General features: G+C 43.4%; 8 protein-coding genes, 1 long non-coding RNA gene and 1 other non-coding gene across 16 annotated transcripts; 6 read left to right on the top strand and 4 right to left on the bottom strand.

The window, feature by feature from the left end:
- Window positions 1-271: 271 nt before the first annotated feature.
- Window positions 272-16,126, bottom strand: MRPL27 (mitochondrial ribosomal protein L27). The gene is made up of 4 exons (XM_054976062.1): window positions 16,034-16,126; window positions 8,005-8,133; window positions 2,440-2,507; window positions 272-712 (listed from the first exon to the last, which is right to left on the bottom strand). The coding sequence occupies exons 1-4, from the start codon at window positions 16,086-16,088 to the stop codon at window positions 506-508; spliced, it is 459 nt and encodes a 152-aa protein (XP_054832037.1). The 5' UTR covers window positions 16,089-16,126; the 3' UTR covers window positions 272-505.
- An 89-nt stretch (window positions 16,127-16,215) lies between these two features.
- EME1 (essential meiotic structure-specific endonuclease 1) lies at window positions 16,216-27,885 on the top strand. The gene is made up of 9 exons (XM_054976058.1): window positions 16,216-16,430; window positions 19,881-20,683; window positions 20,757-20,884; window positions 21,385-21,474; window positions 22,176-22,288; window positions 23,243-23,366; window positions 25,022-25,137; window positions 25,821-26,010; window positions 27,359-27,885. Exons 2-9 carry the CDS (start codon window positions 19,930-19,932, stop codon window positions 27,533-27,535), a joined length of 1,692 nt encoding a protein of 563 aa, XP_054832033.1. The 5' UTR covers window positions 16,216-16,430; window positions 19,881-19,929; the 3' UTR covers window positions 27,536-27,885.
- Window positions 27,886-28,960: 1,075 nt separating this feature from the next.
- Window positions 28,961-43,758, bottom strand: LRRC59 (leucine rich repeat containing 59). 2 transcript variants are annotated; one of them, XM_054976060.1, is made up of 8 exons: window positions 43,681-43,758; window positions 41,253-41,409; window positions 40,316-40,375; window positions 39,433-39,591; window positions 38,018-38,122; window positions 36,048-36,120; window positions 33,076-33,249; window positions 28,961-29,650 (listed from the first exon to the last, which is right to left on the bottom strand). In XM_054976060.1, the coding sequence occupies exons 2-8, from the start codon at window positions 41,355-41,357 to the stop codon at window positions 29,409-29,411; spliced, it is 918 nt and encodes a 305-aa protein (XP_054832035.1). In that variant the 5' UTR covers window positions 41,358-41,409; window positions 43,681-43,758; the 3' UTR covers window positions 28,961-29,408. The 2 variants fall into 2 exon arrangements, with proteins under 2 accessions (XP_054832035.1, XP_054832036.1); XM_054976061.1 differs by having other exon boundaries at window positions 33,088-33,249.
- A 10,938-nt stretch (window positions 43,759-54,696) lies between these two features.
- ACSF2 (acyl-CoA synthetase family member 2) lies at window positions 54,697-119,096 on the top strand. The gene is made up of 16 exons (XM_054978253.1): window positions 54,697-54,922; window positions 64,872-65,067; window positions 67,143-67,271; window positions 70,124-70,177; window positions 75,176-75,294; window positions 77,998-78,160; window positions 80,314-80,409; window positions 82,170-82,318; window positions 83,759-83,850; window positions 86,938-87,014; window positions 116,310-116,417; window positions 116,578-116,729; window positions 117,966-118,107; window positions 118,298-118,408; window positions 118,716-118,784; window positions 118,875-119,096. The coding sequence occupies exons 1-16, from the start codon at window positions 54,825-54,827 to the stop codon at window positions 118,923-118,925; spliced, it is 1,806 nt and encodes a 601-aa protein (XP_054834228.1). The 5' UTR covers window positions 54,697-54,824; the 3' UTR covers window positions 118,926-119,096.
- On the bottom strand, window positions 89,327-98,841 carry CHAD (chondroadherin). Its single transcript, XM_054978254.1, has 4 exons — window positions 97,991-98,841; window positions 91,246-91,409; window positions 90,786-90,931; window positions 89,327-90,362 (listed from the first exon to the last, which is right to left on the bottom strand). Exons 1-3 carry the CDS (start codon window positions 98,777-98,779, stop codon window positions 90,790-90,792), a joined length of 1,095 nt encoding a protein of 364 aa, XP_054834229.1. The 5' UTR covers window positions 98,780-98,841; the 3' UTR covers window positions 89,327-90,362; window positions 90,786-90,789.
- A 2,363-nt stretch (window positions 119,097-121,459) lies between the features above and the next one.
- On the bottom strand, window positions 121,460-124,605 carry LOC129329244 (uncharacterized). Its single transcript, XR_008596935.1, has 3 exons — window positions 124,523-124,605; window positions 123,442-123,535; window positions 121,460-121,924 (listed from the first exon to the last, which is right to left on the bottom strand). It is a non-coding gene; the product is annotated as an uncharacterized LOC129329244 (long non-coding RNA).
- Window positions 124,606-130,668: 6,063 nt separating this feature from the next.
- Window positions 130,669-143,297, top strand: RSAD1 (radical S-adenosyl methionine domain containing 1). The gene is made up of 9 exons (XM_054977306.1): window positions 130,669-130,884; window positions 136,273-136,406; window positions 137,929-138,133; window positions 139,242-139,607; window positions 139,962-140,025; window positions 140,244-140,391; window positions 141,332-141,386; window positions 141,674-141,777; window positions 141,879-143,297. Exons 1-9 carry the CDS (start codon window positions 130,756-130,758, stop codon window positions 141,991-141,993), a joined length of 1,320 nt encoding a protein of 439 aa, XP_054833281.1. The 5' UTR covers window positions 130,669-130,755; the 3' UTR covers window positions 141,994-143,297.
- Window positions 143,298-152,638: 9,341 nt separating this feature from the next.
- MYCBPAP (MYCBP associated protein) lies at window positions 152,639-185,077 on the top strand. 3 transcript variants are annotated; one of them, XM_054977653.1, is made up of 19 exons: window positions 152,639-152,742; window positions 157,689-157,816; window positions 158,879-159,038; window positions 159,187-159,293; window positions 161,408-161,588; window positions 162,100-162,215; window positions 164,566-164,716; window positions 165,722-165,837; window positions 166,021-166,133; window positions 168,086-168,191; window positions 168,462-168,651; window positions 172,014-172,201; window positions 173,301-173,447; window positions 175,444-175,752; window positions 176,330-176,451; window positions 177,013-177,128; window positions 178,495-178,607; window positions 179,687-179,869; window positions 184,952-185,077. In XM_054977653.1, the coding sequence occupies exons 1-19, from the start codon at window positions 152,691-152,693 to the stop codon at window positions 185,075-185,077; spliced, it is 2,724 nt and encodes a 907-aa protein (XP_054833628.1). In that variant the 5' UTR covers window positions 152,639-152,690. The 3 variants fall into 3 exon arrangements, with proteins under 3 accessions (XP_054833628.1, XP_054833629.1, XP_054833630.1); XM_054977654.1 differs by lacking the exon at window positions 184,952-185,077 and adding an exon at window positions 183,157-183,278; XM_054977655.1 differs by lacking the exon at window positions 184,952-185,077 and having other exon boundaries at window positions 178,521-178,607; window positions 179,687-179,764.
- Window positions 179,994-180,065, top strand: TRNAI-GAU (transfer RNA isoleucine (anticodon GAU)). The gene has a single exon. It is a non-coding gene; the product is annotated as a tRNA-Ile (tRNA).
- An 8,377-nt stretch (window positions 185,078-193,454) lies between the features above and the next one.
- Window positions 193,455-237,890, top strand: EPN3 (epsin 3). 4 transcript variants are annotated; one of them, XM_054975245.1, is made up of 11 exons: window positions 193,455-193,850; window positions 196,014-196,171; window positions 202,760-203,480; window positions 207,821-207,939; window positions 230,494-230,574; window positions 231,512-231,619; window positions 232,058-232,142; window positions 232,901-233,212; window positions 233,980-234,084; window positions 235,809-236,039; window positions 237,163-237,890. In XM_054975245.1, exons 3-11 carry the CDS (start codon window positions 202,898-202,900, stop codon window positions 237,486-237,488), a joined length of 1,950 nt encoding a protein of 649 aa, XP_054831220.1. In that variant the 5' UTR covers window positions 193,455-193,850; window positions 196,014-196,171; window positions 202,760-202,897; the 3' UTR covers window positions 237,489-237,890. The 4 variants fall into 4 exon arrangements, with proteins under 4 accessions (XP_054831220.1, XP_054831218.1, XP_054831219.1 ...); XM_054975243.1 differs by having other exon boundaries at window positions 230,491-230,574; XM_054975244.1 differs by lacking the exon at window positions 196,014-196,171 and having other exon boundaries at window positions 230,491-230,574.
- The last annotated feature ends 5,903 nt before the right edge of the window (window positions 237,891-243,793 follow it).

Genomic DNA, 243,793 nt, shown 5'->3' with positions numbered 1-243,793 from the left:
TGACTTTGCCCATTACACAAAAGCTACACTTCTGACTTACGGGTTCATTTTGTGTCTGCATCTTTCACAAGTGGAAGGGGAAATAATTGCATGTTTGTATTTTCAGACATGCAGGCAGCTTTGCAAAAAAATTCTGAGCAGCACGGTGTCCAAAACCGCTCTGATGTCACCCATCAAGCATTCTCATTATTGCAGTAAACTTAAAAAACCAAATGGGCGTAGATACTCCCCTGAAGTGGTTCCCCACAAACAAGAAATGACAACATTCCCCTTATGGTTCTGAAAACCAGTGTGGATGCTGTTTATTTCATTGGCAGTGCAACAGAGACCACTTTCAGAATAGGTTAATGTACTACTACGGGTGCTGAAATGCTGCGTTGGTCTCTACCTTCCGCCAGCCAGGGCTCTCCAGAGTTGAACAAAAGTCACTCAGAGCAAATGTGTTTGATCGGAATCGTCCGCATAGGGGGCTCGGGTCAATCTGTGCAGTCTTTTGCTGTGAGCCTTAGAGCATGTTGACCAACTTGTAGCTCCCCACCTCGGCAGTAGGGATGACGTTGATGAACGTCTTATACAGCACTGCTCCTCTGGGTAACCGAGGGATCATCTCCTGGCTCTCCTTGCTGTGGGGACGCGGCACATAGACTTCCTTGGTGTAGCGCACAATCCCATCTTCTAGCGCATACAGCCACTTGTTGCGGCCCATCCCCACCTGATAAAGGTGAACAAGATGAGAGTTAGAAAGGGGAAAGGGTAGCTTCTGGATCGGACGGCGAACGACAGTCGATAGTGTATGTCAGGCTCACAGTTTGTTGTGGCAGGCAACTTAACTAAAGTCATGGCTACATCCCCATGAAAAAGATAAGTTTTTCTATTCATGGATTCAGAGGAGTTAGCCATGTTGGTCTGTAGCTGCAAATAGTAAAAAGCCCAGTAGCAACTTAAAAGACTAACCCACTTTATTGAGGCATAAGCTTTCGAGAACCACAGCTCTCTTCATCAGATGCACCTGACAAAGAGAGCTGTGGTTCTCAAAAGCTTATGTCTCAATAAAGTGGGTTAGTCTTAATGATGCTACTGGACTTTTTACTGTTTTCTATTCATGGGATGTTTTGTTGCACAGGCACCCTTACGTTTAAGAGGTGATCATATGATCAAAACTGTCAGATAAGAGCACACTAAAACAAGAGTATTTTTAAACTGGCACCCACCCTCTCTTGTTCACATTTCTTGACAAACATTTCCCAGCCTTTGACAAACATCTCCAGACCTTTGCATAAATGATGTTATAAATCCATCAAGTTTTATACTGTGATACACTAAATATATGGCTGGTTCAGTTTCATCCATTCATCAAAATTTGACCTTCCTGGTTTGTGTCAGAGGAACTAAAAGAATGGGATGTCTTATGGCACATTGTGCAAGGTTTCCAACATAGTTTACACCACTCAGAGCCAAGCTACAAGAGACGAATTACACGAGGAGGAGCACGTGAAGGGAGTCGCAATGTTAGCTGGGAAGCTGAGTTTTAGAGATTTGAAGGCTTTGTCAATTTCCCTTCTCTACAGAGTGAGGGAGATCCCTATTCAGGTTTATTTCCTCTTTGCCTCCAAGAAGGGGAGGTGAAACTGACAGAGCCTTTGGGAGGCAAAGAAGAAATTAACAAACCCTCTGAGGAGCCATCTTTGCTGGCTCTGTAGAGAAAGGAAATTGACAGAGCCTTCCGATCTCTTTTAAAACTCAGCTTCCTGGCTAACATTACGACTCCCTTCACGTACTCCTTCTCGTGTAATTTGTCTCTTGTAGTTTGGCTCTCAGATACATGAACTACCTTGTTTCTAAATCCAATTACATGGAATTGGACCCTGCTGATTGAACTTGCATGTGTAAGAGATGAGTGAATTTTGCTGACTCCCTCCTCCTGTGACAAACCTCCAGGGTGTGACTGGGTTCCCTGTCCTTCACAAACAACATTTGGTGTGGCGTTGTGGGTTATGGGGGGGGGGGGTGGTGAGAAAGCTGCACTCTGAAAGTGGAAATCTTTCCATTCACAAACATTTTTTGTGAGATCCAAGCTATAGTTACAAAGAATTTCTTTCAGAGGCATCAGCTGTTCAAAAATCTGAAACAACAATAAGAAATTTGAGCCTCTGTTGTAAAGGCGAGCAATCAGGCTTCAGCACGAGACAAGGAGAACATGAGGTGAGGCCTGCCGTTGGATCAGAGAAAGGATATCGAACAGGAAAAAAAACATTTTATTATTGTGATCACAAGAATAGTTTAGATGAATTCTGCACCCCTAAGACATCTGGGAAAACACTGTCAATGTTTTCAGGATAACACACAATGAGATCCAGGAAACCAAAGCTTTGATAAAAGATGGAGCAAGCAAAGACTCATTTAAGTACTTATAGGGAATATCCAGACAGGAATTCTTACATGAGCCCCTGGGTGCCAACGCATCAGTCGCTGGGTTGCCAATATGTTGCCCGCATGAACAAATGTGCCTGCAAATAAATTGGACAAAGTTATAATTAGAAAGAAAAAGGAACCTTCTGTCATCCGTACATAGGAATCGCTTCCTGAGGCAAAGATTAGCTTACTACAGCATTCTTTGTTATGAAGAAACATGCTATGAATTCCTTAAAATAATCTGAATTAAGAAAGTGATTCTTTCCTTAATTTCTACAGGGTGAAACCCAGGGCCAAAGTTTTGGAAATCCTTATTGCTGATCACAGCTGTGTAGGCCAAGCTGGACATAGACAATGATGAGGAAAAGGCAGTTCTGCAGATGCTCATAAATATTTTCTTCTTCCCTCATTCGAAGACTAAACCCTCACTGAAATTCTAGTTTCCCTAACATGCAGGCTAATTCTCTGCAACCATCACATATTACAGCATCGGGCTCAGCATGCAGCATCTCACACTCAGAAGAGGGAAATGCTCAGTTTGGGTTACCTGGAATCCAGAGCATAGTTACTCAGCACATTGGCTTACCCCCTCCAGATCTGTATGACCAGGGCTTTTTTTCAGCCGGAACATGGTGGAACGGTGTTCCGGCACTTCTTGAAAATGGTCACATGGCCAGTGGCCCTGCCCCCGGATCTCCAGACAGAGGGGTGTTTAGATTGCCCTCTGCGCCAAGCGGCGTGGAGAGCAATCTGAACTCCCCTCTGTCTGGAGATGACGGGGCGGGGCCACCGGCCATGTGACCATTTTCGCAGAGGACGATTTAAACTTTAAAAAAACTCCCCCCTTCTTCCAGCTGACCCAAAGTGACATCATTGTGCGGTCCTGAGTTCCACCACCTCTTTTCCCAGAAAAAAAGCCCTGTGTATGACACCATCAGTGTAAATGGTGTTTAAAAAAAAAATCACACAAACATGGTGAATAGCACGGCAAATACCACATGTATTTTCAAGACTGTTCTTGCTGCAAGTTACACCCCAAGAAAGGATAAGATTAAGACAAACACATATTTTACTTGGCTGTAATTTACAGTTGGGAGAATCCTCTAGTTGGATAGCTTGCTGCTGCCACCTGCTGGCCAGTCTCAGAAGAGACACTTATATAGGGCAAAATTCGGGTCCAGTAGCACCTTAAAGCCAAGCTAGACATGCAGGTTTTAAAAGAGTTTGATCTGGGTTCCCCAGACCCAACTTAAGTTCCCTGCAGCTACACAGCAGGTTTGGGAATAGCTGTCAAAAATGAAGGAGACCTTAAACAGCCTCAGAATGCCTTTGTGGGGGGAAGGGGAGGAGCGGCTCCTCCCTCCCACCTCAAGCCGTTTCTCTGTAGCAAGGGAGGGAGTTTCCCCCATTTTTCTGTGCATGTGGAGCAGTAAAAATTGGGGGGGGGGGACTCCATCTGTGCTATTGTGACACGAGAAAATGGCTTAAGGGGGAAGGGAGGAGCCCCTCCTCTCTCTCCACGTATCCGAGTTTCCCAGTATCCCAGTTTCCCCCACATTCATTCACTGAAGTACAGATCTTGACACTTAAAGAAATGCAAACTGGCAAGTCAAAGGAGCCTACAGTACTTGTTCTCGCAGCAAAAACAGAGCTGTGACATGAGAAAATGGCTTGAGGGGGGAGGGAAGAGCCCCTCCTCTCTCCACAGATCCCAGTTTCCCCCACATTCATTCAATGAAATACAGATCTTGACACTTTCTCACACTTTAAAGAAATGGAAATTAGAAAATCTGCAAGTCAGCTCTGCATCTGTGGTTCTTGTCGAGGCCCTGCGGGGCATAATGGATCCAGTGCTGCAGGAGGCAGCCGAGAGGCAGCTCAATGAGGTGGGGACGACAGCAGCCCGGCCTGGCCTGGGAGCACAGCAAATGGGAGGCTGGCCACGTGTTGTGAGAGCTGGTCCTAGATCTGAGAAGGGGGCAGGAGACTGGGAGGCAGCCTTGCCCTGGGGCAGTCATGTGGGGCTTCAGGGACGGCGTGTGTGCGGTCGATCGGCGTGTGTGCGGGAGGGGAGGGGACTGAAGTGGCATGGAGGGGAGGGGAGGTGGAGAGAGGATGCTCCCGTTTCCTCCTCACCTTCCTCCCCACGGAAAGGGGGAAGACAAAGCACTGTTGAAGCGACTTGGCTTTGTGTTTATTTATTTTGGTGTGGTGAGGAAGGAGGTAATTGTCGTTTTCTGAAGTTGCTGGAGTTTTGTGAGCTGAGGCTTAATGGCTGGCTAAGGGGGACATAATCAAATCATTAAAATGAGGAAAAGGAAAGTGGGAAGAAAGTCAAAGCTGGGGTGACACAACGAGCTTCCCTCTCCTCTGCACAGGAGCCTCTCCTCCCCCGCTTGGTTCTCATCCGCCTCACATTTGGGGGGGGGCAGCTGCTTCTGTACGTGCGTGCACACTTTGGTGTGTTGACCCGAAGGTTGGTCGGTGCGACCATTGGGAGCAGCGGTTGATGCCCAGCCTGTGTGTCTCTGGCGGCAGCGTGTCCCACTCAAATGCACGAGCCCTGGGCAACGCTTTGCCCTGGGCAACGCTGGGCTGTCCCCGCCGCCCTCAGCGCTTTGAATGAGGTAGAGAGCCTTCTGGGTGGAGGGCGGTCGCTGGCCCTACTGGACACCTGTGGGAGGTGCGGGCCACACCTCCAGGGCTGGCAGCCCAAGCTGCTGCCCTGCCTCCACTCGCTGTGCCGCCGCTGCCTGTCCCCGCCGCACTGCTAGCTCCGCCTACCCTCACTCGCAGGTGGCCCCCCCGACGTGCTGGTGCTGCCGCCACCCCTTCAGCTGGCCCCTCCCTTGCCGCTGCACTGCAAGCAGGGTGAGGGTTGGGGGCGTTTGAGGCTGGGCTGCCCCTCTGCAGCACTGGCTGGGGGTTCTGCTGGGGGTGTCAAATGCAGAAAGATCCTGGGGAGGAAAGGAGGGAGAGGCGAGGGGAAACCTGACACTGGCATGGAGCTTCCAACATGCTTTCCAACTCCAGGTTAGGAGATTCCTGAAGATTTGGGGTTGGAGTTTGGGAAGGGAGGGGCCTCCACAGGATATGCGCTGTGTAATCTGCCTTGGATCTCAGAGAGAAAGGAGGACTATTTAATAAATAAATTAACAACATCTTGTCCAACCTCCTGCATTGTGCAGGGGGTTGGACTAGATGACCTTGGACTCAACCCTATGATTCTAATAAAGAGTTCACTCTCCAGAACACCCATTCTCTCCAGGGGAACTGATCTGTGTTGTCTGGAGATCAGTTTTTGCTTGGAGATCTCCAGGCTACACTTGGAGGTTGGCAATATTGGATTTTCAGTGTAGGAAACTTGCTCTATGGGAATGTAGTTCCTAAAATGGCAGTTTGAAGAGGGGAGGGGTTTGGTGGGGTATAATGCCATAGAGTCCACTCTCCAAAGCACTCATTTTCTCCAGGGGAAACAAACTATATAGCCTGGAAAAGCGCCAAAGATCACAAGGCTGCATCTTGCCCCGTCCAAATATCATGGGCTTAGTACTGGACCCACCCCCAAACTCCCAGTGGGCTCCACCCCATCTCAAAAAACTCTTGTCTACGCAGATATCTGAGTTGTTTTGATTTCAAGACTCACCAGCCCGAAGGGTCAGTTGTATTTCCAGGAAATCACCAGGTCCCCACCTGGGGGTTGACAATCCTGTGCCCTGCCCCACACCCCAGGGAGGGGGTAGTCAGAAGTGGGGAGGGGAAAAGTATTCTTGGGACTTCTTGAGAGGAGTGGACAAGTCACCGGGCAGAGCATGGATGTCCTTGCTCTGTTTCTGTGAAAGGATTCCAGGCTGCAACCTTAAACATCCCTTTCCTTGGAAATAGCACGTTCCTCTCAGTGGGGTGGTCTTCTGAGTAAAAGAGCATAGACATGGCTGTGCTGAAACTGGCACTGTGTGGCATGAGCTCGGAGCGGTGAGAATGGACCAGTCTAGGAGGGTTCTTTATAATGGAATAGGATTGTGGGGAGCAGTGGTTATTATTGTAGGCACTGCCTGTTTTTATTACACTGCTTCCCATACTTTGTAAGCCTCTTTCTGCATTTCTTATCGTTTCAGGTAGGTAGCTGTGTCCAGTGGCATGTTAGAGACCACCAAGTTTTTCAAGGTATTTAACACTTGAAGGCTTATTCCCTGAAAATCGTGTTGGTCTCTGTGATGCCCCAGGACTCAAATCCTGTATTGTATATAGTATACCTTGCCTTTAATACCTCACACTGTCACATAACACTGAAATCTAGTCCAGTTGCATTGCACATTGGTTGTCTTACGCTGCCTGATTATCTTGAAATCTGCCTTAAGTCTCAATGAGAAAGTAAATTAAAGTAAATCAGCTGCATAAAGCATGTGGGGAGGGTCTATGGGCTACAGAAACATGGGCTGAGGTGAAACAGGGAGCAACAGACGGAAAGGCAGCAGGTATGCACAGATCACAGTCAGAGCCCAACTGTGGGAAAAAAATAGTGTTTGGGTCTTGTCTCAATGTCTCCATAATCGTAAAACTCCCTGGTGTGAAAAAAACCTGTGAAAATAAGGCTCTCTCTCTCTGCAGAGCTGGAATACCACAGAAGGACTGACAGCCATGGTTTAAGCATCCTGTGCTGGAATACGCATCAAGCAGGAAATTTTAGCAATGCTTGGATTTTGAGCTACAGATCTTAACGATTGTTGGTCTAGTGTTAATTCTTACTTCACTTCTGAGCGATGCTGTTATCTACAGTACTGCTCCTGAAGGTGCTGGGGCTGCTAGATCAGTATTCCAAAAGTAAAACCAGAATGGTGGTGTTTGTAGGCTGTGCCTCTGTTTTGAGGGATTACTGGAGAAAACTGTTGCATTTGGTGAGGTGCACAAAGGAACATCCCAGTAAGTCATTCACAGGTATCTTAGAGGACCCTTGTGTCACCAACATATTGATGGCACCCAATACCAATGCCTCAGACAATCTTATTCAAAAGCCTTTTAATAAAATGGATTCTGATTTTGGAAAAGTCATGCTAAAAACTTGCAAGTCGCTGCTCACAAAGTACATTTCTGGCTCAATACATTAGAGGGAACATTGCTAAGGGGTAGGGAGGCGAGCAGGCCCAAATCAAGGGAGTGCTCGGGGGTGGCTGCGCCCTGTGTGATGATGCCACTTCCGGGAAGTGATGCCACTTCGGGGAAGCAACGGCACTTCCAGGGAAGTGATATCACTTCCGGAAGTGACGTCATTGCTTGTTTCTGGGGGAGATAATAGAGAGTTCCACCACCTCTTTCCCCAGAAAAAAAAGCCCTGGGTAGGAGTCTTTAAAATCCAGGTAGAGGGTGGGAGGAGTACTGCAAATCAGATTGTTAGGAAGCTAACCATATTTGGTTGATAATGTGTGAAATTAACATCTATAATGCAATAAAAATCCTGTGTCCCAATTTAGGGGATCTAGTGTTCCAAATTTGCAAATAAACATAAGAGGCAAAAAGTATGCCCCCCCCCCCAACTCTTATGTTAGCTGACAAGAGAGAACTAAACAGCTGCAAAAAAGGCAAGTGATTTACCTTCTGTTTTTTTAAAGCCGTAACGTTTCCCAGGAGAGTTCCCCCCACGATTTCTGGTGGTGGTTCCACTCTTCTTTGATGCGAACCTCACTGCAGCTGCGCTCATGGGAGGAATTGGCAGAACGGTGACTGAGGGAACGAGAGAGAGACCAAATACGATTCAAAAACGGCCATCGTTATTTACATGGAGAAAAAACTCACTCATTTCAAATTCTTAATATAAAAGATTTTATCGTCCTTCAAAAGCCTAGGTAAGTGGGTGGGGAACAATCCCCATTTGAAGTCTCAGCCCACCCATGAGCTGAGAGACAGAGAGCCCGAAATAAGTGCTGGCGTTTATGTTTTCAAAGGGAAGGGGACTTTGCTTCCAGCACCACTGTGCTATGGTGCAATTATTTGTGATCTGTACAAACTAGCTTAAGGAACAGTACAAAGAACTTTCTAAATCGCCATCTTAAGCCCATCGTTTCTACTTCATCCCAGGAGCCTCCTGGATATCGTGAAATATGATTTGCACCCAACATCATCAAAGTTAATTAAGTCTGCGACACATCCCTTGTCTCAACATTAAGAAAACTACAAATGAAAATTTCTGGGCTCTGCCCACATGAACTGAAATCTTTTTCTCAGGGGGGAAAATGGGAAAGTTTGGGAGAAAAACAGCAGGACTGTCATGCCCCCCAATTTTATCTCCCCCATTTTGATATCCAGATTTGAGTTCATTATTTTCAACTTACTTTTCCCCACCTCTCAGAAGGAAAACTGAAGATATGAGTGCTTAAGGTATTATAGCTCTCTTGCAGCTCTCTTTGAAGTAACAGTTTTCCTTGCAGATAATTATGGCTGAAATCATAGAACCATAGAGTTGGAAGGGGCCATACAGACCATCTAGTCCAACCCTCTGCCCAGTGCAGGATCAGCCTAAAGCATCTCTGACAAGTATTCATCCAGCCTCTTCTTGAAAACTGCCAGTGAAGGGGAGCTCACCACCTCCCTAGGCAGCTGATTCCACTTTTGAACTACTCTGACCATGAAAAAGTTCTTCCTAATATCCAGCTGGTACCTTTGTGCATGTAGTTTTAGCCCATTGCTTCAGGTCCTACCCTCTGCTGCCAACTGGAACAGCTCCCTGCCCTCCTCCAAATGACAGCCTTTCAAATATTTAAAGAGAGCAATCATGTCCCCCCTCAATCTCCTCTTCTCCAAACTAAACATTCCCAAGGCCCTCAGCCTTTCCTCGTAGGGCTCAGTCTCCAGACCCCTGATCATTCTTGTCGCTCTCCTCTGCACCCTCTCGATTTTGTCCACATCCTTTTTGAAGTGAGGCCTCCAGAACTGCACACAATACTCCAGGTGCAGCCTAACCAAGGCAGTATAGAGAGGCGCTATGACCTCCTGCGATTTCGACGCTATGGCCCCTTTGATACAATCCAAGATTGAATTGGCCTTTTTTGCCACCGCATCACACTGACTGCTCATATTTAGTTTACAGTCCACTCTTACCCCAAGATCCCTTTCACATATACTACTGCCCAGAAGTGTATCCCCCATCCAATATTTGTGCTTCCCATTTTTGTAGCCCAGATGTAATACTGTGCACTTGTCTTTGTTGAATTGCCTCCTATTCACAGCTGCCCACTTCTCCAGAGTATTCAGGTCTTGTTGAATTTTAATTCTATCTTCTTGGGTGTTTGCTACTCCTCCCAATTTGGTATCATCAGCAAATTTAATTAGCAGCCCTTCCACTCCTTCATCCAGATCATTGATAAAAATATTGAAAAGTACCGGGCCCAAAACCGAGCCCGGCAGCACCCCACTGGACACCTCCCTCCAATCTGATGAAACACCGTTGACCACCATTCTTTGGGTGCGGTCCTCTAACCAGTTCCCTATCCACCCAACTGTCCTATAGTCCAGTCCACAGTCTTCCAGTTTGCCCATCAGAATGTCATGGGGGACCTTATCAAAAGCTTTACTGAAATCCAGATAAATCACATCAACAGAGTTCCCCCGATCCAGTAAGCTGGTCACTCCTAAATATAATTCCTAAGAGTAAGCCCCACTGCACAATATGGGGCTTACTTCTGAGCACATATGCTAATTAAGTTATAAATAATACATTTTTATTTTAAAACCAGTAACATTAGGTTTGATAGAAAGTAAGTTTTGCATATATTTCCATTTTTCCCAACATGCTGGGTTCCTCCACCAAAATAAAAGGTTTTTTAGCTTCAAAATTTCTAAGTTTCACATCTCAAGCCGTGTTTCCCTTTTGTACTAAACAACCAGTCTGTTGAAGTGTCTCAGGGAACTCAAAACTTCATACTCACTATATTGTGATTAGGTGAGAAAAGGTATTACAGTAGTGTTGTCTTTGAACTTTTCCCATGGAATAAAATATCCCACATTTTTATCTCAAGACTGTAACACATACTGAAAACATGGCTTTCACCAAACCCCTGAAGAGCAATGTCTCCCCCTACCCCGCCCAAGTTCTGTCAGCCGGAGGAAAAGTTCTCTGGAACTCCAGTGCTATTCTGCCTTTCATTGATTTTAATAAAAGTATTATGCTGCCCCGTGGCGCAGAGTGGTAAGCTGCAGTACTGCAGTCCAAGCTCTGCTCACAACCCGAGTTCGATCCTGGCGGAAGTCGGGTTCAGGTAGCTCAAGGTTGACTCAGCCTTCCATCCTTCCGAGGTAAAATGAGTACCCAGTTTCCTGGGGGTAAAGTGTAGATGACTGGGGAAGGAAATGGCAAACCACCCCGTAAAAAGACTGCCAAGAAAACATCGTGATGCGACGTCCCCCCCATGGGTCAGTAATGACTCAGTGCTTGCACAGGGGACTACCTTTACCTATTATGCTGCTGGTGGTATTTGGATATTTTCCCTATGGACTAATATAGCTGCTTTTTGTTTTTGTTTAAACAGTTAATATTTACTAATTTTTGGATTAAAAATTGGTTATTTCACAAAATGTTTCTCGTATAAACACATACTCTTGATAAATGTGCATGTTATTTCTAATTGAGAACACCAAGACTGCTTTGACCTTTACTTTATGGGACTTCAGTTAATTCTTCTGCATACAATGAGCAGCCAGGTCCGTTTCACCTCTAAAGCCTTCAGCTCAGCCCTTTTAACTAGCATGTTGTTAAAAGAACATTGCGGCTCTAACGTAATTTCCTCGAGCAAATGAAACACAGGATTAATTTGATCTTAATTTTCTACCTATGCATAGGGGGTCACATTAAAGGATTAGAGAGGAGGGCGATAGTAACAAAGAAACAGAAATTTGAAATGTGAATGACAAGAAAGGGACAATACCCTAGCGAAACAGCAGGGTGGGGAACACAAAGCTCCTGTCCTAAAATATTAAGGCCTATTCACACGTTTATAATATATGCATTCTGAATGTCCACTCCATGCCCTTACACTCACTGGTGTGGATCCAACAGTGTTTCCGCTCACGGAAGCCCACAGAGCACGACTTTTGCTCCCCCCACCCCCTAATGCCCTCTTAAATCTTCCACCCACAGAAACACTCCCTTGGATCCAAGCCCTTGTCTCCATGTACTGACGCACAGTTTAAAGCAAGGTATATGCAATTGCTCCAGCATTCATATGGCAAAAAAGGTAGCACTCCCATCCCACTGCTGAGGGGTAAAAATTTCCCAGTGTATATGTGGTGGGGGAAAAACTGCAGTTATCACATTCTCTAGAGTGGAGCAGCAGGATTGTGCTTATCTGGCCATTTCTGGGTATTCCTTTCCTCCTCGCGTATTCGCCCATGATCCTGCCGCTCCAATGCACTGAACACTTGCATATATCTGAACAGGCCTGCTGTCATTCGTTATATTCAGGGCTCAGTTTGAGGGGGAACGTGCAGGAACGCAGTTCCAGTAGTTCTCCAAAGAGGTGACATGTCAGGTGGCCCCACCCACCTGATTTTTGGCCATTTGGGGCCTGTTTTGCCTGGACTGGGCCCCAAATGGCCAGGATTGGGCCTAAAACAGTCAGGACTGGGCCTAAAACAGCCAGGATTGGTCCTAAAACGGCCAGAATCCGGCCTCTTACGGGTGGTGGATCACTCTCCCGCTCAGCAGCGGCCCAATTCTGACCATTTGGGGCCCCTTTTTGCCATTTTGGGCCCAATTTTGACCCTGAATGGCCAGGATTGGGTCCAAAACAGCCAGGATAGGTGAGGTCAGGGGCTGTGGCATATGCAAAGTAGTTATGCCAGTGACACACTTCCGGTGATGGCAAGGGGCGTGGCATATGCTAATGAGTTATGCTAATGAGTTCCTGCAGCTGTTTTTCTATGAAATGACCCCTGGTTATATTAAATAAGATTCTGCATCAGTGCCATCAACCTCCCATACAGGCCTAGAGTTGGAAGGATCAGTACAAAGGCCATCTAGTCCAACCCCGTACACTGGGCAGGAAGCCCACAGAGCTACAACAATCCTGACAGATGGCTGTCCAGCCTCTGTTGAAGACCTCCAGCAACAGATCCCCCTTCCCAATGTCAAAACACTGTTACCATTACAAAGAATCTCCTAATGTTCAACTATGCTATCCTCGCATGACTTAAACATGGTCCCTGGAGCAGCAGAGAACAAGGATTTGTCCTCTTCAATGTGACAGCCCTTCGAGTATTTGTAATCAGGGTTCATCTTCTCCAAGGTATCTTCCAGTATTAGGTCTTCTCTTCTGCAGGATAAACATTTCCAGTTCCTCCAACTTGCTTTCTAGACCCCACAACCGCCTTCCTCTGAGTCCATTCCAATTCCCAGCCTTTTTAAAATGTGGAGCCCAGAACTAGACACCCTAGTCCATAAGAGCATGATAGAGTGGAACTATTACTTCCTGTGACTTTGATACCAGGCTTCCATTAATGAAGCTGAAAATGGTATTAAGTTATTTTGCAGCAGCGTCACACAGCTCAATCGCGTTCAACTTGTGATTGGCTGCCATCTCGAGACATTTTTCACATATCCTACAGCCAGGCAAAAAAAGACCAAAAGAAAATATACACGTTACCAACGACAGAAGAAAGAGTATACGTTATGTAGAATAAATGTCATTTACACAATATGGCAATCATGGAATAGCAAGTCCGTAAGATTATGAAAAGTCCACATAATACACTTTTTTCAAGAGTTGCTACAAGAAGCAGCTGACTTCCCATTCCAGCCTGCAATCTGAATAAACATGCAACGGATGGAAGTAAATCCCATAATAAAATCACTAATGTTGATTTGAATCTTCATGATGGCAGGTTGGTATCTGCTGATATTTCAAACTCCACTACAAGGAACCCAGAGTAAATCTCGGTACATGGCATTCACGAGTGTATGCTGTTTCTTTCACGACTGGGAACACAGATGACTCTTTTCTCAAGGCCCTTTTTCAATTGTGCTGGTTGTACTAGGACTTGCTTCTCCTCTTTTTCTTTGCAAGCCAAATATCCCCCATCCTATAACTGGGCATATTATTCTTTTTGTTAAAGTTCAGAACTTTTTATCTGTCTCTATTGAATTTCACTTTGTTAGCTATTAGGAATGTTAACTATCAAATGCTCAACTCCAACTCCAAAAGCAAAAAGCAGATGCATTGGCTGAAGATACGCTGGATTTTATCCCAAGTCTCACTTCCTGAAGAAGATGCAGAAGTGCACTAAAAGCACCAGGAAGGAGGCAGATTGTTTCTGAATTGAATCCCAAGACGCCTAGGGTTGCTACATTTTAAATGGTACAGTGGTTCTGTGCCTTTGAAGTTAAGCAGAATAGAATTTCAGCAATTTTATCTCCCACTTCCCAGCACTATACAGAAAAAAGTGGTGAAAATTTTCTCTTCTGTGTACATTAAGGGCAAACAAATCTAACCCCTTACTGGGTTTAATAAAATGAAGTATACATTGCCTAGATCCAGTGGTGTACACTCACGGTGCTAGGTTTTTTTGGGGAGGTCATTTGTAGTTCTATTCTCTCCACCAGATACAGGAAAGCACCTATCACTCTACTGCTGTTGGGAGAGCACCCCAAAAGGGGTGTAGGGGGATAAGCAGTTCCAAAAGAAAATTTGTGCAATTGAAAATTTCAAGTCATAATCATGTGGGTAGTGCAGGCTCCTCTAGAACCCCAGACATTGATCCAATGTACCCATTTCCCCTCCCCACCAAAGACATTTGCTACAGAATCCACTGCTACTTTCCCAAGTGTTTCAAAATGAAGGAAATCACTCTAGAACCTGGGAACCTTTTTCCTGACCAGTAAGATGAAGCAGTCAACGTAAAGAGCGGTGATGCTAGAAAATACCCAAGAGGTCATTCCTAATAAGAGGCCTCATTGCAATAAACCTTCATGAAACAACACAATTCCCAATCTGGTATCCAACTGGGGAAGCGGATGCTCCTTGAACTTATTTAAAGATTTCACCAGATACAACCAGACATTTTACACAGGCTTCTCAATATCATGGGGTGTGATTCTAAGCAACAAAGCATGCACACATACACAAGGCAAATGCACAGGTGTGTTGTAGCAGCATGTGATGTGAATGAAAATTACAATCCCATACCACTGTACAATTTCAGGTGTTTCTTTTTTTAAAAAAAGCCTAGGTTGGACAGCACACAACAGAGACATTTTGCAGAATCTAAGTAAATCTGGTTCTAGCCAATGCCTACAAAAGAGAGCTCCAGGTACCTTTATGGATGCAACTTCGAGTCCCAAAATGAAAGAAACTTGTACTATCAAGGTAATTACTATCTGATATTCAGATTTCCTCACACTTTTTGTATAGGAAACTTCACTGATGTTTATCAAGCTGCAGATTCATGTCCTGTTCCAGAGTGGATCCTTTAACACGATCAACGCTTTCAGTAACTGCGATATTTTTCCAGGCAACGAACGCCTAACTTTCACTGTTCTTCTACACTCTTCTGATCTCAGGACTTGTTCCAGACGTTGCCTTCAGGGCCTAAAAACTTTCACATCCCATGCCTAAGGATAGCTGCTAATCTTCTTTCCAATCCACAACCACCCTTTTTCATGAGGCTGATAAAACAGAGAGGGGGGGGGGGGAGAACTGCAATGTTTCAGGTCAGGATTTAAAAGTCTGAAACCTGGCTGAGTTGGGCTTTAACAGCTCTAGGCTGTCAGCAATCAGAATGGCTAAAGCTACCACGGGGTAAAATTTTCCTTGCTTTTGATGGATGTTGCTGTGATTCCAATCCCCCAGTCACTTTTAATCACTCTATCCTACTCACAAAAGCCATAGTTTTTAAAAAATTGATTCTCCCACCCTGTTTAGGTAAAGCGAGGGGTTTTCACAGGCCTTTCGTACACAGCATTAGGGGTGCCTAAATGAAGAAGCGCCCACTTCTGTATAACATCGGCCTGCTTATCTATCTTCCCCCTGCATCCTTGTTTAGGAGTACTCATAATCCTACTGAGTTTTATTTTTTTGTATCCCAACTTTCTGCCGACACAGAGACCCAAAGCAGCTCATATCACCCACTTCTCCTTTTTATCCTCTCAACAACCCTGTGAGGTAGGCCAAGAAGAGTACGTGACTGGCCAAGGTCATCCAGAAATCTTCCGTGGCAGAGGGGGGATTCGAACCTGGGCCTTCCAGATCCTTCTCTGACACTCTAACCTCTATGCCATGCTGAACAAACATCCACACGTCCAAGTAGAGTTGCCAGCTCTAGGGTGGAAAATTCCTGGAGAATTTGGAAGAGGACCCTAGAGAGGGCGGGGGGGGGGTTACTGATTAGGATGTAATGCCAGAGAGGCCACCCTCCAAAGCAGCCATTTTCTCCCGGGGACCTAATCTCTATGGCCTGGAGCTCAGTAGTAATTGCGGGAGATCTCCAGCCACCACCTGGAGGCTGGCAACCCTAGAGCCGGGGGCTGTTAGTTCTTTTCACAGCCGAGGGCGAGAAGGGGCTGCAGCTTGGCCAACGTGGGCCGCACGGATCTCCCGCCCTCCTTTTGGGCCCGTTTCCCGGCGCTCCGACTCACGCTGGCCGTTGGCCGCCCTGCCCAGAAGTAAACCCCGGCCGAGCAACGCCGCCATCAGTCCGCCGCTCGCAGGCTCCCCAGGCCGGCCCACTCGGCTTCCGCATCCGGCGGGAGGCCTTTGAATGCAGCCGCCAATTCCGGCCTCCGCTTCTACGGCTCGGCTGGAGCGAAAGGTGCCGCCGCCGTCCACAGCGGAGGCTCCAGGATTTCAGGCTATCCGAAAGCTCTCCACGCCGGCCCTCGGGGGAGCCCTGCTCTTTATTCCCAAGGAGTTAGGTGGGGGCGGCAGATCGTGGCTCTGATTAGGAGCGCTCTGTACGCGCCCAGAGGCACTTTGCCTTGAAAGACGCTGAGCTCCGGTTCTCGTATTCAGCGCAAGTTCCCAAGCTGAGACTAGGTGAGTCCTGGGTGCAGACGAAGCCCTTTCTTACAACAGGAAGGTTGCCAGGCCCGGGTTGGAAAGTTCCTGGAGATTTGGTGGCGGAGAGGATGTGATTTCATAGAGCCAGCAGGGATGTGGTTCCATAGAGTATATATACCCTCCAAAGCTACTATTTTATCCGAGGGAACGGATCTCTCTAGCCTAGATCTCAGTTCCATAGAAATAAAACAAGATGGGTAGTGGTGTTAGTCTGTCTGTAGATGTAGAAAAGAGCAAGAGTCCAGTAGCACCTGTAAGACTTAACAAAAGTTGTGGTAAAGTATGCGCTTTCGTGAGCCACAGCTCACTTCTTCAGATACCAAGATCTGCACATTCCCTACTACACATTTTATTACTCTTATAGGTGCTACTGATCCAGAGGAGTTAGCCGTGTTAGTCTGTAGTAGCAAAATAGAAAAGAGTCCAGTAGCACCTTTAAGACTAACCAACTTTACTGTTTACTCGAAAGCTTATGCTATAGTAAAGTTGGTTAGTCTTAAAGGTGCTACTGGACTCTTTTCAATAGGTGCTACTGGATTCTTAAACTTTTCTACTGCTAGCGCTCAGTTGTAATTTTGGTAGAATTGTAGGCCGCACCTGGAGGGTGGCAACCCTTCGCAGATGCTCTCCACCTAGTAAATTAAATAGTGCAGTCCTATGCAGAATTATTCCAGTCTAAGACCAATTATTTCAGCGGACTTGGATTGGAGTAGGTGTGTGTAGGATTGCACTCTAAGTCACTACTAGTTGGCTGTCCTTGAATTAGTGGTTCACATACTATTGGTCAAGATCCCAAGTGAGTTGAAAACTCACAGATGGATCAAAGGGCTAGCAGGGAAGAGAATTATTATTATTATTATTATATTTCAATTTATATGAAAAGGGTAGCTGGGAGAGGAGCTCAGTGGTAAGTTTGGAGTGGCCTTGATATAGGGCTCAAAGTAGCTATGAAGTACTGCCTGTTATTCAGTATTGTTATATATTTATAAATACTAAACATGGAAAATTCAAGTGCTAAGTACACTCCTGCCTTTTATGTTGGGAAGGGGGGGAAGTAACATGGAGTTACTTTGCAAGTCAGTCTGAGAAAGTAGAATAAGTTTAAAAATATGTCCTACTTTAAAAAGTTTGAGAACCGTTGCCCTAAACTAAGGATCATATTGACCTGAGCACCGAGAATTGTTCTCTGAAAATGCAGGAAGCCTTGCCCTTCAGCAGGGCACTCATAGTATCACATGTTCAAGCTTCTTGATAATGTTTCCATGGGGCTTGGAAACCTCTGCAACATGACACTACAGGCTGTATCAGATTCTTTACTCCAGGACATCCTCATTCTAAAGGATGCGGTAAATAGTTGTGTGGATTTCCCTCTGGCTGTTGCCCTGCGCAAAGCGCAAAACCGTGAAAGTGATTGCTCCGCAGTGCCTTCCAAAATAAGTCGCATCTTTCTACGAGACAAGTGGATTAAAATGGTGGAAATCTCCTTGTTACAGAACCAGAGAAATGTTGATCAGCGGAATCTTTTCCTGTAGATAACTTCAGCACGGACGTCACATTCTTTTTTTTTTAAATAGAAATTTTATTTAAAAGAAAAGATGTGAAAATAAAAAGTGCGTAATAAAAGGTTATAGAAACAGCACATTTGAAATCAAAATGAGACATACAAACTTATATAAACAGTACATTTGGAATTCATTTTAAGACATATTTATTTATTTATTATATTTTGAACCCGCCCTCCCCGCAAGCGGGCTCAGGGCAAGGTACAACATTGATTAAAATACAACATGAAAACAATAAACTCAGCATAAAAACAGCAATTAATAAAACCATTCCAAGACGGGCAGTCCTGCATTCCTGCCCATCAGCATACAAAAAAGGGAGGTAGTAGTGGACAGATAGATTACTGTACCCCTTTTCGGGGCAGCCAGCAGTGGACCCTCCATAACACCTCATAGAGGGAGACTGGTGGAAGGCTTTCAAGAATCAAGTTCTCTTCGTCAGATGCATGATACAGAGACTGGTCAAATATAGAAGAGGAGGGAAGAGAAGAGGAGGAGAGAGAAGAGGCAATTGGGGGGGGGAGGGTGCAACCAAAACATTCCTTTGCTAGTATATGTAAACATCTCCTTTTGGTGTGTGGATCAGTTGGCTGCTGAATTCCAATTCAGCAGCCTCCCGTTGGATTTTGGTTTTGAAAGGTTTCTGTTGAACTACAACGACCTTTAAGTCTTTGATGGAATGTCCTGGTAGATTGAAGTGTGAATTCATATGCAAATTTGACTCTGTCAAGCTGGGACTGAATAGGGACTATGAATGGTTATCACATTATCACAGGTAACAGATTTCCTTTACAGAGGCGGGGTCTGGGGGAGCTCAGTGGCACCTGGCGTGGGCTTTTGGGGACCACAGATCTCTTTGTCAGATGCATCTGGCAGGGAGAGCTGTGGTTGTCGAAGGCTCATACTGCATTGGAATTGGATGGTCTAGCTGTTTGGCTGCTACAAACTAACAGGGAAACTCCTTTGAAGCCAACTGATCCACACACCAAAAGGAGATGTTTACATATACTAGCAAAGGAATGTTTTGGTTGCACCCTCCCCCCGTAATTGCCTCTTCTCTCTCCTCCTCTTCTCCTCCCTCCTCTTCTGTATTTGACCAGTCTCTGTATCATGCATCTGACGAAGAGAACTTGATTCTCGAAAGCTTATGCTACAATAAAATTGGTTAGTCTTAAAGGTGCTACTGGACTCGCTTTGATTTTGCTACCACAGACTAACACAGCTAACTCCTCTGTATCTATGGTGGAAGGCTTGGCACTGATGGATTAAAATTAGCCTCCACCATATGCCTGGTGGAACATCTCTGTCTTACAGGCCCGCCTAAATGATACAAGATCATGGCGGGCCTGAGTGTCCTCAGACAGGGAGTTCCACCAGGATGGGACCGGGACCGAAAAGGCCCTGGCCCTGATAGAGGCCAGCCGAGCCTCCCTAGGGCCAGGGACCACCAGTAGATGTTTTCCGGTTGAACAAAGCACTCTCTGGAGCACATACAGGGAGAGACGGTCCCTTAGGTATGCTGGTCCCAGTCCATTTAGAGCTTTATAGGTCAGAACCAACACCTTGAACCGGATCCAGAATTCTACTGGGAGCCAGTGAAGCTGCTGCAAGATGGGCGTAATATGTGTCCTACACGAAGCTGCAGTTAGGACATGCGCAGCAGCATTCTGGACCCGTTGAAGTCTCCGGATCAAGCACCTCATTTAAAATTGCGTTATACTAATAGAAAAATACCTTCCAAATTTGCCATAACTAAACATAATTGTATAATGGCTCTCCTTACCCCTCCTTGGTTGCTTATACAAACTATACAGAGTTATCCTGCCGCTGCTGGTGACTTTAATTCTTGTCCTCCCTCCCTTAGATGTTACCTAGCTCCGCTGCCCTCTGCTCATCGCATCAAGGTTTACACAATGGTCCCAGAGGTGGATGACACTGAAGGTGAGGCACTACCCCCCTGTTCTTTTCTAGAGAAGCAGCTGCCTCCGAGAGATGAAGTCGTTGTCCTCTGCAGCTCGGATTCTGAAGACTCGTCCACTCTGTCTCCCGCATGGAAAAAGCCCCGTAGTACGCAAGATTCAGCCAAAGCGGCTACGCATCTGAAAGTAATGGAAGAACTCAGCAGCGAAAGCGAAGAGGACGAAGACCTGATGCCCTTGGCTGAACGACTCAAAATGAACCTTTTGAACAGCAAGCCGCCTATAGCTGGAGCTGCATTTACTCGGATCCAGGAACAGAGCAAGCAAGACTCAGCGGGGGGCAAGAGGCCACATTCAACGGACGAGCAAGTCGCCGCTGATTGCTGGCCGCAGTCGCCACCCAAAGCATTCGACGTTAGGAGAAGAGCTGCACACAATACTTGGGAGTTGTCAGATAGTGATCCGGAAGTGACTCCAAGGGTGCCTCAGAAACAATCTTTGAACCAACTTTCAGTCTGCCTCAATCGGTGCTCAATAGAAAACGGAAGCCGCCAAAAGACAAAAACAAAACGCAGCCTGGAGGAAATGGACAAAGCTCGCCAGGCCACCGTACAGAAAAGAAAAGATCAAGAAATGCGGAAGGTGCTGCAGGAGAAGGAAAGAGAGAGGAAGAAGGTTCTTGCCAATATGTGGAAGGCGCAGAGACCGGAAGAGTGTCTGAAACACGTTCAAGTCGTGCTGGATCCAGGTATTTTCATTTCTAGCTCTCTTAGGAGCTGTTTACCCTCCCTGCAGATCCTTGATCTCTGTCCCTACTTTAGGTCTTTTACAGGTAGAGGGTGGTGGACAGGTGCTTACCTCTTTGCAGTCCATGGACTGTAGCTACATTATCGAGCCTCAAGCTGTTCCCTGCAGTATTACCTGGAGAAGGAAAACTGGACTAGCTCAGGTAATGGCGCACAGTTCTTCCACCCCTTTCATGCTATTTCTAGCAAAAAGGCAATGTCAGTTGGCTGTTGACTATTGGTGGTATCCTGTGGTGATTTTGTTACACTATCTAATTGTAATAAACATCTACCTCAGAGGTTTCTTCTTTTAATCCTTGCAACACCCATACACAAAATGATACATCCCATTTCCAGCAATATCTTACGCATTCACTGCAGTGATGTTTCCCCGCCCTGATAATTACCATTATATTTATTTATAGTGTGCCCTGTTCACTGAGATTTGAGGCCAATTACAAAATATAAAAACAATGCAATCAGCATAAGATGTGCAATAAAAAACATGATAGGTCTGGGATTACAAAATCAGAAGAAAAATGCAAACAAAAAACTGACATAAGATATGGCATGCCATAAACAAAGCAGAGAACGGAATTCTTCTTTGTATTTTCTTTGTATTGTATTCGTCTCTGGTCTTAATCTGTGTTGTTTGTATCTGAAGGCTGAAGAAGACAGTTGGATCAAAGAACCCAACATCCTTATTCTCATACTCCTAGAAGAGTTTGTCTCCATGATCCAAAACTATAAGCAGGTGAGGTCACTTATAGCTGCTACCGGGTTACGTTTCATGGCAGCTTTTTTGGAAGTGGGAGGCATATTGAAAAACAGCAATGGTCAATTGTGACAATCCTGAAGGAAAGATCACAGATTGTAATAGGCTTTATTTAGCTTAGAAAGGTTTGCTAGTTTATAAGTCTGAATATTAAGTGTTAGATGTGACTTTGCTTGCAGAGATTATTTATAACCAGGGCTCATTTTGAGGAGGAACGCACAAGTTCCGGCAGTTCCCCAAAGAGGTCACATGTCAGGTGGCCCCACCCACCTGACTCTTGGCCGTTTTGGGCCCGTTTCAGCCTGGATTGGGGCCAAAATGTCCTGGATTGGGCCTCTGACAGGTGGTGGATCACTCTCCCACTCAGCAGTGGCCTGATCCTGACCATTTTGGGCCCCTTTTTGGCCATTTTCAGCCCCCTTTTGCCATTTGGGGCCCAATTTCAGCCCTGAATGGCCAGAATCGGTGACGTCAGGGGGTGTGGCATATGCAAATCAGTTATGTGAATGACACACTTCCGGTGATGGCAAGGGGCATGACATATGCTAATGAGTTCCTCCAGCTCTTTTTCTATGAAATGACCCCTGCTTATAACCATGTGGATCGGGTTGAAGGCTGTGGGTTTTTTCCTTGGCTCAGTAAGGTATAGTCTCTCTGGTTTTTTTTTTTTTTTTTAATAGGTTAGCATGGAAGGATCTAGTGTGACTCTGCAGAGCTTTGTGGCTAATGTTGAGAAGAAAATCCCTGGGAAAACTCTGGCACTGGCTGTAGTTGAACTAGAAAAATATTTCAGGTTTGAAATATTTGTTGCAGAGATTTATGGATTTTTCTTTTTCTTTGCATGGCACCAAGATACTGTTGTTGTTGTTGTTTTTAAGGTCTCTTTCCTGCTTGTGAATTCACTCTTATCTGAAGAAGGATATGCTATTGGCATGTTTTCTTTAGAAATGATGGCCCATAAGCATGAATGCCCAGCAGACCCTACTCTATACGACGTCATATGGTACAGCACTATGTTTGATAGCAAATCTTTGGCAGATAAAAATCTGTTTCTTATATTGGCATCATTTACTAGGCCTAAATTCTCAGGCTAAGATGGGTTGAATTTTTTTTTTTAAAATCAACAAATTGGAGACAAGAACCAAGAATGAAATATTAAAAGGTTAAATCACTGTCCACCCACTCGCATGTATCAAAATAGCAATGTACATGGGGCAGAGAATGCTGTCAAACTAGAGCTGGTTGACCCCAGTTTCATAGTGTATATGTTGCTTTGCGACTAGTTTTCGAATGGGTATGTTGTGGTTGGTAAAGTTGTTTCCTGTAGTAATTATTGTTCATCTCAGATATGAGATGGTTCTTTGCTACAATGTGCTGTCATTCCAGCAGCTGCTGCATATGGAGTAGTGAAGTATAATTAAGCTATAAACAATACGTTTGTTTAAAACATTGCAAAAAAAAATCCCCACCCCAGCTTCAACATTTCTAGAAGCTTTATATCTTTGGCCTAAATGAGGCTAAATGAAAGAAGTCCTTCCCATTGCTCCATATAAAACCCAGTGAATTTTTTCCTGCAGAGAAATACAAAATTGGCAATACTCTAACTCAAAGCTCAGTTTCTTTTGAGTTATGGGCTGTCTGAGGGGATCGAAGTTGTCTGTGAGCTTGTTTGCAGTCCTTATGCCACGCATACTCCTGGCCGTTTCCTGCGATAACAGACTATTAAGTTCACATTTTGTCTTCTCAGTTGTCACAAGGAGAAGCAACAAAAGAAACTGCAGCGAGCCATAACACAGGAGCAGGGCAAACAAAGGAATCGGAAAGGGAAGACTGTTTCAACCCCAGAGGTGTCCAGAGTGGATGTGGAAGAAGTGAGTGTGTTTGGAAGCGTATACCTGTGTTTTGTACAGGACATCTCTGTAATACTTAAGGTTCTTCCTACAAAGAACTTTTTCAGCTGCCAGGCTTTTGATCAGTTCTGCGGATACCATGGACAGCCAAAAAGACAAATATGTGGGTACTAGATCAAATCAAGCCTGAATTCTCCCTAGAAGCTAAAATGACAAAACTGAGGCTATTGTACTTTGGTCACATATGAGAAGACAAGATGCTCTGGGAAAGTCAATAATGCTAGGAAAAGCGGAAGGCAGGAGGAAAAGAGGAAGACCTAAAACGAGATGGCTTGACTCAATAAAAGAAGCCATGTCCTCCAGTTTGCAGGATCTGAGCAAGTCTGTTAATTATAGGACATTTTGGAGGTCTTTCATTCATAGGGTTGCCATAGGTCGGAGGCGACTTGATGGCACATAACACACAGACACACTTCATGTGGGTTGTTAGGTACAACAATGCCATGGCTGGAGAGCGCAGCCGAACACCGAGGCTGAAGAAATCAGACACGTCGTAGATCACAGCTGATTTATTTATTTAGGGGATTTGTAGGCTGCCAAGATGGCTAAAAAGTACAGTAATAAACAATAAAAGCATGACATAAAAATCAATTAAATTGTTGATTAAAAGAAACCAAAGGGACGTAAACACCAACATGTCATTTCAGAAGTGAGAAGCAGTAGTCATAAAACCGCAATTGACATAAAACTAACAATATGCAGGGTATAAAACAATTAGATAGAAGAGACAGGACAAAACCTCAATTGTTTCTTTATTTAGAAGTTCATACCCTGCTTATTGCCCCAAAAGGGATCCATAGGGGCTTACAACATCGTTCTTCCTTCCTTACAGCAACCCTGCGAAGTAGGTAAGGCTGAGCTAAAGTGACTGGCTCAAAGTCACCGGGCAAGCTTTCACAGGGATTCAAACCTGGGTCTCCCAGATGCTCTGACATGCTAACTGTTATAGCATGCTGGTTCTCATATTAAACGGAAAGTCTAGTTAGAAAGAAACGTTGTAGCCTGGCATCTAAGTGATGGTACTGAGATGCTAAGCAGGTCTTGGTGGGGGAGGGGGGCATTGCAAAGGTAGTGAAGGAGTAGACAGTCCATCAAGTACAGAAGAGGAAGAGTCCTGTAGCACCCATAAGACTAACAAAATTTGTGATAGGGTATGAGCTTTTGTGAGTCACAGCTCACTTCTTCAGATCTGGTAGTATTACAGGTGCTTCTGGACATGTGCTCTTTTCTACTGCTACAGACAAACACGGCTGCTCATCTTGATCCGTCGAGTACAGATTCAGTGTTGTGATCTTAACTGGCAGACAATTGGGTTGAAGACTGGAGGACCAGCCTTGAAAAGCAGCTTAACGGATGTCAGATTGAGAGCACTCAGAGCTCATCCCCTGGAAATCTAGTTGGTCTTTAAGGTGCTAGTGGACCCAAATCTTGCTCTTTTACTACAGACCAACACAGCTCCCCACCAGTAACTGGTCTTAGATACTACACCTTGCCTTTCTAGGGTGAGGAGAATGGTTAAGACTGTACTGCACTGAAGTGGTGATTTGGGTTAGTAGTATTGTCCTGTATTCCAAAGGTAAGCTGCTTTGCTCACCCGTTAGTCTTTGAATTTTCAGGCTTTAGTGGGTCTACAGCTTGACACAGGCATCCAAGTTCGAGTCCTCGAGAGCTGGAAGGAGTTTGCCGACTTTGCCAGCATGTTCACCAAGGCTGTAGCTGAAGCACCATTCAAGTGAGTGTGGAAACAAGAAGCGTCTTTCTTGGGGCATTTCCTGGGGATATTTTCAACGGCCTCAGTTCAATGGGATGCTGCCAGAGATGCTCTCATCACCCTCCAGAGCCAAGCCTTTCACTGAAATCTAAAATGCCGATTCTTTAAGTGGGACCCATTGAGCTCACCTGTGGAGGTTAGAAGGAACCCTTAGGTGAAGTATTCTTTGCAGCCATTGGCTGCTGGTTTAGGCCAAGTCTCACTAAGCAAGCTTGCGTGGACCCCTTCCAGGATCTCTTACACTCTCCTACTTCTTCTCCCAGCTCAAGGTCTCCTCCTATTTCACCCACTTCTAGGCTTCTGTGCCATCTTTTTGTGGTTCCATGTGTTACAAAAAAGCCCGATCTCCGTGTTTGCAGGGCAAGTTGATGGTGTCTTCCTTATAATACTGGAGAAGCACTTGTATGTCTTAAAACGTGGCAAACATATCTAAGAGTTGCAATTGGCTGAGGCTCTTGAATGCATTTTCTCCATGTGTTCAGGCAATCTAATGGTAGACAGTCAGAGGATATCTCCTGCTGTAACACTCCTTGAATTGGGTTATTACATTCAGTCTGAATTTCTAGTGTTTAAAATGCTTTGTGTGTATTCACATTTCCTTTCCTTGCTCATTAGATTGGATGTCTCCTTTGTATCTTTTACAGAAGAGAACGGGATAAAACCAGCTTTTCCTTTTGCTTGGAGGGCGATTGGATCGGAGGTATAAAGGTAGACCGCTCTGGAAAGGGGCTACTGCAAGTGTGGAAGAGGCAGCTTCAGCAGTTTAACCGGGTCAGCCTGGAGATGGCCAACGCCATTGTGGCCAAATACCCTTCTCCACTGCTCCTTGTGCAGGTATAGGAATGGTGATGAGTATTTCATGTGCAGACGTGGAAATCTGAACATTCGTGTCATGTTTTGCATGTTGAAATTCTCATTCTCTTTTAAAACATCCAACGAAGTCCATAATCCACACAGGGAACCCAATTCTGGGAAGGAAATTAAATTCATGTTTATCTAACTTGTATAGCCTGGAAATTCTGTAGTGTGGAATATCCATAGGCCTGAACAAATATAGCGCAGTGTTGCAAGTTACCTGCACAACTTGATTGAGACTCATCTTGATTTTATAGATCCAGAGGAGTTAGCTGTTTTAGTCTGTAGTAACAAAATAGTAGAGTCCAGTAGCACCTTTAAGACTAGCAAACTTTATTGTAGCATAAACTTTTGAGAGCCACAGCTCTGTCAGATGCATGTGACGAAGAGAGCGGTCGCTCTCGAAAGCTTATGCTACAATAAAGTTTGCTAGTCTTAAAGGTGCCGCTGGACTCTTTACTATCCCGATTTATTTCTCCCTTGTTACTTCTGGCACGGTTCTAGCTACTAAACTGCATTTCCACAGGATGCTGGTGACACAGCCTGAAAAAATAGTTACTAGAGCCTCTTTTGCAGTCTTGAGAGGGTATTTGCAACTTTCTCAAGGGTACGGCAAGTTACATATGGAACCAGTAGTGAAATGTGGCTCTTTTGCTTTCTCCAATTTGGACAGTAGATGGCAATCTGTGATCTGTGTCACTAAGCTTCAAAATGGCTTTGGTGAGATCCTATGAGAAGGCATGTTTGAGTTTTTTATGACAATTAGCATCTCATGGTTTTCGGATGTCCAGCTTTTCACAATATTTTAAATAACTCTTGCTACTGTCTGGTATCTAAAGAATCCTGGGTAACGTCTAACCATCTTTTTTGCGCATGTTTAATCTCCAAAAAGATTAAACCTGGCTACATAGTTCATTCCGCAACTCAAGCACTGTAATAGTTAGGAAGGCATTTCTAAAATCGGAATGAACTTCCTTCCCTCACACCTGGTACAATTGATGGGAGAAGATGAATCCTGCAATTTCTCTGGAATCCTATGTTGTTCAGTGGTTGGGCGTGCCCAAATGCACTCCCCCCCCCCCCAAGCACACAGCAGCAGCTCTTTACTGCACTCACATGGGAAGAGAGTTGGATGATGAGTTTTTGGCTATGAGTAGGTAAACAAACAAACGGGCGGCTCTAGATTGCACTTTTTCTGGCGGAAGTGGTGGTTTCCAGCATCATCATAATGCTGCATTGTGGTTATGGATTTAGGAAAACGAGAGAATAAACGTACATGATACTTTTATCCCTTTGATCAGCCAGTTTTGACCTGTGTTACATTTAGGCCTACAGCGCCACCTCGTCTGAACAGGACCGACAGAACCTTCTTGCAGAGATCCCTGTACGCCGTGGTGATGGTGTGACTGCCACTACAAGACGAGTTGGGCCGGAGCTCTCCAAACGGATTTATCTTCATATGACTTCCCTTAACCCTGACCTTTCACTAGATGTTACTGGATGAACCAAAACGTAGATTTAAGCAGACTCTCGTATTCCTTTTATTGTCAGGGGGAAAAACATTAAACATTTCTGAAAACATAAATGCTGCTTAGAACTTGGAAAGGAGAAATGACCTTGCTTACTGTCCGTCCTTATGGAAGTCTCCTCGGCTAACAATCCCCAAATCCGTTTTAGCACATTGTAACTAATGGGAAACTGTTGCTTTCGTTTGTGAGATAACAGCGGCGGTCTTCGAAAGAAACTTTTTATAAAAAGCAGGTTATCCCAAATGGATTTGTACTAACTGCTGTATAACCCAAAGCACTATCCATATATGACAGTGTTAACCTCAAGGCAGAATATTGTGAGTTAAAGCGGATTGTGAATAAGTCTTATGTCGTATAATTTCGTTTCAACATACAGCTGCTTATCCACCAAACTGGAAAAACATTCTCCTTTCATTCCATGGGTTTTAGGAGGCCTTAATGGCACACTCTAACATGCAAGAGCCCACCATATAATCAATGTGCATTTGACTAGAAGTGTAATTGTCTTGCAAGGCACAATGGGATTATCTAACTTGGGTAACAGGAATTTAAAGGAGGACAGGAATTTTACTGAGCTAAAAATCTTTAGAGATTTCTTTTCTGAAGTCTTTTAAAAAGGGTATGCATTGGCTTAATTTGATAACACAAATATCACCAATTCCACTGTCTCCCTCGTGCTATTTTTTCCTGCTAAGCTGTTTCTTCAAATCCTATGCATGCTTACCCTGAGTTCTCACTAAGTTCAGTGGGACTTGCAGACCAGATAAGGCGGCTTAGAGGGGAATATCTTCAGTGGGTATCTAACAGCAATTTTAAAGGGCGCTAAAGCTGTTAACTGCTTGGACAAGTTTGGCCAACAAAACTGCCTGCTCAACTGTGTTTTCCTGTGGTTGCCTGTTTGATATTTGCGGGTATGTGAAGAATAAGCAAGTTCCCTCTCCCCTCGGAGGAAGGTTCTGATACAACATATTACTTGTTATAATTGCAGAAATATTTCCCATTAGAACCTTCATCCAAGGGCAGAGAGAACTTGTTTATTCCTCATCTCTCTCCCCCCCCCACCCCCCGGTGGCAACTGTCAAACAAGCAAGCATAGGAAAAGAAAGAGGAGCGGGCAACTTTCCAAACATCTCGGACTTGAGGAATAATTGTATCATGTTCCCAGGCACATGGAAATTCAAGCTCTAAGACTAACAGGAAAGATCAATCGGATACCAGCATTACAGTGAAATAAGTTCTTAAGGTGGAACTTATTTGGTGGTTTTCCTTGGTAGACAACAGAGTTTGGGGAAGGTAGGATTATGGCAAATCAGATACGCAGTTTATGCATGAAGTGGTTTAGATTAGTGGGTATGGTATGGAAAAATAGCAGGCTTCCACCTATGAATCATACACCAAGCTTGAGTAAAAATATATATTGTTAACATTTAGCACATCGATTCCACTCTCCATTGTACAGGTAGCTCAAGCCATCCCATGTAGTGTTTGTTCCCTATAGCGATACAACATTTAGATACTACATATACAAAACTTTTGTAAGAGATGATCAATAGACCGTCTCTCAGAACAAGGCCCGTTGTTGGGCATATTGGCCCTCCTTTCTCTTCTGCAGGCAAGCAGCCTGCATTTTGCAGCATAGAAAAGGCAACAAGTTCTAATTAGCCACAGCCGCTGCAGGTAAGGGGAACTGGGCAGTGATTCTGTTCTGCTTGAAGGAGGCCGCCACTGCTGAATGACTAAAGGCAATTTTCACCAGAGCACAATTCCATAGGAATTCTGGCTGTGCTGACACAGAAATGGTTGGAAGAGATGCTGACAATGGAAGGGTCCTGCGGGGCTGAGCCAACATTACTGCTGTGAGTTTGGATGCAGGACATTCTGCACGATTCTGTGACGCTGCAAAACGGTGAGCGCGTCTTCATAGAGCATGTTCACACTGATGCACACAGACTTGTGCTGCAGATCTGTAACCTTGCAAATCACCAACGTGCTGAGGGCACTCAGGAGCAGGAATAAGAGGATCTTCAGCAGGATTTTAGACCAGGAACGTTTGTGTTGATGTTGCTTTGATGAACGGGAAACTGAGAGTTCTGTAAAAAATTAGAAAGGGGAGGGAAATGAAACCATTATTGGGAATCTCTGCCATCAGCTTAATGGAACATGAGCACATAGCCCATTATAAGAAGAAATAAGTTTATCAGATAGTGTGGCTAAATTGTATACCCAGCATCTTCTAAACCTGAGCGACAGGAAATCCTCCTCCTGTTTTGGTTAAGGGAGAAGCTGGATTCAAATCCATCATTGTTTGTACTTACATCATACCGCAATCTGACCACGCAGAAGTGTCGCCTGCTACTTTCACAGTATCTGCTTTCAGTCCTATATACAAGCAGACACTGCAGGGGAAACTTTTGAATGTGTATTTTGGTTTCCACACCTTAATTAGTAGTATTAAACAAGGTTGTATACACTCAGTTCGTATTACTGACAGATATCAGTCAAGTTTAACAACACTGGAGTTTTTGCTCACTACCATGGGGGGGGGGGGCTGCCTTTATTATTTTATTGCCATGATTCTTGCGTGAAGGAAGCAAATGCCTTGCACAAGAAGATTCCCAGTAACTCCGGGTAAAAAGATCTCAGCCCTGTGAGTTCCAGTAAAAAATAGCAGGCAAGATAAAAGTTTGACTCGGTACAAGGCAGTTTTGTATGGTCTTCTATACTCAGGTTTACCTATGTATGTTATCAGCCTTAGGAATTTTTTTTAAAAAAAACACACTGAACATTGTATTGTCGAAGGCTTTCATGGCCAGAGAATGATGGTGGTTGTGGATTTTCCGGGCTGTATAGCCGTAGTCTTGGCATTGTAGTTCCTGATGTTTCGCCAGCAGCTGTGACTGGCATCCTCAGAGGTGTAGCACCGAAAGACAGAGATCTCGGAAAATCCACAACAACCAACACTGAACATTAATTACAACAGGACAAATGTAGTATTTAGTCATAAAATAACTACACTCTCTTGCCAATTGGATTCACACCATGCTGAATCTGAGGCAAGTGGAAACAATCCAGACTTAGGATTTCTGACTGATTATTTATTCCAGGATCAGGATGTACACTGCAAAGCTGGATTATAAAATAGTGAAACACATTTTAGCTAATACGCTGGAATTGCCCAGTTAGTATGTTAAATACTCTAGAAAAACTACTTAGTTTATCTATACATGCTCTCACTGGTTTCCAAGAAATATTTTCCTCTGTTTTAGATGAAGAGATGACCTCATGCCCCTTAATCTACACTTTTGCATTTTAATAATGGCAGCACTAAAGACGTTCTGCTTTATTTAGATTTCCTGTAACTGTCGACTGATACAAGCTTTTCTCTTTGCAGTGAAAGGGCTGTGATCATTTATCAAATCTGCAAAAGAATCTGCTTGCTTGCAGAGGAGAGCAACTAGGGTACACATCTTTGCCTTAGCAACTGTATTTTACTGATGTTCCTGTGGATAGTCTTTGATCTTTGTAACCCATTTTCTGCTCTGCGGTATGGCATGCCTAAGGCAGGTTTTTTGTTTGTTTGTTTATCTGCCCTGGTTTCAAATTCTGCAGTCCTATTCCGACTGCACTGTTTACATGTCTTATGCTGTCTGATTGGATGTTTTTTTATATTTTGTAATCCACCTTGTGTCTCATCAAGAAAGGCAGGCTATAAATGAAGCAAATAAACTGTTAATTGAACAAAAGTATGGCTGTCTGATGAACCAAGTTGTTCTGTGTTCTATGTGATAGATCCAGAGGAGTTAGCCGTGTTAGTCTACAGTAGCAAAATAGAACAAAATGTGTTCTAAATAACTACTTATATTTATTTATTTCAAATTTCTATTCCGCCCTCCCCACGAGCGGGCTCAGGGCAGATAACAAAACACAATAAAAATTCATCTGCATTAAAACATCATTAAAACAGCAGTGGATTAATACACATTTAAAATATGACTACACTGGTTCTGCTTTTAAAGCTGTATTTGTTCAATAGTTTTGTTAGGGCCTAAAAGTGAAACAAACATATTTAACTGAACTTGTCAAGGTAGTTTGGAGTCACTCCTTAATAAGCAAGCCTCTGTGCCAATAGCACAGCTGAAAGAAAGGCGCCCCTCCCCCCATTTTGCTTGCTGTGCTGCTTTGTCATTTGCAGGGAGCTTTTGACATAGATCATGACAGCTGCTGCAGCACAGTGGTTAAGTGGTTGGGATGTGAGTAAGCACTCTGTTAGCTTGACACCCATGACTGCCAACAAAGACAAGTGCACAGTATTACATCTGGGCCACAAAAATGAGAAGCACAAATACTGGATGGGGGACACACTTCTGGGCAGTAGTACATGTGAAAGGGATCTTGGGGTAAGAGTGGACTGTAAACTGAATATGAGCAGTCAGTGTGGTGCGGTGGCAAAAAAGGCTAATTCAATCCTGGGTTGTATCAAAGGGGCCATAGCGTCGAAATCGCAGGAGGTCATAGCCCCTCTCTATACTGCCTTGGTCAGGCCACACCTGGAGTATTGTGTGCAGTTCTGGAGGCCTCACTTCAAAAAGGATGTGGACAAAATCGAGAGGGTGCAGAGGAGAGTGACGAGAATGATCAGGGGTCTGGAGACTGAGCCCTACGAGGAAAGGCTGAGGGCCTTGGGAATGTTTAGATTGGAGAAGAGGAGGTTGAGGGGGGACATGATTGCTTTCTTTAAATATTTGAAAGGCTGTCATTTGGAGGAGGGCAAAGAGCTGTTCCAGTTGGCAGCAGAGGGTAGGACGCAAAGCAATGGGCTAAAACTACATGCACAAAGGTATCGGCTGGATATTAGGAAAAACTTTTTCACAGAGTAGTTCAAAGGTGGAATCAGCTGCCTAGGGAGGTGGTGAGCTCCCCTTCACTGGCAGTTTTCAAGAAGAGGCTGGATGAATATTGGTCAGAGATGCTTTAGGCTGATCCTGCACTGGGCAGGGGGTTGGACTAGATGGTCTGTATGGCCCCTTCCAACTCTAGGATTCTATGATTCTAAGAGCTCAGCAGGTACCCTGGGTAAGCCATTCCTCTTAGCCCCAGCTGTATTGTGGGGATAATAACAACACTGACTTTGTTCACTGCTGTGAGTTGGGCACTAATCTGTCTAAAAGCACACTTATAGATCAGCATTTCAAACTCTGATCTTCCACCTGCAGTCAGAAGTGCTACCACCCCACACCTCTACTTTTATTTATTTACAACATTTTGATGCCGCCTTTCAACCCAATTTAGCTCCTCTAAAAGATGGTAAACAATCAAAAACATTAAAGCCAGCTTTTAAAAGATATGCAGAAAAAAGTATGCGTTTGTGAATGCAGCCTTACTCTCCATTCAGAGGCAAAGCACAATGTAGGACTTTTCGTTAATACACTGAAATTAATGTTCATCTGTTTGTTCTCCGACCTAACCTTCCACTATTATTTTTAACACATATACATGCACATTGTTTTGTACTTACTTGGATTCTCACCATTTTCCTTCTTTTTATGTTTATCTGTTTCCTGCTTTGCAGCTTTCAGAGCATCGTACTCCCTTCTCCTGCGTTCCTTCTCTTCAGCCTTTTCCCTCTTCCGCAGTTCCCGCTCTTGGGCTTCCCTTGCTCGTTGCTCTGCTTCACGCTTCTTCTCCAGTTCTAAGCATTGAAGCAAGTTCAAGGAGTCCTCATTCATTTTAGAAAGTGCTCCTATTAGTACCCTCCATCCCATTACACAGACTTAGGAACTGACTATTAGAGTGAGAATGAACATAAGTGTGTGAGAGAAGAGTAAAGAAATGCCACTAAGTAAATACCTCATAGGATAAAATTTCCTTCTAGAAGTATCGCAGCACAAAATCCAGGATAAAAAAACTGAGCAAATTTTCATAATTTTGTAATTAATGTTCTCCACATACGGGTGTGCAAGAGCATTTTGACTATGAGAGCCCGCAAAGAGAGCATGCGCATGTGATATGAAATATATCATGTGGGGAAAACGTGTCATACTTTCCTCCAAGGAGGTTAGTGTCCCAACCTCATGAGACTGAGAGAGAGTGACTGTCTCAATGTTACCTAGCGTGCTCTGCAGTCAAGTGGGAATTTCTACACATAAGCCCAATACTGACTTTCTATATCGCTGTATGTGAGAGAGGAAAAAATACACACAGCATACATATTTCAGACATAGAGAACATGCATGTGTAATAATTCTATCAAATGTGTAACAATTCTATCAAAACAGACAACAGCTTACACTCACAAGAGCGAAGGTGTCACTCTGTTGTGTTTAGGCTCACACTCCTCTAAGGAAGCAGGACTGTTGTATAGGTGTGGGTGCCTGTGCTGTTAGAGCCATGCCTACAGAGGGAGCCTCAGCTTGTGGCAAGCAGTGTCTTTAACCAGCTTCAGTTGGTGAGCCAGCTATGGCCTTTCCTTGAAAAGAGAAATTTGTCCATAGTCAGGGCTCATTTCAAGGGGAAACGCGCAGGAATGCAGTTCCGGCAGTTTCCCAAAGAGGTCACATGTCAGGTGGCCCCACCCACCTGACTCTCGGCCATTTTGGGCCTGTTTTGTCCTGGATTGGGGCCAAAACGGCCCAGATCGGGCCTCTGATGGGTGGTGGATCACTCTCCTGCTCAGCAGCGGCCCGATCTTGACCTTTTTGGGCTCCTGCTCGGCCCTTTACAGCCCCTTTTTACCATTTTGGGCCCAATTTCGGCCCTGAATGGCCAGGATTGGGTCCAAAACAGCCAGGATAGATGATGTCAGGGGGTGTGGCATATGCAAATCAATTATGCCAATGATACATATCCGGTGATGTCATGGGGTGTGGCATATGCTAATGAGTTCCTCCAGCTCTTTTTCTATGAAATGACCCCTGGCCATAGTTATTCATGCTCCACTGATTAGATTAACACAGATTAATGTAATGCATTCTACATGGGACTGCCTGTGAGGACAGTTCAGATAGTTCAGAATGTGGTAGCAAAATTGTTAACTGATGTAGGTTATATAGAACATGTCCTGCTGGTTTTAAAAGAATTGCATTGGTTGCCAGTTTATTTCCAGTACAACAAACCGCAGGTTCTTACCTTCAGAGCAACTCTAAATAATCCAGAAACAGAATATAAAGACTGCTGACTTCCATACAAGGCCGCTCGTCAGTTGTATCAGAGACAGGGCCTTTCTATGGTGGCATCCCAACTATGGAATGTCCTCCCCATAGCAGTCTGTTTGGTATCTAGCTTGTTACGCTTTGGGTTCCAGGTTTATTATTCTTCCAGATATTTCTGGATACATTTGAAGTTGATTACAGTCTGCTTTGGTAGATTGTATTTTCTATTTATAAACCCAAATATCTCCAACTGGCTTTGACCAAAAATTTCACATTCTTTTTATCTTTTGCTCTTCATTCCATTATTATTTGAATAGGAACTTTTGCTGGCAGCAGTTATTTTTGCCACTGTGTAATTGTTTGTTGTTATTATTAGATCTCGGGTATTTGTCATATGCTGTTGTAACCCACTTCAACTATTATGTTGAGAGTATGGTTAATGGCTACATAAAATTTTTAAAATACCCCAAACCCAGGGATTTTTTTCTGGGAAAAGAGGTGGTGGAACTCAGCGGGTTTCCAGCACAGGGGGCAACTCTTGGCGGGAGGTGGTGGCCCTGGTACCACATGTGCACATGCAAAGTGCACGCACGCTCCCAGGAGCAATGATGTCACTTTGGGTCAGCTGGAACAGGGGGGGGGGAGTTTTTAAAAGTTTAAATCGCCCTTGGCTAAAATGGTCAAATGGCTGGAGGCTCCGTCCCCTGATCTCCAGATAGAGGGGAGTTTAGATTGCCCTCCGCGCCGCTCGGCATGGAGGGCAATCTAAACTCCCCTCTGTCTGGAGATCAGGGGGTGGGGCCGCCAGCCATGTGACCATTTTCAAGAGATTCCAGAACTCCGTTCCACCGCGTTCCAGCTCAAAAAAAAAAGCCCTGCCCAAACCTAAAACCAACATTAAGAATATTTCAATGTGTTACATTACAATTCCAGAGTGAAAATGTGGCCTCCAGACCCACCCCCCAAACTGCATTGTTTTAAATGGTCATCTAAATAAGTCCATCACTTAACCCCAAAGCTTTATAATAGCATTGTAACTTCCAGTGAGATCCAAGTCTGAGTTTTGCTACCTTATGCCAAAATTTGCATACCAGAAATCAGAGATAGCAGGAGTTGACAGCCATTCCCCGAATCAGCTACCAGCATTGGAACATTCTTCCTTTTACAAACCAATGTGGTAGGATCTCTAGTTTGCCTCTCATTCATTTTGAATAGTGGCCTTGGAACCGTATTTTTCATGCCTCTGAAGACGAAAATCAATTCTTATGTCACATACATCATAAAGGTTGCAAGCAGCCTTACACAAAAGAAACTGAGCTCAATTCCTGCTTCAGCTTACCTCGCTCTGCCTGTAGCCTCCGTTGCTTCTCACGATCCAGCTCAGACTGGATAGACTTCATATACTGCAGAACCTTTGAGATCCAAAAAAAATTGCATGAGATTTATTTCGTCACTGATGTTTTTAGCACAGAAACAAGAAGGGATAGCCGTAAGTGGCAACAGGCTGCAATTCCTGCTAAGGACACCCAAGACCAACTAAGGAAAGAGGCACTGAAAGAGTACATTTGGCTAACTAGTCCTGAGGAAGAGCTGTGGCTCCAGACAGTTTAATAAAATACAAATGTGAAGACCAAAGGTTATCTTGTCCAGCTCCTCATGCTTCGAAGGCAAGGCCATCTTTCCATTTACATGGAGCAACTTATGCAATACAGAGCACAGTGCCCCAGAAGCAGAGAACAGAAACATGGATTGGTGCCTGCACAGCAAATAATGAAGCAAGGGAGCAAAGTCACACGCTGCAAAAAAGGAGAAAGCAGAATCCAGGCTGCTAGCCAATTTGTCCAGGGGAAAAATTCCTTTCCAGGAAAACTAACAATTCAACAGGACCCTGAACATTGGCAATGTCACTTTTTCATACATGGCTCTTCAACACCATCCATAGAATTCCCCGTATGTTTACTCTTGAGTCTTGAAGAACAAAGGATATTAAAGAAAGAAAAAGGAGTGATAGCATTTAATGAGGGTTAACACCCACGCACACATCCTCAGCATCGCTCGGAGCACAGGGACAAGGACCAGTGGTAATGTACCCTTCTGATTACCCTCATGCTACATCAGTTTGGTGTAGTGGTTAAGAGCGTGGGACTCTAATCTGGAGAACTGGGTTTGATTCCCCACTCCTCCGCTTGAAGGCAGCTGGGTGACCTTGGATCAGTCACAGCTTCTAGGAGCTCTCTCAGCCCCACCCACCTCACAGGGTGTTTTGTTGTGGGGATAATAATGACATATTTTGTAAACCACTCTGAGTGGGCGGTATATAAATCAAATGTATTGTTGTTGTTGTTATTAAATCCATCAGCAACAAATTTATCTCGAGTGGCCCCCATAACATTTGAAACAACACTAGGTGTTTCCAAAACTGCCACATACGGCGTAGCAGGCATATGCTGGCACAAACTAATTTGGAACATATACAAAAACTAACAAAATGGGGTACATACATACTGTATGCATTACTTTCTCTGCTTTGTAATTATAATTATTTGACACACTAAGCCGTAGGATAGGATACATAAAAATCCCCCAAAAGCAAATAAAAATATCATCCCAATTTTATCCTTGATTATGAGGGGCAAGTAACTTTCACTACTTTAAGCAAGATTTGTGCATTAGATTTAGAGAAGATGACAGAAGCGAACAACCACAGTTATTGGTCTACTCTCAAAACTGTCCTTTGTTAGTGAGAACAGTGTTATTTTGTCTGCAGAAGAGGTATAGCACTGCTTTGGTTTGGAGATTTTCTTTGGACCAACACAGCTACCTGTAATCTCTGTCAATATTATCATTGAATCCCAGCACAGTGTAATGGTTAAAGTACTAGACTAGACCTGGAGAGACTCAGGTTCAAATCCCCGCTATACCACTGAAACACACTGGGAGACTTTGTCCCACTCATTCTCTGTCTAACCTACCTCATAGTGCTGTTTCTTATGAGGGGAAAAATGGACAGAGAGCTATATATCTTTCCCTGAGCTTTCTGGAGGATAACTAGAATAAAAATGCCACAGCCGGATACCGCTTTTCAGTCAAAGACTGATGGCTGGCAGAAAACTACTACCAATAACAAAGTGTTTGTCAGGGATTCTCAGCAGAACTGGATTCAGAAATGATGGAAACATGTCTGGAATGTGCTCTTAGCTGGAACTCAGGTTCAAGGGAGGAGTGCAAGCCACTTCCTGAAGAAACAGCTTTTCTGAAATCAAAAAGGAGGCATCTAAATAAAAATGTAATGCAAAGTAGTTCACTTACCCTAATGGCAGCCTGTTTACACTGCTTTTCATCCAAACAATCCCCAGCTACTTTAGCCAGTGTGGGATCCAGTGGGTTGTCCTTCAGATCCAGCCACTTCAAGTTCTGTCAAAGAGGAACACACATGGGACTAGTCCAATGGAATAGCTAACATTTTTTTCAAGTTTTACTCCTTGGAATCATTACTTATCCTATTACTACTACTCAGAAGGCCCTAGATCTTAAGCAAACCTCATAGGTGTTTTAGAGATACTCTCACACAGACAAGACTTAACTCCTTATTTCTGGAGTCTTCTGGACAATGTTCATACTGTGAGAAAAATTAATTGCTTTTGAATTTTTTGATCTACTATTTAGGGAGCAGATAATAAGACAAGTGCTAATAAACATATGTCTGCTGGGGACAGCCTATCAGCAAGATGAATAAATTACTCAAGCTCTTGGTGTTGAACACAAGAGCTGCAGGTAGCAGAAATTTTCTGAAGTAACACTTCACTTCAAAGGAATGACAATAACAGAATTACAAAATATAAACCAAGAGTGCCCAACCTTTTTATGCTCGTGGGTACCTTTGGGATTCTGACACAGGGTGGCGGTATCAACCACAAAATGGCTGCCACAGGAGGCAAAGCCATACATGCAGAGGAAGTACAAGAGATAATTTTTTAAAAAATACACTGGGAAAGAGGAGTGAAAGAGATTAAAACTAACACTTCTGTGGGCAGCTGCTGCTGAAACAGCATTATTTTAATTTGCACAGCCAATCAGCTCCCCAGTGGACAATCAGAAGCCCTGTTGGGCAACAGCCCCATGTTCTTTCTAAAAACAGTTGTTGGGCACCAGGAAAGGTGTCAATGGGTGCCAAGACACCCACTGATGCCATGTTGGGGACCCCTGATATAGACACTTATACTAGTGCTTAACTTTCATGCAACAATTCCTTTGAGAGGCAATAATTAAGGAAAAGTTGGAAAGAAATATAGAAAGTAGTAATTTTTAAAAAATAATTGTTTAAAATATATGCTCATTCGTTATTCTGATTTGTAGCATGTACAGCTACAGAGAATTCGGAAAGGAACTCTTCTGCCCAAGTGGACCTATGTGTTTACTAGCTATCTCTATTGATAAGGCTATGGAAATTTCAATAGACTTCACAATAATTAATCTTAAAGAATAAAATCACAAACCAATAGCCATCTGATTTCCTCACAGATGGAACTTAATAGAGCCACTAAGATCTCTCAAAGGCTGCTATCGATGTCTGCTAGAATGTGAACTTCTACCCACATTTGCCAGGAACACCAATTTGGACTAGAGCAATAAACACTGGAATAATTTCAAATATGTTCTGGGCTGAAGCCCAAGACCAGACTTAATTTGGGGATTGAGGGAGGAGAAGCGAGTAAGAGGATTACCTTGAGTTGTGCAAAACTGACTGGCAAGATAGATAATCGATTGTTCAGAAGGTCCAGGTGTTGCAAGTTAACCAAACGACCAAAGTCCAGTGGCAGCTGTTGAAGCTGATTTTTACTGAGGTCCAATTTCACTAAGTGGGTCAAACTGCAGAAGTCTGACTGGAACCCAAAGACAAATGAAAAAGAGTTCAACCACCATCTTATCTAAAAGCTGAGACATACTGAAACCTGTGCTGTGGTGTTGCTCTTTCAGTTTTTTTTTTTAATTCCAATTTTTCCTCAAGAATCTCAGGGCAGCCTACATAGTTCTCTCATGCCCCCATTCTGTTCTCACATCAACCATGTGAGGTGGATTAGACTGAGAGACAGTGACTAGGCCTAAGGCACCCAACAGTGCTATCCTGAGCACAGTTATGCCCTTCCAAATCCATTATCACTAACTGGCTCAGAAGACTGTAACTATGCTTAGGATGGCACTGCCAGTGAACTTTGAGAGTGGGAATTTGAACCCAGGACTCGCCAGTCCATTCCAGCCATCAAATCCGACATGCTCTTCCTATATGACTTCCATCATGCTAGGAGTACAGAGCGGAAAACAGGCACACATTGCGCTTCCTTTAGTCATACAGGAACAAGATAATCATAGGTCCTGTAGTTCATTAAATGGATCCACATTTCAGTTCTAGAAATTTTGACCCCAAAATTTCTCCCCATCTTAGCCCCTTAATATCGTTAACTTTCCAGCCTCCTCTGTTGGGAGATTTGTAACCTCTCACTACTGTAGCTGTCCACCCACTTTGAGATTAAAGGATCATTCCTTGGGCAGGCTTTATTTGGACTATTTAGACGAAAAGGCTGTAGAAGAGGTAAGGTTACAACTTACTGGTAAAGAAGTGAGGTTGTTACAGGACAGGTCCAAAACAGTAGCCTTTGGAAGCCCTGCCTGAAAGAGAGCCAAAAAACTAAGTAAAATCTGTCAGCTGGCCACAGTACTTTGTAAAGAATGAAAACTGTCCAAAGAAACTTCAGTGATGTCACTTTCAGAATTTTTCATTTGCCATAACATAGGTAAAACTTTTCAAGCAACTTCACATTTTTAACTAGCCAACAAATAACATTTTACAAATGCTGATTTATATCACAGGCCCATTTATGCCAATTCTGTTTTTGTGGAAGGGTCTGAGCTTTCATGAGTCACAGTTCACTTCTTCAGACAGGAACTTAATAGAGCTCGTAAGACTTCTCAAAGGCTTCTATAGATTTTCAGGGTATAAGATTTCCAGGATATAAGCTTTTGAGAGTTAAAGCTCCCTTCTTCAGATTTGTTAAACAATTTAGGAGCAACTTGTATTCTTCCACAAGCTGGCTGCCCAAGCAAAGCATATTTTTCTGCCCACCTGGTCATTATCCACTCATGTGTCACTTTTCAGAAAAAGTATTGTTGTCATTCGCTTACAGTAGTCAAGAGAAAATGCTAGCCCAGCAGCAGCACTCATGTTATTTAGGCTGGGACTACTTTTTGTTACAGTTCGACCAAATTTACCCACACATACCTTTATGCCAATTCAGTTCCCTGAAATGTACAGACTATGCGTGTTTCAAGGTAGTGCCTTTCTTCAAGTTGTGAGGAGAAAGGAATACATGTCCCCAAACACAGATACACTTATGGTTTAAACTTGTTCTACAAGTAAACCTAAAATTGTGATAAACAAAGAAATTAACCAACTTCTCGATGTATATTCAAAATCTTACTTTGAGACGGCGTAGATTCCCACAACCCCTTGACAAATATTACTATCCATAAGAAAATGGATACCAACCAGCTCTTTAACTGGCACCTCGTTCAAGTCACACAGGCTTAAGTCCAACTCATTGCCTTCCAGTTTGTCCTTCAGATTCACTCCTTTTCCTCCAGATTTTGCCATGACCTTCAAGGAAGCAGATTTTGTCCAAGCAGCCTGGCAAATGCGTTGGTTCCTGAGGGGGTAGAAACAGCAGGGCTCATTTTGAGGGGGAACGTGCAGGAGCACAGTTCCGGTAGTTCTCCAAAGAGGTCACACGTCAGGTGGCCCCGCCCACCTGATTTTTAGCCATTTCGGGCCTGTTTTGGCCTGGATTGGGCCTAAAACAGCCAGGATTGGGCCCAAAATGGCCAGGATCAGGTCTCTTACGGGTGGTGGATCACTCTCCTGCTCAGCAGCGGTCCAATTCTGACCATTTTGGGCCTCTTTTCAGTCATTTTCAGCCCCCTTTTTGCCATTTTGGGCCCAATTTCGGCCCTGAATGGCCAGGATTGGGTCCAAAAGAGCCAGGATAGGTGAGGTCAGGGGGTGTGACATATGCAAATCAGTGCTAATGACACATTTCCAGTGATGGCAAGGGGTGTGGCATATGCCAATGAGTTATGCTAATGCATTACGCCAATGAATTCCTGCAGCTCTTTTTCTACAAAATGACCACTGTGAAACAGTAAAGGTGCACTCTCACTAATCAGGAACTCCATTTTACTCACTTCTGAGTCAACATGCATAAGGCCTCACTATACAAGAGTGGTGGTATCCTGAAGCTATGTGCCTGCTTCTCATAAGCAAAAAAAATTACCTGGTTCAGAATACTTTTTCTTTCATTGTCATGTTAGCAATCACAATTTTTGAGCTGTTAGTATGACAAGAGAATCTTTGAACTATCCACTCTCCCACCCATCTTATGGTAAGAAGGATTGTTCCTAGGGAAAATATCCAGTCACCATGGCCCTTGGCAGTCCTTAGACTCCTGTCAAGACTGCCGAAGTTCACACTAGGGGTACAGCTTTACCACCTATTTACTAAGGACATCAGGCACCCTGGGAAAAATCCATTTCCCAGCCTCTCCAAAACCAGAGATGTTACTGCAGAAGCATCAATCCATTCCAGCCATTCTCTAGCATTGCTTATAATTGCTTGTCCCATTCTAATGCATGCTGCAGTCTGCCCATCACTATTCAAAATATTCTGTTTTGTGGGAATTATCCTTCGTATATAACTAGCGATATACCCATTCTTATGATAGATCCTGCATGTTGAAACGAAAGACCTATGTATTACAAGCCTCGCTAGGAACAATGTAGAGTGCCTGAAGCAAAAACCAAGTCACCCAACGGCAAGGGAATGGACAAGTTTCTCCCCACAACAGAAGTATCCTCGAACTCAGGGTCTTACTTCCCCCAAGGAATGAACTAGTTACGTATCGAAAAGCATTTGGTGACATCACATTCAACACCTAACCTATTCCCTGTGCTTATAGACATCAGTTACTCCAGCCAGGGAGAATTAAGCTCTCACCCATTCATGCCTCTGAAATGCTGTCACAGATTTAGTTTCTTGGTCATTCTAGAGTGTGACAAAATGTTGGGATAAAATTAGGAAAGTTAAAAAAAAACACATTTGTCTGCAAACAGACACATTTGCAGTCTGTTTATATAATAACATCTCACTTTTTCTTCCCTAGCAGGTGCTATGCCCTTAACAATGGTGTGGTATGCAGAAATTCAACCAGTCATGCTTTCTCCATCATCAGCCCTTTCACAATGGAGAAATCTGCGCCTGTTGAATTGCTGCAGGTCAAGGTGTTGGTCAAGGTGTTGTTAAAGAGTAAATCAGGGCAGAACTCTTCCCGAGTAGTTCAGGATCCAGAGGAGTTAGCTGGTTAGTCCATAGTTGCAAAATAGTAAAGAGTCCAGGAGCACATTTAAGACTAACCAACTATATTGTAGCATAAGCTTTCAAGAACCACAGCTCTCTTCCTCAGGCGCATCTGACAAAGAAAGCTGTGGTTCTCGAAAGCTTATGCTAGATAAAGTTGGTTAGTCTTAAAGGTGCTAATGGATTCTTTACTGAGTAGTGCACAACTCGTAAGTTTTCTCCAAGGTGGGCTGGTTTTTTTATTGGATGACAGCCATCCAAAGTATGAGTTCGGAGGGTTGCCTCCCCGCTGCGATCTCTCTGACGGCGCTCACCACCCACGTGGTAGCCACGTTTCCCTCCACGCCCCAGAGCTCCAAACCCCTGCCAGGACTGGCACGTCGAGCACAACACCGTCCCACCGCACAACGCAGGGCAGCCCGTGCCCAGCAGCGGCGCCTGAGACTGCCAGCCCCGCCCGCCGCAGACGCCAGACGCTTTCCGGGACCGGGAGAGGGAAGCGGGGCGGGTGGGCGCCGTCCTGCCGCCCCCTCCCACTCAGGCGATCGCTCCTCGCCGCCACACTCACCTGGCCCCCACCCCTCCGGCTGCGCGGCCCGCTCGCCCGCCAGTGCCAGCCACTTCCGCACCCGCCTCCTCGCCCGGGCCTGGCCAGGGAGCAACGCGGAAGAGGCGCGTCCCGGCAAGAGCGTCTCGCAGACAGCGGGAGGAAGGCCTGCCATCGCCCTCTGGAGGCTGCGCGGCTGCAGAAGCGGCCTGGGAAGTCCGCTTGGCGGGGTAGAGAACAGGCTGAGAGCCTCTCTTTGCTTAGGGAGGCTCAAGTGCAGGGTTGTATGTGTGATTTATGTGCCGTCAGGTAGCCTCCGACCTATGGCGACCCTATGAATGAAAGACCTCCCAAACGTCCTGTCATTAACAGACTTGCTCAGATCCTGCAAATTGGAGGACGCCGCTTCTTTTATTGAGTCAAGCCATCTCGTTTTAGGTCTTCCTCTTTTCCTACTGCTTTCCATTTTTCCTAGCATAATTGACTTTTCTAGAGCATCGTGCCTTCTTACGATGTGACCAAAGTACCATAGCCTCAGTTTTGTCGTTTTAATTTCCAGGGAGAATTCAGGCTTGATTTGATCTAGTATCAACGTATAGGTCTTTTTGGCTATCCATGGTACCAGCAAAACTTCCAGTAACACATTTCAAATGAATCAGTTTTCTTCCTGGCAGCTTTCTTCACTGTCCAGCTTTCGTGGAAAGCAGAGTTGTATGTCTAGTCCTCAATTCTCGTGCAGGCTGTTCTTGCTCAATGCACAGGAATGCCGATTTCAGGGGAGCTCCCTTTGTGTGGCTGCATCTGCAAGTGATTGCGAAGGGCAAAGCACCAATTTAGCTTTGTTTTTGCTGTGAGAACAAGTGCTGTAAGCTCCTTTGAAGTGCCACTTTGCATTTCTCTAAGGTGTGAGAAAGTGTCAAGTGATTGGGTGTGGGAGAAACTGGGATTCTGTTAGCAGTTGAGGAGGAGCTGATATGGAATGCATGAATGTACTCTCGGGGAGCAAATTGAAGTGTGATTATGCCAGAGTGCATGGAAAGTTGGAGGGGGGACACGTGAAATGACGTTCATTGGAGCATCCCTAGGTACTTAGTAACATAGAGAGAGACTCTGAGGCAGTAAAAACTGGAGAGGTCTTGCTGGAACTGTATGGTGCCAACTGATTGAGCTGTATGCCAGAATAGATGCTTTAACATACCACAAGGCTTCTTTTTGTTTGCAGCAGAGTGCTAACATAACTGCTACCCTGCTGGAAGTGTAGGCAGGGGTGAGGCAGTCCAGTTAATTAATTTGCCACCCTGGTTTAACAAAATATAGGAAGGCCTTCAGTTTGAGTGTCCCCTTTGAACAGAAATTGTGAAAGGATGACAAATGTTAACAGCTGGATGCACATACTTGTTTTTAAATCAGTTTAAATTGTGTTTTTTTAAAGCACACAAATTATGTCCCTTACCTATTAAAGTTTTCAGTACTTTTAAGCCTGTTGAAATCAGTCAGCTGTGAAACATGCTTAACTCTAAATTGGATTAAGGATTAGTGTGTACGCCAGAAACAAACATAATGCATGGTGTGACCTATCTGTCATCAAACCTCTCGTTTTATTAGGCTTTCTCTCTCTGTCTTGGTGACTAAGGCCACTTTTTCTCTGCCAGTCACATGAGGCCCAGAAATTAGTTTTAGGGCACCTCCAAAACAAAGGCTGAGAACAGCAGAGAGGGCAAAATCAGGCATAATCGCACAAAACCTGTTCCCACTAACTGGGGAGCAACAGTAGCACAAGAAAGATATACTTTTCCTTTATGTGGCCTTCAAAACATTAATCAGAAGTACTTTAGTAAAATGTGTCACCCTCTTTAGCATTCAAGCTATCTTTAGGTTTCTTCCCATTTTTTAAAAAAATAGTCCAGGTTTTATGTAAACTGGCTGGGGTTTCCCACCAAAGCCCCCCCCCCTCAGTAAAATAACTAAAACACACTAATTCCAAAGGTCGCCAGCTCTCATTTGGAAAATTTGATTTGGGGGTGGTGACTGAGGAGGATGGAGTTTGAGGAAGGGGGTGAATTGTCACAGAGACTAAAACTGCCATTTCCTCCAGGGGAACCGATCTCTGTTGTCTGGAGATTAGTTGTGAGTCTAGATCTCCACCCCATCCCTAGCCTTCAGGTAATCTTAGCCAACACACTTCCCTTTCCCCCTCCCCCATCCAAAGACCTCTTCGTATTTTCCTGATTTGGAAATGTTTTCAGGATCCTGAACTAAGGGTGGCCAACAAGGCCTGGAGAAAAATGCTTACTGAAGCTTATCATGACATGGAGGTAAATACATCGCCTGGTAAATAGGATTTTTTCCCCAGGCAGTTGACAAAGCTACCTGGCCCTCCCTCCTTTACAAAATCAGGAAGCGTAGTTCACTTGGTCCTCAAGCCAGGATCAGAAACAATATTTTGTTTTAAAACTTAAACCTCCACCAAGTGAACTTTTGTTTCTGCAAGACTACTACTAACTTCTGGTCTGCAACCCACCCATTTTTGTGTCGTGGCTGAAGCCCCTTGCTGCCATCACATGCATCTTATCTTTCCCGTTATTATTATCTGGACTTCTGGCTGCCCAGAAATCTGGGATTCATGCTTTGGATCTGCACCATTGCCTAAAACTCACAAGGATTACCTCTGTTTTAGGTGTCTCTTTGGCATTTTGCCTCCCCCTCCTATAGTGGGCCATGTTGTACAGCATGTGTGGGCATGTAGTTCCTTCTGCCTTTTCCTCCTTTCTCTGCTCACCCTTCTGTCGCTGTCCTCTCTCCCTCCCCTCGCTTGCTCACCTGCCCATCTCCTTCTCCTTCCTTCGCCATGGTCTCTGATTCCCCCTTGCTTGACCACTGTCTCCTCCTTCATTCACTGCTGCTTTTCTCACCATAGCTTGCTTGCTCACTCACTGCTACCTCATTCCTTCACTGCTCTCCCCCTTCCCACCGCCGCCTTGCTTCCCCTTTCCCCATTGGCAGCCTATGGCCACCATCAACACTGTTTGTGGGGTTGCTAGGCAACTCTCAAAATGGCAGTTGAGATGTCACAATGTAGTGGCCATGGAGATCTCATTTTCCCCCTTTTATTGTGGTGGGGGTGGATGTTAAAAACGTGTACTTTCTTCATTCTGGGAAAAAACTCCACCAATCTATATATGGTGACCCCATTGTGTAGCTTTTTTGATGCATACTCTGGGGACATGTTTACAATTTTGTTTGTTTCATTTGGTCCCCAAAGTGGCTTACATCATTCTGTTCCATCTAAGCCTCACAACAGCCCTGTGAAGTAGGTTAGGCTGTCAGAGTGTTACTGGACAAAGGTCACCCAGCAGTCTTCCATGGCAGCGTGCAGAGTCAAACCCGGTCTCCTCCAGCACTCTGATGACTATACCATGCTGGTATATGGATATTTGATATTATCTCGAGTGTTTGAGTGTGCTAATTACTCCCCTTAATCAACTATCTCTGATTTTACCATATTCATGGTCTCAATACTTTCCCCCAGTATTTTGCTAGGAGTTTCTGTCAACATCCCTTATTACCACTTGGGTAGAAATGTACAAAATGTAAGCTAACAACTGCTTTAGCTTAGTAGTGTGAAGCAGTGCAAGGAAGGTAACTTCTTTATGCTCAGGCCACTCTAGGTGAATGTAGGGCTGAATACATATGTATGTGACCACACACACAGTAACAGGCCACAAAAGAACAATGAAAGATTGAGAACATAGTATTTTTCATATGCAGATATTTAACATTGTTTCCTTGATGATGTGTTGTGTTGCTAAACAATGCATTGGAGACATTCCAGCAGGAAAAATTCTTTCTCTTCAGTTTAGGAATAATGGCTTGACATCTTCACTGAAGACAACAGAGCAGCTGATTCTGATGATGCCCTGGAAGAATACATATAACTAACCTACATGTAATGGTGTATGCACACATGAACATTTGATTCTAATAAACCCATTCTCTAATGATGAAACTGTACATAAAGAAAACCATCAAAAGACAACCTAAAATCTATCTTGAAACTAGAAATCTTGTAACCTGATTCTATCCATATTTACTCCAAAGAAAATCCCACAGAGTTTAATGAAACGTATTCTTAAGTATGTGTGCACAGGTTTTGTAGCACTAAAGCTGAACTCTTACATTTACGGTTGCTGCTTTGGGGCATATATTCCAGCAGCCTCTGCACATCTCTATCTTAAGGAGATAAAACTGGTAGAAGCATCAAATCTTGCGGGACAAAGGTACATACCACAAAAAATGTTCTAGTTATAAAAATGCTAATTGCCTCAATATAGTCTCATAACAATACAGACCAAAGTACAGAGAACATTTAAATTGTAAATTGAAAGTGAGCGTCAGAAGCATGGTGTCAGCATGATCTACCCGTGCAAGTATCATTGGAAGGAAACCTGAAGAAAAATGTCCTGCCCCTTTAAAAGAGTCTTAATGAATGTTACTTTTCAGGTGATATTTACCTTTATGCCATAAAAAGCTTCACCTGTCCATTTCTATGCATTAATCCTCTATTAAAGGGACAGGACATTTTATTCCAGGCCACTGGGCAACACCGATTGTTGGAGGGTTTGGATATGCAATTTAGGAGTTCTCAGATTAAGGCCAAGGGGAGCCTGCAGTGACATTTATCAGGTATAGATCTTTTGCATATAAGCTGCTGCTAAGTCATTTTCAAATAATTTCTTCAATATGGATGGTGGATTGGATTGAAACAGAAAAAAAGATTTCATGCCCGGAAACATCTGCAGTAACTATGGCAGGAAAATGTGATAGCCATCTTGTTCTGCTGTGTGACAATAATTGTTTGTAGTTTATGTCAGTGAATTCACAATAACTTGAGATTTTCTGTTCTTACCATATATATGGAGAAATAATTGTAAATCTTTATTATGATGAAATACAATGTATACAGGCAATGCATCTGTTCCAAGCTTTGTGAAGGATGTGTGCTGGACAACAAACATTGACTAATTCTCTCTTTAATTCATGCTTCAAGGCATGGAAGACATTTTTCTCTCTCAGAGCAATTGATTCCTCCAAAATTAGTGTTTGTGTAGTTATCAGAGAACGCAACACACTTCATAAGGAGGCTATGGTCTTTTAATTTATTTTATATTTCAGTTTATATACCGCCCATCCTCAGGGGCTCTGGGAGGTGAACAGTTTAAAATCAATAAAAACAAGAAAACAACAATACTAAAATCAATATACAAAACAATAATGAAATAAATTAACCAAGTGCAATGGTGGAGAGAACCCCCCACCCCACCCCAAAGGTGGGAGGCCGACATGGCACTGCCCCTTTCAACTACTGAACGCCTGGCGGAACAGCTCTGTCTTATAGGCACGGCAGAACGATAATATGTCCTGCTGGACCTGGGTCTCCATTGACAGAGCGTTCCACCAGGCTGGGGCCAGGACTGAAAAGGCCCTGGCCCTGGTTGAAGCATGTTGAATGAATGAAGCATGGTTGAATGCTCATGTCGCACATACTGCTATTGTTTCCAATTTTTCATTTGGTATGCTATTCAGCTGAATCAACTGTTGATTTAATAACATGGACTTTATGAAAATATTGTGTCACAACAGAGAATAGCATTTGTGACCCATGGTTGCTTCCATCAGTTAACACTTAAAAGGGTATTCCATTTAAATCCTGAACTCCCATAGCAACGGAGTGTGGAGCAAGCATTCTGTTGACAATGGCCTCAGCTTTTGTTTATGCATAGTAAACCCTTTCCACTATGTCTGAATCGGAATATCACTTGATTTAATTTTGAAGTGCAATCCATAGACTCTATGGTAGGTGATGTTTTACAGCATAAAATGACAATGCCCCTTCAGTTGCCATAACTTGGTCCTCCGTTTCTGAATTTTGTTTGATAAAGAATTCACTGACATTTTGAGTATTAAGACAGCTCTGGGTTTTTTTTTCTTGTGGTTGTCACTGCTGAAATCTACTTCTTAATCATGACTTCCTTTGTTTTCCACAGACAGGAAACACTTGCATGTAGTACATTCTGCTCCATTTTCATTTCTGCCAGCACTGAAGCAGAATTTACACTTGACCATATTCCTGGTCAAGATGACCATATTCTTGACCATATTCCTGGTCAAGATGAAAAAAATACACGTTGCTTAACTTTCTACCTTGCTGGTATGGATGTTCCCAAGGGCTTCTCTCCAGCACATGAGGTTGCTCACCACTGGCAGCAGCAGGTGGCAAATGCAACGAAACACCTCCTGTGCAAACTCACAGTCCAAGAGAGTAAGGTTGCCAGCTTTGGACTGAGAAATTCCTGGAGATTTTGGGGGTGGATGGCAGAGTTTGGAGAGGCAAGGGACCTCAGGGAATATAATGCTATATAGTCCACCTTCTAAAACAGTCATTTTTTCCAAGGGAACTGATCTCTGTGACCTGGAGATCAGTTGTAATTCTAGGAGATGTCTGGCTACAAAGGAGAGAACTCTTAGCCAGAGCTTACCAGAGTGACTAAGTCCACACTAAGTCTTGGAATAAACAAGATATTTGGATTTGCGATTCAAGATGATTAAATCTTAAACAGCAAATGAGCACAAATAATTTAAAACAAAGCAAGGCCTTCTTTGTCACACACATGTGCAAACACACAAAGAGAGACACAGACAGAAGCAGAAGCTTCCAGTAGGGAACTCAAAACACTGTATCAAACTTGGTTGACATGCAACCTTGCCTGATCTCATTTTCTGCTAGACCTCTGAAAACATGTTAATTATTTCCATTCATGAGCCACTGTTGTTGCATGGTTAACAAGAACGACACAAGAAATGTCCAGGACCTGTGCACTTCCTGGCGTTGGAGCAGAGACCCGATACCATTGCTATGAGGATCACATGGAACAAAGAGGTCTGCGGACCACAGCAGTGAAACAGTGCCTTGGGAACCCTGTTTTGAGTGTAAAGGTGGTATATAAATGTTTTAAATAAATAAATATTCAAAACACATACTAGGAAGTGGTGATGGCAGCAATGGAAGTTTCCTTGTACTGGGGGACTGTAGGGAAAAATAAGCTCAGCCTCCCAAAAAACCAGGAAATTTTCATCAGCTGAAAAAAAAAGCCCAGACATCCAAAAAAAAAAAAGAAAAAAAAAAGAGGATATCTCTTCTAAAAAGAGGACATCTGGACAAAATGTGACATATACATTAAAAACAAAACAACATCTTCCTCATACTGAAGCCAAAAAGAAATTTGCTACTTGGTCACATGATCTAGTGCCACCCAAATTTTAGCTGCTTTTGTGAAGCAAAACCTAGCATTTTATGTCTGTGCATGCATGGCAGGACGCCTATACCTTTCCTGAAAAAACTTCTTGTCATAAGCCTAAGTCCCTATACCACCAATTGGACACAGTTTCATTCCTGTTTCCCAGAAGAGTGCTTTTCCTCAGTAAGCTACTGGAGAAATGACAAGAATGTCTTACATGAATGTGGGAAACTCCTGTTTCCCGTATGAGTGCTTTTCTTCAGTGGGAGACACATGTCCCACAGTGCTTTTCCTCATGCTGCTGCCACATGAAGAAAAGCACTCATCAAGAGTGCTTTTCCTCATGTGGGAAACTCTTGTGAGCAGTAGTGTGTTTTCCTGTTCCCATCCTGGTGTATCTGTTCTCTTTGCCTTGCTAAAAGCTGCTCTACGAGGTATTATAACCTGCCCTCCATGGGAGCCTGAATCAGTGTGCGGGAGAGGCTGTGGCCTTTGCATGGGGATTTCTCTCTGCAAAGTGTGCTGCAGAGGTGATGCGGTTGATAGTGGCTATGCTTCCTTCCCCGTTGTTGGCCTGTCAAAAGGGTTTGCAAGATATTTGACCCTCCACTTCAGGATGGACATCTGCAAGGTATGGTAGTGTTGGTGTGTGTTTGGTTGTATGATTCTATATTGACTAGCAGGGAGGGATTAGCAAGCTATTTCATGACTGGTGGATGAAAGGAGTTTTGTCATGAGCTTAAGTGCAGTTGCTATGTTTTCAGCTCTTGGAGGTTAATCTTACTGCCATTTCTCTTTTAGAGAGACTGGCCAGCTATGCCAGTAATGTTTCGGTATTCAGCAGTTGGGATTGTTCTGAGAATTGACAAGTACATCAACTCAAACGAATAAAATAAATGGAACGTGAAATGCAATTTGATCCGTTCCTCGCCAACACAAGATAATAAAGAAAGATAAAAATATGTTTGCATGAATGGAGGAAATCAAAGGATTGACGAATTTTGTGAAAATCAGGATATTTATTGGACTTTGTAACATAGAATTATATAATGTTATTAGGAGCAATGTGCAGAAGATTGATATTTAAGCTGCTACTCCTCCTGACTCATATCCCACTCCTGACAAACCTTTTCTGAACTTCCCTGATCAATCTGTCAGAGACTTCAGAGAGTCTCTCTACGCAAGACATCTTACACAGGGATGCTCAAAGTGAAAGATCTTACACTTGAGCTGCTTCCACACATGATGGATAATCCACTTTCAATACTCTTTAGTGAATATTTGAAACTGATTTTCCATGTGTGGAACAAAAAATCCACTTCCAAAGGATTGCGAAAGCGCATTGAAAGCGCATTACTCAACGTGTGTGGAAATGGCCTTGTTCTCCCATTGAGGATACACATACACTGCTAGGGAGATAGATTACACTTGAATATAAGACCAAACAGAAAGTAAGTCACTTGAGCATCCTCTGTGTAAGATGTCTTGTGTAGAGAGTGGCCGATTCCAGACGGAATCGCGCGTCGTCGCGCGGAAAACACAAAATATCGCGTTTTCTCGCGTGAGTTTTGCGCGACGTCGCGCAAAACTCGCACGAGAAAATGCGATATTTTGTGTTTTCCGCGCGACGACACGCGGCATTTCGGGATGGGGAGGGCTGTCTGGAATCGGCCAGTGTCATCTTCAAGTGGCTATATTCAGGCAGACATATGGATTGTCAAGTGGCGGAAGAGGAAGATATTGTAAATGTGATTGTATTCATCAAGGCTTAAACAGGAATTACAACACCCTCCACATTAGTAAGTGCTAAACGTAATATTATTATATGTGTATCCTTGACTTAGGTTGTTGTTCATGCGTAAACATCCCACCACCTAAAATCTGTAGCCTGAAGCGGATAATTCAGCTGACATCCGATGAAAAAGTAGGTGATATCTTACAGAAGCTCACCCTCTATAAATACAGTTTAAAAGGGCGCTACTGGATTTGACCTTTTCTCTTTGCTTCCGCCTTTCAGTAGTTAGTTTACTTAGGTAAACTTTTGCAGAGCTTTGCTCCAGTGCCACAATACATGGAACAAGGGTGAGGCACTTAAAAAAAAAAACTCATCTGTCTTGTTCATGTGTAAAACAGGAGGGGAAAATAATATTTGCCGGAGAAGGAGATAAGCCTTGTCTCCCCGCTTTCTCCCCTCCTTAATGCCTTTTGTCCCTTCTGAAGCTCATCTCTGTGAGCATTTTGGATAAAAATTAAGACTTGCCCCTTTCCCCTATTGAAGATGATAACTGGGGAGGCAGACACGTGAACCAAAAGAGAAAAAAATTGCCTCAGCTCATGATGTGTTTTCTCCTCTGCCTCAAGCTCTGTCCTTAGACCACCAGTCAGAGCACCGTAAGACTGACAAGGTTGAAGCCCAGGGGCCCCGCAGGGACTAGGGGCCCGTCAATTATTTTTTCTAAGGCACCCCCCACATAAATTACAATTAACTGATTCTCTTATATAACCTCTATTAGTAAGGTACTTAACTGCTTCCCTATTGAAGTGAAACAAATTGTCTCTTATATTAAAACAATTATCCATAAATTATATATTTTTAATAAATAATTAAAAAATGTTCACTTCAAAGTATTACAGTTATACCCCCAAAATGAGCTCTCGTGTTCTACTCGCACAATAAAAACAATATTTTAAAAATTGTGAATAGAATACTTCAGGAGACCCTCAAACTGGATATAGGGCTATGTATTGTGGTCCAGTACCTACTGTACCAGGGTCAGGCTGTCAGCTGTAGTGGGGTGAAAGACTGAAGTGGGGAAATACCTGTAAGCCTAGGGGCACGAGTGGGGTCAGGCTGTCAGCCGTAGTGGGGTGAAAGACTGAAGTGTGGAAATACCTGTAAGCCTAGGGGCACGAGTAGGGTCAGGCGAATGTCAGCCTTAGTGGGGTGAAAGACTGAAGTGGGGAAATACCTGTAAGCCTAGGGGCACGAGTGGGGTCAGGCTGTCAGCCGAAGTGGGGTGAAAGACTGAAGTGGGGAAATACCTGTAAGCCTAGGGGCACGAGTGGGGTCAGGCTGTCAGCCTTAGTGGGGTGAAAGACTGAAGTGGGGAAATACCTGTAAGCCTAGGGGCACGAGTGGGGTCAGGCTGTCAGCCTTAGTGGGGTGAAAGACTGAAGTGGGGAAATACCTGTAAGCCTAGGAGCACGAGTGGGGTCAGGCTGTCAGCCGAAGTGGGGTGAAAGACTGAAGGGGGGAAATAGCTGTAAGCCTAGGGGCACGAGTGGGGTCAGGCTGTCAGCTGTAGTGGGGTGAAAGATTGAAGTGGGGAAATACCTGTAAGCCTAGGGGCACGAGTGGGGTCAGGCTGTCAGCCGAAGTGGGGTGAAAGACTGAAGTGGGGAAATACCTGTAAGCCTAGGGGCACGAGTGGGGTCAGGCTGTCAGCTATAGTGGGGTGAAAGACTGAAGTGGGGAAATACCTGTAAGCCTAGGGGCTTTGCTTTAAAACGGGGTTCTGTCCTGCCCTCCACAGTCACCCGCTTTCGGGAAGCTGAGAGCCGCCGTCGATGGGCTGCATTGCTGGCGTTGCTAGCGAACCTCGTCGCTCTGAAGTTGCTGGCCCTAGAATGACTTTCCTGAAAGCAGGCCGAAACTTCCTCTCCGCCACAAGAGCCCTTCCCGCCCACCCCAAAGAAGCAGTCACTTCGTCGCTGCAGGGCGGGCTGAGCAATGGCGGCACCGCCCCTTTCCAGCTCCCAGTTCGGCTGTTGCGCGCCTGGGGTGAGTGAGAGGTGCAGGCGTCCAACGCGCGGGGAAAGGGGTGCCCGCTGCATTTTGCTGGGAGGCTTCGATATACGCGCGCCCCGCTCATGGCTTCTAACACCGGCCCGCTGAAGAGAGTGGCTCGGGAGCTTTTGGCCGCGCTGGTGGTGACTCGAACCGGTCTCCGGGGCATCCATCGGTTCAGGTACCAGGGGCAAGAGATGGAAGAGGACTTGGGGGGTGGTAGGTTGTGCTGGGAAGTCAAGGTCGGGAGAAGGTGGGTGGCGGTGGAGGAAAGAAGAGTGGGAGGAAGGGGGGCCAGAGACTTTGAAGTCTTCTGTTTGGGGGTCGAGGCAGAAGTTTCCTCAGGACATGAAGACGGGTGAATGTATGTCAGGCTCTGCATGGAAAGAGAGGGGTGGGTGGATTTAGGAATACTTGGAAGGAGGCTTGCTTGGAAGACTTGCTGGAGAAGATGGGGTGAAGGTATGTCGAGGACAGAGGAGAACGAGGTCAGGGGAAGTGATGCACTTAGGAAGGGGAGGGAATGGTTATATTTGGACACATATTTAGAGATAGGGGGCACATGCCAAGAGATTATTGATTCAGGGGCCGGTTACTGTAGCAGAGAGTGCAGGGCAGAAAAAGGGGGGAATGAATGCCAGCCTTCTTCAAAAACGGACTCTTTTTATATATTCTGGTGCACTTATTCATTTTTAATTTTTCATTTATAACCCCCTTTCTCTCCAATGGGAACTCAAAGCAGCTTACATCATTCAACTGTTCTCTATCTTATTCTCACAACAACCCTGTGAGGTAGGTTAGACTATGTGACTAGCCCCAAGTCAGCTGGTGAGCTTCCATGGCAGAATGGGAATTTGAACCCGGGCCTCCCAGATCCTAGTCTAACCACTACACACTACACTGGCACTGAGTGTCATAGATCTTTCTTCCCTGAGAACATCCACACAATTTTAGTCATAGATCCAGAGGAGTTTGCCATGTTAGTCTGTAGTTGCAAAATAGTAAAGAGTCCAGGAGCATCTTTAAGACTAACCAACTTTATTGTAGCATAAGCTTTCGAGAACCACAGCTGATGAAGAGAGCTGTGGTTCTCAAAAGCTTATGCTACGATAAAGTTGGTTAGTTTTAAAGGTGCTTCTGGACTCTTTGCTATCGCACAATTTTGGTGTTTCCTCCTCCCTAATTTCTGTGGGGACAGTATTGGAGCACAGAGTTGAAGCAACTTATCTTGAGTCAACAAGTAAAAAGAGGTAATTAAGGCCAGCCAAATGAAACTTCTGTGTTAGATTTTAATGTCATGATGATTACTTCTGTATCTGCTTTTTAAAAATCAATAGTTTGGGTGACTTCTAAATTAATTTTCTTGGTACAAGCAGCAACTGGAGTAGCAGGGCTCTGCTATTCCCAGGCTGCATTGTGCTTTCCTGCTATGGTTGAAAACTGTTGCAGTTAGCAGGAAGGGCCTTTACCTCGCAGGACCCTGTACTTTCCTTGGCCCGTTTGCTGATATCAGAGATGATTTTGGCAAACATGTGAAGGAAGCATGTGTGCTGTTGGGTCAGCAGTTTCATTAGGAAACGAACTCAGCTGTCAGTATTGAAACTGCTTGTTTCACTTACTTGGCCACCAGGGAACAACTTGGCTGATTTTTCCTTTAAAAAAATCTTTATTTAAATTGTGGCTTCCCTTGGGATAAAAGATAATGCATATTTTCTGTACAGAATGAGATGTGGTGTGTCCTGCAGTCCAAATCTTTGCCTCGGAGGATTTTTTCCTTCGGTTTTTCTCCCATTCACAATAGAAGGGGCTGTTTATAATGCGTGTGTCATACTTGCAATTCTGTGGGACTTGTATATTTTTAATTTCTGAAATTGTAGACCACCTTGAGCTAAAAGGGAAAGTGGAGGTATAAATATATTAATAAATATTCATATATTTGTTTGTCATTTATAGTCTGCCTTTCTCACTGAGACTCAAGGTAGATTATGTAATGTATGACAGAACAGTAGGATGAGGAGACATCTAAAAACAATGTAATAGTACTAGGATTTTGAAAATCAGAACAAGGCATAAGTATTAAACATGATGTTAAAATGCAAGAAATGGTATTATTTAAGTAGAACTATAATGCTGTGAAAGCAAGATTGAAACATACAGCAACAGATAATACAGAGTCCACAGTCCTGTTCTTTCTATCAAAACATCTCCCTGAATCATTCTCTTATAATGCAGTTCTATTCCTTTGTAAAAAAATGCCCTTCTAAACAGTTCTGTTTTACGTATTTTGTGGAAAGACAAACATACGAGAGCCTTCCTGACTTCCTCAGACACTCCATTCTATAGGGTGGGGCCATTAAAGAGAATGTACTGAATTCCCCCTCCCTGAAGTACAGCACTCATGTCATAATAACTTCCAGTACACATTTTAATCACTGTATTTTCTAACTTTATTGCACACCAGGTTTTTGTTGGGAGATATTTTTTTTCTGTTGTCCAGTACATACTGTGATTGCCTCACAAGGACAGGCAGGTGAGGTTTCCTGTTGCCAGCGCAGCTGCTGATACAGCACAGGAGCAACTGCAATCCCTTCTTCCCCAGAACTTCTGGGTAATTTTTTTAAATCAGCAATTTGATATTGTTATATCTCATCAGATCTCAGAAGCTAAGCAGGGTTGGCCTTGGTTAGTATTTGGATGGGAGACCTCCGATGAAGTCCAGGGTTGCAGAGGCAGGCAATGGCCAACTACCTCTTAGTCTCTTGCCATGAAAACCCCACCAGGGGTCGCCATAAGTCAGCTATGACTTGAGTGCACTCTCCACCACCATATTGATATACCATTATATCAATAAATGTAACAGATTCTCTGAATTTGAAGCGTTCATTTTTTAAAACAGTAACTATCTTGCCCCTTTCATTACAGATATGCCTTTATGGAGGGAGCTGGAGACTTACTTTTTTAAAAAATGAAAGCTGGGAATTCACAAAATGTTTCACACATATTGTTATAGGGCCAGGGCTCATTGCGAGGGGGAACGCACAGGAACGCAGTTCTGGCAGTTCCCCAAAGAGGTCACATGTCAGGTGGCCCTGCCCACTTGACTCTTGGCCATTTTGGGCCCGTTTCAGCCTGGATTGGGGCCGAAACGGTCTGGATCGGGCCTCTGATGGGTGGTGGATCACTCTCCCACTCAGCAGTGCCCCAATCCTGACCATTTGGGCCCCTTTTTGGCCATTTTCAGCCCCTTTTTGCCATTTTGGGCCCAATTTCGGCCTTGAATGGCCAGGATGGGGTCCAAAACAGCCGGGATAGGTGATGTCAGGGGTGTGTGGCATATGCAAATCAGTTATGCTAATGACACACTTCTGGTGATGGCAAGGGGTGTGGCATATACTAATGAGCTATGCTAATGAGTTCCTCCAGCTCTTTTTCTACGAAATGACCCCTGTATAGGGCTATATCGATATAATGCTGATTTTTAAAAGCCGCTTGGTGATGGGGGAGGAAATGGCCACTGCATAGAAATGATTGGGGGAAATGACTGCTATGTGAATGGGAAAACTGGAACTTTCCCATCCACACAACACCCCTCTATACTTTACAGTGATATTTCCCCAAACTTCTCAATAAAGCAGGTTTGAGAAAGATTGGAGAAATGCTGAGAAGCGCACCAATGCATTACAATACTGTGGGGAAACAGGAAAAAACACCACTTCCAGATACCATTGATCCTTGGATAGATAACCTGTACGGAAATGGATGCTATTGCAATATCAGAGTGTTTGAGGCTGCAGTGCTAGACACACTGGTTTATTTTTTCTCTCTCTATTTCACGTAAACAAGTTCTAGCAAATTCAATGGGACTTACTTCTGAATAAAGTCCTACTGAATTTGGTGGGGCTTACTTCCAAGTAAGCTCAGTTGAAAGCAAACTACCATCCTAAGCAGATTCAGACCCTTCTAAATCATTTGTTGTCAGTGGAAGTAGAAGGGTGTAACACTGTTTAGGATTGCAATGAAAGAGAGAGAGAAAATAACTTGGGCATGGGGACAGAAGAAGGAGAAGTTGGTATGAGATGCAATATGCAAAAAGGAGTAGTAGTCAGAAAGCAATGAAATGACCCTATTGCTATCAACTATTCCTTGTGTCCTAAATAATGTGGCAAAATGGGACCTGCAGGTATCTTATTCTACAATGGGAGATGTGGAATTGACTCATCTGGCCCAGGCTTCAAGCTGCTAGATCTCAAAGTGTTCTCCTGGGGCCCCAGGAAAAGGTCTTTGTTCTTCTGGCTATCTCCATCAATATATGAATTGATATCCTGTTATACTGGTGGACTGAAAGCTAAATATAAAAATGTATTCTCCAGCCCTTTGCCTACCAGTATAGGTGGTTTTAGGTTAACCTGTGAGCAATCACAAAGTGCAAGTTCAGCATTTACCTTGCCACATTGTAAATTTTTATCCCGATACCAGGGTGAAGTGCCATTTTGTCATATACAGGAAAAGCAAATATGTTTGATATTGCATGTCAATCATGACCACCTCCTTCCCTTTTCACAAATGGCCACAACTTTGATCCAGTATTCCCCATCTTTCTTTTTTCCCCATTGATCTGAGAAGGGCCCCATGTCTCTATGATTTCTCAGTATGTTCAGAACAAAAGTGTTCAGGAAGGCATTTTTATAAAGTGATTAGAACTGTTGAAAAATGAATTGGCACAGGTGGTCACTTTTAAGGGATAGGGCTCTAGCCTGTTGCAATGTTTATTGTATGCATCGCCTTCCTTTGGCTGCATTGTCTTCTACCTTTGAAAGCCGCTTTCTGCATGATGGCGCTGTCATGCCTTAGACAGTTCTCTGTTGGCATGATTTATCAAGTCTATGATCTTAGTCTGACTGCAGGTCTTTGCTGTCTGATTCAATTGTTTTTATATTTTGTAACCTTCCTGGAGTTCAGGTGACAAAGGTGAGCAATAAATGAAATAATGTGTGTGTGTGTGTGAGAGAGAGATTGACTCCAATGGCGGTTAGTGCTTCGTTTGTGGGATTCAGACTATTACAGCCAGGTTTTTTTTAAGGGGGTGGGGAAGCATCAAGTGGTAGCCAACTTATGGTGACCCCATAGGATTTTCAAGGCAAGAGATGTTCAGAGGTGGTTTGCCATTGCCTGCCTCTCTGCAGCAACCTTAGACGACTTTGGTGGTTTCCCATCTAGGTACTAAGCAAGGCAGACCCGGCTTAGTTTCTGAGAACTGACAAGATCAGGCTAGTCTGGACTATCCGGCTCAAGGCTATAGCTAGGTGTCACGTGTTTACTTTGGCAGCATTAACAGAGAAATTTGCAGTTTAAAAATAAATAAAAGCAGATGTAGGCAAAGGGAGATAAATACTACACAGAATCGCAGCCACAGTACTGGGGAAGAAGGAACTTCCCTCATAGTGTTTCCTGCCACTCCAGCTGCTTTAAACCCCATAGAGGGGGGATAAACACAATACAGGTACCTGTCATTTTCCATATTGGGCCTTAAAATTGACCACAGGTGTCATTTTTTCTTGGGGAAATGATATAGGAAGAGTTAAGACCGAACACCAGAGTGCTAATCTATGTTGAAGCTCCACGCAGCTGTTTCTTATGGTCATGAAATATGCTGTCTCTTGTAGTTTGTATAGTGACAGAATGTATATTTAGAGACATTTCCTTATATTTGTTAAGGAACTTGTCGTTTGAAGATGTGATCTGAGATCACATGATCTTGGTTCTAGAATATTGCATCAACATTACTATTCAAGAAGTTTGATGTTCATGCTTTAAGAAAGAGCCAGTGTGGCATAGTGGTTAAGAGTCTCGGACTAGGATCTGGGAGACTGGGGTTTGAATCCCCGTTCTGACATGGAAGCTCGCTGGGTCACCTTGGGCCAGTCACACATTCTCAACCTAACCTACTTCACCGAGTTGGATTAATGGAGGAGAGGAAAACGATGTAAGACGTTTTGAGTCCCAACTGGGGTGAAAGATGGGGTATAAATGAAGTAAGTAAATAAATAAAATTGCATTAAGTCATTCCTCATTCAGTTGGTCTTTGTCTGTGAATCGAGACATAATACAGTTTGGACCTTAGGTCTGGAGAGGATAAAGTTTTGGAAGCTTAAATTCCTTTGCTAATTCTGATTCATCAAATCAGTACCCTGGCACTTTAATAGAAAACACATTGGTTTTGATGAGCATGCAAATAGTGTGACCATATTGCAAAGAAGGGCTCCTGCACATTGAATGCGGAGGAAGCTTGAGCAGTGAACCTTTATTCACCTCTTAAAATATTTCAGCATCAAAAAAGTAAGGTTAATTAAGCCCTGTCTTGCTTTACATCTTGTTATCCTGTAAGCACATGCAAAATGTCAGGAGAAAACTTTGTGCTACACGTCTCATCAGGAAGAACAGGTATTTTCATCCAGTCCTACTTTTTTTGCCTCTTTACCCAGCTTTCTTTTAATCTTCTCCACTGCCAGTATCTGGTCCTATGCCAAGTTTTGCCAATTACTAGTTGTTTATTCAGATCCTGTTACCCATGGAAATTGCAAAAAAATGCTTCTGCCAGCATAGGAGATCCTGAAATTCTTGCATAGTCAGTGATGCCAGAACATTTATGATTGCTGAGCACTGGAAGGGCACCTGAACAGGACAGTTTCTCTGTTTTGTATTTCATAGCAGTAGTTTCTTTATTTACCCAATCTCCTCCTTTCATCTGCATCTCTGTAAGCCAATTTCATGCTCACCAAAGAAGCTGGCAGTCAGAACTCCTGGCTGTTCCTAATTCTGCTAGTGCCAAGAACAGAAAGTACTAAAAAATAGCATTTACGAAGGCAAAAGTGTCAAATAACCATTGGTATTTAACAAAACTATATATATTAAAAGAATGCTCCTGGATCTAACACATTATCACTTAGATAATTAGGTTGCTAAAGTAGTCAGGAGTGACTTTTTTCAGATACACTGACTTTATTCTTTTCTACTCTAATTGCAATTTCTATACAGTCTTCTAGTGCAGTCCTATGGATACCATATTGCAGTAGTCAGTCTTTGAAACAGGTGGACTGACTGCTGTAATATGCTGCCCATGGCACTGCTCAAAAAGATGATTCAGAAATTGCACTTAGTGTAGAATGCTGCATCCTGCCTTTGGGTGGGTATAGAGAGAGAGCAAATGCAGCCAGTTTATCAACTGCCATTGGTTTTCAGTGTTTCCAGGCTCAATTCAAGGTGCTTCTTTTGACATTTAAAGCCTGTCATGGTCTAGGGTAAACATGCCCAAAAGATCACCTTTCCTCAACTAAACCTGTTTGTCTGCTGATGTTTTCTTTGTCGGCTGCACTCCAGAGTTCTTCAACTTGGGATTTTAGAGCATCTGTAACCAGGAATAGGGCCTTCTTTGTGATTGCCCCTGATACAACAAGTGGAATGAAGGGGTGAACTAATGGATTGAAATATATATAGTGGGATGCTGACATATCCTTACAGCAGAACAACAAAGCAAAAACCCCTCTTCCCTCACCATATTTCAGTATTACATGCACACACACATCCCTCACAAGCTTGAATTAAATCATAGATCAACTCTGTGTAGGGTTCCCAGGTGCCCACTGATGATGGGCAAAGTCCCGGTGCTTTGCTGCATAAGGCAGAACCAACCATAAAATATCAGGGAGTGAAGTTATGCATAATTCTACTAGTAACAGTTCAACATTTCAGGCAGAAGCTCTGTTTAAAAGGATGTCTTTGAAAATAAACATATGGCTTTAAAATATTTTCTTGAATACACACAGCTTATCTTCAGTTACGTAGTAAAATCCTTGTGCTATGGTGACAGCTATTGCCAAAGCAACATTTTTAAAAACCCGTACCAGCCAATGAGATCTCCACTGGCCTATCAGAAGCCCTACTGGGCAAAAGCCCCACTTGGTCATGAGGTGGTTGGGAAATTACCAGGTCAGTGACTTTTAGGACTCTGTACTTATTTGAGTTCTTGTCCTACTAGCACAACCATCCAACGGTTTCTTATATCTACTCTTGCGAAGGTTTAGGAGAACATTTCCTGGAAATACAAAGGTATAAATTTCTCTCCTGCAATTTCTTCTCTTTAAATCTTCCCTGGTTTATTTACCAAACCTGCACAGAAGTTTCCAAGTAGTAAAAGTTATTCTTGTTTAACATTTACCTGCTGGTTTATACCTTTCTGTTTGTTCCATCCTCTCCCAACCACTTTAATTGTATCACAGCACCATGACCGTGACGCTGGTTTGAAATGTAATAAATTGAGGTTGCACAAATAGGAAGATGGGAAGTATGAAACTGTGCCCTTCTTTATTGCCTGACTTTCTCCTGAAAACAGTTCCAAAGTAACAGGAGTGGTTTCTACCTTCAGTCTGTAAAGCAGTGGAAGTACAGCCGTCTTTGTTCAATACAAACATACTTCTTTTCTGTTCAGGGATGCATTCTCAAAATATTGTTTGATGTGCATAAACTGCCATCAAATAACAGCCAATTTATTTCAACCCCATAGGGTTTTCAAGGCAAGATATAAACAGAGATGGTTTTCCATTTGCTGTCTCTGCATAGCAACCTCAGACTTTTGCTGTGCTACTGACCTGAGCCAACCCTGCTTTGCTTCCAAAATTTGACAAGATTGGACTAGCCTTGGTCATCCAGGTCAGGGCATTGTTAACTATTTGCAGCCAAATTCAGGGACTTCAACATCCATGATGAGTGTTCCAAGTAGACATGAGCACGAATCGAAATACGAATCAAATTTTGTGATGAATCAGGCCGATACATGTATCGTGAAAACGCATTTCGTGGGGCTGCGTTTTTCACAGAATCCACGACTTTTGGGGCCGATTCGTTCGATTCATGAATGCTTTGTGATGCCAGACAGGCTGGCGCTAGTCCATTGATTCCCTAGGCAACATAGGCCTGGAATGTCTGCAGATCTTATGTTGCCGTGGAAACCCCAATCTTAGCCACATAACCTTGATAGGCAGCTTTCCCTGCCAACCTGAGAGCTGAGCAATGCAGGTCTGTGCAAGTTTACTTGGGAACTGTAGTCAGAGACTCCTTCCCCTCTCTGTTCCCTTCTCCATTTTTAAGAATGGAATGGTGGAGTAGCGGCGGTGGCAGCCACCTCAGGAGCTCCTTCTGCCGCTGCTTGCTGCTTGCCAGCTTCAGAAACCCTTCCCTGACTCTCTACCTCTCATCCTCCTGCTGCTCTGGAAAGCAATGAAATGCGAAACTCTCATTTTGTTCCCCCCTCCCCCCCGTCTCCCCCTCCCCCCCTGTCAGGTCCTGGCCAGGAATTTATAGCTTCCCTGGCAACCCTGGGCCTCTCTCAAATAGTGACAGGCCCTACACATGAAAGAGGCCATGCCTTGGACTTAATATTTTGCACTGAGCCTTTGAGGGAAAGTCTTGTTTCAGCATTAGAGATTCGGCCTGAACCGTGGTCAGACCATCATCTGCTAAAGGCAAAAGTGAATATGGCCCCGACACTCCCACAAAATGGGTGGTCCAGTTAATATGATTTGTCCACAAAGGTTTATGGATCCTTCTAGATTCCAAAATGCCTTGGGGGATTTTAGAATTCCAGACACATGTTCTATGGAAGCTGCTGTAGGAGTGTGGAATGTGAACCTCTTTACGCTATTGACACCATTGTCGACCCCTCCAGCCCTTGGGACAGAAACCAGTGCTGTGGTTTACCATGGTTTACCGTGGAGCTGGGTGACCTAAAGAAAGTTTGAAGATGTCTAGAAAGACGCTGGCAGAAAACTTGCACAGAAACTGATAGAGCATGCTACAGAACCCATTGGAGATCATTGGAATTTCTTAAAAACCCTTCTTAGTGAGCCTCTACATCACAAAAGGAACGTTCTCCCCAAATTTCACGTTTCTAGGTCCAGGGGTTTGGGCTGGACGTTGATGAGTCAGTCAGGACACTTGTCTTTATATATATAATTTGGATTTGTAACATTGAGCATTATTTGATTATAACAAAGAACATCCTCCTTTGTCTCTGTCTTCCAGCAATGAACAACTTTGCCCACCACAATTTCTGATTCTCACCTGTTTTATTACAGTGCTCTGCAAATTAATGCACCCTCTACTGCACCTATAGCAAACAAAAGTTTTGTCCATGGGGTGACAAACATTCCTCTTCTTTCCAAAACTGTGGATCAGTGCCTAGAGGAGATAACCCACCGGTATCCTGATCGAGAAGCTGTGGTGTATTCTAAAGAAGGGATTCGGAAGACTTTTGCCCAGTTAAGACAAGATGTAAGTAAATGTTTTGCTTCTTGCTCAATCCAAACTGCTAACTTTCTTCAGTCCAAACTGCCAATTTTGTCATCCTATCAAATCACAGTATCTCAACAAAATGTTAAACGAGTTTCAAAAGGTACTGTGGTCAGTTAAAGATGGTTATCTACTAACCACTTTGAAGCAAATGGTAGATCTTTCCTTCAAGAAGCTACCTCTGTACCCAGCTGATCTGAATAATTATGGGCTGGCATTCCAGCTGCCATTTTGTGATCAAATGAATAAGAGGGTGTTGGATGGACGACACCAGATGCTCTTTGATGAAGCATGAGTGTCTGTATCCATTTTGTTCATGTTTTCAGTTGGTTTTGGGAACAGCTTTGGTTAGCCTAGTATATGACCTATGTCAAGAGGGGGGCAGCAGATGTGTGATCCTGTTCATTCGCCTGTATTTATTTATTTACTCCATTTGTAGACAGCCTTTCTTACAGAGACACAAGGCAGATTATAAACATTAAAAACCAAAAGTAAGTACAATAAAAACAATAAATGCAATAAAAGCTATCTAGAAAATTCCTACAGACATTAAGACTACAACAATATTCCTTTTCTTAAAATGCCCTCCTGAACAGTTCACTCCACTTGTTCTATAGAATTGATAGTAGCGAGGGATCCTGTCAAACAGGCCATTCCACCATGTGGCAACTTTCAATAGCATTGCATCTTTCTGGAATGTCTTAGAGCGAAACTACAAGTGACAAAAGGCACAGGTTGGACACTTGTCAGCTTCCCTCAAGTTTTGATGGGAAATGTAGGCATCCTGGTCTTGCAGCTTGGCTCTCTGGCTGCTGTCCAATGGACTTTTCAACTGTCACTTGTCCAACATTCCGCCAAGCTGCCTACATTTCCCGCCAATACTTGAGGGAAGCTGACAAGTGTCCAACCTGTGCCTTTTGTCACTTGTAGTTCCGCTCTCACTGAATTGGAAAAGATGGGCATTGCTTAGCACTGGTTGTATTCTTGTCTGGAATGTCGGTTAGAGAAGGCAGTTGGGAGGCATTTTCGTTCCTTCTTATAGGAGATAATATCCTGTGTGATTCTTCAAAAATACACATTCTTTTACATAAAACTTCTGGGATAGATCACCTGGAGTTAGGAAATTTAGTGGAATCAGTATGCACACAACACACAGCTCTATTTCTCTTCTCCATCTTTACTTGCTAGGGCGGTAGTGACCCTAAATCTGTGCCTGAACTCTGAAACTGATTGGGTGAGGGTATATAAACTTAAACTCAATCCAGACAAAACAGAAGTAATGACCGTAGGGTGCTCTCTGGGCTGGTTAGAAGCAATCAGACTATCTTAGATGAGTCACATTTTCCTTGTAAGATCAGATGCACAGCATGGAGGTGTTGCTCAAACTAGCCTGGCTCTTGGATTCCAAAAGTGTTGGCTGTGGCCCAGGTGACATTGACAGGTGCTCTAGCTTTTCATTGTCATTCATACCTTAAAAACTGTTGCAACATGCTCTGCACAGGCTGCTCATGAAGACAATTTAGAAACTGCAACAGCTGCAAAATACTGTAGGCAGAGTGATATTTAAATCATCAAAACTCTATTATACCTGTATCCAAAACTACAGCATTGTCTACCCATACAACAGTTCTGTTGGTTCTTCCTCTGTTTTGTTGGTGGTGGTGACCTATAAGGTTGGAAGGCAAGAATATCTTGGGAAGTGTTAGAAGTGCTCTGCTAATTCAGACTGAGTGAGGAAATCTGTTGATCGAGGGCCTGTGATTATTTGTTCTGGTTAGTTCACTCTGTCCTGACCGCTCATGGGTGAATACTGTAAAGGTGAAAGGAATCACAAGTGGTTTCAAAAGTCATACATTAAGATACCACGACTAAAAACTGGATGCAGCCCCAAACAGAACTTCGCCTCTATAATGAAAGATGCAGGGGTTGGAGCCCATTCTGAAGCTGTGACCTCTTGTCCTTCCGTATCATCAGTGTGGCAAAGCAGAACATTCATTTCCTATTGCTGTATTCTTCTAACTCAAGTTGCTGAGAGTGCATTTCTTTTCATACTCTAGGTAGAGCTGGCAGCAGCAGGGCTTGTGGCCCTTGGCTTGAGAAAAGGCGACCGACTAGGAATGTGGGGTCCCAACAAGTATGAATGGACCCTAATGCAATTTGCAACAGCCCAGGCAGGAATCATCCTGGTAAGTTAAAGATCCCTACGGAGCTGTGAAGATGGGGAAGGGAACCTGGATATGTAAAGAATAGACATTGGCAGCCACTCACATGTATACTAAATGGGTAGCCGTGTTAGTCTGTAGTGGTAGAAAACAGCAAGAGTCCAGTAGCACCTATAAGACTAACAAAACTTGTGGTAGAATATGAGCTTTCGTGAGCCACAGCTTGAGCTTCATTATCAGTTGCAATTCAGCAACAAGGCATCCACCTGGACTGAATCATGACATTGGCTTCCTGCCTCATTACCAGTGCTAATTTCTCCACACCCACTACCTCTCTGCATAGCCCACCCTATTCAATTACACCTGCCATTGTCATTCACTGGCAATTATCATTCAGTCTCTAACCACTCCACTCTCCAAGATATAAGGACAGATGGACTCACATTCTAGCTGTATCTGAAGAAGCGAGCTGTGGCTCATGAAAGCTCATCCCCTACCACTAATTTTGTGAGTCTAATAAGTGCTACTGGACTCTTACTCTTTTCACATGTATACTGTTAACAGACTGAAAGGAAGACAACGTTAAATATGCCCCCCAATCAGAAGCCAGTATGCAAAACCTGATGATCTTAATGTGAGCTCCCTCCCAAAAGAGACCAGCCAGCCAATTTGAGGCGCACCCCTTCCACCAGCCCCTATCTTCCCCTTCTAGCCCCATACAGACCCTTGTGCCCCACTTACTACCTCTCCCTCCTCCTCCTTGCATAAGACAGCCCTCTTGTCAGGCTTTGCAATTCCTTTGCCTGCTCATAAGCTGAGCATGTGTTTCCTCAGCTTGCTGCTGCTGTGGTAGCTGACCTCCTCAGCTGGCCAAGTGGCTGGCCTCCCTCTGTGCTTTCAGTGGTTCAACCACAAAGCATAAGGGAGAAAGTGCCCTGAGCAGCGCTTCCAACCAGCAAGATCTAGCTAATGAAGGCACGCCCGCTTGTTGCTTTGTATGTAAAGCTGCAAGATTGCCTGTGAGGCTGCTGCAATCCGCAAAGCTGCAACAAACACCTACGGGTTTTGCCGGCATAAATGTATGCAATCCCGTTTCGTAAGATCACTTCTTCGTAGGCTTCTGCTTTCAATACAAATTTCCAATCTGACAGTATTTCACTACCATCATGTTGGCTTCAAAGGACGGTCGGACCGTGCAGCTTTACACTGAAGTTTCTCAACCCCTTGAGGCGTTGTTTACAGCTTCGGCGTTCACAGTAGTTCTACAGGCATCTTTACAGCTGTAAACGAAAGTCTTTCAGCCCATTGGGGCTTCTAGATTCTTACAAGGAAATATACAAGAGACTCTTTAAGTGCTCAATTATGTGGAAATATACAAAAGACTCATTAAGTGCTCATTGTTTCTGTGATTACATCTTCTCCACCGGTTGGACTGTTTTGCAACAATTGCATGTGTACTTATTGGAATATTTATTGAATTATTTATTGATGTATTTATTGGATTATTGAATGTATGGTTACCTGTTGGTTGTATGTGAATTGTTATTTATCATTGTGGAACACTTCGTGCACTTTGTCACTTTAATATACTGTAAAATATCTGGAAACTAATTAATTGACTATCTTCCCACACTCTGGGAAGTGTGGTGTGTAGTATTTTGACCCATGACAGCGCCAGAACTGATGAATAAAGAGGACCCAATCCTCTAGGACTGAATATGCAGAAAACTCACTGTAAAGTTCACCATGAGGAAGAGGCCTCAGTTGCTGTAAATAAGAAAGAGTTTATTGAACTATAAAGACAAATAAGAGTGGAGTGGCCTGGATTTTACTCAGGCGTGCAATCAAAGAATAAGTCATCTAGGACTAGCCCAGATGCCATGGTGTGAAGGGAGAAAGCGCTGTATATGTTTGGGCAGGGTGCTCCTGTAGAAAGAGGGCAACCTCTAACCTGTTCCTCCTTATTTTCCTTTTCCCATGCGTTAGGGTTTTAATAACATTCGATTATATACCACCCTTCAGGACAATTTAACGCCCACACAGAGTGGTTTACAAAGTATGTCATTATTAACCCCACAACAATAAATACCCAGTGAGGTGGGTGGGACTGAGTGAGCTCTGAGAGAGCTGTGGCTGACCCAAGGTCACCAAGTTGGATTCAAGCGGAGGAGTGGGGAGTCAAACCCAGTTCTCCAGATTAGAGTCCCACCGCTCTTAACCACTACTCCAAACTGGCTCTCCCCTTGGATTGGCATGAGTCACTTGGGGGCAGGACCTGGCTTTGTTTCTACAGTTACCGGAAAGAATCCAGCTCAGTCGTTCTGCTTAGTGTTACACTTGTCACATAATTGATAAGGATTCCAAGGCCCCTCCAATCCTCCTTTCATCTCCTGGATCTCTCAGACTTACTGCGGCCAGGGAATATGAACTGTGTCAGAATTCCAGGGACTTACTTTTCTCAGGCTATTTGACCTTGGCTTATTGATAATCACCCTCCCATATCTACATGTCTCTTGCAGGCGCTGTGAGAGAAAGATACAGTATGGAGGGAAGGGGAAAATGGCTGTGCTTTGGTCAGTTTTAAAGGCCTGAGCCTAGCTCTGGATGTCAGCTCTAACACAATGCCCCCACCCACTTTCTGAAAAGCTCAGAGAATGCCATGTTGTGGAACCCTATCTTAGAATATATGAAAAGAGCAAGAGTCCAGTAGCACCTATAAGACTAACAAAATTTGTGGTAGGATATGAGCTTTCGTGAGTCACATCTCACTTCTTCAGAATGGCTAACTCGGCTATCCATCTTGATCTATCTTACAATATATGGTTTGAAGATACAATATTTAATTCATCATTTAATTCATCTCTTCATTTTTCCAGGTTTCTGTGAACCCAGCCTATCAAGCCAATGAGCTGGATTTTGTGCTGAAGAAGGTAGGAAAATCCTACGGCGGTCACAGATTTCTATAATCTCCCCATCTTTTCAGAATACGCTGGATGGTTTGGCAAATACAGCATTTGTCAGAGCAACTGGATTTGGAAGGAAGTATAGGAAAAGAAACTGAAAAAAGCAGTAGAGAGAGGCTAGATTTCTGTGAGCATTTTAGTTTAGAAAAAAAAGATGATTAAAAGGTGGTGGTGGAGAGTGCCGTCAAGTCATAGCTGACTTATAGCAACCCCTGGTGGGGAGGGATTTCAAGGCAAGAGACTTACAGAGGAGGTTTGCCATTGCCTGCCTCTGCAACCCTGGTCTTTGTTGGAGGTCTCCCATCCAATTACTAACCAAGGTGGATCCTGCTTAGTTTTTGAGATCTAACAAGATTAGGTGCACCTGGGCTACCCAGGTCAGGGCAATTAAAAGGTACAGGAGATAAATATTACTCTCACACTACCACACATGTGTGCACATACTGTGCTCCAACTTCTGGTGGACAAAATTCCAGGAGCCACGTTGGCCTTTTTCAGCAAAAACAAAAGTTTTATGGCAACTTAAAGACTTTTTAAAATATAAGCATTCCCGAGTCCACTTCATTGGATGTGTGAAGTCACTGAGAGTCAGCAAGATTTTATATACAAAGAAGAAGAAAAAAAAGTTAGGAACAAAGGCTTAAAAGATGGTGTTTATGACATTTTTATGCAAAACTGTTAGGAATATACTTATCTATATCCTTTTGAATTTTACGTAGAAATGTCACAAACCAGGCCTTTTAATTCATCAGTGACAACTCCCCTCCGCCCCTTTGTGTGTCTGAGAATTTACTTAATGGGTCTGATGAAGCAAATTCAAGCCCATGAAAGCTTATGTTGCAATACATTTTTTACCTTTTAAGGTGCCGCAAAACTCTTCTTTTGGTTTTGGTCTTCAAATGAAATCCACTGGCAGTAGATGAAAGACAAAGATACTTCTCAAGCTGATGAGTAAAGCCTAATAATCAGATAGCAAAAGCCTGTACTTTTGGAAATACCTGCGTTTATCAGTCATGCTGGGTGAAAAGGGTCGTTCTGGTTTGAGGCATATCTCACACTAAAGACCAAGATGTCAACATGTGTTAGCAAAGTCCCTAGGTAACATTAGTGTATCTCAGCACAGGGACTCATCATTTCACGAGGCTCTGTGAGCAGTTCACAAATATAATCAGTACTTACATTTAAAGGGAAAATCAAACGTTTGGTCCCTGTCTAGGTTGTAGTCTGTTTTGGCACAGCCGTGTTACTTTCAGTGGAGGCAGGGACTCAAATAGTGTCCTGCTTGGGAATTCTGGCCCAGAAAAGAAACTACAAGAAGCTATGGGAAATCTGGCACGTGCTGGATCAGAGGAAACATCCATGTGTTCTGTTTCCTGAGCTACCTGCCGAGCTAATTCCGGGAAGCTTGTAGCTAGGGCACAAAGGCAACAGTCAGAACTGTGCAGGTACGCTACCTTTGGAGATTCCCTTTAGCTATAACAGCTACTGACAGGCATCTTTTCCATTAATTTATCTAATCCCTTTCTGGGGCCATCCATGTAGGGATTCTATAAATGAGATCAGAAGTACTTACTTTTATTTGTCCTGAGCAACTGTCAGTCAATTTCATTGGGTGATTAAGAACAATGCACAGGAAAGGGGGCAATTTAGGATGCTCATACGGAGGGATTTCTTTGATTGTTGCCAAACAGGTAAAAAAAAAATTAAGATGGACACAAGTTGCTGAGTTCTCTCTCTCCCCTCCCTTAATCCACTGACAGTCATTCTACACTTTCTCAGGTGTGATGTAGCTAGGGATGCCAGACCCCCTGGCCCCACTTACCTGGCCAGCAGGGGGGGGCGCGCACAACTTCCGTGCATGCTCTCCTGCGGCGCAGTGCGCTCCTCTGTGCAGCCGCTGCCTGGATCGGGCCTGTTTTGGCCCAGATCGGGCCGCTGCGGAGTGCAGGAGCGCTGCTGCGCTATGCAGCGGCCCAAAATGGGCCCGTTTTAGCCCAAATTGCGCTTGTTTTGGGGCCCATTTTGGTGCAGATCAGGCCTGTTTTGGGCCACTGCAGAGTGCAGGAGCACTCCCGCACTCTGCAGCAGCTCCAATCTGGGCCAAAACGGGCCATCCTCACCAAAATGGACCTGAAACGAGCCCGATTTGGGCTGAAATGGGCCCGTTTTGGGCCACTGCAGAGCACAGGAGTGCTTCCGTACTCCACAGCAGCCCCAATCCAAGCCCCTGTGGAGTGTGGGTGCACTCCCAGGGCCTGTGTGATGATGTCACTTCCCCAAGTGCACGAGTACTTCGTGCATATGCACCCCCCACCCCGAGAGGTAAGTGCAGGGAGCCAGTCCCCTGCCGGAAGGTTAAGAGGGACTGGCAACCCTAGATGTAGCAGCCCGTGGGTGCTGTTGAGTAGCTAGTGCTGTGCCACAAGAGACAGAGGGCCAAGCTAAACCCCATGTTTAATATGGGAATTAGTAGTTCAAGACATAACTTGTGTTTAGGTCCACCTCATGTCTGCTCTGAGTCCTGGCAACCACACATGCACTAGGAGTTCAAACTTAATCCCCAGGTATGCAAAGGCCTGGTTCAGTTTGGGACTGTGGTATACCCTCCCTGCCATTTGCTCAGCCTAAAATGGCTCCCAGGAGCTGCCATTTTCCTGTTTGCTAAAACTTACATGTATTGATGGGCTTACATGTAAGTTTCCCCAGCAGGTCAAATAAGAGTTCATCAGGGTTCTTTCAGTTCCTAAAATAGTGCATGGGGTACTGTTTAAGCTTCCAAGCACTTCCCAAAAACAATGTATTGTGTAATTAGGCCCTCAGTTCCCTGAATAACTGTGGTCATTGACAGGCAGGGAAGATATCACAGGCTAGGCTGTTCCAGTTTCTTATCCCTAATTTTTAAAGAGTTTTAATCCTTCATTAAGTATTTTGTGAATAGTTAATCTTGCTAGGATGCACCTGTTGGCCCTGTTTAGCTTTGGAGCTCAGTGCCTCAGATTCAAATACAATAAGAAGTCAAATACTAATACCGTAGTTCATGTTCCCATGGTGTATGCTGGCCTCCTTGCTTTCTCACATGCCGTGAGAAATGTTTTGGAACTAGAAGTAAGTCAGAATGACGCCTGAGTAAGCGTTTTGTTTAACTAGCAGCTTTGCATAGTTCCAGTTTCCCCAGTGGAGTATGTTTTTCATTTCTGGCTTCTTTCCAATCATGTTTCCCTCCAAACCAAGCATTTAATATGCACTGTAATGGTACATTCCTAAGCAGTTATATCCTCCTAAGCCCACTGATTTCAATGGATTTAGAAGGGTTTACCTTTTCTTAGGATTACACTATAATGCTAGCAAACAAACTGATGTTTGCACACATGACTTAATTTTATTTTAAAATGTATTTAAACACTTCTAATACATTGTTCTCCAGCAAGAGAAATAATAGTTTACAGAGAATTAAAATGCCAAAACATTACATCAACATATTAAAGCAACCATCCATTCAAATAATGTCAGTAATTACAACACAGGACCTAAATAAAAGTGCAGTATAAAGTCAGACTGTACACTTACTACTAATTACCCTCAAAAGCCAACTTGAACAGAGGACAGGCAAAATAAATGTACTAGATAGATAATCAGGCAACAGTAGAGACAGTAGCTGCTCAAATTATCTATTCTGATTGCTAAGTGGTCCTGATCTGTAGATACGTAAATCTGTGGATTGGGATCACATTGAGATTAAGTAGATTTTTCTACAAATTTGAGGGTTCCCTCAGGCTTGCAGAAAAATTCAAAAAGTTAAAAAAGGAGGTATTTTTTTAAAAAAAAACAAAGACAGGAGCTGTTGTCTGCACATAACCCTACCACCCATTTCACCTTTGAAGACGGGGCTTACAGAGCTGGACCTTGGATGACAAGTGTAACAATCAGGCTGTTTCATAGTTCTAAAGAGAAGATACAAAGAAATTACTGATATTAAAGCTGAAAATAAGAAAATAAATCCTGGTGAGCTATGATTGTTTAATATGCTGCACAGTAGAGAGACTGGCAGGAGGAAGAGGTGGAACATTTTATTTCACCTCCAACAGTGAAAAATCTTGGTTTGTCCCTGGCCCCAATGAAGCCAGTAAGACTCGCTTTCATAAGACTGGACAGTTATTGCCTAATTTAGCCCTTGAGAATAAGGTGTTTAACAATATGCAGCACCATTGGTTTGGGTTCTCTTTTCTCACCTGCAAGTGAAATACCTTCTAGAATGAGGGACTTTGATTGTTTTCTGTAAAAGCAAACAGGAAGGTTTCGGATAGAACATGTCTAACAACTTGAGTTGGGTTTACGGAGTTTTACGCTTGTGGGGCTGCAACTGGGAATACTGTTTCAGACAGAATATTCTTCTGCTACTGAATTAAAGACATTTTCCTTCTTGATGAAAAGTTTGATTTCATATTAAGGGTCCAATGATGACCACATTTGAGTTTGGGAAAGGATTTGCAAAAAGCCTTGCTGGGGAGGGGGGGGCTATCTCCTTGTAGAGCAGATTCCTTAATTTTGCTTTGATACCTTTGTGCCTTGTCTTGCAAGCGGCGTGCTGACTGCTATTTTTTGCTCATGGCACACTCTGATCTTCCATAAACAAGTTAATCTGTTTGAACAAAGGAACCTGAGGAGTTAGACATGTTAGTCTGCAGTCACAAAACAGTAAAGAGTCCAGTAGCACCTTTAAGACTAACCAACTTTATTGTAGCATAAGCTTTCGAGAACCACAGCTGTCTGACGAAGAGAGCTGTGGTTCTTGAAAGCTTATGCTACAACAAAGTTGGTTAAAGGTGCTACTAGGCTCTTTTGCAACTACCGACTAACACGGCTAACTCCTCCGGATCTATTTTCTCTGCAGTATACTGTTGTATAACTTGATTTGCAAGAGACTTTCTATATCTTGATGCCCACCCCCATCCCTTCTTTCTTTAGGTTGGCTGCAAAGCACTGGTGTTTCCGACGCAATTTAAAACACAGAAATATTATGAGATCTTGAAGCAAGTTTGCCCGGAGCTGGGGGACTCTTGTCCTGGAACATTAAAAAGCAAGAAGTAAGTGCTACACTCTGCCTCTCCTCGCAGGTTGTTTCCAAGGCTAGCTCTACACATTATTTTCTCAATGGCAAGGTGCCACATCTTTCATACATGCATGAATGGAAATGTCAAGCTGAGGCTGATCAGGAGCCATGTGCTAAAGGAAACATGATGGCTGAAAAGCTTGTTTAAGTTCTGGCACTGTTTCACTTCTTGCCATATTTTCTTCTGCACCAGTAAGACTGCCAGTGGCAATAATGCAGAAGACTTAAGACTATTTTATTTATTTACAACATTTATATCCCACCTTTCTGTCCCCATCAAGGCCACCAATAATAATAATATTTGATTTATATACCACCCTTCTTAACGCCCACTCAGAGAAGTTTACAATGTACGTTACTGTTATCCCCACAACAACAATCATCCTGTGAGGTGGGTTGGACTGAGAGAGCTCTGAGTGAGCTGTGACTGACCTAAGGTCACCCAGCTGGCTTCAAATGGAGGAGTGGGGAATCAAACCCGGTTCTCCAGATTAGAGTCCTGCCACTCTTTACCACTACACTAAGGTGGCTAACCAATTAAAAACAGACATAATAAAAACACATCTTAAAAACCATTAAAATCAAACAAAAATACATCATTAAAACCAAACTAAAATATACAAACGAAAACATTAAAACATAGGACAGGAAGGAGAGATCACTGAGGGAATGCCTGATGAAACAAAAAAGTCTTTACCTCCTGGTGGAAGACAGCAACAGAAAGGGACAGGAGGGACTCTAGGGGGAGAGAGTTCCAGAGTTTTTGTACGTTCACCAAGAAGGCCCTTTTCTGGGTTGCCACATCTAATCTCAAAAGGCAGGAGCTCCTGAAGCAGGGCCTCGGAAGATGAGAAGTGGACAAGTAGGTCTGTAAGGGAGTGGGTGGTACTTCAGGAATGCTGCTTCTAAGCCATCTAGGGCTTTAAAGATCAATACCAGTTCCTTGAATTGTGCCCACAAATAAATTGGGAACATCCTGGATGCCGCATTTGGCACATATGGAAGATCCTGAACACTTTTCAAGGGCAGCCCCATGTAAAGCGCATTGAAATAGTCTAATCTCAATGTAACTGGGACATGTACCACATTGGTCAGAATTTTTCTGCCCTGGAAAGGTTGCAGTTCACTCACCAGTCAGAGCTGGTAAGAGGCACCTCTGGTCGCATCTACTTATCCAGAAGGCCTAGTTCCAGGAGCACCCCAAAACTGGGGAACAGTTCCTTCAAGGTGAGTGCCTCCCCTTCCAGAACACCTTTACAAGGCTTTTTAACACTGTATCAGACCATTGGTCTGTTTATCCTAGTACTGTTTGTTAGGACTGACTGTGGCTCTCCAAGGCCTCAGGCAAAACTTTTTCCTATTCCCAGTTCACCTACCTAACGGGAGAAAAATTGTGAATGAACAGTTTTGATTATATATGCCATGGCCATCATCAATGAGACCATTAATAGAATCTGCCATTCACAACATAACATGTTTGATCTGACCTTTGTACTATCTTGAGTTCCCAAATAATGACCAGTAGCACCTATAAGACTAACAACATCTGTGGTAGGGTATGAGCTTTTGTGAGTCACAGCTCACCTCTTCAGAGGTGTGGTAGGGTATGAGCTTTTGTGAGGCATTTCTTCAGAGCTGTGGCTCACAAAAGCTCATACCTTACCACAAATTTTGTTATAGGTGCTACTGGACTCTTGCTCTTTTCTGCTGTTACATACAGACTAACACGGTTGCCCATCTTGATCAAATAATGACTATTTGTTTGTTTAAACAGTTTCTCCGCCACCTTTCCACTCAAATAGCAACCCCAAGGTGGCAAACATCAAAACATTTAAAATGGCATTTAAAATAAAATAATTAAACAATTCAGAAAAAACACAACCAGGGAAGAGGGTGAATACGACTTACTGGGGACACCCCAAACAAAATAAAAGTCTCTGCCCATTGGCAGAAGACAACAATAGGGGGAGATGGAAGAGTTCCAAAGTTTCAGCACCATGACCAAGAACACTCTCCGAAGTCAGTATTTGCTGCTATTTTGAATAATCTCACAAAATCAATTTACTTTAAAACAGTATTGGAGTCTGTAGTAGGACAATTTAATGTCACCCATGTTCTGAAACTCTTGGAAAGAAGGTCGTTCAGTGGGTGAATACAAAAAAACCCTTTCTCAAGTGGTAAATATAATCATTGATAGGCCAGTCATATTATAGCACCTGCAAAATGGCTTTTGTTATTCCATGGCTTACCTATATTTTGATGAGATCTAGATGTGTGGCAAAATTCTTAGTAATAATAATAAGCATTGTTTCCTTCTCACTAGAGGTGGTATTGTTTTTTGTAGTGTCATCACTGTATGTGTGCTTTTCAGAGTAGTATAAGCAAAAAAACCTATTTTGATGAGCCTTTCTTTTGAATGACTATCCCTGGGTTTCCTGTACAATACAAAGAATATAAAGCTCTTCATTCCCACTTGAAGAATGAAGAATCCCATTATCCCCCATACGGCAAGTGGGCCATCTTCGTCAGGAAAAGTTTCTAATGACAACATGGCGCAAAACCCCAATCTGGCCCACACCCTAGCAGCCTGTTCTTAGACTCTCTGCTTCAGTCAAGACCGACTATGTTCCTGTTTTCTCTTTTCCCCTGTTACTGACTGTACTGTCTACTGTATCAGCTTACCAGAGCTTTCTGTTATAATCACCCTGGACTCCAAGCTGCCTGGCGCGTTCCAGATGGCGGATGTGATGGAGGCTGGAGACAGCAACCACAAGAAACTGCTGCAGGACATACGAAAGACGCTGGCCTGCCAAGAGCCCATCAATGTTCAGTTCACTTCAGTGGGTACAGCATGTGCCATTTCTGTCACCATTTATGTTCAGAAAATAAAAAATGTTATGGTCAGGTTCAGTCACACTGTGCCATAGGAGGTTAAAACTTAGGAGCTTGCAAACAGTTGTATGGATCACCTACCTTTGGATGTATTTATTTTTCTGGGAATACTTTCTTTTTTAAGAATAATTGAGTTTTGCAGAATCTAGAATATCTTGAGACGGGGAAAGGCAAATAAAGAACTTGCTGGGGATGTACTATGATAGAATGGTATTAATAGCAAGGGGATGAGGAAATAAATGGAGCGATCCAAGGCACAGAAGATCCATCTGCAAACCATTATCAGGATCTATCCAGATTTTCTTTTGTGTGCCTACATTTTCATGGATTAGTTAACATTTGTTTGTCTACCTAAGAGCCAAGCTACAAGTGACGCCGTACACAGGTTGGACACTTGTCAGCTTACCTCAAGTTTTAATGGGAAATGTAGGTGTCCTGGTTTTACAGCTTGGCTCTCCATTACAGCTGCAAGACCAGGATGCCTACATTTCTCATCAAAACTGGAGGGAAGCTGACAAGTGTCCAACCTGTGTAAGGCGTCACTTGTCTCTAGCAGGCAGCTTACTATTTGGCCATCTGGGAACTGTGTGGGGTGTCTTCCTACCTTTAAGAAGCTTAAAATTAGGGCCTTCAAGCCTGGTAGGCAAAGCTGCAAGTCTGATCATAGGCCACAAGCAATTAAAAATCATGTGGTAGAATCCTGAGGCAGTAGATTGAGCTGTTCCACTTCAGATTATAGGTGGAGAAAATAAAATTGTTAATGCTTCCCTTCAAATAAACCTTTAGCACATTTAGGGTGAAAGGTTCTAGTCTCTTAACATGGTGTAGTATTTATATTTATTTGGATATTTATATCCCACTTTTTCCCTCAGAGGTACCCAAAGCAGCTTGCAACAACAAAAATACAATAGAAATAAATCAAAACAAAGAAAACAGCAAACTATATCCCAGTCTCGGGGTGGTCCTAAATGCAGTGGCTACCTTAGTTGAAGAAACAGGCTGTGAGCCATGGACTAAGAACCAAGTGCCCTTGGTTTGTGCCCAAGGGCCAGCGCCTCTTTTTCAAATAATGTAATCCCTCCCCTGCAGCCTAAAGTCATACAGCCCATTTTGCCGCCTCATTCTCCTGTGGACCAAGCTAACATTGGGAAGTACTGCAAGATCAATATGTTTAAACTGACTTTGAGATAGCTAGAATCAGGGCTTTTTTTCTGGGAAAAGAGGTGGTGGAACTCAGTGGGTTGCCCTCGGAGAAAATGGTCACATGGCTGGTGGCCACGCCCCCTGATCTCCAGCTCAGCAGCGCGGAAGGCAATCTAAACTCCCCTCTGTCTGGAGATCAGGGGGCGGGGCCACCAGCCATGTGACCATTTTCAAGAGGTTCCGGAACTCCATTCCACTGCTAGAACCCTGGCTAGAATTAAATGAGGTGATTTGTTTATAGGTAGCACTCTTGATTCTTTGACTGAAGTTCCACACTCAGAGCGGAACTACAAGTGACAAAAGGCACAGTTTGGACACTTGTCAGCTTCCCTCAAGTTTTGATGGGAAATGTAGGCATCCAGCTTGGCTCTCTGACTGCTGTCCAATGGACTTTTCAATTGTCACTTGTCCAACATTCCGCCAAGCTGCCTACATTTCCCATCAAAACTTGAGGGAAGCTGGCAAGTGTCCAATCTGTGCCTTTTGTCACTTGTAGTTCCGCTCTCAGAAACCTGAGTGTGTGCTCCTTTTCTGCCTGTTTCATTATAAGTGTTGTCGCCATCCTTTCATCTCATTCCTAGGGCACGTAATATGTGCCCCCTCTTTTTATCTTTCTTTTTTTCTTGACTCCACCTTATATTTTCCCCTTGGAGAACTACACTGCCTTCCCCTTCCTCCTTTTTAGTACCTAGTCTCTTGAATATGTCTGTGGATTGGTGTGCAGGTCAGGTCTCTTGTTTTTCTGAAGCACAAGTGGGTCTTGGGCTGCTGGAATTCTTGTTAGAGTGCTTTATTTTTAGCACAATTTAATGTGTTGGTTTTAAAGCATTGTAGCCAGTCCCTGAGCCTGGAATAAGGTGGGATTTCAGTCAATAAATGAGTTCTATCTTTCTTTCAGGGAACAACAGGAAGCCCCAAAGGGGCCACACTCTCACACTACAATATTGTGAATAATGCAAACCTGATTGGTACGAGACTGGGAGTCAATACTATGGTAAAACATCTCAATCTGTTGGTTAATATTGAGGTTGGAGGTTCTTCTGACTACAGAATAAGGTCTCCTAAATAATTCAGATATTTATGGCGTACCTTTATCTTCAGTGGGGACCTGAGGTGGCTTTACAGCATCATTCTTCCCAATTTTATCATCACAGGAATAACTATCAGGTGGGTTAGATTGAGAGTGCGTGGCTGGCCCAAGGTCACCCAACAAGGTTCCTGGCAGAGTAGGGATCTGAACCTGAGTTTCCTAAATCCCAGTCCAACCCACTACACCAGGGGTTTCCGACCATATTGAGCTGTGGACACCTTTGGAATTCTACATTGGATGCAACCACTAAATGGCTGCCCCAGTAGACAGAGCCAACTACAAAATGGCTGCTGCAGGAGGTGGAGGCAAGCATAAAACGTCAGGGAATTAAGTTATGCATAAATCTAATAGTAACTCCTCAACATTTCAGGCAGAAACTCTATTTAATAGGATGCCTTTTACAATGAACATAACACTTGACCACCACCAGGAAAGGTGTAAGCGGGCACCATGGGTAAAATGTTAGGGAGCCCCGCACTACATCATGTTGGCTATCTTGTTATTTGAATATTTTCAGTATATGAACTGAGGTTAGTAACTCTGACTTCTTAATAACAACAACAACGTCAGCAACATTCAATTTATATACCGCTCTTCAGAGCAACTTAACCCACTCAGAGAGGTTTACAAAGTATGTCATTACTATCCTCACAACAATCACCCTGTGAGATGGGCAGGCTGAGATAGCTCTGGAAGAGTGGTGGCTGACACAAGGTCACCCAGCTGGCTTCAAGTGGAGGAGTGGGGAGTCAAACCTATTAGAGTCCTGCTGCTCTTAACAATTACACCAAACTGGCTTGTCCAAAGTGCAGCAGTGAGGGCGAGGCCCTAGTTTTGTAGTTTCCTTGATTATATACCTATCCTAAGTGCTTCATATTTAAATCCTTTAGAAATTACAGATAATGTAGGTTGATTTCTGGATATGGATTACTGTGTAGCAATGAAACTTTATTATTTAGAGGAGGATAAGACTGAAAGAAGTTTAGTTCCACAGTGTGCATTTTTCTTCCAATCATTGTCATGTATGCCAGCATACCTGCCAATATTGTGTTATGCATTTTGTGCTGAACAGAACTCTTTAACAAAGTTATATTCTGTGTACTGCATATATCATCTGAGGGTGTCTTAACTGCTAAAATAAAATGCAGCCAGGTTGGCCTCTCCGTTATCTGTTGAAAATATTTACTTTCACATTTCCAGCAAGGGTCCTTGAAGGCGAGCTGCTAGCAGCGAATGTTGTATCTTTCCCCAGAGACTGGGATATTTTCACTTTGTATTCCATCTAGCCTAAACTAATCAGTTCCCTTGTAACTTCTTTGGGGTTTCACACCAGAATGTCAATGGACCGAAGGGTGGGAAGTTTCCCTATAATTGATAATGCCTTTGTTTGAATTGTCACTTCTGCCAATTGCCACCTTTGTGTGAACATCCTGAACTGTATGGATCTCAATAAAGTTGCTTCAGCTGGAACACAGGTGTGTTAACTGTGGAGAGCTTGAGGGACCTAACTGCCAGGGACTGACATTCATCCGTTCAGGCAACCTCAGCTCTTTTCCAGTTGCCTCTTGCTGATAGCCACTTAATCTATATCATAATAAGCTGGAGACATGGTTAAAACCAACACTGCAAGATGAATCTCCTGATACTGTTTTCCTTAACCCTAGGAAGCCCGTTGTTGTCTTCCGGTCCCTCTTTACCACTGCCTGGGCTCCGTGTTAGGCTGTATGGTGATGGCTATTCATGGTATCACTCTTGTCTTCCCAAGTTTAAGCTTTGAGGCTAAAGCTACACTGAAAGCATTGGACCAGGAGAAGTAAGTGTTTGACTCAAACTAGAAAGATTAGAATACTGTCTTTTTTGCTACCATTTGGCCCCTGCTTCTGGGATGTTTCACTTCTTTTTAAGACACAGCCATAACTGCATGGTCTCACCATTGTGTGAATCAAACTGCTGACTTCTATTAGGCGTTTTTTTCTGTCACTTTTCTCTGTTTCCTAAGAATGTAGTAATGAATCGGAAATGAACGTGTACCATGTAATAGCTAAGGTTTGTGACTGGGATTTTATATTCTATGGAAACAACTTTGCCTCGGTAAGCATGGGGCAGCCTTGCCACCAGGAACAAGCAGTTGCCCTAGAAAAAAATGTCATAACTATATTACCTTTTCCTTGTGTTTATAAAAAGGTATCTGGATTTACATGCCATTCTAAAATTCCCCTGTGTTTACTCATGTCAGGGATTTGCTGCTTGACTGGAAAAAGCAATGTACAGCAACTGATATGCCACTAGTGCACACTTTTCAAGTAGAAAAGGCAGCTTATTTATCATGGGTGCTATCCTCTCTGCAAGTGTCCAAAAAAGCAAGAGAGGTAAATGGTAGTACCAGTTTAGCATTGCCACTTCATGATCCTTAGTGCAATCTGATTTAGGTTCGACACAATTAGTTTCTCAGTATATTCCATTCATAATCATAATTAGAGATGGGCACAAACCGGGAAAATTCCAAACCATGCAGTTCATGGTTTGTTGCGTTTCACGAACCACAAACTTGCCTGGTTTGTGAACCGGTTCGTTTGGTTCGTGAAAACATCACTTCTGGGGCAGCAGAAGGTCTGCAGAAAGCCCATTCCTCCCCCCTCCCGGCATTGCCTAGGAAATTGATTGATCGGTGATTGATCGGTGCCAGGCTGTCTGCAGTGACAAACCAAAAAAAGACGAACCAGCCTAAAGTTTGTGGCGGTTCATCAGAAATGGGCTCTGACAAACCACCAGTTCGTGAACTGCAAACCGGCAGTTTGTGATGAACTTTGGTTCATATTTTGGTTTGTGTCTATCTCTAATCCTTACTATCTATAATCCTCCCCTGCCCGTGTTTTTTTCAAAGCATTTTTATATTTCTGCAAATTAGTTCTTTTTTTCTGCCCCGGGTTTAATATACCATGGCTTCAGATTGTCTTCAGGATATCAGAGAATTGGGGATTCTTCTTGTAACCTTCTGGAAGCTAATGAAGATGGAAAGTTTTTTTGCAAATGGGCTGGGGCAGCTGGTGAGATGTGTTCAGTGCTTGAATGCTCATTTCTCTTTGCACTTGGGAAAGCAGTTTCCCCAAAATTCCAAGGAAAGGCTGCTCAAGGTTGTAGGTAGCATTGAAATTTTATACCCCCAATCCACGTTGGGTGGAGGACACAGTCATTGTGCTCATGCACTTATCTGAGCAAACTGTAATGGTTTCTCTTTGTTCCTTCCTTGAAGATGCACCCACATATATGGCACTCCAACCATGTACATAGATATACTCGGAGAGCCTGACTTTGACACCTATGACCTCTCAGCTCTCCGGGGAGGTGAGTACAGAACCAGAATGTTTACGTATTTAACTTAGACGTTTCAACTGATTTTGAAAATTTAGCTGCTTAAATGTCATTTCTACTTACTAGTTAATTTGAAGACACTGATTTGCACTGATTAGTACATTATCCAAACCTCAATATATGTGCCTTCTTGAGCTGTTGAAGGAAGTGTGAGATGGCTTGCAAACTAACAAACATAAACTACCATTACGAAATAGAAAGAAAGAAAGGTAGACAGACATTATGTCAACTAAAACCAGAACCAAAATAGCTTTCAAAATAAGCGAGTGTAACCTTATAGCACAGTCTCACTAATTAAAATTTCCCTTCACCACTAAAGTGACTAACTGATCAGTCATTTACAGCACAAACAATTAAAATGATCAGAGGCTTGCAGAGTTGTTTAAATTAATCAAAGCAAGGTGGTGTTTTTCAGTCCCAGCATAGTGGTTAAGAGCGTGGGGCTCTAATCTGGAGAACCGGGTTTGATACCTCAGTCCTCCACTTGAAGCCAGCTGGGTGAACTTGGGTCAATCACAGCTTCTCAGAGCTCTCTCAGCCCCACCCACCTCACAGGGTGTTTTGTTGTGGGGATAATAATGACATACTTTGTAAACCGCTCTGAGTGGGTGTTAAGTCATCCTGAAGGGCGGTATATAAATTGAATATCATCATCATCATCATCATCAAGCAGAATCTGATAGGCCCACTTCTCCCTCTCTCTGTCATATACACACAAACCGTTTCCCTGTCTTAATGGCTTCCATTTTTCATAGATCCTGAGCCTTGTTGGCCAGATGTAGGCCTGTCTTATAAGGGAGTCTTCTTCCTTGCTAATGGAAAAGGCAATGGAAACTCTGTCCTCAGGGTTTTATCAGTTTTGTTATAATCGTACCCTCTTGCATGGATAGGTGCTCTGTTCCCACTCTGGCCGGTGCTAAGCCAATCAGGTGACTTCCTATCCTTCTCTGCAGGGCTGTAGACAGGAAAATTATGGGAACCAGGATGAGATTCATGATGGGATGTCACTGTTAGACAGCTAAACTCTTCCTTGTTGGCTTAAGCTGATGGTGAAAGAAGCAAAAGTGTGTTATGTAACCTCTCCATTTACAGTTTGGTTTCTGAAGGCTTCATTTCGCTATGCAATTGCTCCTAAATGTTTCTCAGTGCATGATCTTTTTAAAAAAAATGTAGCATGTAATTCAGTGGTACGTAAAAACACTCAAAGTGGCATTTTAAAAATAATTGAAATAATGCAAATTGAAGACATATGAGCATAGGAAGGCACCTTACAACGAGTCAAACCACTGGTCTATCAAGATAGCATTTTCTGCTCTAACTGGTGGCTTTCCAGGGTTTCAGGTAGTGGTCTTTCATACCACCTCATACTTTTTAAACTGGAGATACAAGGAATTGCGTCTGGGATCTTCTGCAAGCAAAGCAGATACTCTTCCACTGAGCCATGGGCACACACCATTATGTTTGCTGAATGCTGAACCATCAGATTCCCCATTATCTATCTATATAAAGACATATGTCCTGACTGACTCATCAATGCCCAGCCCAAACCCCTGGACCTAGAAACATGAAATTTGGGGAGAACATTCCTTTTATGATGTAAACACCCACTAAGAAGGGATTTTAAGAAATTTGCTCCCTAAGGGGATAAAAGGGGTAAAATATGTTTTCCCAAAGGAATACAACTTCCCTGAGTGGCTGGCAGACTGCTGCCTGCTTGCACCCCCGCCCACTGCCAGCTCAGCCACACTTCCCTGATTGGGCCAGTCTTTCAAGGTCATTTGCATATGTGGGCTGATTGGGGCTCACAACATTCCACACCTCATCCCCCCCCCCCGACGGTTGGGACACAGGTCATTTGCATATGCAACCTGATTGGTCCTCACCCACCACCTTCTAAACAGTATGCAGTTGCTATTGGGAGTCAATAAATGTGTCCTGAGGTATAATGCACCTCCCAGTCTTTCTCTAAATGTTCATTAGGGTTGCCACTCTCCCTGTTACATACCCATAAGTTTTATAACTGGATTTAAAGTAGTTAAATACTGTAGCAAAGCACGAGTATCAAGCTAGTGTTCATATATTTGTATGAAAGAATAGTCCATTGGAGAAAAGCAATCAGCAGGATGTGTTTGTGTGAACCAGTCCCAAGTAAGCAAATGGCACTTCTCATCCAAATTGTGCTTTTCTTCTTCTTGCTAATAATTTGAAGGTTTCCAGGACTTCTTCCTCCCATCCCTTTTTGCTGAAAGCTCAAGATGGAAAGTGTATTTTCTTCTGTTTTTATTCCTATATCTACCAGTGTGTGGCAGCAGATGCCAGATGTACTGCAGTCCTGTGTTCTGTATCCATCCTTATATTTAAATGAATAGTAGTTTAAGAGCGAATCTTTGTAGTCATAATCATCATACTAACAAGTTGTTAATGTTATTTTTAATAATAATATAATTATCAGCATTAATTAAAAATGAAAGCTGAGAGCTGTAAACTGATAGCAAGAGGGCACAAGAACTACACTCAAATTCATTGAGATTGACACAACCAATTCTGGCCCAGTGTGGACAAGTCTCAAATAATTTGGGAAATTTCCAGGCTCAGATTGGGGTTTATCTTGTAATGGAAGAATAAGGATGGGGACTAGAGATGGGCACAGACTGGGAAAATTCTGAACCATGCGGTTTGTGATTCATTGTTCATGAACCACGAACTTTCACGAACTTGCCCTGGTTCGTGAACTGGTTCGTGAAAACGTCACTTGCAGGTCAGCAGCAGGTCTGCAGAGAGCCCATTCCCTCCCGTTGCCTAGGAAACTGATTGATCGGTGCTATGCTGTCTGCAGTGACAAACCAAAATATAAACCAAACGAACCGGACTAAAATTTGTCACCGTTCGTGAGAACCGCTGGTTTGTGAACCACGAACTGACTCAGTTCGTGATGAACTTCAGTTCGTATTTCGGTTCGTGCTCACCTCTAATGGGGACTATACTCCTTGCCAGTACTTGGACTAAAAATGTACAGGCTCTACAAGGAAGCAATTCTTGGTTTGTTTTTTCATCTCTTAGGAATCATTGCAGGGTCAATAGCACCTCCTGAAATTATTAAGAAAATCTTGAAGAAGATGAACATGCAGGAGATGGTGGTAAGTCTGTTTTTTTTATCTTTGCTTATACAGTTTCCTTTAGTGCAGTGATCTTTGGAGGACTTTCTTTGTGTGCCTCTCATGGTCAGAAATATGTTGTGCCTTCTCAGCACTGGCACAACCACCTAAGCCCACTTGCCTTCCATGTTCTTAGAAAACTGTAACTCTGCTTAGGATAGCACTGTAGATCACCCTCCCAAAGGAAGTTCACTTCATTCTGTCTCTGGCATTATCACACCAGGCAAAATTGGTGCTTTTCAAGGAGAGCCTTTGAGTCACAAAGTTTCTGGTTTTGTTGTTGGCTTCTGTTCTTCCCTATGAGATTCTTAGGGCTGAACCAGATGAATGCCGGGAGTTCTGTTCCAGCATTTTTATAAACCCACTTACCAAGTGTTCAGAGTCCTGATTTAGGTTGGGAGTGGGACTGTTATGTGACTGCCCCTCACTGTTGTCCTGGTTTAAAATGGCCCGAAGGGGGTCTCTGATAAGAAAAACATAAGTATATCTGTATCTGTATGTTATCTAAGCTGCCTAAAGAGTATGCCTGATACATTCTGGGGATGTTCCTCATTATGAATATTAAACTTCCATTCTGATAGCTGCCTGGAAGAAGGATATCAGAAACGGGACGTGAATGCTAGCACACCTGTTGCACTTTCACATCATATCCGGAATGATATCCCCTCTCTTGGACTGAATAAACATTTCCTTATGAATTTTGTAAATATGGCCTAACAGGATTATTTGACTACTTTGTAACTCGAGGCACTGCCACTTTACAGCTATAAGCACTGGTCACTTTCTTACTGTTATTTATTGTTATTTATTGCATACAAGCACCTAGCATTTTATTGCAGTATTCCACTTTACTATTGTGATCTTGTGACCTACATTGCTATTGTTTATTGATTGGTTGTATGTGACGTCCTGTGAGTTCTGTGTTGTTATTTTGGCAGTCATTGTGTATGCAAAATGAATATATGAAATTGAAGATACCGATTAACGGTATGAGACATCTTTCAATGATATTTATTATACAGTAAATTCTTCATTTAGTGAGTTGGTCACGGCGCACTGTGCTTTCTCTTCCTGTTTCCTAAGCAGGGCAATTAGCAGCTCCTTGGGGCAGTAGATTGGGGAAATGGTGTAGGTGCATTTCTCTACACGGGAGCATCCTTGTGTAAGAAGTCTCATATAGAGAGACTCTATGTCACAGAGTTATTGTGTGGATAAAATGGAGGAGAGGAATACCATGTATGCTGCCCTGAGCCCCATGGGGGAAACGCAGGATGAAAATGCACTAGATAGATGGATAGCGATGGATGTGCACAAAGCCCACTGTACTGGGATCCCAAAATTAATATTGCACAATAATCATCACAAAGTTCACCAGTCCCCGTGTTCTGCTGGCAGAGCCATAAATCATTGTACAGGGTTCTGGGAAGCATTATGCTATTCTATAGCTTTGAGCTCTTCTGACATACCACACAGCTCCTAGAAAGTTTGGATACTGCACACAATTATTCATAGTGCAGTGCTAGTACTACATACATAAATTTGGTGTATTGGTTGGGTCCTTTGAGGCATATTCTGATATTCATGCAGTTTCCATTTGCATCTCTCAGACGATTGCTTGCTATAGGGTTGAGCAGAAGGTTGTGTTCCCACACTGACTTGATGCTCACATGTTGCATAACTGCACAGCACCCGGTGTGCTTATTTTCTGTGTGGGAAAGAGCCATTCTGGCCATCTCCTGTACTTAAGAATAACAGTTGTGGTTTGTGCAACTGCAGGACCACAGTTAATGCTCCAAATGGCTGCAATAAATGATGCTGTGTAAGGAGACAAGGCCATTTTCCCAAAGTTGTGCAGGCTATACTTCTACCACAGTGTGTGCGCACACACACACACGTATATACACAGGCATCCTGGAATAAAATGCTTTTTTCAGTAACTTTCAACCTGTGAGGAAATAGTGGGTCCAGAACATCCATAGTTCAGTTGTATTGATCAAGTCATTATGGTGGTGGAAACTGCAGTCAAGTTGTAGTCAACCTATGGCGACCCCAGAGTGTTTTCAAGGCAAGAGACTTCTAGAGGTGGTTTGCTATTGCCTACCTCTGTGTAACAACCCTGGCCTTCCTGGAGGGTTTGCTATCCAAATCCTGATCAGGCCCAACCCTGCTTAGTTTCCGAGGTCTGACAAGATCAGGCTAGCCTGGGACATCCCAGTCAGAGCTCAGATCATTATTCTCGAACCTTAATATGTGATGCACAGAGGAGACAGAGGGGTTCATGAAAACGAGGTCACTTCATCTTTGCAGCAAGAGCTTTATACAGAAGTTATACATAAGAAAATATACAATTTGTTTTCTACATAAGAATAGGAGGACGTCTTTGCTTGCTTTTTTAAAAATCCCCCTAGGAGTCATTTACACTCAGTTGCAAGAATAAATATTATATATTTAGATAAACTTTCAGGATTAAAAAATGCAGTTAAATTGAAATTGTGGTACTTCTAAATCCGTTATGATAAATCGCAGTCATCTTGCTGCTTCCTGTTATGATTTTATGGATCTAAGATGGTGGTGATTTTCCAGGGTGTTAGGGATAATCTTTCTCTTCCTTGTTCTATACATGCACAGTTGGTAATGTCGTATTTCCCCAGGGCAGTGATTCTCCAGCTTCCTGTTCATGAGGAACCACCTTCCACATCACCGTAGAAGCCATTTCCTCTGCTTTTAAACTAGCTTGAGCTCTAGTTCTCTGACCCTTCTTCTCCCTCCATCCACGTCTTCTCAATAGTTTCTCCAGCATCTGCACTTCCTTGTTTCTCCCATGCTAACAATCACTACAGCCCCTCATTGAGAAATTCAAATCTTGACAACCTTTGCACTCAGAAATATAACACACATTAAATTTTCTAATATGTATGCCTGAAGATTTAGTGCTGGAGAATTTTGAATTTCTAATGCAATTTGCGTGGTGGGCAATATGGAAAACATTTTTTTGTTTGTTGTTTGTTTACATAAAGTGGGAATGCAAAACCTGAGGATAAAGTGAATGACCTGAATTAGGTCTAGAAAGATGACTGTAGTTTACCAGCAGGATCTAGTTTAGCTTGTCTTAGCATTGTCATGCATAAGTTATAATACATATAATATCAGGAAAAGAAATTGAATGGTGGATTCCATCCTGACATCTGCATTTGGCAGGAGATGGATATGACTGGATATATGTTTCTCGGAGGGAAAGAAGGAGATGCTTAGGGATGAAGGGCTTGGACGAACTCAGTAGTTTTCTGATTGGTTAAAGCGGCCAGTCACCTGGACTAGCTTTCCTGGGTCCTGTGAGAAGGGAAAAAAGAAGGGAAGGGGGGAGAAACCATAAGCAACAGAAAGGTCTTCTGAGAAGATGACACATTAAACTACATATTGGGAGGTATAGCTTCACACATCTTAGCTCCTACTAAATACTTGGTGAGCTTCTATATCTGACATTCCCATAGAGCTGATGTATGCTACTGAAAGCGGGGGGGGGGGGGGGGAGGCTTCATCCTTTAAAAGCAATAAGAAATCAATGTTGCTAGAATCTAATATTTTTCAAGCAACTACAGTGTAGCTGCTAACAGTGATTAGGAGCAAGTGAACAAGAAGAAATTAAACCGTCATTGCATAATTATTGTTAATAGCAAAATATTATTGGTGACCAAAGAGCCACTTTGTACAGGGAATGTGGCTTTTAACAGAAAAGAAAAACCTCTTCGTTACCTGTTTAATGGCGACTTCCCTTCTTGGACCTCTTAGTGGGGAGCCTGCAACTGCGGAGTGCAGCAGTGTCTCGAACCTGCTGTCCTCGAGCTGCAGAAGGTGCTGCACAAGCTGCATCAGGGCGTGAGCGAGTGGATTCCAGCCACCTAGGGAAGAACAAACAAGAAGGCAGTGTGGTATAGTGGTTAGAAATGTTGGAGACTCAGGTTTGAATACCTGATCCGCCTGGAAAACAGAGTGCCATTAGGGAGTAAAGTGCAGTATAAATAGCTTGTTAAAAGTCCTCATGCACTAGGAGGGTACTTGTTAGGGCACATCTCCTGTGTAAGAATAAAGTACCACAGCATCATGCCATGCACTTAGCATTGATGCATTAACTACCCAACATTCCTTCCTCCCCACACAAGCTTTCTCTGATCAGAGGAGTCAATGCACTCAGTGAAACATAGCACTTCTTTACCTGCGCAGGGGTGCTAGCTGACAGGAGCAATGCCAGGGGTTGTTAGACAGGGTGAGTGTCTGAAGAGCACTGAATGGGAAGCTCCTAGGAAGATTGTGAAGTTTATTGTTCTCTATGTGAACAGTCTTCAATGTGGTTACACCAGCAAATGCTTTATCTGAAAACTGAAACAGAAGAACAAGCAGTGATCATCATTATGAATTCACTGAGTAAAGCCAAGGCTTGTTTTATAGGAACATCTCAATTTGTTTTCTTCTTTTAAAGCTGCCGCAATTTAAGCATGTGAATTATACTCGTACCTTTTTACATTAGGAGAATATGCAGATATTTCTCAAAAAAAGATGCATGCCTTCTATAATTTAAATAAAAGGTGTGCTCTGGCTCCTCTTATTCTCTTTCTAGACATTTCTTCAACTAATATAGATATCCTTTTGTGGTTCAGAGCTGAAATCCCTTCTTATGCTCAGTTGCCACATTCATGGAACTGTTCTTGGAGAGAAGTATTTGTTGAGACTCGAGGGCCTGCAGGCTTTGGCAGAGCCCTGTGGCCTCTTAATGGAAAGTTACACTTGGCACTCAAAAACAGTCAAAACAACAAGGCAGATATCCAGCTCCTCGGATTCTGTGCCCCTTTCTCTCTTTTACTTTACTTGGGATGCTGCAGAATTTATACCTTCTAGTTTGCTTAGAACTGTAGCTCCTTTGCAGAACTCTGAAAAATGGGAAAAAACTAGAACAGCTCTTCTTGCTGGTATTTTTCTCTCTCTTAATACTCATTGCTATTGCTTTTGTGCTTTGGAAGGATTCTCGGAAACATCAACCTATCTCCACAAACTGCTTTAGAAACCATTAATTAGATTAAAAACTTGTTGACTGCAGTTTCAACGAGCTGCTTTTATCTACCAGCACTCACCATTCCTATTGTAGTCATTCCTTTCATTTGGGGAAATGAGGAGATTACATGCTACACTCACCAGAAAGTTGCCTAAGTCAATTACCCGTTACTGTATTTCCACAACATACTACATTACGCAGGCACCATTCCTGTTGGCTGTTGGGTACTGGCTATTGGGTGTCCACTTATTCTTGCATAGTACTTTTGCAATGAAATAGTCAACTCTCATTTTTGTTTCAACGTTGTCAGTAATAGGGAAGTAAGCAATATTGGTTTAGAGACTAATATTTGAATGAATGACCTCCAGGGACCATCTAAATGACACAGACAACAACTGTTGGTGGAAATTTTTTTGTGGACCATCACTGAATGAATCCCAGCAGATTCTGCTTGAGTTGTTAGCAAGGCTTGCTTTCACATGGAATGTGAAGGCAAGAAACAAGCCCCTTGTGGTACTCCAAATAGTCTTTGATATTTGGAGAGGATGAGTTGCATCCTAGACATCCTTACATGTCACATCTGGGTACTTGAATCCTAATATCTTTTTTGTAATTTTGTGGTATATTCCTGGGCGTAGCATCTCATAGTGCTGAGTTTCCTGGTGTGGTTTGTGGGCTATTCATTTCATTGCAAAAACAAAATAGAACATTTTCTTTCATGAATCAGGACATTGTATGTACAGGATGAAATCTGTGTATGTGTGTGTGTCTTTCTCTGTCTCTGTGTTACAAGTTGTAGTGGGCCCAAAGAAATAAAATGTGGGTCCTGCACTTGAGAATGTGTAGAAAGCTATGTGGATTTGCTAAAAGAGAGAACAAAGATCACCCATCAATGATTCAGCCAAGAGGACAGTGATTAGAAAGGGAGAAACGTGGCAGGGGGTGTTGTTGTAAGGGTGTGGGGAGTAATGTTATGCCAGTCGTAATGGCATATGGAGAGGCTACAGCATGGGCTCCTTTCATGTGACCCAGTGTTTCTCATATTACACTAGTGGCATGGGAGGGAGCCACACCATAGCAGCTTCCCTTCCACCAGCAGAACATAAGGGAGTCTACATTTTATTTATGGATGTCAAGGGCTGGGATTCCAAAGCTGGTGAGTAGATATGAGGCAAGACTGAAGCAGCCAGAAGAACCAAGCGTTTTTAAAGAGGGAACAGGATTGAGAATAGGCTCTGGCATGTATATAGAGACAAAACAGGTGATGAAGAATGTGGAGGTCATTGTGGCCCTCACACCACAGCTGGTTGTCCATGATCTCACTGACACAATTCTATGTGGAGGCTTTCGGCATTCCAGCCTTTGAGGGAGAACAGGGAATAGAACTCTGTCAGGAACTAGATGGTGGAAGATGCAGCTTGGATATGGTACTGTGGACAGCTCCCTCGTGGTTTCGCCATTATGACCATGCATACCGCTGACAAATCCAGGTTCTGTTTATAAATATGAAGAGTTAATACTGAGATCCAGGATTCTGGACTGAAGGAAAATACCATGACTTTTAGGCATATTTTTAAACATAGAATTCTTTTGATAATTCCTCAGTCTTGACTCCAGAGTATTTGCTTAGAATCGTATCGTTCTGGCATCTTATGTCCATGGCTTATCTAGATGAATTCTAAAGGAAATGCATGGCTACCTTCAAGATTTTTCTTATTCATCAGCCCCCAAATAATCTCTTTCAGGAGGAAACACTGAGTATTTTGAATATTACTGAGGTAACATCAAGCTGGAGAATATCTCCAGCATTATTAAAGGGGATTAGCATTGCTTCAGTCCTGAATACATTCCCATTTATATCATCATCATCATCATCATCATCATCATCATCATCAATTCGCCTTCTATCCCTCCCTCCCCACAAGTGGGCTCAGGGCAGGTTACATAAAACATCAAATACAATTTAAAATCACAATAATAATTTATATAAATTGAATCAATCAATAACAAACGTATAATCATAAATATTTAACAAATTTCACTCCCCAAGATGGTGGTCCTTATCATTTACGCTCCCCCACCGAAGACCTAGGGGGAAAGAGAGGGGAGAGGGAAGGAGGGGGCAACGTTATGCCTAGTTACACTTATATGGGGATCATGATGACATTTCAGCCCCCTCATATGGGGGTCATGATGAAATTTCGGCCCCTTCTCAACAAGAGACTGGAGAGGGAGATTCACCAGATAACGTAAGAGTGGCCTCAATCGTCTCCGTCTTACAGGCCACCAAAAAGATAGCAAATTTTGACGGACCCTATTTTCAGCATCTTCTTATTAATTTAGTCTTATTTTCAGCATCTTCTTTATAGCATCCTATGTCAATATCTGCTCTTAGTGGAATTTTTCAGTAATTTTAAGAGCATTTATTTAATTTTGTTTGCCAGTAATATAGACATCTCATAGAGGTTTTTTCCCCATGTTGCTGGGAACTGTTTTTCTCCTTCATTTGGCCAATCTTCATCCCTTTGGTGAGCTGCTGTGTTGATTCACCTGGGTAAGAGTGGTACCAGAGCACACTGGGGATCTGCGCTCTTTGCTCACCTGGAAGTCTTCCATTCTGTGGGATCTGTTTGATGTGGTCTCCTTTCCCGCCCAAAGCAGACTTCATCCAGTGTGATGTCACTGCTGCCTCCTGTTTACAAGTAGCACTTCAAGCATGGTGCTGTTACCTCAGGGTTATCATGACTCATTCCATGAAAAGAAGAGAAGCTTTTTGCTGCATTTCCTGAATGTCCCTTCTGCTCTCAGGATTGGAACAGAGCTTCTTTGTAGAATACTGTGAGGGTTTCTCTTGAGAGATAATCAATAAACAAATCCTCCTTTATGAGGTGTAAGGTTGAGGAGGAGAGGGGTAAACATCCTTATGTGAGACCAGCTCACCTCTCTGTGGTACACTCACTATTCACTGCTACTAACAATCTCTTCAGTGGAAATCATTGCACTCTTCCACTCTGAAATGGAAGAGATAACTAATCTGGTGTTTTGAAATGAGGCACTGCTGTAGCCTCTTTTGCTAGTGCATACTTAGTTTGGGTGTGGACTTGTCACTGTTTTCTCACAATCCCCTAATCTAGTCACCCCCCTCTCCATCATCTGTCTGTCTGTCTCTCACACATACACACAGGTTTTCATTGCATCATTTATTTTGACGGTTCAGAATCAGATGTCATGATTTTTGTTATTACTATTAAGAACTATTTACTAGTTCTGGCATGTCAATAAAGATCTTGAACTTGAAGTTGCAAACACCCAGGGCTTTTTTTCAGCAGGAACGCAGTGGAACGGAGTTCCGGCACCTCTCATGTCCAGTGGCCCTGCCCCCCCCCAATCTCCAGACAGAGATCAGTTCCTCTAAAGGAAATGGCCATTTTGTAAGGGGTCCCATGTGTTTCTCCCTCATTTTTCTCTTGAGAGTTCCACCGCCTCTTTTCCCAGAAAAAAAGCCCTGCAAACACCATTACATATACAGAACAAGGTGAGGAAGGGAATAGGGTTTTCAAATTAATAGTAGGGTGAGCTAGAGTTAAGGCAGATAGCAGTAGAATTCATCTGATTTAAGGATGGTGAGAGTGACAGAACAGGCTTTGGGTGTTTTTGAGAGAGAACTTGAAAGAGGAAAAGCATCCTGTAGCTTGGTGAATAGAAAGGGTCAGATAGTTTTGATAATATTTCAGAACAAGCTATTTCAAACCTAAGAAGGAAAAAATGTAAGCAATCGGAACTTATATTGATCAGATTACTTGTTCAACGTTTTAGTGGCATCTTAACTGCCATTTTAGTAATGATTAATGTTGTGTTTTCCTTTTGCACAGACTTTGAGTCTTGCATTTGAAAGAATAAGGAAGGCTGTATTTTCAAAAATATTGTATCTTCCATATCAATGATAAAAGCGGGGCTTTTTTTCAGCTGGAACGCTGTGGGATGGAGTTCCGGCACCTCTTGAAAACGGTCACATGGCTGGTGGCCCCGCCCCCTGATCTCCAGACAGAGGGGAGTTTAGATTGCCCTCCGCACCGAAGCGAGGGCAAACTCCCTATCTGTCTGGAGATCAGGGGGCGGGGCCACCAGCCATGTGACCATTTTCACTGAGGGCAATTTAAACTTTAAAAACTCCCCCCTTGTTCCAGCTGACCCAAAGTGATGTCATCGTACAGTCCTCGGAGCATGCACGCACTTTGTGCACGTGCATGTGGTACCAGAGGCACTACCTCCTGCCAAGAGTTGCCCCCTGTGCTGGCAACCCACTGAGTTCCACCACCTCTTTTCCCAGAAAAAAAGCCCTGGATAAAAGTATTTTGTTGGGCAATAAATAGTATCTTTTGTTACTGTGGCCTTTTCTTCTTTGTGGAGTCACTGCACTCGGCGTCTTTGTATTGTAGATGACTGGCCCAGAAAGAATGCCTTTCCAGGGGTTATTTTAGGTCTTCAACCATTCTGCAGATTGCCCTTGTCCTTTAGCATCAGCAGAAAGTCTGAGTTATAAACAAGAGGAAAATGATGTTCTTTATACGCAGCCATGTCAAGTGAGGGCGAGGGACGGGGGATTCCAGCTCTTTCCTCACCCATGTTCCCTACTCCTCGGCTGACATTAAGGCCGTTGCCTCAAACACGGCAAGGTCAGGTCTTCCTTTCCAAAACTGACACTTCCCCAGCTGGACAAAGTCTCCAGTTTCTGAGGAGGAGATAGCAGGCATTTCCCTGTACCCAACCAGAAGCTCTGCTGGGACGGTGCAACCTTTTGGGTAGCTGCCCAGGATCAGGAGTGATGCACGGGACTTCTGTCTATCCCAGTGTTGTTTCCACGTGCAGAATGTTACTGTCCCTTCCTAAGAATTAATTTTATGAGAGAAGGTAAAGGTATGCACTTGAGGGACACCATTGATAGAGTTTAAACTTGCTCTCTCTGTCTCTGGCGTTAGAAGCCATCTGTGTCCCAGACTGCAGCTCAGTTTGTCCTGTGGAACTTGGTGGCAGCAACTCAGAGCCAAGCTACAAGTGACACCTTACACAGGTTGGACACTTGTCAGCTTCCGTCAAGTTTTGATGGGAAATGTAGGTGTCCTGGTTTTACAGCTTGGCTCTCTATTACAGCTGCGAGACCAGGACGCCTACATTTCCCATCAAAACTTGAGGGAAGCTGACAAGTGTCCAACCTGTGTCAGGCGTCACTTGTCGCTTGGCTCTGAGAACCAAGCCAGCCCAATGTTTAAATACCGCAATAAAATGCCATGTGCCTCTCGCTATAATGATTGGGGGACGGGGTATATGTGAGGACAGTCATGATGTCAGCAAGTGCAGCTCTTTCCCCCAATAGGAATAAATTGCAACTTAATCATTTGGGAGAAAGTAAAGGGGTGTATCTGGCAACGTTGTTGGAGAGGGGTTAAATCCTGTCCCCAGTGAGCCCAGCATTGAGAACTTGTTCCTGACCTAGTTTCTGTATCTTGGTCAGTATGACGGAACACTAGAAGAAAGGGATGGAATGTTGAAACCTGGTTTATATATACAGGTTGGGGCCCTATGATGAATGGGGGCGAGGTAAACAATTGGGGAAAAAACTCCCTCAGACATAAAACGTCTAGAATAATATAAACAGGCCAGTTTCTCCTCCTTTATCAGGACAAATTGGAGGCTTTGTTTCTTCTTATTCTTCGTTTAAATTGCCAAAAAATCCTTTGTATTCTCCGGAAGTCCTCCGAGCATGCAGAAACCCATTTCTTTTCTATGGCTGACCCTGTTTTTCAGCCTCCACGGTAGGCACACAGAATCATGAATTTTTTCCTATTAGAGGGAATGTATAAATGGATATATAATTCTGGGAAGGGTAGGAGGAATGCCAAGGAGCTCTTACCTTTTCAAGGTTCATGTTTTCCAGGCTGAGGGTCTCCATGTAGCGTCCAAAAGACTGGAAGGCAAAATCTGGGATGACCTTTATGGGGTTGTGGGAGAGCTTCAGGTCCTCCACCACCCTTAGTTTGCTCATTGCAGCCTGTGGGTAGCTGCTCAGTTGGTTCTTATCCAAGTGGAAGATAGCTAGGTTTTCCACGTCATCCAGAGCCCCTGGCTGGATGGAGGAGATGGAATTATCTGAGAGGTAAAGCCAGCGAAGGTCCTTAGTACCATGGAAGGCTCCTGCTCTCAATTCTCGGAGCTTGTTGTTTCCCAGCTGCAGGATGAAAAGGTTAATCAGTGGGGAGAGTACCCCCTTGGGCAGGTCGGAGATCTTGTTATGATCTAGGTAGAGGTAGGTGAGCTCTGTCAGGTCATCAAAGGCTCCTGCCTTTATGATGCTGATGTCGTTATTGGACAAATAAAGGTAAACCAGTTGCTTCAGGCCCCGGAAGGCTCCGCTGGAGATCTCCTTGATGTGGGAATGTTGGAGATGGAGGGAGACGAGATTTTTCATCTCCCTAAAGCCATTGGTTGGCAGGACAGGGAAGTTGTTCCTTTGCAGATTGAGGAGCCTCGTTTGCTCAGCTACTTTAGGGATCTTTTTCAGTCCAACGTTATCACAGATGACGTGCTGGAGGTCTCCTCCGTGGCAGTGACAATTTTGGGGACATGCCTGGAGAACGGGCAGGAGGCAAAGCAGTAAGCCGAAGAGCTTGATGAAATCAAAGCCCCACCGGTCCATGTCCATAGAACTGGGATAGATGTGCAGGGAAGAGGAGGAGGAGGAGGAGCAGCCAAAGGAGGAGGGAGAAAGTGGAGTGAAAGGGAGAGCAAGTCTGCAGCAAGCTGAACACAGCCCTATTTATAACGTTATTAAAAAACAAAATCCCTTCCCACTAACCGCAGCCAGCAGGCAGACTCTGGCTTGGAAGTAACTGGCTTCAGGAACTCAGTGTGAGTTTAACCCTTTGGCACCAAGTAGAGGTGGATCTTCCTCCCCTCCTGCCTTTGATGCCAGGAGGACTGCTTTCCCTCGGAGAGAACAGTATTTGCATGTCTGCAGTGCTGGAATGTTCTCTGTGTCCTCTAACTAACGTGAAAGGACAACAAAATGTGCCGAACATCCTTAGAATTATGATGGTGCCTGTCTCATTGTTGCAGGCTAAACAGTGGCTCATAGAACAGGCCTGTTGCTGTGACTAACACAGAACCAGCCTGTAGCCTTTCACCATCTAAAGTGTGGGGGCATTTTTGTAGTCTGCATATCTGCTGAGCACCTGAGACAGGGTTTCTTTGGATGCCACTAACTGACCCACTGATCCGCCTTCTTCAGTTCTGTGTGTCTTGCTGAGCACTCGGTACAGAGCACCTTTTTTTGTATTTTCTTACTGTTTCTAATAATACTATCCTCAAATGCATAATAGTCCTCCTGGACCTGAGTGACTATTAAATAATACAGTCCAGAGAAGACCTTTGGGGAGGTAATCCATAGCTTGAGCCTGATTTTAGCAGCGAAAGGTAGAATGCAAATAACCCTCGTCCCCTTCAGATAAAGCCACAAGTAACCTGCAGGGGATAATGCTGAGAACTATACACAGCAAAGTGTAAGGTCTAAGACTGTGGCCCAAGGATCAGGAAGGTCTCAATTGAAATCTTGCCTCTATCAAAAACCCTTAAGGTGAGTGTAAGCAAGCCATTAATTCTCCATTTCAGCTTCTTCGTCTGCAATAAGGGAGTAATGATACCAACCTACCTGCCGGGGTTGATGGTTAAGAATGACCATATGGAAAGTGCTTTGAATGCTTGCTGTATGAATGGAAGGTCTTATGTTGAATCATGGTCCTCAAGATCACAAACCAGAAAATCAACAGCAGTTCAGCTGTCTAGAGGCTCATCAAGCAATCATCTTTAAGAGAATCCCTGACTTACTGTAGCCTCTACTTTTACGTTCAGTCAGGCACAAGACTGCTGCTTATATGCTTACCTGGTCTTTGCCCGTCTTCCTTTTCCCCCTTTGCATGTTACTGACTTCTAGGGTTGGAATCCTCCAGGTTGGGCCTGGAGTTCTCTTGGAATAACAAAACCGTCTTTAGACTACCAAGATCAGTTCCCCTGGAGGAAATGAAAGATTTAGAGGGTAGAATCTCTCCCTTCCCCAGGCTCTGCCCCAAATCTCCAGGAATTTCCCAAGCTAGAATTGGCAACTCTACTTACTTCCTTTAAAAACAGCTTTCTAGATATAGAGGAGTTAGCCGTGTTAGTCTGTAGTTGCAAAATAGTAGGGTCTAGTAGCACCTTTAAGACTAACCCACTTTAGTGTAGCATAAGCTTTTGAGAACGACAGCTCTCTTCATCAGATGCATCATCTGACGAAGAGAGCTGTGGTTCTTGAAAGCTTATGCTACAATAAAGTTGGTTAGTCTTAAAGGTGCTACTGGACTCTTTACTATTTTGCAACTACAGACTAACACGGCTAACTCCTCTGGATTTGGTCACCGTGTATCCATGGAATGTGATATTCCACATGGACTTCCCCCTCCTTCCACATGCTTCACATATTGTAGTCCTCAAACATATGGAATTGGAAGATAGGGCATACGGTATCTCTCGGCACTAAAAGAAAAGCATGGAGATAGGAGGTCCCTATTTCTCCAGGGTGTAATTTGGAAAGTTAGAGGACCTCTTCCTCCCCATTGCATTCAATGTATCTCTTTACACAACCAGGCAAACACTCTTAAGAAGAGTTCTCTCCCCGAGTCCCCAAAAAGGAACCCAGAGGCGAAGGAGGAATTGGTGCGTAGTTCTGTTGCTTTTTAAGAGATCAGCCATGATGATATAGCTAAAAGAAAAGGAAGTGATCCAGGCCCCAGGGTCCCACACCTTTACACACCGCATGGGTAAGAGAGAGAGAAGGGAGGAGTTGGGGGTGGAGACTGGAGATGGAACATTTTGAGCTGATTTTGAGCCAGGGGTTGGCTGCAGCAGACAGCTGGGAGCTGAACATATAACTGTGACCTTGTTGAGGCTTCTCCTTCCTGAAGCTGGCTAAAAATGCCCAGGTGACTGGGGTGTTTACGGAGGCGAGGCTGTCTCAAGAAAGGGAGGGGATCCGAGGACTGACTTAGGACACAGAGAAAGGATTGTTCGCAGGGCTGCCTGGCTTTTTCCATTGTTGAGAGGAGGCGTCGCTGGGAATGCGTAGTGAGGTGTTATGCTGAGTGGCCGGGGTCGAGCCTCTGTTTTGCAGGCGTGCAATTCAAAGGGACTTTGACTGGAGTTGGGGGTTGGCGGGTATTTTTATATCTTGGAGCGTATGTTAATTTTAGCGTAGGATTCTGGCAGTTTTTCACATTGGCAAAACGATTGTGTAATATTTTGAAACCTTCCCATGCAGCTAGGATAGAGGAGAACTCAGCACTGGAATGACCAGCCCTTACCAGAGACTCTGGATTTCTTAACTCTCCGGAGCCTCTTCTTTTTCATGTGTCCTCTGCTCTTTTTCTCTGGGAGTTTCCACCTCTGGTGTTCCATCAGCTCCCCTGACTGCTTTACCTCTTTCTGTCTGGTATGCCGGCCCTCCAGACAGTTTTTGACGTTCTCCTTTGATCACTTCACACCTTCACTGAGTTCCTGCTCTCTGGTGCCAGCTTCCTTGGGTTCTCTGCCTTTGCAGTCTTTCCAGCCATCCTTGTGAACTGCAGTCCAGCACTGAAGTCTTTGTTCTTCTGCCACCCAACAGTCTCTTTTGGCTCTGATGCACTAGTTTATCTTTGTAGCCGTTGTACAGTCACTCATGTGGGCATGCTTGGGCCACAGCATGCCACATTCACTTGTGCAAATCTCAGACCAACAGGGAAGCATTGCCGCTTTCCATGGACATGGAACACTTCACACTTCCAGTAGGAGCCAGAATAAGGACAATATTATCTATTCCTGCTCACTTCTGGGGATGCAGAAGTAGGAAATCTGGAGAGTTATCTCCACAGATAGATAAATGGCAAAATCTTCCTTGGATTTTCCCTGAAAGAGATATAGAAGGTTGGTTTATTCTGCCCAGAGGATGGCATGTAAAGTCATAGTTCTAAAAGCTTGTGAAATTGTTCATTTCCCTAATTTATGCTCATAGTCAGTGACTTAGTTAGGGAGAGAGTCATACACTAACTTCTTGTGATATTTTAAAGAATGTTTCTAATAGGGTATAACCAAATGGCTTACCAGAATTCTGACCCCTGCCCTGTCATATTTCTTATTACTGAACTGTCATAGACTTGCCTTCACAGTTCAGATGCCCTTGGTCCCCTTGACAATTAGAACTCATTTAGGGCCAAGCTACAAGTGACGAATGACACAAGTTGGACACTTGTCAGCTTCCCTCAAGTTTTGATGGGAAATGTAGGCGTTCTGGTCTTGCAGCTTGGCTCTATGACTGCTGTCCAGTGGACGTTTCAACTGTCACTTGTCCAACGTTCCGCCTAGACACACAGCCCCAGTTGCATTTCAGTCTTTGCCCAAACCTCAGCAGCCTCCATGCTGTATCAAATTGGAAGAGCAGCTGGGGCGGAGGTGGAAATAGCCATACTGTTGTTTCCCTATTAAAAGGCTAACAAATAAAATTTGGGGGGCTTTGCAGGTTTTAACCCTTTATAAATCCTGTAAAACAGGATGGGCAAAAGCTAGAATTTTAAATGATCACAGAATATCTCAGAGGTATATGTGAGAGAATTGTGTCTCTTGTTATTATAATTCAGAGCGTAGGTGATATCCAATGAGCGCTTGTGACAGTCATATTATCCCAGAATACATGGCAATCATAACAGCAAGGCAGATATGGTAAGAGTATCTAGTTCAGAGAAAATGAAACATCCTCTCAACAGAAATGCATCTTCAGGGAAAAATAACTGCTCATTACAATGGGGTGGTAACTGTGCCCTTAGTGCATTAAAAACTGATTATCTGGAAAGAGAGTCTGGTCTTCAGAAGTCCAGTAGCACCACAAAGACTAATAACATTAACCTCAGTATGAGATTTTTTAAGTCAGAGCTCACTTTTTCAGATTAATAGTAGAAGAAAATAATTTTATAGATTTACAAGGAAAATGACAGCGGGTTGGGGGGGATTTACCTCTGAAAGCTTTGTGACAGGATCCACACCAACCTACCCTCTACCCCACCTTCTCCACCCTCACTCCTCTGTAAGTTTTCTTATAAATGTGCTCAAAATGATTTCCTTCTAATATATATCTAAAGAAGTGGGCTTTGTCTGTGGAAAGCTCATATTGATATAAATGTTCTTAGTCTTTAAGGTGCCACTGGCGTTCTGTTTTATTTTGCTATGATAGACTAACACGCTACCCCTCTGAAGCATTTAAACCTGTTGTAATAGAAGCCAACAGTTCTCCTGGGCCAGGGGATAACAGAGAGTGGGACCACAAGTGACGCCTGACACAGGTTGGACACTTGCCAGCTTCCCTCAAGTTTTGATGGGAAATGTAGGCAGCTTGGCGGAATGTTGGACAAGTGACAGTTGAAAAGTCCATTGGACAGCAGTCAGAGAGTCAAGCTGCAAGACCAGGATGCCTACATTTCCCATCAAAACTTGAGGGAAGCTGACTAGTGTCCAACCTGTGTCAGGCGTCACTTGTGGTCCCGCTCAGAGTTGCAAAAAGTTTCTGTCAGTTTAAGACAGTGGGAGTTTCCCTTGAAGATTAAAACAGGGGTTAATTTGTTTTTTACATTTTACATTTTAACCCCACCCTTTCCCCAGGGAGTTTAGGGCAGCATACAGGCCTGCCCATCCCTAGTCCAGTGTGTACCACTACACCATACTGGCTTAATCAATATCCTCTTACTTCCATTCAGAACATTCCTATAGGCTGAGACCAGAGACTTTTAGCACCACTGTAACTGAAGGGAAGCTCTTGGTTCTGAGAATATTTTAGGCTCCCCTGGCTACCTCAGGAATAGGCCACTGGGGTCATCTGGTCCTTGCTGAGTGGTGGCGTTATGCCTTGAGGGAGGACCTCTGGAATCTCTGCTGTTTGTCTTTAAACATCTTGATGGCACCTGGGCTGGGTTTAGTATTTGCCCATTACATTTCACAGTTCTTTATTGAGGATGAATAAGAACTGGGCAAAGAACAAGCGGTGATCCTCACAACTCCACAGTTTGCCTAGTTTGTGCCAGTGTCTCCTGGGTGGTATGTGGTGAGTCCGTGACAGTGCCTCTAGTGTCAGCGCTCTTTCTACTGCGGGGCAACAAATACCACAATTACTGGGCCTCTATTCAGACCTTCGTCTTGGAGGCCTGTTGAGGCTAGCACCGCTAGGACATCTCAGAAGAGGCCAGGATTATCCTGCAATCCCCTCTTTCTTAATTGATTAACAGTTCTGCAAACATTCACTCCTGTGCAAAGCGTGTGAATCAAGTGGTTAATAATTTATGAAGGCTGGACTCCCCTCTGCCTCTCCACAGAGGTTCTTGTGGGCTAAGCAAATAAACACGCCGTTTTCAAAACAGCATAAATATAGATGTTAGGGTGTTTCAGTGGCGTCACTGCTCAGGACTGTTTTGGTCCTACTAGTCTTGGATGTATTTGGTTCTTATTACCACACTCCTTACGTTTTTATTTTCATTAAAGTTAACTTGCACACCATCTGTCCAGTCCTGAGGGGATAGAATGAGGTGCTGTCTGAAACTCGTTAAATTCCGGGTCTCATCAATTCTGGATCTGGTGTAAATCAAGATTGATAGCTGAAACCTGTAGACTGGAATCAGAAACAGTGGCTTATGTACAATTCACCTCCATTTGGGGTGAATTGGTTGAATATATAGAACCTTGCAGAGGGACTGGATCAATAGCAACAGCTCTCCTTCATCCCTGTTCCTCAGGTCTACCTGACAATTGAAGGGTGCCAATAAATAGAAAGCTAGAATAACGGGTCTTTCCGCTTTTTATGACCCTTTGACCCTGCTATTTACAACTTTTTTTCATAATCGTGTGCATGTGTTCATGTGAGGACCTAATACATACATCTGAAGAAGTGAGCTCTATACAAACTGGTTCGAGAATAAAAAATGAGTTAGTTTTATAGATACCATAAAGCTCCTGTTTATTTTTGCTGCAGCAGGCTAGTACTCCTCTGGAATTCAAACCCTCTGGTCTACCTTGCATTGCTGCAAAGGCATAGAACAGAGAGTCTGCTGCAGCGGGGGGGGGGAGTAGTGAAACCCCGACCTTGGTTTCATCGGTGGACCACTGCTGTTCTTCACCTCCTACCCCATGAAAATGTTTTACTGGGGCTGAGGAAAATGGGCTGCACTGTTATTTATTGTGGTTTTAATGTTACAATTTTAAAGTAAAAGATCTTGTTCTGAGCATACATCCAAGCTGAAAGCACACAAACATGTAAGATATCCGTGCTCTAGTGTCACAATTCTTCCTGGTGAGATATCCTGCAGGTCAGATAGGTCTTGGGTAGGCGAAAAAGGCCACTGAGCAAACGAAACATTTTCTTGTTTCGGATATTATAATTAAGATAATTCTAACCTTGAATGCATTTCTTCCCAAGGGTATATCAGATATATGGGTCCATCTTTTCAAATGTTTGTCACTCAAGCTTGTCAGGTGCCATATATTCTGGGAAATGCGTCATTTTGCATCATTCTGACAGGATGTTTATGTTAACCTTTTGATCTTTTATTCCATAAACAATTAGTGTTAAGGTGTATAAAGCTCTCCAATGTAATTGGTCTTTACACATTTCAGCCTTGAAAGAGGTGATGATGTGTGTCATGGGCTTATTCTATAAACAATAAACCCGTATTTCTTTATAAGATCATTGCTTTGGTGTCTTAATTCTGTGTGAGGTTATTGGCTGAAGGGGTGGGGTTTGAATTGACACACAGAGTACTCTAAAATAAATCCCCCTTCACCGCTCTGAGCCCATTTGCAGGGAGAATGGGCTACAGATGTAATCAATCAATCAATATCCTTGAGAAGCCATAGGCAACTGGACCACAGATCTCTTTGTCAGATGCATCTGGCAAGGAGAGCTGTGGCTATCAGAGGCTCATACTGCATTGGAATTGAACGGTCTAGCTGTTTGGCTGCTACAAACTAACAGGGCAAACTCCTTTGAAGCCAACTGATCCACACACCAAAAGGAGATGTTTACATATACTAGCAAAGGAATGTTTTGGTTGCTCCCTCCCCCTCCCCCCCAATTGCCTCTTCTCTCTCCTCTTCTATATTTGACCAGTCTCTGTATCAGGCATCTGACGAAGAGAACTTGATTCTCAAAAGCTTATGCTACAATAAAATTGGTTAGTCTTAAAGGTGCTACTGGACTCTTTTTGATTTTGGATCATCTATGTGGCTCTTTCGTCTTTACTGTAGTTTGGCTAAAAGGAATGCAGCAAGTGAAGCTTTACCTGGCATAGAGATGTGAGAGTAAAAGCTTCATCAGATAGATTACTTTCTTGTGCACCCTGTTAAAGACACAGGAGCCCCATCCAAAACGAAGAGTTCCATAGAACTGTACAATTCATCTCCCTCCAGACATGCTAGGATAGACAACAGCTGCAATAGCTTTCAGACCAGCAATAGTGTCAGGGCAAGTGAACGCCATGGAGAAATGGCACTAGTTCCCCTGGTTTATTTTACTGCAGAACACCAGCAGCTCAGGCCATTCCAGTTGTTCTCTCCACTGGGTTTGAATCACTGTGCCCATTTGGCAAGTGACTCTCTCCTCTCCGCCCTCCACATGATGGTCTGTATTACTCCCACTTTCAGACAAACGGCATTTTTGAAGGCAATGATAAAATAGCAAGTCAGTGCCACATACCTCTTTGTTATGGCTGCCAGGCGGCACTTCTGAAATTTAAGTAGCGCTGGAGAAATGCTTATGAGCCACAAGAATGCTAATCGTCCAGGAAGGAAAATTTAGCTCCAAACCTCAAGTCAGGAAAAAAAATAACGAGAGGTTGGTTTTCAGCACTGCAAAAAAAAAAAAAAAAATCTGCCCCAGATCTTTGGTGGTCTGGCCAGGTGCTTGGCAAATGTTGTGACATGAAGACATAGCATTGGCTTCTGTTCCTGCAAAGGTCCATAAAATACTGTATTTCAGAGACAAATCCACTAACTTTATGACAATATAACATACAGACTTGGTTTAGACAAAAAATTATGTGCATAATTCTATTTTTTCATGTACATTCAACTCAGATTTTTTTAGAACTAATCCTGTTGAACTGTAGTGATTAGAGTGTTGAACTAGGATCTGAGAGCCAAGCTACAAGTGACAAATGACACAGGTTGGACACTTGTCAGTTTCCTTCAAGTTTTGATGGGAAATGTAGGCATCCTGGTCTTGCAGCTTGGCTCTCCGACTGCTGTCCAATGGACTTTTCAACTGTCACTTGTCCAACATTCCGCCAAGCTGCCTATATTTCCCATCAAAACTTGAGGGAAGCTGACAAGTGACCAACCTGTGTCATTCGTCACTTGTAGTTTGGTCCCGAGAGACTCAGTTTTGAATCCATGCTCTGCCATGGAAGCTGGCTGGGTGACCATGGGTCAGTCACTTTCACTCTACTTCACAGGATAAAATGGAGAAGGAGATATAGAGGTATGCCACTTTGAGCTCATTGAAAGACAGGCAGGGTAAAAAGATACCAAATAAATATTCCCTAGATTAATCTTGAGGTTGCTTTGCTTGATCTCAAAATCATGAATACGTCATGAATACGTCAGAATACGTCAGTGCTGAAGTGGCAGTGCAAACACAATCTAGCACAGGGATACAACATTTCAGACAATTGGTTTCAGACCCTTTTCCTGTCATGATAAGGTTGTAGATGTGGATCAACAGAAGCAATTCATGAGGAACTTTGTGTCCAAAACTGTTTATACCATGAAAGCTCATGCCTGCGTGAGATTAACATGCTCAGAAAATTACTTCAGAATATTGATGTTCTGCTTCTTTGTAGTAAACAATTAGAATTGTGTGTGTGTGGGGGGGGGGGTAATTTAATGTTAATTTTCTGGTGTCACCCATTTGTGTCCACTAGTACATAGCCAGGTTATACCCCAGACTACTATCAATGATTACAGTGGAATAAAAGAAAACATGGCAAAATTCCTGTCATTAATATAGACCAGGCACACGAAGTGACAAGTAAACAATGATATTGCTACTTTATTCATATCATATTTTTATTCAGCAAAGGGTTTTTAATGGGTTCTCCTTCATCTTGAGCAACTACAGTCTATCAGATATTCAGGGTGGTGTAGTGGTTAAGAGCACGGGACTCTAATCTGGAGAGCCAGGTTTGATTCCCCACTCATTCACTTGAAGCCACCTGGGTGACCTTGGGTCAGTCACAGCTTTGAGGAGTTCTCACAGCCCCCACCCACCTCACTGGGTGTTTGCTGTTGTGGGGGTAATAATAACATACTTTGTAAACCGCTCTGAGTGGGCATTAAGTTGTCCTGAAGGGCGGTATATAAATCAAATGTTATTATCAGGGCTTTTTTTCAGCCGGAACGCGGTGGAATGGAGGGCAATCTATACTTCTCTCTGTCTGGAGATCGGGGGGCAGGGCCACCAGCCATGTGACCATTTTCACCAAGGGCAATTTAAACTTTAAAAAACTCCCCCCTTGTTCCAGCTGACCCAAAGTGACATCATTGTGTGGTCCTGGGAGCGTACATGCACTTTGCACGTGCACATGTGGTACCAGGGGCACCACCTCCTGCCAGGAGTTGCCCCCTGTGCTGGAAACCCACTGAGTTCCACCACCTCTTTTCCCAGAAAAAAAGCCCTGGTTATTATTATTAGGAAGGGGTTTCATTCATATTTGAGCTTTGGCAACCTTTCCTTTTAAGAACCTAAGCTCTCCCGGGTCTACAAAATCTTTCCCACAAATATCATCATCACTCCATTCAAATTTAGAGTGAAGGGGAAACCCGTGGAGACTTGTACACAACAAGTTTATTAAACGGACTCATCTAGAAGCTAGTTTGTTCCATGCACGCAAGGACAAACGTATTGGACAAAATCAGGGGCAAATTGCCAAGGGAGGGTCTGGAAAGAACTTCAGTGGTGATTTCAAGTCTAGACAAAACACCCGGTATTATTAGAAGAATAATTAAATCCATCCCGTAGGGCAAAGGGGGATACGGATTGGTAACTGGCTTCTGCATACTAAATACTTCCTTTGGTTTATTATTTTATTCCCTACTATTTGTTACATTGTCTTTGAAGTTCAGAAATAACTCTTGTTTCTGGCCAATTTTGTTCTTTCCTCACAGTCCAGTATTACTCTATTTTCTCCTTGGTATTCTGAATGGAATTTAAATGTGGGCTTTAATATAAATGTTATTTGTGTCGTGATGGCATGATACAGGCCTAGTAATAAAAGACTAGCTTCTGTTTTATAGCCAGTAGGGGGAGCGCAAAGCTTTATACAAAGGTTTTCAGAAAGCGTCTTGGGGATTTTTTTCTGTACGGAAGATCGTCTTTTGAAAGACTGGAAGGGTTCTAGCTCAGTTACCAGGCAGTTACACAGCTTTACACAGTTATAATAATGGTTCCAGATGACATTAATAACAGTCCGCAGTTCTCCTTCTTTCCCCAATACACTCTGATTTTTTAGATGATTAGCATCTTTATTAGGTTATGGGAAAAAAGGTAAGTAAAGCAAGCACCGAGTCATACCGACTCATGGGGGGATGTCGCATCACAACGTTTTCTTGGCAGACTTTTTTTACGGGGTGGTTTGCCATTGCCTTCCCCAGTCATCTACACTTTACCCCCAGGAAACTGAGTACTCATTTTACCGACCTCGGAAGGATGGAAGGCTGAGAGCCAAGCTAAAAGTGACGCCTGACACAGGTTGGACACTTGTCGGCTTCCCTCAAGTTTTGATGGGAAATGTAGGCATCCTGGTTTTACAGCTTGGCTCTCCATTACAGCTGCAAGACCAGGACGCCTACATTTCCCATCAAAACTTGAGGGAAGCTGACAAGAGTCCAACCTGTGTCAGGCGTCACTTGTAGCTTGGCTCTGAGTCAATGTTGAGCCGGCTACCTGAACCCGGCTTCCAACAGGATCGAACTCAGGTTGTGAGCAGAGCTTGGGCTGCTGTACTGCAGCTTACCACTCTGCGCCATGGGGATCTTACTAGGTTATGAAATGGAAGCATAGTTTCTGAGTTGTAGATGGTTTTTGCGCTACTGTTGTGTCATATCCTTGGAATGATGTGTGCTTTGTTGCAGCTCGGAGTTGGGATGTGCTACTTGGGGGCATACCATGAAACTACTCCCTTAAGTTTGAGTTAATCATTGAGATATCCTACCATGTTACCTGTTTACCTCCAAGCAGTGCAGCATTCTCCAGAGGCCCCTGTTCTTATATTATGAAACAACCCCAAACAGTGCCACAATTGCCGTGACCACAATTGGATTTTTTCCTCCCTTGGCACTGCAGCACCATTAAGAATTAGCACCATTTCTTGGCATGTGATTTCTCAGGGAGAATTTTAAATTTGAGAAAAAAAGAGCTTGGAGTTTCTAGTTTACATTAGCTGGAGCAAGGCTCATGATTATGGTGGCTCGGGTTGCACTGCTTGCACCCTGGAAACTAGATGCAAGATTTGCAGATTTAGTGCTTAAACGAAGCAGGGAGTGAGAGGAGTAATGATAGAGGGGAGTTTAGATTGCCCTCCGCACTGTTAGCGTGGAGGACAATCCCAACTCCCCTCTGTCTGGAGATCAGGGGGCGGGGCCACCGGCCATGTGACCATTTTCGCCTAGGGCGATTCAAACTTTAAAAAACTACCCCCTTGTTCTAGCTGACCCAAAGTGATGTCATTGTGTGGTCCTGAGTTCCACCACTGAGTTCCACCACCTCTTTTCCCAGAAAAAAAAGCCCTGAGTATCATATAATAACAATGCAATCAACTCCTGGTTTTAAAAAAAGAAGGTAAGCCTCTGCTGATTTCAGTGAACAGTGAGAGGGGTAGATTCATGATCAGAACAGAACCATCCCTATGTGGGCAGGAAAATCCAGATAGTGAAAGTTCAGTGTACAATATTCACCAACATGTGAATTCGCTGTTGTAATTCTGCACGCCACTAATGCTGGAAAGGCACTGACTGATTTTTATAGAATAGCCCCAATGTAGAGTGAACTGAATTTAACTGATTAACAAATTTCCTTGAAGTCAGTATAATGGAGTCCTCATTACCTGCAGGGGATGTGCATTCATTCCTTTTTGTCTCACTACAGTCTCTGATCAAACTGTGCAGTGAGCCCCAGCCAGTGATATTGTTGCATCTTCTGCTAAAAATACATGTGTATCATGACTGACAGCTTAGCAGTACAGGATGGAGTAATGCTAAAGATTTGCAAGAGAGAGAGAGAGAGATCAATTTCTCATTTTAAAAACTTACAATATTTGGGTAACTGTGAAATGATAACGGAATTATAGCTGGTCATACTCATAAATTATTTTGGCAGATATTTCCATTGGTTTTTGTGCGATAACACATTTCTAGAAGGAACAATCCCTCACCACAACTGAGATGAAATTTTCAGGAATTGTTCTCCTTTCAAAAGGGACTGTCTGTCCAAAATTTCAGACTAGTAAGAGAAAATTCAGTAAGAAATTAATATTCTCAGAGTAGGCACAGAGACATGTGAAGTAACCCCCCCCTTCAAAATCTCAGGAAAGGGGCAATATATATATATATATATATATATATATATATTAATAAAATGGAGCTTGTGGGTGAGAGGTGCTAAACCCTTCCCCTCCCCCCCACAGCTTCCCTGTCAGCATTCAGTTAATGACAGTTTAGCTTAGCTAACTTGCAATGTCGAAGAGAAAAACATATTTAAGACAAAAAAAAGCACAGCAAGATAAAGTGATGGAAAAGAATACAGTTAGGTCCTGTCTCACATCCAGGGGTCATTTCGTAGAAAAAGAGCTGGAGGAACTCATTAGCATAACTCATGAGCATAACTCATGAGCATATGCCACGTCCCTTGCCATCGCTGGAAGTGTGTCATTAGCATAACTGATTTGCATATGCCACACCCCCTGGCATCACTTATCCTGGCTGTTTTGGACCCAATCGTGGCCATTCAGGGCCGAAATTGGGCCCAAAATGGCAAAAGGGGCTGAAAATGGCCAAAAAGGGGCCCAAAATGGTCAGGATTGGGCCGCTGCTGAGTGGGAGAGTGATCCACCACCCATCAGAGGCCCGATCCGGGCCGTTTTGGCCCCAGTCCAGGCTGAAATGGGCCCAAAATGGCTGAGAGTCAGGTGGGCAGGGCCACCTGACATGTGACCTCTTTGGGGAACTGCCGGAACTGCATTCCTGCGCATTACCCCTCGAAATGAGCCCTGCTCACATCTATTCCAGTTTTATTTAAAAATTGAGGGAGGGGACCCTGCTTTACATGTAGACTGGCAGACTAATGCATCTCAGGTCTCCCCACAGCTACCTTTCAGTACAGTAAAGATGTACAAGAAATCTCAGATCCTGAATCACCAGTTCTTGTATAGATCGTCACGGGTGATTTCTCTCATGTCTTGTGTGTGTGTGTTTGATCTTTACTGTCATTGTGGGGAACAATTCCATCACTCTATCTGTAGGCAAGCTGCATATTGCAGACCACAACCACTGCCCTGTCTTGCTTCCAGCATATATAAGCCAAACACTTTTACTCCTGTCTAGCAAATGCAGTCCCAGGCAATTGAATAGCTCATGCAAAGAGGATATCTGCTTAACTTATCATTAACAAATCATTAGCTCAACCAGCTGAAATACACAGTGCTACATGTTAACAATTTAGTTTCCTTATTGCCACAAAAAGTAACTTGAAAGTACATCTGCTTTTTCCTTGGGCCTGTGACCCAGTGGTAAAGCATCATTTCATAGGGTGATACGTAAATATATCCCACGTTTTCAACATCATCCTCATGTAACAATTGCCCCTGATATAGCCAGAGGAATTTTCTACCAGCATGCTCAGAGCCAAGCTACAAGTGATGAATGACACTTGCCTGGCAAGTAAACAGACTCATGGGTATTCCTCCCTGTTCACTTGCCATTCACTTGCTCAAGTGAATGGCAAGTGAACAGGGAGGAATACACGTGAGGCTGTTCACTTGCCAGGCAAGTGTCATTCATCACTTGTAGCTTGGCCCTCAAGTGACAGAGCTGGGAATAGAATCTAGGCATCCTTTTGACAAGCTCTGCCCAAAGAATCGAGGTGCCTCCAAATTGCCACTTTCTGAGACTCCAGACATGTTTATTTCATTCTATTTTGAAAACATTCATTGGCCAATGTTTAAACAATATTAGCAAAGAGAAATTTCCTAGCAGTGTTTAGAATCAAAACAGTATTGCTAAGATACTTCTTATTCCCAGTTTAGCCAGGGGCTCAGAATTCTCCAAGAAAGGAGAGCTTGTCACCAAAAATAAAAGGCAAAACTGCAATATTTAAAATGATTCTTGGTAATTCCTCTGAATAAGGGGATCCATTTGCTAAACTGTTGTGAGTTAAAATTATTTTCAACCAAATATATGATTATCTTCTCTGTGGCCTCCTTCAAGCTGAAGGCGACCCATAGATTTCTGCAAACAAACTAGCACACAAATGACATGAAAGCATAATTTTAGTCATCAGTGTGATGTATTCACCTGTAGGCAAGGTCTCTGCAATGTTTTTCGTACATATTGCCAAGGGAGTTCATTCATTTGGTCAAGGAAAGCTTTTGCAAGCCAGTTAAACTACCCTTCAGTATTTCTTTAGGCCTATATGAAATCTACCCTGACCTGGATAACCCAGGCAAGTCCAATCTTGTCAGATCTTGGAAGCTAAGCAGGGTTGGCCTTGATCAGCAATTGGATAGGAGACCTCCAGTGAAGTTGAGGGTTGCAGAGGCAGGCAATGGCAAACCACCTGTGTTAGTCTCTTACCATGAAAACCCCACCAGGGGTTGCCATAAGTCTGCTATGACTGGATGGCAATCTCCACCAGCACCATGTGCAATCTAGAATAATGTCTTCCCTGCAACCCTCGGCAAATTGTAGGATTCCCATAGATCACCTTGTTAACCTCTAATTCTGATGCAACAATTCTATAGATTGGCTTGTTTTATTTGTATTTCTATGGATTTGTGCTTACTGTGGGAAATTCACTGTGCTCTACTTTGAATTTCACAGAGTCCTATAGAGGAACTGAGGGCTAGTTTTATTGATGGACATGGCAAATGGCAAAAGGACCAGAATGTAATACAGTGATTCACAGCATACTTGTATTGCTCGCTTTATAGGAAGTGGAAAACAGTGCCATACATTCTATCTCAACCTTTTTTCCTCTGTCAGGGGTGGGTAGCTACTGGCATGCATATTGAACAGTGGCACACTAGTATTGCTCAGCAAGCAGAGCTTTTTCTTCAGCCAGGCAGCCAAGATGAGTCTCTGAAGTGCTAGCCATCAGCGTGTGCGATGGCAATAGATGTGGCTTATGCCTGTAAAACATCAACCCCCTCCCCCGCCATGCCTTTGCCCAAGAGATGGTGGGGAATCTGCATGCGTGTGTACTAGTTACCACCGCTCAGGCTGTGTACTTTCTATACCTGCAGCTTGAGGTGCTGATAGGGGCCATGTGCATGTGTTTTTGTGTATACCGCTTAACACACACCCTCCTTCCTGACCAGCTATCCGTCTGTAGTCCAGTCAGGAGTTTTGGTCAATTGCATGAATGAGCTGTCAAGTGCCCTGACTGAGATTTTGACCACAGGCTGAGACTTTTAAAATGAAAAGATCTTTATTTACTAAAAATACAATATCAATTGACTAGAGTGCAAGGGGACTGGAAAACTATAGCAAAACATTATATGGCATTACCGAACTAAGACACGAAATAAACTCATGAGGTTAACGAACAGTGCAACTAACTCTGATTTCAGTGGGCTTAGTTCTGGTGTAATCCTGTTTAGGATTTCACTGTAAGTTATAACGTTACTGATGTTGCCTCGCAGCACCAGACCTTTTCTTCCCTGGAGTGAGTGCAGGCTTACAGGAACTTTGAAAATAGAGGCTAGACAAGACGGACTTCATTCCGTTGCTCCCCTTCCACCCCCTGGTCCTTGGCTTGCATGCTTCTGACAGCATGTCCAGACCTTTTAATCCTACCTGCCCCATCTGGGAGGGTTTTGCTTTAACATATTGGGAGTGAATCCCATGTGTACTGCTCTGCACCATTTTCTCCAGTCAAGCCAAGACACATGTTCCGAAACCTTTATGGCCCAGCTCAGGATATCCAAATAGCCATCTGACTTGCCTCTCCCTGGTAGGTGAGCAAATGGTCATCTCCATCCTGCCTATTTGTCTCCATAAAAGAAACTAATCTCCTCTTGGCTTTCAATCTGAGGGATTTTATGGTACCTGTTCTCATGAAAGAATATATTCTCTGAGATCAGGTCCTTCCTGCATGTTAATCAAGGTATCCTACATTTCTCTATCATAACAATGCCCACCATTGTCTCCTCGACCTGCTCAGCTTCCAGCAAAGTCTCAGAGCCAAGCTACAAGTGACGCCTGACACAGGTTGGACACTTGTCAGCTTCCCTCAAGTTTTGATGGGAAATGTAGGCATCTTGGTCTTGCAGCTGTATTGGAGAGCTAAGCTGTAAAACCGGGATGCCTACATTTCCCATCAAAACTTGAGGGAAACTGACAAGTGTCCAACCTGTGTCAGGCGCCACTTGTAGCTTGGCTCTCAGCTGAACCCCCTGAGGCACTGGCTGTCCTGTTCTCCATTCCCCCTCTTCTTTCCCCATGCGCCTGGGCCAAAAATGTTGCCTACTCCTGTCTTATGTTTTCTCTACATAATGAAAGTACTAAGGCTAAAACCAATTAAGCTACCATTACCATTCAGAACCACTACCAGGTGTCAGTTATGCAGTGTAAAACTGGGCATGCATAATTTCTACATGCTTCTTGGGCTTGGCAGAATGAAAAGGGGGAAAGGTTACACTCAGTGGTGGAGTATATTCCTGTGCCACACTTCATGGATCATTCACAAGCTCCAGACCTGTGCCCCTTTCCTGCATCATCCCAGGCAGAACCTTTTCTGGTGGCAATAGATCAAAGTCTTTTGTAATTCCCAAATGTGATGTGACTGTTTGTTTCGACATGTTAGGAAATGTATTGATTTACTTTCTCTCACGAGTTTTCCTTGCTTTTCTGCTTGCTTGCAGGTTGGTTATGGAACTACAGAGAACAGCCCTGTCACTTTTATGGGGTTCCCCCATGACAATGTTATGCAGAAAACAGAAAGCGTGGGATGCGTTTTGCCCCACACAGAGGTGACTAATACCCTTGTCTGTTCTTCTGCCTTTTGTTGCCACACCTTTGCATCTCCAATCAACCCTTCTCCAATTTCCTTCCTGTCACTCTGTCTCATTTTGTCACCAGATTTGTGACTTGGCTCCGTATTTTAAAGCATGGGTTTCTTCTACATCACAGGCAAAAATTGAAGATTCTGTAACAGGGGAAATCCTCCCACTCAACACCCCAGGAGAACTTCAGATTCGAGGATACTGTGTCATGTTGGGATACTGGGCAGACCCCAGCAAAACTAATGAAGTGATAACTGATGAGAAATGGTACAAGACCGGGTAAGTTGCGAAATTGGTTCACTGGATTAGTCTTTGGAAGTCAGTGTGATCTGGTGGATGAAGCAGGATGAGGAAGTGTTGAAGTGCATCAGATCTGCATGTGCTTTCAGTGTCCTTGAGGAAGTCAGTATCATTTCATTTCAGTACCCTATTTCAGAATCACAGAGCTGGAAGGGGCCATACAGACCTTCTAGTCCAACCCCCTGCCTGGTGCAGGATCAGCCTAAAGCATCTCTGACAAATCTTCATCCAGCCTCTTCTTGAAAACTGCCAGTGAAGGGGAGCTCACCACCTCCCTAGGCAGCTGATTCCACTTTTGAACTACTCTGACCGTGAAAAAGTTCTTCCTAATATCCAGCCGGTACCTTTCTGCATATAATTTAAGCCCATTGCTTCACGTCCTACCCTCTGCTGCCAACTGGAACAGCTCCTTGCCCTCCTCCAAATGACAGCCTTTCAAATATTTAAAGAGAGCAATCATGTCCCCCCTCAACCTCCTCTTCTCCAAACTAAACATTCCCAAGGCCCTCAGCCTTTCCTCGTAGGGCTCAGTCTCCAGACCCCTGATCATTCTTGTCGCTCTCCTCTGCACCCTCTTGATTTTGTCCACATCCTTTTTGAAGTGGGGCCTCCAGAACTGCACACAGTACTCCAGGTGTGGCCTGACCAGGGCAGTACAGAGAGGGACTATGAAAAAAAAGAGGTGGGGGGAATAACACCCACTATATAAAGTTTTTACCTAGCTGAACCTGAAGAAAAATGGATTGTTGAACTGCTTCTTCAGATGAGAAACAGTAGATCGGTGGTGCTCTTCCATCCATGTGACTTCTGTATATCAGAACCACAGGGTGGAGGCTAGATCTTTTGCATTTAATCACCATCCTCTGAAGTGAGATAGTGATTAATTGGGGATAGCCTGTCCCAAACCCACTAATATGGTCAACGTATTTTCATGTGCCGCAGTCTTATGGGAAAGTACTACTGGGAAGCAGCTCCCACGCACATCCTGGTATACGTAACGGGGGACTTTATCCCTTTGCATGTGTAATATTACCATGTGATGACTTTACACAGGGCAGAATCTAGTGTTTTGTAATATGGTCATCATAGAGGCCCACTCGTAATCTCCCAATTGTACCAGCAGAGAGGACTGCAGTTGAAAATACTGAGCATCTGTGTAGAGAAAGTCTGGGGACCTAGCTGTGTCAGAGTAGGATGACTGTGGTGTCATTCCAGGGATATTGCTGTTCTCGATGAGTACGGCTACTGCAAGATTGTGGGTCGTTGCAAAGACATGATTATCCGAGGAGGGGAGAACATATACCCAGCAGAGATTGAACAATTTCTACACACCCACCCTAAGATTCATGAGGTGCAGGTAAAGTATGGTTTGGGGGAGGGCAACTACAGTAATGTAGTAACTTAAAAGTTACTCAAGTGACTAGGTCTACGATAGACAACACATGCTCTTGTGCCATTCATGGGGGGCGGAAACCCTCGAGTGCCAAGACAATAAGCATCATCCGTAGTGCTGCCCAAAACCTCTTTGTTCCTTCTCTCTCACTTAGGTAGTAGGTGTGAAAGATGAGCGAATGGGAGAAGAGATCTGTGCCTCCATCAGGCTGAAACCTGGAAAGGAGCCCACAGCAGAAGAAATCAAAGCATTTTGCAAAGGGAAGGTAAGAGCTTCCAGATATAGGTATGCGTTCGTGATGCCTTTTCCAGAAACGGAATGGTTAGATTTCAGATGTTGCCTGTTGGTGATGGTCTATAGCAGTCAGTGTGTTTCAGCTGAGCATTTGTCTCTCGATTAGATTCCATTGCATACTCTTGACTTGAGTATGCTCTGAGCCCTTTTGAACAATACAGGAACTACAAGCACTTGTGCAGGAGATTTTGCTCTCTCTAGCTATTGGCTTTTCTGGATTGAACTATTTATTAAACACAAAGACCAGATCCAATATACATTGGCTTTTTCTGTTTCAGATTTCTCATTTCAAGATCCCTCGGTACATTGTGTTTGTGAAGGATTTTCCACTCACTGTCTCAGGCAAGGTGAGTGACAGCCCGATTCCTTTTGTTTTTATACATACATGTGCATGCAAAATTAATTCTGTTCTGCTCCCATTTCTGTTCCCATCTTAGATTCAGAAATACAAACTGAGAGAGCGCATGGAGAAGCATCTTCAGCTTTGAGCAGTGGAGACATCCCAAACAAACACCAGATGAACAAGTCTGTTGCCAGCTTTTTTTTTTTACGTTTGAGCAATGCACTGTTAGAAAGCTGCCATTACCAGCCTTCTTCAAGATGCACTAATCTAACTGTAACCAAGCAACATCTACTGAAAATACTACTTTTTTAAAGAGCTTCTTTAGTTGAGTGTTTGTTTATGTAATTAAATATATGACAAAATTTGCTCACAAATCGCAAACAGAAGATATCTCTAGGGATGGTACCCGGATACATCGAGCTGGATCCGGACTAAATTTTCCATTAGTGGAAGAAAATTTTTTTTGCCTTCTTGCCTTTCCTGCTATAGCTCACTGATCTCCATGAAATGCTGCTGCCGGAGAGGGGATGCTAAGAAAGGGCATGGGGGGGAGGGATCAGCATCAGGAAGGAGGAATAACTTAATATTGCTAAGTTAGTGTGGATCTAGCCCATCGTACTATCCTTCCAGTAACGAAACAGTAAAGAGTCCAGTAGCACCTTTAAGCCTAACTAACTTTATTGTAGCATAAGCTTTCCAGAACCGCAGCTTTCTTCGTCATTTGCACGGAGGGTATGAAGAAACTGGCCAGAGATATATAGGTGGTGAGGGGAGCAGGGAGAGGGTGCAGGGAGTGAGGGTCATGTAAATGTAAATCAGTTGCAAATATCATCGTAATCCAGGCTGGGTGTGACCCTCTTCCATTGCTGAATCTGAATGGAATGCCTGAAGGCAGTTACTTCTGGTAATGAGATAACCATACAGAGTCTCTATTCAATCCAAGTCTGACTGAGTCAAATTTACATATGAATTCCAGTTCAGCAGCTTCTTGAACTTCGTACAAAACTCAGCAGCTTCCCGTTATTCATAACCTCCATGTACCTGATGAAGAAAGCTGTGATTCTCGAAAGTTTATGCTACAGTATAGTTGGTTAGTCTTAAAGGTGCTACTGGACTCTTTACTATTTTGCAACTACAGGCTAACATGGCTAACTCCTCTGGATCTTCCAGTAATAGTAGCCATAAAATAATTGTTGTTGTTCCTGATATTACAGGAAAAAATTCTATATTATAGAAAGGGCTGTCCTCTGAATGAAACCTTCACATGTTGCACTACATTTTGGGCAATGTTATGATCTGTTATGGTGTAAGGGCCCTTAAGATATACAAAAGGGATAGTGATGCCTGAATGCAAATTAACAAATGCATTCCTAAAATCCCTTTGTGTAACCAGTCAGAGGTATTTTGCTATGAATTGTCAGCCATTCAAAAGCAAATTATGCTTTAGAGCTTACAGAAAGATCGTTTATGTTGAGAAAATGTGTACACCAGGAGCCCCAACCTTTTTGATCCTGTGAGCATCTTTGGAATTCTGACTCATGGTGGTGTGTGGAGGGGCCATGGCTCATCGGTAGAGTATCTGTTTGCTTGACATACAAAAGAGGTTGCCGGTTCAGTTGCCAGCATCTCTAGTGGAAAGGATACGGCAGTAGGTGATGTAAAAGGCCTTTGCCTGAGACCCTGGAGAGCTGCTGCCAGTCTGAGTGGACAGCCTCATGTGTACAGGGTGCAACCACAACATGGCTGCCACAGGAGGCAGAGTGGTCATTTTAATCATGCACTGGTAAACAGGAGTGAGAGAGAATGAAACCCTGTGGTGGCAGCGGCTGCTGAAACATTATTTTAATCTGCACAGCCAATTGGATCTCCACTGGCCAATCAGAAGCTTTGCTGGGCCGAAGCCCCACCCAATTTCTAAAATTTCTTGCTGGGTACCATGGCACCCATGGACACCACATTAGGGACTCCTGATGTCCCTAATGTTTAGAAAACAAATGAACTATCTGCACTCACAGCTTATATCCCTTTTTAGGTGCGCTGTTGCTTCTTTTGTTGTTCTTAGTGAGGCAGTAGAAGATCACTGTCATAGGGATCTTCCTCTCCTATTAGACTAACAAAATGGCTCACAAAAGCTCATGCCCTACCACAAAATTTGTTAATCTTATAGGTGCTACTGGACTCTTGCTCTTTTCTACTGCTACAGACAGTACCAAGAATGTACCAAGAATGCTTGGACAATGTGCAAGGCAGAGGAGTCATCTTTCACATTTATGTGAGAAAGGGGCTGGTACTTCCTGCTTTATTCCTTGTTTAAATGTAACATCTGGCCCTACATTCTTTCTTCTGTTTAGTTCAGTGGCTAAACGGAGTTAAGATAATAATATGTGACCAAAGGGGGAAAGGAAAGCAGATGTGTGAGGTTATATTGCAATGGAGAAACTCAGGGCTCCCTCCCTGCCCATGGAAGAAATAGCTGAATCAGGAGAACGGAGGACATTAGAAAAGGGCTTGGGAATTCAACTATTTCATCGCTTCCGCAAAAAAATCATATGGGCACCAGCTCCTAGTTATGAGGGAAACGGACAATTTCAGTTCCCAGTTTGTGTATGGGTATTTTTGTCATGAAACTGAGCCTCTGTCCATACTAGATTTCACAATTGTTTATTTCCAGCTTGAAATAGTTACATGTACTTTACAGAAACACCAAATTTCCAATCCTAGACAAGAGCTCAATGCCTGTAAGGATGGTGTTTTTTACGGGAGCATTTGGCACCTCCCAACCATGCCACACTGAACCAGAGATGAGGGACAAATCATCCGTTCTCTGGCTGCAGTGCACCACTCCAACTGTTTGTTTTTGCTAGGCGACATGACTGTTTGCCCTGCTACTATAACCTTCCCTGATGTCTTGCGTCCGTTACTTCTTGCCTTTCTATTGAAATCCCATGCATGTGGCTTTAATCGCTTTGATGTCTTCGTATGCTGCCATCTCTAGAGAAACAGCCAGGCAGGATCTGAAACAGGAAGAGAATCAGGACACGTGTTGCTACCTTCCTGTCACCAGTTTCAGATGTTACAGCAGTGGGGTGGCCTCTACCCATGGAAGCAGAACCGTTGAGATGGCTCTGATTCCTTTCTTTGAATCTGAAAGAAAAACAAGAGAGAGAATCTCATCAGATCAGGACAGGATTTCACTTAGCAATGCATATGAATGGGTAATTGTAAAGCATATCATAGTCATCTGATATCTATAAAAGCCCAGTATATTTTGGTCATGCTCAACTTGATACAAACATGATGGATGGGCAAAGCCATTCAGATAATAAAAAAAGTTGGGGCCTGGTCCTCCAAGCCTGCCCCTCACTTCTGTCACAGTGATTTTAACATTTCAGGTGGTTAGCCATGTTGGTCTGCACTAGAACAGCAAGATTTGAGTCCAGTGGTATCTTAAAGACCAACAACATTTTCAGGTTATAAGCTTTTCAGAGTCAAAGCTCCATATATCAGATACCACCTTTAGTTACAGTATCTTTGACAATACCGCAGCTGACCTCACTACCAAGCTCTGCCAGTTTGTCCTCATCTTCAGTTACTTCAGATTTGGTGAAAACTTATTCCATATTTGATGGAAGGGAGTTTATACCCTGAAAAATTTCTTGGTCTTGAAGGTACTACTGGACAGTGACATCGGCAGTATATTGGATAAAGGATTCCACATAGAAAATTTGGTGAGAAGGGAAGAAGCTTTCCCTCAGTCTTTCACCCAGACAGCACTCAGTCCATCTTTATTTCCACAACCAGCCAAGTAATCTAGGCCTTCTAGGATGAGCAGAGAAGGGAGGGATGAGGAGAATATCTGAAGCCTAGTTGGGTATGGCGATTCCCTGTTCATACTCTACCAGAGATGGAACCTCTAAGTTAAAAGCATGGGTGAAAAGAAATGTCCTACCTGGTGCCTGCAGGAAAGAAAAGCAGACACCAAGCGAGTCTCAAGAGGGAGAGTATTCCAAAGGCAAGGTACCACCACTGAAAAAAAGCCCCGTCTTTGGCTGCTACCTGCCTCACTGCTAAAGGTAGAGAGGACAAGGCTTCAGAAGAGGATCTTAGTCAGCAGGCTGGACAGTACAGGAAGAGGCAGTCCTTCAAGTACCCTGTTCCCAAGCTGTTTAGGGCCTTAAAGGTAAGAGCCTGCACTTTGAATTGCACCCAGAAACATGGGAAACTAGTGCAGTTCTACATTGCCAGAACAGGCCGACCTGTATAGGAGATGGATCCTTCGGTCAGTCACCGCTCTTCCAGAGCTCTCTCAGCCCCACCCACCTCACAGGGTGATTGTTGTGGGGATAATAATAACCTACTTTGTAAACCTCTCTGAGAGGGTGTTAAGTTGTCCTGAAGGGCGGTATATAAATCGAATGTTGTCGTCGTCGTCATAACTGATGTAACTCAGCTGAGCATCCAGCCATTATCATTCCCAAAACAAGTAAAAATCGTGTGTCCTTTGCACATTACAATATTTAAATATGCAATAGATTTTCAGCCCAAATGTGAAAGGCAACATACACTTTTTAAAATTGTCCTTCCATTATGTAAGAGTTATGAAGCACTCCCATAAGAAACCTACACTTGTAAGTTGAATTACCTGTACATATAATACATACGTTTGCTGTTATGGGAGAGTCCGCACTGCTGTATTCCATCAGAGAAAATATTGCTCCTTTCCTCAGAAGGGAGGCCAGGAACAGATTTGTTGCCCTGTAAGATATCCCGTTTAGAGTCAATATATTAGAATGAAATTTGTGCTTTGTAACATACATGGTTTTTCCAGCCCATCCATCACAATCTACATAAATTTAAGTGGCTATGGAATGGCAGTCCTGTCCAAAGAAGCTTTAACGCCCACGTGAGAAGGTCGTGTAGCTCATGGTGTATGCCCAGGATTTCCATCTACAGACATTTGTGCAAATGGTGAAAAAGTAAATCTCAGGGCTTTTCAATTCTCATATCCCCATACTGAAGCAGAGTATGAAACGTGTAGTTTAAATTAACCTGCTCTTGAGGCTGGTTTATGCATCACACCCGTCATACTCAGTTCATCATACCCATCTTTTACTCCTAGTCAATGATGTTGTCTCATGTGGAGAGGTTTCAAAGATACTTCCATTCTCAGATTTTGCAGTGTTCACCTATACTACACACTAGCATGCAATCCTATTGCAGTTACAGAATATACAGTGTACCTGGAAATTGACCTCATCTATATTTAAGGTGTTCGTACCTTTTTTTTAAAAAAAAGCACTAGTCTATGTTGGGCCAAGGTAGGTCAGTTTTGTATACATCAAAATACTTCTACCCATGGTGGGAAGCAGGATTTACCAAGCAAGATCTCTGGCAATCTTTTCTTGAGATAGCCAGATCACCCTAGAGCACGTGCAGTATAACTGGAATCTTAATATCAAAGGCAATCAAACAGTAAACAGGCACAAGAACCTTTCCAGCTCATCAAGGCCCAGCATTCACTGCCATCTTGTCATAGAAAGATACTGCATGTGACATGTTGTGGCCACACACTGGGTCATGTTGGCAGTATGAAAGTACCAGTATTTTCCAAGAATCTCTCCCTTAACCCTTTCCTTAAGTAATTTCACCCTCTCCTCACTGTAGGTGAACAAGAAAAGTACTCTTATAACAGCAAATTCATATCCCTTCTCCCACAGCCCCGTTGATTACGTCTTTCCTTACCTGTAGAGAAAAGACGAACATTGTCTGCATTACAAAGATTCTGGAAAGCTAGATGCTGCCGCTCAACTTCTTTTTTGTTATTCTCATTTTCCGTCCAGCTGCCGTTATTTTATAATGCTTGCCTGGAAGGGGGAAATTCCCAGGAAGCTCGAGTGGTTTTAGTGGGTGAACAGTTTGATCAATCATGCCATGACTACTGAAATGACATCAGGGCCCATCCGCTAGAAACTTCTCTTTCTTCATACAGCATCATCAGAAATCATTTCCCCAAAATCTTTTTGCAACGGAGATGTTAATCTGAGGCCACTTCATGAAGGAACTGTAATCCGGTCTGGCTGCTCCATATTTGGGGATTCCTTCCCATTCTCTGCAGGATGTGGTATAAAAAGGACTGATGTAGGATGATGTCAAATATGAGTTATAGGGTGGCATTTCTTCACATCTGAAACTTCCTCTTGCTAATAGATTTTTTAAAAAATACATTGGGTCTATTTTTGAAAGAAAAACAGGTTGCCATTACAGCCAGCCCAACAAATCTGACCGTTCGTGCAGAAGCTGCGTACGGGGCATTTCCATCATGCTTTGAAACATCTTCTTTTCTATTCATTTTTTTTTGCTGAACATTCAGCATAACGAGGAGTACCAGGAAACTTGAAAGACTGCTGAAATGGTTTGCACAGGGTTCCCAACTTTTTTCAACCTGTGAGCACTATTGGGATTCTGGCATTGGGTGGTGGGAACAACCACGGAATGGCTGCCACTGGAGACAGAGCCAACCAGAAAATGTCATGGAGTGATTCCAGCAGCAGTGAGCTGTCATTGAACCTTATTGAATCAATGGAACATACACCAATAACATGACCAAATCTCATCAGTTTGCCGGGATCGTGCCTTACGTGTTCTGACATTACCCTTCTTACTATATCATTTTAAAATGAACTTATTGTTTAAAAATATTTTCTTGCATACACACAAAGTAAGTATACATATTGAGCTAACCAAGAAACCGACATCAGGCAGTATCTGTTATTTGCACAAGTAAAGTCTCAGCCTTCCATCCTTCTGAGGTCGGTAAAATGAGTACCCAGTTTCCTGGGGGTAAAGTGTAGATGACTGGGGAAAGCAATGGCAAACCACCCAGTAACAAAAAGTCTGCCAAGAAAACATCGTGATGCAACATTCCCCCGTGGGTCAGTGATGACTCGGTGCTTGCACAGGGGGCTTATCTTTCCCTTTCCCTAAAGTTCTTTATATTAAGCCGCTGTCAGCACTATACCAAACACTCAACCCAGATCTGTAAAGTGATACAATGAGAGAGAGGATACAGTAAAGCTCCCCCGAAGTAATTTAACATTGGCACATATTGGGAAGCAGGAAAAAAGAGGATTTTTTTAAAAAGCCAGGAAGAACAAATTCTGGGGGGATAAAACGCACATTTACATAAAAAGGAAGCCCAGTTGGGGGGAAAAGAAGGGGAATAAAAGAGGGGAAGCTGAAGGAAAGGGAACCACACATACAGAGGAAACCCACATGTAGGGGAGAATCGAGGAGGGGAATTTCCTTTAAAAAAAGAAGAGTGCGTGAGAAAATAAAAGCACAACACAGGTGTGTGTGTGGGGAGCGTCTTCTGAAGGAGAAGGAAGGAAGGGCCAGAGGCAGGTTTCCTTCAGACAGTGTTGCACGCTGCCCAATCTGCCAGCTTCCCTCCTCGCCTGCTCTTCTACTTCATACATGCTGGCCGGACTGGTCTCAAAACTACAAGTGACGCCTTACACAGGTTGGACACTAGTCGGCTTCCCTCAAGTTTTGATGGGAAATGTAGGCGCCCTGGTTTTACAGCTTGGCTCTCCATTACAGCTGCAAGGCCAGGATGCCTACATTTCCCATCAAAACTTGAGGGAAGCCGACTAGTGTCCAACCTGTGTCAGGCGTCACTTGTAGTTTGGCTATGGAGCGGCGGCAGCACTCAAGATGACAGGAAGGCAGCAAACTGGAAGGGAGAGGAAGGGTTTTTCTTTTCCCGCTTGTACATGGATTGTAGGCGTGCAGCAGGAAGCCTCAAGAGATAAAGGAAACCAGCAGACTTTCTTTGCTAGTGGGCTCTGGGCTGCAGCTGCGATGGCTGGGCCGAGATTTGGGCCTCCAGATTTGCACGAGAATGGAAGGGCTCCCCCCCCGCCCCGCCCCGCCCACAGGGATGGATTTAGAACTTTAGAGGCCATAAGCACTGAAAAGATTATGGTCCTCCCCCCATACGTAATTCAATGCTAAACTAAATTTTTATTTTTCAAAATGACACAATACTTACATATATGCTGAAATTAAAAGAGCTTCTTTCTGGATTTTCCAGTTGTAAAACACCCTCTCTCTCACACACACACACCAACCCCCTAACGGTCCTACAAGTTTTCTAACTATTTTGTAACTTTTGCATTACTAAAAAAAAAAAGGATTATCCTGTAAATATCTTTTAAAAAATATTCTAACGGAACTGCAAAGATTAGACCAATTAATTTAAAGCCTTATTTTTTCTGACCTTTTTCATTGCAGTATCATGCAATGCAAGCACCCTAAAGTCAATTTCCCTTGCAAGTTCACAAGATTGCTAGGTGGTTTAACAGTTCTTACCCCATAGCAAAACACTTGCCGTTATGGTTGCCAGCCTCCAGGTAGTGGCTGGAGATCTCCCGGAATTACAAGTGGTCTCCAGGCCACAGAGATCAGTTCACCTGGAGAAAATGGCTACTTTTGGGGAGGTGGACTCTATGGAATTATGCCATGCCAAGGTCCTTCCCCTCCCCCAACCCCACTTTCTTCAGGTTTCACCCTCCAGATCTCCAGGAATTTCCCAACTTGGAGCTGGCAACCCTTCCTGCAGTTTTTGATGAGTACTAGCTTGCTGAAAATTCTTTCAGCTTCTCCCAGTCACTAGCAACACAGAGAGAATCCAAGGCTATGCACATTTCACTGAGAATTAGTTGCCACAGACTCAGTCTCTATATTGAAATAAATTTTCATCTTGATTTTTTTCATCTGCTTCCCTAATTACTGTATTGTTGCCTGACTACAGAAAAACCTTGTCTGATTTGAAAAACAAGCATAGACTTGTGTCCTTTAGCTTCTTTTTGCCCCCTTTCTTTTACCTCCTTACATTTCTGGCTACCAGATTTGTATTTATAGCCACCAAAAGACATGGCAGCATGAAGCATGTGTGTCTGAGACTGTGAGTGAATGAAACACTCACATATATTTTGGACAATGGAGCACAGGACCGCTCATGTGGCTGGTGCAGTCCTAGCCACAGGCACCAGGGCGCATGTGTGCAAAGGAGCACCATGCTGCTGGTACCCAGCAGGAGGGTATAGGAACCTGGCAACCTTAGCTAGGCCCCTCTGGGCCCCAGTGAAGTGTCTCCTCTGCCCCATGTGGGGGGCCCTGGTGTAGTGGAGTATAAGGAAGTCTGGGCCAGGCCTTTTTTCCAACTGAAGGGAATCCACACACAGCCTCCTATAACGGTGTGTGTGGGGGGGGCGGCGGGTGAGGCTACGTTTGTTCTGAAATGTAAGCCTCCCCCTCTAGATGTTCTTATGGTAACAAATGTAAAGCGCTTGGTGGGCACCAGGAAAGGTGTCCACAGGTGCCACTGCACCCACAGGCACCATGTTGGGGACCTCTGTTCTATACAGTCCTACTGAAAGCCATTAAAAACAAGCCAGGACATAAGAACAGCATTAAAAACTTAGCAGCCCCAAAATAATATTCATAAAACAACCCTGAGGCTAGAGGCAGGCCATAAAATAACTTCAAAAATACGGAACTCTTGTTAAAAGCATGGGTGAAAAATGCTTTGGTAAGGTAGGTGCCAGCCAAATCTCAACAGAGAGTACATTCCAAAGGCAAGGTACCAATGCTGGAAAAGCTGCCTGGTCACAACCCACCTTACCTTTGCAGACAAGAGGCACAGCCAGCAGGGCTTGAGAAGAGTCTCTCAGCTAGCGGGCTGGCAGCTCTGCCTTAACTCTGCTTTCTAAAATGTAAAAGAGTAGTGCCTTCCTGACCCATTCAGAAAGGTCATTCCACAGTGTGGGAACCCCAACTGAAAAAGCTCCAGATCAAACAGTAGCCGATTTAATGAGAGCCAAGCTACAAGTGACGCCTGACACAGGTTGGACACTTGTCAGCTTCCCTCAAGTTTTGATGGGAAATGTAGGCATCCTGGTCCTGCAGCTGTAATGGAGAGCCAAGCTGTAAAACCAGGACGCCTACATTTCCCATCAAAACTTGAGGTAAACTGTCAAGTGTCCAACCTGTGTAAGGCATCACTTGTAGCTTGGCTCTTAGTCGCCAAGACATGACAGACAGAAGGCCTAAGTTTGGAGCCCCTGCATTCCCTCATTTCTTTCTCTGAAGCACCAGACAGAAATGTTTTACTTAAAACAAGTATCAATCAGTGCCAGAAAACGTACAAGCCTAACCAAAGGCCCTCTCAAACCATTGTGCCCTTACACTGGTTCCTGCGATCCTGTGGAAGGGCTCAAAATATTGATCATGGTGTGCAGGAGACTCTGCTTGTCCGCTTCTCCCTCACAACTAGTTTTCTGGGATCAACCCCTTTTCAGTTTGTAATGAAAACCAGTTACCTTAAAGGAAAAAAGAAGACAGCTGACCAGTTTTTGCATTTGATTTCTATTCCTTCCAGCTTTCTGCCTTGGGAGGGGGTCAGGAAGAAGCAAGAATTCTTTCCAAGCAGAACTTGCAAATGGCAAGATTCCTCTCTCATGGTAACCTGTATCAGCTCAGCTAGCAGATACAAGTGTGCCATCTGTTGCCTAGCTGGAAATATGTAAGACAGTGGTACTCACTCTGTGGCTCACTGAGATTTGCATTCACATTTGTTGTCAATGAAAAGACCCACATGACTAGTGTGTATGCCCTACGTGGCACCCCACGAAGCACACACATTTCCCTCCCGCCTCTCTCTATATGAGCATGTAGGACCGTCTCTTCCCATCTCAGTCAAACTTTAGCTAGCCTTTGTGTATTTGGGGTGAAGGGCTTTCCTTGCTCTCCTTTTCACTCTCCTCAGCGTGATGCACAGCAAGCGAGATTGCCAAGGAACCTGGAGGAAAGCAAGCTGGCTGTGAAGAAAGGGAAGTAGAACTATCAGCAGTCCCACTTTCGCCAGCTTCGTTTTGTTGGGAGGCTGTCATGGTGGTAGTTTTACTCCGTCTTCTCTGCAATCAGCTTGTTCTCTTCCCAGCCACTGTGCAGGTGCTGGGACGACAGCACAGAAGCTGCCAAGAAGGGCTGAAGAGATTATGGAGTCTTCCATCCTTGGCATAAGATCCTTGAACACCCAACCACAAATTTTCCTGTGATAGGCTTGCATATGAAAGTCACTGAGTTCTTATGTGATCTGTAAACCTTGAACAGTGTTCTCAGCTATGTATAGTTTCTGCAGAACTCTGTACATGTTTAGATGTTCACCACTCTCGGAGAGGCACTAATCTGTCTAGGAGAGTGATATATAAGCACAGTTATTATATGTGTAGCCCCTTGTCTTTTACTAAGGGGCAACCCTTTCTCACATTTTCCTCTGCCAGTTAAGCAGCATATCTCTTAGGAAGGGCAATAGGTTTCTCCAGCTGTATTGGCACCCAAATATATCTGAGAATATTGATGTCAACTTCCAATTACCATCTCTGAGGCCATCAAAGAGAAGAGATGCTGGATCCACATATAACTTGGCTGCAACTGGCAGCATTTGTGCCAGACTTTTTAAAGCTGGCAGCTGCTCTGGCGGCTAACCTGAACGGGGAAATAAAAATCCATAAATAACATTCGAGTCCAGTGGCCTCGTAGAGACTAAGAAGATATTTCAGACCAACAAGATTTTATCGAATCCTACAGACCAACACCGCTACCTACCTGAATCTCCCTTTTCGTTAGTATTTAATGTATTTATACTGGGGGGGGGATTTTCGCTCCAAATGAATAACTATCAGATTACAAAGGAATAAAGCAGGTCGCTTGGATGCATTCGTGTTACTATTCCGCGTGCTGTCGGGCTGAAACTTCTCAGCAAGAGCTGCTCGACTCAACTCCTACGTTCCGGCCCCGAGAGGAGGAAACCCCCTTTTTTCCAACAGGGGGCGCTGTCGAGCCGCTCCTCCCCCCTTTCCGAGCCGGGGCGGATCCCGGATTTCAACGGACTCGCCGCTGAGCGGACTAGAATGGGCGCGCTGGACAAACTGCGCGGCCGACTCAGCGCGGGGCTGCGCAAAGTTCGAACTCCAGTCAGACGAAACTTGACCCGACTCCGCCCCCTGGCGCCAGAAAAAGAAGCCGCGGTCTACGTGCACGTGAGTCTTCTCCTCAGAGAAGGGAAGCGAGTCCGAGAGAGTCATCTTTGTTTGGGGTTTGCGCATGCGCCGTCCAGTCCTTTGACCTCTATACTGATAGGCGAGGCGGGTCCTGTGTTACGTTTACCCGGAAGTAAAGCCTCCGAAAATAAGGCCTTCAGGCTTGAAGTTTGACAGAAAGTTTAGCGTTTTCGTGATTAATAGTCAACTAACGCTGACGTTGGTGTTTGGAACATTTATGTTAATAGTTACTTTTTCTTCTGCGCAACCCAGGCCACACCTGGCTGGCCCAGGGGCTACTGCAGAACTTTCTAGAATGCTGGAGAGGACTAGTTCGCCGCCTAAGCTTGCTCCACGCTTTGCGCATGTGCTGCAGGGGTGGGCGGAGCTTTCTGCGCGGCCTGGGCGAGGTCTGTTTTCTCCCTGCCAGTGTAGAGAATGGAAGAAAGCGGGACGGGGGGGGTTCTTGTGGGGAGGACCTCTGAGGGGGAAATCGCACATTTTCTTCGCTTGTAGTTATTTTATTCGACTTATACCCCCGCCTTTCCTGGAGCTGGCTTAGGGCGGTTTCCAACAAATACATACATAAAATACATAAAAATCCATGTGCCACCAAACAAATCTGGCCACTTCGTTAGCTAATAATGTTAGTTTGGGAGGTAGCCGTGCCCTCGTTTTCTTCGTTTTAAATTTTTTGTAGTCCATAATGTGTGCTGAAAAAGAAAGAAGCAGATCTAGATTCTCTTACTTCAATTATTTACCAGGAAGGAGACTGCTTCTTAGATATTAACCCATGTTATCTCTCACTTACATGATTTAAAACATCCTGAAAGAGCTGCTTGTTCGGGCTTCTGACGAACTATGCACGATTTAATTACTCTTCACAACATTTTAGCTGAATCTGGATAAACACAAAATGCAAATCTATTGTATATTTCACACACCTCAGCAGTTAATGCAGCTATTACTACACCTTCAGACAAGTTTAGTCAAATATATTTGACTAAGTTTATATTAAAATTGTATATTTTAATTCATTTTGAGTTGCTTCTGTTCCTCTCCCCATCTCAACTGCCCCACTTGATTTAATTTTTGTTTTGTGCCTCAGCTCAGGCTTGTATGGTACAGCAAGCACTGTGGAAAGAACAGCTGGGAGAGTGGAGATAAGACACTAGGAGCTGAGTGACTGGGAAAGGGCCCTGGCCTGGCCTGGCCCCAGCTTCATTTGTGTGTTTTTTGCATAAAAAGCGAGAAAGGAAGGTGTTTTATAGCCCTAGGCAGTTATTGGGGTGGGGGGAGAGGTCAGAACTGTAAATTTCTCAGTAAAAGGATATATAATTGTTAAGGGACTTCAGGGCTAGTGGCTGTAATAATAGTATTTAAGCTAGAAACTTTGGTTCATCTTAAACATGATGGGATGAGACAGCTGACCCCTTTCCTGTGTCCTAGATCATAGTGGCCTTGCAGATTTTGCATGATAGCTAATATTTGTGGAGAGATGGCCTCTAGACTGACCGATGCTTAGACTTCGAGGTGCCTGCACTCCCCTGTGTGTCTCCACAATGTGCCCCTCTTGGTATGCAAAAGATAACATAGTGTAGCAAAAAGAGTGTCAAAAGTAACACTTTGCAAGTTGCAGTGACTTTTCTATATTTGATTGACTCGTTTATAACAAATATTCTGCATTCCTTCAGTCAAATCAGATAATCTTGTAATTTGTTATTTGTTAGAAAGTGTAAAAGATGGTGGAAATGCCCTGTGAGGCATGCATTGTCAGAGCCTGCTGAAGTGCATCAGTTTATTTGGGTATTTGCTCCAATAAACTTATACTTGATTTGGCCACTTACTTTGCCTTGAGTTTTAATGGATTAATTTGGGGAACCCCCAGACTGGGTTTTTAGGGATTCCTCCTGCAATTATCTCCAGAATGAAGCCTGGTTTGTCTGTAGACAACAGCAAACCTTTGATAGCACATTGTATTATTTATTTGCTTCCTTTATATTCTCCCTCTCTCTCCGTGTGGACCCAAAGCAGCTTACAGCGTTCTCCTCGTTTATCTTAACCACAACCCTGTGAGTCAAGTTAGACTGAGCGTGTATGAATGGCCCATGGTCATGCAACAACCTTCCATGGCAGAGAGCAATTTGAACCTGGGTCCCCCAGATCCTATTGAAATTTACTATTTACTGTAATTGGTTATTGAGAATATTGTATTCGTTACCTTGTTGGGTGTCCCCCTTGCTTTTGAGAGTGGGATTTGAACCTGGGTCTTCCGGATCCTAACACTCTTAATCATTTGTTTGTTCTATTCTGGACTAAAATTTAAGGTTTTAGCTTTTATATATTCTCAAAAACTGGTGTTCATAAAAGTTGAATCCATTTCATTCTCCCCAGCTCCTTAAGATGCTTACTGTAATTTCGAAAATAACCAAGAATCTTTATATTTAGAATACGTTGTGTAAGGTGCCTTAGCTGTAGGGTATAACAATAAAACCCAGAGTATATCATCAGAAACATCAGGATTACTCGAAAGTACTTTAACAAAAGGCCAGTTCTTACATCATACAGAAGAGCAGCAAGTCATGATGGAATTTCTGCAGCTCTTACACATTCTAAACATAAGCCTGTGATCCCCAGGGCAGTGCCTGTCAATGCGTTTCTTGCGGTCTTACTTATCTTTCCATAAAACATCTCTTCCACAGCAAAGAGCCAGTCATGGGTTTCTTCCCCTTCATTGCACCAGGAGGTGCTACAGAAGACTTCAGGAGCCTCTTTGACTCTTCAGGGAGTACCCATTCAGAAATAGCTGCCCCTATCAAGAAGGCTGGAACCCTCCAACATTTTGCGATTTTCTCCAACCCCAAAAGTGACGATTTTGTGGTTGGTGATGCACCTCCACATAGCTACGGTTTTGTGGAGGTTCCCATAGCATGTTTTCAAATTCTAATAGCAGACAAATCTGGACCCCTTACCATTGTAAGCCCTGCATACTTTTTCCTGTTACAGCCAGCCTTTTATTCGTTGTTTGTAAAAACATAATAAAGATTGTAATAATGTATTAAAATGCCAGTGTTTGTTATAGTGTTGTGATTTACAGCTCTGGGTGAAAGAACAAAAAATAAGTAGGTCTCAAATACACATATTCACTTAAGGATATAATTTATGGAGAAGGATTGTATGAGAATTTAAAGTAGGTAAAGATGCTCCCTGTTTCAGAGTCAAGCTACAAGTGACGAATTATACTTGCCTGGCAAGTGAACAGACTCACATGTATTCCTCCCTGTTCTCTTGCCATTCACTTGCTATCCACTTGATCAAGTGAAGCACAAGTGAATGGCAAGTGAACAGGGAGGAATGCACGTGAGACTGTTCACTTGCCAGGCAAGTGTAATTCCTCACTTGTAGCTTGGTTCTCAGACACCTTCAAAACATTAGTAGTGTTTGTGCTTGAGAAATATCTTCAGATAGACTCCAGATGGCACCATAGACCAGCATTTTATTCCTAACATTAAATACTGGCCACTCATGTTAACTGTCAATCCTCTTTTCATGTCTTCCACTTTTGGTTGTCTTTCTTCTTTTGTTTTGTGAAGAGGCAAGTTACATATTCCTATTACTTGGTACAGTCCTTGTATAGTAAGGTTCCAGGTTAAAGGTGAGGAATTATTTGTCTGAATGCTCATTTATAAACATCCTGTTTAGAAACTAGGTCAGAAGGAAGGAATTCGGCCTAGCTTGTTCCTAAACTCGTTAGCTTTCCATGTTCAGAGACATTTTTCTATATGACAAGTATTCAACGATGTGAAACCTCCACCACCCACTGTAGTATGTTTCCAAAATGGTTTTACCATGAGCTATTTCAGGATGCGTAGTTTAGCTTCATTATCTGTGTGGCCCTGGAAACAACTTATGCTGACTTTCTGTGAATTAGGCCTGCCTTGGAATGAAATTAAGAATATTGTGAAGCTTCCCAAATTCAAATTAGTGGTCAGGAGGACTTCTCCAATTTTGTACAGAATTTCTTGTAGGATCCATTTTCATAGTATACGAAACCAGCTGCACTTCTACCATCTCTCGCACCTTACAGATAATTAATGGTGGTGATGTGTGTGTGTTGTGTGCCATCAAGTCGCTTCTGCCTTTGGTGATTCTATGAATGAAAGACCTTCAAATGACCTATCATTAACAGATCTACTCAGATCCTGCAAACTGGAGGATGTGGACTCCTTTATTGAGTCAAGCCATCTCGTTTCAGGTCTTCCTCTTTTCCTACTGCCTTCCACTTTTCCTAGCATTATGGTGGCCTATTCCAGTGAGTCTTGTCTCCTCATGATGTGACCAAAGTATTATAACCTCAGCCTTTGCATTTTAGCTTCTAGGGTGTTATGACTGAACAGATGTATTACCTCATGGCCATGAGGTAATACATCTGTTCAGTCATAACACCCTAGAAGCTGAATTCTTGTGCGGGGGGAAATAGAAGTGCCCTTTAACCATGACATCTGCACACCGAAACCATACAGTGAGGGAAAACTGTGGAAGGCCCCTCAAAGTTAACCCAAGCTAGAGATTCAGTGTCTTATTTATTTACTTGCTTCGTTTATGCTTTTCTCCTTGTTCTATCTGCCTTATCAGAATCACCTTTCTTTTGGAACTTGGGATATAATCATAGTACAATATAGTATGCTTTGCTCATTTTAAAAATTGTATTCATTGTGTTTTGGGTCCACCTTGAGGCTCAGTGAGAAAGGTGCTGTGCCCTCCCGCCCCGGTTTTTCCACCAATTGATTATCCTTACTTACTCCCCCATTCCCAATGGAGGTTTGGTTTGGGACTGGGTAATGTGGGTTTGCTGTCAAGGGATGTCAATCAATTTGTATGTTTTTATTTATGGTTTTAAATGTGATTAATTTCATGGTTGTTATCCGCTGTGAGCCCCTGTAAGCGGGGAGAGTGGAATATAAGATTAATAAATAATAATAGTAAAGAGTCCAGTAGCACCTTTAAGACTTCGTCAGATGCCTCTGACAAAGAGAGCTGTGGCTCTTGAAAGCTTATGCTACAATAAAGTTGGTTAGTCTTAAAGGTGCTACTGGAGTCTTTACTATTTTGCTACTACAGACTAACACGGCTAACTCCTCTGGTTCTATAAATAATAATATAAATAACATAAATAAATAATGTTTGCATTTTGAATGTATAGCATGTTATCTGTTTTACACATGCTTAGTACTATGAGATTGAGAGACAGAATACAGATTTAATAAACATTCTGCACTCTATTTTGCCTTTTAATAGGTGGAGTGGTTGCTGGCCTTCGCAGCTAGGTAGAAACACTAGACATTTTTGCTCTAAGTAGAAATTACCATTTTCTTCTTGATCTTCTAGTGGCCTTATTGTGAGAAACGCTGCAGTTACTGCAACTTCAACAAGTACATTCCCCGTAATATTGATGAGCCAAAAATAAGAGACTGCTTCATTCAGGAGGCCAAAACCTTGATTCAACTCAGTCAAGTCCAGAGGTAGGTACAATGCAAGGGGATATGGACAGTTTTGGACAATAAGATTCATAGTTGCAGACTTGGAAGGGATGGGAAAGAGTGGCAGATGGAGTTTTATAACTAAGCTTTTGCCAGGCTCTGCATCTGGGACGTGGGCTGGTGGATTCGAGAATCAGGCTCCCAGCCCTTGATAGGACACTGTTGATGCCTGTGTCGATGGTAAGAAGCCTGGACATGGTCCTGGATGCCTGTCTATCAATGGAGGCCCAGGTCACGGCAGTTGCCAGATCTGCATTCTTCTATCAGTGTCAGGTCAGGCAACCTACCTACCTCTCGGCCACCTACCTCTCGACCACCGACCTGACTGCAGTGATTCAAGCAACAGTCACCTCCAGACTGGATTACTGTAACTTGCTCTATGCAGGGCTACCCTCAAGACTGATTCAGAAATTGCAACTGGTCCAAAATGCAGTGACACATGTCCTAATGGTAGCTCCATTTAGGACACATCTCCAACCTGTTTTGTGCCAGCTGCACTGGCTTCCACTTGAATTCTGGATCAAGTTCAAGGTCTTGGCCTTAATGTTTAAAGCCCTTAGCGGACTGGGACCAACATACCTGCAGGACCGCCTCTTGCCGTATGTTCCTTGGATGGTGCTCCGTTCAGTGGATAAGCATCTGCAGGTGATCCCTGGCCCCAAGGATGTTCTCCTGTCCACAACCAGGGCTTGAGCCTTTTTGGCTCTATCACTAGCCTGGTGGAACTCTCTCTCTCTTTGAGACTCGGGCCCTGCGAGACTTACTACAGTTGTGCTGGACCTGCACAATGGAGATGTTCCGCCAGGCCTATGATTGTGGCTGAGGAGTGGGTGGGCTTCCTGACCGACCTTTCCCACTGTGGGCCCTCGGGCCACTCCGCTTTTGCTGTTTGACCATAGCGATCTGCTTTGCCACCCCACAGTGTCTGAGTATATTGAATTATGTTGATCTTGAGCGTTGCATCTGGAATTGGGATGGTTTTAATTATATCTACGACATACGAGGTGGTATTTTTACCTATTTATATTTATCATATGTTTATTTTGTATGTAGATTTGATGTTGTGACCCAGCCTAGCCTGCTTGTGGGGAGGGCAGGCTAGAAATATAATTAAAACAAACTTTTAGGTATGAGGCTGACACATTTAATTCTAAAATTAAATGGGAGTCCAATGATATCTTAAGACTTTCAAAATTTATACCCGTATAAGCTTTTGTCACCCAGAGTTTACTTCATCTGACTCAGGAAAACTTATGTTGGAATAAGTTTTGTAGGTCTTTAAGGTGCCACTGGAATTCTGTTTAATTTTGCTGTAAGAGACTTTATAGAGCTGCTCCTCTGGAACATTTAATACTGATGCTCTTCACCCCAAAGTTTCAATGAGATCTTTCAGGATCTTTCAAAGGAATATCACAACAAAAATTTTATCTGTGGCAAACACAGCAGAGACCCTGGTAGCTCCATACTGGTTTCTTTATGCGTCTCCCTGACTATTCCTTTGTAGAATTACTTCGGTATTTTTTGGTGGGGGGACACCAAGCATGGCCAGTCCACTCGCAATTGGCAGTATCCTGGACACCATCTCTCAATGTGCCCACTTAGCAGAAGGTACAGAGATCACATTGGAAGCCAACCCCACTTCAGCTGACGCTTCACGTCTTGCAGAGTTCCAGAAAGCTGGTGTCAACCGCCTCTCCATTGGCATGCAGGTGAGAAAACTAGAGCATGGCTTTCACAGCTGTGTTACTCTGTGCCAATAAACTTTAAACTGCATATTGAAGAAAGTCAAACTTGTCAAATTTTTTAAATGCAAATTGTACTGAACTTTATTGCACAGAACTGTTTAAATGTCATCTGGCTCCAGACTTTTTGTCTTGCATCAGCGATCAACTCTACACTGCTTAATCTTGACTATGCAAGCAGAAAACAGGTGCATTGCATAACATACTACATATAGGACAAATATCTCAGAGTAACTCATGAGACAAAACTGATCGCTGCTGGGGAAGGTAAAACTGTCTCAGTAACATCTGCAATTTGGTTCTAAGCAAGTTTTTTTTTTTAATCTAAATTTGGCGGGCGGGGAAGTCCTGAAACAAAGGTAGCAGATGGTAAAGAAGCATACGGTGTGCATGGTTCTAAAGCCCTGGCTTGTCTGTCTTTAATCCACTGTTGTTTTGGAACGTTACAGCAGACACTAACCACACATTTCAGACTTTCCTTTAAAGCTGTGGGCCGGGGATGGAAACTTGCTGATAAAAATGCAAAAATAAAAATCAATGCAGGTAGCCTTGCCTCCTCTTGTACAGACACACAAAACGGATCCTCATTTTCACTGGGTGGGATCATAACCTAGAGGAAGTTCCTCTGGTCTAAGGACCCTTTCTCCAGTCCAAGGAACCAGGCTTCAAATTTTGCTTAGCGGAATGGTATGATTGGGGGGCATGTTTTGAGCAGAGAGACACATCCCTGTTCAGGGTGCTTGTGCTAGGACCTGGTTATTTAAAAGACTACCTACCCCCATAAAGTGCTGCATAGATGCTGTCTTCATTGACACAAGCCCTGTTTTATGACCTCCCTTCAAAGCTGGGGTAGGCCACATAAGAGAGGGACTTTTCAACTGTCATTTCTTGACTATGGAACTCCCTTCCTCTGTACCTGGGGCCCCCTCTGGATGTTTTTTTGGCTCCTTAAGTGCCTTTAAATCTTTAGAACTGGATGACAGGCCATACACCACTCTTTTAGCTATAGGTCTCTCTTATCTTCTCTCCTTAAAAGGGAACCATACATACTCTTCTTTTTTTCCTTCCCACACAGTCCCTTAACGATACAGACCTGATGCTTCTCGGAAGGAACCACACAGCATCTGAGGCCTTGAGAACTTTAGAAGAAGCCAAGAGACTCTTTCCAGGCTGTACATCCGTTGACCTCATCTTTGGCCTTCCGGGTCAGACAGTTATCTCATGGGTCCAGGGTATACAGAAGTTTCTCCCCATGTGTGATGACCACGTCTCTCTGTACCAGCTTACACTGGAGAGGGGTACCTCTCTCTTCAAACAGGTCCACCAGGGTTTCCTGCCCATGCCAGATCAAGATGTAGCAGCTGAGATGTACGAGTGTGCGCGACATATTCTGCAGGATACTGGTTTTCATCAGTATGAGGTCTCCAATTTTGCTAAGAATGTAAGTCTCTTCCATTGGCTAGACACTGTACTATGTAGCCTAAGTTCCTGATGCTAAAATAGGGGGCGGGGATGTGTGTAAAGAATCTTGTCTTAATACATTGGAGCCCTGAGGGTACACTGTTAACAAGAAGCTAAAACATTTTCTAGAGGCATAGCTGGTAGCAGAAGACTGGGTGAGTAAAAAGACAAGCAATACCAGTTTCACATCTAAGAATGGGTGAGAAAGCTCCCAGAAAAAGGAAGGGTTCGCTTTAAACAGTTTTTGTACCTGGTGACCTGCTCAATGTCACTGAAGGCTGTCCAGTATCTGGTAATATTAATGCTCTCTTAAGTTTTTTTTTCCTCCCTGCAGGGAGCACTTAGTGCCCATAACCTGTCCTACTGGCAAGGCAGTCAATATATCGGGCTTGGACCAGGTAAGTTTACATGGGAATATAATAGGGCCAGGAGCTATATTGTCTGAGCAGCTTCCTAGATTGGGCTCCCTGAAGTACTTTTCAGATGGCACAATTTTAACTATTCATGATAAACAGAGGAGGAGTTTGAGAAGGATATTATCGGCCATCTCTTACAAGTAAGTTCTGCAGGTTTGCTGTACGGGGATAAACCACAGTGATTACTGCCTCTGTCCTAGGAGCCCATGGAAGATTTGTGCCATGGGGAGATGGCAAGATCCATCAAGAGGCCAGGATACAGACTCTGGAGCCAGATATATGGATGAAGGAGGTGCTGGCCTTTGGACATGGGACCCGGAAGCGGACTGCACTGAGTAAACTGGACAGGCAAGTATAAGAGGAAAGTGCTTCCAAGACTGGGTTTCTCATATACTTCCCATTTACTTTGGTGGAGTTTTTGAAAGCTAGTAGGTTAGTGGATAACCTGGGAAGCCTTCACTTCAGATTTTGGCTTTGGCAATTCATTAGTTGCCTTAGGCATACCACAACCGCTCAGCCACAGCCTCTCTTCTGAAATTTAGGTATAATAATGTTGGGAAGCATGTTTTGTGGTGGTTTGGGTCCTGCCTCAAAGATAGGTTTCAGGGTGTGGTACGGGGATTGCTGCTTGGCCTCTGGCGGGCAGAGTCCCACAAGGTTCCATCTGTCCCCCATGCTTTTAAACATCTCCATGAAGCTGGTGGGAGAGATCATCTGGCGATTTGGGCAGAGGATGACTTTCAGCTCTATCATGTGCTTCTAGCAGATCCTAGGGAGGCTGTGGAAGCTATAAGCAGGTGTCTAGAAGCAGTTTTTGGAATGGATGAGGGCTAACAAGCTGAAACTTAATCCTGAGAAGTTGTAGGTGCTACTGGTTGGGGGAAGGAATTGACTCAGAAACTGGAATGTCTCTTGTTCTGGATGGGGTAGCACTCCCCCTAAAGGACTAGGTTCAAAGCTGTTTTAATCAGGTTCTCTTGGGGAATCTGAGTTGGGTGGAAAGATGACATAGAAAAGGTTTAAATGAATAAATAAAACCAACCTACCTTGCAAGGCTAGCCGTTATAATGATTGCTGAAAAAATATATATGGAATGGTATGAACACTCTAACACACTTCACTGCATGCCAAGTACACTGATGTCATTGTGAAATCTCTTAAATACATGTAAAAGGAAGGCACATGGGCATTTTTTTAATGAAAAGGTACAGAGCCAGACTTCTGAATGGCTATCCTCATGTTGCTAGAGAGTTTTAGGTCCCTGAATTGTCTTGTGTTGTCTTTATAGATTAGAAGAGGTTCTGATGCTTGGACTCCGCATGAATGTAGGAATTTCACATCAGGTGAGATTCTGGTATCTAGGGCCTCTATATGTTTTCCCCTCTTGCTCAAAATTAAATGCAGTGCTCAGCACGGTGCTGCTGCTGAAGATAACAGCCCCATGTCATATCCTATTCCCCACTCCCTAACCAGACTTACCTTTGTTGTTTCTCCACCGCAGTAACAGTCAATTATGTGTGATGGGCAAATGAAGGAATGAAATGGGTAAATTTGATTAAAGAACCCTAGACTGCTGTACATTCGTAAAATACCAAGAGAAAGTGTTGACAATAGGCATTTCTGCTTACAGCACTGGCTTCAGTTTGCCCCCACTTTTAGTCTTTGGGATGTGTTCGGAGAATCAGAGGAAGTGAAAGAGTTGGAGGAGCAAGGCTTGCTGCTCCTAGACAACAGGTAAGGAGCCTCCTGTGGTCCTTGTGTCTTGGAGAAGATAGTTGTTCCTTGGGCAAAACTAATCCATGTCATTTTGTGGGGGGGATCATTGGTTTCTGCAGGGGTCTCAGGTGTTCTTGGAAAGGTCTGCCTGTGCTGGATACTCTGCTACTGACACTTCTCAACCAACTTCAGCAAGCTTGGGCAGAAAGAGAAGAAAAGTCCAGTGGGACCTGAAGCCTGTACATTGTTCTCAGCTAACTGGTAGCAACGCAAAAGGGAAAAGATCCCCTGAACTGGAGTTTGAAGAGCTGGAACATTGCTTTCTGCCTTGAAAGTTTTTCAAATGCAACACTGAATCCGGAAAACCATGCTGGTTATTAAATGGTGAGCTGATAGTGGTTGCATTTCACTGGATACAGAACTTGGTCTGAGCTGAAGAACTATTGTGTCCCTGGGCTTTTACACCAAACAACAAGGTGTAAGATTGCTTCATCTTCTTTGGGCGTGGTGGCTTGTTCAGGAAGTAAATGAAGTATGAAATATCTTCAGGCTACATAGTGAATAGCTTAAATATGAATTAGTTTTCATTAACAAAGTGTTTATGACTGCATAATAAAGAAGTATTTTTGTGGGAGGAAATTACCATGAAAATAACAAGGATTTGAACACTATCCAGAGGGCAGCTTCCCATGCTCATGGTTCAGTGGTCCAGAGCACAAGAGTGACCCCTTGCACAAGAGTAGGAAGCCAGCAATGCTTAGTTTGCCATTCAGCATCCGACTACATTCCTAGATCAAGCATTTGCTTTACTTTTGACCTCAGCATTCCTCATTGCAGCCATCGGCTTTTGCTTCAAATCTCACATTCCTGCTCCATTCTCTTTCCCTCCATGCATCCCTTCTGAACTGGTTGTAGCCTATTTTCTGGGCTTCCTCTGTTTGTCAGCCATCTTGCATCTGCTGGATCATAGCTCTTGCACCACCATGTCCTCTTAACTACCTGTTTGGGGCTTGTTTTTGACCGTGAATGTGACACTGCACTTGGGCATGATGCCAGATCTGATCTTTGGCTTCGTGCTACTTGGCCCAGTGTCAGTATCCTGATAACCAGGTCATAGGTGACATATCATTAAGTCGTGTTCAGTAGCATCTTCCTGAAAGCCGGCACAGATTTTACAGGCTACACCCTTCAGTGTAGTGAAGCACCTTAAGAATGCCTACGCAAGGCATGTGAACCTTCTGGCTTGGTAGAGGGATGCTGCTGAATAACTGTAACAACAAGGGGAGTGCAGCCAGAATTTTACTCATCAAGATTCAATCTGACCCAATCACATTGGTCAATACAGAAATAAGTCTGCTCAAACATTGAACAGGCTTATTTCTAACATCCAGGAACAATTGGAGACCTTCCATTCTGAGCGTCACTCTCATGCTTTGCCTGTCTGGTTTAATTTTCTTGAAAGGCAGGTGGGGCAGCAAGGAGAGAGATTCAGCAGATATGAGCCAGGCAGGGATCCTCTCTCATCAGAACAATGGCAGATCTTTCTTCCCAAACAGGACTGGCAGAAAGTGGAACTACTGTGCCCAGAAATGCCAGTCATTGTAGCATCCCACCAACTATATGGATCCGGTGTGTCTGTGAGCTATTTCTTTCTTTAGGGCTGACTGGACGAATTGGAGAGAGGGTAAGCCCCTCAGTCTGTTCTAGCAGTATGATGTGTATGCGGTGTGTGTGTGATAAATTAGATGCTATTGGCTGTTCACTCACGCACATGTGGCAACTTTACAGATGGTGGGGTAAGGGAAAGGCAAGAAATAAAGCTTACCCTTTCTGGATAAGCAGCTGATCTGCCTGCCTGCTCTGCCTCCTGTAGGAACCACCCTGCAAATCAGCAGTTGCTACACATGCATTCTCCGCAGTGGTTCCTACCTTACGGAACAGCCTGCCTGTAGTAAAGTTAAAGCTAGTACAGATTTTTTTTAAAACTGGTGAGATTTCTGTAATTGGTATCACTACAGCCTAGTCCCTGTTTTTCCATTTTCATGTGCAGCTCCACGCAATATATTGCAGTAGCACAACCTGAATATAATCAGAGCATTGATAACTGTGGCCCAGATAACACTTCTCACGGAAGGGCTACAACTGACAAACCACACAAAGCTAATTTTAAGAAGGCACTTAAGAGTTACCAGCAAGATCTGCACTTCCGTCTATAGCCCTGGATCTAAAAAGACCTTGTCTGTGAACTGATGCTTAATGGGAGCGCACACTTCAACAGGCCTTATTATTGACAAATAGCACAGCAGTCTTATCTGGAGCAAGGTTCGATTTCCTGTCTCATTGCTGCCTCAAGAACTGGTTCAAGACATCCACTGTCACACTCTGACTCATTTGTCCCCAAGCCATCTTCTGGAACCAGTCCATAGAAATGGAACCATTGGAGCACAATGCCCTTGATACACAACTTAGCTAATGATTCAGAAGGGTAACATGGTTGCATTAAAAGCCTCCAAGAGGTCCAAGAAAACCAACAAGGTTGCGCTCCCTCTAACTTTCTCATGTTGAAGGTCATCAGCCAGCATGATTTTAGCCATCAGCGTGCCCCAAATTTGGGTGAGAATCTAAGTGACTAATTCTATCTTCCACGGTAATAATTCCAGTAGAGTAGCCATGTTAATCTGCTATACCAAAAAGAAACAAGACTTAAGTTTTATTCCAGCCTAAAACTTCACAAACTTTCGTTTTTGTCTTTAAAGTGCTACAAGACTTGTTTATTAATTCTGATCTGTGAGTCTTGGCATCCAAATACTATGTATATTTACTTTGGTACAATTTATGGTGCGTTTAAGGCATTCACGCCAGTTAAAAATCAAGATACATCCAGAGTTCAATATGTAAATCTACCAATGGGAGCTGGCTAACTGGGTTCAAGAGGTGGTTAATGCCTCCTTGTGAAAGGGGATGGTCAACTTTGCCTTGAAACAGGCTGTGGTGTATCCACTACCAAGAAGCCTGCCCTGGACCCAGGAGATCTCAATAACTACGGACCAGTCTCAAATGTTCCATTCTTGAGCAACATGATTGAATGGGTGGTGGTTGGACAACTTCAAGCCTTCCTGGACGAAGCAGATTGGTTGGATCCTTTCCAGACTGGTTTCAGGCCTGGTTATGGGACTGTAACAGCCTTGGTCACCTGATGGATGACCTGCACTGGGAGATGGACAGAGGAGGTTAGACTCTGTTGTTTCTCCTGGACCTCTCAGCAGCTTTTGATACTATCCATCATGGTAGGAGTGCTCTTGGACCCAGGCTTACTGCTGGACAAGCAGATGGCAGTTGTGGCCAGGAGTGCCTTTTACCAGCTTTGGCTGATTAGGCAGCTGTGTGACATTTCTGGGCAGAAAAGATCTGGTCACCGTAGTTCATGCTCTGGTTACATACAGATTAGATTACTGCAATGTGCTCTACATGAGACTGTTCTTGAAAAGTGTTTGAAATCTTCAATTGGTGCAAGATGCTGCAGCCAGGAAGTTGACTGGAGTGGGTTTGCAGGACTCATATCACTCTAGTCTTTGCCCATATGCACTGGCTTCCAATCTTTTTCCAGGTTCAATTGAAGGTGCTGGGGTTGACTTTGAAAAAACACTGTATGGCTTGGAACAAGCATACTTGAAGGACTGCCTATTCCCTTCCAAACCTATCCGACCACTACTATCATCTTCTTTGGATGCCCCCTGCTTTGGATGCTCCCACTTTCTAAGAAAAAGTGGGTGGCAACCTGGGCAAGGGCCTTCTTGGTAACGGCACCAAATTCTGGCACTCTCCCCAGAGACTCATCTGTCTCCTGTTGCTGTTCCACCAGTGGGTGAAGACTTCTTTGTTTCATCTGGTGTTCCCTCTATGATCTTCTTCCTGCCCTATGTTTTAATTGTTTTTATGTATGTGAATTTGAACTTGTTTTCAGTTGTTTTAATGTGTTTTTGTTTGATTTTAATGGTTTTTCAAATTTTTTTTTATTTTTTTACATACATACACACACATATATATACATACACAAATGTGTGTGTGTATGTGTGTATATATATCTATATCTATCTATATATATACACACACAAAAATATATATATATATATATATATATATATATATATACACACACACACGCACACGCACACGCACACGCACACGCACACGCACACGCACATATGTGTATACACACACACACATATATATATATGCTGGCCCTGATGAGGACAGAAAGACTGGGTATAATTTTTGTAAATAAATAAGAATATCCTATACAGCATCCAATACCTGAAATATACTCGAGTTTTTAAAAAGTCCAAAAAGTACCACAATTTAAATTGCAAACCATACAGAGGGCCATCAATTGTAAATGATGCACATAGTCTGTAGAATGGAAAGAGCACTAGCATAACCCCTAATCTAGTTTCTGTGTCACCTGTCCTGGGAGTGACCCTTTCTAACCCTGCCTTATGGTTCCCCCAGATCAAAGGGGAATAGGAAGCAAAATAGAGATTTATACAACCTGTTCACTGTAGTGCTATAGAACAAAGGAAGGACATGAATGATACCCCTTACATTCTGTGTAGAGCTTACCTTTGGTTAACAGGGCCCGTTAGTAACTCGTACATAAGAGGTCAAACATGCTTCTTTGTGGAAAAGATGAAAGACCAACATTCTGTGGCTCTGACATTATAGCATGCCGGAAGCAATCTTGAGAAGCCCGAGAGTGCTCATTAGGAGAGAGAGCATCTCAAGAGAGAGCACCTGTTGCAATTCTTGTAATGACTATGATGCTGTTATCTAGGTAACGCACATTTATATAGTTAAAAGCAATCTGGCTAAAATGTTTATAGCCCACAAGAGCACCACAAGAAGAAAAGGGGAAAAAATACAAATGGGGAAGAAAAGCATCATGTCCTGTAACTGGAAGTTAATGTCTGGTGTGTAGAATGATGGGAAGAAAAGAAAATGTGAGACATTTAAGAGGCCTGTATGAGTTGTAAGGAAGAACAAACTCTTGAAATAAAGGTTTACTTAGGATTGTGAAGAAGGAAAGGATCGCAAGAGACAGCCTTTTAGTTGGTTGTTGTGGATTTTCCGGGCTGTTGTGGATTTTCCAGGCTTTTAGTTGGTAAGAGATACAGACTCTGGAATGCTCCACCTTGTGTACTTACTTACTGCCTATTCTGGAGCTACTAATTTAGCCAGTGCTGGCTTCAGTTTCTCCACCTACTGAAAGAGGGATAATGAAGACGAGATCTGAAGATGAAAGGTGCACTGTGAAGCCATAGCATTCTCATAGTCTTAGTACCAAGGAAGGGAAAATAAGGCAACCAAATGGAATGTAGCATATCAATTGGGCAGGGCCGAGATGTCCTCAGATGGCATATCCTGCCATTAATCCAGCAGGCTAATCCAGTTGTACAGGATGAAATTTCAGCCATTGTTAATTAGATAAAAGACTGAGGACCGCCCGCCACTGTTCACATTCAAAATACCAGATTCAGAGAGAGTATATTTCAGGAGTGACTTGCTAGGAATTACGCAGTTGCAGAAGGGGTTGTGTTTAATGAGTTTCAAGGTTCCTTCCAAATGCAATAGTGGCTTTCACAATTACACACTGCAAAGACTTAAATAAAATTCAGATTACCACAAGTATTTTCCTTGAATCAGAATAAACTGAATTAATGTGCATAGGTGATTATAATTAATTGTAACAAAATAACAATAGCATTCGATTTATTCAGTATAACTTAATGCCCACTCTTGGTATGTTATTATTATTATAAGAAGAAGATAGGTATAACATTTTTAGAATGCTGAGGCTACTCTGAAAGCATTCACTTGGCCAAATGTTTCAGCATCAAGGTGGCAGGATGTGATCCTTTAAGTCTGAAACAAAAGGCAGCTGGGCACAGAAGCGACTGGCTGTTTCCCTTGCCCAATTTCTGCATCAGTTTTCAACTTTTAAAAAGTAATAAAGGTAGCAAATGAAGAGACTGAACACATGAATGTGAAATTTTTACAAATCAAAAGGACACACTACATGGGGTCAGGAGAAGACAAACAGCTGTATCTGTGTTTGATTCAAGTTACGAAATCTGTCATTTTGATTGCAAAGTCAAGAACAAAATAGGGTCTGTTTGACTGCTACGATGGGGTACACAGCAGCTCTGTGGGTCTGTTTCAAGTCAAGAAAACCGTGCAAGGGGAAAGGCTCACACCCCACTCCTTCATTCAGATTGGAGTGCCTGTGCCAATACCTGCTATTAAAACACACACCCAAGGGAGGTCTCCGCACAGAACTCCCAGTATCTTGCCTTGTTTGACCTGCAGGCTCACCAGAATGGAGGAACATTCTGTTCACATACTGTTTCTGTCTTTAGCATTACAAAGGCAGAATAAATTCCTTATCTCAACGAAGTTGAAACTTTGTATTTAATTGTAAATAATTACAAGGTGTGAAGTTTGCTAACGGAAGCATACAAGTAAAGAGTCCGGTAGCTTTCAAGAATCACAGTTCTCTGAACAGAACTTTGAAAGCTTATGCTACAATAAAGTTGGTTCGTCTTTAAAGTGCTACTGGACTCTACTATTTTGCTACTACAGACTAACACAGCTAACTCCTCTGGATCTAGAAGCATACAAGTTGAAGGAAAACTTTGGATTCATCATGGTCATATATTTGATAGTCTATTTGCACAGATTTCTTGGAAGTTTTTAATTGGGAATCCAGCTGGGGCTAGTAAAGGGGGAGGGGTTTCCACTTTGCTACTGTTCTTCCAGATAAAGATTTTGTGCAATCCGTTTTCTTCTTCTTCTGGGGCAGATATGTAGGTAGCATTACATCACCAACCATGTCATCCCTTGCCATATACAAAGAGCTCCATAAACCATGCACCTCAAGGCAATGGCATGGAAGATGAGAAGGTCACTACCCCTGCAGCATACTTATACCATACACATATACATATGTGCGTGCATGCGCACGCGCACACACAATCTCTTGCAAACACACCTCTATATAAGGGCTGATTAAAATCAGTAAAGCAATTAACGTCTATTACAATCCCCCTGGGAGACAAGAGTAAACTGCTCGAGCAGGAATGAAACTTAAAGCAGGAGAATAATTACAGCTCTTTTAATTGTAGCTGCTTCTTACACAGGATTTCCATCCACTCTTGCATGTGCACATAATTCCTTCATGTAATACATCAGCCATTTTTTACAGTGACTAATAATAATTAATCTTTACCAGGTGCCTGCAGCGGCTGGATGCTGAATATAGAACAAGCAAGTAGATACAGTTCCTGACCCGCCAGCTTACACATAGTGTGGACGGACATGACACAAGCGGAAGATACAGGAGAAGGATATCCTAATAGGAAATATGAGGCTGAGTAGGAGGGGAATGAAGTAGAGAGAAAAAATTAATAGGAAAAAATTAAAGGAGAGGTTGGGTGGGACATGAAACTCTGTGAATACCAATGGGAATGCCATTGGCAAGGTCACAGTAAAAAGTGAACAGATACAGAAAGTAGAGAGGGTTTCACCAAAAAAATAAAACAAGCAGGAATAGGAAAGTTAGTTTCCGGTGGATAGCTGTGTTGGTCTGTAGTAGAAGAGCAAGATTCAGATCCAATAGCACCTTAGTGACCAACTAGATTTCTAGGGAAGTAATTTAAAACCAGAAGAGAGGGGCCAAGAGAGTTGAAAGCTTTAGGATTAAAAGAGGCATTTACAAATTAATTTGAGGAGTCTAAGTAAGCCAGTGAGGTTGGGGAAAGAGGAGGGTTGTCAGAATGGTGAGCAGACAGCAGAAAAGAACAAGGAGAGGTCAGGAATGAGAAATATCTACAAAGCCATAAGAATGTTGCATTCGTTTTCTCATCTATGAAAAGAGACTTGGCCATTATTTCTGGCACAAGCCACCATGAACTATAACTGGCTTGGAAGGAATAAATATTCAGAAGACATGATAGTCCTTGTGCCTTTCCACATCACCAGAGCTCATGTCAGCCTGAATGCTGTACTCATCAATGCAGAAGAATCCACTGACATGTTATTTATGTGTTATGTCCTGCATTTATTCACATCTTATTGCTATTATCCCATTAGACATGAAAAGTTCCTATTCATAATTTGCCCATTCAGCACCCCCCAGGGCATATCTGCATAGCACTTACATGGCTCTGGCCTATGTTTGGTTCCTGACCATCCACTCAGCTGAGATCAACATATTCCATGCACTTTATATTGTCAGCTTTGAGTTATATTTTTTTTTATTTAAGCAACAAACAGTAAACATAAAAGAGAAGAAAAAACACAACAGTCTAAAAAACCACACTAACAATACATATAAACATGAAATAAACAGGACAAGCAGCTAATAATAATAGAAAGAAAATACAAGTTTTGGGAAGCTGATTCCAGAAATCTGTCGCAGGAGAAAATGCTCAGTGGTGTTTCCAACATTTCCTGTTTCTGGTTTTGTGTGTTCTAACTCATGGACGCGCATGTTGAAAGAAACTAAGTCTTTAAGATGCCAATGGACTTCTGTTCTATTTTGCTACAACAGATTAAAGTGGCGACCCTTGTGCAATTAGCAAGATAGAACCGTATTTGTTTTATTGTTAAGGCTTATATAATTAGAAAACAGTGCAATAAAGAACAGTTTAATTCAAATAACAAGCAGAGCAATAAAACTGGATTACATATTACAGAACAATGAAACTGTATAATACTTTCAATAAGGAATCCACTGTCCATGTTTTTTAGACATTAAAACTACAATCTTGTCCCTTTTACGAAAAGCAGGGCTTTTTTTCAGCGGGAACATGGTGGAATGGAGTTCCAGCACCTCTTAAAAATGGTCACATGGCTGGTGGCCCCGCCCCCTGATCTCCAGACAGAGGGGAGTTGAGATTGCCCTCCACACTGCCTCTAAACTCCCCTCTGTCTAAACTTCCCTCTGTCTGGAGAACAGGGGGCGGGGCTACTGGCCATGTGACCCATTTTCGCAGAGGGCAATTTAAACTTTAAAAAACTACCCCCTTGTTCCAGCTGACCCAAAGTGACGTCATTGTGTGGTCTTAAGTTCCACCCCCGAGTTCTACCACCTCTTTTTCCCGGAAAAAAAGCCCTGACAAAAAGCCCTTTTGAACAATTCCATTTTGCCACCACCCTATTCCCTTTATTAAAAAATCCCTGTAGGGCAATTCTGTTTCTCACATTTTACAGAATGGCACATGAAGCGTGGGAGCCTTCCTGACCTCATCAGTTGAACTGGATCAAAGACAGTTTTGCAACACAAATCATGGGCAGGGTTATTTTTAAAAGTACAGGCAGGTTGTCCTTCATAAAGAAAGGCTCCATTTAGCTTATATATTCCAATATGTGTCTGCACAGTAAACAAAATATATCCTGTGTGGAAGATGTTGCAGTCTAGGAATATATCCAGTAGTCACATCCTCCCAAAGCAAGTTTGGAACCTGTGTTGGTGATGACAGCGTTTGCAACATGTTCAGATATTTATCATCTAGTGGTGCCTCACTTCAGTTGAAAAAACACATTCAGGCCTCATGGCTAAATTAGACTTGGCACTAGATCCAGATTTCAATGACAGAACTATTATAAAGTTATTTTGCATCTTTTGGTGAAATAAGCAGGACTAAGAAGCCAGTCCTAAATATGAGTGGGCTATTTGGAGCAAGCTGCATTGATTCAATGGAATTTAATTTTATATAACACCTCCAAACCAGAAAATATTAGTCACAATTAAATCCCACCAGAATCATTGGGGTTCAAGTTAGTTGCAGCTATCTTGTTCCATTGATTTCAGTGCAACTGACAGTCCTACCCTATGTGGAAGTAAGCGTGCCCAAATCATGGATGTAAACGAATTGAGCTGTAACTTTCGCTTGTGTTTATTAATCAGCTTAAATCCAACATCCTTGATTATCAGTTAGGGATGAAATCAATGTATATCTGTTTATATACAGTGGTGTCCAAAACCCAGTGCTTCTCGAAAATCGCCATCCTTAAACAATTTAACCCAAGGGTTAAATATTCCTTGCAGTTTTAGAGCTGGGCGGCACTCACTTCTTTTTGTAAGTCGCTGGAAAAGATACGGAGATAACGTCGGTCGCGCCGCGCAAGTATGCCCACCACAACTGAATACTGCACAGAGCAAGACTGTGTGCTCAAACTCAATTTTCATTCTAAGAAAAAAATACGAAAAAAATGCAGGCAAGGAAGTATCACTTCCTATCGGTAGCGCTCAGAGTCTGAATGAGATGGAACACATTACAGCAGGTGCCATCACCGATTTTTCCTATCTTTGAATTAAAAGCACCTCAATAATGCAAGTGCGAAAGCCTGTGTACAAGATTTACCATAATCCACAATCCATAGTCTCACCGCCCGATCCTATACACGTTTACCCGAACGCCAGTCGCACCCAATTCCTTGGGAATGCCTTCATTTGCTTACTATTTAGTAAGCGTGCAATGCCTGCAACATTAAAAACACAACTGTTTTTATAGGAGGTTTTAAAGAAAACAAGGAACTTTTTAAAAGTCCAGTTATAAATTGGCTAAATCCAAGTTTAAGTACAAGAACGACCACCCCTGAACTCATCGCGTGCATCAATAATTTGCACATGCGTTCTGGAATAATAGCTTTTCTACGAACTGGTGTTATGAAGACCGCTATAGGGGCGCGGCTTATACACGCCAGCCTGATTGGTTTTCAGGTCGCTGTGGGAGGGCCGCGAGGCGGGGCTAATAGAGAAGAGGGGTTGCCGTGGAGACGAGTACGCTGCCCCCTTCGTTCTTCGGCGGGTCTCCCGGGGGCCGTAACAACGAGTCCGTCGGGCGGCTTGGGCCGCTCTCCGCTCGTGGATCATGATGAACAAGGCGGGGAAGAAGGATACCCGCAACAGTAAAACTCCTCCCGGTAGGGACGGAAAGATCTCGGAGAGGCCTTGGGGCGGGGAGGGGCTGCAGTGAAAAGCAGGCACCTGGGCACCCATCTCGGAGGGAGATCAAGATGGGTGACCCTGTCTGTAGCAGCAGAAAGGAGCAAGAGTCCAGTAGCACCTATAAGGCTAACAGCATTTGTGGCAGGTGATGAGCTTTCGTGATCCACAGCTCCCTTCTTTAGACACCGCTGTATCTGGACTCTTGCTCTTTTCATCTTGGAGGGAAGGCAGAGCTTATCTTTTCCTTACAAAAGAGTCAACCGCGATAGCTGTCTAGCGGTCCGGAATAAATGCACTCTGCACATGCTCCCGGGAGACTGCCTTCTTTATGGCTTCTCCTTTGTATGGCTAAGTCCCTGCATTTTTTTTGGTATAGATTTTTTTTATTTAAAAAGATACAACAATAAAAAGTGCATAAAAAATTAAACAAGCACCAGATTTGAAGTTAGATTAAACTAATAGAAAGATACAATCAGAATTTATAGTAACAAAACTTAATTGTGTAATAGCTGTCCTTCCCTCTCCTTGGTTACTTATACAAACTTTAATATCAACTGTTTTGGTTAATCATTTCCCTGTGTTTTATCTTCTTATCTTTGTACTGAGTCACCTTAAATAATTAATTTCCTTAATTAGTATTAGTTTTGGCCTAAGTAGTCAAAGGAAGCCTTCAATTTGTCCCAAAATTCAGCTATTAGTCTGTTATTTACATAAATAGTTAATTTAGTCATTGATGCAAATTCATAGATCTTCTCTATCCACTCTGACATCTCTGCATTTCAAACAGGTCCCAGGGCTGAGTAAGCCCTGAGCCCATGGGGAGAGGGGGCACGAGGCAGGCACAATTTCAGGCTCAGCCAGTCTCAGACTCACGAAATGGAGGCTGGACACAGGAGAGCTGGACACAGGAGAGCTGCAAAGGCTCTCTGCGAACAAGGGGGAGTTCAAAAGAGCAAGAGTCCAGTAGCACCTATAAGACTAACAAAATTTATGGTAGGTTCTGAGCTTTCATGAGCCACAGCTCACTTCTTCAGATATGGGGGAGTCCAGGAATTATTCCACTACATGGAAACTTTAGGCACAGCGACAGCGCGGGTGCTGAAGCCCTTGACCACAGGGAGTGTCAAAGCAAATGAGCGTCTCAGTTGGCAGCAGTTTCAGGAGAGACTAAAGAAAGTGTTATTTCACACAGTGCATAATTAGTGCGTAGAATTCGCTGCCACCAGATGTTGGAGATAAAATAGGGAAGGCTGTCCCGAGCTCCTTGGAGTAGGATAAATCTTAGGAGACAACTAGATAAATTCACAGAGCACAGGTCTATCAATGGTAATGGACTCTGATGGCTAAAGAGAGCCTGTAAAATGGATGCTACCAGAGCCATACAATGGAGGGAATTTCACACCAAGTTTGTGAGCATCTCACAGTCCTCTGACTGGCCATTGTTTTCTGTGTGTTTTCATCTGCATATCTTTTGGATTGGGTAGCTGTTGCTGTATGTGAGATCTATTTGAATCCATCTTTCCCCCCAAAGATTAATGTTAAACACATTAATCTTTGGGGGGAAAGATGGATTCAAATAAAGGATTTCTACATTCTAAAACCACATTTTTGAGAAATTAGGAAAATACATTAGGAAAGAGAAACATATTTCTACATATTTAATATTTAGAGATATTTACCATGGTCTTTTGCTAATAGAATAGTATTCACGGCAGCTTATGGCAAAGTCGGAAGCAGCTTGATAGCACAAAAAACACATATAGCAAAGTTAAAAACAAAATATCACACTAAAATTTTAAAAATCATGAAGACAGAAGTAAAAAAGCATGAAGGGATTAGGAGCTGCAATAAATCCATACGAATCGAAACAATAGAATCAAGAACATCCAGGCCGGTCATCAAAATCTAAAGCAGCAAAATTAAGTCAAGAGATAAAAACAACAAGGCTGCACATTTTAAAGAGACATCTACAGGCTGCATTTGAGTTTCACCTGTCACCAAAAAATCTCCAGAGAAGTATAAGTCACAGGTGTCTAGAAAATCAAGAGGGAGGGAGGAAGCAAGATGGCTTCCTATGCAGAGAATTCCAAAGTGTGGTAGTAACTCCTAAGAAAGCTCTGTCACGTGTGCTCACCAGTTTCTTCCATGTAGGCATGTAGAGAAAGGCTGTGACAATTAATAATAAATTATGGGCAGACCCCTCCCCCCCCGGGGTACCTAAAATATTTTGATCGCAACAGCCATTTGGGCTTTAAAGATCAATACTAACAATCAGAGTATTTAAAACACACTCATACAAAATATTTTAAAGAATTAAATAAAACCTAATATAAAGATATAAAAATATAAACATGTAAAAACAAACAGAGGAAGGGTAATAAGAGTAAGTGAGAGAATCCCCCCCCCCAAACACCAAAATGGTCTTCACCTGCTGGTGGAAGACAACAGTAAAGGGAGACAGATGAATCATGCTTGGGAGGCAGTTCCAGAGTCACCATAAGCAATAAGGCCCTTTCTCAGGCAGCTTGGACCATGGATATAAAACTGGAGGAATACAACCTCCATGCTAGGTTCTAGCTAATATCTTTGCTGTTTCAGAAAATGGAATTTCCATAGAAAATGTAGAGTTTTTAAAAAATTTTATTTGAAAGTAAAGAAAAACAATAAACAACAAAAACAATAAACAATGGATAAAATAATGTAAACAAGGTCAGGGGTCATTTTGTAGAAAAAGAACTGCAGGAACTCATTAGCATAACTCATTAGCATAACTGATTTGCATATGCCACACACCCCTGGCATCACCTATCCTGGCTATTTTGAATCCAATCCTGGCCATTCAGGGCTGAAATTGGGCCCAAAATGGCAAAAAGGGGCTGAAAATGGCTGAAAAGGGGCCCCAAATGGTCAGGATTGGGCCGCTGCTGAGCGGGAGAGTGATCCACCATCCTTCAGAGGCCTGATCCTGGCTGTTTTGGGACTAATCCTGGCTGTTTGGGGCCTGAACCTGGCCATTTCGGGCCCAAATTGGGCCATTTCGGCCTCAATCCAGGCTGAAACAGGCCCAAAATGGCCAACAATTAGGTGAGTGGGGCCACCTGACATGTGACCTCTTTGGAGAACTGCCGGAACTGTGTTTCTGCACATTCCCCCTCAAAATGAGCCCTGAACATATAACAATACACAAAACCAATAAAAACAGCCTATTATACTACAAAACTATTTCACCTCTCCGTTCTCTTACTTACACTCTGTATTTATAGTCAAAGTTTTAAAATGTTAATTTTATAGTTGGTCTACTTTAATAATAGCTATTCTTAGCTTTTTCTTAAATTTCAGCTATGTAGTCAAAAAAGTCTTTCCATTTTTTCTAAAATTCTAAGATTGGTCTATTATAAATATAAGAAGTTAATTTGGCCATAGATGCGTATTCATATAATTTGCTCATCCACTCGGTCACATCTGTGCAAGATTCTGTCTTCCATTTTGCTGCATATACTACTCTTGCTGTCCTTACCATATATTTAAAAAGTTCACTGTGTTTTTTTATATTACTAGGTAAAATATTTAATAACATATTTTTGGGATTCAGCTCAAAGCAAAACTTTAGTATCTGTTGCATCTCTTCATGTATTTTTGTCCAATATTTTCTTGCCTTCTAACATGTCCATCACATATGATAGAATGTTGCATCTATATCTAAGGGTAATAAACCATCTAAAAACGTTTTATACCAATTTTCTCTTAACATTTGACAACCTGTAAATTTAATTTCTTTGGTCCATGAATTTCCCATTAACTCATGGAAATATTTTTCCTAAGTTTTGCATCCACTTTATCATACAGTTTTTGACTTTTTCCGATTCTGTGGCATATTGCAGTAGAATTTTCTATATTTTTCCCAAGAGATGTTTTGACTCTCCACTAATTAGTTGTTCAAACATTCTTTTCTCTCTTAATTGGCTGCCTGCTTTGGATAGTTGTTCTTTGAGTTTTGATACTAATTGATAATACATCAACTATGAAATATTTTTTCCTTGTGATTCAGTTTCTTGCCATGTTTTTATGTTTCCTTGCTTATCAATCATATATTCATAATTCACTTGATCTGTTTTATTTCTTATAGTAACATCGTAATAGGTATCTATTGGTGATGTCAATGGTGCTGGTTGACTTAACCTGTTTCTATATTGGAACCATAATATTAGTAGTCCATCCCTCAAAATATGGGTGCCATTTTGCTTTTGAAAGTTTTTAATATTTATTAATCCATAAGTAGTTGTGAATTCTTCCTTGGTATCTATTGTCTCCAACTTTATATGTCTTCTGTTCGATTTATAATCTAGTCTGATATCCAAACTAGGGCAGCCGCTTGACAGTACAGTTTGATATTTGGTACCATCAGCCCACCTTTATTTTTTTCATCTTGTAATATTTTAAATTTTATTCTTGGTTTCTTCCCACTCCATACAAAGTTATTTATCCTTTTTTGGCACTTCTTTAAAATCTTTTCATCTATATGAATTGGCAACATTTGAAATAAAAAGTTCTATTTTGGTAGTATATTCATTTAAACAGCAGAGATTGTCCCCAGCCATAAGATATTTAATTTTTCCCATCTTAGCAGAAATTCAATAATGCTTGTCCAAACTTTTTGATAGTTATCTTTATATACATAATCTTTTTGTCCCATTACATTTATCCCTAAATATTTAACTGGTTTTCTGGTGAGGACACAATTGGTAATTTTTTTATCTCCTTTTGTTCCTCTGATTGTTGATGATAACATTATTTTAGTCTTCATATTGTTCAATTTGTATCCAGAATATAGCCCAAATCTTAATATTTCTTCCATTACATATTTCAAAGCAACATCTGGTGAAAATCTAGTGTTTTATTTATTTCAGTGCCTTTATTTCAGATAGGAAAAGAGCTAAAGCTTTCGAGCAGCCTTCCTCACCGGTTCCAGAAGAGCCAGAGCCTGTGAGCTGCGTCCTGCAAGGAGATGAAATCCAAGCTCTAGCAATCAAGTTGGAAGACCTTAAAAAAGTGGGTATAAAACATTGACTTCCTTTCCCACCACAAGGTTACCATCCTTATTTGAGCTTTTCCTCCCATAATACTTTCTTTTTATCACTTACATGTATGAAATGGGTGTAATGGATTATCCTTTATTATTTCAGACAGCTAATTTACAAGGGAATTCTACTATATAAAAGGCTAAGCATATTCAAGACAACTCACTTCCTACCCTGGTTAGCCTCCAGAGGACGCTGCAGTGGCGGGAAGCCCAGATGAGGCAGCCAGACCGCCAGAGAGCTTGCCACGGCGGGAAGCCCAGGCCGAAACCAGATACGGAGCAGGCAGCAATGCCTGCTCCTCACCTTCACCCAGCTGGGATCCAGAGTGGAGCAGGTGGCAATGCCCACCCCTCGCCTTAACACAGCTGGGATCAGGAGTGGAGCAGGTGGCAATGCCCGGCCCCCTTCACCCAGCTGGGATAAGGAGCAGAGCAGGTGGAATGCCCACCTGCTGCTTTCACCCAGCTGAGATCAGGCATGGAGCAGGTGGCACTGCCCACCCACCCTTTACCTAGCTGGGATCAGGCACGGAGCAGGGGGCAATACCTGCCCCCTCTGCCTTCACCCAGCTGGGATCAGGCACAAATCAGAGCAAAAGGCAATGCCGGCCCCTTCTTCACCCAGCCAGGATCAGGCATGGAGCAGGCAGCAGTGCCCACCCCTTCACCCATCCGTGATCAGGAGTGGAGCAGGTGACAGTGCCTGCCTCCCCTTCACCCAGCCGGGATCAGATGCAGAGCAGAAGGCAATGCCCGCCTCCCTTCACTCGGCTGGGATCAGGCACTGAGGAGGTGGCCATGCCTGCCCCCACCCCCACCTTCATCCAACTGGGATCAGTGACGGAGGAGGGAATGCCTGCCCTCCTGCCCTCCCCTTTCTAGAGCCCGTTGTATTTTCCCCCACAATGGGCTTTGTTGCTAGTGCATGTATATTTGGAAGGGACACAATTTGCTTTAACAGGATAATGAGAATAGTAAAAGTTGAGCCATTCCGTATGTGACCTTACTGGGGCTGTATTCTGTTTTGGTAGCTCCATGCTGAACGACCTGCTGAAGAAGAAGAGAAACCTTCCGTAACCAAGACATTCCTTGTTCGTAAATCCAAGCCCCAAACAACTGGGAAGAAAAGATATTTCCTGGTTGCTTATCCAGCCGGCACAGATGAAACCGGGAAAACACTGCGTTATTCTGGTATGGTTATCTCCACTTTGTGCTGTTCATAATATAATTTTGGTATTCCAGAATGATCTGTGCTATAGAAGTATTTTGTTTTTTTCGTTTTTAAGTCTTTGAGTGGACTCTGTGACTTAAAAGACATATGTGGTATATTTTGTTGCAGGTATAGAAGGACCGGTAGTTGATAACAATGGACACATCCTGTCCCACAGCATCTTAGGAACTCTCCAGGAATTCAAGAAAGAAGCCTTAGCAAGAGGACACACTTATGTTGGTTTCAACTGCTGTCTAGTGTTATTTTAAAGGCAAAGTTAGTGAAATGAGTCAAATAAGCAATGCCGTTAGTACTATATCAGATTACCTAGTCACTGTACCCTTACCCAACCCACCTATGATCCTTTCCATTATCCAGATGCAGTTATGAGAATGGTAGTACAACTTACCCCTTTGTTAGGGGATGCCCACTTCTCTATGACATGTCTTCACATTGTGTTTTTGATTATATTGCTGTCCCTTATCACCCATACACTGTTCTAGGTTAGCTGTCCATAGGCATTCTCGTCTCTTTGTATGCTGGCCATAGGCACTCTGAAGGCTGGTATTTTTAAAGAAAAAATATGCTAGATAATAAGTGTTTTGAGTAATAGTGGAAATTTATTCCTCTCACCAGCAAGAGGATGTACCTCACTCATTGAATTGGGGGGGGGGGGGGGGGTTGAGATAGAAAGGAGAAGGAATCTTGTACCTTTCTGGTGGTGCACAGAAAAGTTCCATTTGAATCCTGCAAATGATGTGGTGGCGCACCTCTCCTCCATTAAATTTACCACACGGGGAGGAGCAGTAATATGCTACTCGAATCCCAAAGGCATTCTCCATTGCCTAGGTTGTGCTGGAAAGAGACATGCTGCAGAGCTCCCATGTTATAAAGGTAACATCAACCGTAGTCTGGCTCTTTTCAGTACTTCTTGGATAATGTGAGATGTCATTGGCCATGTGGGAGGAATCCATGCTGTCGATCCTTCCCCATGCCAATGTTGTTCCACTTTCTGGGATGATAGTACTATTGTGGGGAGAAGCCACATTAGACTTCTCTCATATGATGCCATACTGCTGATGTTATTATGGAAAGAAACTGTTGTCACATGACAGCAGTAACATAAGAACGGGACTCTCTTTTTATATGAGGCACAACTGTGGAGTGCTTGAGGACGGGAGACAATGTATGATGTTTGCCAGACATCATAAGGGTGTTGTAGGAAATTCAGCATCTTTCGATGAAGTACTTCCTTTGACAAAAAGAACAAAAGTTCTGATTAGTGACAAAGCCTGGAATAGAGCAAGTGTTCCTAGTGCTTCCAGGGACATATCATGTGATCAGTGGCAAGAGCCATAAAGCCAGCTGTTACAACCCCTTCTTTCTCTTGGGTAGATTTTGCCTTTAATCTTTCCCTTACACCCTCTGGGTAGATTGCTGCCACCAGGAATATTATATTCCAAGGTATTTTATTTAAATTTCCCCTTTAGTAACGTGTCCAAGCGTCAGGCTCCTTCGTGGTTCTATGTGGCCCTGAGGATAGGAACGGGATATAGCAATGACAGATACTCTGGGATATAACAAAAACAAAGTAAACTTTTTTTTCAAGAAGCGTATCGGTTTCATAAGAGTAGTTCTCAATTCTTAAAGTTACTTCACTTAAACTCATTCACACAGGTCTCTTCTAAGGCTTCACACACAGTTTGCCTGCTTTTCCCTGATTAAGTGTTCTTTCACAAACATACTCAGAGTTCAGGTTTCCACGCCGGTTATATTTCTCTCAGTAATACTTAAACATGCTCAGGCAGCACACAGCTAGCCTCTCTTTTCCTCACTCAATATTTTTCACAGAAATGCTTAAAACTGCTCAGGCAGCACACAGCTAGCCTGCTTTCTCCTGACTGAATTTTTCCCCCCACTCAGTCTAAAACTGCATTCCTTCTTCCCACACTCTCAGGGCCAAGCTACAAGTGACGAATGACTCAGGTTGGACACTTGTCAGCTTCCCTCAAGTTTTGATGGGAAATGTAGGCATCCTGGTCTTGTAGTTTGGCTCTCCGACTGCTGTCCAATGGACTTTTCAACTGTCATTTGTCCAACATTCCGCCAAGCTGCCTACATTTCCCATCAAAACTTGAGGGAAGCTGACAAGTGTCCAACCTGTGCCTTTCGTCACTTGTGGTTCTGCTCTCAGTCATCAACCAATCATATCACTCACTCATCCCTCTCTTTCACCCCCACTCTTCACCTATATCACACCAAGCATTTAAAGACACATGCACACATTTACTTAAAATCATTACACCAGCTCCTAAAGTAGATTTTAACCCACTTGTATATTCATTTTCAGGTCGCAGCAATGATTCCTGACTCACAACCATCATCTAGCACAGTGCCGGCTTGGTGGAGGCACAGAGAAAAACATGAGGAAAAAGAGAAAACCACTCCAGCCCCTTCATCACAGCACATGGCGCTTCAGAACTGGCGTCGGAACATGGCACTGAGGAAGAAGCAGCAGGAAAGGCTATGTGGTGAATAAAAATGGGCAGGGCCTAGGCAAAGATGGGCCCGACATAAAACCCTAGAGCAAGCATCATTTGGATATTTCCCAATATACTTTTTAAAGTCAGTCTTTGAGACAAGTTAGGGAATGCAGTACAGAGCTCACAGTGTTTTCTGCATTTCTGGCTAGAGGGGAAATTTCAGGCAAGTTTGAAGGATGGAACAGATGGCGTTTAAAAGATGAGTGATAGATGTTCAAGACTGATTTTATGGGCAAGACATATATTAATTTATGTTATTTATAGTCTGCCTTTCTCACTGAGACTCAAGGTGGATTACACAGTGTAATTCAATACAACCAACAGCTGGGGCGTTCCGTAAACAATACTAGTGGTATAGATTGCAGAAATTTGAAAGCAAGCAAAAATCTCATACACGGCTGAAACGACGTTGAACAAAACATAGGCAATTTGACATAACATAATTAACAGCAGTAATAGACAGTAATGTTATTTTGGATTTTTTTTTGCTCGTTTTTAGAAAAACTTCAAAAATCAGAAAGTGAACTGCTGATGAACTTTTCAGAGAATTACAGGCAAATCCAGGAGGAGCGTACTTTAATCGACCGCTGTCTCCCTGCTCTTTACCCTGGAAAGGTAACATTGGCTCAGAGCCCTGTTTCTCTCTACCTATTTGTGGTGGTGGAAAGTGCCGTCAAGTCATAGCTGACTCGTGGAGGCCTCTGGTGCGGTTTTCAAGGCAAGAGATTAACAAAGGTGGTTTGCCGTTGCCTGCCTCTGCAACTCTGGTCTTCTTTGGAGGTCTCCATTCAGTTACTAATCTAGCCTGCTTAGCTTCCAAGATCTCATGGGCTATATTCAGGTAAGGGCATCTACCTAATAATTTCTGTCCCACCCTTTGTCCAGGGAGCTCAGGACAGTGTATAGGGTCTTTCGGATCCTCTGGTTCTTTTAGGGTTATTTTTTATGAAACTTCAGAGAAATTCCATGTCTGTGTCATTGAGAAGTCTACACACAGCTGTATCACTGCCAAGAGAGCCAGTGAGGAGAAGCGGTTAGAGTATTGGACTAGGATTTGACAGACCCTGGATCCATGGAAGCTTGCTGAGTGACCTTGGGCCAGTCACACACTCTCAGACTAACCTACCTCTCAGGGTTGTTGTGTGGATAAAATGGAGGAGAAGGATGTAAGCTGCTTTGGCTCTCCATTGGGGAGATAGGTGGGGAGTAAATGAGGTTAATAAAAGAGTAAATAAATAATAAGATTCTCATTAAGCGAAACCATAGAAATTGGTCAGCCGTAGTTGAAATATGCTAACAATTGCACTATTACAAACAATGTTATATGTCTGAGTGCAAATGAATCGCAGTGTGTTGAATGACAAATATTTTAATCATGTCCAGTAAGCAGAAATGTACTACAAAAGTGTATTCAAGAAATATTTATCATTGTTGAATCCGTGCCAACAGCTGCTGTGCTCCTGGTGCTTAGGATCTAACCCAATTCCTTCAGTACAACGTATCTGACTAGAGGGTCATTGGTTCAGTGTTAAGAGATTACAGATGTATGCATTCTACTGTGGTTTGGGGAAAATACTCAACACTTACTAATGAATTTGTTTATTTTTTAAAATTCTGATTTAAATTTACAAAAATAGGAGGTGTTATTTTTATTCAAAGAAAATTAGCAATTTCGTATTCATCCCGATGGAAATGTGTACATTGGAACGTCCATGCTCAGAACAACTAGATTGAGGTGTGTCTTTCAACAGTAATTGTCTCTTAAAACTCCCTCATCCGCAAAACAGGAAGACTGCAGCTAGGTAGATAATATTCTTACTTTACACATGCTATATTTTATATAATATATCAAACAGCAAATAATATTGCTCAACAGTAGTTAAGCTGCATTTGGTGAACCAGTCTAAGTTGTTAAAAGGCATCTCTAGCTACCTTTGCCACTTTACATAGGGATATTGATAAACCCAGAAGTACTCCAGACGGGCAGTACTATGCTATCTGGAATACTTACCATTCTCAGTGGGGCAAAGAGGGTAGAATTTATTTGTTTATTTTATGAATTCATCTAATGTCTTTCTTTTTTTAAAAGTCCCCAAGATGACGAGCAGTACGTGTGAAATACAGAATAATACATATTAGGTGTTTGGCTGGTGCCTTAGAGACTCACAGTTTATTCCAGCATAAAGTTTTGTGAGTTAGAACTCACTTCATCAGATACATGAAGGATGCATCCATTATTTGTATTAACAACAGTAAGACTGGGAGTGGGATGGAAGGAAGAGACAGCCAGAGGCTTGTCTAAAATAAGATCCGATCAAGAGTAGCATGTTTCCCATAAGGTCTTAGCAAAGACTTTGGATTTCTCACCCACTGTAGCTACTAATATGTTGCATCTCCCAACATTTTCTGTAGTTAATTTATTCAACTGTTTAATCCTGCAGTTTCCAAGACTAGATTTTATGGTAGTAGGAGCCCCGTGGCGCAGAGTGCTAAGCTGAGTTCTGCAGCCCAAGCTCTGCTCACAACCTGTGTTCGATCCTGGTGGAAACCGGGTTCAAGTAGCTGGCTCAAGGTTAACTCAGCCTTCCATCCTTCCGAGGTTGGTAAAATGAGAACCCAGTTTCCTGGGGATAAAGTAGATGACTGGGGAAGGCAATGGCAAACCACCCTGTAACAAAAAGTCTGCCAAGTAAATGTCGTGATGCGATGTCCTCCCATGGGTCAGTAATGACTCAGTGTTTGCACCTTTTACCTAATCCTGCCATTCCCAAGACTAGATTTTATGGTACTTTTGCTTTGGCTAACAATAATTAGGCATGGCCCTCTTCCACTCTTTTTTGATTGGATCTTGTTTTAAGCCAGCCTCTCCTTGTAACAATGCTTTTGCACCCACTGCACCTTTCTGTTGCTAATATAAATTCATCAGCCTTATGGATTTATGAGCTTTGTTTTTTGTGTGTGTTAGGGCCAGCATGCAGGGAATGAATTCTGGAGCCAGCCTGTGTGGATTGGTGATGAACTCACGGGTCTGATGGTGACACTAGGCCGGAGTGAACGTGGCTTACCAGAACCAGTGACTCACATTGGGAAACCACGCAGCATCTGGAAGGAGATGGGTGAGGCATCACAAGCATAAGGCATTCTGTAAAGGGCTGTGAGGAGGAAGTCGCGCAGGTGAAATCATCCCTTGCTAGTTGCTCCAAAGATGTTTGTCTAATCAGAATCCGTTTGGGCAGTGGCAAAACATCAAAGTACTGCACCATTCACTGTTAGGGACTAGATCAATGAATATAATGTAAACACATTGTAGATATGGAAGATTCCAGTACACCAGTTAGGTGTATAAGGGCAGAATCCTTCATACCCAACCATTTACCAACAGGTTTAAAGCAAGCACATAGTGTGCTAAAAGCAGAATGGCGCAAGGAAGATCACATGAAAAGGGTCTGCAGGAGAACACCAAATTAAATTCAAGCAGTTGTATCCAAGGAACCTCAGACGGATCTCCATTCACAGAACAGAACTCGTGTCTCCCCAAATGCTGCCTCGGCAGTTCAAGGGACCTTCAGTAATGGCCCTGGGTAGTGGGCAGTGTCTGCAGTGGGAGGGAGGAATCAGTGAAAACGCAGGGGAGGGGGAACTTCCAGGCCAGGCTCTTAAGGCACCATCATCTGTATTTTGGGGAGAATGCTTTTCTGACTTCAGTGGGTGTATCAGGTTGAACTCATGAGGAAAAAGTGCAAACCACTGAAGGCACGTAACTGAAAATATAAACGCAGTAATGAATCAACCTTCTGTTTTTTATATTTTCTGTTGAATGCCTTTCAGTTTTTGCTCCTTCTTTCCAGAATGCCATGGAGGCAACCTTGCACTAGCCACACCCTGTACCCACTGAAGGCCGCTGGGCATTCTATCCAGGATGCAGACAACAGGGCCTTAAGACCCTGGCCTGCAAGCTCCCTTTTTTCTCTTTCTCTCTTTTGTTCTGTTTTTGAGCATCCGGCCTGCTGAAGAGTTGTGGATAATTTGAAACCTTGGACACGGTATTTTGCTGCCAATTAAGCACAAGTTATTGGGCACTGGTATATAAATACGTAGATCACATTCGGCTATTCCCACAGGTACCAGACCTCCAAAACTCCTTCCTTTCCATCGCACTTGGGACAAGAGCCTCTTTCTAATGAAGCGGCGAAAGGAGTTAAAAGAGATCTTAGAAGAGCTGGATTTTTATCACCCGGTATGTTGATATTCTCCTCCTTGTACAAGTCTGTTTAGGCCAGAGTTTAATTTAATTTATAGCTTCCTGCCTCAAAAGAAACTGCAAAATAAATTATATTAATGTATTCTGATTTTTATTATGGCAAGGAAAACTAACAAAAACACCATCCTTTCCCCCTCTACCCCTGTCCCCCTTATCAAGGACCTGGATGGCCTGGAAATTGTAAGTAGAAATCAACCTTTCATCAATGTATCAGCACAGAGTTTTGCAGCCTCTGATGACATTAAAGAATCTGAGGAACAAAGAGAAACCCAGTAAGTGATGTTCAGGGTAAAAGAAACGGCACCAAATGAGACATAAAAGAAACACAGTTTCCAACCCCGTGTAAAATATTCTTTGGAATAGTCAATGATAGCCAGCCTACAGAACAAATGGATTTGCTATTGGCAGCTCCATTGACTTCTGCCTTATTTGCTTTCTGTGCCACCAGAATAAGAGCATTCAATCTGTAAGTTCCCATCTGCAGGCTGGAATGGCTCAGCTCAAACACTGATTTACCACCTCAGTGAAAACTAGACCTTGGGTGTAGGCTTTGTCCTCTTGCTCCGTCTCTTGAATCCTCTTCTTTCTCGTCTTTGATTGCATCTTTTACATACTTCTGTATCTGGTGGAAGTTTTTACATGTGCACTAGAACTGGCATGCAGTGACTCTATCCAAGAAAACTTCAGTTTAATCCTACAACAGATTTCCTTGCACACTGCAGTTCTTGCCCCAGTAGAAGCGCTCAAACGACTAACTCCTCCCCATCTGCTTGCGCTGAGTGAAATCCCCATCTTTTCCATGTGCCCGCATGTAGTGCAAGGTATTTCCTTCAACACAATTTCAAAAAAATAAAACTATGTGGAGTATATGTACATTCCATTGCTCCTTATAAAAATTATATTGAAGAACTAAATGTTGTAGCTGCCCTTGTGCTATTGTTTGCACAAGCCAAACTGTGCTAAGAACATTTTCCTTTCTGCTCAGACATCGCTGGATCTAACCTAGTATGTTTTCTGTTGGTTGGTTCTTGAGATATAAAAGAACTATTCAGCGACAAACATGGGCTAAAGCCTGTCATTTACTTTCAAGTAGATTCATATTTTTTTCTTAAGAAGTTATGATTTTTATAGCTTGTGCGCTCAGGCACGCACCCAGCCAGATACCAGGCTGTATTGTCATGCTAACAAAGCTTTGCCTTATTAACCCGCTAGAAAGATGTTACCTACTTTATCATATTTAATTTAACCTCTAGCTTGTTATTAAGATTTCCCCCTTCCTTTCTATACCCTTTAAGTGTGTTCTGTTAATATATGTGTGTGTGTGTTATGTGCTGTCAAGTCGCCTCTGACCTGTGGTGAACCTATGAAGGAAAGACCTCCAAAACGTCCTGTCATTAACAGACTTGCTCAGATCCTGCAAACTGGAGGACATGGCTTCTTTTATTGAGTCAAGCCATCTAGTTTTAGGTCTTCATCTTTTCCTACTGCTTTCTACTTTTCCTGGCATTATTGACTTTTCTTCTCATGATGTGACCAAAGTAAGATAGCCTCCGTTTTGTCATTTTAGCTTCTCGGGAGAATTCAGGCTTGATTTGATCTAGTACCCACTTATTTGTCTTTTTGGCTGTCCATGGTCTCTGCAAAACTCTCCTCCAGCACCTCATTTCAAATGAATCAATTTTCTTCCTGTCAGCTTTCTTCACTATCCAACTTTCACATCCATACATAGTAATGGGGAATACCATAGTTTGGATTATCTTGATCTTGGTCCCCAGAGAGACATCTTTATCTTTAGGGATCTTCTCTAGCTCCCTCACAGCTCCTCTTCCAGGTCTCAATCTTCTGATTTCTTCATTGATTTCTTCTGATTTCTTCACTGCAGTCTCCCTTTTGGTTGATGATTGAGCCAAGGAATAGAAAATCTTGTACAATTTCAGTTTCCTCATTGTCCACTTCAAAATTGTGAAATTTCTCAGTAGTCATTTTGTCTTCTTGATGTTCAGCTGTAATACTGTTTTGGCACTTTCTCCTTTAAACTTCATCAGTAGGTATTTCAAGTCTTCACTACTTACTGCCAGTAATGTGGTGTCATCTGTATATCTCAAATTGTATATTTTTATACATATGTTCTTGAGATTTCATTTATCTTGATATTATTTCAGTTCCAAAAATTAAACAACAAGGTTAAAAAAAGTCATTCCTGATTTTTTATTTTGTTTGTTAGGGATCTATTAGAGGCATATCCAGATGTATTTCTAGAGCCAGTGTTGGGTCCATCTCTGATGTTCTGTGGACAACCAGCTCGCTGGATCGACAACTGTTCTTTTGAGGTAATCTGGATTTTTGTGCGTACCTCATGATGCAACAAAAAGTATCTCTCGGAGCATCAGGAGATTGTTTCTTTGCCTCTGTGAGCTATGAAGAACTCTATAAACAAATTTTCTGATACTTTAATGTTTTTAAAAATGTCATATTTGGGTCTTTGTTTGATAGAAGAGATGTAATTTAACTAGGGAATAACATTGACTTTGTGTCCTAGCCTAGGCTAAATCTGAGCATTGTAGGTCCAGTTTTGGTTTTGTTTCCTTTCATTCCAATAGGGTGAAATCGGCATTGCTGCACGGGTCACCTTTGAAATTTTGGTAGGTGAGAAAGCTGAATCATGGCTCACAGTGAGCAATGATGGCACAGCGGCCATCTGGTATGACTGGCGGAGGCAGTCTCCACCTTTAACCTTTCAGGAGAAGAAGGAGAAAAGGATGCCATATTTTTACTTTAACACCAGATCAGGTAGGTAACATATTTTTTTTAAAGATCTATGTGGATGACTTAATATAAATTCCCTTAGACACAGGAAGGAGAATCTCCATGAAGGAATGATCTGAAAATAATGGATACATATACTAGTATGTCAGTTTGGTTATTTTCATGCCCTACTACTGGCTATCAGATACTTTAGACAAGACTTTTCAAGGGAAGCTAGAGGAAAGGGGAATAGTTCTTTCTGTTTGCGTGTTGCAGTTCTGTTGTCAGGTGTCAGTGACAAAACAGTACTTGGTACAAATGCAAAATAATTATCAATAGTAGAGTCATTTGATGTGGTACGCCCAGCTGGTCAGAATTCAGACCTTTCGTGGCTATAAGTGTTGTGTCGAAGTTCAAATCAACTGTATGTGTCTTTCAAAAATCAGGTCCTCATTATGCGCTATTAAAGTGTTGCAACTGAAAGGAAGAGGATGACACATGAAAGGCATGAGCCATGATGTGTCTGATAAAGAACGAATAGCCAATCCCTGAAGATATGTGGAGCATCCTGGCAAACTACCACTTAGTGAAATGAAATCAATAATATATTCCTTTGGTTGTTCTGTCAGGGCCATTTCACACATTATGCTGTGACCAATATGTGTTTAGCACCATCTTTATTTGTTTGTTTGTTTAAAGGATTTGTATCTTGTGTAACTCTCAGCTCAAGGTTTCTGACTTGACTGACATGACTGAAAACAATTCTCTGTTAAAACAGCTGCTCAATATCATCAACAATAATAAATAAAACAGCTACATAAAATCTCCAGAACAAAGAATCGCTGCCAGCCAAAAACCATTAAAACATCAAAACATTAAACATTAAAAGCCAACAGCTCGCAGAGAAACCAACTAACACTCCACCCTCAATTATTCCCACTCTCAACTAACCAAACTCAACCGACAACTTTGGTGAACAAGATGGGTAGCCATGTTAAGTTTGTCTGTAGCAGTAGAAAAGAGCAAGAGTCCAGTAGCACCTATAAGACTTAACAAAATTTGTAGTAAGGTATGAGATTTCATAAGTCGCAGCTCACTTCTTCAGATACAAAGAACAAAACAGTTTTCATATACGATTCGAAAACTAGCCAGTCTGGGCACCAGATGAGCAGCCGTGAGGAAGGGGTTCTAAAGATCAAGTGGCACAGAAGAAAAGTCTGCGTCTCCACTGACCATCCAGCCACTTTACTTCTGAAGAGAGGGGCACTCAAAACAGGGCCTTTGCAGATCATCTTAACTGCCAGGCAGGTTCATATGGGAACAAATCATTCTTTGTACCCTGGCCTCAGACCAATTAGGGCTTTAAAGGTAATAATCAGCACTTTGCATTGTGCCCAGAAGAGAATAGACAGCCAGCGTATTGTGCCAGTCAGCAGTCTCGCTGCTGCATTTTACACCAATTAAAGCTTCCAAACAGTTTTCAAAGGCTGGCCCATGTCGAGCTCATTGAAGTAGTCCACTCTGGATGTGATCAGAGCGTGGACAACTAGCCAGGCCGTACTTGCGAAGAAAAGACTGCAGATGGTGCATCAGTTGAAGATGGGCAAAGGGCATTTGGTAATCTGTAGACAGATCTGGCCGTGGTGGTATCCTGTGTGTTTTTATCTTGTGTGTAGTTTTTATCTTGTGTGTGGTTTTTAATGGAGCGTTACACCGTTTTTATCTGCCAGTGACTTATTGCCGCTTTGTTAGCCACATAGAGTCAAAGGAAGTAAAGTGGGCTGTAAATATTTTAAATAAATAAATAAATGCCACATCTGGGTCTTCACCTGTAAAAACAGACCAAATCGTATCCAGAAGCGGCAAACTTGTGCTTTTGGATGGAGTATAGCGCCCCCCCCCCCGAGCAAGCAGGCTCTTTGATCCCCGACTTGCAACATTATTAATCAATGTCATCTTACTTGTGTCTGACTGAGCTTATTTATTGGCTCTCATCCACCTCATTATGACCCATTATGACTCAGGAGAAGCAGAGCTGGGTGTCATCTGCATACTGATGTCACCTCACTCCAAATCCCCAAATAATCTCTCCCATTAGTTTCGTTTAGATGTTAAACAGCATGGGGGACAAGATGGATCTTTGGAATCCTGTGGCATAAACCCCAGGGATCCAAGCACCGTGTTATATACTGGTTCACCAGCTAAGATTGGCACCGCTAGGGTGTGTTGCCCTCAGTCCCCGTCTTGAGCAACCAAGTCAGAAGGAGACCATGTTAGAGGATATTAAAAGCAGCGAAGTGATCCTGGGGGGGTCAACGGAATCACACACCCCCTGTCCCTTTCCCAGCAAAATTTGTCAGTCTGAGTGAGGCAGTTTCAGTTCTACAGCGGCACCTGAAATGGGTTTGATCACATCCTATGCTTGAATATTTTGACCAGAAAAGTATATTTGTCAGTGACTAATATATGTTCAAATTGTTTGTGTCCAGGGAGGGGGTTCTTCAGGAGAGATTTCATTATCACCTCCTTCAAAAATGTTTGTGTTGTTAATCACAACAACAACAATATTCGATTTATATACCGCCCTTCAAGATAACTTAATGCCCACTCAGAACAGTTCACAAAGTATGTTATTATTATCCCCACAACAAACACCCTGTGAGGTGGGTGGGGCTGAGAGAGCTCTGAGGGAGCCGTGACTGACCCAAGGTCACCCAGCTGCCTTCCAGTGGAGGAGTGAGGAATCAAACCCAGTTCTCCAGATTAGAGTCCTGCATGCTTATCCACTACACCAAACTGGCTCTGGCTCTGTTCCCTCTCTTAAGGAAGCCTTAACTATTCCTTCAGTTCCATCGGACAATCTCTGATGCAGTGTAATGAGCCAAAGTGGGCAAGGTGGTAGATCGTGTCACATCACTGCAAACAATCTGTTCACATCCTTAGGTCACAACAACTGAAACTCATCCAAGCAACTGAGAGTAGGCTAGACGGAGTTCTGGTAACGTTGTTTGTATTGGTCTGTCACATTGGTAGCGTCTAAATCCTGGTGGTTATTGGTGATTTTATCTGTGAAATGTCTGGCAAAGAAGTTGCGGTGAGCCAAAATGATCCGAGTTAACACCATTAGCGGACTGATGAAGACACTCTTTTACCAGTTAGAATAGTTCTGCTGGACGGCTTTGTGCCTGTGTCCAGTTGTCCTCCTGAACTGTTTCAAGGGGTACATGGGCTTTTTCCTCTTTGCCCTGATGATGTTCGGGAGCTGATGATAGCAGCAAGCCGTGGCCATTCCCTGCACATCTTTATTGTTCCTAAAAATGAATGCTTAAAAGTACATACACATGTAATGCTTGAAGTATTCCTCAAAGGAGTTATCCTTCCTTATATGTTTCTTCTGTTCCTCTTAGGTGTTATCTTGCCTGGACAAACCAGAAATTTTTCCTTCATCTTCAAATCACTGAATGCTGGAATTTTCAGAGAATCTTGGGAGTTTGGCACTCATCCTGTGTTATTAGGGGGGGCTGTGTTACAGGTGGCCCTCTGGGGAATTGCTGTGTACGAAGATAAAACTTCAGGGCTTAGGGAGAAGCTAAAGGTAACTCAGTGATCAGGGCAGAGGTTGCGAGCTTAGTACTTTGGTGTAAGTTATAGGGTGGGACTAGGATCTAGGAAGTTGGGTTGAGTTAACATTCTTCTGAACAACAACAGGAGCGTGGCCCAAACCGGAGACAGCTGTTTACAGTAATGGTGGATTGATCGTTGGAGGTTTGTTACAAACAGGCATGCTCTTGAGGAAGAGATCCATAATGAGCATGGAGCTAGCATCTCATTGAGCGTGTGAGCCGGGCAGCTGATTTCTCCACAGACCAGTGAATATCAAAGGAAAGAATTAATTGCCACATAGACTCATTGTTGATGGTCTTCACCTATTTTCGGGGAACACCAGATGCGTAGCCTTGGGCACAGACTCTTGGCGGTTCCTACAAATGAGGAAAAAAACCTCTGTTTCTGTTTTATGTGGCTGGATGGCTGATTGATTATGTATTTATCTGTACTTACTGAATATGATGGGGCAAGCTGCTATCTTTCCCAACTATTGCACTTTAGCACTGTGTAATGTTTTTAATTGGTTTCACTTAGAGCACTTTATGTTGGTTCCCTTGTTTAAGTTCGTGTCTGTTGGGCTTTATTGATTCAGCTTGCATTGGGAAGTGGCTTTTGGCCAGGGGTTGCCCATTTTCATGAGGTTTCTTTGCCTAGAATTGCTTGGAAATGTTTCCCCCATAAGAAACAATGGAGAGTGGCTTGGGGCACCTTGTTTAGGGGCCTTTAGAATTGGACACCAGGTCCAATCTTACTAAAAATTGAGGGGGGTGGTCTTTAGTGGACTGGAAGGAGTAGGTTCCCTGCAAATTTGGTGGTGTTTGCTTGAAAAATTCTCCCCCCCACCCATCCTCCCAGATAGTTTCCCCCTTAGGAAATAATGGCTGGACTCTAATTTTACCAAACCAGATTAAATTATCTGACCTGGATTTCAGGGATACCAAATATTTGTGGCATTACTGGATTCAATTGACTTTTTTTTTTTGGTGCACACCTCTAGTATCTATCTCTGTAGACAAAAATTGCAAGTATGAGTATTGGTAAACTGATTTACTATCAAGTCTCACATATGGTTTTCTTTGGTGCTCCAGAAAGATATAGAAGCCCGGGAAATTGCTGTTATAGTGGAGGAGAATCTGAAAGAGCTGCTTGATCGAATTCGTACACCCCCACAAACACCATCTCCTATGGATATGTATGTCTCGGAGGAAGAGTTATTCCATAGAATGAACCCAGAGGTATCATATTTGCTTTGGGGTGAAAGGGGTAAGATGATGAATTGTAGATCATTGAGAAGTAGGACTGAAGATCATGGGAAGTTTATCCAGTGTACAACTCTGCGCTCTAAACCTGTTTCTGATTCAGTAGCTGACAATTCCTACATTTAAAACTTTTAATCCAGATTCAAATAGGAAATGTATAAGAAAATGAAAGGTGAAATGTGCAAAAGACTGAAAGTGCCCTCTGAGGTTTGCTGAAAAGATCTTTGTGGCAAACTGTGCAGTCAAAACAATGGGTGGGACCCACGGAGGATTTCCATAAATGAAAGTGTGTGTGTGTGTGCTGATTTCCTCCAATTTCCTTCATTCTGCTGCAGACCTCTGACACCCCTCCTCGAGCTGTTCCTGGGGGGAGGATCTCCTATTCCCCAGGAGCATCATATGAGGAGAGCATTCTGGGCTACAGTGGAAGAGGGAAGTGATGAAGTTCCACTGCATGGATGAAAACCCCCTCCATCTGTGGAAATTACTAGGAGGAATATACTCACTGCCAAAATACACTGTCTTACACATTTTTGAAAAGGAAATCATATTGTTTTTACAGCATCTTAAGCTTTTCTTTTAATGTGATAAGAGTCCAGTAAAGAGCAAGAGTCCAGTAGCACCAATAAACTAACAAAATTTGTGGTAGGGTGTGCGCTACCACAGCTCACTTCTTCAGATATAGCTAGAATGTGAGTCCATCTGTCCTTGTCTCTTGATTTCAGATGCTAAATGACAATGGCAGGTAAATGACAAAAGCCAGTAAATGACAATGGCAGGTGTGATTGGATAGGGTGGGGTATGCAGAGGGGTGGTGGGTGTGAAGAAATCAGCATTGGTAATGAGACAGGACCCAACAACATCAGCCACACCATCTCAGGTTCATACTCCTGCTCATCCTCTAATGTGATTTATGCCATCACATGTCAGCAGTGCCCTTCCACCCTCTGCATTGGACAAACTGGCCAGTCCCTTTGACAAAGAATTAATAGACACAAGTCTGACATCAGAAACCACAACATTCAAAAACCAGTGGGGGAACGTTTTAACCATCCAGGACATTCAGTTGCTGACCAAACAGTAGCAGTTATCCTGCAGAGGAATTTCAAAGGGAGATTAGAAAGAGAGACTGCTGATAACGAAGCTCAGGACAATGCATCCATCTGGATTGAACCAAGACCCGGGCTTTCTCTCTCATTACCAATTTGCCAAGTCATTTAAACAAAAGTGCTTTTATTAATAAACACATAGGGAGAATGGTCTAAAAATATCAGAGGTTAAAATCATTATAGCCTCTCCATTCTGGCTCTGTACTGGTGGCAGTTTGTTCAGCTGGTATTTTGAAAATCACTAGGATTGGGACCATGACAGACAGAATTTTCCCCAGGTGTCTGATTGGTGACTCCCTTGTCCCATGGGAAATCTTCCCTTTTTCAAAAATGTACTTGTGGAGGCAGAATTTTGCTTTGGGGTCTTTCGTCAGTTAGGCTGGGTGATGGGAATTTAGTGCCATTTGCAAATATGAGCCCGAGGGGGAATTAGCTTTCAAGTTGGACAGTGCGTTGTTAATTACTAAGGCAAAAAGGGCACAAAAGAAATAAGGATCTGTTAAGACAGGGACATGCCATAACAGTATGATCGCCACATAGCTGGCCATTTTCAGTTGCCTAATCACGTTAGAAGGAGATGTCAGGAAACTGAAAGGACAGTGAGTATAAGACAACCTCAGGGCACGTGGGCTGCTTCCTGAAAAGTGACTTAATTCAGTGCGCTCCTATGAAACTTGGGCCCTCTTTTAATGTATTGATAGCTGGTGTATCAATACGTATCCCAGAAAGGGGTTTTCCATCAGAGAGGCCCTGATTATTGTGTGTTTCTATCAAAAGCTGTTTAGACATGTTTTTTTTATTTCTGTCTTTGTGTATGTCATTCTTATTTACCCTGTCTTTTTCCTGTTCTCTGCTTTTAACAGTTACACTATCAGCACCAAGTGGTGAAGGGGCTTCGTGAGCTGTGGAACAAACTCATGAATCCTCCTCAAGATACATCTGAAGTGGGCTCACAAAGGAAGAGCCCTGGTCATATGGATGAGCTCTCCCCACCAAAGAGTGCTGTGGAGTTGCAACAGAAAAGTCCTGGGGAAGACACAAGGAAGAGTATCTCCTCAGACATTTCAGGAGCACGGAAATCCGGGGAGGACCTCATGAGCCACTTGAGTGTAACCGATGAGGACTACATGATCCGTAACGAGTGGAATCTTTCTATCGCAGGTTTTAGACAGGTGATTGGACAGTGTTCATTATTTCCCCCTAACTTTGAATATTCCCAGGATATACCATCCTTTTAATAATATGTCCAAGCATTGCTGTTGTTGACAGCCTATCAAGATTGTGTCCATTATTAAGCCACTAGAATGCACACACAGACGGGCATCTGCTAAGATACTTGTACACGTCATGTCATAAGCATAATACACATTTCCATTTGATTATGTTCATTTTCCAAACTAGGTTCCAGAGAATGTTTTAGAACATGTAACTGCACAAGAGACCAGCACATTATCCTTTTTATATTGAGTTTCACATAATTTTAAGGCATACATGTGGGCCTCTGAGTGGGTATCCAGGATCAGGGAAGATCCCATATTCTAGAAATGCAGAATTCTTGGGTCAAGCATTCAGGTTTGGCTGTGATAATAGGAATGAGAGTTTTTTTGAGTTGGGGGGTCGGGGAGGACAAAGACCTTTCATACTTTTTCACTTGACAAGGTACGGTGATGTTAGGCTGGCTATGGAAAGCCAAGACCTTTGTCCTTCTATAACTGCAGTCACATTAAACGTGATTTTCTATCTCATCAGATTTTGCTGGCAGTCCCTGTGGAAGAAGAACGAGAAGCTGCTCTGGCCCAGCTCAATAAAGCTGAACTGGAGCTTTGTAATGTACAGATATCACCCCAAACAGACCTCATGTACCAGATATGGTATGTTAATACTGTAAAGAGCCAGCCTACAAACAGCCCTTTCTAGCTGATTAATCTGGCAAACAACAGAAAACTCTCTAGTTTAGAGAAGGAGAAAGGGTTTCCAGCAGATGAAACAACCCAGTTACATAAGAGAAATGAGTTGATGTGTAACAGTTTTAGTTACTGTTCTGGAGATGAACTAAAATTATGGTTTCTTGTTTTGTTCTTTAGAGATATACCAAATGTCTCGTAGCTAGAATTTGTTTATAGAGATCTCAGATGGGCATCTGGGTGTTTTTTTTTTAACTCATCAGTTAAATCCCATATTAAGCAGCCTCTCAGATTTTTGAGCTGTAGAGATGACTTTCTGTCCATCATTAAATAAAAGAGTTGTAGGAATTCAACAGGGTATGTTAGTAGAGGCTAGTCAACATTTTGGACCATAGGAGCTCATCTTGAGGCTCTTTCAGGACCGTGAGGTCCTTTGCATGTAGAGAAAGTTACGTAAGCCAGCAAAGTTCTGACCTGCCCTGCCCCCTTCCTGCTATTCCATCCAACACCCCTTTTTTTTAATGTTAGTTTCCAGTTGTGGCGTGAAGTAATTGATGGTCTAGTAAGCTGTTCGCTAATGCTCAGGTCCCTGCTTGGTATGCCCGAGAAGGACACTTATGCAGACCTTGTCCCAGAGGAACCAGGTAACAACAGCCTTAAAAGGCCGGTTTCCAGGAGAAGGTGTGGCGCTTGGCAGAATCGGGGTGGGGATCGGGCAGACAGCCGCTAGTACAGATGTCTGCCTATGTGCCTGCCTACCTGCATGTATTTAACAAAATAAGGGCCAACAAGGCAGCTAACAAATCAAAATATGCATAATAAAAATATATTGTTAAATGTGCTGACCTTTCAAGCTCTGTATGGTTTGGGACTAGCGTACCTGTCTACTCCCTTAGGAACCTACCTGACCATTACAGTCATCTTTGGAGGCCCTGATTGATGTGCTTCCGCCTTCTGAGATTAGGCAACCAGGGAGAGGGACTTCGCAGTTATGGCACCAAAACTTTGGAACTCTCTCCCCAGGAAGCCTCATCTGTTGCCATCTTCCATCACTGAGGGAAGACCTTTTTTGTTTTGTTTGGCATTCCCTCCGTGATCCCTCCCTTCTGCCCAGTGTTTTAATTGTTGTCTTATGCCTTCGTATGTATTTTAATCCTGGTTTGAATTGTTTTAATCATTCATTTTTATTGGTTTTTTAAAGTATGATTTGATTATGTATATTTTAACTCATTAGCCTCCTCGGTGGCTTAAAAACCATTAAAACCAACTAAAACACATCAGGGCATCCCAAGATGATGATAGTGGTTGGGTAGGTTCATAAGGGAGAAGGCGGCCCTTCAGGTATGCTGGTCCCAAGCCACATAGGACATTAAAGGTTAACACCAGCAACTTGAATTGTGCCCAGAAACAGATTGGGAGCCAATGTAGATGGGCCAAGACCAGAGTGATATATTTCCTGTGACTCACTCCCATCTGCACCCTAGCAGCAGGCATTCTGGACTAGTTGAAGTTCTTGATCAATTTTAAAGCCAGCCTCTTGTAGAGTGCATTGCAGTAATCTAATGTATGGGCAGGTACCAGTCGCCAGATCTTTTCTGCCTGGAGATGCCACAGCTGACCAACCAGCTGGAGCTCATCAAAGGCAGCCCTGGCCACAGGTGCCACCTGCTTACCCAGCAATAGGCCTGGGTCCAAGAGCACCTCCAAACTATGGACCTGTTCCTTCAAGGAGAGTGTAACCCCATCCAGAATGGGTACCACCTTAAATCCCAGCTCAGACCTTCTACTTGTCATCAGTAGAAGTCTTGTTGGGATTTGGTTTGGGGATGGAGATTCAACAGCAAAGCGTCTTTGCAGAGCTGGCTCATGAATCTACTTGCTTTTCAGAGCTGAGTTTTGTTATCTGCCAAAGCACTGTTTTATTGGTTCAGGAGACCAGTAAACTAATGAATAGATAGCAACCCTAGATTACCCAGCATTCTTTTAAGTGAAATGCTGTTTTCTATGCAGTTGAAATAAAACCAGTTTCTGTAAAGGGAGGAAAAGAAGACCGGAGACTTCAGAAAGAAGACAAAAAGTCTGCTGGGAAGGATGAAAAAAAAGGAGGGAAGGCAGGCAAAGAGGTATGATTTCGGGGCCTTCAGGGTGATTACCAGAAATAAATTTTATTTAAATAAATTTTATTTATTTTATCATATTTATATTCTGCCCTCCCCGCAAGCAGGCTCAGGGCGGATAACAACATTAAAACATTTAAAACATTTCATATAAAATATTTAAAAGCATTGTACAAAAATATTAAAAATAGCAGCACTCTTTTTCTTGATGGCGGAACAACTCTGTCTTACAGGCCCGGCGGATAGTAGATCCTGCCGGGCCCTGGTCTCGGTAGACAGAGTGTTCCACCAGGTAGGAGCCAGGACTGAAAAAGTTCTGCCTCTAGTCGAGGCCAGGCAGGCCTCCTTGGAGCCAGGGACTGATAACAATTTCTTTTCTCATGATTGGAGGGTCCTCTGGGGAATATACGGGGAGAGACGGTCTCTCAGGTACGCTGTCCCCAGTCCGCACAGGGCCGTATAGGTCAATACCAAGACCTTGAACCTGATCCAATACTCCACTGGCAACCAATGCAGCTCGAGCAATACTGGTGTAATATGCGCCCTATTTGGTGCTTTCATAATGATGCGTGCTGCTGCATTTTGCACCAGCTGTAATCTTTGCGTCAGACACAAGGGTAGGCCCACGTAGAGCGAGTTACAGTAATCTAACCTAGAGATGACCGTTGCCTGGATCACTGTAGTTAAGTCACAGGTAGACAAGTAAGGGACAAGTTGCCTGGTCTGCCGCAGGTGGAAAAAAGACCTGACAACCGCTGTGACCTGTGCCTCCAGGCACAAGCTGTGCCCCATCGAGGGTTGGGAGCCGGAGTCCCAAATCCAGTCCCCCATGGCTCAAGTATAGGACCTCCGTCTTTGTTGGGTTCAGTTTCAGTCGACTCTGTTTCAACCAATAAAGTTTCAGAGAAGATTTTTGAAAGTTTACTAGGATGTATTGTTGAGGTTCATGAACTGAACTGACTCTTTTTTGAAAGAGTCTTCAGACATACAACCAGATGTGACAGACATCTGAAGATAATGTATATATTGATATACAGAAAATGCTCTGATCTTTTTTTTGGTATACTTGCATTTTTGGGGGGTAGGAACGTCCGAACAGCAAGAAACTGAAGTCAAAGGAAGAAAAAAAACAGAAAATTTCCACCAAGGAGACAAGGGATCAGATCTCTTTTATCTTAGATAAAGTAGAATTAGATGCTATCCATTCTCGACATGAACAAGTGGACCCAGTTGTGCAGGAAAAATACCATGAGAAACTTTATGCTGAGGTAAGTGCAGTGAGAGCCGTTACTACTTATTCATTTGCCTGTAACTCTGGCTGTAGTTATATGTGAGTTATTTGTAATTACATTCCTCAGTTAGACTTAACCATGAACAAATATTCAAATGCAGGGGGCCATGGCTCAGTGGTAGAACATCTGCTTGATATGCAGAAGGTCCCAGGTTCAATCCCTGACAGCTCCAGGTAAAGCGTCTGGTGATGTGATGGACCTCAGCCTGAGACCCTGGAGAGCTGCTTCCAGTCTGAGTAGACAGTGGACCAAGAGTCTGATTGATGGGCCAAATAAATAAATCTAGCACTTTAATTTAATACGGATTCCTAAAACCACCCTGAAATGAGTCCTAGACACATCACTAGTTGCATGGGTGTCTTCTCCAAGTGCAAAAGAACTTCTCAGATGGTTTTGTCTTTAAGTAGATTTTACTTTCACATCAGGAAAGGCTGATCTAATAGAGTTTTCTCTCTCCTCCATTCTCTTGGAGGATAGAATACAGAGGCAAAGAACAAGATGAAACAATCTCAATCAGTCCCTAAATACAACCAAGATAGTTACTCTCATTCTGCTAAACTTACAGGCCTAGGTGGTAAGGCAATTTGTGTAGGCCAGTTATTCCAGAATAATCTGTCAGAACTGCTTTGATATCAGAGGAATTATTCAGAGCATTGGTGCAGTATGCTGGCTAGAAGACCGATCGACAAAGCAGGATGGCCCCAATTTGATTTACCTCTGCCTAAACTAACCGGATGTGGCCGTAATCCACTTTTTGAATCGCATTTGGGGCACCAAGACCTTATTTATGTTTGAAGTTTCTTTAACCATTATGGTAATAAAAACAAAGTGGCTTTAGGAATGACCGGATTTGCCTCAGTTTGTTTACTGTCATTGATGAAAAGGATTATTAGTGGCCTCATATAGGTATAGAAAATTACGGCCTCTGTAGGTCATTAAAAGGCAAAAATAATGATCTGTGTGTTTTCTACCTCAGTGTTAGTTTTCTAGGCTTTGTTTGTCTCTGTTGGCTAAAGTGGAACATTTTTTATTGCCTGAGCATGTTTCAGCTTTACTTGCACTGGCAGTGATGTTGGTTCTATATCCCAGGTTTACTAATTGGCTATAGGGTCACCTGGCTGCATATCCGCTGAATAGTTTGAATAAAGAAAAGAGGTAAAATGATTTATGCATGAGATGCTACCCAGTATCTAACAACACTCCTATTGAATTCAGCAGGGAATATTCTAGAGTAAACATGCATAGAATCAAGTTGTAAGTTTTGAAGTTTTCTCTTACTACGCAATTTTGTGTTCTGGCACTCTGCTGCTGAAGCACAGAAAATTGATCTTAAGACCCCGATTCCAGAGCAAGGGGATAACTGATGCCATTTTGCTGTGCCATTAATTCTACTCTGCCCTTCTCAGGGCAGACTCAAGCCACCACAAGGACATCTGCATGAAATTGAGAAGAGATCCTAGTTTCTTTACATGGTATCCTCAAAGCTTAATGGAGGTTCTGTAGTGCAGCAAGTGGAGTAGGATTCGATGGTCTTGCTCTATTTGCCCAATATAAATATAATAATGGCTGTGTGTCATCTTATATACAAATAGCCAAGTGGCCCTGATCTTAGAATACTTAAATCCAGAGACTGGAGCCAGGAATGAACAAGACAGATCTTCCTACACACCTCAAAAATGCTCCAGGTTTGCAGAAAAGTCTGAAATCTAAAAAAAAACGTGAGTTTTTTTTAAAAAACTCAAAATGATAAAAGGAGCTCCTGGCACTTTAACCAGATGCCTTCAGTGGCTGTTGCTAGGCAACTATAACAGTTTAGCCAGTATTCCAGGCTTGGTTTCTGTTAGAAAAAGACAGAGAGAGGGGGCAGGGCCCTTTCCAGTGCTGTTTTGGCCTTTAAGGGAAGACTCATTGGGGTCAGGCTCAAGCAACCACTGGGCAACTTGATACCACATGTCTAACATGACTCACTCAGGCATGGCTTCTTGCTACTGTTCAACAGCACCCCCAAAAAAGTCAGTGTAGGGTAGTGGTTAGATGTTCAAAGTAGGATCTGAGAGACCCAGGTTCGAATCACCACTCTGCTGTGAAATCTCACTGAGCCAGTTACACACTGTCAGCCTAATTTACCTCTCAGAGTTGTTGTGAGGATAATATGGAGACAATGAGAATGATGTAAGTGGTTTTGAGTCCCCATTGTAGAGAAAGGTGGTATATAAATGAAATGAATTAATAAATGGGGGGCAGATAAAAGATAAGTCTTTTAGTGGGTCTGAAGGAGAAAAAGACATAGGGAAGCGTGAGTATATGGAAGTTGCTAGGAGGAAAGAGGAAATAGTGTGGGGAAGGGGGATATAGGGAAAAGTGAAGTACCTCCTGCAAGTCCTTGAAGGTTCTCCACCATGCAACTGGGCCCAGCTCAGCCAGCACCTTGCAACTGAGCCACAGGGGAGAGGCTGCTAGTGGGGATGGGGGAAGGGAGAAGACAGGGAGGCAGACAAAGGTGAGTGGGAAGGAGAGAAGGGTGCAGGAAAAGGGAGACAGGCTATCGAGGCAGGGAAGGGGAAAAGGACATGGTGAGAGAGAGGAAAATGAGATTCCCCCGCAAGTCTCTCAATTGTCAATATATCTAATTTTCAACCCAGCCAAATCTGAGGATGCTTAAATCTAGAGATTGGAGCCATGAACAAACAAGACAGAAGTTTCTACAAAGTTGAAAAACACCCCAGGTTTGCAGGAAAATCTGAAATCTTAAATACACACACATGCATGTGCACGGACAGACACACACACACACTGAGTTAAAAACCCCGAAAAGATAAAAGGAGCACCTGTAGCTTTAAGAAACAGATTCCCTCAGAGCCAAGATACAAGTGACACCTGACACAGGTTGGACACTTGTCAGCTTACCTCAAGTTTTAATGGGAAATGTAGGCGTCCTCGTTTTACAGCTTGGCTCTCCATTACAGCTGCAAGACCAGGATGCCTACATTTCCCATCAAAACTTGAGGGAAGCTGACAAGTGTCCAACCTGTGTAAGGCATCACTTGTAGCTTGGCTCTTAGTGTCCATAGCTATGCAGGCACAACAGTTTTGCCAGCATACTCACCCAGACCTGGCTGCTTGGTACTGTCCAACAGCAGTCACCCCACCAAAGCCAGTGTGGTACAGTGGTTAGACTATGACCTTGAGTCCTTATTCTATCATAGATACTTGCCGAGTGACTTTGAGCCAGTTATGTATTCTCAGCCTAATTTACCTCACAGGCAGGGGTGGATTGGCCATGAAGAGCACCAGGACACCTCCTTGTGGACTGATGCCCTCCCCCCAGCTGGGGTGGGCCAACCCTGTGACAGAAAGTGGAGCCCAGCTCACCCAAGTCTCCAGTGAGGTGACATGCAGCTAGGCCTAAGCCCCACACAGAGCATGGTAGGGGAGGCCACAGTACAAGGCACCGGGAGACAGGCACTGTGGAGAATGTTGAGGTACAAATGAAGCACATAAATACTGAATATAGCTGAAGATGGAAAGGTGGGTGGGTGGAAAGGAGAGAATGAGGCAGGAAGGGTGAGGATACAGAGATTGCCAGAAGGCAAGAGAGAGGAAATATTGTGGGGAAGGTAATACAGGGGGGAAATGGGGTGCCCCTCACAACTCCTTGCAGCTTCCCCACAGTGCTACTGGGCCCAGCCCACTGACTGACACCACACAACTAGGCCATAGTTTTCCTGAGTAGAGGGCTACCAGCAGTAAGAAAGGATGGAAAACTGAAAATGCAGGGGCAAATAAAATTAGGCTGGCTGGTGGGTGGGAAGGAGAGAAGGAAGCAGGAAAAGGGAAGATGTTATGGGGGCTTTCAGGGAAGAGAAAGGGAACGTGGACGTGGTAGGGAATATGCCCGCAGCAAGACCTTGCAGGTTGCTGCTTGATATATATATCTAATTCTGAACAGTAAATTTAAAAAAAAATCACATCATGAGGCCATGTTGAGATAGGCTAGATTTTTTTTTGACAAACCTGGAACATTCCTCGGGTTTGCACAAAAATCCAGAAAATGAAAAAAATATGACAAGGGCTTAAATTTGATTGAAAATGGAGAACACTGCCTACGATCTCGCAAAATCCTGCTACTTCACAGATGGTATTGAGAGGTAGTCTAGCAACCCTGGCAGGGAAAGAAACTACTGAAAAAGGGGTCCGGAGAAAATGATGGGCGGGGGGAGAGGAAAAGAGCCAGCAGGAAAGGCAAGAAGAATAAGATAAACTAGCAAGGGGGCAAAAAGGGAGGGGAAAGGCTGGGGCAGGAAAAAGGAGAGAAAAGGATGGGGTTCCCCCCCTGAATTTTGCAGGTCTCTCCCCTAGTACACTTTTTATTATCCTGTCTAAAATAGATTAACCAGATTAATAGTCAGGGCTAAAATCAGATTCCAGACACTCAGATCAACTAATGCATGTGAATTCATTAGTTCATCTAGGCTACCCTAGTATTATTAGCTCGGACTGGTAGGAACCCTCAAACCTTCACTGGCCTTTTCCAAGTCCTTAGACCAGGAGAGCCTTTTAAATGGAGGTAGGGAGTAAATCTGGGACCTTCATGCAAGAATATGGAGTACCACTGAGCTCCCTCAAGAAGCTGTCTCTTTAAATTGCTTCAGACTATGGGGTAGCTGTGTTAGTATGTAGCAACAAAATCTAATAATAGTCCAGTGGCTCCTTAAAGACTAGCAAGGAGTCAGAAATCCACTTCATCAAATGCATACTCTGACTCACAAAAGCTTATGCCGTAATTAATACTGTTAGTCTTTAAGGTGCCACTGGACCCTGTTTTATTTCAGGCTATGTAGCTCCTTATGCTAGGAATCAGTAGCCTGCCATCCTGGCTAGTGGAGTCACCATCAAATAGGCAAGTTTCCCCTCCCAATGTTTGTTATGGGGTGCAAAATCTCTGAAAAAATATGTGAAATTCACTTGACCATTTGTCTAAAAGGTGTCAACATTCATGAGATGTTTTCTGTTGGTTTGCTGTGCTGAAATATCCTTTGAATCGCCTCCTCCTTTTAGGTCTACGGATTGCTGAATTCAATGTTAAACAGAATGCTTTTTCTTTTTGAGGAGCTAGAGAAGGATGCCCTAGAGAAGAAGAAGAAGAAGAAAGCACTTTTTGGTTCCGATTTCATAATGAAATAAAATGCTGTATTTATATGCAGAGCCAGTGCAATTTTTTTGTTTGTTTATAAAACTAGATATTTATACTGCTCTGGGGGCCAGTTTGCACAGTTAGCTCTCTCTCTCTGAAGCCAGATATGGCTTGAATAATAAAATTACCCTTGAGGTGAATCAGCGACCCCAGTTGTACTTTTTTGGTAGAATGCAAAGGAAAGTGGCTGTACAAGCCTTTCCTCTTAGAACATTGTCATCTGTGCAGTAGTAAACTGCACCCCCAAAGCACAGTCAGTTACCATGTAGTTTGCTTTTTAAAACCAAATTTCATCTGGGGTAAAAAAAAACCCCGAAGAAATCTATGGATTTTGCTAGCAGGGTAGTTTTTCTAATATACCCCATGGATTTATTTTCTGAGGGCCAAGCTACAAGTGACAAATGACATAGGTTGGACACTTGTCAGCTTCCGTCAAGTTTTGATGGGAAATGTAGGCATCTTGGTCTTGCAGCTTGGCTTGCCAACTGCTGTCCAATGGACTTTTCAACTGTCACTTGTATAACATTCCGCCAAGCTGCCTACATTTCCCATCAAAACTTGAGGGAGGCTGACAAGTGTCCATCCTGTGTCAGTCATCACTTGTAGCTTGGCCCTGAGGAACCATTTTTAAGCACTCTGGAGAGAGACAGCCCTTCATGACAACCTGAAGACTCTTCCCTTTTTTTTATATATATAAATTTTTATTTTTAATTACTAGCCACAAAAACTACAAAGAAGGGGAAAAGGGAACAGGGGGAAGGGGAAGAAACAACATATAAAAAACACACACTACATCTACAAGTATTGCATTCCCTTCATAATACAGTTATTTAAAGATAAACTTCCTAATATGCTATTAGATTGGTAGATCTTATAAAATACGAACTACAGTCAGGATCAGGTCTTCTTCCCCCCCTGCGTCTCGGTCGCAGCTCTCTCTGAACAGCTACAGTAGCTGCGCTCACTCCCTCCTCCCCATTCTCCCCTTCAGATCCTAAATCTTCTCCTTGCTGAAACTCTTGATGATTAAACACAAAGTCCCTCAGCTGTGCTTCCGATGTTACCTTGTAGGCTTGGTCTTTATAACTGAACCAGATGCCTTCCGGAAATAACCATTTGTATTTTATTTCACGCTTCCTCAGAAGAGCTGCAAACCTTTTATATTTGAATCTCCTTTTCCGAGCTAAAAATGGAACATCCTTCAATATCTTAACCTTGTTACCCAGAAAGTCCAAGTCCACATTGAACGAGTTATATAAGATGGTGTCCCGAGTCTTCTTAGATGAAAAGCCAATAATAATCTCGCGAGGCAGCTGACGCTTCATTGCATATTTTGAAGATGTCCGGCGGACTTCCAGAATATCGCTTTTTAACTCTTCTTTAGTTGCCTTTGCGAATGACGCCAAAAGTTCCGACACCAAATCCTTTAAGTTTTCACTCTCCTCCTCCTTCACATTCTGAAGACGCAATACCGTCTGAGCATGATCCACTTGTAACCCTATCAATTGATTCTCCAAAAGCTTTACTTCTTTGTTTGTTGCTTTCATGAGTACTGCATTTTCCTGAGCAGACTGCTCTGCCCCAGACGCTACGTCTTTAATGGTTTTCACCTCGTTTTCAACTGAACCAACCCTTTGACCGATTTCATTTAGCTTATCAACAAAGGGCTTCATAGCTTCAACGACCGACCGCTTAACCACCTCTTCAAGAGACTCTCCTTTCCCCTGCAAAGCAGCCGAAACAGATTTGCCCAGAGCAGGGCTCTGCTTTTTCGTCGCCATCTTAGGGGGGGGGGGAGTCCGCCAACTAAGTTCCAAAACTCAATGAAGGGGAAGATATCTGAACCTTCTTAGCTTCAACTCCCCCAAATCCTTCGCATACGCTTAGAATAACAGAAGGGATTCGCTTACTTCCAGGTTTTCACCTTAAATCTGCTTGTTGCCGTTCTCCATGGCCCGGCAGCACGCGATGTGCTGCGCAAGTCTGCCGGCCTCCGTAGGAGCAAACGGGCAATTTACCCCCTGCATCGACTTCAGGGGGCTCTTCCCGCAGCGCTCCGGACCCTGACCCCCTCACTGGGAGTCCTGGGGGTTAACCCTCGCGGGCCAACCACCCGGTCAGGCTGCTCGGGCGCTTCCTCCCGGACCTGCGGAGAGGAGCGTCCGACATGGCCGGGAAAACGAAACCGAATCAACCTGAAGACCCTTCCTGACAACATGGTGAATATTTATCTCATCACAGAGAGATAGAAAAATGTGAGGTAGAAAAATGCCCCAAAGTACAAAAATGTTAGAAATTAGTTTTACATGTTTTCCTTTAAAATTCATGAAAGTTTATTTTAGTTTAGCCCAAACTAGTCTGATTGTATCAGAGAAGGAGTGCTGATACCAGGATGGGAGATCACCAAGGAAGACCAGGGCTGCTGTGCAGAGGAAGGCAATAGCAAACTACCTCTGCTCATCTCTTGCCTTGAAAGCCCCAGGATGTGGAACTTCATTGGGCCACCATGAGTGCTTGCAGCTTGACAGCATGTTTCAAAACATAATTTTTGTTGTTTTAATTTTTTTAAAAAAACAGCTTTGTAAAGGAATCATATTGGTGTTAGTTATTCAATATGTAAAGGGGGAGGGGTGAATCTAAGCAAAAGAAATGTGCCTCGTCAAAGTATTTTCAAGCTCTGGACATTTTATTATTATTTTTTATTATTACTTACATTATTTATAGTCCACTTTTCTCACTGGGACTCAAGGAAGATTACGCAGAATTAAGTCAATACAATCAACAGGACGGGATATTCAATAAACAATGCAATAGGATTGGTATTGTAGAAATCTGGAATCAACCAGAAATCTGAAAATAGAACTGAAGCAAAACGGAAGTATTAACATAACACATTAAACAATGCAAAAATTACATAGTTGGATCCTCTGTGACCTCTGACTCCACAAATTAAAGAAATCTGAAACATTTTTTATGACTAGATATATGGGGAATTTGGCTTGGGGTAGAAATGTACCCCAAATGTGATATGCCCAACTTTTTACAGGATGATTTATATCAGTGCAGTCCCAAGCAGCATTGTACCCTGCTGATAACATTGACTTCAATAGTTTTTTACATGTGTAAAGTGTCATCAGGAGACTAACAGAGGTGGTTTGCCATTACCGGCCTTTGCGTAGTAACCATCAGCTTCCTTGGCGGTCTCCTATCGAAGTACCAACCAGAGCTTACCCTACTTAGCTTCCAAGATGTGACGTGATTGGACTAGCCTGGACCATCCAAGTCAGGGATCAATAGATTTAGAAGAGTCTAATTCTGATTAGCGTTGCACTGTTAGTCCTATATATTCTGTTTTTAGACATGTAATGAAGTGTAATCACCGGTGGCACTGTCAGGATTTTCAAACTGTTGCTGTATTTTATATACTGGTGTTTCCTCTGTGATTCCTAACATGGGGGAAGGGGCTGCAGATCAAAGGTAGAACTTTATACAATGACCATTCATTGCATGGTGGAATGTAGAACTGCATAATGTTTTCATCTGAATTGTCCATTAGGTGCCCTCTATGCCATGCAATTTTTAGAGAGGTTAGTTCCACAGCCATTGCGGGGACCTAAATTATCACAGCTGGCGGATCTCTGTTAAGGCTGTGGTCCATTTACAGACAATACCCTTTTGGAGGCTTGTGAGTGGTGGTGTTTGCTGTCATTGCTTATGATGTACATATTCATTTCTTGGTGTCCTACCATGATTGCCCATCAAACTTCTTTTGCAGCACTTTAAGCAGTGTCAGAGAAAAGACTGAACTGTAACATGACCACTGCTGCTGTATCAGGGGTGCACATTTAGACATTAGTAAATTCAGAAACTGAACAAGAAAGCCATTTGTGTTAATGTCATAACTGAAACAAAAAGTCAATGACTAACAAAAAGTTAATGGCAATCTGTTACTATTTGGATCTCTTCATTATTCTGCCACCCAGGTGGCTCTCTGATTTAGAGTTCAGAGATAAGGGGACACAATATAATGGTGACATAGAAGCTTTCTTCCATCTGTCATGCTTTGTCCTGAGGCTGGAGGCTGCTTCTGCCAACTCAACCAGGCTGGATGTGGTATGGGTCATAGAGGAAGAGAATCTCTCTAGTCCTCACTTCCCCAGAATGCTCTTTCTGACACATCCAAGGCATCATGTCCCCATGTACCCTGGAAAATGTAATCCTATGGTGCCTGATGTTAATAAGGTGAATTAATTTCCCAGGATGCACCACAGTGCCAGGGGAAGGCACGGAGAAATTCTCTGCTTGCTGAACCCTGGCCTGGCAAATGGAAGCAGCTCTAGCACACTCCACAATAAGTGTGTAAGACCAAAATGAATAGGATTTGCAACCAAAATGATGAAAGTGTTTGAAATAAAAGGCTGAAAACACCCCCCCCACACACACACACACACAAATAGGGTATCTGTTGTATAGTACCTATGACATCTCTTATGACAGCACTTCCCCTTTAAAAAATGAACAATGAACTGATTTTAAAGATTTCCTTTAAAATATGTTTCAGTGGTGTGTGTTTATGTGCACATCTATATCTGTATGAGTACTTATGCAGCTCCTTAAAAAACAAGTCCCTTCAACCCCCATTCCCCCCCCCCAACCCCCATCCACTGGAAGGCTTTTTAATAACTGGTAATTGATGTATCACTGTAGCATTAAATTACAGATATATGGCGATTACAGATTTTAAACCAAATTACCAAATATAATTGACATATTACTATAGCTTAGAATTGACACTTGACATATTGCTGCAGGTTAATGCTTTATGTGACAGAAATGCCTTGTACAATTAAGACTACTCAACCCACCCCACCCACCCCATTACCCTGCAAATAAGCCACGGGGCCAGCCTTCTCCTCAGTGTGGCCTGCCTCTAATTCCGTCTGTGACATACCTCACGTATCTCTAGTAGCACATTCTGTCTTTGACCATGAATCAAGAAAAGTGAAAGATCCCAAATGTCATCCATGCCATTCAAAAAAGTTGAAAGCGAGAGAAGCAATGACGCTTTGGTATGCTTTCTTGAACCCTGTCACAATGATGGAAGGCTCTCAGGACATCTGAGGCAGATCAAGATCGGTAGTTGTGTTTGTCTGTCTGTAGCAGTAGAAAAGACCAAGAGTCCAGTAGCACCGATAAGACTAACAAAATTTGTGGAAGGGTATGAGCTTTCGTGAGTCACAGCTCACTTCTTCAGATACAGCTAGAATGTGAGTCCATCTGCCCTTTTATCTTGGAGAGTGGAATGATGGCAGAAGCTGAATGATAATAGCCGGTGAATGACAATTGAAAGTTATAATGAATCTCAAGGCAATGCATCCACCTGGACTGAATCAAGACATTGACTTCCTGTCTCATTTCTCCACTCCCACCATCCCTCTGCACACCCCACCCTATTCAATCATGCTTGCCATTGTCATTCATCGGCTATTACCATTTGGCTTCTGCAATCAACTCCACGCTCCAAGATATAAGGACAGATGGACTCACATTCTAGTTGTATCTGAAGAAGTGAGCTGTGGCTCATGAAAGCTCATACCCTACCACTAATTTTGTTAGTCTTATAGGTGCTACTGGACTCTTGCTCTTTTTTAGGACATCCGAAGGACATGGATGAATCTTTAAGTGATTTTGTTGTCACACTGCCATGGTGGAAATTGTTTTCATTTAGTTCTAAGGGGGTCCCTTGTCTACAATCCTTGTCTGTCTTAGCCCATTTATATATGTTTGGTTCTTGTCTGATATAACTCCATTTGAGGAGGAGAGTTTCCGAGCTCCAGCTGATAAGTGTCTCCTAGCAAACCTTGTAATTCTATTTATACACTTTCTGTCACCTTTTTACAGGGTGTTCAGTATGACCTGTAGCAAAATGTATACCGCAAGGAATAGAATATAAAGATTATATCAAGCCTTCTACCACTCCAATGAGCAGTCTGAATCCTTGCTCCAGCCTAAGGAGTTTGCCTCTAATGGAAGAGCCAGATATGTTGGAGGAAGTCTCCTTAGGCTAAAGGAACTTCCTCCAACCTAAGGTAGGATACATACCACTTTATATACAGCAGTGATCTTGGGTGTGGTTTGGCATGAGGACACTGCAACTTGGTAATGACACTAAATTGTGTGGACCCAACACACCCAAAGTTCCATCACTACCTTTATCATTGACTAGGAATGTGACAAATCAAGTCTATAAGTGGGTACAAGGAGAGAGGGGCTTTCTTGGTAAATGTCCATCAATGCTGGAATTCTCTTTCCCAGGAGACTCACAAATACTCAAGCCTATGCATCTTCCAAGACATTTTTATTCAAATGTGGTTTTAGTAGACAGGTATAGGGATGAATAGGGAAGAATGCTCTGGGTCAGGATGTGGAAGGCTGCAATTCCAGAGCAACAGGGCACTTGTAGTAATAATAAACTACAATGCTTTAGAAAACAGGAACATCTTTACTATTCAACAGGAGACATGGTGGAATGTAGGGCACTGATAGACATTTCTAGGAAGGCCGGCCTGTAGTCTGAATGCCTCATCTGAAAAAGCCTTGCTCCACATATTTCCAGATGTCGCCTCCCTAATCACATACATAGGACAAAGACTCAGACATACACCTGAGGACACACATCTGCTCTCTGTTAAAGATGGACACAGCTAGGGAGTTGTTCTGTCCTAATCAGCTCTCTTTTATTTTTAAAGGCCTATGTGCCCAATGGGACTCCCTTATCCCAAACCCATGTGTTGATTTGTCTTTTAGTAATGATTATGTACTGTACCGTTCTCTCCTATGGAACATTACCAAATAAACATGAGCCTGAAGAGGAAATGAAGAAAACATAACAGTAACTAGTTTGGTGTAGTGGTTAAGAGCGTGGGACTCTAATCTGGAGAGCAGGGTTTGATTCCCCACTCCTCCACTTGAAGCCAGCTGGGTGACCTTGGGCTAGTCACAGTTCTCTGGAGCTCTCTCAGCCCCACCCACCCCACCCAGGGTGTTTTGTTGTGGGGATAATAGTGACATACTTTGTAAACTGCTGAGTGGGTGTTAAATCATCCTGAAGGGCGGTATATAAATCAAATATATAACAACAACAACAACAACAACAATTAGGAAGTTACTGGGAATTTGACACATAACCTTTTAACACATTTTGAAAAATTAAGACTGTAACAGTACAGTGAAAATCGTCATTGTGAATTCAGTGATCTGAGGTCTTTATGGAAAGATTCTCCAATATCCCTTTTATTTTGTCTGGTGATACAGGGCAAGTCTGAGATGTTTTGGGACTTGAAGCAGGGGGGGGGGGATTGCATTCTCCCTCTTCCCTTAGAGGCGGAGGACAATCCACCAAATATCATTTTATGCACAGATCTCATTGAAATGAATGCTGCTCAGAACTCCTGTGCTGTCGCAGTCAATCGTTTTAGTGGGGCTTGTACAGGAGAAAGTCTTTTATGCTCCAGGGTTAAGACGGTGACCAAAATCCATCACCTGAAACGGCCCCCCCCCCACCTCATGGTAAGGCCACTTTGACAATATCGTCTTTATAACAGCCCACTTACAGCTTACTGACTTTTCACAGGGCTGCTCTCACTCCTGCTTTCTCACAGTAAGGTGGGTGGGTGGTTAGTGGGAACTAGCTCCCCTCCATCACAGACGGAGAGGGTGTATTTTTATTCAGGAGAACATCAGGGCCCTCCGATATAAAATATGTGGAGGGGTGGTGGTGAAATCTGTTGCTCATTAAAATATGAAAAAGGCAGAGGCTGAGAGATGGGGGGTGGCGTGGCTGCTGTGACAATGATGACAACAGACAAGGACGTGAATTATCCTGTAATGTCATTTGATCGCTCCCTCGCTAGGGGCTGTTTGGGGAAGGGGAGGGTCCTCTCCCCCCTCCACATGTCACAGTGGCTGTCAAAATATTGCTAAAGGTACTGCTCGGGTGGCGAACACGAACAAATCCACTTGCAGCCCCGGGTTATCCTCTGTACAAACAGAACCCGGTGGCTTGGGTCCAACAGAGGGGCAGTGACGGGCAGCAGCCTGCGTGGGGCTGAGACTTCTCCCCACAGCTCCTCACTCCAGCCTGGGCACGCTGGATGCCTGAAGGGGTTAAGGGCGTCCGTGAGTCACCGCCTGCTTTCATAATCTCTCCGGGTCTAGGCAAGGACAAGGTAGGCAGGGATGCTGTGAGCACAGGCGGCGGGCCTGAAGCGGTTAACGAGAACCACCTCTCCCCCTCCCTCGCCTGCGTCCTGTTAAAACTGAAACAGACCTGCCCAGCCAGCTTTGCAACTTTCCTACCGGCTCGCAGAGAGCAGCCAGGTTTTCACAGCGAAGCAGGCACATTATTCCGCACCTCTCACACGCCGGCGCCCCTCCGGCCAGAGCCCGCTTCGTCCCTCGAGCGAACTTGCCAGGTGGGGCGAGAGAGGCGGCTGGCCGGATGCCTCTCCGAGCGGGATGGATTTAGGACGTGGGAGGCCGGACCAGCGCCTGGCTTCTCGGCTCTGCCGGGGAAACGAAGGGGACTGGTGAATGTTCCCGCGGCAGACTGTAGAGCCTGCTCCTGACACCGCCGCCGCCGCCGCAGGGAATGCCCGAGCTGGCGCCCGGACCTCGGCCGCCGCAAACAGCCTGAGCCCTGGTCCCTGCGGTCCAGCGCAACTCTCGGGGAGGAAGCGGGACTCGGGCGGCAGAGCGGGAAAGGTAACCCGTTGGGGCTGGGCTGGAGGAGGAAAGTTCTGGACGCGGGAGCTCTCCCGGCGGCGGCGATGCCCGTCCTGGTTGCCGTCTCGAGTTCGGCCCAGCAGCGCAGGAGCACCCCCTCCCCCGGCAGCCGGCCTCCCCGCACTGCGCCGCCGCTGCCTGAACTTTCCTTAGCTGCAGGGATGCTGCGCTGCGCTCGTGGAAGACCTGCTGCCCCCCCCTACCTAGTGCCCGGCCTGGCCCGGCCTGAAAGGAGGCTGCGGGGAGTGGGTGGGAGTGTGACCCTGCCGGGCAGCTCCGGGAGACGGGCGCGGGGGCAGGAGATCGGCCGCCCTCCGCCTCCTCCTCAGGCGGCCCGGCGCCTGTCACCTGCGCGCTCCCACTGCCCGCGCGGCCGAAGCCGCTCCGCTGCAGCCCCCCGCCCCCCCCCCGCGGGTCCCTTGGCCGGCTGCTTCCCACGGGGCGCGCGCGGGGGTCGCCCTCGCGCGCCGGCTGGTGGCTCTCGCTCCCTTGGGGGCCGAGGGCGCTGCGAGATTATGTAACGCCAGCCGAGCTGGGCTGCCTGGAGCCCGAGCAAAACAGGGCGGCGCGGGGGGGACGTGCTTCTGCGGCGGGCTGTGTGTGTGTGTGTGTGTGTGTGTGTGTCCCAACGCACGTGGTCCGAGGGGCAAGGCCACGAGAGAGGCTGCGGCGCGGGAAAAGCGCGAGCCCTCGACTTCCAGCAGCGCCTCGCAAGTTCCCCGGGTCCCGAGCGCGGCCAGACCCCTCCCCTTCGTAGTGCCCCTTCCTCTGTCTTCCTTCCCCTTCCCCTTCGCTTGTCAGGCGCCCTCCTCTTTCCCGGCATTCCGCTCCATCTTTCCCAGATCAAACGAGGGTAATAGTCAGGCTCTAATTTTTAAGGGTGTATGTGTGCTTTAATCTCTGCTTGCTCTGATGGCTGCTATTACAGCTCTCTGATATGTTCTTTTTTAAAAACCTTGCTCAGGGATAAGGGATAAAATAAACAAATGAGGGGGGAGAGCCCTTGAACAAGGAGCGTCTCTCACCCTAGATCAAAAACTACTCTGGCGCCCATACCTTGGCACAAATGCCACCAACTCTTCTTCCACTGAGGAGAAGAAAAGGCTGCTTTAGAGGGGTACCTTGGCAACCAACAGCATTCTGCAGTGCCCTAGGGCCTTACTCTTTGCTTCCGGTTATCTAGAGTTTTCTTCCCACATGCTCACTGGCATCCCTCATCTTTTCCCTATCCAATTTAACTGACCTACCATCTTTCTTTTCTTCTTTGTTTCTTTATTGTATCATCAATGTTTGTGGGGCTTTACAAAAAAATAGCATAAAAGGGGAGGGGGAAGGAGAGGTCGCTGTCCTGAGGAAATTACCAACTATTTTTTGACAACAGCTAAGGGAAAGTAAAGGCAAATTCGGAAGTAGCTAGAGATAAAGGCCAAAAGATAACTCTGATAACCTTTCCATTCTGGTCTCATTCATCCAATGAAATGGATGCTGGCTTATGAAAGCCTGTGCCCTAATATATTCTTCCATCTTTAAGGTGCCCCAAGACTGTTTGTTGATTTGGTCACAGCAGACTAACATGGCTATCCTTCAGTATTGCCTGTTATCTGTTGCCCTCTTTCCCCTCACCCCATTAATATTTTCTTCCTGCTGGTATGTTCTCCCACGGATGGCACAGTTCCGGATTAAAGGACACTATTGCCTCTCTTTTTTTTGAAGATCTGGGTCTCTGAAATATGTGGCATGCCATAAACCTTGATGGATAATGTTGTGTCAACAGAGAGGCACAATCTAGCAGGAAGTTCTGCTTTGTGGAAATTCATGGGAAGTGGCGAAAATTGCTCCGCTGTATCTGGTTTGTTGGAGGGATTCTCTTGAGGTTTGTCTTTTGGAATGTGACACTTGGGGCGGCTCAGAGTTCCTGCCCGATCTCTTGTGAGTCCTCCCCACCTGACAGCTCTTCCATTCAAGGTCACTGCAGTAATTTCATATGTAGCTGCCTGGTGCTGCTGTCTTACCGTCCACAGAGTTTCTGGCTCTCTTTTTGTTCCTGGGGATATTGTGTTCAATAAAACTTGCTGCTTTTAACACCCTTGGCAGTGCTCCAGGCAAAAACACTCTCCTGTCTTTTCTACCTCCTCCCACCAGGACTAAAATGAGAAGTGCCAGGGCTTATACCGGCCTTGAAGTCATGTCTTCCATCAATCCCACATCTGCAATGTGTGAGAACGGTGCTAAGGATGAAGTACTCTGCCTGTGCAGAAGGACCCTAAAAACACATTTCATTTTTCCTGGATCCTGTCCAGGTCTGTATGATCATACCCGGATTTCCTTACTGGGAACTCCTATCTCATGCACACAGACTGGGAGCATGGTGCTCTCATGTGTGCCATTTTCTCCCATCTGGAACAGCTCAGGGAGGTGCTATTTGGCCTGGCGTTGAAAACCTAGGTGTACCCCGTTAGTACTTGTGGAGTCTCCTCTGAGGCAAACAGCAGCCCCTCAGGGCTGTTTCAGGTAGGGAAAACAATGTAGGGAGGATGAAGCCACTTCTTCTCACACGCTGTGGTCCTGATTTGAGTTCCCAGCACAAACTCATAATGCACATCTGATTGCATAAACCCAGGAAGGACCTGGGAGGAAATATAACGTGTACTTAGGCACATTACTTAGTGAACATTACTGCACACATTCTAGGGCTGACCTGTGTTACTCAAAACAGGTTTGTGAGGCTTCCCCGGGTGAACAGCACTCAAGAGATTATCTTTCTCTGTAAATTTGAATTAAAATGTCTAGGAAGGTTTTTTTTTTGAGTGTGTGTATTTCTCAGCCTTAATTAACTCAGCGCCTGTTCCTGTACCTGGAGCTTCTTCAGAGGAAGGAACCAGGTGTTTGCTGGAAAGGAATGTCCTGACCCAAGACTTACGTTTAAGGGACGATTCAGCAGCAGCGTAATGTTTGCAGGAGGAGGAGGAGGCGGCAGCGGCATTTTCAGAAGGTGGAACCTTATCTATAACCTTGCAGAAGCCAGAAGGAGAATGCTGATCTCTGGATCTGGCACAAATGTTGCTTCCTTCGGCAAAAGTCTGGTCTGTCCACGCAGTGCAGCCCCCCCTACACATATACTTGCCTCCCTGTTCTCTTCAATCTGTCTTTTCCATCTGTCCCTGTGGGCCACAAACCGCATCAGCATGCTTTCCAGTTACTATTACAGCCTCAAGGACTCTGCAGGTCTTTGGCTTTCCCCTTACTAGCTGGCCACTACAGCTCAAACTTTAATAATTCATGTATTTTCCTTTTTTTGTTTCTCGTGGCACCCAGTGTGGGCCAGTCACACTAATTCCAGGCCTTTGGATTCTGTTCAGACCTTCATTCCTCTCCTTCCTCCTTAACTTGCTCCCTGTCACGTTCTGCAACTCCCCTTGCCCTTCTTCCTATTGCAAATTTTGAGCTGTCCCTGTGCTGAATATTCCCGTGGGACCCATTCCTAGTGCTCCTGTGTTCTCTTATGCTGTGGCTTGTTGGTTTCCTGTATCCCTATTATTATGGATTCACCCATAGCATTGCTGCTGCTACCATAAATAAAAAAAGTTGCTGGATGTTTCCAGACTCAGGCAGCTGGCTGTCGTCCAGTCTAGGATATTGTCACACAGCACCTCAGGGGTTCAGGCTGTCAACTAACATCCTGGCTGATCATGAGTAGTTCAGTCATGGCCACCTTTCGTGGCACATTTGCAGTGGCCTCATGCAAGTAAATTAGAACATTGGTTGTTGTGGATTTTCCGGGCTGTATCACCGTGGTCTTAGCATTGTAGTTCCTGACGTTTTGCCAGCAGCTGTGACTGGCATCTTCAGAGGTGTAGCACCGAACTACAGTGCCAAGACCACGGCGATACAGCCCAGAAAATCCACAACAACCATCGTTCTCCGGCCATGAAAACCTTCGAAAATAAATTAGAACGTTTCTTAATTTTTTTTAGTAATTTTTAAAAAATCTCTCTTGCTCCAAAGAGCTCAAAGCAACATGCACCATTCTCCCCTCTCCATTTTATCCTCCCAATGAACAGGTGAGGTCGGTTAGACCGAGAAAGAGAGAATGGCTCGAGGTCGCCCCGTGACCTTCGTGGCACAGTGGGAATTTGTCCAGCGCTTTACGCACTGCCCCTTACTGGCTACAGGAGCTTCACTGGAATGCCTCTCTAGTGGTTAGCATATTAGGTTGCAGTTATAAGTCAGCTTGGACCAGGTGGCTCTGTTGTACTTATTTGTCACCTCATTTTTAAGCAACTTTGAAATGATGTATTCTCTTCATCCTTCCGTGTGCATTGCTGTGCTTGGCTGCAGTCATTTTTTTTCTGGCACTTAGCTGCACTAAGATCTAAAAACAGTAAGTGGGTTGGATTGTGTACAGAAATCAATATAGGAAAACGTCTTGAAAGAAGCGGCGTGTGCGCAGTTTCCAGATTCTCTCTCCCTGACTCACTGACAATCATGTTCTCTGTTGGGTGGAGAAGGCTAGCTAAACATCGAGGATGTATGTAACCAAGTCATACCTATTGTAAAGGGTGGAGTTGCTCCAGACAGAATTAGAGTATGTGACTCATTTTGCTGGTTTGGGGAGTCACTCATGCTTCCCGGGTGTGTGTTTCATGGCTCCCTATTTCCAGTCATAGGGAAAATGAAGTCTATAAGCAGAGTAATTCTGAGTCATTTATGAAGGCTAAGGTAGGGACTTAAGAAGTTGAAGCATCTCAGTTTCAGGAAGATTCCTGCAATCATCTCTAGATGTTTTAAGTCCAGGAAACAAACAGAGTTGACAACATCCTTCTGTACATCCCCCTTCCCTCAAAAGTAGGGTGGAAAGACCAACTCACAAAAAGGGCTCAAGTCAAGTTTTGCGAAGTCCAGCTCTTTGTCTAAGTCTGAAAATCCTTGACATTTCCTAACATTTAGCTTTTGAGGGTGGAGTTAAAAGTATCCAAGAGGCAGAATTTAGGGCTTGTCGTAATTAAAGATCAAGTTCTATCAAGTGTTTCAGTAGCTGAAGTTCACGTTTTGCAAGTACAGTACTAGGGCTGCAACCCTAAGCACAGGAGTAAGTCCCACTGAAGTCAATGGGTTTTACTTCTGAGTATACATATTTAGGATTACACTGAATTCTTCAACATCTGTTGTCTGCAATCTTGTTTCAGGCTTGGGGATAATTCATATGAAATATTTTTATGGGAGGAGATAATGGATCCATGAATCAACTGGATCCGGCTTTACTTTCCTGCTTACCTCCTTAAGGTATAATTTGTTGCCATATATGGAGTTAGGAACAAAGTCTCCTTCAGGTCAGATTGGAAATGTTTACCTTCCCTGTGCTACTCTTTCTTGAGCTTGGATTTTGATTATTTCTTACTTTGTGGTTTGGGTGATTTACTACAGCAGCATTTTTAAAACTGTACACATTCAGAGAAGTCTTTTCTACACCTGCTTACGTAATGATATGCATTGCAGAGGATTTGGGCATATTCTAGCATGAACTATCAGTTCATGAGGGCTGCTAGCCAGCCATGTTGGGCTCATGTGAACTGAGAGTGCACTTTGGAGCACACTCAACATGGCCCTGGGACTGCATATTTCAGGAAAAGATAGGTAAGCTCTGAGCAAACTGTTTTTCAAGGAAGCCCCTCTCCACCATTATTAGCCTCGTCACTGAGAAACCTCAATGTCTTCTCCTGTACAAACCTGCTTGGGTGTTGAAATTGTTAACAGAGGCTTTGATCCAGCTTTTGAAGATCAGATAGAACAGGAATGGGGCCTTCTCTGTAGTGGTGCCTCAGTTATGGAATGTCCTCCCAAAATGTATTTTTCCAGTGACTGTCTTATAATTTTTCAAGTGGCAGATGAAAGGGGTTTTTATCTTCTACCTTTTTAGGGTTTTATGGGATATATTCGGCTTATAATGCTGGATGGTTTTGATTTTAGTACATTCTTATGGTTGTAACTTGGGCCATTTCCACATGCCCTTAAAGGGATGGCCCACTCACCAATGGGGGCAACTTTTCCTCATGAATCCAGACATCGTTTGCAAAATGGTTGTGGGCTGTTTGGCTTCCATTTTTTCAGCGACTTTTTTGGGAACACCACATGTCCTTACCAGGGGTCATTTCATAGAAAAAGAGCTGGAGGAACTCATTAGCATAACTCATTAGCATATGCCACACTCCTTGCCATCACCGGAAGTGTGTCATTGACTTAACTAATTTGCATATGCCTCCTGACATCACCTATCCTGGCTGTTTTGGACCCAATCCTGGCCATTCAGGGCCAAAATTGGGCCCAAAATGGCAAAAGTGGGCTGAAAATGGCCGAAAAGGGGCCCAAAATGGTCAGGATCAGGACACTGCTGAGTGGGAGAGTGACCCACCACCTGCCACAGGCCCGATCCGGACCGTTTTGGCTCCAATTCAGGCGAAAATGGGCCCAAAATGGCCGAGGGTCAGGTGGGCAGGGCCACCTGACATGTGATCTCTTTGGGGAATTGCCAGAACTGCGTTCCTGCGCGTTTCCTCTCGAAATGAGCCCTGGTCCTTACCAGCATTCTGTAAGTGAAGCAGAATTGCACTGTGTGGCCCACTGATGTCAGTGGTCTCCCAGTTACCATCTATGTAACTGTCCAATGCTGACAGAGCTTCCCCCTACCTTGACTCTTGCTTCAGATTCACTTTATCTACCTAGCAACTGAGCACTGCCTCTTTTCCTTCACATCATGGTTGCATCAGCAGCTTTTTTTGGAGGGGGAGGCGGATTGTCTCTGGATTGCCAGTGTGGCAACTCTACCTACCGTGCATAGAACATCTACTATTAATTGGGGCCTATGTGTGTAGCGCAGTGGTTAAGTGGTTCAGCTGTGAATCAGCACTCTACTGGTTCAAGTCCCACTACTACCATGAGCTCAGTAGGTGGCCTTGGGTCAGCCACTCTTCTCAGCCCCAGCTCCCCAGCTGAATTGTGGGGATAATAATAACACTAACTTGTTCACTGCTCTGGGCGAGGCACTAATCTGTCTCGAAGAGCGGTATATAAGCACAGTTGTTGTTGTTGTTGTTATATGACTAAGTGATGTGGCACCACTTATGCTGTCCATCCACTGAACTAGAACCACCTGTCTTTAGCGTTGCTGAGTCATAGGCAGCCCTTGTTGCTGAGATAATGCTAATGGACTTCCTATTGATTTCAACAGGATTCTGGTTTTGGGTACAATGAGAAACCAGAGCACAATACTTATGTGAGTGTGGGGTTGCATCGTTGGCCTTCTCTCTGTATTTATTGGCATGGCCAGATGGAATGGGAAAAGGTCACTAAATCTTTCCCTCTCATGTGCCTGCCTTTCTTATGTATTGCCTTTTCTGTATCAATAATGCAGAGAAAGAAAGATAAATGGCTTAGAAGGGAAGTCGGAAATAAGAATGTGGAATCTGATTTCTTTGTGGAATTTGGATGGTCTCAACTAACGCAGGTCCCCAAAGAATATGTGTGCCATGTAACTGAAGGGCCATGTGCAACCTGTCCACACCCTCCCTTTTCTTATGCTACCAGCCGATTTTAAGTTTGGAGTTTGTGGCCAGAAACTTGTCTCTTTAGAATTTATATTCTACAACTCTGGTTAATTTTAGGTACTTCATAAATAAAATATGATGATGAAACAGATGTTTTTAAATGGTTCTAATTTTGTTGTGCTTTGCAGGATTTTATGCACTATTCTTCTAGACAGCATTTATTTTTAACATATTGTAACCCACTGTCAGCCTTTTGAGAGAGAAAACCTCACTAGTTAGCTAGAACCTATGAAATCTGGTCTATGTTGTATGTCACATCTGGAAATCTCAAATGTGGGTGAGCAACTCTCTCCACATCCAAAGAGGCATGCAATCAACTCGTGGAACCTGGATGGATATCACAGTGTGGATGGTGATACACACCCCTATCTTCATTGGCTGTGCTGTGCCCATAGATGCGTACTTTTATATGTAGATTTCTGGATTCAGGCTGTTATCTCTAAATATTTTCTAGCTGATGAACTGTCTTGTAATAGAAGTCCTGTCTATGTTTTGTAAACAATGTACATACCTCAGCAAAGTTTCCAGTTCTAGTCTGGGATACTAGGTGTTTGCAAAGACAGTTCCCTTCCCCTTCTCCATTTCTACTTCATTCAAAGCCATTGCTCAAATCACAGGCCATTTCCACACATACTTAACATAGCGCAGGACTCACGGAATGCTGGTGGCTTCGTCCCACGATTTCTGATGTCACCCTGTCATGATGCCATTTTCGTGGCACCTTCATAACTGCCTGCATGCAGTTGACGTCGGAAATCATACTACAAAGCCGCCAGAATTCTATGAGTCTTGCACTATGTTAAGGACTTGTGGAAACGGTCACAGTTTGAAACTGTATTTCCCACTGAAGATAACCACTGAACACATAACTCTTCAGACTGGCGTGGATCAGCTGCCTCTATTACTGTGAAATAGTATTCAGTAGTGCATAATCCAGTAACGTTTCTTAATAGAGCCAGTGGCAATTTGCAACTCAACAAGTTAGTTTAAAAGCAAACAGCACCCAACTCTGCAGTCTTAAAGGATGCATCCAGAGGTACTTGCTATTCAGTTACTAACTCATGGTAGCCTCAAGCTGTCTTCCTCTGGTGGTGGTGGCAGTAGCTTTTAGAGGGGCAATCACAGAAAATACCAACTTAGAAGATGATAAGGGGGAAATCAACCTGGGTAAATTAAGATTTTGATTTACATACACTAGTTGGACACAGCTAACTATATACAGTCAATCTGCTAAAATGTTTAAATTAGTCAACAGCCTTAAAGTATTTATCTTTACTTGTTTTCTAGATCAAAGTACTTGCTGAAAGGATAATGACCTTTAACTGAGGATGCTGGGGCTTTGGTTCTCCCTCTGAGTTCCTATCCATTTGTCCTCCGTTGCTTCATTCCTTACTGTAAGTTGACAACTTCCATCAGGGTTCAGCCATGACTACTTCTGCCTTGCGTCGGCAGGTAAAGAACATTGTGCACAATTATTCCGAGGCTGAAATCAAAGTGCGCGAGGCCACTTCCAATGATCCTTGGGGGCCTCCTAGCTCCTTAATGTCTGAGATTGCAGACTTGACCTTCAACACGGTGGCATTTGCGGAGGTCATGGGTATGATCTGGAGGCGGCTGAATGACAGCGGCAAGAACTGGCGTCACGTCTACAAGGCACTGACTCTTCTGGACTACCTCATCAAAACCGGCTCTGAGAAAGTGGCACATCAGTGCCGGGAGAATTTGTACACCATCCAGACTTTAAAGGAGTTCCAGTACATAGACCGTGATGGGAAGGACCAGGGTATCAATGTCCGGGAAAAGGTCAAGCAGGTTATGAGCCTGCTGAAGGATGAGGAGAGGCTGAAGCAGGAGAGAACCTATGCCCTGAAGACCAAGGAGCGAATGTCTCTTGAGGGCATGAGTATCAGCAGCAGCAGCAACAGCCAGCAGCTTTCCTACGGACGGCGAGCATCCCAGTACGGAGATGACTATGGCAGATCAAGAGGTTCTCCATCCTCCTTCAACTGTGAGTATTACCGCATGACAGGACGTAGGTGGCTCTAGTGGTTCACTGCATGCATTTCTCGCCAGCATCTTTGCCACTGGAATTCTGGTTGCAAGTCAAATACAATTTGTGAATGTTCTTGGTTTCCTGTGTGGGGAAAAGGAAGTAGGTAGTCCTAGAATAGAACTGTGCAAAAATTTTATACTAAGAAAATCTCAAGGAGTAGAATCAGTGAATATGGCATTTTTAGTTGCATTGCAAAAAAAAAAAACACCCCACAATTGTTTGCAGAGCGCACTATATTTTTGTTACCCTGTTTTTTCCCAGAGATTCAAATAGAGATTGAGAAACGAAAGGTTACAATTTAAGGAACCTTTGGGTGGCAAATAGGTTGGTGGAACAGGCAAGTGTCAAAGTGGGTCTACGGAGATACACTGAGCTGTGCTGACTGCAGGAGCGCTTATCCCTTCTCTATTCCATCTCTCTCCTCCTTCACTTGCGGTGATTTAACACACCAATTTTTAAGCTTTGCCTACATATTTTGGCAATTGGCTGCTGTGTAGTTTTAAAAAGTGTGTACCATCTTCAGAAAATGACATAGGGGAAGTTTAACTCGCCTCCCTCTGTCCCAGCACTGTGTGACCCCTATCCAAATCACACTCACCCCCTTGCGGCTTTTTAAGATTAAAGCCTAGGTTGAGAAATCACCACTTAATGTGCAATTTGGCCTTCAGTCTCTAACAGTTCTCTCTCATTTGTTTTCACTCGGTGTCTTCACATTATTATGAACTGATAAGAAAGCAGTGCATTCATGTGATCACAAAACACCAAGGGCTTGTTTATGTTAGAGGATTCCAGTCCTTGGAAGTGTTGCTAGCTGCTGAGGTTGTGCCTTAAGTTTTTAGACTCAAAATGTTCATTTGGGGTTGTGATTGCCATATCCACATTGCAAACATGTATTCGTTTTATATGAATTTTATCTGCTTCATGCCTCTCCCCAATAATGGGTATTGTAGTTTGATGGGATACTCAGCATTCTCTGTTAAGAAGTCCCTTCATAGAAGAACTATTTACCTACACATTCTTATCTTGTCCTTCCTCCAAGGGTTATATATGTTTGTCTTCCTCACAACCAGGTGTCATTTTGTAGAAAAATTGCTGGAGGAACTCATTAGCATAACTCATTAGCATATGCCATGCCCCTTGCCATCACTGGAAGCATGCCATTAGCATAACTGATTTGCATATGCCACACCCCCTGACATCATCTATCCTGGCTGTTTTGGACCCAATCCTGGCCATTCAGGGCTGAAATTGGGCCCAAAATGGCCAAAAAGGGGCCCAAAATGCTCAGGATCGGGCCGCTGCTGAGTGGGAGAGTGGTCCACTACCCATCAGAGTCCCGATCCAGGCCATTTTGGCCCCAATCCAGGCCAAAACAGGCCCAAAATGGCTGAGAGTCAGGTGGGCAGGGCCACCTGATATGGAACTACTGGAACTGTGTTCCTATGCGTTCCCCCTCAAAATGAGCCCTGCTCACAACGACTCTGTAAAGTAGTGAATATGAAAGAGAATGACTGGCCCAAGCTAATTTAGTCAGCTTTTTGACTGAACAAGGGCCTGATCTCCATTCTTCCAAACCATAGTCCAATATTTTCAAACAACTGTGTGTGGTGTAGTGGCTAGAGTGACGGACTAGGATGTGGGAGAACCACATTCAATTTCCCACTCTGCCATGGAATCTTGGGTCAGTAACATATTCATAGCCTAACCTAACTTGGTGGTGAGGAAAAAAATGTAGGAAAGAAGAATTTGGGTCCCCAATAGGAAAAATGGTGGGATCTAAATGAAGTAAAATAAATACATAAAAATAAACCTCCAGTTGGTGCAAAATGCAGCAACTGGCTTTTGCCTGGAGCAAGCTGATGTATGAACACATAACACCTGTTCTTAGACTCTTTCATAGACAATTTATTTGTTATTGGGATCAATTTAAGGTGCTGATTTTAACCTCTAAAACCCTTCATGACCTGGGATCTACATACTTAAGAGATAGTATCTCTAGGGTTGCCCGGTCCCTATACCCTTTATAGGGTTGCTAGGTCCCTATGCTCTCTCAGAGGGAGGGGGAGGACCCAGCAGTTACCAGCAGGTAGATTTTCCAGGAAGTGATGTCATTGCGCCAATAGCAGACATGCTCCTGTGCTTTGCTCGGGGCCAATTCAGCTCATTTGAGGACAAAATGGGCCCCTGTGAAGCAAGGGAGCATGCCTGCTGCTGGTCCATTGATGTCACTTGAGGAAGTGAAGTCATTGCACCTTCTGGAAGTGCATCCACTGGGCGCTTGCCCAGGTTGCCTGCTGGTGGTGGAGATGTCCCAGTTTACATCTGTGTGACATCTGCCTTTCATTCAACAGTTTTGCAGGCTTTTATACTTCCCAGGGTTGTAAGGTCTGCTTTGGAGTGTTGATGGGCCTTTTCTGTAGTAGCCTCTCTTCTTTAAAACAGTCTTCCTTAAGAGGTCAGGAAATAATCTTTCCTTGCAGCCTTCAGGAGCTCTTGCAAAACATCATTATTCTGAACAGGGCTTTTTTTCAGCTGGAACGCGGTGGAACTGAGTTCTGGAACTTCTTGAAAATGGTCACATGGCTGGTGGCCCCGCCCCCTGATCTCCAGGCAGAGGGGAGTTTAGATTGCCCTCTGCACCACTGGAGCGGCACAGAGGACAATCTAAACTTCTCTTTGTCTGGAGATCAGGGGGTGGGGCCACCAGCCATGTGATCATTTTCGCCAAGGGCAATTTAAACTTTTAAAAACTCCCCCATTGTTCTAGCATACCCAAAGTGAAGGAGAAAATACAATATAATCTAATCAACAGGACATTCACTGAGCAAAGTACAATGATGAACAACAGTTAGGGTGTTCAGTGAAAGAGATGCAATGTTATGGTAGCAGAAAATTTGAAAAACAATGATAAAGCCAAGCACTGAGATGAAATTTTTCTGAAACAAAGTTTAACTAGTTTAAATAGCATGTTTAGCAATGTGGAAAGCTCCCTAGTAAGCATAAGTCTGTATCAGCAACCAGCATCCAACAGAGTGGTGTATAGTCCCTGTCCCCACTAATGCATCCCTTTGAGCTACTTCTTACGACACAGCACAATCATCCAGGTAGAAAACCCTCCTGAATAATTTAGTTTTGTATAATTTCTGGAAAGCCAGGACAGTGGGAACCTTCCTGATCTCCTCAGGCAGGCCATTCCATAAGGTGGGGACTACCACAGAGAAAGCATGTCTGTGGGCAGCTATTGATTTTGCCCAGCTGCAGGGTGGTATGTGCAGAAGGCCTTGTCCAGATGGCTGAACCATGGTGGAACATGGGGAGAAAAGCGGTAACACAAATATGGGGGAGGGGGAGGCCATGAAGGGCTTTGAACGTGATAGTCATCATGACCTTGAATTGAGTCTGGTAACTGATGAGAAGCGAATGGAGTAACTGCAGAATGGGATTGTAATGAATGCTCCATCAAACTCCTGAGAGTTAAAAAATTGCAACGTTCTGCTCCAGCTGGAGTCTCTGATTCAGCTTTGAGGGGAGACCTATGTAGAGTTCATTACAGTAGTCTAGTCTTGATGTTACTGTGCCATGAATCCAAGCGGCCAGATCGGCTGTTTCAAGGTAAAGAGCTATGTTCCAGGCTAGTCTGAGTTGGGAGAAAGTCTTTTTTGCAGCTTCATTTACTTGTTTCTCTAGCAATGGAACTGGGTGTAGCATAACCCTTAGGGTATTTACTGAGTCAGCCAGAGCCAACTGAACACCATCAAAGGTTGGAAGCATAATGTCCTTCAAGATCTCTTCTTTTCCAGTTGTTTTAAAAATTGTATTGGTAATTGCGCATATGCCTGTTGGTATATATTATATAAGCCTCCTTGAGACACTTGTGTGAAGGAAAAATGGGATATAAATACATAAATAACTATAAATAGTTATAATACCACACTGAGTCCAGACTTTACTTTTAAGCCTTGTATTAAATCTAAAAGTGAGGTGTATCAAATGAAATGAACATGTAATAGGTAGGCTGGGGAAGAATCAGAATAGCCACTGACATAGAATGAATCTTTTCTAGCAAAATATCACATCCAGAAACTGTTGGATCTATCTGTCTTCTCTAAGGAGCTCAGGATACCATGCTTGGTTCTCTCCTCCTACGTTGTGTTTCCACCCCCATCCCCCCATTTTATCCTCACAGCAGTCCTGTGAGGTAAATTAGGCCGAGAGAGACTAGCTTCATGACTGAGTGGGAATTTGAACTGAGTAGGTTGACTGCCATTTTAATCACTTTGCCCTTTATATCTCAGCCTCTTCCTCGTCTCCTCGGTTCAGCTCTGACCTAGAACAGGCAAGACCACAGACTACAGGAGAAGAAGAGCTTCAGCTGCAGCTTGCCCTGGCCATGAGTCGAGAAGAAGCCGAAAAGGTAATGTTGGGGTGTTCTTCCTTTGTAGGAGACACCAGAGTAAATCAGGCCCGACCCAGACCTTTGGATGCTTTCAGTGCCACAATTGCTGAGTGTGCTCTTGATTTTCTGTTGGCTGCTCCTTGTAAGCCTCAACAACTTAGGAGACCATGATTTGGGTGGCATCTACATGTGAATGCAAAAAAATGCCCCTGCTACAACAGCAGTAAGAGTCTCTCTACATGAGACCTGTTACACGAGGATGCTCAAGTGAAGGGAGACGCAATGTTAACCAGGAAGCTGATTTTTTAAAAGACAGGTCGGAGGGCTCTCTCAATTTCCTCTCTCTACAGAGCCAGCAAAGATCGCTCCTCAGGGGGTTTGTTTATTTTCAATTCACCCCCCCCCCCCCCCGACGCAGGCTCTGTCAGTTTCACCTCTCCTTCTGGGAGGCTAGGAGGAAATAAACCCCCTGAGGAGCAATCTTTGCTGGCTCTGTATAGAGGGGAAATTGAGAGAGCCTTCCGACCTGTCTTTTAAAGCTCAGCTTCCTGGCTAACATTGCGTTTCCCTTCACTTGAGCTTCCTCATGTAAGAAGTCTCGTGTAGAGAGTCTCTATGCAGGATGGGAATAGGCAGGAATGGCATCCACACACCCCATTCTTGCCCTACTCCCTGTTCCTGCTTTCCTTACCCTACGGTTGCTACCTTCAGGTTGGGAAATTCCTGGAGATTTGGGGATGGAGCCTGGGGAGGGTGAGGTTTGGGGAGGACTTCAGCAGGGTATGATGCCATAGAGTCCAGTAGAGATGGGCACGAACAGCAATACGAACAAAAAAAAGCCACGAACAGCCCAATCCGCTGTTCGTGAGCAAGCTGTTTGTGAGGTCCCATTCCCAGCGAACATGTGTTCATTCCAAGCCCTGTTCATGGTGTTTGTCAGCCGTTCGTAAAACCAGACAGTCTGGCGCCTTTCAGTCAATTCCCTTGGCAACGTAGGCATGGACTGTCTGAACTCTGTCTGAACTCCTTCTGGCTTGTAACCCCTCAAAGTAGCTTCCAGCAGACAGTCCAGTTTTTGCCACTGTGAAGAGAAAATGACAGGAAAGGGGGAGATCCATGGATCATGCCTCTTCTGGCTCAAGTTCAGTTAAGTCCCAAGGGGGCCATTCTGGCTCTGATGAACCTCCAACTTCAAACATGTTTGTGAACAGGTCATGGTCGTTGATGTTCATGAATCCCTGTTTCTGGATGGCAACGAACAACGAACATCGTGTTCGTTTTTTTCCTGTTCGTGCTCATCTCTAGAGTCTACCCTCCAGAGCAGCCATTTTCTTCAGGAGAATTGATTTCTGTCGTCTGGAGCTTATTTCTAATTCTGAGAGAACTCCAGCCCCCATCGGGAAGTTAATAACCAACTCTACTTCCACTCCTTATTTCCTCTGTCATGCTTATGCAAAAGCACAGATGCAGATGTATTTGCCATGGCACCCCATAGCACCCCCCCCACCACCACCACCACAGCTTTCCCAGTTTGTAAGGCTACAGCATAGCTCAGCAGGGCAATGGGAAAAAAAGACATTTAAAGATGGGGAGATCATCCAGTAGCAAACTCCTCAGCAAAATTTTGAAAGTGGTTCTTAGCAGCGCCCCCCCCCCCCCGTGGCTGTGGTTGGAACATCCAAATGTGGATATCCCTCCTGCAGCCACCAAACAATTCCTTCTTTGAAGTGGAGAAAATGAAGTTTTTATTTTCTCTGGCTGGAAGGAGAAAACAACAGGAGCTAGGTGAGTTTTTCCCAAATTGGACACAACATTGTGTAGGCATTTCGGTTTACCTTTTCACTGCCCATGCAAGGGAAAATCTCTGTGTGGATGCGAACATGATGGCAATTTATAGCTTTGTTAATTTAGCTTTCATGTTCTGGATGTATAGGTATAAGTGAACCGATGACCTTGGGATGGTCAACCAGTGTGATGTAAATCAATAAAGCTCTTGTAGACATAGCAACAGCGCACATAAACTTTTCTTTCCTAATGGCTGTCTTGATAATAAATGTCCCTTAGACTCATCTTTAAGGCAAATAATTGAATCTAGTTTGAGACATATTCAGGACTCCTTTTTTGTTTTTGAAGGATCCTGGAAAACTAAACTGGTGTGTGTGAGTATGTGGGTATGGCAGAGGAGACAGAGACAGACAAACCCGGGAGTAACTCACATACAACCTCAGTATATACAGGCAGCAAACCTCTGAATACCAGTGCTGTGAGACAGCAGCAAGGGAGGGCCTTGGCCTCTATGCCCTGTTTGTTTGACGGTCCAGGGTTGCCAGGTCCCCCAGCAATAAACAGGAGATGGGGGTTCTACCAGGTTGTGAGGGGCTTGTAGGCATATTGTTATGTTGTCATTGGCATGCTGACATCACTCCTTGTGCTCCTGGAAGTGATATCAGAGCATTGCAGGGGGAGCCAGGGATGTTCTGGTATTTGAGCAGAACTCTATGGTTAAACCATAGTGTGTTGTCCAAATACCAGAGCTTCCCTGGCATCCCCTGGTGATATGCTGATGTCACTTCAGGATATCAGAACACTGCTGATGCCCCTCCCTTTCCTGCCATTTTTTCCTCTGCCAGCCAGCTGAGCGGCAGCAGGAAACACCCATTAGTAGCAGGAGATTCCCTACCAACAACTGGGGAATGGCAAACCTACCACTCTGTGAAGCGGGGTGCTGGACTACATGGACCACTAGTCTGATCCAGTACCCTCTACCTATATTCTTAGGTATAGAAATAAAGATATTGTAATGATCGGTGCTAAATAGATTGTACCCCTGGTTTTACATGTCGGATTCTGTTACTTTAGCTTTTAATGCTTTGGTATGTAACCAGAATTCTTTTCTTGACTTTGTAGCAGCTAAGGAAGAATCTGTTAACCCTAGGCAGTGCAATAGGGACAGAACATGGCCAAAGAAACCATAAATAGTTGTGGACCCCTGTTGACTTTTGATAAGGTGCATCCCCAAGTCAATATTGAGAAAAGAATGCACATATATCATATGAGAAAGGAATGTATTTAAATATTTTGCTTTCTGTGGAAGGTAGACTGATGACTTTTAGTGCATAACTCCGTCTCTGCACCACCGACCAAATGCACAAGCATTTCTCCATTTAGCTGTAAGCTCGATCTGCTTCTATCGCACGTACCATTTGTCTGCACAAGCTTCCCATTGTGCATTACCAAAAGCACCAACTGCTGAATGAAAAAGTGTCTTCACATTTTTTTTTTAGTGCACTTGAACATCTGAAGCTATTTTTGGTTTGCTTACTTGACAACAATTTCCCGAGAGGCAGTACAGTAGTCATGTCCTTTGTTCATTTTGTCCATGTGAGAACTTCCTATCTGCAGATTTGCTTCTCCCTTTCCAGGTAGTTCAAATGTTTATTTACACACAGAAACACAACCTGAGATTAACTCGGACTGCCGTTCTTGTCGCAAAGGACGTTGGGGACATTGGAGAGGCTGTAAAGGAAAGACAGTTTCAGCCTTGAAATAGCGGTTCAAGGACTTGTGGGTTTCCATTCCATGGCTTACATATTTTGGTTCATCTCTGATTTGGAAGTATCTCACCATGATATTCCTCCTTCAATTAACATAAAATATATACTGTAATACTTCCTGTTGTACCTCAAGGGCACCTTCATTGATGAAACCATATTCTATCTTAGTCCCTTGAGGAGCTGCATTATAATTTCCATAGCTGGCTCACTTTGGGTTTTGTCTTTTGCTTCTAGTGCAAAGGGGTCGAAGGCCAACTTGGCATGTGCACTCAGATACATAAGAGTAGGGCTTTTTTTCAGGGGAAATGCAGGGGAACGGAGTTCCGGAACTTCTTGAAAATGGTCACATGGCTGGTGGCCCCGCCCCCTGATCTCCAGACAGAGGGGAGCTTAGATTGCCCTCCGCGCCGCCGAGCGGCACGGAGGACAATCTAAACTCCCCTCTGTCTGGAGATCGGGGTGGGGCCACCAGCCATGAGACCATTTTCTCCACGGGCAACCCACTGAGTTCCACCACCTCTTTTCTCAGAAAAAAAGCCCTGCATAAGAGGACATTGTACCTCTAGTGCAATCTTGTTTTGAGTGCACTCTCAGATGCATCTGTACTGTACATATATCTGTACATATTTGCCCTAGAAAATAACACCTAATCTGATATTTACATCTGTTTTAAGCGAAGCCATCAAATGGGGTAATGCACAATCATTGCTTTTCATTTTAATATAATGCGCTTCTCTGTGGCGTTTGATTGATATATGGCCCGTGTCTGCTTGCTTAGAGGAAAGGCCTTATACGTTACCTGAAAACCAAGAGGTGCTGTGGGAGAAATTTGTCAATGTCAAAATCCCAGCTGTCTGTCAGCATTGCTTCTTCAAAAGCTGGGAAACACCTGCTCTGTCAATAAGGCATTCTGGGAGTGAAGTTCAGGAAGGAGCCCAGAGATAACGCTCAAAGGTAAAAGAAACCAAAACACAGGATGAAGACAGACAGACAGACATTGTAAAGTGATTTTCATACCCATTTGCCACGTTCCAATGCATTTGTTTATTAGGACAACAAGTTCAGAACATGCTTCCACCGGTGCTTAAAATGTCCATCTGTCTTCACCTGTCGTTATTTGGGCCTTGATGTCCTTGTGGCAGGATCTTCCAGGCCTGCTTGTTCAATCTGTAGCATTGATTGGTGAGTCATCTAACAAATGATTCATTAAATTCATCTGAGAAGACTGAGCCAAAGTCTTAGGAAGAAGCTTACCGAGGTATTAGCTAGGTGAGAGCACTAGCTCAGCTATAAGATCTGGAACGTTAAAAAGCTGGAGAGCAATGAAAATGAATCTGGTAGAGAGAAAGATGAAATGCTTATAAGAGTTGACTTACAGACTCTTGAGTACCGAGATATAGAAAAGTTTTATGAAATTGTATTTTTGGTAAGGAGTGCTATCAGATTCATTTGATGGAAGGAAATCTGATAACTCATCTGTTATTTGCATGTCAAATTAATTTCATTGATTAGAAGAATGATAATTGTTCATTGAGCAACGTTTGTGGCACAATGACTCTCCGAAATGATAATTTGTTTCTAAACAAAAATGCTTAGGATTGTTAGGGCAAGCCAGGTTCTAGGGTGGAAGAAGGAATTGTTCAGTCTGTGTATGACCATTTGTGATCGTACGTCAGTCTCTTTCTTTTTTAATTAAAGGTTATTGTTTTTTAAATATATATTACACAACACTTACTATTAAAAAAACTTTCCCTCTCATAAATGTGGCCTCTTTTCCTAGCCCTAAACAGAAGGGAGGGGGGAAAGTGGAAGGAGAAGGTGGGGAAATGAAAGAAAGAAAAAAAAGAAATACAGCATAAAAGCAGCAAAGGGGAGAGCAAACCTTATCTAAACAGATAAAATAAGTTTTATATCATGTTTCATAGAGGTCTAAAAATTCACTGTATTTCATTTCTGTGTCCTGTCTACTAAATGCTATTTCTTCCTTCACTGCGAGACCTAGTAGTTCTTCCGTCTATGTTTCTATATGTGATATACAGCTTTCAGTATTGCAGAATGGGATGTCTGACAATATCAGTAGCCCTTAGAATCCAGAGTTTCTGGTCCAATCAGTGTTCCCAGATACAAGGCATATGGCTTAAGAGCAGGGCTTTTTTTCTGGGAAAAGAGGTGGTGGAACTTACTGGGTTGCCCTTGGAGAAAATGGTCACATGGCTGGTGGCCCCGCCCCCTGATCTCCAGACAGAGGGGAGTTTAGATTGCCTTCCGCACTGGAAGGCAATCTAAACTTCCCTCTGTCTGGAGATCAGGGGGCGGGGCCACCAGCCATGTGACCATTTTCAAGAGGTTCCGGAACTCCGTTCTGCCATGTTCCAGCTGAAAAAAAAAACCTGCTTAAGAGTAGATTAATAGCTGAGAAGTGAAAAAATGAGTCCGGCTCCTGAACAAAGTTAATTTGTTTCACTGCCTCTCACCAGAATGATGCAGTGACAAGGCAAGTCTGTAACATAACATATGAGACAAATGTCCCTGCGGGTGCAGCACACCTCCAGCAATTACTGTAGTCCATCAGACCAAATTTGTAGCACCTATCTGCTTTCCAGGGAGCTTGCATAATTATTGTGTGTGTGTGTGTGTGTGTGTGTGTGTAAATTTTAATCTCAGGTCCAAAGATTTGGTAGCTTTAATAGAACTCCACTATAGTACTTGCAGCCCCGCTTCTACATTTCACTTTAGCCATAGCTCATCGAGTACAGGTCTCAGTTCTGAGCAGAGGGAGGAATATAAAATGTTTGTGATTGCACTGAATTCAAAAGGATAATTATTCTGGAAACTCTGATGCAGCTAAGGCATCAGGGCTAAATTTGGCATCTAAGCAGTGTTTTAATTGTAAGTATTGGCAGAATTCTAATGGGAGCTGGTGAAATTCTATCTGAAGCTTCTCAAAGTGTTAAATCTGTCACGGCTGTCCAGTAATTACGTTAGTGTCATAAGCCCAAGTTCAGCACAGGCATTCCAAATAATGTTACTTTGCTGTCTTAACACTGTCTATAATGTAAGGTCTCCATAAGAATATGGGTCAAAGCATAAAGCTTGATTGAGCCTAAAGATAAACTCAAATCCCTCCATAACTTCCTAACAGACACTGGCAGTGGTAGAAAGTACCCTCAAGTCATAGCTGACGTATGGCGACTCCTGGTGGGGTTTTCATGGCAAACAGCCATTAGAGTGGGAGAATATATGGTTGGGTTTCTAAGATATTGTGAACCTATTGCTTTCTGTCCTTGTATGGGGTAAACTAGTTGAATTTCAAGTCTAGATCATTCAAGCCATTCTTTCTTTGCTGATTTTTGGTCACTCCAGAACTTCATCTGTGACTCTAGAAATACATTGTAGTATATTTTAAGGCTGGGGAGACCAAACTTTCCTGTATTGCAGGTTTTTTAAAAAAAACCATGCTGTATGTCATAGTTTGCCTGATCCCCATATAAAAGGACAAAATGTGGAATCTATATGGTGGAAAAATTTCTGTGGAATGTAAACTGGAAACGCCCAGATTATATAGTTTAAATGTGGAATAATGTTCCTTTTTAATACGTTGATTTCCCCCCAGCATATAGTTAATGCTTTCCATCTAAGGTCATCATTAATTTGTTTTAGAAGAGAAGTAAGCTTTATGGTTTCAATGTCCCTAATATTTCTTGGCATCAAACCCCCCTGATATTTAAAATGCCCTATATTCCATAGGCAAGGCCAGTCTTTCAAGGAGCAATTAATTTGAGCTTGACTGATTGGTATGGCTGTAGATTTTTCCCAGTTGTTTTTATACCCTGAGATTTTTCCATATTTATCAGTTAATTAGTCGGGGGACAAGAGATTCTGTCTGACCAAGAAATATTATCAGAATGAAGAGCTAATTTGATGTCCTGGTCCTGAACTTTTATGCCTATGATATTAGGCATAAGATATCAGACAAAGAGCACATGCCAGAGGTTCCAAAGTTAAAACAAAAAGGAGGAGGGGGGTAGGCTACAGAAGAGATTGGAAAACAAAGTCCATTAGTAATCACCTATGCCTTTGGATCTTGTCCAAAATGTTTATCCCTTTTATAACTTCTTTGGGCACTCCCATTTTGTATAAAACGGGGTGCAGATACTTACAGTGCAGCCTATCAAAAGCCTTCTCCCCATCCAGTGACAACGCTGGGCACGGAGAAGGCTCCTCCTGGCTAATTGCCATGACAACGATTAGTAGCTTCAGGTAATCTGCACTGTGATGCATTTAGACAATATTGGTGGAAATTTTTAAATTTCTGCATTGAGTAAAATAAATCTGTAGTTGCTACAGTGTAAGGAATCTTTGCCAGGCTTATGAATAAGGGGGAACTACTAAGGTTGCCAGGTCCCCAGTGGCAGTGGTGCAGGGGTGGTGGGAGGTGACAGGAACTTAGTGGTGCATGCATATATGCTAGGTTTTGGGCAAAGCGTTTAAGAATCAGCCCCGGTGCAACGTCATCACTTCTGAGCAGTGCTGGAAGTGAAATTGGGTTGCCAACCTCCAGGTCGTGTCTGGAGATCTCCTGGAATTATGACTAATTTCTAGGTCACAGAGATTAGTTCCCTTGGAGAAAATGGCTGTTATGGGAAGGTGGATACTATAGCATTATACCCCACTGAGGTCCCTCCCCTCCCCAAACCATGCCATCTCCAGGTTCCACCCCCAAAATCTCCAGAGATGACATCGGCTGCCAAGGTTGTGATCGTGTCCCTGGTTGGCCTCTCTCACCGATGAGCTGTCAGTCAGCGGGCAGAGGCATAAATTGCCAGGAGTTTGCCTGCCATAAACGGGCACCTGCCAAGGCTAGGAACTACAGGCCTTGCATATGATTGCTGGACGTGTGGTTGAATTAGTTATTTTACTGGCTAATTTATGCAGAATAGAGATGAAATCATCACTAAGGGATTTATACCACTCTATAGTGTACCCATCCGGTCCCAAGGCTTTACTAGATTTTATTGAAATTAGGGTTGCCAGCAAGGGCTTTTGTACCTTTGAAACAGTTGACAGCTGGACTTTATCTAGGAAAGCATCAATATCCATAGCCTTTACCTTTTCTTACTGTGAATATAATTCAGAAAAAAATGTATGAAATATATCCAGAGGAGTTAGTCATGTTAGTCTGTAGTAGCAAAATAGTAAAGAGTCCAGCAGCACCTTTAAGACTAACCAACTTTACTGTAGCATAAGCTTTTGAGAAACACAGCTTTCTTCAGCAGATGCATTTGACAAAGAGAGCTGTGGTTCTTAAAAGCTTATGCTGCAATAAAGTTGGTTAGTCTTAAAGGTGCTACAGGACTCTTTACTGTTTTGCAGGGCTTTTTTTCCTGGTAAATAGGTGGTGGAACTCAGTGGGTTGCCCTTGGAGAAAATGGTCACATGGAGCAGCACGTAGGGCAATCTAAACTCCCCTCTGTCTGGAGATCAGGGGGCGGGGCCACCAGCCATGTGACCATTTTCAAGAGGTTCCGGAACTCTGTTCTGCTGCATTCCTGCTGAAAAAGAAGCCCTGCTGTTTTGTATGAAATATGGCATTGATCTCTCATGTGTTTCTGAATACAGTACAACACCAGCAATGCCATGGATGGTGCTTTTTTCCTTCTGTTGTTTTGGGTGATAGTGCAGGAGCTTTCCATCTTTCTCCACTCTTCCCAAGCAATGTGATGAGGAATTCTGCTTGTTGTGAATGAAGATTATTAAATTCATATTTTAATTTGAACAGATATTGATATCGTACTAGCAAATTCTCTCTTGTGGCCAGGGCCGGCACCAGCGTTTCTGGTGCCTGAGGCAGCTTCAGGGGTGTTGATGTGCGCGTGCGCACCCAGACTGCGTGATGACATCACTGCGTGTGACGTCATCACGCGGGGCCGGGACAGCACACGGGTGGCCTCCCAGCCCTCCTGTTCAGTTGCCCCACACTGCCCTGGCCACCTGCTGTACCTGGCCCGCAGCTGTGTGCTGGCGGTGGGGGCGGCAGCAGCAGCAGCACAGAGCAACTGAGCTGGAGGGCTGGGAGGCTGCTTGCTCAGCTATCCCACACTGCTACCACCTGCAGGTGGCCAGGGCAGCGTGCATGCATCCTCCTTCCAGCTGAGTTGCTCTGCACGCCACCACGGCTGCCTGCTGCGCCTGGCCTGCAGCTGTGTGCCGGTGGTGGTGGCAGCAGCACAGAGCTCCTGGCTGGGTGCAGCAGCATGGGGCAATTGAGCTCCGTGGTGCGCACTCCCGCCCCCGGCGCCCCCTCCGGCACCCCCTCAGTGCCTTAGTGCTTGAGGCGGCTACTGGCCTGGCCTCAGTGGGCATGCTGGTCCTGCTCGTGGCCTCTCACCTTATGGAATGGCCTGCCTGAAGAGGTCAGGAAAGCTCCCACTCTCTTAGCTTTCTGTAAACCATGCAAAACTGATTTATTAAGGAGGGCTCTTTTTATTCAGGAAGGAGGGCTGTGCTATAAGGAAATGATTCAGAGAGATGCGTTGGTAAAGGGACATGGACTGTAGACTATACTAGTGAGTACTGTCTGCTGATGTAGATGTGCTCCTATAGGGTAGTTTCTGCCCTGTTTAATATGTCACATCCAATTACTTACATTTTGTTTCACCCATGTTTCACCTCTGTATTCATGTATTCAAATTTTATGCTTCTTTTTCAAATATCTGCAATGCAGACCCTCGTGTATTGTTTATAGAATGTCCCAGTTGTTGATCACATTGACTTATACTGTGTAATCTGCCTTGAATCTCAGTGAGAAAATTAGATTATAAATAAATAAACAAACAAATATTGGTTTGCCAGAAGACTTTCTGTATATTCCCTTAGGCAGATCTTCAAGTTTTACAAGTTGTTTTCTTTTGAAAAGATGCATGTGCTATAATTAGGGTTGCCAGTACCCTGCTAGGGGCAGGGGATCCCCTGCTCCCACCCTCCAACCCCCTGCCCTGCTTACCTGGCTGGCAGGGGGAACCCACCTCCCAGGGTGTGCTCCTAGACCCGAATCAGGGCTGAATCGGCTCAGATCAGGTCTGAATTGCCTCGGATTAGGCCACTGTGGAGCACAGCAGCACTCCTGCGCTCTGCAGCAGCCCAATCTGGGTTGAATTGGGCCCATTTTGGCCTGGATTGGGCCTGAATCGGCCCAAATCAGGCCACTGCAGAGCATAGCAGCACTCCTGTGCTCCACAGTGGCCCAACTTGGGATGAATTGGCCCGATCTGTGCCTAATTGAGCCTGGATTGGGCCTGATTTGGCTCGGATCAGGCCCGAACCAGGCCCGATTCAGGCCCCAGCGGCGCACGAGAGCACTCCAAGGGTGGCCCACGGCCTGCACAATGACGTCACATCCCAGAATTAATATTGCGCAGGCTGGGAGCGTGCATGTGCTTTTTGCCTCCGCAAAGAGTGGAGGAAAGGTGAGTGCCGTGTCTCCCACCTCCTACTCTGGGGGTGGGAGGACCTGGCAACCCTAGACGTAATTTAGCCCCTCAGATAGGTATAGGAGTATCCCCCATTGTGTGGTGCAGGTCCAAACTTGGAAGATGGTGCCATGGGGAATGATGGAGTCCCTCCTCCCCTTGCACCATAGTCCTGAGCTGAATCAGGCTTCCACAGACTTAAAATGACATTCCCTGCAGTTGCCACGTGGCTGAAGAGAAAGTGAGTTGGGTCCATGGGAAAGCAAGCTGATTTTAGGGACTCAAAAAAAACAACACAATTTTCTCTTATAACCAGGTATTTCTTTAATGTATGTAGACCACCATTGTTGTGAATTTATACCTGCAAACTTTAGCATGGTAATTAAAGCAGCTTTGCAAAATCCAGATAGATACAGGACAATTGTGCAATTGCAAATGCCGATTTGTGTGCAGTTAAAATGGGAAGAGTATTTAGAACAAGGGCGGGTTTTTTTTTTTTAGCTACCAACATTTTCACAGCTGCAGAGAAGTCAGGAGGTGGAGGGAGAACTAGGAGCCTTCTTCGCAGTCTGTCATGGGCAATGGAAGGTGGCAGGACTCCTACCTACCTGGGCATTCTCTGTCATGTGGAGAAATTGTCTTTCCCTGTTTCCTTACTCAGGACTTCTGAAGCCTCACTGAATTATGCCTACAGTGTGCCCTTATGGTTGGATAAATCAGATGCCATCTGTGCATTCCGGCTGTCAGAGAAGTACTAACTAAACAGTTCTAAAACAGAGCAAAAGACTTCCCAGTGAAGCCTGGGGGCGGGGGGGGGGGGGAGGGTTGCTGCCTCCTCTCTCACCACTGTGTGCACATTGATTAGACAAACCTCAGGGCTACAAGAATCAAGCAAAGTGTATATTATATTTTCATTACTTCTAAGGGACTCAGGGTAGCACCTATATAGTTTGTCCATTTTATCCTCATAATAACCCTGTAGTATACTATAGGTTTATAGATGATTGCTGGCACACGATCAGCCAGTAAGTGTTATGACTAAGCAGGAATCTGAACCCCTGTCCCCCAGTCCTGATCCAGTGTCCCAGCCATTATACCACATTGGCTCTTATTTTACTCTTATGCAGGGGTCATTTTGTAGAAAAAGAGCTGGAGGAACTCATTAGCATAACTCATTAGCATAACACATTAGCATATGCCATGCCCCTTGACATCACCGGAAATGTGTCGATGGCATAACTGATTTGCATATGCCACACCTCCTGACATCTATCCTGGCTGGTTTGGACCCAATCCTAGCCATTCAGGGCCGAAATTGGGCCCAAAATAGAAAAAGGGGCTGAAAATGGCCGAAAAGGGACCCAAAATGGTCAGGATCAGGCCACTGTTGAGCAGGAGTGTGATCCACCACCCATCAGAGGCCCGATCCGGGCCGTTTGAGCCCCAATCCAGGACAAAACGGGCCCAAAATAGCTGAGTCAGGTGGGCGGAGCCACCTGACATGTGACTTCTTTGGGGAACTGCCGGAACTGTGTTCCGGCGCGTTCCGCCTTGAAATGAGCCCTGCTCTTATGTTAACTTCAGTCTCTCCACTCCTTCAGTGCAATGTAAGCAGTTCTGTGAGCAAATGAGGAGAGGCTAGACCTCTTGCTCCAGCCACAGTATGGTTTCACCTATAATGAGTCTGGATATGACATCTCATACACATGTACCTAACATGCACATCCTTAACAAGATACATGTTACAGTGGGATATATTTTCTTTCATATGCCATGTGAATCCTCTGTCACTAGAAGCCAGCTCCCAAGCCCCACATAAGGTGGACTCAGGTGGTGGCAGGAGTCTTGTCTTTTCCTCCTAACTTGGGGTGGGGAAGGGGCTGTGGAGGGGTTAGGGCCCCTCCTGGCATGGAGCCTGGGGCAGTTGCCCACATTGCCTATTGGCTAAGACCATGCCCATTTTATAGTAGAGTGAATTCCCCTCAGCCACGAAAACCATTTCATGGAACCGTTTTTTTTCCTTGTCAAATTGGGCAGTCATTGCTGCAGTTCTAAACCTGGACATATAATAGGGAAGATGTCAAGGAGTGGTGAAAGCCAGGAAAGATCAGCAATGACTTGGATTTAAGCTTTTAACCTGGCAAATTGTGGACAATCCTTTCATCCAGTGTATTAGAGAAGCAAAGCATATGGGACATTAAAGGGTTGATTACAGCCACATTATAATCATGGAGACAGTCGTATCCTTCTAATTGCCTTAATTATTAGAGTTGGAAAGCAAGTCAGGAATGCCTAATGGCAGTTCTCCCAACCCTTTATTTTCTTACACAGCAATTTTAATTTTTTCAGGCTGATACAACAAATAATGTAACACTTACGAATTCTAGTTTTTTTCTACTATGTAACCAACAGTATCCTTCTTCTTCAACACACACACAACAACACACACACACTTGTAGTAATCATCTTCAAAAGCCTTCCTTTTGTTTTTCCACATATGAAACTGAAGGCGTGACATTTCATTACACACACAATTTGCCTTTTCACAAGTAAATTGGGCAAATGATCCATCATGAGTTTTCTATGCAACAGAAATTATTTGATGCTCAACTAATTTGCTTTCCCTTGCACCCACGGATTGTCTCTTCCCATTTTTTTAATATAATATGAGCAGAGTTCTCAAATTATAGAAATCCATAAAGAATCAACTGGTGGTGGCAACCCTACAGTACCTGTCCAGTTACTATATAACTAATCTTTGCAAATCAGAATGCCAGATAAAAGTTTTTTTAAAAAAATTATCTTATTTTTGAAGTAAGTTTAGGTATGTGATTTTCTGATGGTTATGATTAAGAACCACCTTCCAGAAAACTCACCAAGCAACTCTTTTAGTAGTATCTAAGAAAATGGATAAATGTATCTAACAATTTGCCAAGACTGGAATGAGAGATAAATAGAAGGCACAACAATTTTGTTTTTGTTTAATACAAATACAAACGAAACATGAAAAACCTCCCTATTTCAATAAAAAAAAAATCACAAGTTCAGGAAGAGTGTAAATGTATCTATTTTATAAGCAAGAAGCATAAGCACAAAACAAATAGTTTAGTACTCTCTGGCCCGTCTTTAGTACTCTCTGGCCCTAACCCACCTTGCAATCTTATGTTTAATTCAAAACCACTCCACTATATTTTGCTGTACAGCAAATCTTACTGTCATATCTAAGCCGTTTCAGCCTTCATCTGTTAAGAAGTAAATCTACCCAATGGAAAATTGGAAGACAAGAAACCTGAACTAGTGAATCCTTGTGTTGGCATTAGACACTGATCATTAGTGTTGATTCCAAGTCCTTACCTGCTGTGCCAGAAAATATTCCCTGAAATCACAAAGCATCTGGTGGAAGGAGAGCTGTGATTTGTGATTTCAGAGGCAGTAGAAAGGAACTGCAATGCAGCCAGCTGGACAGAAGGGCCTGAACCTAGTTCCCAGCCTGTACTGTAACCGCAGCTTAGAAAGCCTCTGTATCGGTGTAGTCAGAACTATGTGCTGTCCCTTTAACAATTGGTACTCATGGGAATCGTAGTCCCCCTCCAACATAGAAGTTTATTGTAGGTCTTCCTGTTAAAGTGTAGTTTTATGGTCTCTCTTCCCCCTTTTCTTCGGCAACTTACTCCCTCAAGCAAGGATGAAAAGGCTATTATGAATTCAATGCTAGTCTATGAATAAGTCTAGAGCAATAAAGATGTACCTAGCTTCTGATTGAACCATGTCTTGTTCACTGGTTCCAACTGTAAGTAAGGATTCCTTTAAAATCTGGGTTGAAAGAGGCGGTGCATTAAAACTACCTGGGAGTCAGCCCCTCCTTTCAGCTGCTCCCAGAATACAGCCACTCACCCCATTAGATCTCCAGTGGCATAAATGGTGCAGAATAATATAGTTGCCTAAGAATCCCAGTCAAAATGCAGCCACATTCCGTAACTTGAGAGCAGGGCCTCTTCACATGGATCTCTTAAGGAAGAGGTTCTTTATTGACAAATCAGCTGTGGGGGTCAGATCAGAAACATGGGTAATGGAGCCGGGTTGATACTATCTCTTCATGAAAGCATGTAAAAGTGCTAGCCAGTTTTTGTGTGATCTTTTTGATGGTCTTCTCCCTTTTTGAAAGTGATGGGTAGGTAAAGGTAATTGTTTTTTTAAAAAACACCTTCACTAATCAGCAATGGCAGCTGATTAGTTCATCAGGCCAAGCTTGATGAATCTTTTAATGCTTCCTAAAGATGTTCAAGCGTTAGGAAGAGTTCCATATGCATGCTCAGGTTCCATCCAATGTTTGCAAACTTTGCAAATAATATCATGATACTGTCATGACCTGTTATGACTTGTGCTTCTAAACTGTTTTACCGTGTTTTACCGTGGCATCTTTGAGCAACAGCAAGGAATGTGATGCAGTTTCTCAGTGCTCTCATGCTCTAAACCTTTCTTTGACCTTCATTGTCCTTCTCAGTATGTTTATTTTAAAGTCAAAATAGTTATCAATTTATTCCATATGTATATCCAGCCATTTCAAATTGCAGAGATCTAAACACAATGGATTCTTAGTTGCCTAGTCTTTGCATACTTTTGTATGGTTAGAGGTATTTTTAAAAGGCCCTTATCTGTCTAGGTGTGAATTAGCTGCATTTTTTTAAAAAAAGTTTCTAAACCTATTCTCCTGCCATGGAAAAAAAAAGCTACATTCATAGGAAAGAAGAACGCTGGTATGTACTGTACTTAGGATTACAAAAAGACACACAGCATTCCTGGAAACATACTGTACAAGTACAACAATGAAACAATACATTCTGGAACAAATTTCCATGGATTTTTAACAGAAGTGGCTCAACTACTGACAGAACCCATCTGAAGCAAGGATGGGCAAGGTTTCTGTGTGACAAGAAACAAAGCTCTACGTCTAAAGCAGATTTCTTTTAAAATAAAATTTGTATTTGGGGTAAAATTGCCAGAGGCTTATGCTGGATAGAGTTATTTGGGCTGGATTCCTGGGGGCAGTGGACTGGGGAAGTATTTCCCTTTCTTTCTCGCATACATACATGTATGTATGTATGTATGTATGTATGTATGGGAGAAAGAAAAGGAAATACTTCCCTTCCATGTCTGTCTGTCTGTCTGTACATCATTCTTCCTTTGGGAAGCTCAGATTCCCTAGCATGGAATTCCCAACCAGACATTGACTAGCCTGAGATCTGCTTAGCTTTAAAATGTAACAGCATCAGTTCAGCAGACATATGGTTGGATTTCAGTATTGTACACTGAGGTTCCAATCCCATCTCTGCCATGGAAATATAGTGCAACCTTTAGGAAATCATTTTCAGGGTGTTCCACACCAGGATCTTTTAGCACTGCCATTGCATTGATCTACTGTCAGCAGAAGTGGAATTACAACTATAGATCCATATGACTATTAATATATCATTGTATTCCCATTGCAATACTGCAATGTCTATCCCTGCAGCAGAGGCAAAATAAGGTGGCACATTATTGGCCCCTCTCGGTTTTGTACCCAGAAAGACAAAGAAATGTATTTGCTTGTCTGCCTCCTTTACCACTGTCAATGGATAAGAACAAGAGCCCCCCCCTCCCCCCCCCCCCCGCATTTAGCAAACAGCCTTGGGGAACGCTGCAAAAAATGGCTTTTTTCTTCTTCATGTGAAAAAGTAACATTCTAGTCAGTTTGAGGCAGCCTTATCCAGCACAGGACAGAACTTTCTCTAAGTACAAGTTGCCTCATTTCACTGTACTAAGTGAACTGAAAGTTACAAACAAGCATTTACAAGCAACTCCTGCAAAACAACAAATGTAAAAGGTCTTGTTCCCCATCCCATTTTTTGTATTAAATTTCCTGATCTAATTTCCTCTTTGTAATCCCACTATTTTCTCTTTATTTTTTAAAAACAGGTCTATCAGCCGTGCTGTTTCACTGTTGCATACCAGCAGAGCTGAAAATAAGATTTTTTAAAAAATTCCATGCTTGCAAACAAAGTAAACAACAACAAAAATCAAATGCTTCTCCCTCCCTTATAGTAATCATCCTTTTAATGAAACATTTCTTCTTAGCAATCATAGCTGCTTAAAAATAATGAAAGAGGCTATATTGTACAATATTTAACACTGGCATTGCGTTGTCAATCATATCACCAATCTGATCATTTCTCCTGCCAGGTATATCAATAGTGCTTTGTCAGTCCACTCGGGACAGGTTAGGATTGCATTTGTTTCAGCCAAAAATATTGTTACAGATCACCGTTTTAAAATACAGGAGGAAAACAACAACATTAAAAACACTGAACTGCAGCAATTTGGCTATTATTCTCCGTCACAGCCATGTTACTAAATGATGGAGATTCCAGACAAAATGGCTATTCCGCTCCACCTGTCAAAGGAAATAATACAGAGATCTGAGGCGATCGTGAAGATTCAAGGAAACAGTATTTATTTGTGAAGACATGGGAATAGCAGTGATATACTTTACCATTGAAAAGCAAATTCCTGATCACACAAGTGAGATCTGTATTCAAAACTAGCCCTCTGCACTCCTAGCTGACACGTGTAGAAGTACATTTGGATAGGCACTCCTCATCTAAATTGTGATGCTCATCTGTGCTCCGCTGAAGTGGTGGGATGTGACTTTTGATGTCAGTGAGAATTCGCATTCCTATCTGGAACCACAAGTTGTTATGCACAACCAGTGACTAGAACTGAACCCAGGCTAAAGACGATAAGTACCGTCAGGGCTTTTTTTCTGGGAAAAGAGGTGGTGGAACTCAGTGGGTTGCCCTCGGAGAAAATGGTCACATGGCTGGTGGCCCCGCCCCCTGATCTCCAGACAGAGGGGAGCTGTGGCGCGGAGGGCAATCTAAACTCTCCTCTGTCTGGAGATCAGGGGGCGGGGCCATCAGCCATGTGACCATTTTCAAGAGGTTCCGGAACTCCGTTCCACTGCGTTCCAGCTGAAAAAAAGCCCTGAGTACCGTGAAGTATGTATTAAAGTACAATATCAATGTTAACTACTAGTAACGAATAGTTCTCCTAAAGGCAGTATAATTAGGATGCATAAAAATGTGGTGGGTCTGTGAGGAATGGTGTCGGTGGTTGTTTATGCTGCTGAAAAAGCACAGCGATTTTGCCATTAGGGTAACATAGCACATGGACCTGCTGATGCCACCATCTGTTTGTTCGCAATTCAGTCTTGTTGGAGGAAACTGGGTTTTGGAACAACACTTGATATGCTCCGGTCTTAAGGAAGGACAGAAGGGTCATAGCAGTTAGCAAATCAAGCTATCTGGTTACATTAGCTTGGGAAGCTAGCCAGCCAGTTAGCTAAAGTCCAAACAAAAAATGAAAACCAATACTGCACCAAGTAAGATATAGAAAGACACTGATTGCAAAGCATTGGTGTACTGTTGTTTGCAGATCATTAGCTTGGTGTTATAGGTTGCTATACAATTATTTGGCCGCTTCCTTATATGTGAATGCTGGTTATTTCAGTAGCCCAATGGCAATTCTGACCCTCTGGAAATTCATCAGCCCTCCTGGCCACCACAACAGTGCTGCTACCTCTTCCCTCATGTCAGCAGCTACGTTAAACCACTCTTAAGAATAGAGGGAGACAGCAGTAAAACAGGTCAAGCACTTTGGGAGGAGAACAAGGGGAAAATTCTGTATAGCAGCAGTCAAAATGACCCACATGGAAAACAGTCTGATATTCCTAGAGTTGTGTTTCTTTAATGTGTCTTAAGAAGCCATCTAAAGTATTCCATTCCCTGCTGTGTCACTGAGTGGTATTAATGTTGTCCAAATCATTCTCGACAGATGTGCATCTCACCTCTTTTTTTTTTTTCAAAGACCCTCTTTGAACAGGATTCCCAAAATTAGTGTAGCATTACGCAGTTGGAATATACAATGTCTACTGTACAAGAGAATAAGCTCCTACAGGAGGCAGTATATAGGAAAGCCAGGCGGATAGGAATGCGGGTGCTACCTACTTCCTTCTGCTAAATGGTTTCTTTGTTTTGTTCCTAGAATGCAGTTCTTAGGTTTGCATGCTGACTTTTTTCCTTTCCCCCTTCCTCCCATCAGCCATGTAGCTAGGCTGTTTATCTATCTCTATCTAGTAATGTTAGTTCCTAAATATACTTAAGTTTCTTTAATTGGCTCCACTTCACTGCATAAATACTCACCGATGCTAGGTTGCTTAACTAGTATTAGGCTTCCATTTTTTCTTGTTTGTATTTAATCTCAGTTTTTTTCTTAAATCTACAATGATCAGTTAGAGCCTTCTGTTCCAATAGTACCTTTTGTACTATCAAGACAGCCGCCTCTAGTGTGGTTTATATTTCAGAATTTGGGTTACACAATCTGTTTCTAATTGTTGCAAAGGAGGAGGGGCAATCTGCAATTATATCCTTTTACTTCCTACCCTTTGTGTTAAACACCCACCCTGAAAAAAGAGGCACTTTTCAGCTATAAGCTCTGAAGCCTTTCTCATATCCTCTCTGCTCTATGTTAATCAGAGCTGCCTTCTTTTCTTTTTGTTTAATTTTGAATTTACACTTGCCATCAAGAAGACACTGAGCTGGCACTTTGTCCACAATCCAACACAGCACTATGTCTGTGTAAACTCAGTGAGTTAAAATTGTTTAATTTTAAGCATATCTTTCTGCTGCTTGGTCAATTTCATCTGCAAATTTCTTTGTAAGCAATTACTAAAGTCAACCAAAGTGATCCCTGCTAACCATATGCACCTATTTTGGGGAGGGAAAACCATTTTTCCACAAGCAACATCTAGATATATTTGGTGTGCATGTGGACAATATGGGAAATTAATGGATAAATAAAATTTTTTTAAAAAAATTGTTGCAATTGCAGAGGAGTAAAATTCTGACATTTGCAATTCACTGAGGAAGAAGTGTAAATGAGTGAAGATGAATATTGAGACAAGAAATGCTCAGGTTACGATAAATGTGCCAGAAAGGAAAAATCTGAAACAGCCTAAAGCTCATTGCAGGAGCAAGCAGAAGACATGTTGCAGTTCAAGATGAGGAAGGATATGTCAGGCCTTAATGAGACAGGTGTCAGGGGCCACAGGTGAGCCATTAATCTAGACAGGGCCAGAGGCCAGTAGCACAGCCCAAGGCAGGCAAAACTCACAAGGGCCAGAGGCAGATAATGTAGTTCAAGACAAGTTGGAGGTCAATTTCCAAAAAGGCAACAGCACTGGAGAAAGTGGCCCAGCTGCCTTCACCAAGCGACAGAGAAAAGCAGTTCATATGGAGGAGCAAATGCTCTTCAACAGGGGTCATTTTGTAGAAAAAGAGCTGGAGGAACTCGTTAGCATAACTCATTAGCATAACTCATTAGCATATGCCACACCTCTTGCCATCACTGGAAGTGTGTCATTAGTATAACTGATTTGCATATGCCACACCCCCTGGCATCACCTATCCTGGCTGTTTTGGACCCAATCCTGGCCATTCAGGGCCGAAATTGGGCCCCAAATGGCAAAAACAGGCTGAAAATGGTGGAAAAGGGGCCCAAAATGGTCAGGATCAGGCCGTTGATGAGCGGGAGAGTGATCTACCTCCTGTCAGTGGCCCAATCCAGGCCGTTTCGGCCCCAATCCAGCCCGAAATGGGCCCAAAATGGCTGAGTCAGGTGGACGGGGCCACCTGACATGTGACCTCTTTGGGGAACTGCCGGAACTACGTTCCTGTGTGTTCCCCCTTGAAATGAGCCCTGCTCCTCGATATAGAGGGTACAGTGGACTGGGATGGCCATTAGAAATAGCTGGCTGAGTTGTTCATTGGGTAGTAGGGCTGGTTCTGTGCCCTTGGCAGTGCCCTTGAAGCACCGGTCAGTAAGGATTAAGGTAGAAACCAAGTGCTGGTGTTATAGGCATTCAGGCTCGGGGGGCCTTGCTAATGGGAAAGCTGGCATCCCTACAGGAACATGGTTCAGCCAAGAATTCTGATGTTGCGACTTCGGGTCAATATTGACAGAAGAAGGAGAGAGAGGCATTGAGAATGTTATAATAAACAATGGAGGGCATGCATTGTACTAAATGTATTTCAATCCACTCCTTATCTCGTTTATCCTTGCAAAGGCCCAGTGAGGGAGGTGCTTATTTTCAGATAGGAAATGAAAGCGGAGAGAAAATGACTTAGCCAAGGTCATCCAGTGAATCACATAGGCGCATTTAGGATATTAGTGGGGGGATGGGGGCACGAGATTTCCTTCACTAAGGCAAAGAGGGGAGGAAGCAAGACATTCAGCAAAGTTCACATTTTGCTTTTAGATATCTCATATACTCGATGTGCAGGATTATAACACCAAAAAAATCAGTGTAGCGTAAGAGCTTTTGTTGTGATTATAACCGAATTATTCAAAAAAGGCTGTTTACTCAGATAGGAGGGCTGTATTGTAAGGAGGGGATCTCAGATGATCTGCTAATGAGTTAGGAACCAGAGACCTCACCACTATGTTGTATTAGATTCCTACTAATGCTGTGTCTTTGTGAACTTGTATCTATTTACCCTATGGCATCGTTTATGGAAATGTTCCTGATACTGACTGTACTAATCTCACACTTTGTAATTCGCCTTGAATCTCAGTGAGAAAGGTGGACTGTAAATGACATAAATTAAAAAAATAAATTTTCTAACTCATAACTATAGCAATGCTATCACATTAATCAAATGGGACCCTCTTTTGTTAAGCTAAGGGATGTTTTATTATTGTATTATTTGTTTATTTTATAACAAAAGGTGTTCAGTATATAGAAGAATGGGGGTTTCTGAGGAATAATATGGGCAGCAGGCAAGTTCTCCCCGCCCCATCTTCTCTAAAAGATTCCCACCAAGCTACCATATACTCAGTCAGACTATTGGTCTATCAAGGTCTGTATTGTCTCTGACAGGCAGCTGTTCTACAAGGCCCTTCTGCATGCAAAGCAGATGCTTTTCAACTGAGCTACAGCCTCTTGGCAATGGCCATTTCCACACACGTTGAATAATCCACTTTCAATACGCTTTAGTTATCTTTTAGAAGTGGATTTTTTGTTCCACACATGGAAAATCAGTTACAAATGTTCACTAAAGCGTATTGAAAGTGGATTATTCAACGTGTGTGGAAACAGCCAATGGTTGCATGGCTGACCAGGAGCACACATTCTGGCTTCTCAAGTCCAAACGTACCCACTAGAAAACACTAGCTCCACAATGTCCCAGCTCAGAATAGAAGGTAGAATCTCATATGAAGAAGCAAAATAAAGGGTGGGTAGATAGCCACAGAAACAAGGGGGAGCAAGATGGAGGGATGAACTGTTACGCGGTGAGTTGCTAAATGGGCAACAGTAGAGGAGTGGGTGCACGGCTGGATTCATTGACGCCTTGCTTTTGATTGCAAAGAGATGGGAAGGTTGGAAGTCAGAATAAAAGATTAAAATACAGAACCCTGGAATAAACCTTTATCCAATTCTCCTCCATTGTCAGCAGCCACTTCCTCCAGCTTCCAGTACAGATGAAGATTTGCAATTACAGATAGCACTTACCCTGAGCAAACAGGAGCACGAGAAGGTATTCTCAGACCCAGGAGGTGAAAGGGCACTTTGACTTTCCTGTTCTCGACTTCACACCTCTCTAAATGGGGCAGCCTTTTGCCTAGCTTTGCATCTTCCTGAGTTAAAACTGCTCTGTCCAGAAGGAGCTCGATGTATTGTCCGTCTTCTTTGCTTTTCATATATCTCAAAATCTGATAACATTTTTGGAGTTCTAAATATTCATGTGCAATAAAATTCCATTTCTAGTTCTTATGATTGTGGAAGAAATCCTGAATCATATGAGGAATTTCACCAAGAGTGGGTAGGTTGGGGGTTTCCCTTTCTCTCCCCTCTAATCCATGACAAAATTAATCAAATTCCGGAATATACAATGCTGCAGTTTGAAAATCATATACGTTATGCAAAATAGATACATTTGTTTACCTCTGTTCATAATGTGTAGGTCAGTTCTAGGCACATTTACTTAAATGAGCTTAATGGGACTTACTTCCAAGTAAGTGTGCAAAGGGTTGCCATCTCTCTTTAGTCATGGAATTGCATGGTTTTTCAGGTGAGAGAATTCTAGACCCCATCCTGCCACAAGCTGCATCTATTCGCTTCTGTCTTCTCATTCTTCCCTGGCTGCTAACTAACTTTCACAATTCTAAAGACTAATTGTTCCGAATAGAGGACTTGGGTTATGCATAGAGAACTAAAGTTGTTGCTAAGGCATAAAGTAAGGATGGCTGCTTCCACACACGTTGAATAATCCACTTTCAATACTCTTTAGTGAACATTTGGAACTGATTTTCCATGTGTGGAACAAAAAAATCCACTTCCAAAGGATTGCTAAAGTGCATTGAAAGTGCATTATTCAACGTGTGCGGAAATGGACGATGATCTATGCCAGCAGGAAAGAAATCCTTTCTCTTTCACCTTACTACTCAATTCAGACCTGTCCATTTTGATTGCAGGAAGTTAGAGCATGGCAAGGAGAAAACTCACTGTTACAAAAGGCACTGGAAGAGAGCAACCTAAGTACAGAGAAGGAGGAGGAAGATGATAAGATGAAGAAAAGCCAGGTATTAAATGCTCAGCTGTCTGATATTTGCAGATTTATCCCCCCAGCCTCGACCCTCTACTCCTCTTAGGGTCTAGACTATTGCCAATAAAATCTGCTGATTTCAGAGTGGTTTGCATAAGGAGCCTTGGCATTTTCCATTTGAGGCATTGACCATGTTGACACTTGCTTAGCTTTAGCTAAGCAACACTGTGCACCTGTAGATCATTCTGACACTAAAGGCATGGAATAGCATGGAATCAGGTACAGAATCTTACTTCCTGAAACTCTTGAGTTAAAGGAGGAAAGACCCATCATGAGATCAAGCTCTATACCTGTGTCTGTGCAATCTCCAATTTTTGATGGCATCTGAACCAGTAATGGATTATGCATGTGTAAACCATTCATACTCTGTGTATCTGTGGACCCTAATGCATTTTATTTCTCTCTATCTTTCCAGTCTTCTGTGTTGGAGCTGGCAGACATTTTTGGACCAGCACCTGCACCTTCTACCCACACGTCAGCCGACCCATGGGATATTCCAGGTGGGGGTTATCCTCGATCAGTTGAGGTTTGGAACCATGATATGGCCTTTTCTCCTCCAGCTCTGTCCCTGTCCAGTTCTTGGGAGCCTAACAGTAAGGAGCTTTGAAGCTGTTCTCTCCTTTTCTTCCTATTCTCTCCCATTTCATTCATGCTTTTGGCCTTGCCTGTGAAAGAACAAACATGGAGATCGAGGTTAACCCACTGTTTGTTGCTTGTGTAGTTCTCCCTTTGGCTTCAGCCTGTCATCGATTAGGAACTTAGCTTAATTGAAAGCATTTGATGGATTAAAGAGATTTTTTTTTGTCCCCTCCATTAAATCAAGCTGTAGGTGCATTTAAAGCATGCTCATTATATTCAATAGAAGACCTTACTTGGGTCACAATCTTTGAAGGAGTGTTCCTTCTTCTGAAAAGACAGCAAGCCGTTGATCTAAAGCAAAAAACCAAAATGTGTTCATGGGCAAATTTATGCAGACATAACCCATTAAAACCTAGACAATTAATTAAGAACCCTTAAATCAGATGACAGCCTTAGTTCCTGCCCTCTGCTCTCCTCCGTTTTTGACTTCTCATATATCTTGCCTCATCCCACCTTTGTGCCTGATTGCATTTTAATTCACTTTGCACTCCCGCCCTAAAAATCATTGGGAGCGGAATTTTTCAAGTGTGAAACGAAAAATCCACTTCCAAACGATAGCTAAAGTGCATTGAAAGTGCATTATCCAACGTGTGCGGAATCAGCCTGACTCCTCTTTCAGATAGCAAACCCACCGTAGAGTCAACAGGAGCATCCTGGGGCCCCACTGCCGACCCCTGGGTTCCAGTATCTTCTGTGGATCCTCTTGGTCAGATGACATCATCTACTAATCAAGCATCTCCGGGGCCCTGGAATCTTCCACCCATTTCCTCTTCTGCCTCATCCTCTGATCCATGGGGAATGAAGTCCCTGTCTTCAAGTGTCTCCTCTTCAGACCCCTGGGGAAAGTCCTCACCACCTGTTCCAGTCTCCGCAGGCTCTGCTTCTACTGCCGATCCCTGGGGAGGCTGTACTGATAAGCCTTCCACAGCTAGTAAGAGAATCTTGGTTTTGTCTGTCTTTTTCAAGGCTTCTTAATGGGGGGGGGGAATCCATGGTTTTGTCCCCCCATCTTTATGTCTATCACCTAACATTTCCCCTAATGCTTCCAGTCTTTATAATGTATTACTTGCCTGCTCATCTAGGATGAGTCGTACTTGAGAGGGAAACGGTATGATGCTTTCTCTTGTCTGTTAAAGACTAAAAGCTGCTTGTATAGTTGGCTCAAGATATAGAAATGGGATCGATCACTTCATTTGTGAGGTTGGTCCTGCAGCTGTTTCTAACGCCATTCTGTCTTTAAGGCTTCTGGCTGTTTAGTAGGCAAGCAAGACAGAGAGAGAGTTGCACATGCACCTTCATGCAGCACATACCTGTGCCACGGCGAGGCTTATGGTGCAATCCCAAACAAAGTTACACCCTTTTGAGCCCATTGTCCATGGATTTAGAAGGGTGTAACACTGCTTAGGAGAGCACTGTTTGGTTCCCAAGTCCAAGTGATGCACTGGTGATGGAAAGAGAGAATGAACACCTCTCTACCACCGCTTCTTCAGGGCTCCCAAGGAGAAATTTGGGGGGAAATCCGTCCTTCTTCTTGGCTTTCCACTGCACTGTTTGGGAAGGACAAGTACGCAGAGTGATGATTGCTTCCACTTCGCCTGCACTCCTGAGTCCAGGAGAGGTAGTTATAGTGGCAGGAGAGGTACAAAGGGGTAGATGAGCGGGATCCTGAGTTTTCTTTCTGTCTTCACACATCCACAGGCAGTGCTACTTTTGACTTGTTTGCAAAACTACCAGAACAAGTGGATCAGGAAGAGCATGACAGCATCCAGGCTCCATCATCTGTGAAATCTAACAGCCCCATAGGTAAGCAAAGTTCCAACACATGCTAGGATCCAGGAGAGAGAGATGGTTATGAGAAATGTGAAGGTGGCCATGGAAACTAACTTTCTGCTTTCCTGTAGCATTTTCAGGCTTCCTGTTGCTCCTTTAATCCTGACAATCAGAAGGCAGAGGGATTTTGTACCTACCACTGTGTTTATTTCATAGTATTAATCCTAAAAATATACTCATCTGCCTTAGTAACATCTCAGCTAATCTAACATTGGTCTAACCAAACAAGTGGAAAACCACACATGGAGGAAACAAATAAATTTGTATAGTGAAGTTAATCAATGTGCAATTTACTTTCTATAATTATAACAAAATTGTTCACCGAATACATATAACTTAATCAGACAGAAATAGCACACATCAACGATCAGTCCAATGTAAGCCACTTGTACAACGACCGTCACTTCTAAGTAAACCCGTCCGCATGGCCGCCATCATTAACATATCGTCTCAGGGTGCTGTAAAAATTTGTATTGTAGATGTGTCTATTTGGGTGGATCCTTTAACTGCCCCCGAGAAGGTCTCTTGGCGAAACATCAGGCTTCTTTTGCCGGCCCTGTATGTCGGGTGGATGAGTAGCATCTTTTAGACATCCTGGTTGTTGTCAGTACCACCTAGAAGAAAAAATAAGAAAGAGATGAAAAATTAAGAGAAAAGGACTTTAATCTACTTACCTATCACCGTGGAGTCTTATCTATCAGATGTCTTCCTGATCTTTGATTCCTTTGCACCTGTTGGACTACAAAAACTACAAGGTTTACTTAGAAGTGACAGTTGTTGGTTAGGCTGAATAGTTTGGACACAGGTTGGACACTTGTCAGCTTCCCTCAAGTTTTGGTGGGAAATGTAGGCGTCCTGGTTTTACAGCTTGGCTCTCCATTACAGCTGCAAGACCAGGATGCCTACATTTCCCATCAAAACTTGAGGGAAGCTGACAAGTGTCCAACCTGTGTCAGGCGACACTTGTAGCTTGGCTCTGAGAGTGTGGGTGGAGTGAACTTTTGTTTTTAGTTACTGAGCAGAGAGAGAACATTCAGTCTGGGCAAAGCAGGCAAGCTGTGTGCAGCCTGAGGGTGTCTATGCATTTCTGAGAGAAATATTGATTCTAGTTCAGTTAGGCAACCTGTGTGGAAGCCTGAACTTTGTGTGTCTGTGAGAGAACATTCATTCTATCTGAAGCAGGCAAACTGTGTATACGCCTGAGAGAGAAAGTTACATATATATCTGTGTGATTGAACCTATGTAAGGAAACTTTAAGAACCGATAACTATCTTTAAAACCATCAAGCTTAAGTACTACTGTAAAACCAATATGTTTCTTGTAAAATTAAAGGGTTTTTTTTGGTCATCCCAGAATACATGTTATTCCTATATCCCATTCCTTTCCTCAGAGCCACATAGTCCCACAAAGGAGCCTGGCACTTGGTCATGTTATGAAAAAGGAAATTTAAATGAACTATTTTGGAATATTATTCCTGGTAGCATCAATCTACCCAGAGGGTTTAAGGAGAGGGTTAAAGGCAAAATCTAACTGAGACAGAAAGGGGGTCATAACAGTTAGAAATGAAAATGGTGGAGTTACAAGAGTGAACGATTCTGACCGAATTTGGATTTGAAGGAAAACCTGGATTCTCTCTGACGAAAACACAAAATAACACACCACCACTCCCTCTTTCTCACCTTTGCTTTTGTTGGTAGACGTGGACCTGTTCGGAGACCTTATTCCAAGCACCAAGGAGAACGGCATCAAGAATAAGGACATTTTTGATGTTACGGATTTAGGAGACTCTCTTCCTGATGCTAAGAAGGACAAAAAGGATTTCAAAACGCCAGAGACCTTTCTTGGCCCAAACGCCTCTTCCTTGGTTAATTTAGACTCCTTGGTCACAGCACCCCAGAGCTTGAAATCTCGTAATCCATTTTTGGCAGGTAGGTCATAGGAAGGGGAAATCCCTAGGAGATTCCATGTGGACTTACAGGCGGCTTGCTGGCTTTCATTTTGTACCTACCCTTGCTTGCATCCGCCTACAGCAGCTGTTTCCCATTGTACAGTCACTTCCACCAGAGAATTTCCACCCTTCCTCATTTTACTGGTTCATTTAAACACCAACATCAGTCCTGGTGGGAAAATTCAAAAGGTCACATACTAGGACTGGGTGGCTTGAAAATGTCCACAAATGAAAGGATGGATTTTGCCAGTTCTTCCTTCCTCTTGCAGACCTCCAACTCCCCCCACATGCTATTCCTAAGGGGACCCCTGTCCTGCAGAAGCAGCATTTCTGGTATCATTTGGGGCTGCAATGGGTTGGGGATGGCAAGGAAGTCCCATTATGCTGATAGAAATCCCTTCTGTTAGCAGAGATTTACTGCGAGATCCAAGACAATATTTACCATTTGCATATAAGAGCCTAAGAAGATCCTTTGTTAGATCAGGTCCATCTAGCCCAGTCCTGGCTCTCACAGGAGACAGCCAGATGCCTGGAAGGCCCATCAGTTGTAAAACTAATATCAAAGCATCCCCCTATTGTCCTAACTCTGGCTGTTTCCACACGTCTTTAAACTAGCAGGATACTCAGGGAAAGCTACTGGCTTCCTTATACAATTTTTGACGCCATCCATTTACAAAGCGCCATCATCACTGCATGCCTCTTTTGTAAACAGATGGCGTCAAAAATCACGTGAGGGAGCCCGTCAGCCTTCTGTCAGCCTTCGGTATTGCTCTATTTTAAAGAAGTGTGAAAACAGCCTTCATCAACTGTGCCTGTGTCCTTGGTGTTTACGATGCCCAGTAACTCTGCTAACTGCTAGTACTTCAGACCTTGACCAAGTATATAGGTTGCTTTCAGTGCAAGCCTAAGCAGAGATACACCCTTCTCATCCAGTAAAGTTAATTGGCTTTAAAAAGTGAAGCTCTGCTTGCAACGGCACTTTTTTCTGTGGAACTTGGCTCTTCTTGGGTAGAATTCTGAGGGCCTAAACGTTTTAGGTCTCTGACCTAGAATGGTACATGCCTAATGGAGGTTGTGATGATCTCTCTTTTTCCTTCTCCCAGGTCTCAGCACGCCTTCTCCCACCAATCCATTCAACATCACTGACCAGCCCAAACCAACTCTCAACCAGATGCGCACGAGCTCCCCAGTGCCCAGTGTAGCTGTGGGAATGTCCATGAACTCCATGTCCTACAGCACTTCCCTCCCTCTTCCGCTCAGCAGCATCCCATCGGCAATGACACTCCCAGCCTCCATGAGTGCCTTCCCTCAGGCTGGCACAAGGCCTTTCCCAGAGATACCCCAAAACTTGCCTCAACCTCTCCTACCACTGTCTGGCTCAGGTCACCCTTCTCTACCTTCTCAAGGCAGTATGAACCCTTTCCTTTGAGAAGATGCTGTCTGTATTTTGTGAACTCTCTTGTTCCTTCCTTAGCTGTTACGAAAATCTTCCCATGCCAAAGCTTCATGGCACTGGCTCGTACATTGTGATGGAGGACATTTCACCCTGGAAGCTCTTCTGCTAGATTCTGTCCAAGACAGAGACAAGCAGGCATGCACCTCCTTCCTTGAAGAGTAACCAAGGAGCCGGCACTCCGTGTTGAGCATTGGCTAGAGTCTGCTTCTGGTGGCAATAGGGACATTCCAGTCACCAGCTGGTACTCTTGATGGGCATAAAAACCAGAGATGGTCCCTTAAGAAGGGCTGTACTTTTGAGAGCCTCTGTTCTCCAGCGTTGTTTTATTCTGGTACACACAGAAATTAAGATAAAATATAAATTAACTCATAAAGATTGTTCCCACAGTGGAAAGGGTATTTTTTTTAAAGTTGCATGGTAAACACATACACTTTTGCCAAAGCTTGCAGCTACATGGCATGCAGGACAAGGATATAATCTCACTTCTAGAGATCAGGACAGCTCAGCAAGTATGGTGGGTGCTATATACAAGAGAAGAAATCACATTTCTTTTGCCAATGACACCTTCATCGGGTTGCTTGACTAAGAAAAACCTCTTTCTCAACTACAATCACCCAGTAACTATGGGAAAACTCAAAATCTGCAACTAGAAACCCCAAATTTTATGACCATAAAATGGCTTGCATAAATATTCCTTCTGTGCAGTCAAGCAAAGTATAAAGTAGGATTTGAAATGTATTGCTGGGGACCTGTAAAGAGAAGGGATACGATTCAATTTAAAAATTGTGGTGGGGGGGCATGATTATAAGACTGGACAATCTATGGAGGCATCTCTATGGCTTATAGCAGTGTGGATGATAACCTGATCATTGTGAGAAAGAGAACGGGGTAGCATGAAGAAGTGACCTCCAGCCACCTGACCACTGGAAGTTTGACCAACTCCCTCTAACTTTGAATTCTTTAACAGAAATAATTAGATGTCTGTTGAGTAACAAGAGACTTGCTTCTATAAAGCCCCAAGACTGAGGTGCTCAGAACTCTGAAGAAGACACCACTCTTCATACTAGGAGTCCACAGTTCTGGTGTCACTCAGCTTTCTGCCTGATGCTCCTCTGATTGAAATCGGATGTCCCTGCTTACTTTGAGACAAACTACTTTTCTTTTAGCATTGCACTATATTTATTTGCGGAAACTGGTTTTCCCCTTGCTGTCTTCATGAATGACCTCCTAGCTACATGCTTGACCAAAGTCTCTGTTATGAACGCATTTCCCTACATCACTGTTTCTGAACTCCAAAAGTTGGGATAACATCCCTGGAAACGAGAAACACTCGAGCAAGGACTGATCCCACAGTGCAGGACCACTGGAATAAGTAAACCAGGTGTTGTGAAGCCCTTGAGAAAAATGTGGACAGCTTTAAAGGAGGAAAATAATGGAGGCTCTTATTTGAATGAGTTCAAGCACATTTATCTGTATTAATGAGTTCAGGCAGTTCACTGGAGCTCAGACTTGCTTCAAGACCCAGATAGATACTTTAATTACTGGCTTTCATTTTTCAGTCAGTTTCTGCCACCCAGGTCCTTCCAAGATGTTATGGTATGTGTTAGAAACCAATATGCTGGAATGGAAGGAGAGTCTCTGCAGCATGAAGTTAATATCCCAGTTACCAGTTGTGTCTTAACTTTGGGTTTCAGCATGCCAGTACACATTTCATCTGCAGGACAAAATGACTCTGGAGCACTGATCCACCAATCCAGAGGTGGTATGTGGTACAATCACTGTGGCTTTAATTCCAGTGCTTAAGCATTATCACATCAGTTACCATACCAATAACAGACTTTCTGGCTATAATGGAACGTAGGAAAATCTAATACACAGTCAATAAAATGTTCAAATGTGCTTGAGGTTTCACACTTCATGACCTTCCGGGTATCAAATCCCTTCCTTTCCTTTGCACTTGAGCAAAAAGGTCCTAATCAGGGTTGCAATGAATAGCCATTAGTCATTGGGAGGTCAGGGAGCCCAAAGTGTTCATTTAGAACCCCCAAATGCTTCCCTTTGTGATCAATTTCTTCTGCTCATCTCGGATGGCATTACTGTAGCTTAAACAACAATTTCTTCTTCTGGTTATATCAGCACGATGCTGCTGCATTAAGTCACCGTGTAGTCAGTGACATTTCAGCTATGCAGTATCACAAAGACAAGAATTAGGCAATATTTGTTGCTCTCCCTATGAATGGACATTGCTACACACCATGTATTAAATTGGATTTGACTGTGTGATGCTGTCACAAAGCCAGTTCGGAGTGAGGACCATGATTCCCGCCTTTGCTCCTGTTTGCATTCTCCTGAAAAATCATGAAGATAACTTTTCACAGGGGATAAAAAGTGTTTGTAAAAAACATCTTGCCCAATTTTAGTTTAAGCCTAGTCTCAGCACTAGTTAGTGCTGTAATTTGAGGCAGTGCAGCTGGACCAAAAGCAGGCCTGAAACATAGCATAGCAGACGTGGATGGTGTTTAAGGTTTCCAAGTGGCTTGGAAAAAACTGTTCTGTTCTTTTAAGAGAGGCTTAATAGGATGTCATGAAAAGCTTCAACCATTCACATGTTCAGCCTCCATTAAAGGGACAGGAAATTTTTTCTCCATGTCAGTCAGCAACCCTAGAGCACAGCCTTCTAACTTTGGCTTCCCTTGTCAGACAGATGCAGTGCAATTCTAAGAACACTTTCCTGGGAGTAAGCTCCATTGAGGAGACTTCCTTAGGATGGAATTGTTAGTAGGTTTATCTACGATAGATGTAGAGCCTTAAGTCGCTGACCGCACTGCTGCATCTGCTGCAGCAGAACCGAGTCAGATGAATTCCAATTTCAGATGAAGTCCCTCTTCTGGATTTCAGAGCTAAGGCTGAACCTCCTAAATGCTGCAACAACAAAAATGCAGATTCTGCAGCAAGAAGTCCTTAAGTTCTTCAGACATTAAGCCTAAGTCTTGCTTTTCACTGCGCCTTTTGTGGAGGCTATAACATGTTCTCAAACTTTATGAGCTTTTGCTCGCCATTGTCAGAGGAGTGCTGTAACAGCTGGACCAACAATTTGATCCAGCAAAGCACTTTCTTAGGATGACAAATAGCTAAATTATATACTATAGTATGTGACTACAGGCAGATAGTTCTGTATTCCAAGTCTTTTTCCCCCTCTAGTATCCAATGCTATCAGAGAGGACTGAAGAAGCCAAGGCCCTTTAGTACCCCCATGAGTAATCTCCCAATTAAAATGGGGGGGGGGATGACCTGCTGATAGTGTTGCTTTAAAGAGACAAATGAAAAGCTTGCAGTTTGTGTTTTGAATTGCATTTGGCTTCCACAGAAGGGATCCTGATGTAGCTTCTCCGACTATCATTGACTAGGAAAATGACTCACTCTTTGTTGGTGAATTTATGCTATAACTATTTAAGAATACATAAGTTGTCAGAGCTGCAGAAACAATATCTGACTCTTTTCCAAATTGATGTTGAACTTGAGATACAACTAATGATTTGACATTTCATTCAAGAGGAACTGACATTTTTGTTAGCAAAAGACCTGTGAATGTTGGTCCTGGCCATCTACTGGGTGGAGAAGAGTCTCCCTGTCTATTCCTAATCCTTTCTGAAAAGTGACCATGGTATTTCCAAGGAAGTAATCATTGAATTCACACACAGAATGGGTCATTTCTAGTGGTGGGCATGAACCGAAATACGAACCAAACTTCGTCATGAACCAGGCCGTTTTTTGGTTCGCAAACCGGTGGTTCATCAGAGGGCATTTCTGACACTGCAACGATTTTTAGGCCAGTTCATTTGGTTCATTTTTGGTTCATCACTGCTAATAGTCTGACACCAATCAATCAGTTTCCTAAGCAACAGGGGGGCTGGGCTTTCTGCAGACCTGCTGCTGCCCCAGAAGTGATGTATTCACAAACCAAACGAACCAGTTCGTGAACCGGCCAATTTTCCCGGTGCCCATCTCTCGTCATTTCTAGTTGATTCCATCTGTGTTGAACTTACATTTTTGGGGGGGAAAGAATTTAGGGTTACTTTTAAAAATCACATTCACTGTATATAAGCCAGTTTTTGATGTATGTGTGTATGTACATCCATACCTTTCTGAACATGCTCATCTCCGACAATACAAGTTGCAAGATACCTATAATGCACTACTAGAAAACTGTCTCAACTGTGTTCTATCATGATGTGGTATTGAGAGCACATCTGGGCTCATAAAGTTCTGCACCTCTCTCTGACATTCATAGCAATGCAGTATACATCTACAATAAAAAGTTTGCATGTTACATGTCAAGGTGTCACATTCAAGGGCTTATATCATTTTAGATATGAGAAGAACGCTTCTCTTTATCTAGCACTCAATAAAATGGCTTGAAGCTCCAGCCAGTAATTACTGACCAAGGTGGAAGGTAGAAAATGGAAGTTGTCATGAATTCAAGTATCAAACATGGGAAAGCAGTGATAAAATTTACATTTTCCTGCAGTGATGAGTGGAAAGTGCTGTCAAGTTATAGCTGACTTACGGCGACCCCAGCTGGGGTTTTCGAGGAAAGAGGCTAACAGACATGGTTTCCCATTGCCTGCCTCTGCATAGTGATGCTCATCTTCCTTGGATGTCTCTCATTCAATTATTAACCAAGGCCGACCCTGCTTAGCTTCTGAGATCTGATGAGACTGGGCTTGCCTGGACTATCCATGTTAAGCCAGTCAAACAATAGCACAAAGGAAAAAAGGTCCGGATATGAATACATTTCTGACAACCTACATCTCTATGGCTCTTTGTGACCCAGATGCTATTTTGATGTCTCTTCACAAAAGCCTTTATTATAAATATTATTTGACAAATGCTATTCTGCTGCAGAATTTCATCCAACAAAAACTTGTCAAGAACCAAAAGAAACAAGACTGCATCCCCTGGATGTATTAGATCAGGTTATTCTAATTAGCTCTCCTTTTGCCCAGACATCAGCAAAAACCTCCTGAATGCTCAGTTCCAAGCGTATGAAAATTTAAATCTAATCATTAAGATGCTGACACATCAGTTCCGGGAAATTAATTCTCACCCAGGAACTCTTCAGCCATTTTGATTTCGTCTCTTATATTCTGATAGCAAATATGGGTGCCCGTTCGAAATGATGCATATTTTGTGCTTTCAGTTAGAAGTTTCAGAAAAAGCTGCAATATTTGGAGTTTCTGCTGTGTCCTAGCTTTCACAGGTGTAAACAACTGCTTGAAGATGCCTGTACAAGAATCACATGGCTAGCATAGGACTGGCAGAGCAGGAGGATTCTATTGTTCTAAGACTTTTGTGCCAATTGAGGTTTGTCCAGTATAGCTTCTTGGCTATTCTGTCACCCACTGTAGTGTTATTTATTTCATCTTTTATAATCCATATTCTTTGTAAGCTTAGAATAGTGGCACACACACACTATTCTAAGCTCGCAAAAATAACAAGTATACCCCGAACTAATAAAGCCAGAATGAATGCAGAAAAAACACAAACCCTTTACAAAAAAACTTTAAAAGACAGTCTAAAACTCTCAATAGGTGGTCTAAATAAAAACAATATATATAAAACCAGGTATTTAGTCCAGGAAGCAGGCAAAGAAGGGGGATCAGATTTTAAGCCTAGCACTTGATGTCATATTTTAGGTGTTCAGAAGACATTATATATAATCTTAGTAATCCTTCCAAGCTAGAGAAGAGTGTTGTAAGAAAGGCCAACATAATATTCTCAAATTGCAGAGGAGGACCCAAAATGGACAGGTGACTGGCTTAAGTGAAAGATTAAGGCTGGGGGGAATACACACTCTGCCCCATAAACTTAATTATTCATATCCTAGCTCTCAGGCATTAAAAGAATTATTTGCAAAACTTGGGACATTATGTACATGAAAAAAATAAATGAGGGAAAGTCTAGGCCTGATAAACATCTCTGAAATGATGTTAAATCTAGATGTTAAAAACTGGAATTCTAACCGGTTAATCTTCTAACTAGGTCTTGGGTATAAATCTGTAATTTGAGCAACACAGAGCCAAGCTACAAGTGATGAATTACACTTGTCTGGCAAGTGAACAGACTCACGTGTATTCCTCCCTGTTCACTTGCCGTTCACTTGCGCTCCACTTGATCAAGTGGAGCGAACAGGGAGGAATACACGCGAGTCTGATCACTTGCCAGGCAAGTGTAATTCATCACTTGTAGCTTGGCTCACAGTTAATAAAAACAGCAGT

The sequence above is a fragment of the Eublepharis macularius genome, chromosome 4, assembly GCF_028583425.1.
Source record: "Eublepharis macularius isolate TG4126 chromosome 4, MPM_Emac_v1.0, whole genome shotgun sequence".
Classification (NCBI taxonomy): Eukaryota; Metazoa; Chordata; class Lepidosauria; order Squamata; family Eublepharidae; genus Eublepharis; species Eublepharis macularius.
This window is presented reverse-complemented; position numbering and strand designations above follow the sequence as displayed.

What these genes read in the sequence shown, in the direction of transcription:
- MYCBPAP (XM_054977653.1), top strand. Translation starts at nt 152,691, where the DNA reads ATGATGAACAAGGCGGGGAAGAAGGATACCCGCAACAGTAAAACTCCT. An exon ending in GAAAACACTGCGTTATTCTG is followed by an intron (nt 159,039 to 159,186) that starts GTATGGTTATCT and finishes ATTTTGTTGCAG; the next exon opens with GTATAGAAGGACCGGTAGTT. An exon ending in GACCTCATGTACCAGATATG is followed by an intron (nt 176,452 to 177,012) that starts GTATGTTAATAC and finishes TTTTAATGTTAG; the next exon opens with TTTCCAGTTGTGGCGTGAAG.
- EPN3 (XM_054975244.1), top strand. Translation starts at nt 202,898, where the DNA reads ATGACTACTTCTGCCTTGCGTCGGCAGGTAAAGAACATTGTGCACAAT. An exon ending in GCAAACAGGAGCACGAGAAG is followed by an intron (nt 230,575 to 231,511) that starts GTATTCTCAGAC and finishes TTTTGATTGCAG; the next exon opens with GAAGTTAGAGCATGGCAAGG. An exon ending in TGATAAGCCTTCCACAGCTA is followed by an intron (nt 233,213 to 233,979) that starts GTAAGAGAATCT and finishes ACACATCCACAG; the next exon opens with GCAGTGCTACTTTTGACTTG.
- MRPL27 (XM_054976062.1), bottom strand. Translation starts at nt 16,088, where the DNA reads ATGGCGGCGTTGCTCGGCCGGGGTTTACTTCTGGGCAGGGCGGCCAAC. An exon ending in CAGGGCGGCCAACGGCCAGC is followed by an intron (nt 8,134 to 16,033) that starts GTGAGTCGGAGC and finishes TCGTTCCCTCAG; the next exon opens with TCACCGTTCTGCCAATTCCT. An exon ending in GTTGGCACCCAGGGGCTCAT is followed by an intron (nt 713 to 2,439) that starts GTAAGAATTCCT and finishes CACCTTTATCAG; the next exon opens with GTGGGGATGGGCCGCAACAA.
- LRRC59 (XM_054976060.1), bottom strand. Translation starts at nt 41,357, where the DNA reads ATGGCAAAATCTGGAGGAAAAGGAGTGAATCTGAAGGACAAACTGGAA. An exon ending in TCAGTTTTGCACAACTCAAG is followed by an intron (nt 38,123 to 39,432) that starts GTAATCCTCTTA and finishes CCTCTTTGACAG; the next exon opens with AACTTGAAGTGGCTGGATCT. An exon ending in GTAAACAGGCTGCCATTAGG is followed by an intron (nt 36,121 to 38,017) that starts GTAAGTGAACTA and finishes TGGATCTCAAAG; the next exon opens with GTTCTGCAGTATATGAAGTC.
- RSAD1 (XM_054977306.1), top strand. Translation starts at nt 130,756, where the DNA reads ATGGGCGCGCTGGACAAACTGCGCGGCCGACTCAGCGCGGGGCTGCGC. An exon ending in AAGCCGCGGTCTACGTGCAC is followed by an intron (nt 130,885 to 136,272) that starts GTGAGTCTTCTC and finishes TTGATCTTCTAG; the next exon opens with TGGCCTTATTGTGAGAAACG. An exon ending in ATATATCGGGCTTGGACCAG is followed by an intron (nt 140,026 to 140,243) that starts GTAAGTTTACAT and finishes CCTCTGTCCTAG; the next exon opens with GAGCCCATGGAAGATTTGTG.
- EME1 (XM_054976058.1), top strand. Translation starts at nt 19,930, where the DNA reads ATGGTCCCAGAGGTGGATGACACTGAAGGTGAGGCACTACCCCCCTGT. An exon ending in GGAAAACTGGACTAGCTCAG is followed by an intron (nt 20,885 to 21,384) that starts GTAATGGCGCAC and finishes TTGTATCTGAAG; the next exon opens with GCTGAAGAAGACAGTTGGAT. An exon ending in GAACTAGAAAAATATTTCAG is followed by an intron (nt 22,289 to 23,242) that starts GTTTGAAATATT and finishes TTGTCTTCTCAG; the next exon opens with TTGTCACAAGGAGAAGCAAC.
- ACSF2 (XM_054978253.1), top strand. Translation starts at nt 54,825, where the DNA reads ATGGCTTCTAACACCGGCCCGCTGAAGAGAGTGGCTCGGGAGCTTTTG. An exon ending in AAAGCATTGGACCAGGAGAA is followed by an intron (nt 82,319 to 83,758) that starts GTAAGTGTTTGA and finishes CCTTCCTTGAAG; the next exon opens with ATGCACCCACATATATGGCA. An exon ending in CCTCTCAGCTCTCCGGGGAG is followed by an intron (nt 83,851 to 86,937) that starts GTGAGTACAGAA and finishes TTCATCTCTTAG; the next exon opens with GAATCATTGCAGGGTCAATA.
- CHAD (XM_054978254.1), bottom strand. Translation starts at nt 98,779, where the DNA reads ATGGACATGGACCGGTGGGGCTTTGATTTCATCAAGCTCTTCGGCTTA. An exon ending in AAAACATGAACCTTGAAAAG is followed by an intron (nt 91,410 to 97,990) that starts GTAAGAGCTCCT and finishes CTTCTGTTTCAG; the next exon opens with TTTTCAGATAAAGCATTTGC. An exon ending in CAGCTAGCACCCCTGCGCAG is followed by an intron (nt 90,932 to 91,245) that starts GTAAAGAAGTGC and finishes GTTCTTCCCTAG; the next exon opens with GTGGCTGGAATCCACTCGCT.